Below are 270,772 nucleotides of genomic sequence, written 5' to 3'. Positions count from 1 at the left end.
TCTCAAAAAAAAATTATTAAGAAGTGAAGAGGAGACATTACAACTTATATGGCAGAAATACAAAAGATCATAAGGGATTGCTATGAACAATTACATGCCAATAAATTGAGCAAATAAGAGAAATGGATAGATTCCTAGAAAATAGACAATATATCAAGACTGAATCATGAGAAATAGAAATTCTGAACAGATCAATTACTAGTGAGGAGATTAAATCAATACTTAAATCCGCCTCCCCCCTGCCCAACACCAAAAAAAAAAAAGAAAAGTCTAAGACTAGATGGCTTCACTGGTGAATTCTACCAAACATTTAAAGAAGAATTAATACCAATCCTTCTCAGACTCTTCTGGAAGATACAAGAGGATGGAACACTTCCAAACTCATTTTATGAGGCCAGCATTACCCTGATACCAAAACCAGACAAGGGCACTAGAAGAAAATAAAATTACAGGCCAATATCCCTGATGAACATAGATGCAAAAATCCTCGACAAAATATTAGCAAACTGATTTCAACAGTACATTAAAAGGATCATAAGCCATGATCAAGTAGGATTTATTCCAGGGATGCAAGGATGGTTCAACATCTTCAAATCAACTAATGTGATATACCACAGTAACAAAAAGAAATACAAAACTCATATGATCATCTTCATAGAGGCAGAAGAAGCATTTGACAAACTTCAATATCCATTCATGCTAAAAAATCTCAACAAACTGGGTATAGAAGTGTATCTCAACATAATAAATGACAAGCCCAAATCATACAAGTATAACATCATACTCAGTGGTGAAAAGCTGAAAGCTTTCCCTCTAAGATCAGGAACAAGACAAGGATGCCCACTCTCATTTTTATTCAACATAGTATCAGAAGCCCTAGCCAGAACAATGAAGCATAAATAAAAGGCATCCATGTCAGAAAGGAAGAAATAAAATGGTCTCTATTTGCAGATGACATGATATTATATATAGAAAACTCTAAAGAATCTACCAAGAAAACTGTTAGAAACAATAGATGAATTCAGTAAATTTACAGCATAAAAATCAATATACATAAATCATTTGCATTTCTATATACTAACAATGAACTCTCAGAAAGATAAATTAAGAAAACAGTTCCATTTACAATAGCATCAATGAGGTGCCTGGGTGACTCATTTGGTTAAGTGTCCAACTTTTGATTTTGGCTCAGATCATGTTATCACAATTTGTGAGTGTGAGCCTTGCGTTGGGCTCTGTGCTGACAGTGCAGAGCCTGCTTGGGATTGTCTGTCTCTCTCTCTCTTTGCCCTTACTCTGATATCGCTTTCTCTCTCAAAAAGAATAAATGAACCCTTAAAAAATTTTTTTTAATGTTTATTCATTTTTCGAGAGACAGAGGGAAACAGAGCATGAGAGGGGAGGGGCAGAGAGAGAAAGAGACACAGAACCCGAAGCAGGATCCAGGCTCTGAGCTGTAAGCACAGAGCCCGATGCGGGGCTTGAACCCATGAACCATGAGATCATGAACTGAGCCAAAGTTGGATGCTCAACTGAATGAGCCACCCAGGCACCCCAATAATCCCTCCCCCTTTTTTTAAAAAGAGTAAAATAGGAATAAATTTAATGAAGGCGGTGAAAGATCTGCACGCTGAAAACTGTAAGACATTGATAAAAGAAATTGAAGAAGACACAAATAAGTAGAAAGATATCCCATATTCATAGATTGGAAGAATTAATATTGTAAAATTTTCACATTTTCATTTCAGACTACAATACAAAGCTATAGTAATCAAAACAGTATGGTAGTGGTATAAAAACATATAGACCAATGCAACAAAATTGAGAACCCAGAAATAAACCCATACATATATGGCCAATTACTTTTTGAGAAAGGAGCCAAGAATATACAATGGGGAAAGGACAGTCTTTTTAATACCTGGTGTTGGGAAACTAGACCCCTATCCTATACCATAAATGAAAATCAACTCAAAATGAATTAAATACTTAAATTTAAGACTGTAACTGTAACACTCCTAAAAGAAAACAGGAAAACAGGAAGTAAGTTCTTTGGCATCAGTGTTGGAAATAACTTTTTGGATATGACACTAAAGCAGAGGCAGCAAAAGCAAAAATAAACAAGTGAGACTACATCAAACTAAAACTGCACAGCTAAAGAAACCATCAATAAAATGAAAAGGCAGCTGACAGAATGGGAAAAAATATTTGTGAACCATCTACCTGATAAAGGGTTGATATTTAAAATATATAGAGAGCACATACAACTCAATAGCAAAAAAACAAACATTCCAATTAAATGGGCAGAGGAACTGAATAGACACTTTTCCAAAGATATACATATGGTGAACAGAACGTGAAAAGATGCTCAACATCACCAATCATCAGGCAAATGCAAATCAAAACCACAAAGAGATATCAACCTCACAGCTGTTAGCATGGCTGTCATCAAAAAGACAAGAGAGGGGCATCTGGGTGGCTCGTTCGTTAGGCATCTGTTGATTTTGGCTCAGGTCATGGTCTCACAGTTCTGTAAGATCAAGCTCTGTGCTGACAGCACTCAGCCTCCTTGGGATTCTCTCTCTCCCTCTCTCTCTATACCCCTCCCTCTCTCTCTGCCCCTCTTCTGCTTGCGTCCTCCCCTCTCAGATAGTGAAAAATAAACATTAAAAAAAAAAAAAGACAAGAGAAAACAAGGGGTTGGCAAGGATATGGAGAAAAGGGAACCCTTGTGCCATGCTGTTGGGAATATAAATTGCTTCAGCTGCTATAGAAACCCATATAGAGGTTCCTCAAAAAACTAAAAATAAAACTACCATGTGTTCCAGGATTTCCATTTCTAGGTATATAGCTAAAGGAAATGAAACAAGATATCAAAGAGATAATCTGCACTTTCATATTTATTGCAGCATTATTTATAATAGCCAGGATATGGAAACAACCTAAATGTCCATCAATGGATAAAGGAAACATTTTATATAATGTGGTATATATAAATTGATGTATACCTTTCCATAATTATTTAAATACAGATTGTAGGTATTTTAAATGAAAATAGGATCACACTGTAAAAATGTTTATAACTTATTCTTTATACTCCACAATATACTATAAACAAAAATCTGCTCACCAAATGTCACAAATGTCTGTTACAAATGTCACAAAGCTAAGAGGAAGTGCCAGTATATTAAAAAAATTAGAATCTGGAACAATCTAGAAAGAACAAGCTAAATTAACAAGAATAATTTTAACAGGGATACATTTAAAGTTTTGAATTTAGGTTGAGGACCTATAGGTATGAATTGCCTACAAACACTGAATCAACAATGTCACTTGCTTTCAAACAGCTAATGTCAATTTCTAACAAAACCATGGTATTTAAAATAGGAAGGACAAGATCCCACTTACAGGCTGTGTTACTCTGACCATATCTTGAGTACTATACTCGATTCTTGGCAACAAATTTTATGAAAGGTATTGACAAACCAACACTGGTCAAGACTTAGGAAGATAATTTTGACAAATGAATATAGTTATAAAACACAAGGAATAAATAAAGATATACAAGCATGTTTTTTTTAATTTTACTTTTATTTTTTTTTAATTTACATCCAAATTAGTTAGCATAGAGTGCAACAATGATTTCAATAGATTCCTTAGTGCCCCTTACCCATTTAGCCCATCCCCCCTCCCACAAGCCCTCCAGTAACCCTCTGTTCGTTCTCCATATTTATGAGTCTCTTCTGTTTTGTCCCCCTCCGTTTTTATATTCTTTTTGTTTCCCTTCCCTTATGTTCATCTGTTTTGTCCCTTAAAGTCCTCATATGAGTGAAGTCGTATGATTTTTGTCTTTCTCTGACTAATTTCACTTAGCATAATACCCTCCAGTTCCATCCACGTAGTTGCAAATGGCAAGATTTCATTCTTTTTGATTGCCGAGTAATACTCCATTGCATATATGTACCACATCTTCTTTATCCATTCATCCATCGATGGACATTTGGGCTCTTTCCATACTTTGGCTATTGTCGATAGTGCTGCTATAAACATGGGGGGTGCAACGTGTCCCTTCGAAACAGCACACCTGTATCCCGTGGATAAATGCCTAGTAGTGCACTTGCTGGGTCGTAGGGTAGTTCTATTTTTCGTTTTTTGAGGACCCTCCGTACTGTTTTTCAGAGTGGCTGCACCAGTTTGCATTCCCATTCAGTATTTCATTATCAAAGATTGAGCCCCTATTATACTTTTAAAGTTTTCTTGAATTGGTATTGCTTGCTCAGTGTTATGTACTTTCCTATTTCTTAAAATATATCAAGATACTAGTCTTACTGTAGCCAGACTTAGTATGGAGACTGCAGGAAAGTTGTGGCAGCTAGAAAGAACCAAGTGAAACAAACAGATCAGATTTTTTCCTTTTCTTTCTGTTCTTTCTGTGGTGCTGTGTATCAGTTACACTGAGTTTGGCTGTGAGTAATAGGAAACCAAATGACAATGGCTTAAAACCACAATAATTCATTCATTCATTCATCCATTCATTCCTTCTCTCTCTCTTCCTTCCTTCCTTCCTTCTTTCCTTCCTTCCTTCCTTCCTTCCTTCCTTCCTTCCTTCCTTCTTTCCTTCCTTAATTTCTTAATTTCTTTCTTTTTTTTTAAAGTCTGGTAGTAGGTTTTTAGTGCAACAACATCATCATAGATGCTGGTTCTTTTTCTCCTGTCATTCTATCTTCCTCAGCATGTCTTCACAAAGGTTGCAAGTTGACTGCCATAATTCTAAACTTCACATTCTCATAGACCATATCTCATGTAGGTAGAATGGAGGAAAGGGACTGTCTTCTATCTTTTGTCAGGGCAGTAATTCTTTCCCAGAAGTTGCACTCAGCAGATTGACATTTCATTAGTCAGGACTAACTCAGCATGACTCAGTCATGTGAGGGTAGAATGGTCATGATTGGCTTAGATCAACTGGATTCATTCTTTGGGTCAACACTTTTACTTCTGAATGAAATCAGGGTTCTGTTAGTAAGGAAGATGGGGGTTTGGCAGTTGAATGAACAACCAGCAGTGTTCACCATATGCTTATCTCCCTCTGATGTCACTTTAGAACTTTACTTGCTATAAACCTACTGATGCCTTCAAAATCTATTATCTAGTTCTAACTTCTCCTGAGTTCCAGAAACGTTATCATCTGCCCGTTGTACACCTGCAGTTGGGCATCATGCCAGTTGTTCAAATTATGTCTAAAATGGTACTCACCATACTTCATCCTGGAACTGAGAGAAGAACTACATATTTCTACCAAATACATTGATTAAGACACCACTACTCACTCATTCTACAGTACCAGGAAACTGAGAGTCATCTCGGGCTATTCCTTCCCCATTTTTCCTACATTTAACTTCAAGTTCCCTTGACTTTAGCTTTTTCCAACTCAACATATCTTGTATGCATGCTTTCCAGATGGATCCATTCTTCTTCTTATTTTTTTTTTTTTTTAGTCTTGGAAAATAAACTTTATTGTGAGAGCAATTGTTTATAAGTTTGAATATATATGTGTGTGTATATATATGAATACATATATATATATACATATAATACAAATATATAATATACATATTATATATTTGTGTGTGCTTTGTTTGTTCTTTTTTATTAAATCCAAGTTAGTTAACACATAGTGCAATAATGGTTTCAGGAGTAGAATTCAGTGATTCATCACTTACATATAATACCCAGTGCTCATCCTAACAAGTTCCCTCCTTAATGCCTGTCACTCATTTAGTCCCCATCCCCACCCAACACACCTCCAGCAACCCTCAGTTTATTCTTTGTATTTAATAGTCTTTTATGGTTTGCCTCCCTCTCTCTTTTTATTTTATTTTTCCTTCCTTTCCCCTATGCTCATCTGTTTTGTTTCTTAAACTCCACATGTGAGTGAAATCATATGATACTTGTCTTTGACAGACTAATTTCGCTTAACATAACTAATTTCGCTTAACAATCCCTATGTGATTTCAGTCCATAAAAAACAGCATTTGACAGTCTGTGCTGCCTTAAAAACCCCAACTCAGGATACACCTAGGAGAAAAGCATTTCTTCTCTTAAAAAAAAATTCCCCTTTGTCTTTCTCCAGTTCAACTTCTACCATTTATTCCTAGAACACCCAGAAAATAACCAAAAACAAGACCTAGCTCACTTGCCGCTCCCTATCTGTGAAGGCTCACACAGAGGATTAGTTCTTAGGAATATTCATCCCTAAATTTCTGGGCACTTGCAAACTGTCCTGCTTCTTTCAAGGAGGTGCTGGAGGGCTCGTGGAAGGATCCAGGAAGCAGTGTACTTGGCCAAGAACTGGAATGCCAACCTGGGCAAAGGAGGGCCTTGCTAAATGAACACACCCAACACCTTACAACCCAATGTCTAACCTGCCAGGTAAAAAAAAGTAGCAATTGGGGCGCCTGGGTGGCGTAGTCGGTTAAGTGTCCGACTTCAGCCAGGTCACGATCTCGCGGTCCGTGAGTTCGAGCCCCGCGTCAGGCTCTGGGCTGATGGCTCAGAGCCTGGAGCCTGTTTCCGATTCTGTGTCTCCCTCTCTCTCTGCCCCTCCCCTGTTCATGCTCTGTCTCTCTCTGTCCCAAAAATAAAAAATAAAAAAAAAAAATAAAAAAAAAAAGTAGCAATTAGCTATACCACAACGGTGCTTCTGTCCCCTTTCCCCCTTTACCATAAAGGTGACAGAGAGGAGTCATCTGGAGTATTTGACCTCCTCTCTCTCCCAAATACTGTGATGGCATGTTTTAGGCCAAAAACCATGTTGCAAAAACAGACATATGGCCCCAGGGCCATATGGCCTTTGCTGCTTCTGGCTGGATAAAGCTGCTACTCCTGGCAAACGCTTCAATAGCAGCTTCTAGAAAACCACCTGGAGACAGCCTTGTGGTTCAGGGTCACAGACTTTTCCAGTTGATGGGCTCCTTGCCAGACTTTTGCAGCAACTCATTGGTTTTAGAGAAATGTCTATATCCAAAGAACCCTCTGTACACCGACAGCGGTGTGGGGTGAGCAGTCTGCAGCACATGGTGGCCTTTCCTATGGATGGCACTGCCTCTCTTCTGAGCCTAAGAGCCCCAGAGCAGGAAGACAAGCCTCCAGAGTTCTGATTTAGCCAGGACACAAAACACCAGTAAATTGCTCCCATCCTCTCTCTTTATGAGAATTAGCCTGATGTGCCCGGAATGTGAGGACAGCTTAGAGTAAGAGAACAGCACCTTGTCTGGCCCACCCGGATAAATCTCTGTGAGCAGGATGAACAAAACCATCTATGTCTGTAGACAGCTCTTTATACATGTTTTCCAAACTGGGTGGCGGTGGGACGGGTCTTTGAACACCAAAGCAGAGCCTGTGCGCTTGATTGGGTCCATGATACCGCTCTTGTCCCAGGATGACAACCTTCACATGTCTCATGTCACACATTTGGGTCCAACTGAAGATTTGATGTGGGAGTGGGTAAATAGTGTAATGTTTTCATTTTTCTGCAATAGATCCCATGAGCTTTATAAAATATGGTTTCCCAAACTCTGTGCTAAGGTGCTTCTTCCAACTCTTCACCAAAATCCAAGGGCATGCTGTGCATGGCGAGTCTGAGCAGGGCAGCAGCCTTGGTCCTCTGGACGCAGACCAACTGTTCGGGGCTCAGCGGCGAGTAGGGTGACATGCAGTGGTTCTCCTGCCTGGCCTGGGCCTTCTTGGAGGGGCTGGCCTGCAAGTGGTGCCTGCACTGGGCAAGCAGGCTGCCCAGGCCCCCCACAGCTGCTGCCCCCAACCCCATGGCCCATTGGCGCACCATGCCCATCTGCGGGGATGCAGCACCCAGGGAGCAAGCCGCAGGGAAACAGGACTCTGGGATCCCAGTCTGGGAAGGCAGGCCCCTGCCCCCAGTTTTGGGCTGGGCACTAAAATGCCACCAGGGGCAGTGAGCAAGGCCCTGCGGGACCCCCACCTGTGGTGAATACTTCTTTTATTTATTTATTTATTTTCTTCAACGTTTTTATTTTTATTTTTGGGACAGAGAGAGACAGAGCATGAACGGGGGAGGGGCAGAGAGAGAGGGAGACACAGAATCGGAAACAGGCTCCAGGCTCCGAGCCATCAGCCCAGAGCCCGACGCGGGGCTCGAACTCACGGACCGCGAGATCGTGACCTGGCTGAAGTCGGACGCCTAATCGACTGCGCCACCCAGGTGCCCCGAATACTTCTTTTAATGTAATGTTGGATTCAATTTGCTAGTATCTTGTTGAGAGTTTTTGCATCCATGTTCATCACGGAAATTGGTCTGTACTTCTTTAGTGGGATCTTTGGTTTTGGAATCAAGGTAATGCTGACCTCATAGAATGAGTTTGGAAGTTTTCCCTCCATTTCTATTTTTTGGAACAGCTTCAGAAGACTAGGTATTAACTCTTCTTTAAATGTTTGGTAGAATTCCCCCGGGAAGCCATTGGCTCTGGGCTCTTGTTGGGAGATATTTGATTACTGATTCAATTTCTTTACTGGTTATGGGTCTGTTCAAATTTTCTATTTCTTCCTGTTTCAGTTTTGGTAGTTTATATGTTTCTAGAACTTTGTCCATTTCTTCCAGATTGCCCAATTTATTGGTGTATAATTGCTCATAATATTCTATTATTGTTTGTATTTCTGCAGTGTTGGTTGAGATCTCTCCTCTTTCATGTGTGATTTTATTTATTTGGGTCCTTTCCTTTTTTTTTTTTTTTTTTTTTTATCAATCTGGCTAGAGGTTTATCAATTTTGTTAATTCTTTCAAAGAACCAGCTCCTGGTTTCATTGATCTGTTCTACTGTTTTGTTGTTTTTTTTTTTTATACATCATTGATTTCTGCTCTAATCTTTATTATTTCCCTTCTTCTGCTGGTTTGGGGCTTTATTGGTTTTCTTTTTCCAGCTCCTTTACGTGTAAGGTTTCTTCCTTCTTTAGGAAGGCCTGGATTGCTATATACCTCCCTCTTATGACTGCATTTGCTGCATCCCAAAGGTTTTGAACTGTTGTGTTTTCATTTTCATTGGCTTCCATGTACTTTTTAATTTCCTCTTTAATTTATTGGTTAATCCATTCATTCTTTACTAGGATGTTCTTTAATCTCCAAGTATTTGTGTTCTTTCTAAATTTGTACTTGATTTCAAGTTTCATAGCATTGGGGCACCTGGGTGGCTCAGTCTGTTAAGCATCTGACTTCAGCTCAGGTCATGATCTTGCCGTCTGTGAGTTCAAGCCCCGTGTCGGGCTCTATGCTGACAGCTCAGAGCCTGGGGCCAGCTTTGGATTCTCTGTCTCCCTCTCTCTGCCCCTCCCCCATTCATGCTGTCTCTCTCTGTCTCTCAAAAATGAATAAATGTTAAAAAAATTTTTTTAAAGTTCTATAGCATTATGTTCTGAAAATATGCATGGTATGATCTTGATCTTTTTGTACTTGTTGAGGGCTGATTTGTGACCAAGTATGTGATCTGTTCTGGAGAATATCCCATATGCATTTGAGAAAAATGTGTATTATGCTGTTTTAGGATGAAATATTCTGAATATGCCCATTAAGTCCATCTGGTCCAGTTTGTCATTCAAACCCATTATTTCCTTGTTGATTTTCTGCTTAGATGATCTGTCCATTGTTGTAAGTGGGGTGTTAAAGTCCCCTACTGTAATGGTATTATTATCAATGAGTTTCTTTATGTTTGTGATTAATTTATGTATATATTTGGGTGGTCTGAGTAGCGGGCATAAATATTTACAATCGCTAGATCTTCTTAGTGGATAGACCCCCTAATTATGATATAATGCCTTTCTTCATCTCTTGTAACAGTCTTTGTTTTATTTTTATTATTTTTTAAAATTTAAATTCAAGTTAGTAGGGTGCCTGGGTGACTCAGTCGGTTAAAGGATCAACTTCAGCTCAGGTCGTGATCTCACGGTTTGTAAGTTTGAGTCCTATGTCAGGCTCTCTGCTGTCAGTGCAGAGTCCTTTTCTGGTACTCTCTCTCTCTCCCTCCCTCTCTCTCAAAAATAAACATTAAAAAAAGTTTATATAAAAATTAAATTCAAGTTAGTTAGCATTTAGTGTAGTCTTGGCTTCAGGAGTAGAACTCAGTGATTCATCTCTTACATATGACAGTCTGTGTTTTAAAATCTAGTTTATCTGATATAAGTATGGCTACTCTGGCTTTCTTTTGATGTCCATTAGCCTGATAGATGTTCTCCATCTTCTCACTTTCAGTCTGCAGTGTCTTTAGGTCTAAAATGAGTCTTTTGTAGATAGATCCATTAATTTTTAATGTGGCTCTGTATGTGTGAGTTTGTGTAGCTATATGAGCACAAATGTTATACATGTGTAATGTGAGCTTCAAATGAAACATGGGAATATTATCATTTTTTTTAATGTTTTATTTTATATTTGAGAGAGAGAGACAGAGAGAGAGAACGCGCAAGCAGGGGAGGGGCAGAAAGACAGAGACAGAATCTGAAGCAGGCTTCAGGCTCCGAGCTGTCAGCACAGAGCCTGATGTGAGGCTTGAACTCACGAGCAGTGAGATCATGATCTGAGCCGAAGTCAGACGCTCAACTGACTGAGCCACCCACGCGCCCTGGGAATATTATCATTCTAAGTACCATTTGTGCATAGTGGCAAGCTAACAAAGGGGAGAGAAAAACCATAAAACTTGGTTTGGTTTTATAAAGTAACACTAATTAGAGTTATTTATGTGAAGTTTTATCATTTGTTCCTAATTACCATGCATTAAAATAATGATTAAGACAGTAAATAATTGTGTCAGACTTATGTTTTTGTAAGTTTTATTCAATTATGATTTATAGTAATGTATCAGTCCTTATTTTTGATAGAAATTTAACACTATAGTTTGATCACAACTTGTAGAACCTTGAAGGAACATTGCTTACATTCCGGAAAAGAAAGTTTAGATTAACAGTTGTCTCGTGGTCACCAAAGTTAAGTTTATCCCTCTTTAGCTAGTAGGACTTGATAGCAGGTGAAATTGAATGACACAAGCATGCTAAGCAAGTTTAAAAGTAGAGGATTGAAAGATTGTCAATGATCAGCACAAGATGTTAATATAAATTTATTATCATAATTATAGAGCTTCCAGGTACTACAAAAAGCAAGACTTAGACCAAAGTGCCTTAGTGTGAATCAATAAAACTATTTAGCCTGAAAAGCATTCTTTACTGTTGTTAAGGATGATCAGTCATACTCCAAGAATACAAATAATTGCCACAAATATAATAACATGTTATAATTATATTAAAAATATATTCATAAATATGTATGTACATAAATAATAAATACTTTACACTTGACTTCTTGAGGCTCAAAATTTTCATTCAAAAAGCATTTTACCAAACTGATCTCATTGATTGGCATAAAATACTGTTGAGGCAGGAAAGGTATAAGTATCATCCCCTCCATTTTGAAGATAACCAAACTAAGTCCCAGAAACTTACAGTATTTGATTAAGGGTCCATCAACAACTTAAAGACAAGCAGTTGGAATGAAATCCTGGGCAAATGGCTTCTCATTCCAACTGCTGTGTGGGTATTTCTTAGGCCTCACTTACTTAACCCATATGTAATATGGGTAGAGTCTTTTTGGTAGCAAAGTCTTTTTGGTTTGCAAAGTATAGGGTATTCTTTTTTTTTTTTTTTAATTTACATCCAAATTAGTTAGCATATAGTGCAACAATGATTTCAGGAGTAGATTCCTTAGTGCCCCTTACCCATTTAGCCCATCCCCTTTCCCACAACCCCTCCAGTAACCCTCTGTGTGTTCTCCATATTTATGAGTCTCTTCTGTTTTGTCCCCCTCCCTGTTTTTATATTCTTTTTGTTTCCCTTCCCTTATGTTCATCTGTTTTGTCTCTTAAAGTCCTCATATGAGTGAAAGCATATCATTTTTGTCCTTCTCTGACTGACTAATTTCACTTAGCATAATACCCTCCAGTTCCATCCACGTAGTTGCAAATGGCAAGGTTTCATTTTTTTTGATTGCCGAATAATACTCCATTGTATATATGTACACCACATTTTCTTTATCCATTCATCCATCGATGGACATTTGGGCTTTCCATACTTTGGCTATTGTCAATAGTGCTGCTATAAACATGGGGATGCATGTGTCCCTTTGAAACAGCACACCTGTATCCCTTGGATAAATGCCTAGTAGTACACTTGCTGGGTCATAGGGTAGTTCTATTTTTAGTTTTTTGAGGACCCTCCATACTGTTTTCCAGAGTGGCTGCACCAGATTGCATTCCCACCAACAATGCAAAAGAGATCCTCTTTCTCTGCATCCTCGCCAACATCTGTCAGTTGCCTGAGTTGTTAATGTTAGCCATTCTGACAGGTGTCAGGTGGTATCTCATGGTGGTTTTGATTTGTATTTCAAGTATAGGGTATTCTTTAAATAACAAATAACATTATATGTTGATGTTGGTTCCATTAGAGTTTGCTCACTCTCTTACAAAGAGAGTAAACATTCATTTAGAATTACAAAGGCTCAGCACATGCTCAGCAGGTGACTAAGAGTAAAAGATTTGACTCCTCCATGTACATAGTACATATGGACTGTAAACACTTCACAAGGAAGTAGACTCCAGAGTCAAGACTGGGTTTCCAGTATCTGAAAGTCAGTGACAGAGGGTAGCCCTCTTGCCATGTGCACCAGTTTTTCTTCCTGTGTGGCAATGAACAACTTTGGGTGGGCAACTGATTTGAAGTAGTTCTTACTGCCATGACGTTCCCAGAAGAAGAGAAGGTTGGTCTCATCTCTGATGGTTTTGGGTGTCTCAGGCATCTCCTGTAATTAGGAGAACAGAGATATGTTAGAAAACAAGATTCTAGACAAAGAACTGAAGTGCAATCCCTTGACATTTGGCCTTTGTAAGAAATATAGCACTTTAGGACTGTGACTCTGTAATGTGATGATATAGGTTCTTCATTCATTTGTTCATTCAGCAAGCATCTATTACATGCCTGTTAGATGTATGGCCAGTCTACACATAATAGCTAACTTCCTTAAGTAACTGGAGAGAAATCCAAATTATTCATGAGGATTGCCAATGACAGTCGTGTCTTACTGTATCCTGGAAGGTAGGGTAGAACATTGTTCTTGTCCTGCCTTCAACATAAGCATAAGGCATTTTGCATAAAATCTGAGCACTAGCAATTCTGAGACCTCTAAACATTTTGACCTCTAAGTGTGCTGATCATATCTTTGGGAAAATAATTTATTATTAGAGATGCTTATCTCCATATTTAAGCTAACAATTAAAAGTTTAAAAAACCCAACACACACACACACACACACACACACACACACACACACACATTTCCAAGTGTAACAGCAACTAACTCCATGACAATTGCGATCTCTTTAGACTGTACTATTCTTGCGAGTATGGATAGAATCTAACAATACTTTCATGGAAAAGTAAAATTCAAATTTCAACTTGATATGCTTCTTCTGTGCTCTTTTTAATCTAAAGCAACCAATTATCCTTTTGAGGTTTCCTTGGGGTTTTCAATGCCAACAAAGAATTTATTTCCCAAACCTATTCCTCTCCTACTTTTTCCCCATCTCAGTAAATGTATTTTCTCTCCTACCTCCTGTTGCTTCTATCTCTGAAACATAACCATTTCTGTCTCCTTCTTTTTATCTGCCTCACCACCCCCAGTTCCATGACTGTTATTATTACCTCCTATTTGAGCTTTGTGCTTTCTTCATTGCCTTCTTGGTGATCTGTTCTCTAGTTTAGAAAATATAAGTGAGGTCAGGACACTTCCCTGTTTGAAACCTTTTAATGACTTTTCATTGTACCTCAAATGAAACCCAAATGCAAGGCTCCACAAACACTAGCCTCCGCTTTTCTTTCCTCCTTCTCACAGTGCCTCAGTTCTACAATGTTCCTTCTGGTCTCTGAAGGTGGCCTTTAAACTCTTGAAGGTATAGAGCCCAGATGCACTCAGATCCCTCTGTTTAGAATGCCCATGTTTACCTGCCCCCTTGCAAGGCATGCTCCTATCAGATCTCACAGGGAGCTCTGCTCTTGCCTCCCTATGTAAAGAGTACTCTCCCATTTTTCTGTATCTCAGCACCCTTTTCATTTGCTTTACAGCATCTTTTACTTTTTGCTGTTTTTTTGGCTTGTCTACTGTCTGTGTCCCCCAGAAGACCAACTTCTATAAGGCTAGGGATTTTGGCTCACCACGGTCTACGTAGCTGTTGGCACTATGTTTGAAAAATAGAAGGCTCTCAATAAATGATGACTGTTGAATGAATTCATGAAGGAAGATACTGCCCTCGTCTGTAGATATCATTTTTACCTCCCTTAACCCACGTGGAGAAATACATGCACCCACAAAAATCCTGGTTGGAGTTGGGGGTTTGCATTATACATTTACTAAATAAGAGTCACCTCTTATCAGTGGAGAAAACATCTAAAGGCTATCGTGGGTGTGTATGTGTCTGTATGCTTGAGGGAAAGGTGGTAGTGGAGATGGGGCTGGGATGAGGGATAATGCTGGCACCAATGAAGAGAGAGAGGCCATAGAGTCAAAGGCCAGGGTTTCAGTCTTGGCTCCCAGATTTTTGCTTGTGCCCAATGGCAGGTGATTCATACCGTCTGCTCCTAGTTGGCTTTTTTGAGTTTCTTAGAAGCAGGCCCCATTGTCCTAAGGCCTACCATCATATAGCTCAGATGGTAGAGTTCAAGATGGATAGAATAAATGGATGCCCTGGGATGGGAAGTGACTAGGATCAGGTAGGGTAAGGACAAAGAAGGAAGAAGGTAATTTCCCTTTTATTCACTCTTGCCATTTTTACTTTCTCATAGATCCTGTGTAGAAGCGCCTCTGGGGATAGGTGAGAAGTAGCAGGTAGGGGCAGGTGGACAGGTGGAAACTGTGGTAGGAAGAGAAGAGGACTGTGCCACCCTGCTAGGGGTGTCTGTCTATTGGAATCAGTCACAAACATATGGGATGTAAATGAAGGTCAATTGGAGACTGAGGACGACTGACCTTTAGCAATACAGGCTCATCTTCATTTTGGGCACTCACAAACAGTCGAGTTTTTGAGATTCTGAGAGTCACAGGAAGCTTAGAATCTTCTTTCGATGTATAAGCCCCCATGTCAAATTTCACTGGCAAAGAAAAAAGCCAAAAAAGAAAGTAAATCCATTGTACTTGAATAAAATCCCATGTTATGTAAATTGTGTGTGTGTGTGTGTGTGTGTGTGTGTGTGTGTGTGTGTGTGTAGTTAGGTCCCCAACTATGATGTAAACACCAGAATGAAATTCCATAGATCTTTGTATCCTTCACAATGTCTGCCGCTTTTACTGGACAGGTAAATACTTGGTTGATGTCTTCAGAATTTTCTATGTTGAATGAATGCTTGGGGGCTATTTGTTGAATCTCCTGTAATTACATTAGTGGGACAAGACCCTTCAACTTGTGAGCCCATGAGTTCATTATAACCTAAAGTGGAGGGGTTTGAGGAAGCTGATACGATCATGTTACTAGTGCTAGTGAAAAGTAGTTGTTTTCCTCAGAGAACAATGCTTAATAAGAGCTGGAAAGTTATTCACCCCTAGGAACCTAAGAGTTCCTTTTTTGGGATATGCTCCAAAGAAATAACCTCCTAGGGAAAAATTATATATACAATAATCTTTGCAATAGAACTACTTGGAGCAAACCTAAGGGACCAGCATAGCAACATGATTGAATGTTCTAGTGCCATTAAAATGGCAAATATATATACTATTTCAATGTGTGGGAAAATTACATGAGATAATATTAAGTAGGAAAATAGAACACAAAATAATTTGTAAATGTCTGAGTGGAAAGTATGTTGTCTGAAGTATGTCCAATTAGAAGGAGCCCCGTTTGTTTATTGCCAAGTAGCCCGTGTGGAGCTCTGAAAATAATTTTGTATGCTGATGACATGTCCTGAAGCTAAAATATGTACAACATGGAAATTGGATTTGTGTGGCTAAGTTTCTTGGACACTAAGTTTCATCCTCCCCAAAATATTCTCAGCTTATTGGATGTTTCGCTTCACAGTTATGTTATCAGAGATGATGATTCTTTTTAGTTGGTGCTTATTTCTAAGTTTGATCAGCAGGCTTTCTAATGGAGAGTGATTGCCCCTCATTGGCTTCTGGGTAACTTTGGGTAAGTCATTTCATATTTCTGGGAGTCAGTTTCCTCATCTTTAAAACTGAGGAGAAGACTATCTAAGAGAACCAAAGGAGATACTACATCAGAAAGCTTACCACTCAGTGCTCCCAAAGAAAGGAAACTTCTCTCTTTGTGGAGCTTCCTGATTTGGCGGAAACTCCTGTCCTTGCCCAGGATTTTACTGCGGGGTGTTGTGCTTCATCCTATTCTAGAAGGATTGTGCAAAGCCAGGAATCTAGAGAGGTCTATATTTTGAAAGTACAAAGCTTGAAATAAATACAGAAATAAGAGGAGGGGAGGAGGACAGAGTTGTGACCACTTACCTGCATCATCCAGATTCTGTAATGCAGCGGCTGCGAGGTATTTTCCCCCTGCTTTTCGGATTACACTTTGACTGAGGTTGTCATTCAGGATGAATTGGGATTTGATGATCTTCTGATAGTTGTATTTTTCACTGCTATAGAAGTTGGGTGCTACTGATCTGGGCTTCATGATTTCTGAAACCATTATCACAAGCTCAGATTGATGTCTTTGTACAAACACAGATGATATTTCTACTCTAATGCAAGCATCAAAAGTAGCTATGGAAGAGACATTAAGAATATTCCAATCCAGATGAAGAAACAGAGAGAAGTGAAGCCACCCAGTCAGCGGAGTTGGTTCTAGGATTATCTTTGTGATTACTTCTTTTTAAACTTCAACTCCTTAGGCAGTATTTTTTTTAAAAAGAGATCATTTGTGAAGTATTTTCATTTTGGTTGTTTGGAGGTTTCTAAGAAACCAGGAAGACTGCTAACATTCACCATCTATATTTTTCAAATGAATATACTCTGAGAAAAAATGAATATGTTAAGAATTCTATGTCACTGGACATGCAGGTCTAAATGTCTACCCCCCTTTCTGAATAGTGGATATATCAGTAGCTTCACAAATCCTCATGGCTCTAAGTTTACATCTAGTAATCTATTCCAAGGAAATAAATAGTGTTAAAAACGAAGATTTACTGGGGCTTCTGGGTGGCTTAGTCAGTTAAGTATCCAACTGTTTCGGCTCAGGTTATTATTTCATGGTTCATGAGTTTGAGCCCCATGTCGGGTTCTGTGCTGACAGCACAGAGCCTGCTTGGGATTCTCTCTTTCTCCCTCTTTCTGCCCCTCCCCTGCTCTCTCTCTCTCCAAATAAATAAATAAACTTTTTTAAAAAAAGTAAAAAAAAAAAAATGACGATTTATTGATATGGATGTTCATTGTTATATTACTTATAATGTTGAAAAATTGGTACTCTAGAATGCCCTTGATATATTGCTAAGTGAAAAAAGCTGACTATAAAATTGTATATGATATAATCCTAATAATTGTTCATATGTGTGTATGTACCTAGAAGAGACTTTAAGGAACATACCATAGTGGTGGCAGTGGTAAACTCTTAGCATGAACTATTTTTATTTTCTGTTTTACATTTTCTTGTATCTTCCAGTTTTCTGGCTGAATGTGTATTAGTGTTTACCTGTTATCTTAAAAAGCTATTATCTGAAAAATATTGGGCTTATGTTTCATGTAGAGGTTTGTATAGTAGACGCATGGGAGAATAGTCCTAAGTGTTATAATCAGAACTGAATTTGGTTTAAAGCTCTCCCGCTTACACACTATGTGACTTACCTAACTGAGCTTAGTTTCCTCATCTGTCAAATGAGAATGTAAGATTGTCATAAAGTGTAGAGATAATGCAGCCATTAACCAATTAGCAGTATTGGTAGTATTAACAAAGGTAGTAGTAAGTAGGAGGAATAGGAGTAGGGGTAATGGCAATACCTAACACTTAGTGGGTATTTCCATGCCAGGCATTATTCTAGTCCAGCAGCTTGCAAGTATTGACTCATTTAATTTTAACAAGTAGGGACTCTGATCATCTCCATTTTACAGTAGAGGAAACTGAAGCACAGAAAGGTTAAGTGACTTGCTCAATGGGGGCAGAATTATTATCTGGAGGAATGTAGCTTGTAAATAGTCACCTACTAACAGTATATGACAGCTTTCTGCCATAAGGATAAAAGCTACATGACCTTTATCTATAAGCCCATGAGGAAGTATTCTATAGATTCAGACCACTGCTGCTCCCTCCCTACTGGAGAAGGATGAAAGTATCTTCTCCTTCCTTGTAGTTACCGGACTAATGCCTGGTTGCCCTCTTGTTACTGATTCTAGGTTTTATTTTCTCCTGTGCTCTGTTGTCTCGAGGTTCTTAAAAATGGAAAACAAAGATATTATTTGCACTTGACTTCTTACCTTCTTCTACTTCGTTGGCAATGGCTTCCAGGTCATCAGCAGTGAGGAATTGATTTAAACTCAACCGTCTCTTCTTCAGAATCTTCCCATTGGCTGCCACCATCACCACACTCTTCTTGAGGGTAAGCTGGGGTGTCTTAGAGGTTTCAGAAGTACTCGGAGACATGAATTTATCTGTACAGTCCTCATGAAGTGGGTCATAGCTTGCATCATAGAAGGATTTCTATGAGGAAGGAACATGGAAACTGAGGGGCTGCATATGGTCATAGGATGAGATCCTTTTCAGTAGAAGTTGTATTCAATAGACTTGGTGAGAAGGGTCTCTATTTCATCAGTCTTCTCCCCGCTTCCCTCTCTTCTTCCCTCCCTCCCCAAACTCTCCTCTTTTTCTACCTCCCTCCCACCTTTACCTAGGAAAATCTGTTGAGAATGGACAGTGCCATCAACTGTCAGTGTAGAGAGGCAGTTGATCTCACTTAGGAGGGAGAGATGCAGGTCTCTGAACCTCTAGTTAGGGTGAAACCAAAACATCGAGGATTCCAGTTATTGCTGTTTTCTTCTGGTAGAAAAAATACTGCATAAGAATGGCAATCCTGTGAGCCATCTGGGTGGCTCAGCTGGTTAAGCCTCCAGCTCTTGGTTTTGACTCAGGTCGTGATCTCATAGTTCACGGTACTCTGGAATGCCTTTCATGTATTGCTAGTGAAAAAAGCTGTATATAAAATTATATATGATATATTCCTAATAATTGTTCAAATGTGTGTATGTACCTAGAAGAGACTTTAAGGAACATACCATAGTGGTGGCAGTGGTAAACTCTTAGTATGATCTATTTTTATTTTCTGGGATGGTTTCTCTCTCTCTCTGCTCCTCCCCTGCTCTCTCTCTCTCTCACACACACACACACAAAACTAAAATAAATAAACTTAAAAAAAAAGAATAGCAATCCCATAAGAATTAGATCATTTGCTTACCTGATTCAGAGTAAGATGGTCAATTTCAGAACTGTATTCTTCATTTTCACTGCCAAACAAGATAATGAGAATGTAATTCTGTGTTTTACATCACTGCAGTCACCGGGCAGTGTATTTTAATGACCACATTAGCTTTGGGTAACAGACACCTGGTCATTACTGTCATCTAAGAAAATTAAGGACTTCTATACATTTACGTACATGTATACAGTAATTTGTGACTCACTAATTTGGAATTAGTAATCGTCGGGACAGGCCTTGAACTTTGTCTGTAAAAATGGGCCTTGGCTAACAAATTGAAGAGTTCTAGTTGAATTTCAGGGAAAAATGTTAACCTCCTCAAAAGAGAAATGCTTTGGAGGCACCTTATTTTAATTTTAGCCAAATAGGTCATGTGTTACACATTGCTTTCATGTATTCACTAAAATAAATTTAATAGTTTATACTTGGGAACTAGTATAGCCACATTTTGATAGCCTAGTTTGTGTTAGTGTATATTAACAGGTAATGGGAATACCATGTTTGTTTAAAGTATTCTTTAATTTTAAATTTTATTCACTTACCCTACTCTTATGTCTGAATGAGGTTAGACTGTGTATGTGCATTCACATGCTAAAATTGCTGTTTAGCCATTGCCTGTTCCAGATTGAGATCCAGAAGTTTTCCTGAGAATGGTTTTTCTCTCTGGCAGTCCATGAAAACCCAATACTGTATCAGAGCATGTGAACTTGACTGAGGCTGTGTCTAAGTAGATGTTGAAATTCACTAAGACACAGCAGACTGTAAAAATAGTTTTTCTGAAAAGGTGGCCTCCCTGTTAGTGCCATCTTAGTTTAACATGTGGGGTACCTACTCTTTCTGGATCTTCACTGAACCTGCCCTGACTTCAGCAGTAGGACACATCTCTATACCTTTGCCAGTCGGGCTCCATGCTAGTTACTGTTAACTCTGAGGTGGATTCTCATGTACCTGGATCCCTTCATTAAATCATAAGAGATAGAATTGATTTCCTACCTGTAACAGTTCTTCAGGTCTTCAAAGAGGTCAGGAACTTTGGCCATCTTGACTTCTGCAACAGAGAATACCAGTGGCCGTCAGCCTAGCAGCCACTGAACCAAATGCCAGAAAAGGGAGCCACCTGTGCTTTGTGCTTCTTGAGAAACCTAATGAGTGACTTAGCCCACAGTCAGCATTTTCCCCATTCTTCTTTTCACTCCCTTGAGTTATTGGCAAACGTATCTGCCTCCTCTACTAGATTATTAACTTCTTTTAGAAACTTGGTAGTTTTATGTGCCCAACCCAATATACTATACACAGTAGGCATTCAATGAAAACTTGGATAAATTAAAGAAAAAACCCCCACAAGAATGAGGTATTTGCCTTGCATAGATGCAAGAGAGAGACAGAGTTGGAAATTTCCAGTTTTCTCCTAATAGTTTGGTAGTCCAGATTCCCTCCAAAGGAAGGCTCAGCTGTACTCACCAGTGCCCTCATATGAAGCCAATTCCCTCAGTTCCCCATCAGCAGGAAGAATTCTCTGAAATCTGACTGTGATTCTAACTCACACACCAAACCAGGGAAGAAAGGAAGGAAGAGGCTTAATCTTCAGAGAAGGCGGTTTGAGAGACAACAGCCAAGAAGAAAAGCAAAATATATTTTAAAAGTCAAAGATGTGATAAGGACAATACCTTTGCTGATTCAAGCGCCAATGAAATGACTCCCTCTCTGCCTGGAGACTTGGCCCTTGTCAGGCTTCTTGGCCTTTTGTCTTCTTGAAGTAGGCGTGGTCTGTGTGCGTCACCGGGGAATTTACAGGGAAGAATTGTTTTGTATGGTTTTTATGTTCCTTTAACGAAACTGGCCAAAATACTGACACACTGTGTACTTGATAGTAGTGTTGCTTGTAGAGATTCCCGAGTTTCTAACTTGGTTTAAGTTAGAGAAGTTTCATTTATTGAACTAATTCAATGAAACTAGTAAGTTTCATTTATTTATTGCTTTGTTCTGAACAGTTGTAAACATGTGGTCTTAGAAAAAGGGAAGAAGGGCAGGAAATGTAAAAACGTACGGTGGGGAGGAGGGGAGAACTCCTAAAATCAGACTTCTAGATGGCTGGAGTTGGAAAGGAGCTTGGGAGCTGTGGCTTGTGTTTTAGCTAAATTTGTTTTTTTGTACCTCAGGGCTGAGTATGAATTGATGGAATGCTTGGCAGCCCCTGGCAGATGAGGGTTGGCTCTGAGAGAAGATGATCTGTCTCTTCTGGAGAGGGAGGTTTGGTTGAATAGGCATAAATCATTCTCAGTGTCAGGAGACAGCCTCCTGGTTGGGGCAGGGTACGGGAGAGAAAAATGATACCCACAGAAGTCTTTTTTTTTTTTTCCCCAATATATGAAATTTATTGTCAAATTGGTTTCCATACAACACCCAGTGCTCATCCCAAAAGGTGCCCTCCTCAATACCCATCCCCCACCCTCCCCTCCCTCCCATCCCCCATCAACCCTCAGTTTGTTCTCAGTTTTTTTTTTTATTTTTTACTTAAAAAAAAATTTTTTTTTTTACATTTATTTATTTTTGAGAAACAGAGTGAGACAAAGCGTGAACGGGGCGGGGGGGGGGGCAGAGAGAGGAGGAGACACAGAATCTGAAGCAGGCTCCAGGCTCTGAGCAAGCGGTCAGCACAGAGCCTGATGTGGGGCTTGAACCCACGAACTGTGAGATCATGACCTGAGCCGAAGTCGGACACTCAACCGACTGAGCCACCCAGGCGCCCCTGTTCTCAGTTTTTAACAGTCTCTTATGCTTTGGCTCTCTCCCACTCTAACCTCTTTTTTTTTTTTTTTTCCTTCCCCTCCCCATGGGTTTCTGTTACGTTTCTCAGGATCCACATAAGAGTGAAACCATATGGTATCTGTCTTTCTCTGTATGGCTTATTTCACTTAGCATCACACTCTCCAGTTCCATCCACGTTGCTACAAAGGGCCATATTTCGTTGTTTCTCATTGCCATGTAGTACTCCATTGTGTATATAAACCACGATTTCTTTATCCATTCATCAGTTGATGGACATTTCGGCTCTTTCCATAATTTGGCTATTGTTGAGAGTGCTGCTATAAGCATTGGGGTGCAAGTGCCCCTATGCATCAGTACTCCTGTATCCCTTGGATAAATTCCTAGCAGTGCTATTGCTGGGTCATAGGGTAGGTCTATTTTTAATTTTCTGAGGAACCTCCACACTGCTTTCCAGAGTGGCTGCACCAATTTGCATTCCCACCAACAGTGCAAGAGGGTTCCCATTTCTCCACATCCTCTCCAGCATCTATAGTCTCCTGATTTGTTCATTTTGGCCACTCTGACTGGCGTGAGGTGATGTCTGAGTGTGGTTTTGATTTGTATTTCCCTGATAAGGAGCGACGTTGAGCATCTTTTCATGTGCCTGTTGGCCATCTGGATGTCTTCTTTAGAGAAGTGTCTATTCATGTTTTCTGCCCATTTCTTCACTGGGTTATTTGTTTTCCGGGTGTGGAGTTTGGTGAGCTCTTTGTAGATTTTGGATACTAGCCCTTTGTCTGATATGTCATTTGCAAATATCTTTTCCCATTCCGTTGGTTGCCTTTTAGTTTTGTTGGTTGTTTCCTTTGCTGTGCAGAAGCTTTTTATCTTCATAAGGTCCCAGTAATTAATTTTTGCTTTTATTCCCTTGCCTTTGGGGATGTGTCGAGTAAGAGATTGCTACGGCTGAGTTAGAGAGGTCTTTTCCTGCTTTCTCCTCTAGGGTTTTGATGGTTTCCTGTCTCACATTCAGGTCCTTTATCCATTTTGAGTTTATTTTTGTGAATGGTGTGAGAAAGTGGTCTAGTTTCAACCTTCTGCATGTTGCTGTCCAGTTCTCTCAGCACCATTTGTGAAAGAGACTGTCTTTTTTCCATTGGATGTTCTTTCCTGCTTTGTCAAAGATGAGTTGGCCATACGTTTGTGGGTCTAGTTCTGGGGTTTCTATTCTATTCCATAGGTCTATGTGTCTGTTTTTGTGCCATACCATGCTGTCTTGATGATGACAGCTTTGTAGTAGAGGCTAAAGTCTGGGATTGTGATGCCTCCTGCTTTGGTCTTCTTCTTCAAAATTACTTTGGCTACTCGGGGCCTTTTGTGGTTCCATATGAATTTTAGGATTGCTTGTTCTAGTTTCGAGAAGAATGCTGGTGCAATTTTGATTGGGATTGCATTGAATGTGTAGATAGCTTTAGGTAGTATTGACATTTTGACAATATTTATTCTTCCAATCCATGAGCAGGGAATGTCTTTCTATTTCTTTATATCTTCTTCAATTTCCTTCATAAGCTTTCTATAGTTTTCAGCATACAGATCTTTTACATCTTTGGTTAGATTTATTCCTAGGTATTTTATGCTTCTTGGTGCAATTGTGAATGGGATCAGTTTCTTTATTTGTCTTTCTGTTGCTTCATTGTTAGTGTATAAGAATGCAACTGATTTCTGTACATTGATTTTGTATCCTGCAACTTTGCTGAATTCATCTATCAGTTCTAGCAGACTTTTGGTGGAGTCTATCGGATTTTCCATGTATAATATCATGTCATCTGCAAAAAGTGAAAGCTTGACTTCATCTTTGCCAATTTTGATGCCTTTGATTTCCTTTTGTTGTCTGATTGCTGATGCTAGAACTTCCAACACTATGTTAAACAACAGCGGGGAGAGTGGGCATCCCTGTCGTGTTCCTGATTTCAGGGAAAAAGCTCTCAGTTTTTCCTCATTGAGGATGATGTTAGCTGTGGGCTTTTCATAGATGGCTTTTATGATCTTTAAGTATGTTCCTTCTATCCCGACTTTCTCAAGGGTTTTTAATTAAGAAAGGGTGCTGGATTTTGTCAAATGCCTTTTCTGCATCGATTGACAGGATCATATGGTTCTTATCTTTTTTTTTATTAATGTGATGTATCACGTTCATTGATTTGCGAATGTTGAACCAGCTCTGCATCCCAGGAATGAATCCCACTTGATCATGGTGAATAATTTTTTTTTTTTTAAATATATTTTTTTCAACGTTTATTTATTTTTGGGACAGAGAGAGACAGAGCATGAATGGGGGAGGGGGAGAGAGAGAGGGAGACACAGAATCGGAAACAGACTCCAGGCTCTGAGCCATCAGCCGAGAGCCTGACGCGGGGCTTGAACTCTCGGACCGCGAGATCGTGACGTGGCTGAAGTCGGACGCTTAACCAACTGCGCCACCCAGGCGCCCCAATAATTGTTGAATTCGATTTGCTAGTATCTTATTGAGATTTTTTGCGTCCATATTCATCAGGGATATTGGCCTGTAGTTCTCTTTTTTTACTGGGTCTCTGTCTGGTTTAGGAACCAAAGTAATACTGGCTTCATAGAATGAGTCTGGAAGTTTTCCTTCCCTTTCTATTTCTTGGAATAGCTTGAGAAGGATAGGTATTATCTCTGCTTTAAACGTCTGGTAGAACTCCCCTGGGAAGCTATCTGGTCCTGGACTCTTATTTGTTGGGAGATTTTTGATAACCAATTCAATTTCTTTGCTGGTTATGGGTCTGTTCAAGCTTTCTATTTCCTCCTGATTGAGTTTTGGAAGAGTATGGGTGTTTAGGAATTTGTCCATTTCTTCCAGGTTGTCCAATTTGTTGGCATATAATTTTTCATAGTATTCCCTGATAATTGTTTGTATCTCTGAGGGATTGGTTGTAATAATTCCATTTTCATTCATGATTATATCTATTTGGGTCATCTCCCTTTTCTTTTTAACAAGCCTGGTTAGAGGTTTGTCAATTTTGTTTATTTTTTCAAAAAACCAACTCTTGGTTTCGTTGATCTGCTCTACAGTTTTTTTAGATTCTATATTGTTTATTTCTGCTCTGATCTTTATTATTTCTCTTCTTCTGCTGGATTTAGGCTGCCTTTGCTGTTCTGCTTCTATTTCCTTTAGGTGTGCTGTTAGATTTTGTATTTGGGATTTTTCTTGTTTCTTGAGATAGGCCTGGATTGCAATGTATTTGCCTCTCAGGACTGCCTTTGCTGCGTCCCAAAGCGTTTGGATTGTTGTATTTTCATTTTCATTTGTTTCCATATATATTTAAAAAAAATTTTTTTTTCAACGTTTATTTATTTTTGGGACAGAGAGAGAGACAGAGCATGAATGGGGGAGGGGCAGAGAGAGAGGGAGACACAGAATTGGAAACAGGCTCCAGGCTCTGAGCCATCAGCCCAGAGCCTGACGCGGGGCTCGAACTCACGGACCGCGAGATCGTGACCTGGCTGAAGTCGGATGCTTAACCGACTGTGCCACCCAGGCGCCCCTGTTTCCATATATTTTTAAATTTCTTCTCTAACTGCCTGGTTGACTCACTCATTCTTTAGTAGGGTGTTCTTTAACCTCCATGCTTTTGGAGGTTTTCCAGACTTTTTCCTGTGGTTGATTTCAAGCTTCATAGCATTGTGGTCTGAAAGTATGCATGGTATAATTTCAATTCTTATAAACTTATGAAGGGCTGTTTTGTGCCCCAGTATATGATCTATCTTGGAGAATGTTCCATGTGCACTCGAGAAGAAAGTATATTCTGTTGCTTTGGGATGCAGAGTTCTAAATATATCTGTCAAGTCCATCTGATCCAATGTATCATTCAGGGCCCTTGTTTCTTTATTGACCGTGTGTCTAGATGATCTATCCATTTCTGTAAGTGGAGTGTTAAAGTCCCCTGCAATGACCACATTCTTCTCAATAAGGTTGCTTATGTTTATGAGTAATTGTTTTATATATTTGGGGGCTCCCGTATTCGGCACATAGACATTTATAATTGTTAGCTCTTCCTGATGGATAGACCCTGTGATTATTATATAATGCCCTTCTTCATCTCTTGTTACAGCCTTTAATTTAAAGTCTAGTTTGTGTGATATAAGTATAGCTACTCCAGCTTTCTTTTGGCTTCCAGTAGCATGATAAATAGTTCTCCATCCCCTCACTCTTAATCTAAAGGTGTCCTCAGGTCTAAAATGAGTCTCTTGTAGACAGCAAATAGATGGGTCTTATTTTTTTATCCATTCTGATACCCTATGTCTTTTGGTTGGCGCATTTAGTCCATTTACATTCAGTGTTATTATAGAAAGATATGGGTTTAGAGTCATTGTGATGTCTGTATGTTTTATGCTTGTAGTGATGTCTCTGGTACTTTGTCTCACAGGATCCCCCTTAGGATCTCTTGTAGGGCTGGTTTAGTGGTGACAAATTCCTTCAGTTTTTGTTTGTTTGGGAAGACGTTTATCTCCTTCTATTCTAAATGACAGACTTGCTGCATAAAGGATTCTCGGCTGCATATTTTTTCTGTTTAGCACACTGAAGATATCGTGCCAGTCCTTTCTGGCCTGCCAAGTTTCAAAAGAGAGATCAGTCACGAGTCTTATAGGTCTCCCTTTATATGTGAGGGCACGTTTATCCCTTGCTGCTTTCAGAATTTTCTCTTTATCCTTGTATTTTGCCAGTTTCACTATGATATGTCGTGCAGAAGATCGATTCAAGTTACGTCTGAAGGGAATTCTCTGTGCCTCTTGGATTTCCATGCCTTTTTCCTTCCTTAGTTCAGGGAAGTTCTCAGCTATTATTTCTTCAAGTACACCTTCAGCACCTTTCCCTCTCTCTTCCTCCTCTGGGATACCAATTATGCGTATATTATTTCTTTTTAGTGTATCACTTAGTTCTCTAATTTTCCCCTCATACTCCTGGATTTTTTCATCTCTCTTTTTCTCAGCTTCCTCTTTTTCCATAACTTTATCTTCTAGTTCACCTATTCTCTCCTCTGCCTCTTCAAGCCGAGCCGTCGTGGTTTCCATTTTGTTTTGCATTTCGTTTAAAGCAAAAGGTGCCATCTTCCTATCCCCACAGAAGTCTTAATCCTCTTACTCCTCTGAATACCGTTAACCCATTTCCTACCAAAGTGACAGCTTTAGGAGAGAACTCTCTGCACTGGCCATGTTATAGCAAAGTGCTCCTCCATCAGGGCCCAAAGAGAAGTTTCATCTTTTCTAGAATTAACCTAAGGAGTGTGACTCAGGAAATATGGGCAAGGCCCCGGCCAAAAGCTGGTGGCTGGATTTGAGAATGGAGGTTGAGGGAAGGGGAGGGGACTCAGCTAGGACACTACATCAGTGTTTCCTGGCTGTTATTATCAAAGACTTTTTGGGTATCCTGAGACTGGCCACATTCTTGGCAGATAAATGTTGAAGGTATCCTGGTTGGAGCTTAAGCCATGTAAGTTTTGTTTCATTTTGTTTTGTTTTGTTTTTTAAACGTTTATTTATTTTTGAGACAGAGAGAGACAGAACACGAACGGGGGAGGGTCAGAGAGAGAGGAAGACACAGAATCCGAAGCAGGCTCCAGGCTCTGAGCTGTCAGCACAAAGGCCGACGCTGGGCTCGAACCCACAGACCGCAAGATCATGACCTGAGCCGAAGTCGGACGCTCAACCGACTGAGCCACCCAGGCACCCCAAGCCATGTAAGTTTTAAATAAAGAAAATGGATGGAAAAAGAGGGTAGAGAAGGGGAGCAAAAGGTAAAGAGAGAAAGACGAGGCACTGCCAAGTAATGTGGCATGAAAAGGCAAAACAGCTCAGAACTGGGAGGAAAGTGGCTTGTGTGAGTTGGGTAAAATGTTTTCTCTGGTCTCGTTTCATGGGAAGTAATGGAGTTGGTTTACATGATCATTAAGGTCTATCCTAAGTGCAAAATCTCTGATTCTGATTCTATTGCCTGTCCAGATCCTCTTGGTCATAGACCCAGTGTCACAATAGCTATAAACAAGAGCCACAGAACTGATGTGTCCTGGATGTAGGCAATGTAAATTTAGGACCAGACTGGGGCAGATCTTGGGTGTCTCAGGATGGATCCTTCTTTGAATGGTGATGGTAGCCAATTCTCTACATCTGTGGTTCTCCTTCAGGCAACACAGTCCTGGTTATTCCCTCTGCCTCCTGGAGATCTTGTGAGGACTATTACTAAGAAACAATTGCAAAGCACACTGTGAATGTGGACTACTATGGAGATGCAACTAAACAAAAATAGTAACAATGTTAATGATGGCTCTGTCATTTGGGAACCTGTATAGTCATCATTGTAACGTTTTAGTTCACTGAAGGAAATATAGTTCTTATGAAATTATTGGCTTGAAAACTTCAGCAGGGAGGACATTTTCAGGTGAAGACCTCGCTTGAAACCCTGCAGATATTTAGTTTCTGGGAGTAACGTATAGCACTTGTTTGGTAATCCAGGAAAACATCCTTGGTTCTATCATTAGTGGTAACGCCCATCCTGTCCTATGCCCCACCTCTGTTGTAGACAATGAGAATTGCCCAGTTTCTAGACAGCCAATTCAGATTGAGGTTTCACTTAACTTTTTCCTTACTATGGCCTTTTTTGGAAACTGGCTTCTATTTATTTATTAAAAAAAAATTTTTTTTTAACGTTTATTTATTTTTGAGACAGAGAGAGACAGAGCATGGACAGGGGAGGGGCAGAGAGAGAGGGAGACACAGAATCTGAAACAGGCTCCAGGCTCTGAATTGTCAGCACAGAGCCCGACGCGGGGCTCAAACTCACGGACCGCGAGATCATGACCTGAGCTGAAGTCGGATGCGTAACCGACCGAGCCACCCAGGCGCCCCGGAAACTGGCTTTTAAAGGAAGAACAAAGTGGGTGAGGTTTAGAGAGTAAGAAGTCCTCACTTTTTGGGGGGAACTTACTTTTCTGTTTGTGTGTACCAAGACTGACTTGTAAGTAAGTCTGACCACCAGATCATCTCCTCCTAGGGAGAGAAACCTGCTAGCTAGAGCTCTATGGGAGCCTGGGAGTTTAGGGGGGCTGTCCTGTGACGGGGACCTTGGGGCTTTAAGTACCCATCTCTTGACCCTGAGGAGGCTTCAAAAACTCTTCTTTAGTCATTTTCACTTACATCATTCAGAAAAAAGAAATTTATTCTGTCCTTATTCTGTGCCAGAGTTTTTGTTAGACATCAGCATTTTTCTTTCAGGATTCACAAATTAAGTATGCAAGATGAGATGATATCTTTTGACAGGTGAGTGGATACGCTTTAGAAGCCTGGAGTCTGTGAGTCCAAAGAATCATGGTGGTGCTTTTCATTTGAAAACAGTTTTATACTTCACAAAGAGCTCTCACTTGCGTTGTCTCATTGGCCCCACACTTTACCCACAGATGTAGTGATTACTGTCCCTTTTCACAGTTGAGGGCCCTGAAAAGGTTGAGTGGCCAACCTATGGTCACAAAACAGGCAGAGCCAGCACTCTAACTCACCTTTCTGTTCCAAGTCCAGTCTTCTCTTTCCACGGCATTTAGGTGCTCATCCCTCTTACCTCCACCAAACACCAAGCAATGGGGCTGAAAAAGATCATCTTTAAAGGTCTTTCCAGCCTCAAACACCCTGTAATTTATTGGTTCTAAGATTTTTTCGTTTCAAAGAAAAAAAAGATGAAAAAAGAAATGGTTTGAAATATCTCCTGGCCCTCTCCCCTTCTCCTCCAATGAGACGTATTTGGTTCTGTGACATATAGGAAAACGGTGAAAGTGATCAACATAGTTGAGCATATGGTCAATGGTGGAGTCTGGATATGGACTTTAGCCATGCTCTTGCCATTGTACCATGACGATAAGAAACATCTATAAACATCTTTGGGACCAACTTTAAAATCATTGCAGGTAGTTGCATCTGACAGAATTGCTTGAATGAAAAAATAAGCATGACTCTTCCCTGTGAATTTTCAGGGGGTGCAATGATTTGTTTTTAGGTTGTAGAAAGCCTCTTCAGAGGAATAAAGTGTGCATAAACCATTATGTACAGAAGCAATTGAGCCTTTTGTCTTAACTCATGGCCTGTTTAATTATAACCTGCTTTTAAATTCCATGACAGTTAGTAAGCAGGAGGAAAGGACCTAACATATAACATAGCCTTCTGGTATTATAATACAGTATCTCATTTAATCCTCTCATCAAACCTGTGAGGTAGGTATTCTTATCACATTTTACAGAAGAGGAAGTCAAAGTCCAGGGAGATTAACCAACCAACCTGTGTAAGATTTCGAGGTTACCAAATTGCAGAAGTGAGATTCAGAGCCTTGAGTCAAGCAACTATGGGCTATCTCTTTTTTTTTAGTGTGACGTCTTCCTTTTCTTTGCTCTTTTTAATTTCTAAGTTTTTCTGCCTTGTCTTGTTAGTCTATTGAAGGACTTAGAAAGATATATTGAGGGATGCACCGGAGACACTATCTAGATTAAACTCTTACGTTATAAAAGTGGAAACAGGCTGAGAGAGAGGAAGTGTCAGGGTCGCAAGGTCACATGGAGAGTTTGTGTGAGTGTGGGAATGAAGGTGATAACTCCATTTCGTAATTTCTAGTTCAAAATGCCAGACTACCTAGTGAAACTGGCTTCTCAGTAAAGAGGGGAAAGATGAAGAAACAAGGTCTCCCATGACTTCTCACCTAAAAGTAAAAAAAAGGAGTTAAAAAGAATGGAACCTCAGTCAAGTGAACACAACCAGTGAAAGCATTCAACAATAATCCCCTAAATAAGCAGATAAGCTGAGATAAGTTTAGTAAGGCCATGAACAAAGAAGCTAGTCTTAGACTGGGAGTGGGCAGTTCAGCGGGGAGGGAGGAGGGAAAATTCTAGGCTGAGCAAAGGTTGTGGGGTCAAAAAAGTGAAAGTAGAGCTTTGAGGCTGGAGCTCAGAGAGGCAGGGGCTGTGGAAGCGGCAAGATGAGGATGGAAGGGCGGTAAGAGCTAGACAATCAGAGTCCTGTGTCGAGCTCACTAAGGTCTTTACCCATTCAACTTTGGGTAAACTTTGGACAAGTGCTCTGGCAACCCAGGGAGCAGAGGATGGTTGTGGCTGTAATAGAGGAATTCAAGTTGGCACAAACCTGCAGCAGGAAGGGACAGCTTCATGTTGAGCCGCCAAATCCCCATTAGGCTGTGATTCCCTCTCTTTGCCTTAGCTGTTTTGTTCCCTAATTTATGTGCTTTGTTGTTGTTGTTGTTGTTTCTAAATTCCCTTTCTCTTTTCTCTTGGGATGGTGGCCCGTAGGGCTGTGCCCCCTCTTTGCCTTCTCCGTTGGCACTGTGCCCTTCTTTTGGTCTTTCACAGATGCACTTTATTTATTTATTATTATTTTTTAACGTTTTATTTTTGAGACGGGGAGAGACAGCATGAACGGGGGAGGGTCAGAGAGAGGGAGACACAGACTCTGAAACAGGCTCCAGGCTCTGAGCTGTCAGCACAGAGCCCGATGCGGGGCTCGAACTCACGGACTGCGAGATCATGACCTGAGCCGAAGTCAGCCGCTTAACCCACTGAGCCACCCAGGTGCCCCTTCACAGGTACACTTTAAAATCAGAATTCATCAGAGTGCTTCCTGTGTCAAGTCCATGCCCGTCTCACTCTTCTTGCTGGCTAATTGTGATTGTCTAATCAGAAGGGCACTGTAAAGAAATTCCCTTTTCTTTTGAGTCATTTTCCTCATGGAGTCATAATTGTTTCTGGTCTGAACTTGTTTCACAATTAAAAAAAAAAACTTGGATTACTTTTTATGGATTCTAAAACATGATTATTAAATATTGCTAGGAAAATATAAAGAATATAAAAAGAAAATAAAACTCATAAATAATTAAATAAGCAGAGGTATTCACTATTACCATTTTGATGTATTTTCTTTCATTCTTTCTTTTTTCAAGGCATATATACACTTGTTTTTTTTTTTTTAATTTTTTTTTCAACGTTTATTTATTTTTGGGACAGAGAGAGACAGAGCATGAACGGGCAAGGGGCAGAGAGAGAGGGAGACACAGAATCGGAAACAGGCTCCAGGCTCTGAGCCATCAGCCCAGAGCCTGACGCGGGGCTCGAACTCACGGACCTGCGAGATCGTGACCTGGCTGAAGTCGGATGCTTAACCGACTGCGCCACCCAGGCGCCCCTATACACTTGTTTTTATACAAATGGGATACTCTGAGCATTTCAGTACTTGCTTTGCTAAAATCTGGGGAACATGTATGTGGTAGGCTCTACTTACCCAAAATCCATTTGTGGGATTACTTGGTAAATATATGTCTTCATTTCCTAGCCTCCCTTGCAGTTGGATTAGGGACACGTGATTTTTTTGGCCAAAGCACTGTGAGCAGGAAGTGCTACGTGATGTGTTATACTTCTAGGCTTATGCAATCAAGGGCCAGTGAGTGCTTCCGTCATCTCCAACTTCCTTTGATGCAGCAATTTTGGAAGTCACATCTCCCAGACGGTGTGGCTACAAATGGATGAGGTGTGGTTGCAAATGCAAGAGACTAGAACAACCTGCATTTGACTTTGCATGAATGAGAAACAAATCCTTAATTGTGTGAAGTCACTGAGATATCAGAATTTGTTACTGTGGTATAACCTGACCTATTGTGACTACTATGAATAACTATCTTTCCCTTCTCTATTACAGACTCCAAGGTGACATGCACTTTATCTCAAAATTCCTCTTTCACATAATTGATTCCTTCTTGTACAGAAATGTGTCTGGATTGGTAGTCCTCTTATAACATTCTCCACTCTCTGGGAGATGAATTTTTAGATAAGGTGAATCAAGAACCTAATCAGATGCTTTCATTTTGGCCAAATTCTGATTCCAGATAGAAAGATATGTTAGCTGTGAAAATAAAATGGCCAGTGATAAACTGTTGAGCTAACATCCCAGATAGAAATCTCATAACAATTACATTAAACATCTAACATTTATATGGTGCTTTATAGTTTTTTTGAAGCATTTTTTTTTATAAACATCAATATAAACATCATTATAATGTGAAGCTGACTTCTTTGCATACAAATAATCAATAGCAAAGCGTATGCATGGTTCTCTCCTCCCTCCTTTTGGTATGAATTCCTGGCTGCTGGGAGGATGGGCCCCTAATTAGAGCAACTGTGGCACAGGGCAGGAAATGGCAGGTGTGGCACACAGGGTGGTTGGAAAAGCAAGAAAAGCAAGAGACTTGGATCTGGCTTTGACCCTAACCACTTGTTGTGTGACCTATGACATTATTACATGTCTCAGAGCTTTCCTTGTCTATAAAGAGAAGAAGAGGTTGGACTGGATGACTACTGGGATTTTTCCAGCTATTGCTGTTCATTCCATACTTCATGACTACCCCGAACATGACCATGGTCTGCTTCATGCTACCTCTGTGCTCCTGAAGTGTTATGTTTGGTTACATAAGGACCTTCCTAGATTCATTCCTTACTATTCTTTTGTAGAGCCTTTCTCTGTCACATGTATAGTTGCATTACAAATGGGTACATGCTTTTTCATTACTTCACTGGCCAATTTGATTTATCACTCTGAGTATAAATAGAAACAAGTTCCATTTCTAATACAGAAGATGACTCAGGCTTGATGTAGATAAAGGATCATCTGGGGCCTTGATTACCTTTAAGAAAAGGAAGTTTATGTTTCTGAGTCAAAAGGCTAGACCAGTTTTGGAGTATTTTGATGAAAAAAAAAAAAAGAACATCCGAGGAGGAAATGTGATCTTAACTTTCTTGGTTTTGCACTCTGCCCTCCATGGGATCTTAATGCAGTTCCCAGTAGGTCATCGTATCCCCCTCAGCATTGCTCAAAGGCACTGTAGCTCCCCTGGGAGAGGAAGAGCAGACTGAGAGGGCCTGGACTCAGGACCTGGGGGGCAGAGGAGAGCAGGAGTTCCCACAGAGCAGAGTTGCATGAAACCTTCCTGAAGCCAGCTTGGGAATCTGCTTCACTGTGAGGCGTTGTATCAGAAGCCGTGGGAGGGAGGTGGCAAAGCACCTCACTTGCCCTTAATAAGCTTTCAACTTGTGGGGAAGATCTGTGCAGATGACTGTAGGGCAAAGTCCTGTAATAGAGGCAGAACAGACAGATGGGAAGCGAGTGGCTAAAGCTAACACAGAGAATTAGGGAGGAATTCATGGAGACTGCATTTTAGGCGTGACTTGAAGAGGTAGGTTTGAAGAGATAGTGGAGAATGGATATTCCAGGCTGAGGAAATAGGATGAGTAAAGGCATAAGGCATAGCATTTCATGTCAGTGTCTCCTATTGTGTGGCCTTGGGCAAGTTGCTTAGCTTTTAGAACTTTGGTTGCTTCATCTGTAAAGCTGGACTAATGATTCTTCATAGGGTTTAGGAAGGATTAAATGAGGTTGTGTTTGTGAGAGTGTTTAGTTTAGTGTTAGTTTCCTTTCTCCCCAAATGTCCAATATTCTCCTGATTCTCTCTCCCTCCCCCCATTTGTGCTCTCCCTCTCTTTCTCTCTCTCAAAATAAATAAATAGATAACTTAAAACAAATAAAAAGATCTGTCTGGATTCTAAAGAGGAGAGAACAAATCTGGGGAGAAGGCTAATGAACTGTCTGGGTGAGAAATGAGGATGGCTTTGGACTTGTGGCAGTGGAGATGGAGGGGAGTGGATACAGTGGAATTATTAGAAGTGTGGAATCATCACAACTTGGTGATTGGTTAGAGGTGGGGCATGAGGAATATAGACGGCTCAAAGAAAAGTGCACCCCCTTAGATGGATATTTAAGTTCTATGTATCCTGGAAGCAGCAATGAGGAATACTGAAACACAATTTTCTGAGGGAAATGCTGGCAGAATTGGAGAAAATGGTGTGGATTGTGAGGATCCCATGAGGCAAAGCCCATGGGACCTACATGCATGAATTTGGAGCTTGGAAGAGGCATGGACCTCTTGGGAGTCGGTGAGAGGCCCAGGGCTGGGTGTGGAGGTGAGGCACACCCACCAGTCAGCATGTGTGCACCCAGGAGTGGCAGTCAGGGTGACCGGGAAGAAGCCAGGCATGTCGGGAGGAAATGTGGAATGTGGTGTCCTGGGAGTCAAGACAGCTGACTGCGCTGGTCCATCCATGTGGAGATGCAGTTGGTGTGGTGCACCCTTCCCAGTGCAGCCAGGAACATGGCTGGCTCACTTGGGGCTCACCTCGTTGCTCCTTCCAGCTTCTTCTGACCTTGTCTCAGCACTTTATTTTGAGTCACCCTGTGTCCTTTTGTGCCCCCAGATCCTTCTTGACTTGGAGGAAAGTGATCTGGTAAATCTTTGATGCAAAATTTCCAGGACTTAATAGGCGCAACTTGCAGATATTTAAGTCTTTTAAAAGATGAGCTTGGAAAAAAGCATGGCTTTACTTTGGGCCTGGGAATTTTGCTTTTAGGAGCACTGCTGACCCAGTGAGAAAAGCATATGTGTGGGCATTAAGGTGCAACGAGATTTACAATTTTAAAAATTAAGATCAGGCAGTATAGCACTTTGTTCAATACTTGAATAAATATCCTTAAACCCAGTTCAGACTAGAAATAGAAGAGGAAAGAAACATTTAGTGTAATATTTAAGAGATGGAGCGCTATGTTGGAATAGGAAAAGATTGGAGAGGTAGGTGGGGTGGGATCAAATTGCAGTGGGCCTCGCCTAGTGTGTGATGTCTAGACTTTCATTTATGAGCAACAAGGAACACCTTGAGTGTTTTGAGCAGAGTACTGACGTGATGCTAAAGATTCTCACTGTGGTGAGCTTAATGGATTAGTCCAGGAAATGAGTGAATCTGGAAGATTGGTCTGCTCTTCCTGGTGACAGACTCTGAGGAGAGCCTGGGCTGAGGGAAGCAGCTATGGGGTGCCACAGAGGGAATGGACCTGAGAGGCCCGTACAGGAAAGGAAGAACTGATGTGATACGTCCTGGGTGCTCAGGAGAGCAGAAAGATGACTCTAGGATGACATTGAGACAATAGAAATAGAGAAATCTAGAGGAGGAAATGGTTTGGGGAGGAAAAGGATGATTTAGTCTGTGGATAGTTTGAGTCACCATATAGGATAGACTTAACTGAATAGGTAAACATTTCCCAGATTTCCCCATATTAGTTAGTTCTGCTTTGTTCGGGCCCTGGAAATTTCTATAGAACTGAACTAGTGGCCTTGCAGACTTTGGAAAGAAGGAATTCGTAGAAACAAAGTGAAAAAAGGGGAAGTGACATATTCACTGTCTCATAGGTCTGAGGGAAGAAACAGGATTTCCTCAAATGTAGTCTGAGAGGAAGTGGATTACATTTTTAAAAAAAAATTTTTTTTTTCAACGTTTATTTATTTTTGGGACAGAGAGAGACAGAGCATGAACGGGGGAGGGGCAGAGAGAGAGGGAGACACAGAATCAGAAACAGGCTCCAGGCTCTGAGCCATCATCCCAGAGCCTGACGCAGGGCTTGAACTCATGGACCACGAGATCGTGACCTGGCTGAAGTCGGACGCTTAACCGACTGCGCCACCCAGGCGCCCCGGAAGTGGATTACATTTTAAAGCCAAACTCCGCTATGTAAAATCAGAAAGTGTGGATTGATTAATAAGTAGTGTTTGGGAACCAGTGAGCCATTTGGAAAAATAAAAAAATTAAAAGATTACATTTTCTTCTTCATACCAAATTAAATTCCAAATAAATAAAAGGCTTAAACATAGGGAAAAAAAAGAAATAAAATTAACACAAAATAAAAGCAAATTTATCTAATCCTGGGGATAAATTTCCTTAGGATGAATTTCTAAAAGGGGAATTGAGGGTCCCAGGTTTATGGTACCCTATTGCCAAATCGCCCTCCAGGAAGATTGTGTCTTTCTACATTGCTACCAGCATTGTGTGAAAGTGCCTGCTTCTCCACCCTTCCATCAGTGCTGGCTATTTTCACTCTAAAAAACATTTCATTAATTTCCTGTTAATGACTTTTACCTTTTTAATTAAAGGAGTTCAACTTTTATTGTTAGCTTTTAAGAGCTCTTCATAAAATAATAATGTAAACCAATTGACACAAATGAAGTAAATATTTTTTTTTTCCCACTTTGGTCTGCATTTCAGTTACTGAGCAGTATATGTGTTATGATTCCATTTTATAAAAACAAAAAAGACTGGTTCTATATCCACCAGTATGTCAACAACAGAAATATTATGGTAGTGGGATCACAGATGTTTTCATTTTCTTATTTGTGATTTTCCTTATTTTAAAAAATGTCTACAACAAACATATTATTTTTGTCACAATAAGCAAAACATTTAAAACATGTTGCAAACATTTAAAAAACATTGAAAACATTTTAAAAATGTCTTTCCCAATTTTCTGTGAAACTTTTATGAAGAGAGCTTCCTCTGGCCTTAGGAATATTCTCTTCTGGACTCTTGAAGGTGGCAGGGGTGGGAAGTGAGCTTCTCTTTTTATTGGATACCTTCGTGGCTGTTGGGTAGTAGACCCCTGTATAAAGTCCTTCCAGTTTTTCTCTCTCCAGCTGAGCTGGCCTCATGCTCAGCATTACTTAATATTCTGGGAAATCTTCTGACCCAGTTGTCACCACTATAATTGAGCCAGGCCCTAGAACTTTATTGCCGTCCACTTGGGTTGCCTTAATGCAATTTCTGTTAAAGACTAATTTAGCATTTTGTGTTCCAACTCTTCAGTTTCATTAAATGAAGACTTTAGAAAACTCCTAGTATGAGCCTGACCTACTTTCTAGAATTTAGGAGCTATTTTCCTAGTCCCACCTCTTCCTCAGGGGACGAGTGAGTACCTTCGGTTGCATTTCTGCAAAGACGAGGCTGATTTGAGAGAGGGGACTCTTGTAACTTTGTGAAGCAGCCCACTCTGCAGCTGGAGAGCTGATGTTCTTCCTCTGGTGGACCAAAAGCTATGAGCTACTCTGTGAGTCCCATCTGTTTATCCAAGGTATGCCCTCAAAGCTGCAAAGATGTTCTGGTACTGTAGGAGAGCCCCTCAGGAATGTGAGACGTCTGTTATATGCTCCCCTGAGTCTTCTCTACCTGTTCCTCACCCAGCTTGTTTCTTCTTAGACCCCTCATTGAGCTAGTCACTCTCTGCAGTGCAGGGTCAGTGAGCCCCGGGCCTTCCTGAAATACAGTGGACTGGCAAATACTTAGGGTGTAAAGTACAGGGTGGGCTGACCTCTACTTCTCATGGATCGGGCCTTAGTGGCTCTCTAGTGGAGCAGAGGTAAACCAGATTTTTCTTCTTTTAAATCCTCAGCAAGTTTGTCTCCAGAGGTAAGGCCCGGCCAAACCAGCTTGTAACTGATTCCATTTACTGTAAAATTCTGATCAATCAAAAAACAGGTTTTTCCTCCATGATTGGCACTGTTCTGGGTGCTGAAGAAGATACCAATGTAACTCTAGACTCTCTGGGCCTCCTTATACACCTCTAAGAGTGTCTGTAATGAAAAAGACTGACCACACCAAGTGTTGATGAGGATAGAAGAGATCTAGGACTTTTATACACTGCTAGTAGGAATGCAAAATGGTACAAACACTTTGGGAAACAGTTTGATAGTTTCTTTTCTTTTATTAAAAATTTTTTTTTTCATTTATTTATTTTTGAGAGACAGAGCACAAGTGGGAAAGGGGCAGAGAGAGAATGAGACACAGAATCCGAAGCACGGTCTAGGCTCTGAGCTGTCAGCACAGAGCCTGACATGGGGCTCGAACTTACAAACCGTGAGATCATGATCTGAGCCGAAGTCAGAAGCTTAACGGACTGAGCCCCCCCAGGCGCCCCTCTTTTTTTAACAATTTTTTTCTAATGTTTATTTATTTTTGAGAGAGACAAAGAGTGTGAGTGGGGGAGGGGCAGAGAGAGAGGGAGGTACAGAATCTGAAGCAGGCTCCAAGCTGTCGGCAGCACAGAGCTCGATGCAGGGCTCAAACTCACAAATTGTGAGATCATGACCTGAGCTAAAGTTGACCTCCCAACTGACTGAGCCACCCAGGCACCCCCACTTTGTTAGTTTCTTAAAAAGTTAAACATATAGCTACTATACGGGCTAGCCCTTCCATTGCCAGGTTTTTATTTACCCACAAGGAATAAAAGCATATTTTTATGCAAATATTCCTACAGGAATATTCATGGCAACTTTATGTGTCATTACTAAAAAGGAAACAACTCAATGTCATCAACAAGTGAATGAACAAACAAACTATGGTACATTCATACAATGGAATACTGTTCAGCAATTAAAAGGAATGGACTAATGATACATACAACAATATGGATGAATCTCAAAATAGTTATGCTGAAAGAAACCCGGCATAAAGGAGTACACACTGTATGATTTCATTTATATGAAATTCTAGAAAATGCAAACTCATCTATGGGACAGAAAGCACTAGTAGTTGTCTGATGTTGGGGTGCAGGGATGGGGAGGGAAGGTTGTACAGGGGTATGAGGAAACTTTTGGGGGTAATGGATATGTTCATTCATGGGTATATGCTTTTGTCACAATGATCACATCGTACAATTTCAATTTGTGCAGTTTTTGCTAAAAGACTATTCTTGGAAAAATAACAAGACTCTGTGGGCCTCACAACTGTGTGGATGTAAAGGAAGTGTAGTAACAATTCACTCCAGCTTCCCTGGCCCCTGTTCCCTTATGACCAGGACCTCGGAGGCTCATCCTGCAGATCTCACCTGGCTTATCGCTGAGTTCTCTGAGGCTGTCTCACATATAAACCAGTCTGGCAGCTGGTACTCACATGGTGCCACCCTTGTTGCTGCTTTGAGCTACCTGTGATGCTTTGGGCACAACACTGGCTTTGCTGCAGGGACCAACTGAAAAGGCTGATGTCTTCACCAGAGGCCTGTCTCCCAGAGGGGCTGTGTGTAGGTGTACTGGCACCAAGGCTATTCTGCGTTTGTGTTGAAGAGGAAAGAACGCATCCCTACTGCCTTCCTCTGTGTCCTGGGTACTCTTACATCCATGGGTCACAGAGTCTCTGGTGAAATAACTCCTATAAGCCTCCTTCCTCCGTGATTTCCTGTGCCTGAGCAAAGACATCTGCTAAAATTAATTAAGAGGGCACAAGTGAGCAAGGGGGAGAGAGAGAGAGAGAGAGAGAGAGAGAGAGAGAGAGAGCGAGAGAGCGCAAACCCTTGAAGGTTGGAGAGAGAGAGAGAGACAAGTGAGGCTCACCCAAAGTAGGGCTCGAGCTCACCTGATGTGGGGCTCAAACTCACGAACTGTGAGATCATGACCTGAGCTGGAGTCTGATGCTTAACTGACTGAGCCACCCAGGTGCCCCTAAAATTTAGCTTTTTTAGAGTATTTATTTTGAGAGAGAGAGAGAGAGAGAGAGCAGGGAAGGGGCAAAGAGGGAGACAGAATCTCAAGCAGGCTCTGCGCTGTTAGTGCAGAAGAGCCCCATGCAGGGTTCAGTGACCGTGAGATCATGACCTGAGTCGAAAACAAGAGTCGGTCACTTAACTGACTGAGCCACCCAGGCACCACAACAAGGGCATCTACTAAAGAAGGATGCCACACTGTTTTCTCATGGCTGATTCCTCTGCAAGTTCTCCCACCCCTGCATACAGATCAGCTCATGCCAGTGAGTGACTTCCTGCTGCTTGCCCCATCCACTCGTCTGACCTGCTTGGACAAGTTGTATCCAAGCAACAGTACCACTTAGACCTCAGCAGGGTACTCCCACCCCCTGAGGAGGCTTGGTCTCTCTGGCAAGCCCCAGATATGGAAGGCTTTCTCCATTTCCCACTGCCTCTTCCTAGATTCCGGGTCAGGGGAGGTAGGGTTGAAGATGGAGGGGAAGGAGGAAAGAGTGAAGGAATAGACATTTTTCCCTTCCCAGAGCTATAGGTCAGGCTGAGCAGGGGAAGGTGAGAAACTTTGAATTAAGTGTGAAATTGTGTTCTTCTTCCTTCTGCCCTCTCCTCATCCATTTTATCATGAAAATTTTCAAACACACAGATAAGTCTAAAGAATAGCACAATGAACATCTGCATACTCATCTTCCTCAGCCAATGTCCTCAATGTTTTGTCACATTTGCTTCGCATGTGTGTGCATGGCAGGCTAATGTTTGGCTGGACAAAGAATTCTAGGCTGGGGGCTTGGGTGGCTCAGTCGGTTCAGTGCCCAACTTTGGCTCAGGTCTGTGAGTTCGAGCCTTGCATCAGGCTCTGTGCTGACAGCTCAGAGCCTGGAGCCTGCTTTGGATTCTGGGTCTCCCTCTCTCTCTCTGCCCCTCCCCTGCTCACGCTGTGTCTCTCTCTCTCTCTCAAGAATAAGTAAACATTAAAAAAAAAAAAAAGAATTCTAAGCTGAAGTTAGTTTTCCCTTATGATTTTGAAGGCATTGCTTCATTTTCTTCTAGCCTCCAATATTGTTGCTGAGAAGTCTGATGCCATTCAAATACCCAATTATTTCCATGTGACTGTTGTTTTTTATCTGGAATATTTTATATCTCCAGTGTTCTGAAATCTCATGATGTGGGTCTTTTTCATTCATTATTCACTATATTTCATTACAATCTGAAAACTCTTATTTTTCAAGTTCTGAAAACTTTGTTAATTATTTGATTAAGTGCCTTTTCGCTCAGTTTTTTTCCATCTTTTCCTTTTCTCTGGAATCTCTATTTTCACCTTTTTACTCTCCTGGACCTGTCCTCTCATGTTCTTATTGATTCTATCCTATTTTTATGCTTTTGGATTACTTTCTGGGAGATTTGCTTAATATTATCTCCAACTCTTTTATTAAGTTTTCATTTCTCTTATTGTATTTTCTTGTTCTTTGAATATTCTCCCTCCTTTCTCCCCCATAGTATTTTGCTCTTGTTTCTTGGGCCTATTATCTTATTATTATTTTTTTAGTATTATTTTTTAAATTTATTATTTTTGAAAATTTAAATTCAAGTTAACTTATAGTGTAATAATGATTTCAGGAATAGAATTTAGTGATTCATTGTTTACATATAACACCCTGTGCTTATCCCAACAAGTGTCCTCCTTACTGCCCATTGCCCATTTAGCCCATCCCTCCCCCAACACCCTTCCTGCAACCCTCAGTTTGTTCTCTGTATTTAAGAGTCTCTTATGGTTGAAACAGGAGGGGGAAGATGGCGGCGTAGGAGGATGCTGGGCTCACCGCATCCTACTGATCACTTAGATTCCACCTACACCTGCCTAAATAACCCAGAAAACCGCCTGAAGACTAGCAGAACGGAGTCTCTGGAGCCAAGTGCAGATGAGAGGCCCATGGAAGAGGGTAGGAAGGACGGCGAGGTGGTGTGTGCTCCACGGACTGGCTGGCAGGAGGGAGCCAGGGCGGAGGGGCGGCCCGCCGGCCAAGAAGAGACCCCGAGTCTGGCTTGCAAAAGCAGAGGGGCCGGATGGAGTGTGTTCTGACAGCAAGCGGAACTTAACATCTGGAAGGTTATAAGTTAACAGCTCTGCTCAGAGAGTGGGCAGGCTGGAGGACAACGGGAGGGAGAGTTGTTGAGCCCCAGATGACAGAGCTCAGCTTGGTGGGGAACAAAGGCGCTCGCCAGCGCCATCTCCCTCGCCCACCCCCCAGCCAAAATCCCAAAGGGAACCAGTTCCTGCCAGGGAACTTGCTGGCACTGCGCAAACACCCAACGCTGTGCTTCTGCGGACCCACACCTCTGGCGGCGGGCCTGACTCCCTCCTGCTGCCGCAGGGCCCCTCCCGAAGCGGATTACCCACCAAAGGAGAAGTGAGCTGAGCCTGCCCCTCCTGCCCCCGTGCACCTTGCCTATCTATCCCAGCTAATACACCAGATCCCCAGCACCACAAGCCTGGCAGTGTGCAAGTAGCCCAGACAGGCCACGCCACCCCACAGTGAATCCCGCCCCTAGGAGAGCGAAAGAGAAGGCACACACCAGTCTGACTGTGGCCCCAGCGGTGGGCTGGGGGCAGACATCAGGTCTGACTGCGACCACCCACCAGTGCGAGTTATTCAAGCACAGGAGGAGTGCCCTGCAGTTCCACACCACTCCAGGAACTATCCAAAATGACCAAACGGAAGAATTCCCCTCAAAAGAATCTCCAGGAAGTAACAACAGCTAACGAACTGATCAAAAAGGATTTAAACAATATAACAGAAAGTGAATTTAGAATAATAGTCATAAAATTAATCGCTGGACTTGAAAACAGTATAGAGGACAGCAGAGAATCTATTGCTACAGAGATCAAGGGACTAAGGAATAGTCAGGAGGAGCTAAAAAATGCGATAAACGAGCTGCAAAATAAAATGGAAACGACCACGGTTCGGATTGAAGAGGCAGAGGAGAGAATAGGTGAACTAGAAGATAAAATTATGAAAAGAAGAAGATGAGAAAAAGAAAAAAATCCAGGAGTATGAGGGGAAAATTAGAGAACTAAGTGATGCACTAAAGAGAAATAATATATGCATAATTGGTATCCCAGAGGAGGAAGAGAGAGGGAAATGTGCTGAAGGTGTACTTGAAGAAATAATAGCTGAGAACTTCCCTGATCTGGCGAAGGAAAAAGGCATTGAAATCCAAGAGGCACAGAGAACTCCCTTCAGACATAACTTGAATCGATCTTCTGCACGACATATCATAGTGAAACTGGCAAAATACAAGGATAAAGAGAAAATTCTGAAAGCAGCAAGGGATAAACGTGCCCTCACATATAAAGGGAGACCTATAAGACTCGTGCCTGATCTCTCTTCTGAAACTTGGCAGGCCAGAAAGGAATGGCAGGAGATCTTCAATGTGATGAACAGGAAAAATATGCAGCTGAGAATCCTTTATCCAGCAAGTCTGTCATTTAGAATAGAAGGAGAGATAAAAGTCTTCCCAAACAAACAAAAACTGAAGGAATTTGTCACCACTAAGCCAGCCCTATAAGAGAACCTAAGGGGGATCCTGTGAGACAAAGTACCAGAGACATCGCTACAAGCATGAAACATACAGACATCACAATGACTCTAAACCCGTATCTTTCTATAATAACACTGAATGTAAATGGACTAAATGCGCCAACCAAAAGACATAGGGTATCAGAATGGATAAAAAAACAAGACCCATCTATTTGCTGTCTACAAGAGACTCATTTTAGACATGAGGACACCTTCAGATTGAGAGTGAGGGGATGGAGAACTATTTATCATGCTACTGGAAGTCAAAAGAAAGCTGGAGTAGCCATACTTATATCAGACAAACTAGACTTTAAATTAAAGGCTGTAACAAGAGATGAAGAAGGGCATTATATAATAATCACAGGGTCTATCCATCAGGAAGAGCTAACAATTATAAATGTCTATGTGCCGAATACGGGAGCCCCCAAATATATAAAACAATTACTCACAAACATAAGCAACCTTATTGATAAGAATGTGGTAATTGCAGGGGACTTTAACACTCCACTTACAGAAATGGATAGATCATCTAGACACACGGTCAATAAAGAAACAAGGGCCCTGAATGATACATTGGATCAGATGGTCTTGACAGATATATTTAGAACTCTGCATCCCAAAGCAACAGAATTTACTTTCTTCTCGAGTGCACATGGAACCTTCTCCAAGATAGATCATATACTGGGTCACAAAACAGCCCTTCATAAGTATACAAGAATTGAAATCATACCATGCATACTTTCAGACCACAATGCTATGAAGCTTGAAATCAACCACAGGAAAAAGTCTGGAAAACCTCCAAAAGCGTGGAGGTTAAAGAACACCCTACTAACGAATGAGTGGTTCAACCAGGCAATTAGAGAAGACATTAAAAAATATATGGAAACAAGCGAAAATGAAAATACAACAATCCAAACGCTTTGGGATGCAGCGAAGGCAGTCCTGAGAGGAAAATACATTGCAATCCAGGCCTATCTCAAGAAACAAGAAAAATCCCAAATACAAAATCTAACAGCACACCTAAAGGAACTAGAAGCAGAACAGCAAAGGCAGCCTAAACCCAGCAGAAGAAGAGAAATAATAGAGATCAGAGCAGAAATAAACAATATAGAATCTAAAAAAACTGTAGAGCAGATCAATGAAACCAAGAGTTGGTTTTTTGAAAAAATAAACAAAATTGATAAACCTCTAGCCAGGCTTCTCAAAAAGAAAACAGAAATGACCCAAATAGATAAAATCATGAATGAAAGTGGAATTATTACTACCAATCCCTCAGAGATACAAGCAATTATCAGGGAATACTATGAAAAATTATATGCCAACAAACTGGACAACCTGGAAGAAATGGAAAAATTCCTAAACACCCACACGCTTCCAAAACTCAATCAGGAGGAAATAGAAAGCTTGAACAGACCCATAACCAGCGAAGAAATTGAATCAGTTATCAAAAATCTCCCAACAAATAAGAGTCCAGGACCCGATGGCTTCCCAGGGGAGTTCTACCAGACGTTTAAAGCAGAAATAATACCTATCCTTCTCAAGCTATTCCAAAAAATAGAAAGGGAAGGAAAACTTCCAGACTCATTCTATGAATCCAGTATTACTTTGATTCCTAAACCAGACAGAGACCCAGTAAAAAAAGAGAACTACAGGCCAATATCCCTGATGAATATGGATGTAAAAATTCTCAATAAGATACTAGCAGATCGAATTCAACAGCATATAGAAAGAATTATTCACCATGATCAAGTAGGATTCATTCCTGGGATGCAGGGCTGGTTCAACATTCACAAATCAATCAACGTGATACATCACATTAATAAAAGAAAAGATAAGAACCATATGATCCTGTCAATCGATGCAGAAAAGGCATTTGACAAAATTCAGCACCCTTTCTTAATAAAAACCCTCGAGAAAATCGGGATAGAAGGAACATACTTAAAGATCATAAAAGCCATCTATGAAAAGCCCACAGCTAACATCATCCTCAATGAGGAAAAACTGAGAGCTTTTTCCCTGAGATCAGGAACACGACAGGGATGTCCACTGTCACCGCTGTTGTTTAACATAGTGTTGGAAGTTCTAGCATCAGCAATCAGACAACAAAAGGAAATCAAAGGCATCAAAATTGGCAAAGATGAAGTCAAGCTTTCACTTTTTGCAGATGACATGATATTATACATGGAAAATCCGATAGACTCCACCAAAAAAGTCTGCTAGAACTGATAGATGAATTCAGCAAAGTTGCAGGATACAAAATCAATGTACAGAAATCAGTTGCATTCTTATACACTAACAATGAAGCAACAGAAAGACAAATAAAGAAACTGATCCCATTCACAATTGCACCAAGAAGCATAAAATACCTAGGAATAAATCTAACCAAAGATGTAAAAGATCTGTATGCTGAAAACTATAGAAAGCTTATGAAGGAAATTGAAGAAGATTTAAAGAAATGGAAAAACATTCCCTGCTCATGGATTGGAAGAATAAATATTGTCAAAATGTCAATACTACCCAAAGCTATCTACACATTCAATGCAATCCCAATCAAAATTGCACCAGCATTCTTCTCGAAACTAGAACAAGCAATCCTAAAATTCATATGGAACCACAAAAGGCCCCGAGTAGCCAAAGTAATTTTGAAGAAGACCAAAGCAGGAGGCATCACAATCCCAGACTTTAGCCTCTACTACAAAGCTGTCATCATCAAGACAGCATGGTATTGGCACAAAAACAGACACATAGACCTATGGAATAGAATAGAAACCCCAGAACTAGACCCACAAATGTATGGCCAACTCATCTTTGACAAAGCAGGAAAGAACATCCAATGGAAAAAAGACAGTCTCTTTCACAAATGGTGCTGGGAGAACTGGACAGCAGCATGCAGAAGATTGAAACTAGACCACTTTCTCACACCATTCACAAAAATAAACTCAAAATGGATAAAGGACCTGAATGTGAGACAGGAAACCATCAAAACCCTAGAGGAGAAAGCAGGAAAAGACATCTCTGACCTCAGTCGTAGCAATGTCTTACTTGACACATCCCGAAAGGCAAGGGAATTAAAAGCAAAAATTAATTACTGGGACCTTATGAGGATAAAAAGCTTCTGCACAGCAAAGGAAACAACCAACAAAACTAAAAGGCAACCAACGGAATGGGAAAAGATATTTGCAAATGACATATCGGACAAAGGGCTAGTATCCAAAATCTATAAAGAGCTCACCAAACTCCACACCCGAAAAACAAATAACCCAGTGAAGAAATGGGCAGAAAACATGAATAGACACTCTTCTAAAGAAGACATCCGGATGGCCAACAGGCACATGAAAAGATGCTCAATGTCACTCCTCATCAGGGAAATACAAATCAAAACCACACTCAGGTATCACCTCACGCCAGTCAGAGTGGCCAAAATGAATAAATCAGGAGACTATAGATGCTGGCGAGGATGTGGAGAAACGGGAACCCTCTTGCACTGTTGGTGGGAATGCAAATTGGTGCAGCCACTCTGGAAAGCAGTGTGGAGGTTCCTCAGAAAATTAAAAATAGACCTACCCTATGACCCAGCAATAGCACTGCTAGGAATTTACCCAAGGGATACAGGAGTACTAATGCATAGGGGCACTTGTACCCCAATGTTTATAGCAGCACTCTCAACAATAGCCAAATTATGGAAAGAGCCGAAATGTCCATCAACTGATGAATGGATAAAGAAATCGTGGTTTATATACACAATGGAGTACTACGTGGCAATGAGAAAGAATGAAATATGGCCCTTTGTAGCAACATGGATGGAACTGGAGAGTGTTATGCTAAGTGAAAAAAGCCATACAGAGAAAGACAGATACCATATGTTTTCACTCTTATGTGGATCCTGAGAAACTTAACAGAAACCCATGGGTGAAGGGAAGGAAAAAAAAAAAAAAAAGAGGTTAGAGTGGGAGAGAGCCAAAGCATAAGAGACTCTTAAAAACTGAGAACAAACTGAGGGTTGATGGGGGGTGGGAGGGAGGGGAGGGTGGGTGATGGGTATTGAGGAGGGCACCTTTGGGATGAGCACTGGGTGTTGTATGGAAACCAATTTGACAATAAATTTCATATATTGAAAAAAAAAATAAACAAAAATAAATAAATATAAAAAAGTCTTTTATGGTTTGTCTCCCTCTCTGTTTTTATATTATTTTTGTTTCCTTTCCCTTATGTCCATCTATTTTGTAACTTAAATTCCACATATGAGTGAAATCATATGATATTTATGTTTCTCTGACTGACTTGTTTCACTTACCATAACACCCTCCAGTTCTATCCACGTTGCTGTAAATGGCAAGGTTTCATTCTTTTTGATTGCCAAGTAATATTACATTGTATGTTTATATAGCCCATCTTCTTTATCCATTCATCAGTTGATGGACATTTGGGCTCTTTCCATACTTTGGCTATTGTTGATAGTGTTGCTATAAACATGGGGGTGCGTGTGCCCCTTTGAATCAGCATTTTTTACCCTTTGGATAAATACCTAGTAGTGCAATTTCTGGGTCATAGCGTAGTTCTAATTTTTAATTTTTTTTAGGAACCTCCATACTGTTTTCCAGAGTGGCTACACCAGTTTGCATTCCCACCAACAGTGCAAAAGGGTTCCTCTTTCTCTGCATCCTCACCAACATCTGTTGTTGCCTGAGTTGTTAATGTTAGCTATTCTGACAGGTGTGAGGTGGTATCTCACTGTGGTTTTGATTTGTATTTCCCTGATGATGAGTGATGTTGAGCATCTTTTCATGTGTCTGTTGGCCATCTGGATGTCTTCTTTGGAAAGGTGTCTATTCATGTCTTTTGCCCATTTCTTCATTGGATTATTTGGTTTTTGGTTGTTGACTTTGATAAATTCTTTATAGATTTTGGATACTAACCCTTTATCTGATATGTCATTTGCAAATATCTTCTCCTATTCTGTTGGTTACCCTTTAGTTTTGCTGATTGTTTCCTTCACTGTGCAGAAGCTTTTTATCTTGATGAGGTCCCAATTGTTCATTGTTGCTTTTGTTTCCCCTGCCTCTGGAGACATGCCAAATAAGAAGTTGCTGCAGCTGAGGTCAAAGAGGTTGTTGTCTGTTTTCTCCTCTGGATTTTGATGGCTTTCCTGTCTTACATTGAGGTCTTTCATCCATTTTGAGTTTATTTTTGTGTATGGTGTAAGAAAGTGGTCCCGGTTCATTCTTCTGTTTGTTGCTGTACAATTTTCCCAATACCATTTGCTGAAGAGACTGTCTTTATTTCATTGGATATTCTTTCCTGCTTTGTCAAAGATTAGTTGGCCATATGTTTGTGGGTCCATTTCTGGATTCTCTGTTCTGTTCCATTGGTTTATGTGTCTGTTTTTGTGCCAGTACCACACTGTCTTGATGATTACAGCTTTGTAGTACAGCTTGAAGTCTGGAATTGTGTTACCTCCAACTTTGGTTTTCTTTTTCAGGATTGCTTTGGCTGTTCAGGGTCTTTTCTGGTTTCATGTAAGTTTTAGGATTGTTTGTTCTAGCTCTGTGGAAAATGCTGGTGTTATTTTGATAGGATTGCATTGCATGTATAGACTGCTTTGGGTAGTATAGACATTTAACAATATTTGTTCTTCCAATCAATGAGCATGGAATGTTTTTCCATTTTTTTGGATCTTCTTCAGTTTCTTTCACAAGCTAGGTATAGTTTTCAATGTACAGATGTTTCAACTCTTTGGTTAGGTTTATTCCTAGGTACTTTATGGGTTTTGGTGCAATTGTAAATGGGATCAATTCCTTGATTTCTCTTCCTGCTGCTTCATTTTTGGTGTATAGAAATGCAACCAATGGGCCTATTATCTTACTACTCTGAGGATATGCATAATAGTTTTTTTTAGGTTTCCTTCTCTTTGCATAGTCTCTTTCTTCTTCCTGCTTTTTAAAAAAATCCAATATAATTAACATACCGTATTATGTTAGTTTCAGGTGTACAATATGGTGATTCAACAATTCTATATATTATTTGATACTCATCATGGTAAGTGTACTCTGAATATTCTTTACCTATTTCACTCATCTCCCCTCCACCCTCCATTCTGGTAACCACCAGTTTTTTTCTCTATAGTTAAGAGTCTATTTTTTGGTTTGTCTCTTTTTTCTTTGCTAATTTGTTTTGTTTATTAAATTCCATATATGAGTGAAATCATACTGTATTTGCCTTTCTCTCACTGACATTTCACTTAGCATTATACCCTCTAGATCTATCCACGTTGTTGCAAATAGCAAGATCTCATTCTTTTTATGGCTTAGTAATAATCGTATGTGTGTGTGTGTGTGTGTGTGTGTGTGTGTGCGTCTTTATACTTCACATCTTCTTTGTCCATTCATATAGATAGACACGGGTTGCTTCCATAATTTGGCTATTGTAAATAGTGCTGCAATAAACATAAGGGTGCATATATCCTTTTGAATTACTGTTTTCATATTCTTTGAGTAAATACCCAGTAGTGGAATTACTGGATCATATGGTAATTCTATTTTTAATTTTTTGAGGAACTGCCACGGTGTTTTCCATAGTGGCTGCACCAGTTTGCATTCCCACCCAACAGTGCACGAAGGTTCCTTTTTTCCCACATCCTCACCAACACTTGTTCTTTTTTGTGTTTTTGATTGTAGTCATTCTGACAGGTGTGAGGTGATATCTCACTGTGCTTTTGATTTGCATTTTCCTGACAATGAGTGATGTTGAGCATCTTTTCATGTGTCTGTTGGCCATTTGTGTGTCTTCTTTGGAGAAATGTCTGTTCATGTTTTCTGCCCATTTTTTAATTGTATTATTTGTTTCTTGGTGTTGAGTTGTATAAGTTCTTTATATACTTTTGATAGTAACCCCTTATCACATATGTCATTTGCAAATATCTTCTCCCATTCCTTGTACTGTCTTTTAGTTTTGTTGATTGTTTCCTTTGCTGTGCAGAAGCCTTTTATTCTGATGTAGTCCCAATAGTTTATTCTTACTTTTATTTCCCTTGCTTCAGGAGACATATCTAAAAAAAAATGTTGCTACAGCTGATACCAGAAATTACTGCCTGGGCTCTCTTCTATGATTTTTATGGTTTCATGCCTTGCTTTTAGTTCTTTAATTCATTTTGAATTTATTTTTGTGATGGTGTAAGAAAGTAGCCTAGTTTTAATCTTTTGCATGTAGTCGTCCAGTTTTCCCAACACAATTTGTTGTGTTTCTCCCATTGCATATTCTTACCCCCTTTGTCAAATATTAATTGACCATTTAATCATGGGTTTATTTCTGGGCTTTCTATTTGGGACCATTGTTCTATGTGTCTATTTTTGTGTCAGTACCATACTGTTTTGATTACTGCAGCTTTGTAGTATATCTTGAAATCTGGAATTGTGATCAATTAAACAAAACCTCCAGTTTTGTTCTTCCTTTTTAAGATTGCTTTGGCTATTTGGAGTCTTTTGTGATTCCATATAAATTTTAGGATTGCTTATTCCAGTTCTGTGAAAATGCTATTGGTATTTTGATAGAAATTGCATTAAGGCTGTAGATTGCTTTGGGTAGTCTGGACATTTTAACAATATTTCTTCTCCCAATCCATGTGAAATGGAATATGTTTCCATTTGTTTGTGTCATCTTCAATTTCTTTCATCAGTGTTTTATAGTTTTCAGAGTTTGGTTGGTTTATCCATCTTGCTAGGAACTTTCTGCAGATGTTTAGTAGCTTTTCTGCTTATATTCAAGGTTAGGCAACTTTAAAGCCAATTGGAAGCTCTGAATATATGGGTGAGGCCTGTTGGCTGTAAGTGCTGTCATTTTAATGACTTGGCAGGGCCACTGTATTGGAGAAACCCTAATATTAGTATTGACTTTATTCTCTAGGGAAGCCTCTTTTAGTCTCCTGCCTAAAGGATAAATGCCTGGTAAGGATCCTTCTGTAAGTGGTGTGGGGAAGAAGGTCTGGGATTCTCAACATCATGCCACATGCTTTCATTAATCATCCTGTTTTCAGTATTTTTCTCCTACCTTCAAATGTGCCTGGTGTCTCCCATTCCCCTTTATTTTACATTTTCTACAGAATAAACTTGCTGTCTTCTACTAGTATGGGAAAGGTGATCTGTGGATATAACTGTTAGTTTTCCCCCCCCCGTTAATGTCATTTTTGTTATTACCAGATGTTAAATTATTATCATGTTCTTCTTCAAAAAGACTGAACCAGTCAGCAACAAATGAGAATTTCCTCACAGTTCTGCCAGTACTTTTAAGAGACAGTGTTATTGAGGTAAAACTGACATATACTAAACTGCATGTAATTTAAACTGTGTAATTTATGTTTAACATACCCCCTTTAAACCATCCCCAAGTCAAGATAGTGAACATATTTATTATCTGTTTCCTCAGGACTCTTTGCAATTCCTTCTTCTCCCCTTCTTTATTCCCAAGCAAAGACTGACCTATTTTCTGTCACTATAGTTTACATTTTCTAGACTTTTATGTAAATAGAATCATATCATACATATTTACAAATGTACTTTTTCTTTGGTTTGTAACCATTAATTTTTTTAAGTTTATTTATTTAGAGAGAGAGTGAGAGTAAGTGTGTGCAGGTGGGCAAGGAGCAGAGAGAGAGAAACCCAAGCAGTCTCTGTATTGTCAGCCCAGAGCCAGATGTGGGGCTCGAACTCACAAACCATGAGATCATGACTTGAGCTGAAATCAAGAGTCAGATGCTTAACTGAGCCATCCAAGCACCATTTTTTAAACTGGTTTCCAAACAGTCTTCCTTATTTTACCTTCCCCTCCGGTCTCAAATGTACTAGATGTTGGTTGGTTCTCAGCTTTTCCACTGCTGACTTAGGAACAATTTCCTCTTGTCCAACGTCTTTCCAGCTTTCAATTTTTTTTTTCTTTAAAAAACTCCTGTGTGGGACGGGGAACTTTTGAATTTTTGTTGTGAATGTGAACTCAATGAAGTGTATGCCCAGGAGTTGCCCGATCAAAACAATTCATACCCCCGCCATTGTTGCTGTGTCCTTTTCTCTTCTCTCCATGCTTGTGGGTTTGTGCCTTTAAGATCCCTTTCAGGTTATTTAATGGTGTTTGCAAAAAGGAACAGAATTAAGTGAAAGAGTTCATATTTGTCATCTTTGTCTGGAAGCTGAGACTGTTCATACATGAAGGTTTACTAGAAAGTTCTGTGCTGGCTGGAGATGTCAGAGCATGTGTGAAGCAGTTGCTGGAGGAAAATAAAGTCATTTCTTGTTTATAATTCACTAAGTTCAGACTGCCAAATATACTAGTTACATTTGGTATTCAGTAAAATGTAGGTTCTTCTCCTGCCCTCCTTTCCTCCCTCCTTCTCTCCCTTCTTCCCTCCCTTCCTCCTTCCACTTTAGCAGCTGCTGTGGGGAAACTTCTCAGGAAATTTCTGTTCTCGGAGGAGAATGTGCCAGCCCACAGGTAAGGGAGACATTTTGCAAGAATAAAAGAGTTGTGGCAGCTCAATTTAGGATTGAATAAGAGAGTTGTGGCAGCTCAATTTAGTGTGAAGGTCATTGAAGATATCTCAGGAGTTAGCAGGTTAGGGCAGGAACTTCCTGCCAGGGAAGAGGGGAGGGGGAATGGGAAGAGAGTTAAGGATGAGTTCCTAAGGATAGGGATTTCAGTGTCTGTGGTCAGGAAGAGACTATTAGAGGCCTGAGCCTGCAGGACCTCGGCTGATGAGGAGCAGCCTGGAGTCCAAAGGAGGACTTTTTCTGTGACCAGGTAGAAAGTTCCTTCCTCACACAGAGAGGCCAAGTGGGAGATGAGTGAGGGGACGTGGAGAGACATGTCCCTGGGACAGGCTCAGGTAGGAACTGGTAGGAAAATAGGCTCAGGTAGGAACTGCCAAGTTCTTATTGATGAGTCTTTTTTATCCCTAATCTTAGGAAATGGAATCCAAGGCCCCCTGAGATGGAGGGTAGATAGAAGGAGGAAGGGTAACTGGAGCTTAGGTCCTGGAGAGCATGGAGTCACTGCTCAACTGTCTCTCAGGGACTCTGCTGAGGTCACTATGAAGACAAGAGATTCTCAGCCTTGCTGGGTGGCATTGATTGAAGGAACCTTATTAGCATTCACTTCCTTCTCTTTTGATGAAAGTCTAAAGGTCACCATTTCCTCTTGTGGAGGAAGTTCCACAAATATTCCATTGCCACTCTTAGAAATAGCAAGACATCAAGAGGATTGCAGACTCCCCGTTCTGGGGGAATTCCCAAGGAGGGGGAGGCAGAGCTCTCGTGGAGACAGTGAATTCAGAGTGATTACTCAGTGGCAGCAGCAGTAGCAGCAGCGGGGACCAGAATTTCCCTGCACGTGTGTCAGGCTCGCATTTGCCAACTCAATCTCTAAGTATTTCTACTGACAGAAAAAAAAAATAGCTGTGGGTGAAACAATTCATTTTTCAGACAGGAGCCTCCACCCGTGGTTTGCTTAGAGGCCTGTCTTACCTTTCTCTTGGGTGGCAGATACAAATGTCCCGGATGTTGTTGGGAGTGGGAAATGCGTGGGCATCTACACTGTGAGTGGGTTCCATCCACTCACAGCAATAAACGGAGGTGAATGCCAAGTGTGTAGACATTCTACAGACTGTAGGCAATCCCGTCCTACCACTTCCGGTGAGTTGGCAAGGAATGTAAATGATTTTGGGCTGCCCTGCCCGTCTTTGGGGCAGATAATCCAAAGCTCACTTAAAAAAAATTTTTTTTAAATTTAATTTATTTTTTAAATTTACATCCAAATAAGTTAGCAACAGTGATTTCAGGAGTAGATTCCTTTATGCCCCTTACCCATTTAGCCCATCCCCCCTCCCACAAGCCCTCCAGTAACCCTCTGTTTGTTCTCCATATTTAAGAGTCTCTTATGTTTTTGTCCCCCTCCCTGTGTTTTATTATTTTTGCTTCTCTTCCCTTATGTTCATCTGTTTTGTCTCTTAAAGTCCTCATATGAGTGAGGTCATTTGGTATTTATCTTTCTCTGACTAATTTCTCTTAGCATAAAACCCTCTAGTTCCATCCACATAGTTGCAAATGGCAAGATTTCATTCTTTTTGATTGCCACAAACTCACTTTCTACAGGTGGAGGGTTGGTTGGTGGTCAAATGTGACTAATGCAGACGTACCAGAACTCCAGAGAGTTACATGCCCATATGTCATTCAGCATTTGTCCATGTGAATAGCTGTGGTTATCTAAGTTTAGGGCTTTCCCACCATCTTTGGGGGAACATTTCCAGACCAATCTGAGATGCTTCTGTTAGAGAGAGAGGCTTCCCCCCCGCCCCCCCGGACTGATGCGCTATTCCCAGATTCTTTGTTTTAAAAATGTAGACATCTTCTTTAGGAGAGATAGCATTGTGAGCCAGAGCAGAGCCAGCTCAAAAAAGAGGAGGGAGAAGTTCTGGGCATTGAGTACAACAGCATTTAGTGGGGAGAAGGGAGAAGGCTGACGAGGAGGGAGAAGTGTTTTCACCTTCACCCACCCTGCGCTGATGATAATCCCTTTGTTCTTTATTGAAATAGCAAAGGCAGTTGGGCAGGAACTCTTATCTTCCAACCACAAGACCGAATCCACTTGCCTTCCCTTCTATCATGACAGGAGAGGTGTCCCTGAGGACAACCGTTCTCTTGAGCTCTGGTGTTTATGCCCCACTGCCTGCTCAGGACTTTTGTCTCATCAACACCAACTCCTCCCTCTCTCTCAGGTTGTTGACAACAGCTATGAACATGCCCAAGAGTCTGCCCTTGTGAAGAAGTCCTCCCTTGACCCTATGTCCCTCTGCAGCCACCACCCCACTTTTTTGTGTTCCTTCCCAAAGAGTTGTACTTTTTATTTGTTGTCTCCATGCCTACATCACACAATTCTTTCTTCCTTCTATTCTGGTGGGTCTTCTGTATCCACCATTCCTTGGAGACCCACATGCCAAAGCCACCACTGGCCTCCATCTAGTGGCCACTTCTCTGTCCTCATCTTACCCTGTTGGCAGAGTTGGACACAGGTAATCACTCCCTCCCTTTTGAAAAGCTTCCTTACTTTGGTTTGTGTGACAACCTGCTCCCCTGGTTTTCCTTTGCCCTGGCTGCCCTTTTCAGTCACCTTTGCTGGCTCCTCTTCTCAGACCTCTCAATGCCGGCATGTCCCAGGCTCAGTTGTGGGTCTTCCTTCTTTTCAGGAGTCCAATTTGGTCCTGTGGCTTCATTTGCCATCCATTTCTCTGCTTGCTGTCCATTCCTAAGTTTGTGTCTCCAGCCTGCGTATTATCTCTGAGCTTCAGACTTGTATATTTGGCTGACCCCTTGACATCTTCACTTGAATATATAATTGGTGTCTCGGACTAAACATGTCCAAGACAGAACCTTTGACCCACCACCTCCTTTACCCATCCTTTGATCATCCTTTCTTGGTCTTCCTCAGCAAATGGTACTAATTTTTACCCAGTGACTCTTACAAAAAATCAAAGAAGTTATCTTTGATTCATTTCTTTTTCTCTTTTCCACATGCAATCCACTGGGAAGACCATTACTTTTACCTCTAAATTAGAATCCAAAATCTCTTTATTCTTTCTTCATCTTCCATTATTGAAGCTTGGACTCACAATAGTCTAAGCCACCATCATCCCTTGGATGGTGCAATAGTCTCCTTATCTGTATCCTGTGCATATAGTCCATTCTTCACACTGTGGTTAGGAAAGTGTTTTTAAAACACGAATTTGGTAATGTTACGTTTTGCCTAAAGTCTTACATGTTTTCCCAATGATCTTGATCCAAATTCCTCAGTATGGCTTGCAACACTCAAGTGATGGTGGCCTTTATCTGCCTCTCAATTTCATCTCACCGCTCTCAGTGGTGTGCCAAAGCTATGCTATCTACTTGGGAGGGCTGGCTGTGTGCATCTGTTTCCAATTTTGTATTTCATGAAATCACATTGGTAGCTTGGTAGGTGGAAGCATTTATACCTTGGAACTGGTAAATGCTACAAACCAGAAGTTTTTGTTTTGTTTCTCAGAAGGCCAGTGGTTAGAACACCTCCCAGCACTGATGCTCCCCTTTGTCACTATGCTCCAGCCTCACGGGCGTTCTCATCCAGGTGGTTGCTGTCTGAAAGCCTTTATACTTACAGTTCTCTCCGATGGATTGTTCTTCCTTTCTGTGTTTGGGGCCTTCTTACCATTTAGGTCTTAGTTCAGAGTCATTTCCTAGGAAAGTCCTTCCTTGAGCTTATTCAAGAACCCCATTTTCAATTCTATCACATTCACTCTGTGTTATTGCCATCATGGCATTTGCCTCTAACTGAAGTAAATTATTTTCTTACTTGTTTATTCTTTGTCTCCCCGTATTAAAATATTCCCTTCTGTGTTTCTGGCACCTAGAACAGGGTCTGCCACGTGGTTGGTGCTCACTAAACATTACTGAATGAATAAATGAACTTTGTTAATATGGTTTATAGTTTCTGGGCCTCAATTTCCTCATCTAAAAACGGGATCATTGAAGTGATGTCACCAAGATGGTAAAGTAGAAAACTCCAGCCTCTGTCCCCCTACAAAGATCAACAATTAGACAGCTGTCCATGAACCAAAGCAGCTCTGGGAGGACTCTGGAGTCCACGAAAGAAAGTGCAGCGATACAGTAGGACACAAAACCTGCAAAGAGCTGCACAAAACGGGAAGGAAGAACAGCTTCATTTGGCTTTTGCATCATCCCTTCCCCCCAAACCAGTGTTGTTCAGCAACCATGAGGGAACTCGCCCGCTGGGCCGAGTTCTCCCTGGAAAGGGAAAAGCAGGGTCAGCAACCGGCTTCCCCAGCCCTTTGGCGGCACTGCATGAAGGATGCTCTTTGGTTTTACCCCAGAGACCAGCAAAGCTAGATATATAGGGACAACTAGGAGCAGGGAAGAACAGGGGCTACCAAGTATGAGCCATGCAGTGGGAGTGACCGGGGTTCTGAGTGACCTGCTCTGCAGAGGACCCCAGCAACTTCTGTCACTAAAGAAACCAACAGCCAGCACAGCTGCCATGGACCCTTCCACAGGTGGCACTGTGTTTTGTCCCACAGGTGTTCCTATTCCCAGCCTCCAGCCGCCTGAATCTCTCCCTACTTCATCCCGCATTCCTCCATCAGAACCTGGGACCTGCAACCAGCAGCCATCCCAGTCCCCTGTGGCCGTGTGGGTATGAAATGCCAGCCTGGACCTCAGAAGCTGACCCCCTACTGCCATTCATGCCTGCTCGTGGCTACCCCTTCCAGTTGTGCACTTGGGGGCCACTGGCCGGCCTCTCACCACCAGCCCCTACTGCTGTGTGTACACCCATGGTGAAATCCTATAGCCATGGAAATTCATGCTGACAGCCAAGGCCCTGACAGCTGCTTGTGGGCTTGGGCCTGTGCCGCTCACCTGCAGCTAGCTCCTCCTAAAGCTCTGCACTTGAACCCCCTGGCCCTGGCCCCCATCACTGGCATCCACTACCATGCACCTGTGGAGAGAACGCACGTCCATAGTCAGGGCCCCGCAGCTGCTAGTATGCCCGCAGTTGGCCCAGGCCATTGCTGCTGGCTTTGGCTGCCACTACTACATGAGTAGCTGCAATTGGCACCTGCCACTGCACAGGCATCTGCGTGCCCCTGCACTTGGAGGAAAAGGCAACCTATGGAATGGGAGAAAATATTTGCCAACCATTTATCTGGTGAGGGGTTAATATTCAAAATGTATAGGGAACTCATATACCTCAATAGCAAAAGAAATATTCAGTTTAAAAATGGGCAAAGGACTTGAGTTGAATAGATATTTCCCCAAAGAAGACATACAAGTCAACAAATACATGAAAAGTGCTCAATCAACATCAGGGAAAATACAAATGAAAACCACAGGAGATATCACCTCATACCTGTTAGAGTATTATCAAAAAGATAAGAGACAAGAAAATGCTGGCAAGGATTTGGAGGAAAGGGAACCCTGGTGCACTGTTGTAGGAATGTAAATTGGTGCAGCCATTATGGAAAACAGTATGGAGTTTCCTTAAAAAATTAAAAATAGAACTGTCATATGATCCAGCAATTCCACTTCTAGGTATATGTCCAAAGGAAATAGAGTCACTATCTCAAAGAGATTTTGGCACTCCCATATACATTGCATCTTTATTCACAAATAGCCAAGACGTGGAAATGATATGTGTCCATCTATGGATGAATGGATAAAGAAAACATTATATACATGTAATACATATATTACATATATACACACACAGATATAATGGAATATTATTCAGCCATAAAAAGCAAATCCTGCCATTTTCAATAATGCAGATGAACCTTGAGGGTATTATGCTAAGTGAGTAAGTCAGAGAAAGACAAATGCCATGTGATCTCACTTACATGTGGAATCTAAAAACATTGAACTCATACAAACAGAAGTAGAATGGTGGTTACCAGGGGCTGGCGGTGGGGGAAATGGGGAGATGTTGGTCAGAGGGTACAAACACTCAGCTCTAAGATGAGTAAGTTTCAGGGATCTAAGGCACAGCTTGGCAACCATAGGTAAAAATACTGTATTGTATACTTGAAAGTTGCTGCGAGACTAGAGCTTTAAAGTTCTCACCATAATAACAACAACAAAATGGCAGTTATGTTAGATTAAGGATGTGTTAACTAACCTTATTGTAGTCAACATTGTAGTTACACAATATGATATTTCAATTCTGTCTCAGTAAGGCTGGGAAAAAAAGGGCACACACACAAAAAGTGGGATTTTTTTTTTTCATTGAACATTTGTTAAGCTCTTGTCCTGAGCACTGTGCCAGATGTTGGACTGAAAATTAAACTCACCCGCATGATTGTTCTGCAGGATAAAATGTGAAGTTTGTAAAAATAACAGTAAAGTGCTGTACAAATATGGTTATTCAACGACTGTGGGCATTACAGGGGATTTTTTATTTTCTCTTCAGTAAGAGTATCTTTCTTATGTAATAAAAAGGAATTTGTGGTGTTGGTGGTTATTATAGTGGACCTATTTCACTTGGTTTTTTATTGCCTCCAGGCCATTCCAGAATTGCCATTTGGGTACTTCTTATCATCTCAATAACTGAGGAGATAAAGCACTTTCTTAAGAGAGGAATAAAGGTCAATAGTATTGTTTTTCTAGGAAAAGGGCCTGGAGGAAGCAGAGATAGGAAGGGAATTGGCAAAGATAAAATTACTTTTGTAAAATAGCAAAGTTAGACACAAAAATTGGGCACTAGTACCATTTGTTTTTATAACTGGAAAGGACCTTAGATACCATCTGGTCCAAAGGAATCCATTTTATAAGTGGGAAGATAGAGCAGAGAAGTTAAGTATGATTATAGGTCAATCAAGTTTGTGTAAAAGCTGGAATCCCAGCCTTTCACTCTTCTTCTTCTGCACCTGATGGCTAACATTGGCCATGAACAATATCACAGTCTATGGTGATATGGTGATATAGTGAACAATATCAAAGACAGTCTATGGTGGCTAAAATAGATATGTTAGTGATGAAGGGAGCCTGAGTCAGCATACTTGGATATGAGGTTTGGTCCTTGTTTTGTGCCAAATCATGGTGCCATTGGAACAAGTCACTGCCCTCCTCTGTGCCTCTGTCTTCTTTTTCTTCTGAAGAGGGAGGGAATGGTGGGGTAGAAGCACACATTCAACAAACCCCTGTTATCTTGGAGCTAGGTCACAGGGTTGGGGGTGACCAGTTTACCCACAGAATTAAATTTGCCCACAGAATTAAATCCAAACTGTCCTGTGTCATTCTGTTTCTTCTAAACACCAGCCTCGCCTCCTTCTATACTAGCTATGTCCCACCCTCCCTCTGGTCACATCTGACTCAGCCCTCTGCACTTCCCTCTCTTTATCTTCTTTGCTTCTGTTTCATCTGCCCCATGTCTGTTAATAGAAGTTCTCATTTTGGGGGGTCTAGCTTTTATGAAAGCTGTCTTGAACTTCAGCTTTTATGAAAGCTGTCTTGAACTTCATCCCTGTTCTTCCCTACACCTTCCCTGCCCAAGCCAGAGTCTATGTTTATTTCCTTTTGTGGTCATGGGACCGGGTTAGTATGTCTCTTGTTATACTTAATGTTGGGACCAAAGATTCTGAGACTTTATCAGCCAGAGAGATAAACAACTATGGTGTGTGGACTGTAGCCTGGACTTGCTGATGCAGGGCCTCTGCCTTCTCCCCAAGTCTCCCCACTGTTTCAGGAATTTTCCACAGTTGTGGTGCAGCCCACAAGTTCAGGGGCAAGTCCATGCACATCTTTGCTTCCTCTCTTCTACAGTTGACTTCCTTAAGTTCTGGGAGTCCCAGAAAGCTGCTCCACAGCCTGTAGAATGAGTGGGGAGGGGTCTTCAACAGTTATGCTGTCATTTGGCTCCCTGCAAACGGCAGGAGGCACAGACTCTCAAAAAAATTGTTGCATTGCTCTCTGGTCCTAACCTGAGGGCTCAAAACCAGTCCCCCAGGCTAAGCAGGAGGATAGATATAGCCCACCTTCACTACCATATTTGTCTAATCTTTCTGCTCTCTAGAGCAGGTATTAGATATATAGTATGTGCATATAATGTGTATTATATTGTATTATATATAATATAAATTACATGTAACATATATATCATGCTATATATTATATATGTGTATACATATATGTATATATAAAATGTTACATGTTCTGTGTATATATATAATATGCATATAACATTATATGTACTCATTAATTTTTGAATAAAATTGCTTATTTTGTAATTTACTTTTATTTTCATGCAGCACCATATAATGAACATTTATCCTTGCCATAAGATAGCCTACTTAAATGTGATCTCCAATGGCTGCAAAATATTCTATCATGTGGATATACCAAAAGTTATTTAACTGGTTTTCAATTGTTGGGTGATCAGGTTTTTTCCAACTTTTTAAAAGTTAGTTTGAATAATACTAGTAAACAGCAATAAAATACATAAAATTTGCTACATATCCCTGCTTTTTTCCTATAAGTAGAATTTCTGGGCCAAAGGAGAGGCATTTTGAAGATTTCAGATACTTATTGCCTTTGTACTCTTCTATTCAAGGTTTATTGCATTCAGCGTGACTCACAGTTTGGGGAGCAGAGGAGGAGGTGGAGACAGCGGTCCCCTCCCTGTCCCCACAGACCTCCTTGGGTGAGGTTAGAGAGTCTGGACAGGTAGAGCTTGCCCTGGTAGATCCTGCTTCCTGCATTTCTTTTTAATCCACCCAGCCCAGTCTTACTGTCCAAGTGTCTTTTAACTCCAGGAGCTTAAGCACTGAGGGTGGGTCAGGGTTGGAGGAGGGGCTGCAAAGCTTCCATGGCCTGGGGAATGGTGGCGCCAGTCTGGTCCAGGGTAACCCAAGTGATTCTGGTTCTAAGGAGACAGGAGAAAAGGGATTGACACAGAAGTTGTCAAAGTATAAGTTTTAAGGTGTTAAAAATATAACTCTCATGGGACGCCTGGGTGTCTCAGTTGGTTAAGCGTCTGACTTCGGCTCAGGTCATTATCTTGTGGTCTGTGAGTTCCAGCCCTGCATCGGGCTCTGTGCTGACAACTCAGAGCCTGGAGCCTGTTTCAGATTCTGTGTTTCCTTCTCTCTCTGCAACTTCCCCCACTCGCACTCTGTTTCTCTCTCTCAAAAGTAAATAAACAGTAAAAAAAAAAAAAATTAAAAAATATAATTCTCACAAATATATAGGAAATGTGTCAAAACTTTATTTAACTCCATATTAAGGCTACCAAAAGTATGGCAAAGCTAGTCAAAGGAGGAGATAAGGGACAGATCTCTCTCTGTCTCTATATCATCTATATCTATATCTAATCTATGTATCTATATATCTATATCTTTCTATCTCTATCTCCATCTATCCATATCTATATAATCTCCATACATAGATAGATATAGATACCTATATATGTGTGTGTATATATATATATATATATATACACACACACACACACACACATACACACACATATATGTGTGCGTGTGTGTGTGTGTGCATATATATATACATACACATAAAGTCAGTGGAATAAAGAATGTTGGGGTAAGATGGCAAGGTTAGATATAAACCAGGGCAATAATATCATAGCAGCTGAGTTACCATTTTTCTGAACAGAACTACTTTGCTATTTTACTGGACAAAAATGACTCAACCCCTCAATCTTCTGCAAGTTAATGTCTAACTCTATAGTGTCTGGGCCTTGACCATGAGTAAACAGTAAATCAAACAAAAAGATACTTTCCTGTAGAGAAGGGGTCAGCAAACTGGTTTGTGGGCTCAATCTGGCCTTCTGCCTGTTTTGTAACAAAAATATATTGGAACACAGCCATATCCATTTGTTATAGATTGTCAATAGCTGTTTTTAAGATATAACAGCAGTGTTGAATAGTTGTGCCAGAAAACCTTATGGTCCTCAGGCCTAGAAGATTTACAATCTGGCCTCTTACAGAAAATGTTTTGTGGACCCCTGCCCTACAGCATTGGATGCTTTTTAGGTGGGTTTGTTAGACAGTGAAAATGCACAAATAGTCTTTTTGTCTTTTCCCCACATTCTGGATAACCTTTCTTAATACAATATTTTAGCCCTTTCCCTCTTATTTCTGACCTCAAAGAGGCAGTTCTATCTTAGCCAGTCTAGTTATTTAGACTTTAGTGATGCCAAATGTGTAAAGAGCAGGGAGTCTAGGGCATGGCATAAGGATTCTAACAATTTGGAAGAGAAAGAGTGGAGACAGCTGTGTGGCAATGGATGCAAGAAAAAGAAAATTCCAAAAAATGTGGCTGGGGCTATGTATACTTTTCATGGGGTTCATGAAAATTTAAATTCAAATTGCTTTTTGTTGCCAAAGAGTGTGTGGGGTGGGGGATGGGCAGCGGGTGGCAGGATAATGGATGGATGTTTGTCCTTCTGGGACTCAGTGCTGAGACTCAGCAGCATAGTTGCTCATCATCAGGGATTCAAAGGGACTGTTAATGCACTGGGAAGGGGTAGGACAGGCACAGCTTCATAAAGACCACTCTGGGAGGGTCCTCCCTCCGTGGTCTTCTGAATTGAGTTCTGTGAAGGAGGCTGACTTCCTTAATGTCAAATTTTTGGGGGCGGGGGGGTGGTTCAGTGTTTAAATGTTGCATGTATACATGGAAAAGACATTTACAATTATTGGAGCCTAAATTTACATAATTAATTTTTTTACAATTATAAATTTCAAAAAGCCAAAATTTTCTTAACATGTTATGTTCAACTTAAAACTCTTGCTGTTCTAGGGACACCTGCGTGACTTAGTTAAGCGTCTGACTCTTGATTTAGGCTCAGGTCATGATCTCACAGTTTGTGGGATCAAGCCCCATGTTGGGCTCCATACTGACAGTTCGGAGCCTGTTTGGGGTTCTTTTTCTCTCCCTCTGTTTCTACCCCTCCCCCGCTCTCAAAATAAACATTAAAAAATATTGCTATTCTATTTATAATGCCAGTTTTTGATATAACAATGAGAAAAACCGTTTTCACTTTTTAAGTTCCTGCTCAGTTATTTTATTGCTTAATGTATTAAGTCCCCCTAAATATTTACCTTTCTTTTCTACCACAGTTAATTGAGGTCCCTTAAATACTTTAAACTACAAATTTAATGTATCTGCAAATTTAATATATAATTCTTTCAAATACTTCAAACGCCTGCCAAGGCAGACTTAAAAACCTAATAAACAAAATATTTCCAAGCATCTGAGTAATTTCCTGTAACTTCAAAAAAAAAAAAAAAAAAAGCAAATGAAAACCAAAGTAATAAATCAGGCTATAAAAATTGAAACAATTTTTACAAACATAAGCAAATTGTTTTCTACCCTTCAAATTAAAACCCGAAGTCTAATATCAATTACGCATTTCAAATTGAAATTACAAAGATAAATTTCAGATTCTTTAATGTTTCAGTTTCTTTAATTGTTTCAAACTCACCGAGTAACAAAGACAGATTACCGGGACAATCTTAAAACTTATTTCTAAACATAAAAGTGTTAAAGCTGTGGGTTTCATTTACATCATCAGCTCTATGCTTTTTTTTTTTTTTCTTAAACATTTTCTTGGAGTTGTAAAGCCATTTAATACAAGGGTACAGATCACTAATTAACCATCTGAGATGGTTCCTAAGCCAAAGATTCTGACCCTGAGGTTCCTGGGTCAGATTCAGGAACTTGTTTTGAGCTATAGGTTTGAGAATTTGAGACAGTGTCATTGGTCTCTTTTTGGATAACTTGATGCAAACCACCTGTAATTCCTAGAGTCAATTCTTAGAGTTGGGGCCAGGCTGGTAAGTCAGTGGGAAGCCTTAGCTGTGAAATGGTCTCACAACTAAGCCCCATAGACACCTTTCACATGTTACCGTTGCCCAATTTTTATCTTAACTGCTTTCAACTTTTTTCCACCTGATACAGAAAGATGAGATCTTTCCCCTTATTTGGTACTTAGTTATTATCTTTTATTGCTTTATTAGCTAATTTCCAAATTTTTTAGTATCTGATTTTTTTCAACATTTGCTGAAGACTACAATCCTGCACTCACTATAATGATTAACGAGTGCTTTAAAATCTCAGCATTCTTATGTATTTAGTGCCTGTGATGGCATAAATTCTTATGCATTTATTACCTGTGATAGCCACTGCTCACAGCTGCCATATGATAATGAGTAGGAGGGAGATGCCTCTGAGACTTTTCTAGAATCCAGTAGGACCTTAAAACGGGTTGAAGGAAAGCACAACAACATTTGGAGTTTGGCAGAGGATGACTCCAAGAGAATGTGCCAGTGGCCAAGGCAGCTCAACCCGTTTGGTTTGAGAGTAAGATCTGGGCAGTGAAAATGGTCCTGCTTACAGAGCCAGGAGAGGAGAACTCAGTCTGTGCAGGAATAACACCCACAGGGACCTGAGTAGCTAGTGTGACTGAGCACACTCTGTGGATCTCAGTCAGAAGACAGGCATGGTCAGGAGAAGAGTTGCCTTGTATTTCTCCCCCAGGAATTACTGACCGACTTGTATCTATCCATATACATCACCTCCCTTCCTCACCTTCCCTCAGGACTACTCTAGTCTTTGCCTCCTGTGATCCTCCTTTTCCTCTCCTGTATCATTTCTCTCCCTCCTACTGATTGATTTATACGAGTCTACCAAACCTACTGATGTGCTGTAACAACTCCCATCTTAAACATAAATATCCTATTTGATTTTACAGCCCTCTCCAGCTACCACTGTGTTTCTCTATCCCTCTTGCTCCCCCTTTTCTTTTACAGCAAAACTATGCAAAGGAGTCTTGGCTACTCACTGGCTCCATTTGCTTGCCTTTCATTCTCTCCTGAATCAATTCCTAGAAGGGCTTTGTCCTTAAGCTCTGTCCTCTTGTTATGGCCACCCACAACCTCTTTTTCACCAGAGTCAATGGCCAGGTCCTCATGTACATGACCTCTCCGTATTTGTTGGACCTGCTGGACCTCCTTCTCCTTTACCCGCTTTCTCCTGTTGCCCTCTCCCTTCTCCTGGTTTTTCACTCACCTCACTGGTTACTCCTCCTCAATCTCCTTTGATGGTCTATTTCTTCCTTTCGACCTCTCTATGTTGTCGTTCCCAGGGCTCAGTCTTCAGCCATTCTTTCTTTTCCAGCAACTCACGCTTGTTAGGTACTATCAGGTGACCCATGGCATCATACACTTTCTACATGCCAGATACTCCTGAATCTGAATCTAAAGGGAGATTTGGATTTTATATTCTGGTGGCTAATAGGTATCTCAAATATAGCTTGGTTAAAACAGAACTTTTGGTCCACCTCTTTCTCCCCAAAAGAACATGATATCTGCTGCTTCCCGAGGCTGCCCTATTTCTTTAAATACCCCAATTTAGCCAGCTACTCAGCTCTTAAACCTGAGTCCCCTTTGATTTCTCTCTTTCTCTCATCTGCTACATTTACTCCATCAGCCAGTTCTGTTGTTTCTATGCCCAGAATATATCCCCCACACTTATTACCCTGGTCCAGGATACTATTATTTCCTGCATAGTCCATTGCCACAGTCTCCTAACTGGTTTCTCTGCTTCCACTTTTGTCATCCTTTCTTCCTGTCCCCAGGCTCCATTCGTCACACAACAGCAGATGATAAAGAATGCAAGAGATTATCTCTTCCGTGTTTAAGAACCTCTAATGGTTTTGCATGACACACTAGGTCCACCCTTCTTGCATAGAGACCTGGCCCTTGTCCCTCTCTCCTGTGCTCACCCTGCCTCAGCCACATTGGCCTTCTTACTGTGCCTTATTTATGTCAAGCCCACTTCTGACCTTGGGGACTTCACGTCTAGAAGTTCCCTTCTTTTGGCACACTGTTCCCCTAGATCTTAGCAAGATTGATACCTTATCTATATTCAGTACTCTACTTAAGCTACTTTCTCAGAGGGACATTTCCTGACCACCTTACCTAAAATAAAATAAAAATAACATCTTTCATTGCTAACCCACCCAGTTATTCTCCATCCTATTGCTGTGTTTGGTTATTTTCCTATCACTGACGATGAACTGACCCACAGATGCTGGAGCTGATACCTGACGTTGCCCCCACCCTGCATTGTTACAGAGGAAGAAAAAAGGTCAGAGTTAAGAGTGGGCCCAGGCTTCTCACTCCAGCCTTTAACCCCTCACCACGAAGTAGAGCTCAGTTAGGTGCTGTGTCGTCACCTGATGCCCTGACATCAGCTGTGGTCACTCCTGGCATTCATCCAGTCCAATAAACAGCATCAGGGCAGGCAGCCATGTGAATAGCAGAAAGGAGGCAGGCTTACCTTCACTTCCCATTGTATATTTGCGCTTCTACCCTTCAAGAAAGAAGAGAACGCCAGTCTTCCCACACATTGCTCCTCTCAGGAAGTTACATTGCTCTGGGGAATCGGGACCCCTGGGGCACTAAACAAAGGGAATGTCTCAGTCCCCAGTGAAGGACTCCAAGGACTTTTGCAGTTTAGGGTGATTTCCATTTCTTAACTTCCAACAAAACTGAAGAAGGACCTAAATAAGTTGTTGAATAATAAGTCATTAAACATAATTTTTGATGATAGATGACTGACTATGTGATTTTGGCAAGTAACTTAGAAAGATTTCAAAGAATTGTGTGACGTAGCTACAATAAAATTCCTTTCATTCCTATCTGTGTATTATTTATATGTACGTGTTTTCCCACTACCTATAGGATCAATGTTGAGTAGGATCATTCTAATTATGAGTAATATATAAATGTATGAAATAACTTTTTAAAAAGCTTGGTCTCATCAAGATATATCACAAGTAATCAATATGCATTTTTTTAAATAAAGAATATCAGTCAGTCTCCTTTTTTTTTTTTTTTTTTTGATGTTTTACTATTTATTTTTGGGAGAGACAGACACAGCATGATCAAGGAGGGGCAGAGAGAGAGAGGGAGACACAGAATCCGAACGAAGCAGGCTCCAGGCTCTGAGCCGTCAGCACAGAGCCCGACGTGGGGCTCGAACTCACGAACCGTGAGATCATGACCTGAGCTGAAGTCAGACGCTTAACTGACTGAGCTACGCAGGCGCCCCGCCAATAATCAATATTCGTAATATGTTTATATATTTATGTTATTTTGATCAATTGTATGCTAACAATAATTGTAATGATGACTCAATCTAGAAGAATTTTTTTAATTTAACGTCCTATATTTACATAAAAAAATAAGTTTTTTTAAAATTAAGTTTTGATTGAACACATTTTTATTATTGCAAAGAAGTATCATAGAATGATCAGTAAAATGTTTTTAGACATGTGTTACATTATATTAAGATTTCATGGGAGAAATGAGTGGATATATCAGTTCAAGAAAAAAAGGAATGTGGTTAATTTTCTCCCGTTAAAGTGGAATTTTTAGATGTATAACATGTAATTTTTAGATGGATGACAGTAAGAATCAGTCACTGAGGTATTAGGATTTTGTTGGATATGTTTATAAGTGATGTAGCAGTTTTCTTTTTATGTCAAATTTACAGTATTCCAGAAATTATAACCTTTGTAATTAACTATTTAAAATCACAAAAAATTTTAGATTTTAATCTAAAACATGTATGTTGGCAAAGGGGTGAAGTCATAGTTTTTCAGAATTCTTGTAAGTGGTTTGTATGCTAAAATATCAGAAGACCAATATCTTACAAGGATTAGGGCCTTGGAAGGGCCTTTTGGGGAAGGAATTGGACTCACTGCTCTAGAAGTGAGGCCCATGATGGATGGTGCATCAAGTACATTACATACTTGGGACAAGGGTCTCATCCCCAAGGCTAGGAGGGCACCGAGGCTTAGTTCCTCTACTTGACATCTCTTCCAGGTGTTCCTGATGTGTTGTATTTTATTTTACTTTATTTTTTGTTTCAGAGAGAGAACGAGTGGGGTAGAGGGACAGAAAGAGAGAGAGAGAGAATCCTAAGCAGGCTCTACCCTCAGCACAGAGCCCGATGTGGGGCTTCATCCCAGGACCCTGGGATCATGACCTGAGCCGAAATCAAGAGTCAGACACTCCACCTACTGAGCCATCCAGGCAGCCCAATGATATATTGTATTTTAAAGCCAAATACAGTGTGTAGATGCTCCTGTATGTATCTGGATTCCACACATCCCTCTGCTCCAGGGACTCATCCAAACTGAGCCGTCGCACGCAAACCATGTGGACCGTCTGGCTAGGTGATTCTTCAGGTTGACTTGCAGTGTCAGGCTGCTCAGGTGGTGGCTAGGACTCCCTCATCTCACACTTCTGATCCCTGGCATATAAAGGATGTCATACCTTTTCTGTCTCTGAGGGCTGATGGGTTTGGGTGCCGGGATGGAGGTGAGGGGCTGGGGAGAAACAGAAGCACTGGCCCCTTCAAACAGCCTGTGTGGAAGCTCAGGGCCAGGAAGAGGGTGGCTGAATACCAGTAACAACTGACACCTTGGTCCCCTGAGGGACCCAAGCACTGGCTTGCCCAAGCACAGCTTCACCTGGGTCCCTCTAACTGCAGCTGCCTTATTTGCCAGAAGGTGAGATGTTCTCAGAGACAGGGAGACCCCTGATTTGAGAGAGTAGCCCAGGCCCCGGGCACCCTCCTTGTCTACCTTTCCTGCTCCGTGTGCCTCGTTTCATGGTTTCATGATTTGCTTTCCAAGAAGGATTTGAATTTTCATGATTATTTGTGGAAGCAAACAATCATACTTCTACAAATAAGAAACATACTGCTTTGGGACTTCCCAGGGGGAAAATCTGTTCACTGGGCTTGCTCCAAAGTGCCAATTTAGAAGTCAGGATCTATCTGGGTGAGATGTGATAAGAACTGGGAAGAGGCTCTGACTTTGGTTCTGCATCCCTGAGTGGGCATCACACCAGTTCTCTAAGTCATTCTCACCCTGGCTTCCAGTTGAATCAGATGTTTGTGGATAATTCAGCAAGGCTGTCCAGGGGGATGAGGAATGTGGCAGGGAGCAGGTCTGCACAGAAGGCAGGCTGACTTATCCTTCCTTCACTGGAAGGACATTGTAGCAACCACCCACCCCCAACCTAGATAAGCTCCCACACACCACTGCATCACTTACCTTCCCCCCACCAGATACTTGCTTACTCCAGCCCAAGCATATGGGATAAGCCACACCCTAACTGTATGGACTCAAATTTATAAGCACTTGCCTCCTACTGTCTGGGTACATGGGATCTCCTTGAAAGCTGGTAGCTGGTAGGTGTGGTGTGTTACCTGCTGGAGGTGCAGACAAATCGACTTCCCAGCCCATTGTAAAGACTACCTACTTCCGTTATATTGCATGTGGTTGGTAGAGTGGGGGGAGGGTTCTGGTTCTGGGGAGGGATCAGATCAAATCATCTGATCCTTTCCACTTAGAAACAGGCTATTTTGGGGCTCCTTGGTGGCTTAGTGGGTTGAGCATCCATCCGGCTCTTGATTTCGACTCAGGTCATGATCTTACAGTTTCTGGGATCAAGCCCTGTGGTGGGCTCTGTGCTGACAGCTTGCAGCCTGCTTGGGATTCTCTCTCTTCCTCTCTGTCTTTGTCCCTCCCTTGCTTGCATGCTTGCATACAGTGCGTGCATGCTGGCTCTCTCTCTCTCTCTCAAAAATAAATAAATAAACGTTAAAAAGAATTAAGAGTTAGAAATAGGTTATTCTTCTTTTCCAGGATAAGAACACCTAGTGCAGAGAAAGGGAGAGCTCTTATCAGGGAAAGAACTTGGCTCCAAACCAGGAATAGAATAGCCCTTGGAGGGTCAATTTTAGTCTTTGGCTCAGTTCCGAGAATTGAAACCCATGTCTTTTGAACATTTTAATGCAGAGGATTGAAAAAAATTATGTAAGTAATTCACAAATACATTCTTCTTGTAAAAAATTCAAGCATGAAGCTAAAGTTCCTGTTAACGACCTCCCCTCCTGCTCCACCCCCACCTTACCCTACCCCAAGTAACCACTATTTTTAGTCTAGTCAGTACCCTTCTAGAGTTCTCTGCCTTACATACTCTTAGAAGCACATGGCCATGCATTTTGGATGTGCAGTGCTTTTTTATGTAAATAGTATCATCCTGTGCTAACAGTTTTGCAGTTTGACTTTTCCTCTTGATGACTTGTCTGAATCTCTTTCCATTTCAGCACTATTAAAAATTTTTTAAAACTTAGCATGGTTTATTTAACCTTTTCCTTACCAGTGGGCGTTTATGTTGTTTCCAGTTTACTTTGTTGAACTTTTTATAAACAATTCTAAAATAAACATCCTTGAAATTGTTTGGGGAAGGCACCAAACAGCGGAATTGCTGAGTCATAAGTCATGTTAAAATAAATTAGACATGGGGCGCCTGGGTGGCTCAGTCGGTTAAGGGAGTGACTCTTGATTTTGGCTCAGGTCATGGTCTCAGCGTTTGTGAGTGCCAGCTCTGCATGGGGCTATGCACTGGCAGTGCAGAGTGGCCTTGGAATTCTCTCTCCCTCTCTCTTCCCCTCCCCTACTCTCTCTCTCTCTCTCTCAAAATAAATAAATAAAGATTAAAAAAATAAATTAGACATGGCCAAGTTTCTTTCCCAAATGGCTGTACCAATTTGCACTCATATAGTTGATTTGGAATCTGGCTTCCTATGAGGTTCAATGGCTTCAAGTTTGTCATTCTTTCTGGCATGTTCTCCCTTTGGACCTGAGAGAGGTGGGTGGGATTGTATCAATCAACCAAGGAAAGGGGACAGTATCACTGCTGGGGATCCCAGGGGTACTTCTGCTTTCTTCCCTGAACTGGCCACCAGCCTCCCACCAGCTCTATCATGTACTGGGGAATGAGCACCACTTGGGTACCTTCCCATCCTTTGCACTGCAGTTATGAAGCAGACAGAGTTGGGAGAAGGAGCTCTTGCCAGGTGGTAGGGCCTCCATCGAGCTCCTGTGCCCTAGCTTGTTCTGCGAGTATTCTGAAGATGAGCAAACATTTCTAATACATTTTATCTTGATAAACGAGCAATGTCTTGCAATACGAGTAGTATGTGATGCCGAACATCACATGATCACAACTGAGCCAATGATTCTTCTCTCTCTCTCTCTCTCTCTCTCTCTTTCTCTCACTGAGGGATTGTGGATGATTGTCTCCCATGCTCAGATGCTCAGTCTCAGGCTGCGGTGTTTGGCAGAAATCAGTGATTTTTTTCAGAACGTTGGAAGGTGTCCACAGCTGGCACTAGTGTATTTTTTGTCCCTTCAAAGCACCTCTGGACGACAGTCCTTTGCTTTTCCATACAAGAGTGAGCTTAGAAAGGCTTTGCTTCATTCTAGGTCAGGCTGCCTGCAGATATAGACCCTTTCCTCTGCTGCTTTATTGCCAGTTACATTAAATACAATATATGACAAGAGTTTATTAATGCTATATGGTAGTCAACATATTGGTGTGGAATGCTTTGTGATTCTTTTATAGCTGCATTATAGAATGCATATAGAATGGCATCCTATTGTATCGATGTCTCATAATTCATTTAGCCAGGCTCCCATTGATAGACACTTGGGTTATTTCCAATCTTTTGCTTTTACAAGTGATGTGAAATGAGTAATTTTGATCATGTATTATTTCCCATGGGTATATTTCCACCTGTAGGATAAATCCCCATGAATGAAATTGCTGGGCCAAAGGGGTTGTTTATTTGTAATTTTCATAGTTATTATCAAATTTTCCTCTATATGAGTTGTACCAATTTATACTCCCACCTGTAGTATCTTAGAGTGGGGGTTTCCCCAGTCTTCCCAACAGGGTATCTTGTTAAACTTTGATTTTTGGTAATCTGATAGGATAACACTGTTATCTCAAAGTACTGTTAATTCAATTTTCTTATAAGTTATGTTGAGCATGTTTTACTCTGTCCAAGATCTAATAGTATTTCCTTTTCTGTGGACTGCCTGTTAATACATTGTTTTGTTAGATTTTTGCCTATTGTTTTGTTGGATTTATGTTCGTGTTTTTTTCTAATGCTTTTGAGGGAACTCTTTATATATTAAACAAATTATCCCTTTGTGTGAGATACAGTTACAAGTATTTTTTCCCTAGGTTGTTTTGGTGTTTTGACTTTGCTTCTGGGGACTTCTGCAATTCTGAAAGTTTACTCTTTGCATCATTCATTCTTTATTCTTCACTCCATGCTTTTGATGATACTGGTCCCACTACTGAGAGTACCCTTTCCCTTCTTTTCTGTACAAGGAATCCTGCTCATTCTTTTAGGCTTGACTCATAGGTCGGTCCTCCTTGACCCTCTGTCCTTCACAGCGGATGTTGTCACTCCTCCTGGCTGCTCCTTTCATACTTTAGCTTACCTCTCTTTGCCAGGTTGCCTTATTTTTGCTTGTATATATCTGCCTCTCCTATCTAACTAGAAATGCCTTACCTGTCTTGTTTCTGTAGCTCTTAGTACATAGCATTTCCCTAATACATGTTTGTTGAATAAATGAGTAGAGAAATTGTTGGTGGCTGTTACCACCAACCCTTCCTCCCTTACTTCAGCTGATCCTGTTCTTCAGATGAAACTTGTGTACCAGATATCCTTTTCTTGAAAAATGGAAATGAAGGGGAGGGATAGGGAGGCTTGTCTTTGCTGGCCGGTGATGTTCCTAGGTATTTTGCCACGCTCAGAGACGAGGATTGGGCTTACAGCCTCCCAAGGAGAACTCTCATGGCCCCATTTATCTTTACTCTTCTGGATCAGATCCCAGAAAAGGCAATTACCACATAGAAAAAAAAATTTTTTTTTCAGTGAAATTTATTTCAGAATCATGGAAGCAGAGTGATCATACTTAATCATTCATAAATATTCCTATGTAAACAATCTGAGCTTATACATTTTTCAGCCTTGGTGAAAGGGCTTGGTATAAAGATGGCACACTAGTGCAAATTAAATTAATTTCATAGATATTGAAGGCTGGGCTCTTTTCACAGACACTGATGCTTCTTGGCCCTCTTGACTTAAATTAAATAGACTAACCCACCAATAAATAAATAAATAAATAGTTAAGAGGTTGTTCATCAGAGGCTGGGCACAAAGGACAGAGGGTTTCTTTGAACCTAAAGTGTAATGGTTTCTGCCAGGGTGGCTTTGAGTGAGTAGAAGAGATAAAGGTGACCTGGCTCAGTAGAGGGGACCTGAGGATTGGCCCTGGGAAGAAGGGGTTATTCCTCCTGGCTGGCGGACAGATCTTCTTAGCAGTGATTTAAGGAAGACAGCTGTGCATTGATTAGATAATAGTGAAGTTCAGCCTGAGGCCATGTTTAAGCCCTTCTATTCCCCTTCCGCCAGCCAGCAGGGGTTATTCGGCACATTTGGACTCTCTTTAGGGTACAGGTCTCTTTAGGAAGCGCTTTCCATGATGAAGTCAGTTATATCCTGACCACCTTTGGTATTTCCTAGGAAGACAGGCATTTCTTCTGCTTGAGAGGTGCTGATGTACCAGTTGGGGAACTGGGAAGACTCAAATTCCACATTGCCCTTGATTTCTGTCTTGTTGAAGACAAATCGCTTTTCCATCTTCTTCTTTGGGTAAACTTTGGGGTCTAACATCTGCAGCAAAACAGAAATAAGAATTTTTATGAGGGAAGGGACAAAGACACTCAGGTAAAGTTATTCTCTTGTTCAGCCAGAGAGGAAATGATGAGTCCTAGGACCAGGATCCAGACTCCTGATTTATCTTTGTGATACCAACTTTCTGTGTAGTGACTAAAAGAGCTTTTTCTCTTTTCTGAAACTTAATATCAAATGGTAGGGAGCATAATATAAGTGAGAATTAAAAAAAACAATTTTTTTAATGTTTATTTATTTTTGAGACACAGAGAGACAGAGCATGAGCGGAGGAGGGCTAGAGAGAGGGAGACGCAGAATCTGAAGCAGGCTCTAGGCTCTGAGCTGTCAGCACACAGCCCGCCATGGGGCTCGAACTCACGAGCTGTGAGATCATGACCTGAGCCGAAGTCGGACGTTTAACCGACTGAGCCACCCAGGCGCCCCTATAAGTGAGAATTTTATTAAAAAGTGAACATTAGGTGAAAACTTGTAGGACTACCTAATTTCCAGGGACTTTTGCTGTATTTTTCTCTATGGCCCTGGTTAGAATGACTTCAACTTAGAATTGAAACTTTTGCTGGCAAAGCTGGTTAGGGGGGTGGGGTGGCAGGTGATTTTGAGAGTGGAGGAGATGACAGGTGACAGCTCCCTTGAATTGATTAATTTCCTAAGGTGTCATTTATCAAATGGAGTAGCCCTAACAATGTTATAAGCCTTCTAACCCTAACACTGTATAATCTGTTGGGTGGTCACAATGGCAGGACATAATAACATCAGCAAAATGACTTAATTTTCCGTGGTGGGAGTGAAAGTTTCATGCATTTGGTAGTTAAATGTATTTACATTTATGCAAAATTACCAAGTAGGTACGCTCCCATATTTTCTGAGCAAAAAAGGTGGTTGTTTTGGAAATAAATGAGGGCTAAATGTGCTTCAGTGAAGCCTAGGAAGCCTTCAGCCCCTGGTACTCACCTCCAGCTGTAGGGTGGGTTTCCCGTCTTTCATCACACAGGACAGGTACAGGTTATTTTTCTTGATGCACAACACTACTGGTATCTTCTTACTATTTTCCTCCCCATGCACAAAGCTCATGCGGAACACCACTAGAGAACGGAAAGGGGCCTTGTGGTCAGGAACGCACAGCCACGCAGGGCTGGCCCAACAACTGGACCTCGAGCCCAGGACTCATACAATTAACATCTTCTGTGGGAACCCACACTAAGATTCTTATGGCCTAACAGACAGGATAAGTTGGCTTGTCACAGACAGTAGCGGGTTTAGTTGCCTGATTTCATATTTTCTAGAAAGAAGGTCTGCAGGGGTTTCTTAGAGCCTCATCACAGTGGCAATGAAGAATTAGGGGGTCTGATTTTTAAATGCTGAAAGAAGGAAGCCATTTTGTGACTGGCCAGTGGTGTGCCCATCTGTATGGGCAGAACAATTTGATCAATGTGCAAGGCAAGAAAAGAGGTAGATCAGGGCTCCCGAAAGAAATCAGGCACAGATCTGTTTCAGGAACATGGAGCAACAAGTGGGAAGAACTTGGGAGAGGTGAGGCTTAGCTGGGAAAAGTGGCTCCAAAGAGACATTCATTTTAGTCTTCCTTAGTCACCACCATCTCATTTGGGGGGCCTTGAGGTCATGCTCACAACCCAGTTCTGAAGAAACAGGTTCGTCCTGGCCTGGCTGGGATGCCTCTCTCCAAGGTCAGCAGCCTTGGAAGGGAACAGCCTGCTCCTTTCAGCTGCTCCCTTGGCTGCCCTCTTGCATACAGGGTTCAGCCACAGTGGTGAGGTGCCAGGCGGATTCCCACAACTAATGGGCTCTCCAGACTTGAAACATTTGCTGGCTACAGTAGAGAGAGATAAGCTCCTGCTTGCCAGTAAAATTTCCCTACAAGGAACCATCTGGTATCGGGCGGGAAGGATGTTTGGATTAAGGGGGCAGGGTTGGGAATGCGGATGGACACAGTATCTCTTCACCATCCTAGTTTCAACCTCAACGACAGGAAAAAGGAACCCACAGGCAGTTAGGTCATGTCCATCAAATGACCCCTTTCTAATGGAAGCATTGACATTACACTATCATTCAAAGACTTGGCTGGACAATGGTCCTGGGTGTGCTTGAGCATTCTAATTTCTCAGAGTCTCATCTCTTGCTAAAAAATGAACATGCTAAGGGAATCAATCTGGTGTCCTTGCTAGGACCAAAACACAAATGTTTACCTGTTATACATTATACATTTTCCCACTTAGGTCATAATTTGCCTTATTGTACCACTTTGTTAAAAATGTGGAGAGTTAGCACAGGGTCAGGAGGCCAAGAAAAGAATCAAAACGTCCCCAGTTACCTTGTTGGTTCATATTCTGTCCATTGAGGTGGAGAGCCCGCAGCTCGTATGAGCCAGACAGCACCAGGCTCTTTTGGCTTATGTCTCGGAACGTGTAGTCCTGTGACTGTATGGCCGCATCACACACAAAACCGTCATCCCACGTGTCACAGATGATGGGTTCTGAAATGTGGAGCATATATGCTGTTTAGGAGGAAAATTGGAAAGGCAGGCCAGATGATGTAAGGCAGCAGAATTTGGTGTTTTGGAGGACATCTGAGCATGTGTAGCTGGACTTCGATTATAACTGGTGGGGAGGAAGTTGGGGTGTGCGAGAACTCTGGACTTGGCATCATGAGATGTAGATTTGGGCTGCAGTTCCATTGCCGGCTGCAGACTAACAATAGAGCTACTCACGTAAAATGGCAACGGCCATAACACTAGCCCAACAGGGACAGTGTGAGACTTGCAGGAGGTAGTGCAGATGAAAACCTCTGAGAATGGGAGAGTAACTGGCAAATGTGAATAGTTATGGCGCTTTTGTGTTAAGAATAGTTTCAACTAAATTCATTTAGTTTCTAGGCTTCTCTGTTTTTCTCTCATTGCTGGCTCTTCTACATTTGAAGGACTTTAGCTTTAGGGTAGGTTCGTTGTCTGTTGAGTTGTGGACTCTGAAAAGGACATGACCAGAGATCTCCTGTCTGCCCTTGGTTCTCATTAAGTACCTTCTTCAAAGATGCAGCAAAAGAGGCTCTTCAGGTCCTCATCCTGGAGGGGCTGTGAGCAGGGAAAAGATATCTTCTTCAGTTTCTCCATAGCCACAATGACCGACACGGCATGCCTAAGACTCTTGTTGTCGGGCTGGTGGGAGATTTGCAACTGGATGCCCTCATCTCCCAGAAAACTGTGGCTCAGGTTTTGGAGGCAGCCCTGTGGAGAGACCCAGGAAGAGTATGTTAAGGTGATTGGGCCAGAGAGCTCCCATTTTGACATCAGAGAAGTAGAAGGGGCCTTAGAGAGAACTGAGCTTCTAATGATAAACTCTCTTCTCTCTGAAGCATATAGAGGTTAAGTGGTTTACCCATGGTGAGTTAGAGACAGAACCCAAACCAGAACTGTGGGCTTTCTGATGGCCTAGATGGTATTCTTTTAGAATAAAACCCATGTCTACCTCATTTATCTTCTTCACAAACTACTCCACCTGGCCATAAATTTATACCTTCTTCAACTGCGTCCTCTTGGGTCCCTAATGCTCTAACACTGTATATTTAATTTTTCATGGCAATGGTGATCATAACATTTTCTATTCATCTATGTTCATTCAACAGGTTTTTAATTATCCTATACAAGTTCTTTCTTTTTTTCTAAACACTGTTTTATGAGCATTCTACAAGTACTTTACAAGTGGTTACTATGTGTGAAATACGTTCCCACTTTCCCGTTATTCAGAGAAACCGCAAAACTGCATGAGGGCTTAAGTGAGGTTGCCCTGGTGGCTGATAATGGTTTGAATGCTCAACAGTTAAAGAGGCCTCTAACAGCACAGAGGAAAGCTGAGTGAGAGAAGTTCCTGCTCAGAGCTGAGGCTCCAGATGAGGCAGAGGGAGAGACAGGCTGTGGAAGGAACAGCAGGGAAAGAGCCAGACAGAGAAGCACCCCGCCCCCCACCACCTCCCCTCAGGGCTGGAGTACACCAGTTACTGGTTTCAAAGCATTCAGAGAAATAGGCTTTGAACAACAATAGGGACTGACTTATTAGGCTAGAGGAAGCTGCCATGAACTGAAGAAGAAAAAAAAAAAGTCAGAGAAAAGTGGCTGCTTGCTAATCTGTGCAACTGACCTGGCTGGGTTGATGGCACCTTGGAAAGTTATTAGGCCTCATACAGAAAAGAAGGGACATCCTGAACGTCAAAATGGCTCTCAGTAAAGGTGAGAGTCAGAGAAACACCCATTTCCTGGGATAAACTTAGCTATCACTGACAGTATTTCAGAACTGAAGGTTACAGGAGGCCCACAGCTAAGAGATCATCTAGTGCATGCCCCTTATATTTCAGAGGTCCAGGGGGTGAAATGGCTTCTTTAAGGTCAAATAGCAAGTGAATGATTTTCTTTCAACTCCCAATTCATCTTTTTGTTTACATCATCCACATCTTATTGTCATCAGCTCTATCCCAGGGAGCAAAAAGCTATTCTACCTTTAAAGGGGGCAGATGTACATGAACTCCCAAGGACTCCAGTGACTAATGTAGGCCGAACCCTCTCTTAAAAGGAGAATTAAATTTGCACTGGAGCCTGGGCCGCCTTCCAAACAAGAGGTAGCAAACTTTATCCCCACAGCCATTCCTCCTCGCCCTCCATGAACATGGCCACCATCGCCAAGCCTCAGTGAGTGACTGTGGGAGCAATATCGTGCCATCTGCATCTGCCTCACTGGAAGAGGTGAAAGTCCTTCCATCACAAAATGCCACGGGAACAAGGTGGCCCAGAACCCTTTTCCTGGAGCCTTTCTCATGTCTGAGTCCCTCCAGGAGTTGTGAGCTTGGCCCACGGTCTCACCTTCATCTTTTCGGGGCCATCAGCCTCAAAGAACAGGTCATTCTCATCACTGTAATAAAAACAGAGAGATTGCTCAGTTAGTCTCCCAGACACGTTTTGTTTTCCCTTCCCTGCAAACAGTCTCCACTGTTAATAGGAAACTGCAAATAGCATGTCTCTTAAAGCTACTGAAAGCTGTTGGCAAGTTTTATGCTAATATACACGGGCAGCATGGGAGGCGGGGCAGATATCCCTTGTACTCTCTGTTGGATCCTGAGACCTAACTTCCAGCCCAGTTAACATCTGAACTTTTCCTCTCCATCAAGCCAAACTTTGCCAAGGAGTCCCCTGTATTGTGCACTTGGAATCTTTTTTTCCTGTTTGTCATCTGCAGGAAGCCCCTGCAGCAACAACATCTGAATGTCCTATGCGGCCCCAAGGCTGGACTTGTAGTGGGAAATATGTCATTAAACCAGGTTCACTTGGAACCCCACTTGCCACTGGAAGAGGCAGTTTGGGGGACAAATCTGGTCTCCAAGCACAGATAACACTCCACTCTTGAAAGAGGAACCCTGCTCACATTGCTAGTCTCAGTCTCCCCACTGACCTGTAGTAAGCCATCATTTCACTGGTGAGTTCAGGTACTGCTGCCATGGCCATTTCAGAAACCTGGGTAAAGAGGAGAAAATGAGTAACTTCTTGCCAGGCCAGTCCCCACGAGGGCCGCCTTCTTATGTGAATTTCCCTTAGCACCTGCAACATGGCAGGCATGCAGAGAAACAGCCTTTGAATGAATGAGTGAATGTGTGAAAGAGCCTTCCTTTGGGTCCAGAGGAAACAGTTGCTAACCCAAACCCAAACCAGGAGCGTATTTGTTAGATCTGGAGCAGAGGCTTTGACACTGATCTCTCAGATGTCAGCTGCTACATAAGCAGTGCCCATTCCCAGAATATTTCACAAATCATAACCATAGTAGTACGTGTGGCATCTTTATAGAAAACCCAGCCCTTAGACAGAGAGGAAGGGAGAGAGGGACAGAGAGACTTGATTAGAATCGAGTCATAAAGAAGAGTTAGTTCAAGTTGTACCTGAGTAATGAAGACTGACTGGAGAGAATAGAATCCCGGAGTGGGCTGCTGTGCCTCGAGAGATCTGCTCTCTGCCAATTTCAATCTCATTCTTTTATATTCTTTAAAAGCAGAAGTAGAGAGCTGAGAAATTTCCCCTTTGGTTAACTAATTTCACAATCAAGTTTTTTTAAAAAAAGAATTGATGGGAACTTCTGGGAGAAGATAAAATGAAATAATCCTCTAGGCCATGGAAGGGCAAATGGTAGCAAATGATGACACATCTTTGCAAATGTGTCATTATGCAAATATATATTGTTTTCCTGAAAACAATTACATGAATGGTGTCAATATTAAAATACAGGATTTTCCTAGGCTAGAATAATGTTTTAATTTGGTATCTCTGGGGGCAAAGTGGAGGACATAGAGATACATACGCAAACATGCTTCCTTAAATTTAAATTTAGGAGGCTTCCCACTTGGAGATGGATTAAGGGGTAAAAAGAAATGACAGTAACCCTCCCAGTCTGTATTGAGGGTGCTGTTTTCTACTTTGGGAGCTCAGGGTCCATTATAGGAGCCTCTGGGGAGACAGTTGACCTCCTAGGATGGGGCAGAAAAAATATATTTATGCAGGGGTTAGGCTCCTGATGGGGCTGGGGGAACCTTGGAGACAAGCTCATGCAACCCTTTCAGAACAGGTGCTGGTACCCTAGCCAGTTACAAATGTAATCAGTATCAATGCTTGATGAACAGTGCATGAGCCTGGATTGAGAATGTATTTGAAAAGATTGTGAATAAGTCAAGCTTTCAGGAGCACAATTCCTCCTTAAAATGCAGATAAGATGTTTTCTGCTTAAAATAATTTTTCTGTTAACTCTGAAATGTGGACTATTTTTTTAAAGTTTATTTATTTATTTATTTATTTATTTATTTATTTATTTATTTGGGGGGAGAGAGAGAATGAGAATGAGGAGGGGAGGGGCACAGAGAGAGACAGACAGAGGATCCAAAGTGGGCTCTGTGCTGACAGCAGACAGCCTGATGTGGGGCTCGAGCTCACAAACCCAAGATCATGACCTGAGTGGAAGTCAGACGCTTAACCGACTGAGCCACCCAGGTGCCCTTGGACTATTGTTTTTATAAGACTATCTAGCTGCAACTATATGTCTTGGTATCTCCAAGAGTTATTAGACTGTTTTTTCCCCCCAGATCTATTGAGATATAATTCAAAAATAACACTGTGTAAGTTTAAGACGTACAACACAACAGTTTGCTATACATATATGTTGCAAAAAGATTACCACTAAGGTTAATCAACACATCCATCACCTCATATAATTATGTGTATGTATCCTTTTTGGTGAGAACATTTAAGATATACCCTGAGAGCAATTTTCAAGTACAGGTATATGATATGGAATAGTTAACAAGAGTCACCATGTTGTATATTGGATTCCTAGAACTTATTCATCTTATAACTTGAAGTTTGCATCCTTTGACCAAACACACTCTCCCCATTCTTTTCTCTGTTTCTATGAGTTTGCCTTCTTCTCTTCCTCCTCTACTTCCTCCTCCTCCTCCTCCTCCTTATTCTTTTTCTCCTCTTCCTCCAAGATTCCACATATAGGGGGAATAATAAAGTATTTGTCTTTTTCTGTCTTATTTAACTTAGTGTAATGCCCTCGAGGTCCATCCATATGGTCACAATTGGCAGGATTTCCTTCTTTTTTATGGCTGAATAATATTCCTCTGTGTGTGTGTGTGTGTGTGTGTGTGTGTGTGTGTGTGTGTTATATAAAATATCTTTGACCCATTCATATGTTGGTTGACACGTATGTTGTTTCCGTGTCTTGGCTGTTGTGAATAAAGCTGCAATGAATTTGTGAGCGCAGATGCGTGAGATAGTGATTTCATTTCATTTAGCTATATACCTAGAAGTGGAAATCCTGGATCATGTGGTAGTTCTATCTTTAATTTTTTGAGTAACCTCTATATTATTTTCCACAGTGGCTGTACCAATTTACATTCCCACCAACAATGCTCTAGGGTTCCCTTTTCTCTACATCCTCAGTGGTATCTCTTCTGCTTTTGATTTGAATTTCCCTGATGATTAGTGGTGTTAGGCATCTTTTCATGTAGCTGTTGGCCATTTGAATTTCTTTGTTGGAAAAATGTCTATTGAGGTCCTCTGCCCATTTTTTAATTGGATTATTTATTTGTTTATTTTTGCTATTGAGTTATAGGTGTTCCTTATAAATTTTGGATATTAATCCCTTACCTGTAATATGGAAGATACCTTCTCCTATTCTGGAGGTTGCCTTTTTGTTTTGATTGTTTATTTTGGTGTGCAAAAGCTTCTCAGTGTGACATAGTCCCCCTTGTTTGTTTTTGCTTTTGTTGCTTGTGTTCTTGGTGTCACATCCACAAAACCATTGTCAAGAATAGTGCCAAGGAGCTTTCCCCCTATGTTTTCTTGTAGGAGCTTTACAGTTTCAGGTCTTATTTTTAAGTCTTTAATCTATTTTGAGTTAATTTTTGTAAATGGTGCAAGTTAGGGGCCTCTAATTTCATTCTTGCATGTGAATATCCAGTTTTCCCCACACCATGTATTAGAAAGACTATCTTTTTTACACTGAGTATTCTTGACTCCCTTGTTAAATATTAGCTGACCACGTATGCATGGGCTTATGTCTGGACTCTCAATTCTATTCCTTTGTTCTATGTATCTTTTTATGCCAGTACCATACTGTTTTGGTTACTATGGCTTTGTAGTTTAGTTTGAAATTGGGAAGTGTGATGCCTCCAGCTTTGTTCTTTTTCAAGGTTGCTTTGGCTATTCAGGATCTTTTGTGGTTCTCTACAGATTTTAGGATTTTTTTTTCCATTTCTGTAAAATATGCCACTAGATTTTTAATAGTTGTTGCATTGAATATATAGATAGCTTTAAGTAGTATGGACATTTTAATGTATTAATTATTCCAATTCACAAACATGGGCTATCTTTCCACTTATTTGGGTTTTCTTCAGTTTCTTTCATCAATGTCTCAAGTTTTCAGTGTACAGATCTTTCACCTTCTTGGTTAAATTATTCCTATTTATTTTATTGTTTTTGATACTGTTGTAAATGGGATTCTTTTTTCTTTATCAAACTTTGTTTAACTCAGAGACCAGCAGAATGCCTGCCCAGGGTAGCCCTCACATTTGTAGAATGATTGAATGACAGGTCATAAACTATGCATGGAATCTAGGAATGGGGCCTTCCCCACTTATTATGGCACTGAATTGAAACCTTGCTGGCTTATGTGGTTCCCTTAGGAAACTGTGAACTCTTTTTTTTTAAATTTTTTTAATTTTAATTTTTTTTAAGGTTTATTTACTTTTGGGAGAGCGACAGAGAGACAGAGTGTGAGCGGGGAGAGACAGAGAAAGAAGGAGACACAGAATTCAAAGCAGGCTGCAGGCTCTGAGCTGTCAGCACAGAGCCTGACGCGGGGCTCAAACTCGCAAACTATGAGATCCTGACCTGAGCCGAAGTCAGACACTCAACCGACTGAGCCACCCAGGTGCCCCAGGAAGCTGTGAACTCTTAAAGCTGGGTCTAGCACAGTGCCTAGCATGCAAACTGAGACAGGAAAATTTGCTGCCTGCATGGGTGCGCAGGAATTTGACAGTTTTCCCTCAAATAAGTACGTGCCTGCTATGTGCCAGGTACTGTGCTTGCTCTATGTTGTCCGTAGGAGAGAGTTCCTGACTTTTCCAGGTAGGAGGGAAATAGACCTTACTGTGGGGCAAGGATCGCTCAGCAAGCTGGCTCACCGAGCAGCCTTCTGAATCTTAATTAGGCTCCTAATACCTTGATATCAGGAAGGTGGTCACAAGAATGCCGTCCTTGGTCAGTTGTATGTTCCACAGGGAATCTAAAAGCTGCCTCCTGTTCAGTGCATCAATTTCTTGTGAGTTTGGTAAGCAATAGTCAGTTCTCAACTCTGAACCCTCATAAAATTGAATGGCTGTTTTTGCAGACACGCTAGAAGTCCTGTCTAGGGAACCTGATGGACATTTCTGTTTTGCTTCCACAGTCTTCACTCTACAAATTAACACTGGTCCCCAAACTTCACTGAAGGAATTACTACCTTCCTCAGAGTCTTTATGCTGGGGTCAGCAGGACCTGGTGGTCTGATAGCTCTGTGGGCTCTCTTGACAGAGAACACAGAGATGCCTTCAGCCTGTTGATGTGATTAGAAGCTGAGTGAAGGAGGGTGAAAGCCAGTGACAGAAAGGGAGGTCTGCAAGAGACTCAAGCGTCATTTGTGAGCTAAACCATTCTATTTCTAAGGACTTGAGATTGAGGTCGGGAGTCTCAAATCTACTTCTCTATCTTCTAGCACCCAGGTTGCATGAGTTCCCATTCTTTTTCGCTCAAGGGAAATTTTTGGAGCCATGGGGCAATGCCCCTTGACGTAGTAGTTTCTACAGTTCTGCCATGTCTCATCCCAGCCCCATAGCCTGGACCCCAAACCTGGCAGCATCCTGACCATCTTAGGAAGTGAAACCTCTTATTGTGTCAGACAGGCATATTGCACAATACGTGTATCAAACCCTGTCTCTCCAAGAAGACTAGTCAGGCCACAGAACTTCCTTCAAGTCCCTAATAAACGGAAAACTTCTTACTACAGAAATAGTTGCACTGGGGGAGGACCTAGAAGAGTGACGGTGGTGTAGATGGCAATGCAGGCCCACGAAAATGGAACAAGCAGAAGTGGGGAGTTGGCAATGCCAGGATGTAGTGGGAAGATTCATCTCTTGAGTCATTCAAGCCCGTACCAACTGCACGTTGCCCTCTGTGCTGGTCATCTTTCCAAGACAGGAGACTGGCATTTAGTCAGAGCGGGTGCTTTGGTGCCACCTTATGTCTGATATTAAGCCTCTCGCCTCTCTTATCAAGCCTGGCCTCACCCAATGGTCTTTCATCATTCTGAACAGGAAGACAACCCAAATAATCATGGGTTAGTTCTTACATTATCATGTTTAATTGTAGTATCTACTCTCTGCTATGGGCCGTTTCTTTCTTATTGACTCTCTTGTGCAGAACAGTATTAAGGCATGACTGTCCCCACCATTTTTGCCAAGTCCCATCTCATCCTTGGCATTGACTTCCAATATTCTTAAGAGTCTGTCATTTTGGGGGCACCTGAGTGGCTCAGTCAGTTGAGCGTCCAACTTCGGCTCAGGCCATGATCTCATGGTATGCCGTCAGCGTAGAGCCTGCTTTGGATCCTCTGTCTCCCTCTCTCTCTGTCCCTCCCCCCTCTCAAAAATAAATAAACATTAAAAAAAAAAGAGTCTGTCATTTCTTTCCACCATTTCTATGGGTCTTTCTGGTGTCTGAAAGTATTTACAGTGTCCTGTGTAGCCATGCCAGTCTCCATGGATACTTCTCTCCTTTTCTTTCTGTTTCAGTGATTATTTCAGATTGGGAGAGTGTGATTTTAGTTTTGAGACCTCTGCTCTTCCTTGTATAGCATCATCTCCATTGGGCCTGCCCCACTCTTGGATCCAGGTACTCAGGGCAGACAGGCAGATTCCAGGGATGGGCCATTTCCCTGCTTGGTCTAGAACAAGGAGGACTCAAATATATAAGCAGGCCACTGGGTCTGGTGAGGTATATGGTCTGCAGAGGCTTCTCCCTGTTGACTGAGTCATTATTCCACCTCTGAGAGGCCAATGGAAACTTGTCTTTCCTTTGGATTCAGTAGCAAAAGCCCTTTTGGTAGGTAAGGTGGATGCCAGGCATTTCTACTCTATATCTTTTATTGCACATAATGGGTATAAGACAGTCAGCCCCAAACACAGGGCTCTAGTGCCGCTTATACTAGAAGTCTGGAAACATTGTCTATAAAGAGCCAGTTAGTAAATATTTTAGGTTTTGTGGGTCTTAGGGTCTCTGTTGCAACTACTTAAGTCTCCCATTATTGTGAGAAAGCAGCCATAGAAAACATATAAATGAATGAGCTTAACTGGATTTATCTTTCAGGTCATAGGATGCAAGCCCCTGTCTTATAACACTGTATTAAATCCTTTTTCTCAGATGTAAACTTAGAAATAATACTTTTAAAAAAACCACCCGTCCTTTATTGAGCAACTATTACGTACCAGGTGCTTCTTTTCATTGTCTTATTTAGTCTTTATAATAAACTTTAAGGCAGATAGTATGACCCATTTCACCTATGTGAAAACTGAGGCTGACAGAGATAACTTATATAAGATCACACAACTAGTAAATGCTGGAACCATGACTCAAACATGGTTTAGTTGAACCTAAACCAGATTCTTTTTTTTTTTTTTAAATCACTGAGCCAAATCACTGTGTTAATTGTTACACACATTTTTTTTTTAATCCCATCTTGTGCTGTCCACAGTGCACAGACCTCTTTCTCAATGATCCAATTATCTTCTAAATGACATTGGATTGGTAGATTCATGAATCTTGGCAACTCTGCCCATAAATGTTTCCACACTGTCCTTTTAGGATTAGGGTAAACTCTGTTCCCTTGTCCTCCCTCCTTATCCCACCTGGCTGTGACATGTTATGTGAATTATCTTCTTTCTCCTTCTCTCAGGGTCGCCCTGGGACTTTGCGAACTGGGTGTTTATTTCTCTCTCTTCCCTTTTCTGAGTTTCTTCCTTATTCCTTTTCACTTTCTCACCTGCTCCTGTCAGCTCTGTTGTTTGATTTCTTTTGTCCTTTCCTATCTCCTCAAGACTTTGTTATAGCACTCTCAAAAAAAAAAAAAAAAAATTCCTTTAGGATTACTACCCTGGAATCATCAGCTTAAAAAAAAATAATGCTTACAAATACTTGGCTCCTAAAATTATGATGAAATTCTTCTCTCCTAAACTGCCTGGGGTGTGTGTATTCTACTTGCTGGTTATTACATAATTGAAGGTGATTTGGCCATTTCCTTCCAGGATTCAGTTAATTTCGCTTCTCCAATCACTTCCTTCTTGTTGGCTGTAACTGAGTTTTCTATCTTCTGGAAATAGGAAGTTCCTAGTCAAACCACTCAGGTTTGTTGGGTTCAATGGTCCAGTCTGGGGCCCAGATTCTAGGTGGTTGATCTCCCCTAATTACTAAGCAATGTGGAATGAGGAAGTCTGATTGTATAAAGGTATTATAAACATTCTGCCCAAACTCCAATATAATGGATAGGTATTCCAGAATTCACCAACCTCTGACTTGGGTTTCCTTTTTCTCCGTGGCATTAGAGGGTTGGAAAATCTTCCAGCATGTAGTAATGAATCTATGAAGCTGCCTCACATGACTCATTTTTCAAAGTAGATTTTCACAAGGGAGGATGTTTGATATGATAGTTCTAGAAATGATCTATCAAAGTTAACTGATGACGTGCAAGCAGAAAGTTGTATGTTAGAACTAGTAGTGATTTACAAAACATCCTTCTCAGGCTTTTTGTTAATATACATGCTCATTTTCAGAGTTTCAAATAATACAAACATTTAAAGTACAAAGGAGAAGCCCTTCACTACCCCCCCTGCCCCACTGCCTTTCTCACTGGATGAGCCATTTCACCAGAAAGTATCCCAGTCACTGCAACCCAAGGACTCACCCATCCATTCATTCATCAACCACCATCAGCTGTTTGAATAGGTCTTTTTTTTGAGCACTTCCTGACTGCCTGGGATCTGTAGATTTCTCTCCATCTTCATCTCCATTGTCAATTCAAACCCTTCTCCCTTCTTACCTAGGGCATTTAAATCATCTCCTAATTGGTTTGATTGCTGCCATGGAAGCTCCATCCATCCATTCATTCCTTGTACACCAGCCACAGGGATATATATCTCCACAAAGCAAATCTGGTGACATCAAGCCCTTGCTCACATTTCATCACTGGCTCCCTATCTCCTTTGTGAATGAGTCCAAGCACCAGAGCATGCCAGGCAAGGTCCACCATGGAATCCTCTGCTCTCCTCTCCTACCCCACACTTTAACCTTCCCAAACTATTTGTAGTCCCTTGAATGCAATATTCTTTCTAGCCTCTGTGCTTTCGCACAACCTGGAACCTCCGTCTCCTCTTTGTAGTTTGTCCATCGTCTAATCCTTCAAGACTCAGTTCATACTTTACCTCCTCCATAACATGCCCCTTCCCAAGCTAAATGGTGGGTGTCCTTCCTCTGTGCCGTGAGCCTCTAACACCCTCCGCAAGCCTCCGTCATCATGCTTTATTTGCTCATCTCCCTTACTATTAACATACCTGTTGCAGGGCTTGGATTATAGCTCTCATTTCCATGCCTTGCACATGACAGTGCTTTCCGAATGTTGGCTGACCAAATGAATGAAAGCCAGGAGTGATCATGCTGCCACTCTCATGGCTTCCATCTTGAGCTAGCTTCCTCTGACAAGAAAGTACTTCCTTAGAAAAGAATATCCTGGATTAAAAACAGAGACTCACCAGAAGCACAATGTCCAGCTCAGAATGAACTCCTCAGTCAGCAGCTTTGTTGATAAGCAGAGACAGCAGGTCGGCCTGATCTGGGCCTGATCGGGGATGTTGTCCTCCTGGAAAAGTTTAGTTCCTTCTGCAAGGGCACAGTGAACACCTTGCTACCCTGGCTTGAGTCAGAACGGTGTCCATCTACTTTTCTGGGGAATCCTGAGCTCTTTATGAAGTCTTCTGGGACAGGGAGGTGACAGGAGCTGTCACTATTACCAGGAAGAGATGGTGTTCTGTTCCATGTTTCATCACAAATGCCTGGGAGGTACATTTCTGGAGAGACACTCCCATTTTACCCAAAAGGCAATTTTCAGGTGTTTCTTGAGGACTTTTCCCAATTACTCTGGGAATGTGGGAGATCCAGAAAGATGAAATCAGAGGTGGTGACAAGTCAGGGTAAGTAGCTTTTGGAATGACTTCCATCATTCATCCCACCAAGCACCATGTAAGTTGTGTTTGTGGTGCATGTGTGCCATGGGTGCACAGAGGAAGGAGAACAAAACTATACAAGCCATGGTACTTGTCCTCAAGGAATTTTTGCAAATGCCTACGATTTAAGGCAGAATATGGCAGGTGTTGTGAGGTGTATAAGCTGCCATGGAGGGGTCATCTGCCCTTTCCTCGACGTGCGCTTAGGGACATGGCCAGGTCAGAGGAGGGGGAGAAACATGGTTTGGCTCTCGGTGAACTGAGAGTGCTCTGGGCTGCACACTGAGATGGTGTTCGGGAAATTGTGGGTTCACGTTGGAGGGATTGTTCACTGCAGAGCAAAGTGAGGACCTGAAAGCACCAGGAAAGGCATGAGGTGAGTGGTGAGTGTCTCCTCACTTTGGACCAGGGACTGTAAGAAAGAAGTGGGCTGACCTTGGCAAACTGGGCTGTGGACTGGGGTCTCCATGTGGTCATTGTTGCTCTCTGGCTTGGAGCCCTGAAAGGAATGGATGCCTACTGTCAGACATCCTGGGGAGAAGGCAAGCTGGGACAGGAGGAGGGCCCTGGTGCGTATGGGGTCAATCTTAGGCATCTGGCAGCTGGGGCGAGGACTCTGAGCCTTGGACCTGCCTGGAACCCATCGTGGGAGGTAGGGGCAGGGGAAGTGGGGGTGAGCTGGTTCCTACCACACTGAGAGACTCTAAGAGTGAGGCAAGGAAGGAGGCCCTGGACTGTGGGCCTGGGGGTAGCCACACTGCGCGTGGCAATTTTACTCCCCTTCTTTCATCCTCAAGCCTTTAGAAAAGCCTCATTGAAGGCAGGAAGGTGGTCTCAGAGATTTAGGGGAGGGCAATATACCTTCTCCAGAGCTGATAGGACAGGAGCAGTTAGGAGGCATTGTGTGCCCAGCAGTGCAGCCACCTCATGAATGGTCCCCAAGGTCAGGGGCTGGGTGCCTTTGCTCACTGTAGTATCCCCAGACACTAGAGCAGCACCTAGCAGGTAGCCGGTGCTCAGTACAATTTGATTGACTTGAATGAATGAATGAATGAATGAATGAATGAATGAATGTCACCAGCAGCAGTGTGAGTGTGGCAAACTGAGGTGGAGGTCGGAGGGAGGATTCTGAGACAGTGTCCTTGGGACTCTTAGAAGGTGATCACTGGGGATGCATTTCTGTCCTCATAATTAGGCATAAGGCATATTTGACCCCTGTGAAACCTGGGCATGTTGTAAGTGGTTAATGAATTGAAATAGAATGTGTTATTCAAAATGTACTACTTTGGCATGTGGATTATTTTGAGCTGAAGGCAATCAGACTCAAAACCCAGCTTATTACCTCTCCCTAAACTACCTAAACTACCTAAAATAATTTAGATAAGGGGCCTGTACCAGAAAGAGGGCTATTACCAGAGATAAGTTTTATCTGTAAGACTTTTCTGCTTCAGAGGACAAACATCTGATTACCACACATCTTATCTGCCTGCGAATTGTCCTCCTTCCCTCTGAAGCCCCAGGCCCCTAGCCTTTTCCCTAGCTCAGAATGGCTCCATTGCTTGACTGCTTTGGGTCTCATATTTTTATGGGGCCTCTATGCAAATGCAATTAAATTTGCTTTTCTCCTGTTAATCTGTCTTACAGCAATTTAATTATTAGACCAGCTAACAAACCTAGAAGAGAAGAAGGGAAATTTTGTCTGCCCGTACAGAATCCTCACCACTGGCCTTCCCCCATCCAGGAGCCCACCTTCACCTTCCCTCTCCCTGGATGTCTGCTTCAGCAGGGCATCTGGCAGATTTGTACTGTGCAAAGGGAGGCCTAAGGAAATGGTTACCGGGGTCTCTACATCCAGACATGATCTGAAGAGGAGTGGTTCTGTGAGTGCATTGGGGAATAATCGGAGGGCTTTGAGTGCCTGGGTGGTTCACTCTTGGCTAGTCCAGGTGGCCGGAATTGTTTGCCTCCTGCTGGGGCCTGTCCACATCTCTGGTTGCAGGATGCTTGTGGACTAGGGAGCATGAGATGGACCCTAGGTGCCCCTCTTTAGGGGATAGGCTACCCCTATGTCTCCGAGTTTGGGGTAGAAGTCCATGACCTCAGCATGCCCCATTGCGACATCATTAGTTAGTTTAGGTGGGGTCTCCTTCCCTGAGGCCCTTCCGAGGCTCACACAGCCAGCCCTGATGGCACTTTCTTTAATCTCTCAGCCCTCTTCCTCTTGCTTACCACACCTGGCACACAGGCTTTCTGTCTGTTTCTTGACTTGTCAGTCTTGCCCCTAACTGAGGGCAAGTTGGTTTATGTTTTTCTCATCAAGATCTCCTTTGACCCCCAAGTCTCATCCTCTGTCTCCAGTTCCAGCCATCTTTTTTTTTTTTTTAATTAGGATGCTATGTATAGGCAGCATACAATGTTACTAGTTTCAGGGGTATGACACAGTGATCTGACAATTCTATACATTATGTAATGCTCACCGTGGTAAGTGTAGTTACCACCTATCACCATATAATGTTTTTTAATATTACCATGAACCCTATGCTGTACTTCCATCCTTGTGACTTTATCTATCTATCTATCTATCTATCTATCTATCTATCTATCTATCTACCTATTTAATATTTTTAGAATATAATTTGTTGTCAAATTGGCTAACGTACAGTGTATAGAGTGTGCTCTTGGTTTTGGGAGTAGATTCCTGTGATTAATCGCTCGCATATAACACCCAGTGCTCATCCCAACAAGTGCCCTCCTCAGTGCCCATCACCCATTTTCCCCTCTCCCCGGCTCCCCACATCAACCCTCAGTTTGTTTTCTGTATTTAAGAGTCTCTTATGGTTTGCCTCTCTCCCTCTCTGTTTGTAACTATTTTTTTCCCCTTCCCTTCCCCCATGGGTGACTTAACTTATTTTATACCTGGAAGTTTGTACCTCTTAATCCCCTTCATCTATTTCACCCAGCCCCACAACCCCTTTCCTTCTGGCAGCCAGTTAGTTCTCTGTATTTACAAGTCTGTTTCCATTTTTTGTTTGTTTTATTTTTTAGATTCCGCATATGAACATAAATGACATCATATAGAATTCGTCTTTCTCTCTCTGACTTATTTCACTTAGCGTAGTATCCTCTGTGTCAATCCTTGTTGTTGCAAATGGCAAGATCTCATTCTTTTTTATGGCTGAGTAATATTTCATCATGCATATTACATATAATAAACATATACATTTATGATATTTTAAATATATATAATAGATACCATATTTTTTATAAAACTGGGCGGCTACGTGCAAAAGAATGAAGCTGGACCATTTTATTACACCATACACAAAAATGAACTCAACATGGATTAAAGACCTAAATGTGGGACCCAAAGCCCTAAAGCTCCTCAAAGGAAACAGGTAGTGGTCTCTTAGCTATGGGCTTCGGCAGTATATTTATGGATATGTCTCCTCAGTTAAGGGAAACAAAACCAAAAATAAACGAATGGGACTCTACACCAAAATAAAAAGTTCTAGCTACTCATTAGCACGTTACTCCTGTGTATTTGCTTCTTGCTGTCTGAAATGATCTCTCATCTGTTGTTTGCTGGCAGACTGCTCCACTAGCCTGTGGCCACAATTGGAGCATACCCCTGCTGCCTTGTTCCTCTTGTGTCCCAGGCCAGGGTGGAGGATTAAGAACGTTTGAGTGGAGATTGGTCAAATGAGCCAGCTGGCTCCTGTCTTAGGTTTCACCCCAGATTTTCCAAAGGATGCAGGCCCTGAAATATTAGAGTCATTCAGTTCAGTGCCTTTGGGTGGGCGGTTTGTGTCCCTGGCTCCTGCCTGGTGGATTTGCCTGCTCTGGCTGAGTGGGTAGGTTCCCTGCCCTTTCTCACTTCTTACTTCCTCTTGGGAGTTCCATCTGAAATTGCTTGTTCAGTTCAGAGAATGACCTTGCCCAACAGGGTTCTACTCCACGTGGTCTTAAGGCACCCAAGAACTCTTGCTCGGATCTCTCCTATTGAGCTACCGAAGTCAGTTTGTAGATGAGGAATGAGTCTAGCCGAGGGTCAAGCCACAGATTGGGGAAGTTGCAGACTCCCATGTAGGTGCCCAATTTCCGCCTGGAGTTTTCCCCACAGGGGTGTTCAGTAAGAGAGAGGGCAGGATGTTACACTGTGCTCCTGGGGAAGCCCAGGACTGAAATCTCAGCCAAGGGCCACATTCTTCAGGAACTTGCTCAACTAGTCCTGACAGTGGGAGTTGGCCCCTGCCTCATTATCTTACTACAAATGGACTGTGGACCAGGGTACTAGGTCGGTATGAGTGGAGATGAAGGGAAAGGGGAATAAGACCACAATGTTTTCTCTGAACCCACAGCAGTCTTGCTGGCTTTAACACAGACTGTTCGACTGTCAGACCACTTAGCTCTTACGTTATCTTGTGGGCAACCAGATCTCAGGAATCAGTCAGATCTTGTGAAGTTTGGTAAGTTCCTGGACTCCCTCTTTCCTGAGATTGATTTCTTAGGAGACACTATTTTATTTATTTATTTAAATTAAAAAAATTTTTTAATTTATTTTTGAGATAGAGAAAGAGCATGAACGGGGGAGGGTCAGAGAGAAGGAGACACAGAATCCGAAGCAGGCTCCAGGCTCTGAGCTGTCAGCACAGAACCTGACACGGGGCTCGAACTCACAGACTGTGAGATCATGACCTGAGCCGCAATCGGATCCTTACCCGACTGAGCCGCCTAGGCTCCCCAGGAGACACTATTTTCAAGTATCAAGGATACAGTAGGATTTACCTCAGTCTCTCTTTGTTTGCTGGACAGGGAAATTTGCCCTCCTCCTTCTTCTTCTTCTTCTTTTTTTAATGTGCACTTATTTTAGAGAGAGAGAACATGTAGGGGAGAGTCAGAGAGAGGGAGACAGAGGATCCAAAGTGGGCTCTGCACTGACAGCAGGGAGCCCAATGTGGGGCTTGAACCCACGAACCATGAGGTCATGACCTGAGCCAAAGTCGGGCTCTTAGTCAATTGAGCCACCCAGGCTCCCCTGCTCTTACTTCTTCTAAGTGCTAGTCAAAAGAAAGCAATCCTGAAAATAAGCAAACAAACTCACCATGTCAATACCCAGAACAGGACTTTTCACTTTAGTCTCCCCCAATTAATATTAATTAGGGAGCTGCTTTGAGTGTGACTGTTTGGGAACACATGTGACCTTCCCCTCTGGTCTTTAAGCTCCTGGAGAGCCATGACAAAATCAACTCCCTCTCCTCCTATGACACCTTGCTTGTGATGAGCACTCAACTAATGGGTGGAATTATCACTGAATGTTGGGTTCTAGGAGATAGTCAGTGGGTGAGTCAAAAAGACCAAAGAGAATTAGCCTCTGCCCTCATAGCCTTATCCCTGAAAGTCATTCATCTTCCTGGCCTGATGTCCTTATGTTTAAAATGAAGACCTATCTCTCAGGGTTGTTATAAAGATAAACACGGTCCTGTATGTGAAAGCATCTAACAGAGAGGGACCATGGTCAACACACAGGAAATACTAGTTTGCCTCCCTTCCTCCTTCTTTCTTCTCTTCCTAATGAGAGTGGCCTCCTTTTCACTGTTGACATCAAATCTCTGATAGTAGTGATAATCCAACAGGGACCACTGGTTATGTGTGTGTACGTGTGCATTAAGACTGGAAAGTGTTAACTGGCAACATTCATTCATAAAGAGCTCACTTGGTCTGGGGTTGTAGTAGGGAGGGGGAATCTTGTTCCCCAGTCAGCATCACTGTCTCTTTGTTTCATTAGTTCCTTGAGGCTGCTGTCCAAATGCAGCCCCCTGCAGTGAGCTCACCATGAATTTTCCAGCATCCTCTGTTCCCGAAAAGTATAATTGCCTTCCATATAGTATTTTTAGTATTACTAGGAATACAAAGATGAATTAAATATAGGTACCTCTCTTCAGGGAACTTATCTTGAGTACAAGAAATTAATAGGAGGTGCTGAGAAGAGGCACCCCTTTTTGCCACCCCCAAGGCTGTGCACCTCTTGGAAAGACTCTATGTAGGCAATCATACACACAGACATCCTTCTTTCTGACCACAGCCTTCCTGTTTCTCACTCCCATACTCTCAAAGTGCCAATTATTCACCCTTATCAGGACCACTAGACCACAGATATCCTCCCTCTCTATCTGTCTTTTTGCTTTTGCTTCCTTATTCAGCCAGTTTAGTTTCTGTGCTCCAGCTGTTCAACCATTTTCTTGCTGGTCTTCTCAGCAGCCGTTCCCTTTTTCTTCCCTAATACTTCCTAGGCAAAACCCCGGGCCTAGTTGTATTGATGGTCTGTTTCTTCTGCATCTCTATTGGGGCTGCTGGAGGCTGTTGAAGACAACCACCTAGCCTCACGGATGACTGCCACCTGGATGCATGGGCTCTCACAATGTCTGTCAGTCCTACAAAGCTCTCACAGCAATGATTTCAAATTCTCACCATTGACCTCAAATCCTGATCCCACCTCTCCCCCTCATACTTAGTCCTTGAAAATAGACACCCCCAGGAGAGCTCCTCCAGCATTTCCTATCATGCTTCCAGCCTGCATCCCACCCAACCCAGCAATCTGTTCTCTTATTACTGGAGTGGGAGAGGTTTTTTATCCTTCCACCCAGGCCTGGAACCTCCTGACCCACTGTTGTATGATAAGAGTTTATCTTGTTTTTTCCCTAGATATCTGTTAAGGAATTTTTGAAACCCTTGAAGTTTCTGACTCTTGGCAGAGCCCCTAGATAACGTCAGGATGGAAGCTAGTGTCCAGAAATATCAATCACGTGATTAGAAGATTGGGGCTTTGAGCCACACGATGATACCAGTCAACTCTTCCTCCCAGCCTCCTGGGAGGCCAGGAGAGGGGGACTGAAGATTGACTTCAGTCACGTGGCCAATGATTTAATCAAACATGCTTCCATAATGAAATCCCAGAAAAACTCTAGATGCTGAGCTTGGAGAAGCCTCCTTGTTGTTGAACACAACCATGTGCTGGGAGTCTGATGCATCCTGACTCCACATGGAGAGGGCAGGGAAGCTCTCTGTTCCCTCCCAGACCTTTCCCTCGGTGTCTTGGCATTTGGCTGGTCCCCCTGATTTGTATCCTATGTAATAAAATAGTAATGATAACAGCACTTTCCTGAATTCTGTAACTCTTTCTAACGAATTATAAAACCCAAGGGGGTCTTGGGATCTTCTGAATTTATAGCCAGTCAGTCGGAAGTATGTGTGCCCTGGGGGCCCTTGAAGTGCCACTGGCACCTGAGGTCAGGACAGTCTTACTGGGGACCATGTCCTTTAACTTGTGGAGTCTGCACTAACTCTGGGTGGTTATTGCTAGAATTGAATTGAAGTACACCCAATTAGGGTTGAAATGGAATACCCGTCTTCTCAACGATCTTGCTGTTTTGGGATCTCTCTCTCCCTCATGTTCAACCTTTTACTCTCTACTGGTTCCTTCTCACCAGAGCCTCTCATGCCTTGCTTATTTAAATCAAAACAAAACAAAACTGCTTTGTTTCTCTTCAAAAAGTGCCTTCACTTGTTTTTCCTCCTACTCCTCAGCCCTCAACACATTTGCTTCCTCCCTCCACTGGATCAAAACTTCTCTGATGAAGGCCATCTTTGTCCCCACAGTCATTGATCACTTTGAGCCTTTTTTTCCCTAAAAAAAAAAACAAAAAACAAACAACAACAACAACAACAACAAAAACCTTGACTGGCAGCATCATTTCACACTACTGATCATTTTCTTCTTAAGCCACAATCCCCTCCTACCCCAGTTTCTGCAATACCACTGTGGTTTCCTTTGGCCACTCCTTTCCCGGTCTCCTGTCTAGTCTTCTTCTGTTAACCCCTTAACCATGCCAAACTGCAACTATTGTCCACTTCCTACCCTCCTGTTTGGTTCCTAGCCTGGGAAAGTCTCACCATCCCCCCAGATACCTAGAGCATCACCTTGAGCCCTTTATTTTCTTCACCACTCCAACCTCATGTCTAATAACCACCATGCTTGGTTCCTTTTACTTCCCAAGTACTCATGTCTCCATGCATTTACATCCTCTGCTTCTGTTGCTCCCCAGTCCAGATGACAACCTCCAGCTCACTTCCTCAGTAGTCTCCCTGCTTCTAGTTTTGTGACCCTCCAACCTGTTCTCCTACAGCCAGAGTGATATTTCTAGAACAGATGCAGTCATGTGGAGCCAGAGCCTATGTGGGACCTGCCCTTTGGCAAGTACCAGTGACTTTTTGTTGAATGAAGGAATGAATGTTATGCCCTTCTTTAAGACCCTTCACGAATTTCCCATGGCTCTTAGAGTCCAAGCTCCTGGACACAGTTTCTAGCCCTCTTGACTTGGCTCTTGCCCATCCCTCTTTTTGGCCGTGAATGTATTATGCTCACCCTTCTTCTATTTGGAACACGCTTCCCTTCCTTTGGCTGGGTAACTGTTATTCATCCCTTACATCCCAGCCTTCACAGGCTTTTTCCTGCCCCACCTGCCATATGTCCTAGTCACTTCCTGCTCCACCTAATATATACTTATTACATTGTATTGCAGTTGTTTGCATTATGATTTACATACCCACTAGCAGTATCTCAACATCCTCATCACTCCACATTTTTGGCAACACTTGGTATAGCCAAACTTTAAGAATTTTGACAGTCTATTTGGTGTAAAATGGTATCTTACTATGCTTTAATTTCCATTTCTCTATTAAATTTTTTTTGTTTGTCTTAGAGGGAGAGAGAGAGAGAGAGGGAGAGAGGGAAAGAGAGAAAAAGAGAATGTGAGCCTGAGCAGGGGAGTGTCAGAGGGGGAGAGAGAGAGAATCTTAAGCAGGCTCCCCACAGAGCTTGATCCCATGACCCTGGGATCATGACTTGAGCTGAAATCAAGAGTCAGACACTCAACCGACTGACCCACCGAGGTGCACCCCCCCCATTTCTCTAATTTTTAATGAGATGGATCATCTTTTCAAATGTTTCTAGTCATTTATATTTACTTTTCTATGAAATGCATCTGCTTTTTCTTGCTGGATTAAAAAAAAAAAGTATTTGTAGGAGTTCTTTATATTCTGAATACTAATCTTTGGTGAAATGTATATGTTGCAAATTTTATACCCCGGTTTGTGGCTTGCCTTTCCACTTTTTAATGGTATCTCTTAATGAAAAAAGTTTAACATTCAAAATGAGGTCGAAGTGTTCAGTTTCCCATTTATGGTTTATGCCTTTAGCGTCTGGTTTAAGAGATCACTCCCTGCCCCCAAATCACAAAGGTTTTAAAGTTTTGCTTTTCACATTTTGCCATTCTTGCATTTAACGGAGTGCCTCCTCTGCTGGAGAGCAGCTGCACAAGGACAGGAGGTATAATCTTGTTTCATGCTGATCCCCAGAGCTCTGTGTAGTGACTGGTACCCAGTAAGGGATCAGTGATTGAATGAATGATTGAATAATTGAAGGTAGGAACAGAGTGGTGTGGGAATTCAGAGGGGGCAAGAGGTACCTTTGAGAAGGTGAAGGAGATAAAGTAAGATGGTGGTTCTCAATCCTGGGTTTACACTAGAGTTTCCTGGGGGAGCATTAAAATGTAGACAGTTTTAGGGGCGCCTGGGTGGCGCAGTCGGTTAAGCGTCTGACTTCAGCCAGGTCACGATCTCGCGGTCCGTGAGTTCGAGCCCCGCGTCGGGCTCTGGGCTGATGGCTCAGAGCCTGGAGCCTGTTTCCGATTCTGTGTCTCCTTCTCTCTCTGCCCCTCCCCCATTCATGCTCTGTCTCTCTCTGTCCCAAAAAAATAAATAAACGTTGAAAAAAAAAATTTAAAATGTAGACAGTTTTACCCCAGAGATTCTTTGTGATGGGTCTGAGGCATGATCTGGGCATCAAGTGATCCTAATATGGGATCAGGGCTGAAAGCACTGGATTTTGAGGTAAAATAGTGCTGTGGTCAAGGGAACAGAAGCTGGGCTTAGTAGACTTGGGCTTGAATTTCAGCCTTGTCACTGACTAGCTGTGTGCTCTTACACTTTTGAACCTGCTTTCTTTGCCTACAAAATGGGTGTAATAACACCTGCCTGCCATGGTGTTTATGAGAGTTAGAGGAGATAAATGTGTTCCCAGAATGAAGTGTGTTCTTAATAATTTGTAGTATGTATGTATGTATGTATGTATGTATGTATGTATAAGTTATATTTTTCACAGAGGAGATGACATTTGAGCCAGACCTTGATGCCTGCATGAAACGTAAGCATATGGTGATTGAGAGAGAAGGGCCATTCAGGTGGAAGGAATGTAATGATTCAAGGGAGTGAGGAGAAGACATGCTGGGGGAGAGTGAGCGGGCCAGTTAGCACTGGCAGACAGTGCAAGAAAGAGAGAAGTGGGGAATCTGCCAGAGGAGATGGGTGATGACCAGGTGCCAAGGGTATGGCTTCTCAGAGATTCCTATGGGCGCTATTGTCTTCAACAAATCTCCAGCCTAGCCCTAAGTGAGCAAGAATTCTGGATTCTCTGTCTCTGTCTCTGTCTCTCCCTTCATTCCCAGACCAGAACAGTGACTGATTTTTAGGAGGAGAGTCAAAGCAGGGTGGCTGTGGGGATCAAGGGGGCAGAATACAAGAATGTTTCACATATTCTCTTACTGAATTCCTGCCTTAGTACCCCATCTACTCCAAGGCAATGCCCAATGGGGGTTCTTCTTTCTCCCTCTCCCATATGCCTAGATTATCTTTTTTTTCCATTTCTATCGTATTATTTATCACATCTGTTCTGTGCCACAGTTTTTCCACTTTGCATCTGCCTTTCCTCTTTTCTAGATCCTGAGTGTTCCTAGAGGTTTAGATCATTTCCTTCTTATTTACTTGTTCCCCAGAGTACAGAGAGTGCTTAATACATAAATTTTATTTAAATGGTTAATGATTTAAATAAAATTTTATTTAAATGGATATGTTGCACATCTAATTGGCTCCTGGATCAGTGCATTCTTTTCTAGCGAATGCATCAGGGATGGGGAACCATATCAAAGGCAGGGCTACGCCAGGTAGAAGTGCATAGAACCTTCTCCCTCACTGCTAAAAATCAGGATGGGAAGGTGCCAAAAAACAAAACCTTCCACTTTTAGAAATGTACAACATGTGACACTTGTCACACTTAGGTGTTATCTTGCTGAGAAGTTGTTGCTGATGTTTTATGACCGCGTTTACCCAGATGTGGATTTGTCCCATGTGAGGAACTGAGGACAGGAATATTGTTGATGCACACTCCTGTATGGAAGCCAATAGAGAATTGTCATGAAGTTTTTGAAGAATTGTTTTGCATTTTTTTATTTTTTTTTTTATTTTTTATTTTTTTTTTTTATGAAATTTATTGACAAATTGGTTTCCATACAACACCCAGTGCTCATCCCAAAAGGTGCCCTCCTCAATACCCATCACCCACCCTCTCCTCCCTCCCACCCCCCATCAACCCTCAGTTTGTTCTCAGTTTTTAAGTCTCTTATGCTTTGGCTCTCTCCCATTCTAACCTCTTTTTTTTTTTTTCCTTCCCCTCCCCCATGGGTTCCTGTGAAGTTTCTCAGGATCCACATAAGAGTGAAACCATATGGTATCTGTCTTTCTCTGTATGGCTTATTTCACTTAGCATCACACTCTCCAGTTCCATCCACGTTGCTACGAAAGGCCATATTTCATTTTTTCTCATTGCCACGTAATATTCCATTGTGTATATAAACCACAATTTCTTTATCCATTCATCAGTTGATGGACATTTAGGCTCTTTCCATAATTTGGCTATTGTTGAGAGTGCTGCTATGAACATTGGGGTACACGTGGCCCTATGCATCAGTGCTCCTGTATCCCTTGGATAAATTCCTAGCAGTGCTATTGCTGGGTCATAGGGTAGGTCTATTTTTAACTTTCTGAGGAACCTCCACACTGCTTTCCAGAGCGGCTGCACCAATTTGCATTCCCACCAACAGTGCAAGAGGGTTCCCGTTTCTCCACATCCTCTCCAGCATCTATAGTCTCCGGATTTGTTCATTTTGGCCACTCTGACTGGCGTGAGGTGATACCTGAGTGTGGTTTTGATTTGTATTTCCCTGATAAGGAGCGACGCTGAACATCTTTTCATGTGCCTGTTGGCCATCCGGATGTCTTCTTTAGAGAAGTGTCTATTCATGTTTTCTGCCCATTTCTTCACTGGGTTATTTGTTTTTCGGGTGTGGAGTTTGGTGAGCTCTTTATAGATTTTGGATACTAGCCCTTTGTCCGATATGTCATTTGCAAATATCTTTTCCCATTCCGTTGGTTGCCTTTTAGTTTTGTTGGTTGTTTCCTTTGCTGTGCAGAAGCTTTTTATCTTCATAAGGTCCCAGTAATTCACTTTTGCTTTTAATTCCCTTGCCTTTGGGGATGTGTCGAGTAAGAGATTGCTACGGCTGAGGTCAGAGAGGTCTTTTCCTGCTTTCTCCTCTAAGGTTTTGATGGTTTCCTGTCTCACATTTAGGTCCTTTATCCATTTTGAGTTTATTTTTGTGAATGGTGTGAGAAAGTGGTCTAGTTTCAACCTTCTGCATGTTGCTGTCCAGTTCTCCCAGCACCATTTGTTAAAGAGGCTGTCTTTTTTCCATTGGATGTTCTTTCCTGCTTTGTCAAAGATGAGTTGGCCATACGTTTGTGGGTCTAGTTCTGGGGTTTCTATTCTATTCCATTGGTCTATGTGTCTGTTTTGGTGCCAATACCATGCTGTCTTGATGATGACAGCTTTGTAGTAGAGGCTAAAGTCTGGGATTGTGATGCCTCCTGCTTTGGTCTTCTTCTTCAAAATTCCTTTGGCTATTCGGGGCCTTTTGTGGTTCCATATGAATTTTAGGATTGCTTGTTCTAGTTTCGAGAAGAATGCTGGTGCAATTTTGATTGGGATTGCATTGAATGTGTAGATAGCTTTGGGTAGTATTGACATTTTGACAATATTTATTTTTCCAATCCATGAGCAGGGAATGTCTTTCCATTTCTTTAAATCTTCTTCAATTTCCTTCATAAGCTTTCTATAATTTTCAGCATACAGATCCTTTACATCTTTGGTTAGATTTATTCCTAGGTATTTTATGCTTCTTGGTGCAATTGTGAATGGGATCAGTTTCTTTATTTGTCTTTCTGTTGCTTCATTGTTAGTGTATAAGAATGCAACTGATTTCTGTACATTGATTTTGTATCCTGCAACTTTGCTGAATTCCTGTATCAGTTCTAGCAGACTTTTGGTGGAGTCTATCGGATTTTCCATGTATAATATCATGTCATCTGCAAAAAGCGAAAGCTTGACTTCATCTTTGCCAATTTTGATGCCTTTGATTTCCTTTTGTTGTCTGATTGCTGATGCTAGAACTTCCAGCACTATGTTAAACAGCAGCGGTGAGAGTGGGCATCCTTGTCGTGTTCCTGATCTCAGGGAAAAAGCTCTCAGTTTTTCCCCGTTGAGGATGATGTTAGCTGTGGGCTTTTCATAAATGGCTTTTATGATCTTTAAGTATGTTCCTTCTATCCCGACTTTCTCAAGGGTTTTTATTAAGAAAGGGTGCTGGATTTTGTCGAAGGCCTTTTCTGCATCGATTGACAGGATCATATGGTTCTTCTCTTTTTTTTTGTTAATGTGATGTATCACGTTGATTGATTTGCGAATGTTGAACCAGCCCTGCATCCCAGGAATGAATCCCACTTGATCATGGTGAATAATTCTTTTTGTATGCCGTTGAATTCGATTTGCTAGTACCTTATTGAGAATTTTTGCATCCATATTCATCAGGGATATTGGCCTGTAGTTCTCTTTTTTTACTGGGTCTCTGTCTGGTTTAGGAATCAAAGTAATACTGGCTTCATAGAATGAGTCTGGAAGTTTTCCGTCCCTTTCTATTTCTTGGAATAGCTTGAGAAGGATAGGTATTATCTCTGCTTTAAACGTCTGGTAGAACTCCCCTGGGAAGCCATCTGGTCCTGGACTCTTATTTGTTGGGAGATTTTTGATAACCGATTCAATTTCTTCGCTGGTTATGGGTCTGTTCAAGCTTTCTATTTCCTCCTGATTGAGTTTTGGAAGAGTGTGGTTGTTCAGGAATTTGTCCATTTCTTCCAGGTTGTCCAGTTTGTTGGCATATAATTTTTCATAGTATTCCCTGATAATTGTTTGTATCTCTGAGGGATTGGTTGTAATAATTCCATTTTCATTCATGATTTTATCTATTTGGGTCATCTCCCTTTTCTTTTTGAGAAGCCTGGCTAGAGGTTTGTCAATTTTGTTTATTTTTTCAAAAAACCAACTCTTGGTTTCGTTGATCTGCTCTACAGTTTTTTTAGTTTCTATATTGTTTATTTCTGCCCTGATCTTTATTATTTCTCTTCTTCTGCTGGGCTTAGGCTGCCTTTGCTGTTCTGCTTCTAGTTCCTTTAGGTGTGCTGTTAGATTTTGTATTTGGGATTTTTCTTGTTTCTTGAGATAGGCCTGGATTGCAATGTATTTTCCTCTCAGGACTGCCTTTGCTGCGTCCCAAAGCGTTTGGATTGTTGTATTTTCATTTTCATTTGTTTCCATATATTTTTTAATTTCTTCTCTAATTGCCTGGTTGACCCACTCATTCGTTAGTAGGGTATTCTTTAACCTCCATGCTTTTGGAGGTTTTCCAGACTTTTTTCTGTGGTTGATTTCAAGCTTCATAGCATTGTGGTCTGAAAGTAAGCATGGTATAATTTCAATTCTTGTAAACTTATGAAGGGCTGTTTTGTGACCCAGTATATGATCTATCTTGGAGAATGTTCCATGTGCACTCGAGAAGAAAGTATATTCTGTTGCTTTGGGATGCAGAGTTCTAAATATATCTGTCAAGTCCATCTGATCCAATGTCTCATTCAGGGCCCTTGTTTCTTTATTGACCGTGTGTCTAGATGATCTATCCATTTCTGTAAGTGGTGTATTAAAGTCCCCTGCAATTACCACATTCTTATCAATAAGGTTGCTTGTGTTTATGAGTAATTGTTTTATATATTTGGGGGCTCCGGTATTCGGTGCATAGACATTTATAATTGTTAGCTCTTCCTGATGGATAGACCCTGTAACTATTATATAATGTCCTTCTTCATCTCTTGTTACAGCCTTTAATTTAAAGTCTAGTTTGTCTGATATAAGTATGGCTACTCCAGCTTTCTTTTGGCTTCCAGTCGCATGATAAATAGTTCTCCATCCCCTCACTCTCAATCTGAAGGTGTCCTCAGGTCTAAAATGAGTCTCTTGTAGACAGCAAATAGATGGGTCTTGTTTTTTTATCCATTCTGATACCCTATGTCTTTTGGTTGGCGCATTTAATCCATTTACATTCAGTGTTATTATAGAAAGATACGGGTTTAGAGTCATTGTGATGTCTGTATGTTTTATGCTTGTAGTGATGTCTCTGGGACTTTGTCTCACAGGGTCCCCCTTAGGATCTCTTGTAGGGCTGGTTTAGTGGTGACAAATTCCTTCAGTTTTTGTTTGTTTGGGAAGACCTTTATCTCTCCTTCTATTCTAAATGACAGACTTGCTGGATAAAGGATTCTCGGCTGTTTTGCATTTTTTTAAACACTTACTTGAATGGGTGGTTTAACTTAGTTGTGAAACCTGATGAAATGTTTGGGATATTCTCGTAATGATGGCTTTGGTTTTTAGAAAAGTTATTATTTCTGGCAATACTTAAACAGCATGGTCATGTGTTTCTTAAGGCCTATCTTCTATTGTGATAGTAAAACTATATCATCGCTATGTCGAAAAATGCTTATCCTTTTGTCCTCTGTAGGCATGTATACACTTAGCTTGTCCCCAAAACTAAATCAGGTGAGTAAACTGCAGTGTACTAAGAAAATGGGAGGGACCAAACAATCTCTGTTTTATTTACTCTGTTGGAAATCACATATCCATCAGGAGGCTGTTTGACTGACCACAAACAACTCTCGTGAACGGATAAAAATAAGAGTTAACAGCATCAATTTGCATTAAAAAAAAACACTTCAGCATGTTTTAGATGGATTATTGGTTGGGTAAGCTGATAGATCTATAATTTGGGGGGGAATTGGTTGTTGCCCTTAGTGGTTTGACTTATTTCAAAGTTATACCTACTTTTGTTGTGAAATAGTCTGGATTCTCTTTAAAAAAAAAAGTTGGCTTGGGGCGCCTCGGTGAGTCAGTCAGTTGAGTGGCTGACTTCGGCTCAGGCCATGATCTCACAGCTCATGAGTTCCAGCCCTGCGATGGGCTCCGTGCTGACAGCTCAGAGCCTGGAGCCTGCTTTGGATTCTGTCTCTCTGGCTTTCTCTGCCCCTCCCCCGCTCTTGCTCTGTCTCAGTCTCTCTCTCTCAAAAGTAAATAAACATAAAAAAAATTAAAAACAGCAACAACAACAACAAAAAGTTGGCTTGTATAATGCTAAGAAGTACTGAACTACTCATCTGAAAGAGTAGGCCTGAGAAATAATTTGAACAAGTTTAGAGATGGACACTACTGACATCTACCTCTGTCCTAACTGGCTGCTCAGATATAGACAGGAAGGATAAGAGGAGTAACAATTAAAAGTAGGTGCTGAGCAAAGGCAAGGGAATTAAAAGCAAAAGTGAATTACTGGGACCTTATGAAGATAAAAAGCTTCTGCACAGCAAAGGAAACAACCAACAAAACTAAAAGGCAACCAACGGAATGGGAAAAGATATTTGCAAATGACATATCGGACAAAGGGCTATAGATCCAAAATCTATAAAGAGCTCACCAAACTCCACACCCGAGAAACAAATAACCCAGTGAAGAAATGGGCAGAAAACATGAATAGACACTTCTCTAAAGAAGACATCCGAATGGCCAACAGGCACATGAAAAGATGTTCAGCGTCGCTCCTTATCAGGGAAATACAAATCAAAACCACACTCAGGTATCACCTCACGCCAGTCAGAGTGGCCAAAATGAACAAATCAGGAGACTATAGATGCTGGAGAGGATGTGGAGAAATGGGAACCCTCTTGCACTGTTGGTGGGAATGCAAATTGGTGCAGCTGCTCTGGAAAGCAGTGTGGAGGTTCCTCAGAAAATTAAAAATAGACCTACCCTATGACCCAGCAATAGCACTGCTAGGAATTTATCCAAGGGATACAAGGGTACTGATGCATAGGGCCACTTGTACCCCAATGCTTATAGCAGCACTCTCAACAATAGCCAAATTATGGAAAGAGCCTAAATGTCCATCAACTGATGAATGGATAAAGAAATTGTGGTTTATATACACAATAGAATACTACGTGGCAATGAGAAAAAATGAAATATGGCCTTTTGTAGCAACGTGGATGGAACTGGAGAGTGTGATGCTAAGTGAAATAAGCCATACAGAGAAAGACAGATACCATATGGTTTCACTCTTATGTGGATCCTGAGAAACTTAACAGGAACCCATGGGGGAGGGGAAGGAAAAAAAAAAAAAAAGAGGTTAGAGTGGGAGAGAGCCAAAGCATAAGAGACTGTTAAAAACTGAGAACAAACTGAGGGTTGATGGGGGGTGGGAGGGAGGAGAGGGTGGGTGATGGGTATTGAGGAGGGCACCTTTTGGGATGAGCAGTGGGTGTTGTATGGAAACCAATTTGACAATAAATTTCATATATAAAAAAAAAAAAGTAGGTGCTGAGCTATGTGTGATCTAGTTGATCTACAACACTGGAAAGACTGAGCCAACGGACCTCCGGGAAGAAGGGTGTGCATTTATTGATCACACTACATGAAAGTCACTATGATAAGCCCTGGAAAAATGAAGCGGAGTAAGAATTGGTCTCTGATCTTAAGAGGCTGACAGATTTGGGGGGAGACAGATAAAAATATTTAATAAAAATATTTAATGTTATAAATGCTCTGATGGAGTTGTGTGCAAGAGATCAAGAGAAAGGCTGGTTGATTGAGTCCCAAGCACAATGGGAGAGCACATTCCTGAGCAGCTACTGGTACTGAGTCTCAAAAGAGGAACAATACACGAGAGGGGTGGGGAATGTCAGGCAAAGAGATTTCAGGTAGGGTCTCTGCAGGAAATGATGAAAAATGAGACTAGAAAGTAGGCAGGGACCAGATTGAGAAGAGTCTCATTGTAGGGAGGCAAAGGTGATCTGAGTGACACAGTCAGTTTTGCATTTCAGCAAGTTCATTTTCACACTATAACATAGAAAAAGCTGGAGCTGGGCCAGACTTGAAGCAGGGAGACAGAAAGTCTGGGGGAAGTGATGAGGCCCTGAAACAAGGCAGCGGTGGTAAGGAGAGAGTGGAAGAGATAGAATTGAGGTTTTTTTTCCAAAGTAAAATCAGAATGGACTTAGTGACCAATTGGATATGCGTGCGGTTCAGGAAGCAAAATCTGAGGATAACTCTGGGACTTCTAGGTTGACCTAGTAAAGTGGCATTATCTAACACCACCTGGAAGCCAGAGGGATGATCAACTTTGTTTGTTTGCTTTGGGGGGAGTGATATATAAGGAGTTACTATTTTAAAGTTGGGATACGTGAATTTGGTATGTCTTTGGGATTTATGGGTAAATCTCCCCAAATGGCAGTTGAATATGTCTGTCTGGGATGAGGAAATAAGAACAGTTTGGCCAGTGATACACAGTTGGAAGTGGTCATTGTATTTCTCAGAACTTAGAGACGGTAGCTGAATGGAGAGGGCAACCCTGAAGGAGCTGGGTATGGAGCTAGGCGAGTAAATATTCTCATCTCTCACACCTCTGCCTTCTTCTTCTTCTTTTTCTTTTCTTTTTTTTTTTTTTGTGATTTTTGTTTCTATGTTATTTCAGATTCCCAGTGGAACCTCCATAAATTCTCCTTTTTTCTTTATTTTAATTTATTTTTTAAATTTACATTCAAGTTAGTTAGTGTATAATGCAACAGTGATTTCAGGAGTAGATTCTTTAGTGCCCCTTCCCCATTTAGCCCATCCCCCCCTCCCATAACCCCTCCAGTAAACCTCTGTTTGTTCTCCATATTTAAGAATCTCTTATGTTTTGTCCCCCTCTCTGTTTTTATATTATTTTTGCTTCCCTTCCTTTATGGTCATGTGTTTTATATCTTAAAGTCCTCATATGAATGAAGTCATGATATTTGTCTTTGTCTGACTGACTAATTTTGCTTAGCATAATACCCTCTAGTTCCATCCACGTAGTTGCAAATGGCAAGATTTCATTCTTTTTGACTGCTGAGTAATACTCCAGTGTGTGTGTGTGTGTGTGTGTGTGTGTGTGTGTGTGTGTGTGTTTATTCTTTAGCCATTCATTCGTCGATGGACATTTGGGCTCTTTCCATACTTTGGCTATTGTTGATAGTACCACTATAAACAGTGGGGTTCATGTGCCCCTTCAAAACAGCATACCTATATCCCTTGGATAAATACCTAGTAGTGCAATTGCTGGGTCATAGGGTAGTTCTATCTTTAATTTTTTGAGGAACATTCCATACTGTTTTCCAGAGTGGCTACACCAGTTTGCATTGCTACCAGCAGTGCAAAAGAGATCCTCTTTTTCTGCATCCTCGCCAACATCTGGACATCCTCGCCAATATCCTGGACAACCACCATCTGTGGGCAGGTAGTGCAAGAATTGTCAGTAAAGGAGACTGAGGAGCCAGAGGCCAGAAGAAAAACCAGGTGACTCAGAAGCCAAAGGGAAAAGGAAGTAGAAATGGCCCATGGTGCCCAATGCTGCAGAAGTCAGGCAAAACAAGGATTGAATCCATTAGGTTTGGCAATTAGGAGACCTTCACAAAAGTAGTTTTAATGGAGTGGTAGAGCCAGAACTGGTAGAGCCAGTTAAAGTGGATTAAACAATAAAAAAGGATTTTCATTTCTAGCAATATGGATGACTAGTTATACAGAGCAGTTTCTCCTAGTAAAAGACATCCGAAAAAGCTGGATAAACTAGTTTTAACTTAAATAGTTTTAAAAGCATGACTGAGCTGATGAGAGAAACGACTTGATGTGAGTTGCAATGGGAAGATTATTCTACAGCCGAGGGTAAACACTAGAGTTGGCAAAGGGGAATTGGTTTATTACAGAGGAACAATACTCAGAATGATGGCAGACTCTTCAACAATGATAGTAAAGCCAGAAAACAGTGCGATATTTTCATAGTATTGTGAGTAGGCCCTATCAACTCATGGTTGGTTACCTAGTGAACCTATCTTTCAGGAACAAGAACCTATGCAAAGATAATGGTGATGAGAGGATTCATACCAAAGAACCTTATTAAGGCAACTTTGAAGGGTGGTACTACAAGGTGGGGAAAATGACCCCACTAGGAAGGCCTGGGATGTAAAAAGGGATGGTAGGCCAAGAAAATGGTCAAAGTTTGGATAAAGCTAAACAAATATCAACTGTTTAAAATGGTAATAATGTCTAATTTGTGAGGGAACTATAATTCTGGGCTACAGTAGTTTTGGAGAGGGGAGAGATTGGTGTTAAAGCATTCTGTGGTTCTTTTTTGTTCTAAAGGAGAGGGAAAATATTGAAATTTTTGATTTTGTTACGTTAGATGTGATGTTAAAAGTTCTTGGAGGTAAGCACCAAAATAATAAAGGTAAAATATATAATTTCCAAACCAGTAAACAAAACACTAATGGTGTAAGAAAAACAGAGTGAAGCAACTCCTACCATCTAAGGAAAGAGAAAAACAAGAAACAGAAAAAGGGGACAAGTAGCACAAAATAAGACAGTAGAAGGAATTAATATATATGTAAAATCACCATCAAAATAAGTGAACTAAACGTATTAGTTAAAAGGTAAAGATTATCAGACTGGATATAAGAAAGTAGAGCTGTGTTTTATCACAGAACCCATGAAGATACAACATAACAATACATAGCAATATACATATATGACAGAAAGATACAAAAAGTCTGAAAACAAAATGGTGAAAAGAATATATGTTAAGCTAGTTTTAAACAAGATAAAGTTATTGATTAATAACAAAAGAAATAAGCATTAAGACAAATAGCATTACTAGAGATAAATAGGTTCACTCATATTGATTAAAAAGCCCTACAAAGGTATGCAATTTTAAACATGTATGCACTAATAATGTACAAAAATACTAAAGCAAAAAAAAAAAAAAAGACAGATCCACAAGGAGCCACTGACAGAGCCACCAATATAGTGGGAAATTTAATACACATCTCTTATTAATCAATAGTGCAGATCCATGTCAGTAAGGAAATAACAAGCTTGATTAGACGGATATACCTGGAATGTGGCACCCCGCAACTGGTGCAAGTCTCTCTGTGAAATGAAGATAAGAACTTCAGCCAAATAGAATATGTTGTTAGGAGTAAATGTGATAAACTACTTAAGATACTTTGTATAGAGCCTAGCATGTATTAAGCACTTGATAAGTGTTTGATAAATATTTGTAATTTGTTCCCTGAAGATGCCTCTGGGGGGACTTTGAGAACAAATTAAAAACAAACCAACAAACCCTGTCGCCTTTAAGATCATTGACAGGTAGAACCCCAGAGGCCAGGTCTGAATGAATACTACAGAGAGATGGCTGAGGGCCTTGGGGCCCAGGGGCCCCAGTATGACCTGGGGCAGGACCATGAACGATCAAAGACGGCATAGCAATCAGATTGAATGTGCTCTAAGCTATGCAGTCATAAGGATCCACCAAGACTCAGACTGTAATTTTATTTAGTTATTTTTATTTTTAAAAAATTTTTATTAGATTATAATTTTTTTAAGGTGAGGATAGGGGTGTTTCTGGGGATTTCAACAAGAGTTTTGTTAACTGAGGAAAGCAGGGGGAGAGAGTTGAGGGAGGCCATCTGAGGAAGCTCTGTGAGCCCATCTAACAAACCCTTGTGTCAGCACAGTTTGCCCTCCTTCCCTTGTACCATCTAGAGGATCCTCCAAGCCACTAGTACCAGGGTCATCCCCACATAGTCATAGCCCCTCAGTTCCTGGAACAATGTAAGGAAGCCAGAGTCTTAAGAGATTGTATTAAAAATCATATTGCTCGGCAAGGTATCATTATCTTACCCCAAGCCTGGTTTGAGGAAGAGAATGCTCATAGATAGTTGCTACCCATGATTATGGCAGCTTCTTCAATCTCCTGACCCACGCTCTTCTATATTTGTCTTTCCGGGGCTTCATCTCTTCTGATAGCCTTTCAGTTTCAGAGTGTCCCACTGAGTGATTCCAGTCCTGAAAGTTTCTAACATTTCTAAATGACAGAGGGGCCTGATGTATGGGAGTGCAAGTGAGGTCCCGGTGACAGCATGCTTTGGGAACATTTCAAACTCTCCTAGCCTGGAGAGAAATTCTGTGAAAAGATTGGCATTTCCACAATTCCAGATTTATATAAAAAGATGACATTAGCAGTGAGTTGGAGGTGGCTAACACTGGGCCTGGGTTTCCAACTGTGGCTTCTCACTTAGATCCTTTTAAAATGGCTCTAGCTTGTTGGGTCACGTTCTGAGGACCAGCCTGGGGACTACGGGATAAAGTAATGGAAGATGCCCCTGGTACCTGCTTGATGCCTGCTCTGGGCATGTGAGGCTGGAGTGTGACATTTTTTAAAAGCTTCTTGGAGTTTTACTTTCCTCGAAATAGCTCTACTTGAAGAATTTAAAGAGCTAGACAAAGTAACTGTTCAGCAGGTCCAAGGATCTCCCAGGTGGAGGTGGGAGTGGAAAGGTATTGTAGTATATGTAAATTTTTCTCTGAGATAAGCTGGGAGATATTCTCAGAGAGGATACCCAATCCTTGAGACTTGAGCCATCCAGAAAACCTTGGACTAGTAGGGTAGTCATACCTGCGGAAGCCTAGGAATTCCTAGATCACCCGTCTTTAATTCCCACGGCAATCTGCATTAAGGAACTCTGGCTAGTAAACCTCCAAGGTTACTAGTGGTAAATGGGGGTAGTGGTGGTGTGTTTGGCCTAAGGGAGCAGTGGGGCTTTGAGGTGAAAAGGCAGTTGGTTCTAAACCTCGGAATTTACTTTATTGTTTCTGAGTGTTCTGGTGCAATTAAATTCAAGTACACAAGATAGGTGCTGTTGATGGACAGGGCTGCTCTAAGTATGTCCAGGGTGTCTTCAACCAGGGTCCTTTCATGCCGGTAATAAATTGGGCCATCTGGGGCGGGGGGTGGTCTCCACTTTCTTTTCTCCATTTTTTTCTTCTTAGCCCTGGAATCAGGGCATGGCCACTTTGTCTGGACTGGCCTTCGGAAAGCAAAACATCCTCCTTCATCTCCATCAAGGACGGGAACTGGTGAGGTCCTGGACGGATAGCAGATGGATCCAAGTGGGATGATAAGGGGTGTGGAAAGACACGAGCAATGAGGGATGCTGCACGTGGTGTTGGAGCTGTGGCGATGGATAGGTATAGAGTTGGTGGTTAGGGGGAAAAGGAGAGACCCAAGGGGGAGTGGATAGAAAAGGCAGGGCCCATGTAAGAGACTGAGGTGGAATGGCCTGCTGCTGGGTGGGCAGTGGTGGCATTTGTATATGTTTTGCATCCCTAGGTACTCAGTGAGCTCTTGAGAGACAGAACCTGGGCCCTAACGCTGCTTCAGTATCCCCGCAGCACAGAGCTGAGTGTGTGGTGGGCAAGTGAGAAAATGCCCTCAGATTCATATTGGCTATTGCATCATGTCTGTATTATATATGTATATGGATTTCAGGATATATAAATCGGATACTGTAGTTTTGAAATTCCTAGAATTTTTTTAAATTAAAAAAACTTTAAAGTATATGAGCTTAGAGGAAGCAATCAAGCAGTGCAGAAGAGTTCACTGTGGAAAGTAGAATGCTCTGTCTCTGCTCAGAAACAGATACTGCAGCCCAGATGTTGCTTCCATCCATCGTGATTTTTTTTTTCCTATTTTGATAGTTTTACGGAGTACATAGCTCAGGAGGCTTGACACGAGGGTGGGTCTCAGAAAATCATTGGCGGTCTCACAAAGGTAGACATACAGCGGGGAGATTTCCCCTGGGGCTCATCAGCCACTTGTCCCCTTTTCCTTCTCTGCCCAAGTTTGGCTCAGAATAGCCTGCAGTGGTGGTCAGCTGTGGGGAGCACGCTGGCATGGAGTTGTCAGGAGCCCACTTAATGTCATCCTAGGCTACCCGGAAGGGTCTGCCAAGGAAACCAGGCCACCTGAGGCTCTTAGGAAGGAAGGATGCTTGTCCATTTAGGGTTTTCTAGATCCAGAGTTTAGGGGAGGAATGGTTTAGTTTTGGGCCATGCTCCCATTTGCCAAACTGGATGGGATGTACCCATGAGCTGTTGGGCTGAGTGCTGGAGAAGAGAGCAAGGCAGAGGCCAGAGACCAGGAAGTTGATGGGGTATAGGAATGCTCATGGGTACCAGGGGGGCTGGGCAGCAAAGGTGGGAGTGGTCATCCCGGTGGCAATGGTGGGGGCTGAGGGTGGGGATCAATACAGGACTACGAGCTCACGAACTCGTGGGCTGCCAGTGACCTGACCATGTTTCTCTGCTTTCTTGATGCATTTCGGTCTCTCCAGCTGCAGATGACCAGGCAGCTTGGGCCTCGGTCACCTCCATGTTGTGAGAACTTTGCAGTTGCTACACTGGGCAACACAAGGCTAGTCTGAGTCCTGTCGGGAGGAAACCTGGTAGCAGCAGCAACAGCAGCAGCAGCAGACGGACAGATTGGCTGACAGGAGACATGTAGGTGGCTACTCCATTAGGTTTGTTTTTTTCGAGGACTCCCAGCCAGAGAGCCCTCGATGATTGATTAAATGAGAGAGGAATGGAAGCCACCTGTGAGTCAGACCCACATAGAGACTAAGGGTCATAGGCAGTGTGTCATCCAGGGCCTGGATCATCTCTGTAGCTGGATCTGAGCCCAGTTGGTAAAGGGTGAGCTGGTCGGAGAGACGTGTTGCAAAGCTACGACATGCTCTCGGAGGAATGCGAGTGTGCAAGCACACACAGGCAGGCATGCTGTCACTTCCCCTTTCACTACCGGGGCTGTGTCTAGGCTGGGATGATGCCATTCTGTGGAAAAACAGGTTGTGCTTAGTACATAAAGATAAAGGACTTTTGGGGAGCCCGGCTATCCTGAGACCCTGGGCCCAGCCCACAGATATTGACAGATTCTGCTCTTCCAAGGCTGGGTCTCAGGGCAGATTTGTGGTCTTTTGCCCACCTGTGACACCCTCCAGCTGATGAAAGGCTGCCTCTCTCTTGTAGCAAGTGGAGGCCCCAGGCCCTGGCCAGGAGCAGTGGCTGTTTGAGCAACTAATGGAAAAGGCGAATCAAAAAAAAAAAAAAAAAAGTTATCCAAATGATATTTCCCTTGAGATGGGGAGGGGCCTTCATGTCATCTGACCCCATCCCCATCATCAGACCTTGTTCCCAAAGACATACCATGGAGGAGGGAGGTTCTGAGCGGACATCCAAGAAGGAGCCGTGCAACGAGGCCCCATCACCGGGCCTGACCAGAGAAAAACCCAGCTTGACTCACAGCTTACGTTTTAGATCCTTGTGTTGACTCAGCTCTGTTTCATCTCACCAAAACCCCTTTCTGTGACAGAAGGAGATTGGGCTAGTTACTTTCAGTTTATGCAAATCAAACGGGAGGAAGTGAGTAGTTTGTGCTGATGGCCCAGGAGGAGTGACCGGAGCCAGAGCCGGAGCCGGAGCCGCCACCAGAGTTGGGACTGGATCCCGCAGCCCAGCCTAGGGGAGAAGCTCCACCCCTAGGGCTGGGGTTTATTTCTATAGCTGAGGGCAGAGCCCTTAGTCTCCTGGCGGGGAGCATTTCCCAGGAGCAGTTTCTCTTCTTGTTATCACCGCCTCCACATTGAAGCAGCCCATGTGCAGGTGTATCAGGTGCACCAGGTACGCCAGGTGCAGCGTGGCCTGGAAGGCATGGAGAGAGGGGAGTGGAAGCATGCCGTTCGACTCCAGCGAACTTGTGTCTTGTTGAAGGAGAGAGGTCACACACGCACCCACCTGCACCCCAAGAATTGCCTAACACAGGCCACTTTTAACAAAGACCAGTGAACTTTCCGAGTCAGAAATGCAAGAATAATGGAGGTAGGGCCCCAAGCAGTAAGCAGGTAGGGGCCGTGGATGTTGGGGTGCCATGAAGGGGCAGAACTGACCAGAGGACGACTTGAGAGAAACCGCTGAACGTGTCCAGAACAAAGCCACCACCCAAACCTCCTGTTTTGTTGCTGGAGAAAAGGTCAGGGCTGGGCTCTCCTGCTGCCTGAGTCTGAGGTCATGGGGCCTGCGGCCATTGCCTCCAATGGTTTCTTGGGGTCAGAGGCTTTTTCGGTCTTGTTTCCACATCGGAGCTGCAGTGGGAAGATGGCAGGCATCCAGAAAATCATGGATGAGAAGGTGGACTGCAGTGCAAGGGCGGCCCCCCTGAGCAGCTGCAGCTGGCAAATTGAAAAGCGTATCCATTGTGATTTGCACGGCCACATGGGAAAGCTTGCTTATCCGCAGAAAAACAGAGGCGTGTGGTTTGCTATTTTTATATGTTTTTAAGATAGGAGTTTCAACAGTCGAAACATACAAATATTTTTATCGATTTGATTTAGTTAGGTATTTGGGGGACTAGTTTTGTAGCTCATCTTGAACATCAGGAAAGAAGAATTATTTGATTGTTTTAATTACAAAACGTATAGGTATTTCTGAAGTGGCAGAAATAAAGGATTTCAGTGTTGGAAGGGGCCTCAGGTAGCCAATCCCTGAGGATGAGGAAGGGCATCTGAGAGATGGACTGATCTACCGGGAACTACTCAGCCAGGGACCGAAGGAAGCTGGGGTCCAGATTTGTCACCACCACTAGCCACAATGCCCACTCTGTTCAGTGCCTTCCTGCTTACAGTCTTACACATGCATTATCTCTTTTGATGTAAGCATTTTGTAGCTGTCGATAACTTGCCATTAAAGCCTCCTTAAAACGTTACAAACATTCTACTCGATTCCAATGAGTTTTTTCACTTAGCCTTTACCTAACACACAACTCCCTCCAATATTGATTGCTACGCCAGGCACAGTAAGGGTCTCCCTGAATTGTTGCTTCTTTTTAAAAAAATTTCTTTAATGTTTTATTATTTATTTTTTGAGAGAGAGAGAGAGCATGAGCAGGGGAGGGGCAGAGAGAAAGGGAGACCCAGAATCCGAAGCAGGCTCCTCTGAGCTGTCGGCACAGAGCCCGACGTGGGGCTCGAACCTACAAACCACGAGATCATAACCTGAGCCAATGTCGGACACCTAACCTACTGAGCCACCTAGGCGCCCCTGAATTGTTGCTTCTAAAGTGAACCAGACAATAATGGCAACCACAGATTGAACATCTTCTGTGTGACAAGGGGGGGGGGGTCAGCAGGGTGCACGCTGGAAACCCAAGTGCTGAAGGCTGTTCTTGCAAAAACTGAAAAGGAAGGAAAAGAACAGGAGAAACCCAAGTTAAAGTGACCACCACATCATGGACCCAGTCCCCATCAGAGCCCAGTGATGTCCATCTGCTGGTTCTACGGTGGATCAAGCAGGATAACCCCACCTCCTCTGTGTCTCCACCTGGCCTCACCTCTAAGGCCTCCAAATGTTACTGCCACATAACTTTCTCCTTCTTTCACACTTGGGGAAATCGAGGCACCCGAAACAAATTATTATGCTTTCCTAAATCAGGTAGAATTTCCCTTCTCTATCCACAATTTTGTACTTTTCGACAGTTGCATTACATTTCACATTTCTCCACATACACCGACTGCCTTTGCAAAGTGAATTTTAAGTACAGTGCAAGGAGTGAACTCGAAATGAGATGACGGCAGTGAGGGAGTCCGACAGGGCTTTATGTAAGAGAAAAAGTGGCTACCAACCACCTTATGTTTATTATTTCATTTTATCCTTACAACATCAGTAAGCATCAGCTATTATTATCCTTTCCTCTTTGCAGGGGTAAAAAACCAGGTTTAATAACTTGCCCCAGTGCCCATAAGTAGGATGTGGTAGGGGCAGGATTTGAACCAGGGTCTGTGTCTTTAAAAGTTTTGCACCACGTTGCCTTCTCAAGATTTGACTTTTGGTACTCCTCACAGCCACAGGAACACATCAACATGAAAGCATAAGGAAAAAAAAAATACCACAAGCAAACATAAACTTAAACAGAACCTTGGTATTAGGAAACTTCTATTGTTTCCGTTGAGTCACTGACCTTGGAATATAATCAATGAGGGACCACATACAAGGAGACATCAAGTTAATTTTGTGGAGCAGCACTGTCTGGTAGAATTGTCAGCGGCTAAGCTGTAAGTGTAATTTAAAATGTTGTAATATCCCTATTAAAAAAGTAAGAAGAAATAGGTAAAATTAAAATTTTTTAAGTTTATTTATTCTGAGAGAGGGAGAGCATGAGTTTGGGGTGGCAGGGAGAGGAAGAGAGAGAGAGAATCTCAAGCAGGCTCCACGCTGTGAGTGTGGAACTGGATGCAGGGCTTGAACTCATGAATCATGAGATCATGACCCGAGCCGAAATCAAGAGTCAGACGCTTAACCGACTGAGCCACCCAGGTGCCCCAGTAAAATTAATTTTAATATATTTTAATACAATATATTCCAAATATTATCATTTGAACACATAATCAATGTAAAAGTTATCAATGAGATATCATTCTTTTTTTTAATGTTTATTTTTGAGAGAGAGAGAGAGAAAGAGAAAGAGAGGTAGGAGCAGAGGAGGGGCAGAGAGAGAGGGAGACAGAGGATCCAAAGCGGGTTCTGTGCTGACAGCAGCAGGGCCGACGTGGGGCTCAAACTCACAAACCATGAGATCATGACCTGAGCTGAAGTTGGACACTTAACTGACTGAGCCACCCAGGCGCCCCTGAGATAATTATTCTTTAGTTTGTGCCACATCTTTGAAATTTGTTATATGTTTTATACTTTACATTTCAGGTGCTCAGTAGCCTCATGTGGCATGTGGCCGCTCTAATGGACAGTGCAGGTAAGTGTCCAAACACAGAAAAGGAAAACTATGTCTGGAAGGATGGTTGTTGAATGTCAATGCCATGGCTAACTCTTTTTTTTTTTTTTAATTTTTTTTTTTTAACATTTATTTATTTTTGAGACAGAGAGAGACAGAGCATGAACGGGGGAGGGGCAGAGAGAGAGGGAGACACAGAATCAGAAGCAGGCTCCAGGCTCTGAGCCATCAGCCCAGAGCCCGACGCGGGGCTCGAACTCACGGACCGCAAGATCGTGACCTGAGCTGAAGTCGGACGGTCAACCGACTGAGCCACCCAGGCGCCCCTGCCATGGCTAACTCTTAAGGAGTTGGGTATTGAAAATATCGGCAAGAAGTAAGGTGAGACAGTCATTGTTGTGCTTAAATTATTACTATTATTTTTTGATTTAAGAAAGTAACACACGCCACATACTCCAGTAGGAGTGAGATGCAATGAGAAGAGAGCAGGTTTGAGAGGTAGTGCTGATGGGTTCATGTTTGGGCTCCATTCCCCACCAGCCAAGCAACTTTGGAGAGGCCATTCCACGGCTCTGAGCCTCAGCTTCCTCATTTGCAAAATGGGGATCATACCTTCTGCCTCCCAGAGATGTCAGTGTAGAAAATGTTGTCTCATTGACCTTGTTTCTGGGGCTCACTTCCTTCTCTGCAAACTTCACAGCCCATTTCCTGAAACAGTGATTTCCCTGCCTTTTGTTCAAGGTCCAGAAACAGAAGTCAGCCTGTGTCTCTCTGGCCAGAACTCAGATTTGGGCCATTTTCCAGATAGTGAACACATTTCACAGGCCACATATTCAGGGGAGCACAAGTGGCACTTCCCTCATTTTTCTATAATTTTCTATAATTCCCCTTCATGTCTGCTTGAGGCCTTTAGCATTTGTTTCTCTCAGATAAACTCAGGCACTTCAGTAATTTCGCAGTGTTTTTTAGGTTTAAACTCTGCCAGGTCAGGGTTCTCCCTCCCCCCTCTCTCCCGTGGGGGTGTTCGAGATGTGGTGGGGGTCTCCACAGCACAGGGTTGTTGGCGGGGAGGGGCCAGCGGGTCTGTGGTGGTTCTTGGGAACTGTTGAGCTTAGTCTGGCTCTGACTGGCCTCTGGCCATTGGCCTTGCTCCCCAGCATTCCCATTGCAGGGTACTCTGTGTCCTCCTTGTTCTCAACCACTGGCTTTCGGGCCCACAGGCTTCTCTCACTGCTGAGATACGAAATAAGGGCAGCTTTTGGAAGTTTTTTTGAACTTTCCTGAGGCCACAGGAAATCGCATGTTTCTGTGCTTCTGTCCAGACCTTTCTTGCTACTGTTTTTGTTATTTCTAGTTTCTGTTAGGCTTGCAGCTTCCTTGTGTTCCCTTAGATACCCTCTTCCTCCCACAGCCTCCCCTCTCCACATCAGGGAAGCCTATTTTAGTCTAGTGGGCAGGGTTGTCTGGCTGTTGCACCTAGGGTTGCAGCTTTGAAGGGTATAGTTTGGGGGTAAGGCAGCCCTCGCATGGAATCAGAGTTGCTCTTGGAAATCCCTGAGATCGTTATCACACGGAGACTGTCACCTGGCTGTCCTTAAGTCCACAAACCAGTTTTTCTTGGGGCAGTTTTGGGAGGAGGGTGTTGTAGAGAGTGGTTGAGGAAGGGCAAAAGAAGATAAGCAGATGTATGTAGAGACAATCCTTAGTTAACTTCTCAAGTTTTACCTTGCCACCAAGGCTTTCTGGCTCCCCATTCCCAGATTTGGACTAATTGCCATTTTATCAATTCCTCCTCCCTTTAGAGAGGTAAACCAAAGGAAACAGTGACAGAGACAAATCCTTCGTATTAATACAGTGGTTAAAGGGTGAGCTAGATGTTGTCTTGTCCCTAGTCTGCTTTAAAAAGCAGCACAAGGTCCCCAGGGCTGATAAATGACTACTCTGCTGGGAAGTGTCTGCGTTCAGGACCTTAAGTTGGAAACATCTTTGAAAATGAACTGGCCTTAAAGATTTTCTTCTGTGGACACCTGGGTGGCACAGTCACTTAAGCATCCGACTTCGGCTCAGGTCATGATCTCGCAGTCCGTGGGTTCAGGCCCTGCGTCCTGCTCTGTGCCAGGAGCCTGCCTCAGATTCTGTGTCTCCCTGTCTCTCTGCCCCTTCCCTGCTCTCGCTCTGTCTCTCTCTCTCAAAAATAAGCAAACATTAAAAAAAACAATTTTTTTTAAAGATTTTCTTCTGAAGTGTGGCCTTTTCATCATTAAATAGGCATGTTCTGGAGGATTTAGGGAGCAGATTCTAGGTTTGTTGAAAGGCCTGAATCACCTCACTAGCGGGCAAAACGGAGTTCACTCTCCCCGCAGGAGACTCTCTTCCGCCACCTAGTGGCCGTGTGCCCACATTCCATGTGCCACTCAGGGCATACCTCAGTGAGTTCATCTGCCCAGGGTGTTAGGGACCTTAGTAAAGAAAAGCTTAACTTAGTAAAGAAAAGCTTAACTCAGTAAAGAAATGGGAAACACACACACACACACACACACACACACACCACCTCAAAAGTATTTTAAGAGAAAATTGGCATTTGTTTGTGTTTCTTTATGTGTCAAGCTTTATGTCAAATTATTGCTTACATAAATAGTGCTTATTATATGTGCCAAGCACTATTCTAAAACAGAAAATAGATTTTTAGTTGTGCCCAGTCTGTGGGCATGAAAAGATAGTTGATATGAAATTTGCTAGGATGCATATTTTTGGGGGTAAGATGAGGGATTTTTTGAGGGCTAGGTTGTAGCATTCTAGAATGCTCGGAGAACCATTCCTGATGGGGCGAAGAAGGGCTGAGCAGCCGCCTCAGCCCGGTGGATTCCAGGGAGAACATTAAGACAGATGAGTCTGTGAGCACTGTCCATGCCAAAGCGACAGCTGTGAGCGAGGGGGCTGACAGATAGCTCTTCCTATTCCTGAGAAGAAGTTAATGATAAAAATGGCATAAATACACATCTAACAGTTGCAATCAGAAACCACAGCATTAATGTGTTCCCACCGAAGTTTGGCAGTGTTTTTCATGTTTGGGAGTTTTCTAAGTGGCATTTGGACATGGTTTTTCATGTTGTTAGAGTGAGCAACAGGTGATGGAGAACATCTTCCTTTTAAGCCCCCTCCTGGGACTTGGGTTGTTCCCACACATGCAATTAGAAAGCTTCAACTTCAGGGGCGCCTGGGTGGCGCAGTCGGTTAAGCGTCCGACTTCAGCCAGGTCACGATCTCGCGGTCCGTGAGTTCGAGCCCCGCGTCAGGCTCTGGGCTGATGGCTCAGAGCCTGGAGCCTGTTTCCGATTCTGTGTCTCCCTCTCTCTCTGCCCCTCCCCCGTTCATGCTCTGTCTCTCTCTGTCCCAAAAATAAATAAACGTTGAAAAAAAAAAAAAAATTTAAAAAAAAAAAGAAAGCTTCAACTTCAATCCCATCTGCCTCTGGTGTTCCCTGAGCAAATCACTTAAGTTCCGTCTTCTCCTCCGCCTCCTTCCTCTAAGTGTTTTTGTTTTTTGTTTTTTTCACAAAATTCAAATGAAACACAGAATTTGCAGAAGAGAATCTCCAAGTCCCTTTTACACATCCTAACTCCCAAATGAACGCCCTGATGCCAGGATAACTGTGTCAGCTGGTTGGGATCCTTCTAGGTTAAGCCCTTTCTTATGCATGTATCCATCATAAATGTATACTATTTATTTATGTATTTGCCTAGATGAGGTCATACTTAACCATATTATTTTCCCTGAAAAATAAACTTTTTTGAGGTATAATTTATATGCAATTTTATTTATTTTTTAATTTATTTTTAATTTAATTTTTGAAGGGGGAGGGAGAGAGCAGAGCAAGAGAGAGAGAGAGAGAGAGAGAAAGAGAGAACCTTAAGAAGGCTCCACACCCAACACGGGACTGGATCCCACGACCCTGGGATCATGACCTGAGCTGAACTCAACAGTCAGACACTCAACCGACTAAGTCACTCAGATGCCCTGACAACACCCATTTTTAAATGTACAGCTTGGTGATTTTTGACAAATGAAAAACTTGTGAAACTAATACCTTAGCCAAGTCATAGAATATTTCCATCACCCCCTGAAGTTCCCTAATGCCCCTTTCCGGCCAGCCTCCCACCCCATCCCCAGGCAGACATTTGTCTACTTGGCCACTGCAGGTTTCAGTTGGTCTCTTCTACAGTTTCACGAAAACGAAACCATATATCGTGTGGTCTTTTGTGTCTGGCTTCTTTTGCTCTGGTTGTTTCTGAGATGTGGCTGTGTTTTTGTTTGTTTGTTTGTCAATAGTTAATTTCTTTCTGGGACACCTGGGTGGCTTAGTCGGTTGAGCATCCAGTGTCGGCTCAGGTCATGATCTCATGGTTCGCAAGTTCGAGCCCTGGGTCTGGCTCTGTGCTGACAGCTTAGAGCCTGGAGCTGGCTTCGGATTCTGTGTCTCCCTCTCTCTGCCCTACCCCCCCCCCCCACTCGCACTCTGTCTCTCTCTCTCTCTCAAAAATAAATAAACATTAAAAAAATAAAATAGTTCATTTCTTTCTATTGATGAATAGTTTTTCATTTTACAGATGTACCATAATTTGCATGTTCACTCAACTATTGATGGGCATTTGGTTTGTTTCCAGCTTTTAACAATTATGAATAGAGCTGTAATGAAAATTCATGTACAAGTCTTTGTGTGGATTGATGTGTTCATTTCTCTTGGTTAAATAGCTAGGACCAGAATTCCTGGGTCATATAGTAAGTATATGTTTAACTTGGTGAAAAACTGCCCAAGAGTTCTTTGTACCTGCTGTACAATGTTGTATTCCCTCCAGTGATGTGTGAGAGTTCCAGTTGCTCCATATCTTTGCCAATCCTTTTTATTTTATTTAATGCTGGATATCTAATTCAGCATATAGAGACATCTCATTGTGGTTCTAATTTTCTTCTCTCTGATGACTAACAATGTAGTGCATCGTTTCATGTGCTTATTGGACATTCACATATCTTTTTTGAAGTTTCTTTTCAGATCTTTTACCTATTTAAAAAATTTGGTGGTTTGTCTTATTGTGTTGGAAAATGTGAGGTGATAAAAAATATTTATATTGGTCTCTGCCCCTGATTCCTGGTACAGAGCTCCTAAAGCCCTTATAAATTCCTTTTAAATAAGAGTACTAGGAGCATCTTTTGTTCTATTGAGGCTACTCTGGATGGATTCCTAAATGAGGACTGGTCACTAGAAAGGCTTGTCATGAGAGAGGGAAGAGGGACTGGAAACAGAGTTCATAACTGATATGCCTACGTGAGGAAGCCTTCATAAAAGCGCAGTTGCTCAAGGTTCAGAGAGCTTCCAGATGGGTGAATACATTCACACTGGGAGGGCGATATACCCCAACTCCTTGGGGACAGAAGCTTCTGCACTTGGGACCTTCCCAGACCCTGTCCTATGTATCTCTTTATCTGGATGTTCATCTGTATCCTTTATTATATCCTTTAGTAAATTGGTAAACATGAGTAAGTGTTTTCCTGAGTTCTGTGAGCCATTCTTTCAAATTAATCAAACTGAAGGAGGGGTCATGGGAACCCCTGACTTGTAACCAAGTCAGATAGAAGTTGTGGGTAACCTGGGCACCTACTATTTGTGACAGGCATCTGAAGGGAGCAGTCTTGTGGATCTGAGCCCTTAACCTGTGGAATCCGACATTATCTCCTGGGGGATGTGTTAGAATTGAATTGAACTGTAGGACACCCAGCTTGTGTTGCAGAGAATTGCTTGGTGGATATTGCTTGGTGGAGAATTACACTGGGTCTTAGAATCATCACAAAAGAGTTCTGTATTTATTTTTTATTCTTTATCTATTTTGTATACAAGTCTTTTGTCAAATATAGTAATATCATGTGTCTTGCCACTTCATAGGACTGGTCAGATAAGATAATGAGCAGGAAAATGGTCTGCAAATGGGGGAACATAATTCATATATTATTCATTAGGGCCATAAGATCCTTCCTGTTGTGGTCACAGAAGCTGCTTCTTGCTTTTTATAGACCAGCACCGTGGAGCCACCCAGGCCGCCTGTGTTGGCCGCTATTAGGTTTTTTGTTTTTTGTTTTTTTGTGATTTTTATTTTCTTTTATTTAAAAAATTTTTTTAATTAAATATAATTTATTGTCAAATTGGTTTCCATCCAACACCCAGAGCTCATCCCAACAGGTGCCCTCCTCAATGCCCATCACCCACTTTCCCCTCTCCCCCACCCCCCATCAACCCTCAGTTTGTTCTCATTATTTAAGAGTCTCTTATGGTTCGTCTCCCTCGCTCTCTGTACCTTTTTCCCCCCGTTCCCCTCCCCCATGGTCTTCTGTTAAGTTTCTGAGGATCCACATATGAGTGAAAACATATGGTATCTGTCGTTCTCTACCTGATTTATTTCACTTAGTATAATACCCTCCAGTTCCATCTATGTTGCTGCAAATGGCCAGATTTCATTCTTTCTCATTGCCAAGTAGTATTCCATTGTATATATAAACCATATCTTCTTTATCCACTCATCGGTTGATAGACATTTAGGCTCTTTCCATAATTTGTCTATGGTTGAAAGTGCTGCTATAAATATTGGGGTCCATGTTCCCCTATGCATCAGCACTCCTGTATCCCTTGGGTAAATTCCTAGGAGTGCTATTGCCGGGTCATAGGGTAGATCTATTTTTAATTTGTTGAGGAACCTCCACACTGCTTTCCAGAGCAGCTGCACCAGTTTGCATTCCCACCAAGAGTTGGCTGCTATTAGTTAATCAGAGGGTTTTTGTTTGTCTTTTCTTGCCATGTCATTCTAATTTGTGACACACAATCAACCACGATGTGTGTTTTTCATTATGACGCTGGCCTTGGAAGCCAAGGAGTGATGTGAAGTGGGTTTCCCTGATTTTGCAACAATTGTGTGTTTTGCTGGTCTTATGACACCATCTTCTTTTAACATGAATTCATGGAAGTGAAACATCTAGCAAGATACCTTGAAGACCTTCTCCCCTTCTTCATGAATCTGATTTCTCATAAATGTAATGTTTGTTTCTTTATTCTCAAGAGCAATAAGGCTCACTGAGAAAATTTGGAAACAGCATAGAGGGAAAAACTGTCCATCCCCCTCCCCCAGACTCCCACTGTCTTCTTACTTAAATATAATTTCTGGTCTTTTAAAAGTTTCTTTTCTGGGGCACCTGAGTGGCCAGTGAGTTAAGTGTCCAACTTTGGCTCAGGTCATGGTCTCATGGTTTGTGAGTTTGAGCCCCGCGTTGGGCTCTGTGCTGACAGCTCAGAGCCTAGAGCCTGCTCCCGATTCTGTGTCTCCCTAGCTCTCCACCCCTCCCCGACTCATGCTCTGTCTTTCTCTCTCTCAAAAAAAGAAACGTTAAAAAAATTTTTTTTAATGCTCTAAAAGTTTCTTTTCTGCCCTGATTTCCATGTTTGTGAGTGTTGGTCTTTTTAAGTATTTGGATTTGATCCTGGCTATCAAAGTAATATAACATCTTTGCAGAGAATTGGAAAATATGGAAAAATGGAAGAAAATCATCATAACCCCATATTTCAAAAGCAATCACTGTTAATATATTTCTAGACTGTTGTATTACTTCTTCCTTCTAGCCATTTTAACAGGAATCTTCAGACCACGGTCATGTCTTTGAGTTTTAACCTTTCTTAGATGAAAATAATCTTTATTGAGGTGCTCCTGCTAAAGAGGATTGTGAAATGAGAACTTAAAGATTGAAAATTTACAAAAGAATCATTTTTATTGCCACTGGATTTGGGCCTTGTGGCAAGTTACTGAGAAGAGGGGCTGTAACTCATAAGGGATGAAGGAAAATGAGGAAGCTGATGTTTGGAAAAAGGCCAGAGATGGGGTCACGTTTCCCAAGTGAACCCAAAAGGCGAGTTAGCAGACAAGCAAACTTTGGGTGTGCTCATACTAGCCATACACCTGGACTACTGGGGGGAGATGAAAGTAAATCTCCTGTACACTGATTGTAGCTGGGGTTCTCACACACGGGGGGGGGGGGGGGAGGAGAGAAAGCTCTTCATAACAGCATGTGGAGGAGGCAGGGTCAGCCTGCAGGAGAGTGTAATGAAACAGCAACCTCTAGAAATGTGTACATTTTGGGGGGTGACTTTCTTTACCACTAGGGTGCTGGGTGGGACTTTCTCAGCCATGCAGCCCAATTCTGGTCTCCCCACCCAAGCCTGGAATCTTCCTACCTCTAGGATCTTAGGTTATGTTGTCCTCTCTACTTGAACTCAACCAATCAGTGGATATGTGTTGAGTAACTACCATGTACTACACACTTTATTTAGTGAAGTTTTTGGGGGTAGGATTTGGTGGCTGAACCCTACTGCATGTCTCCCCTTTCCTCTTGTGTTCCCTGCAAAGGAATCTATATGTGCAAATTATAATGGTTCAACAGAGAACAAGGGACTAATTCTGTAAATGGTGGGACAAGCATCCTATGGAACTCGATATAGGGCTCTTGTATCTGTGTTGGAGGGGCCCATGGATTGGCTCAAGGCTGGAGAAGAGCCTCACTCAAGTTTCCTCCCCTCTGAATCTAGGTGGTTCAGTGGGTAAGATAATACAAGCCAGCCACCCGGATGAGAGTTGTTATGGAGAAAGCGTGATGGACAGCTGGGCTTCCTTCTAGAAGTCTCTGACCAGGTATATTTACTAACTGGGAGAGGAAACAGAAAGAAGAAAGGAGGATGGCTGGACCTTCTCTCTTGAGGGAGAGTATGGCCAGAATCTGTCATAGGAACCATGGCCTTCCTCACAAAGGCAAGGTGGCCTACTCTGTCTGTTCAGGGAATGAGTGGACATGAGCACAGCCATGGACTATTAGCTCACTCCCTGGTTGAAGGCACCCCAGTGGATGTCAGCGCATCCAATTAGCAACTTCTCCTCTCTGGGGTGGGGGATGCAGGGATGTCGTGGGTGCTGAGCACGTTCTTTCTTCAGGGAGGGACCCTGTAGGGGCATAATGAGGACAGCCTTCTTTGAAAACCAACATGTGAGCTGGGACCTGAATGACAAGCTGCAGAGGGCTGGGAGATCTTCAGGGCCCCCCAGACCATGGCAGGGTGGTACTGAGGACTCATTTTAGGCCATCTGGTTGGAAACTGGGTCTCAGCCATTGGCTGGAGGTTTAGGGGCCAGGATTCAGCTTCCAAGAGTAAGAAACTAGGAGTGCGCTTGGGGACTAGGTTTCAGTCCAATAAATCAAGGCAGGGCTGCAGTCATAGTGGGAGAACTGTCATCTGTTAGAAAACCAGGACAAACATATTTACATGGCCAGGGAAGTACAGGGGGCCTCTAGTAAGTCATTCATTTAACAAATACTACTGAACATCTGCTGTGTAACAGGTTATGTTATGGCCACTGGAGTGACGAGGTAGACAAGGTGGCCTGTTCACATAAAGCTTATGTTCCCATGGTGGAGACAGGCAAGGGACCAATTATGAATCATAAATGAAGAAAATGTCCAGATAGTGAAATACTCTGCAAAGAAAATGAAACAAGTGATGAGGGCAGCAGGTATGTGAGCCGAGAGAGTTGGTCAAGGAAGTTCTCTGAGTGGTGCCCATGAGAAAGAGTCAGGCATGAGAAGATCTGAGGAGGAGCCCCTACTTGGGGCAGAGGCAACAGTCAGTGCAAAAGCTGTGCCATTATCGGAAGAACTGAAGGAGGCCCATGCAGCACAGGAGTGAGGGAGGGGAGGGTGAAGCGGTCAGAAAGGTAGATGGACCTTATTAAATCAGGGCGAGGAATTAGGATTTTATTTTAAGTGAGCAGGAAACTACTGGAGCGTTTAAGCTGGGGAGTCACATGATCTAATTTACAATGATAAGGATCATCTTATTAGGGCTGGGGACTATTAGGCAGGGACTCAGGTCCAGAGGAGAAAAGAAAACCTCACTGTTGGGGGGTAGGGCAGTAGCAGTGGGGTGAGAGGGAAGTGGACACAGTTGGAATATATCTTGGAAGGTGGAGTTACCAAGAGTCGGTAATAGACCATAGAGGAACGGCAGACCGGGGGTGCCAATTCCTAAGGGGGAAGATTGGGAAGAAGAAGCTTTGGGTGACAGGGAGGCAAGAGTTTGGTTTTGGCCAAACCATTTGAGATGCCAAATATCAATGTCAGATTGGCAGTTAAATAAACAAGCCTGGAGTCTATGGGAGAGGTGAGGGCTACGATGTAAACATGGGCATCATTGGCTAAGAGATTTGAAGCCATGGGACTGGATGAGATGCTTTAAGCTTGCTGGTGCCCGGACACCAGCTTAGGCAGTAAGACCATGACCAAATCCTGCCACCTGGGAGGGGCTGAAGAGGACAGGGTGGGGTCTGGCTTGCAGGCGGAGTCTTTCATACCCACAAGGTAGGTGTGGCTGAGTCAGGTGGGCACTGGCACTGCTCCCTCTTCTTTCTCATTTCTCCCTCTGTAGCTCCACTCGCATCTTTTCTAGAAGCCCCCATTGTCTTCATACCCTGCCAGCTGGCCACACCAGTCTCGCTGCAGGGCCCAGGGCAGATATCTAATGGTCCCCGTTTACACGTCTCATTGGTTGTCATGCCCTGGGTTTTGCCCTCGGGCTCATACAGTTGACTGCGTAAAAAACCCACATTGATATTGCAATGCAGCCTCTTCAGTCCATCTGAAGCCTTTCATCTCAAGAACCGCAGGAATTTTGAACAGTCATTCAGTTTCATTTCGAAGATGGGAAATTGAGGTCCAGGGAGGAGAAGTGGCTTGGCCGGGGTTACAAAACAAATCAGCAGAAACTGTGAGCTCCGGGAGGCTGGGGACCACTAGTGCTGTATCTTGATCATTATAGAAAAATTGGGAGTTCCAATAGTAAAAGAGGCCTTCTAAAATTAAATGATGCAGCCTTTTAAGAAAATGTTTCATTTAGAAACAATTACAGATTGGCAGGAAGGTGTAAAGGACTATACAGGGAGGTTCTGAGCACATTTCAGCCAGCTTCTCCCACTATTAATATATTGTACTTTTTTTTTTAATGTTTATTTATTTTTGAGAGAGAGACAAAGACAGAGATAGAGACAGAGAGTGCATGCAAGCAGGGGAGGAGCAGAGAAAGAGGGAGGCACAGAATCAGAAGTAGGCTCCAGGCTCTGAGCTGTCAGCACAGATCCCAACGCGGGGCTCAAACTCACAAACTGTGAGATCATGACATGAGCCAAAGTCGGATACCTAACCGACTGAGCCACCCAGGCGCCCCATCACATCTTACAGTATATACTCTTACAGTATAATGGCAAAACCGGGAAACTGCCTTTGGTACAATCCACAGAGTTTGTTCAGATTTCACTAGTAACACATGCACACTCATTTGTGTGTGTCTGCAGCTGTATGCAGTGCTACATGTGTAGCTCCATGTAAGCACCACAATCAAGATAAGGACTATACCACCTCACATCTCCCTCTTTATAGACACACTCACCTTGTTCCCCTCATCCCTAAGCCCTGGCTTCTACCAATCAATCTGTTCTCCATCTCTGTACTTTTGTTATTTAATGGATGTTACATAAATGGAACCATGAAGTAAGTATCCTGTTGAAATTGGCTTTTCTTTACTCAGCATAATTTCCTTGAGGTTCATTCAAGTTGTTGGGTATATCAAGCGTTCTTACCCTTTCACTGCTGAGTATCTTCCAAGGCATGGGTGTGCCACAGTTTGTTCAACCAGTCACCTCTTGAAGGACATTTGGATAGTTTCCAGTTTGGGGCCATTATGAATAAAGCAACCATAAATCATCAGTGCATAGGTTTTTGTGTGAACTTAAATCTTTATTTCTCTGGGGTGTATGCCCAAGAGTACAATTGCTGGGTCATATGGTAGGTGTTCATTTTTAGTTTTAAAAGGAGCTGCTGAACAATTTTCCAGAGTGGCTGTGCCGTTTTGTATTTCTATCACAATATATACGTGGTCTAGTTTCTCCACATCTTTGCTAGCATTTGGTGTTCCCACTGTGTTTTCATTCTAGCTGGTGTGACAAGTATGGAGTGGTGTCTCAGAGGGGTTTCAATTCATATTTTTCTAATGGCTAATGATGTCGAATATATTTTCGTGTGTTAACTTGTCATCTGCATGTTATTTTTGGTGAAATGTCTGTTCATGTCTTTTGCCCATTTTTTTCTTTCTTTCAAGTTTATATATTTATTTTAAGAGAGAGAGAGAGAGAGCACGTGTGTGCATGCATGTGAATGGGGGAAGGGCAGAGAGAGAGACTCCCAAGCAGGCTCTGTGCTGTCAGCATGGAGCCCAAAGCAGGGCTTGAACCCACAAACTGCAAGATCATGATCTGAGCCGAAATCAAGAGTTGGAAGCTTAACCAACTGAGCTACCAGGCACCCCTATTGCCCAATTTCTAATTGTATGGTTTATGTTTTAAATGGTGATCTTTGAGAGTTTTTTGGTATATTCCAGATACTAGTTCTTTGTCAGATATGTGATTTGCAAATATTTTTCCCAAGCTGTAATTTGTTTTTTCACCCTTTTAACAGGATCATTTGCAGAGAAAATATTTTAATTTTGATGAGTTCCAAATTATCAGTTTTTCCCTTTATGGATCATGTTCTTGGTGTCAAGTCTAAGAATTCTTTGTGTAGTCCTAGGTACCAAAGATGTTCTCCATTTTTTTCTAGAAGTTTTATAGTTTTGTATTTTCTCTTTAAGTCCATGATCCATTTTGAGTTAATTTAAAAAAATTTTAATGTTTATTTATTTTGGGAACAGAGAGAGGCAGAGCATGAGCAGGGGAGGGGCAGAGAGAGAGGGAGACACAGAATCTGAAGCAGGCTCCAGGCTCTGAGCTGTCAGCATAGAGCCCGATGTGGGGCTTGAACTTGCAAAACTCAAGATCATGACCTGAGCCAAAGTTGGACACTTCGGCAACGGAGTCACCCAGGCGCCGTGTTAATTTTTATATATGGTTGAGGTTTAGGTTGAGGTTGAGGTTGAGGTTAATTTTTTGCCTATGGATGTCTAATTGTCCAGCATTGTTTATTGAAAAGGGTATATTTTCTCCACTGAATTACTTTTGCTACTTTGTCAAAAATTAATTGCACGTACTTGTGTGGGTCCATTTCTGAGTTCTCTATTCTGTTCATTTATCTATGTGTCTGTTCCTCTACCAATACCACATTGTCTTAATCACTGTGGCATTATAATGGCTTTAACATTGGGAAGAATATTTCCTCCTATTTCTACCATTAATCGTGATTTAAAAAAAATTCCTCAGAATGTGTGTTTTGTTTTTGGTCAGGGGAGGTTTGGGGGATGCCATTCTTATGTTCACAAACTATTTTTTTTCTACAAATTATTTTCATCCCTGAACTAGAAAATATGATTGGAACAAAGCTTATAGAACTGTGTGTGTGAAATAGAAGAAAATTGGCCAAAGGTGACACCTTTACCTGGAGGAAGTTGCATGGACTTTATGTCCACTCTCTTGGCTTCTTGGAGGCCTCTTTCATGCCTATCAAATCTCAGAGGATCTTCTGGATAGTCGAAGTTATAGTAATCCTGATCTGTGTGTAAATGGAGTGAGTTTAACCTTACTACAATAGCTTAAACAAAAAGAGAGGCCTTCAGGATCCATGAGCTTTCCAAACAAGGGCTGTCGTATTTGTTCCAAGAATGTATAACCCCAAATATAGTGGGGCATGGTGGTGGGCATGACAGGTGATATAATTGAAAGACGTGGGTTGGGATAAGAAAGAAACCCAAGCACCATCTGAAGGGGGAAATTACCACTCTGCTCCAGCCCTCTGTGGAAACACACCCTTAGTATTACCAGATTTTTAAAAAATAGCCAAAACTCTAGATTTTTAAAAATGTGAGCTCTCTTTGTTTTCAATGTGTGAACTAATCAGTATTTTGAAATAACACTGGGTGGGCCAGATGAACTTGTCTGTGACTCTAATCTTTCCCAAGGGTGGCCAATTTGCAACCTTTGCTACTTATCTGGGTCAGCCGACAATGTTTTGTTTGTATTGCCAGCCATGAAGGTAATGTGTGATTGTTCAAGCAATTATGTGCTCAGTGTCTAGTCTGTTTCCAAAGAGTCCGAGGGTGCATAAAAACAGTTTATTTGCCCATGCAGATCTTGCAATCTTGTTTACACTGTTCATTTACTTTGCAAATCTTTCATGTTTTTTTTTTAAGCAGCCAGAGCTGAGGAAAGCTTTAGCACATTCTCTTTGTAATGATCAGTCTATCAGACTCTGTGGAATTTGATGGTCTTCTATTGACTGAGAACCAATGGGTGTGATTCCTTTTCTAGGTGTGGTGGAGAGCCAGGGATGGAGGCTGACAGGGTGTGTGTGTGTGTGTGTGCGTGTGTGCACGCGTGCATGCGTGTGCACATGCAATGTTGGGGAAAGGGGGCTGCAGAGGGCAATACTTAGGTGTAAAAAGCTTAGTCTGAGGCAGCATCAGGAGGCTCATGAGGTCAAAACTATTCTTATAACAATTTAAGGCATCATTACCCTTTCTCCCTCTGATTTTTAAATGTGTGTCCAGGGGAGTGTTCCAGAGGCTCTATCTATGACATATGATGATGTCATTGCTCTGATGGCTAATGAAAGACGTATATGTATGTTTTTGTGTTTTGAATTCTGTTTTAAAACAAACTTCTTTGTGATCTTAATAATATGTAAGAGTAAAACAAGGTCTTGAGATCAAAAAGTTTAAGGACTGCTGGTCTAGGGCAGTGGTTGTCAACACTGGCTCTGTATTAGAGTCATCTGGGGAGCTTTAAATTAGTACTTTAAACTGGTAAGACCAGATAGTACACTTGATCTTAGTCAAAGGGCCGAGAAGTGATTAAATTCGTGCTTTAAATTAGCTTTAAATTAGTACTTTAATTAGGTTGCCTGAACCTCATCCTAAACCTATCGGTCCAGAATCTCTGTAGATGGGAAGTCATCATTATTGCCATCCCCACCCCCACCCCCATCCCCATCATCATCATCATCATTACTATTACCATTACCATCCCCACCATCATCATCATCATCACTATTTCCACCGCCACCATCATCATCATTAGTATTTCCATCACCATCGTCATCATCGTTGTCATCGTTATCGTCATCATCTTCAGCATCATCGTCGTCATCATCATCATCAGTATCACCGTCACGCCACCTGTGACCTGCCCACCACTGCTCAGGCCCTGTGCTATGTGCTGCACCTCTGATCGTTACAGTTGCCCAGAGAGGCCAACATGATCTTACTTTACAACAGGAGAAGTTTGGGTTGGAAAAGCTGAGGTGAATAAGGTCACAGAGCTGGCGCAGAAGCCAGGATTCGAAGCCAGTTCTCTCTGCTTTGTCAGTATTCCCTGTCTTTGCACTACTGAAACTTGTTGAATTATGCTTTTATTCCTCCAACTCCACAGTGTATTTTGATAGATTTTTATGAACAAAACTGACTATGAAGCAATAATTAGCTTATGTTTTAAACCATGTGTTAAAACCATGCAATGGTCAGTCATGACTTCTGCTTAGTACAAGATCATCAGACCACACCACACAGAGCTGACAGAATTCCACCTAAAAGGAGAGAGACCTGATCGCTGGGTGAACTTGGCAGGCCTTCGTGTTGTTAAATATGTATTTTTTCCTGACATTTTGAAATACTCTTCTCAGTATCATGACACCCCCACCTCACAGCTCTTACCTCGATGGACCTCAAGCTGAGCACAATTCATGAGCAGATGAAGGAAGGAATAGGACACCTTATACTTTTTGCTGAATTCTGAGCAGTAGAATGCCCTGGGTGTGCCCAAAGCCTTATCTTGCAAGTAGATCTTCACGGACAATTTATTTTAGTTTTTGTCAGGGAAGTGGCTTTATGGGTGCCAGAGGACGGAGCGGGGGGAGGAAGAAAAGTAGGTGCCATGAGCTCTTTGTTTCTGGGGCAGCGATCCTTTTCCTCTATGTGGACGGAGAGCATGGTGATTAAAGGCACACAGATGAGGTATCTGTAAGACATGCTAACCTGCCAGATACAGAGATGTAGCGATTCTCACGGAGTCCTCATTGCTCTGTCTTTGTGCTGCTTTTGCTTATGCTAATGTTAATAACAAACATTATGATCCTCCAGAGAGCTACGACCTCCCCTCTTGGGCTAGTTAAATCCTGGATCCTCTTTAGATCTCAGTTCAAGAGTCACTGCTGAGAGAAGCCTCTCTCTCCCCTGGCCCCAAATCCCTATGATAAGCTGGGCTCTTCTGTCTCACAGCACTTGTCCTAGGAGTTGTTTTTCATTTGCCTGGGTGGAACTTTGATTGACATTTGTATCTCCCACTAGACTACAATTCCTTCAAGGGTAGGGATGGTGTCTGCATTTGCTCACCATCTTTATTTCTAGCATTTAGCACCATGCCTCATGCAAATAAGTTTTTGAAAATGAAATGAATGAATGTGTGAATGAATGAGTTTAGCAGTGCTGAAAATGCAACTACAGTTTGTCGTTGTTGTTTGGTTTTGTTTTTAAAGTATTGGATTCCTCTCTGATACTGTTGTTCTCAGAGTCATGTCACATTTTTTTTTTTCTTTATTGTAGTAGGATGCTGATAATGGTCTGTATTTGAGGCTAGACCAAACACTGTTCATGCAGATTGCTAGGTCCCAATTACCCCAAATAGCTCTCAGCCCTGTCATACACTTTATCACACTTAAAAAAAATTTTTTTTAACATTTATTTATTTTTGAGAGACAGAGAGAGACAGAGCATGAGCAGGGGAGGGGCAGAGAGAGAGAGGGAGACACAGAATCCAAAGCAGGCTCCAGGCTCCAAGCTGTCAGCACAGAGCCTGATGCAGGGCTCAACCCACAAACCACGAGTTCGTGACCTGAGCCGAAGTCAGACGCTCAACCAACTGAGCCACCCAGGCACCCCACTTTATCACACTTTTAAATAAAACATATTTTGTTTTGCAAAATATGACCTGAACCACCTGCACCAGGATCACTTGGGGAGCTTTGTAAGAAAGTCTATTTCTGGGCTTACCCCTGGGCCTGCTATATCAGAAGCTCAGGGTGTAAGGAGGTGAGAATTTGCATTTATTGTTATTATCTTTAAAAAAATGGATATGTGCCACATGATTCCAAACCCCAAAGTATAAAAAGTCATATGGATTTTAGCAAAAGATTAAATGTTTAAAAAAATTAATATACATTTTATTTTAGCATAGTTTTAGGTTTATAGAAAAGTTTTGAAGATAGTACAGAGAATACTCATTTATCCCACACTCAATTTCCTCTATTGTTAACATTTTACATTATTAGGGGCAATTTGTCATGATGAATGAACAAATACTATTGATACATTTTTATTAACTAAAATGCATACTTTATTCAGATTTTATTAGTTTTTATCTAAAGTCCTTTTACCATTCTAGGATCCCATCCACATTATAATTAGTCATCCTATCTTCTTAGGTCCCTCTTGACTGTAACAGTTTCTCAGACCTTTGTGTTTTAATGACTTTGACAGTTTGAGGTATTTTGTAGATTTTCCTTCAGTTGGGGTTTGCCTCATATTTTTCTTATGATTAAACTGGAGTTACAGGCTTTTGAGGGGAAGACCATAGAGGTAAAGTACCAGTCTTATGACATCATATCAAAACTACATGTTATCAACATGACTTATCAGTGTTGACCTTAGCCTTGATCAGCTGACTGAGGAAGAGTCTCTCCGATTCCTCCGCTGTTATATTACGACCCCCCACCCCCTTAACACTGTATTCCTTGGAAGGGAGTCAGTATAGGTCAGTGCACACCCAAGATGTGGGGAGTTATGTTCCACCTCTTCTTTTTTTTTTTAACGTTTATTTTTTTGAGAGACAGAGAGACAGAGAATGAGCGGGGGACGAACCCATGAGACATGACATCATGACCTGAGCTGAAGTGAGACGCTTAACCGACTGAGCCACCCAGGTGCCCCTCATGTTCCACCTCTTTAAGGGAGAAAGTATATACATAAATTATTTGGGTTTCCTCTGCAGAGAGATTTGTCTGCTTCCCCCATTTATTTATTTATTCAGTCATTTATTTGCATCAGTATGGACTCACGGATATTTATTTTATACTTTCAGTTCTAATCCAATGCTATGTTATTTATTTTATTGCTCAAATTGTTCCAGCTTTGGCCACTGGAAACCCTTCAGCTGGCTCCGGTGTCCCTTTGACATCCCCAATTATTGCCTCTCCCCGTGCCCCCTTTCCTTTCTGGAACTCCCAGTGGCACTCTAGGCTCATCTTGCACATTTCCCGATCCAGCCCTACAATTTCAGACATTTTCCCAAGGAGCCTTAATTCTTTTTGTTAGAGAATTGTATTAAAAACTATCAACGGGCCACTAGCTATGCTTACTGTCCTGGGGAATCATTGCTTCTAGGCTCTCTCAGCTGACCGAGCAAGGAAGCATACATGTGTCTACCAACTCAGGCCTATATACATATTTATAAATATTTCTATTTGTAGCCATATATACTATATTAAGCTAACCCTGAGTTCACACTGATGTCCCTAACTCTTAGCCATCACCACATGGATCACATTAGCCTTTTCCCCATGCTTGTCTGTAAGTTCTCACTGTAATAGTGAGAAACCTGTCTGCTACCATCCACCATTCACTTGCTTAACTGTCCGATTCCAGAACCCATGTATACTGGTTTCAAAGCTGTTCACTTGTGCTCCATACTCCATGGGCTACAACTTTACCATCTGTGTGCAGGGCTTACGTACAGTGTCTTTGCCTTTCGTCTTACACACGTCGCTCATTTCCAGAGTTGCTTTGGGTCAGCACCTTTCTCAACCACTCCCTTCAGTGATGTTATTTCGTACCTTCCTAATACACTTAGATTCTTTTTGCTACAGTGTGAATTCCAGCCTGGGATTTAAAAAATAAAGGGAAGTAAATAAAATAAATTCAATTAATTTAAATACTTTTGTACTTAAATTTTATATTTGATAAATTTAATTTTATGTTTCTTTAATTTTATATTTTAACCCACGCCCCCCAAATATAAAAAGACCTACAGTTTTGAAATCATCGTCACTCAAACAGTGAAATTTTCGAGCACACATTTTTTTAATGCTTGCTTTTTTAAAAAGTTGTATATATTTGGTACTTTCCTACTGTTGTATAATTAGAAATTCTAACAGTTTCTCACCATCTACCTGCTGTGTGTGTGGGCCCCTCTTAGGAGACAAGGGCCACAGGCTCCCTGAAGTTTCCAAAAGCTCATATGTGAGTGAGTTTGGAATGTAAGATGCATTTTCTGATAGGAAAAAAAAAAATGTAGTAAGTGATGATTGGCTTCCCAGTCTCATCCACAAAATCCCACTCAGTTCCTTTTTTATTTATTCCCAGCTGCAATAGTGACATTTTACTAATCTCCGACCCCATGGAGAAGACTTCTTCCCTGGGGAAAAAAAATCCAGATTCCACGTGAGTTTTTGTTTTTTTTTTTTAATTTTTTTTTTTCAACGTTTATTTATTTTTGGGACAGAGAGAGACAGAGCATGAACGGGGGAGGGGCAGAGAGAGAGGGAGACACAGAATCGGAAACAGGCTCCAGGCTCTGAGCCATCAGCCCAGAGCCTGACGCGGGGCTCGAACTCATGGACCGTGAGATCGTGACCTGGCTGAAGTCGGACGCTTAACCGACTGCGCCACCCAGGCGCCCCCCACGTGAGTTTTTTAAGATTGCCTTTTGACAGGGACTGGATGTTCCTTGAGGCAAATGGTAGGACAGCAGGACCTGCAGAAGTATCTTGATACGGGCGGAGAACCCACAGGAGCTTCCCAGTGGTAATAATGAACTTGGCAATTCGGGAATGAAGGAGAATTAAGGGTATATTTTGCTAAACGAAAACAGAGGGTGTTCACTGCTGTAAGGCCTTCCAGAAAGGAAGCTGGAGCTAAGCGCTATCAGTACAACTTTCAGACATGACGAAAATGTTCTCTATGTTTGTTGTGCAGTAGCCATTAGCCACTTGTGGCTACTGAGCACTTGAAATGTGCCTCTAATGAGGCCAAGGAACTGAACTTTAAATTTTATTCAGTTTTACTTACTTTACATTTAAATAGCCACATGTGGCTGGTGGCTACCATATTAGACAATGCGATTCTAAAGTATGTACTTCAGGTATAAAGAAAATGATCCCAGATGGAAGATATAGATATAAGAAGAAATGAAGAACCAAGAAGATTACTAAATATGTGGGCAAAAGGAAATTAACTCTCATGCTATGAAATAATAATGATGATGATGATGATGATGATAAAATACGTAGTTTTGAAAGTATATGGAATTAAAACATGTGACAGTAGAAGCATAGAAGTTGGACAAAGTTGGGGCACCTGGGTGGTTCAGTTGGTTTAGCATCCGACTCTTGATTTCTGCTCAGGTCATGATCTCACAGTTTATGAGTTCGAGCCCTATGTCAGGCTCTGTGCTGACAGCATGGAGCCTGCTTGTGAGTCTCTCTCTCTCCCCCCCTGTCTCACTCTGCCCTTCCCCTACTCATGTGCTGTGTCTGTCTCTCTCAATGTAAATAAATAAACTTAAAAATTTTTTAATTGGGCAAAGTTGAGGTAGATGGAGGTGTTCTGTCATCCTTGAATTGTCTGAGAGGAGAATAAAGTTCTTCATTAGCATGAATCTTAAGGATACATGGGGTACTTCTAGGATAAGCACCAAAAGAGTTGAAAATAAATATAGAGGTATGTACATTTCAGACTAGTAGGGAGAGAAATGGAATGATAAAAAATATTCAAACCAAAAGAAAGCAAGAAGGGGGAGGAGAAACAGAATAGGAGTAATGAAAAAAACACCATAACAGCAGTAGGTTTTTAAACCCAAATGCTCCATTTCATTGATTTTAAGACACACAAGGAGTGCCTGGGCAGCTCAGTCACTTGAGCATCTACTTCGGCTCACGAGTTCTCAAATCTTGCGATTCACAAGTTCAAGCCCCACGTCAGGCTCAGTGCTGACAGCTCAGAGCCTGGAGCCTGCTTCAGATTCTGTCCCTCTTTCTGTCCCTCCCCCGCTTGTGCTCTGTCTCTCTCTCTCCCTCAAAAATAAATAAGCATTAGGGGGGCCTGGGTGGCTCAGTCGGTTAAGTGTCCGGCTTTTGCTCAGGTCATGATCTCGTGACCTGGTGAGTTTGAGCCCTACGTCGGGCTCTGTGCTGACATCTCAGAGCCTGGAGCCTGCTTTGAATTCTGTGTCTCCCTCTCTCTCTGCCCTCTTCTGCTCATGCTTTGTCTGTCTCTCTCAAAAATAAATATTAAAAAAATTTTTTCGTAAATAAATAAATAAACATTAAAAAAAAAGACACACATTTACTTGTATTTTTATATTTCTGAAATTGGGAAACACATGACAGGCTATGGCATCATATGAACCCTGTCAGGGTGTGCTAACGTGTCAGAGTTTTTTTTTTCTTGGTCCTCAGTTGAGTTTTGTGGATCATTGTTATTACATGTGTTGAGTTTAATTTCTACTGAAAATGTTTCAAAAAGATGCCCTCTGACTTGGCATGGAAACTGAGTAGTGGGGTAAACAGGTAATTTTAATGAAGCTTTTTTTTTTTTTTTGCCAAATACCAACAACTTTCAGAGACCCAAAAAAGAGGCTACCCACAAGTAGATGAAGCTCTTTATACTTTGTTTCTGAGATATGTGCAACGTAAAACAAGAGAAATTGCCAAATTCCTTGGAATTGATGAAAGAAAATTTGCCGCATGGAGAAGCTGGTATGATTGATCTGTGCATTTGATAGGGCTGTTGTTGAGATGTTATGTCATGGTTTAATTGGTGGCATTTCTCTTTCTTATTGATCTATACAACTTTGGTGTATCTTATAATCCATGATGTTTTAGAGTTGAGGTAAGTGGTTTGTATGATAATGTTGATTACGCAAAGCAAAAAGAACTGAATTATATCCTGTTTGCTTTAGATACATCTAAAGCATAAGGGTGGAGGACATTGAAAGGAAAAGGATGAGAAAAGATATACCACACAAATACTAATGAAAAGTCTTCTGTATCTGACAAAGTAGACTTTAAGGCAATAAGCATTCGTAGAGATAAAGAGGATTTCTCCTTAGAGATAAAAGTCTCAGATCACCAGAGAGATATAAAAATTATAAATTTATATGCACCTAATTAACATGGCTTCAAAATGCCGAAATCAAGATCAAAATAAATCTATAAATCTACAGCATAGTAGGAGATCTTAATATCCCCCTTACATAATTGATAGAATAAAAGATAACAGTGAGGATAGAGAGGATCTGCTCAATAGAATTAATACATCTGACTTCATGGTCATGTATAAAATACCGTACATAACAACTACAGAATACATGTCAAACATTTACATGCAGACGTTGGTGGAAAAAAGGTAAGGTTGAAAGGAGCAGACTGGGGGCGGGTGGGTGGCTGAGTTGTTAAGCATCCGACTCCTGATTTTGGCTGAGGTCATGATCTCGAGGTTTGTGGGATTGAGTCCCGCATCGGGCCCTGCACTGACAGTGGGAAGCCTGCTTGGGATTCTCTCTCTACCCCTCCCTATCTCTCTCTCACTCTCAAAATAAATAAACATTTTTTTTTTTTTTTAAAGAAAGGGAGCAGACTGGCAGTCAGGAGATTTTAGCTAATAGCAACACTAATAATGGGGATTGCAGCCATCCCTTTACTGACTTCCAAAAACTTTCCTATGGCAAACATGAACTTACATAATTTTCTCTGCTTTCTTACTCTGTTTTCTCTTCTGGATTCGCTCCTACTCACTACTTAACACTATGGACTCTTGAGAGTTGCCAGTCTCCTGAACCTCACGCCAATGATGAGGCCTTGCTTCTGGGCCTCTCAGATGCTGGTTGGATGGTCTGCTGGATATGTGGCTACCACCTGACCTGGATTCCTTATTGCTGTGCCCTCCCGTCTGTTGGGACCTGGTGCTACCTGTGTGGGAGCCACTTCCCACCTTCCCCCACTAAATGCTCACAGAGCATTCCCACGCTCCCTTGGCCACTATGTTCTGGACTGCAGGCTGCATGTCTCCTGTGGGCGTCTGCATCTGTCTCTGTTCCTCAAGCACTGTCCAGTTCCTCAGGCCTGGCTAGGTCTACGGCAGGGAATTCACCTTGCTGCCTCTCCTGCTGTTCGTGCCTGGACAAATCATGAGAAGTGCCAGCATCCTATGGTGATGCAGGATGCAGGAATCAAACCGATTTCAGTAACATTCTAATTCTTTGACTGTTGGATGACAGAATTTATACTCAGTTGGGTTTCCCATTTTTTAACTTCATATTTTCCTTCACAATCTCATCCCTAGCCCAAAGGCTTATCAAGAAATTCTCCGAAGATCTCTCTATATTAGGCATTTAAGAGACAAATTAGAGATTTCTATTCCAGCTATCAAGGGAATCACATTTTTCAGATCTTTAGACCAATAATGAAATACCCTGTGACAATTAAAAATAATGTAGAAAAGTACTGATGAGATGAAATACTATTTGAGATATCATCTTGACTAGGAAAGGCAGGATGCATTGTAAATAGGGAAGGAAAATAATTTGTCAGACACATTCCTGTCATTGCGTGTTATGTAGATGTGGGCATGGAAGAAGGTTTGAAGATAAGACCCTAGTCTGTGCCCACATTTAAAAGACAGAGCTGCGACGTTCTCAGAAAAGCCTAGGCTGCCTGGAACTCGGTTCGTGATCTCAGGGAAATTGCTTAACCTCGGTAGACTGCTCTGGCTTTTACAGTGGGAGCTGGGAGGACAGCCCCAGCCCCAGGATCAACACAGGACTTGGGGACATAAGGAATGCAGGGGACATAAAGAATGCCCTGGATTACTGAGAGCACACAGAGGACCGTGGTGGCTGTTACTGTTGCCCCTGTGCTATTGTGCTGTTGCTGGTGACCCAGTGGCTATGACCTTGCTTGGTCACGTGGATTTTCCTCTGAGTGCACCAGCTGTTTTTAGCATTGTAAAACACAACCATACTTATTAACTGACAAGAGCAAATGCAATGCAATGCAATGCAATGCCAAAAAACAAAAAACAAACAAAACAAAACAAAACAAAACAAAACAAAACAACCAAGGTAAGTAAATAGCCAACAGGCTGTAGGAAGAAGCCAGTTCTTGGTGGGCTTGATCAAGAAAGGTCTGCTGGGGATGTGTTGCATGTCCCCATTGAAGAAGAGTGAACACAGGAGATGTGGATGGGGTGTCAGTGATGTCCTGGAGTGCTCTTTAAGGAGAGGAGAAAGGACAGTGTTTTTCTCTGGGACGTGGGGCCCCACCTGGCTGAACTCTGGGACTGGGGTAAAGAACCACCATGAGGACAAGGACTTGCCCACACCTCCCAGGCTCGGTGTCCGGGCTGGACACTGCATCTCCCCTTTCCTTTCGTTCGTGTCTCTTTCCTACACCTTCGCTGTTGCACTGGACCGGCAGCCACACAGCCTGTCTCAAGTGCCTTGAAATGTGTTGAATGGATGTGGCACAGTCCTTGGCAGAGTGACACTACTCCACAGGAATTTGTTTATTCCTTTGGGGTGGAAAATGGCAGGCAATGAGTAATGACTGATACCTAAGATGCTGCTTATTATTGGATAAAGGAATGTGCTGCTACATTTGCATACACACTCCCAAACCGATTCTTCAAAACGAGGACCAGACCTGGCCCCTCCACATCAGAGATCCTGAAGGGAGAAGACAAGCAGAGCTCCAGGAGCCACAGAGCGTGGGGACCCTTGCCGCAGGTAGGTGGTACTGATGCGGGTTCAAGAGACCAGTTGACATAGATGGGGAAGCAGAACAGCATCTGGACCTGCCTTGCTTTTTTTCCCATTAGAAGCATGCCCTTCTGTGGATTTCTTGACTTTCTAAGTGATATCTCTGACACCTGCCCAGACCACCTTGCTCTCAGCCCCATGAGCAGCCTGAATGTCTTCCAGGGGGGCTTCTGCCGATAAGCAGGACATTGCTGGAGGGCCAGGCAGACACTGAGCTTAGGAAAATTGCCAGCCCTGCTAATGCTAGCTTTCTCTGTTTTCAGCTGCTAGAGAAGAAGAATCTAGAAAGTACTGGTCTTCAGAAAAGAGATTTGGGGACCCTAAATATTTTGATTGTTCTTAGGTGAAAAGACATGGATCTCAGATGGCTGAATGCCCTGCTTCTCTAGGGAGCTCTGGGGAAACCACCTGCATTTATTTTGATACAGGTGGGAAATTCCAGAAGTGGCTCACAGGGATCTCCCAAGTACTTCAGCCTGTGGGCATCATTCTGTCCCCCACCAGGACCACCACTGTCTTCGTGTATTTTAGTACCTACATTTCTGCCAGACATTTCTTTGTCTAATGTCATGTGACTGCCAATTTCTCTGACTTCTCCAGTGCCACCAATTCCCTGTGTCCCTTGATCTAGCCCCAAACTGCAAAGAGATTTGTGCTTTGTAGATGTGGGGAATGCAGCCAAATAGCAAATAACTTAAACTCAAGTGGTGACTCTCCATGCCCTTAAAGATCTGTCGGGTGTCCCCACCCCCTAGAGCCACCCAGTGGCCATCCTTCACTGTGGCCATCCTATCATTCACTGTCCTTGCTGCCAAGCCCCGGAGCCTTTCCTTGCCATTTTTTATTTTTGCAAAACCATGTAGCCCCCTTTGTCCCGCTCCTAAGCCCTTCTCAAGGGATTGGGTTTCCACACAAACTGCCCATCTCTGCAAACTAAAAGTGGTGTGACCCTTGAGAATTTACTACCTTTGGGTTTTTCATCTATATAATGGAGATAACAATTATTGCCTCACTTCCTTCTCTGAACTAATGTTGGGGAAAGTTCTTTGTGAAGTGAGTGAAATGTGACTTGCAGAATTGAGGGGTGTTTAGAAATCTCTCTCCTCCAAGTCCTCCCAGTGAAGAGCTCCTGTGTCATCCCTTCCCCAAGACATTAGGAGCTGAGCCTCCTGGGACCTTTGGAGGCTCAGTTTTCTATGACAAGAGGCTACAAAAACAAACAAACAAACAAACAAACAAACAAATAAAACCTGCCTTTCTTTGCAAAGATTAGACTACAGCAGAGGGTTGGCAAACTTCTTCTGTAAATGTTGGGACAGCAGCATTTTAGGCTTTGCTGACCAGATGATCTGTCTTTCAAATACTCATCTCTGCTGTTGAAGCCAGAAAGCAGCCGTAGACAACATGTAAAAAAGGACATGGCTGTGTTCCAATAAAACTTTACTTAAAAAAAAAAAAAAGGCAGTGGGACAGATTTGTCCTGTGGTCTGTAGTTAGTTTGGTAATCCCAGGACTAGAGCAATACACTTTGAGCTTTCTGTTTCATTTGTATCAAATGTTGTCAGGATCCATGAAAATGATATTGTGACCCACTGTTTAGAAAGCATTGCTGTCCAAAAATCAAAGAAGGAATGATAGGAGAAGCATGGTCCATTCTTACAAGGCCTTCCTGGACACAGCAAACATTTCTGAGCAGAGAGCAAGGCTGATGGCCTACTAAGCACTTGTGGTGCCCAGCAAGGTTTCCTGGGTTCGGAAGTGTCATAACTGACCTCCTTCCTGCCTTTAATCCCAGGTTCCTGTTGAGTCATTTCATTGTGTTAAAAATGTCATTTTTGGAGGACTCAAGTGTGAAAATGGAGTCTGAAGACCAGGAAGGAGACGAGCCCCAGTGCTGCTCAGAAGGTAAGATTCTTGCAAAAGCATCCATACTAGGACCAAAACATAACTCCTAAAGCAGGACCTTGTAGGTCTGTGCACAGACTGGTTCCTCCCTGTTGACCTTGCATGGTAAGTGACCTTTGAGAACTTCTCTGGCAAATGCATTAGACCAGAGAAGTCCTTGAAGGGAAAATGAAGCTCTGTCATGGGTGCCTAGGTGCATAAGGTGATAGATAAACAGATCACCTTCACCCGGAGATCTGGGGCTTTGAAGCGAACCAGCTGGATGGTTCTGAATCCTCCCCCAGCCTGCCCAGGCAGAGGAGAAGGCCCTGCAGTAGAAGGAGTTGTCTGGGTCTCGGGTGGGAAAAGTACCCTGGCTCAGGACTTTCGATCATCCCATGGAAGAAGGCACTCTGGTGTTGGTGTTGACTCAAGGCATATGAAAAGAGGAGGCTTTTGGCCCAAATGACTGTCAAGTGCGTGAAGTGTGAAGGGAGGGCACGTAACAGGGGCCTTCAACTCACACGTGGAAATCAGGATTCCCAAACTAAAAGTAAGACATTTGTCTGACAAATATGGATCTGCCCACAGAGAGGTTTGGAAAGCACTGCTCCTGCTCTTGGAACACAGGCCATGTGGTGGCCACCATGCACCTCCTGTCCCTTAGGCAGCAGGAGTGGACACCAGGAAGGTCCAAGCACCAGACACTATAATTATGCAACCTTGGGGAACTCCAAATGGTGATATCGACTCCTAACTCTGCCGTTGTTTGTGGCATGTGTGGAAGCGGTAAAGGCTTCCTCTGACTTCCAACACAATCCTTGAGAGTCTCTGTCTGAACTGAGTCTGGGGCAGCTCCACCTTCCGCCATCTTTCCTCACCAAGGTGCAGTCTTCCTGCTTCTTAGAAGCATCGACTGTCAGAGCTGGAGGGACAGACAAGGAAGGGAAGGCTCAGAGCGGTGAGAGGCAGCCACGTACCCTATAAGGCAAGTCACTACAGCCAAGCAGTGGGCAAGGCCAAGACTGCCTTCATACCAGAACACAGCATTTGGGTTTTCTTCTTCCCTAGGTGCTATGTGCTCTCCATGTGCAAAGGTTGTTTGGGTTGTGACCAGGGATTTCATTCAGGCATTTCTCAAACTTAATGTTTCATCAGCTAGAAGCTTCCAGATTACTCTCAGAGTACTGTGGACAATGTGTCCTATACCCCCTGAATTAATGCAACGCATGTGTTTTTAATAACTAAGGCTTCTACAGATTTCTGCATTCAGAAACTGAGTTCGTTCTATTTCATCTCCATTTCTACCATTTTTGACCAGGAAGGCTATTTTTTGTCATTACTGTCTCTTTGCTTTAGCGTTTCTCAAAACATACAACAATAAGTAAAGCATTAAATGGCCCCTGATGTTCCTGAATCCCTGGAAAATCCCAATTGTCATGTGCTAACCTCACTGTCTCTGATTCCAGACTTGGACAGAAGCCCCCTGGAGCCAGACATGAGCCTCACCTCACAAAGCTCTCCCTATTCAGGTAAGGCCCCTGGGTGAACCAATGAGGGTGGCGACAGATGAGGGTGGGCACGAGGCTGGTGCCACGATGTTCTCGTAGTGGTGTCGGAGGATCAGAGGCTGCGGGTACCTAAGGGTGCTGGGATGAGGCCAAAGGCTTTTCCTCTGTGGAAACGAATGAAAGAAAGATGAGCCCTGGGTGGGCCTCGGGCTTTCCAGAGAGGTGTAGGGAACACATATCGCTGAGTGGCCCAGGAGAAGAAAGGTTTTGAGCCTAGGACTCTTCCATGTCCTTCTTCTGACCTTTGCCATGAGGCTGGCAAGCCGGACCTTCTCAAAGAATTTACGAAAAACAGAAACTTGACCAGCAGAGGGCGCACGCGAAACCCTCACCGCGGGGTGTGCCTTGGCTGCCCTCACAGCTACTTCGTGAACCTCACAATAACCTTAAGAAAATTCAAGGGCAGAAACCAAAGGCGTGAGGGAGGCTGCCTGCCCAGGTGACACAGGAAGTATTGGTGACAGATGCTGGAATTTAAAGGTACTGTGACCGCTGTCTGCCCAAATCAGGTTTAAGACTCTTCGTCACCATCCTCTGCACAGGCAGAGTCGGGAGGCCTCAGCCTGAGTCCCAGGTCTAGTGCGGGTGACCCTCCTCGCTGGTAAACCGGAGGTGAGCGCACACAGGCGCACGGCCAGCCCCCCGCGACTCTGCGAGGGAGGTTGCGTCAGGCACTATTGCCGCTCCCGCTGCTGCTGTTGCTCCCGCTGTTGTTTGAGAACGGACTCCCCAGAGGAGATAATTACTAGCACAGTAAAACACGGACACCTCTGATGTGGCCTTGAGAAGGGAGTCTGAAGAACGCGGGTCAGGCCAGGAATGATGTGCGAGAACACCAGTTAACGAGGAGGATCCGGCACAAGCCTCAGTGTGAGATGATGGGGGGCGCGACCCAGGGTGCGATGGGAGGGAAAGAGAAGTAAAAGAAGGACAGGTTTTGGAAATATTTAAGAGGAAGACAGCCCAAAGCTAGTGCTGGACATGCAACGTACAGAGCATGTGTGGGTGTCTCCCCAGACCAACCGGAATCTCAGGGCAGCGGGGACCAGGCGTCCATGGTCCTAAAATGTCACCCATCAGATGATTTCCTGTGTAGGCTCCTAGGTACTTCCTACCTAGTTTCTCGCCCACCCCACTCCGCTCTTCCCCTGGCCCTCTAAGGATCTGTCCTTAGACAAGGCTTTGCTGACAGCATGATGCCCCCAGTGACAGGCTGCAGGAAAGAGGGTTAAGAAGAATAAAGATCAACATGTTCTGAGTCTTTTATATGGCTCAGATACCTGGCTAAGTGCCACTCGCTTGAATGAGCATTTTAATCTTCCCAATACCCCTTCCAGGGAGGTGCTATTATTACCCCCTTCTCACAGATGAGGAAGTTTAGAGAGATACAGTTACTTTTCCTAGGTCCTAAAGTAGTAAGTGATGGGAATTTGGATTGAACCTATCTGTGAAAATGGATAACCCATGTGTTTACATCGGGTTTTAAACCCATAGTGTTTACATGCTAAATTGCTTATAAGGCAGAAAGACTTGGAGTGGGAGAAATTTTGAGTGGGCTGTGATGTTTGAGGCCACAGGAAGGTAGAGGGCTAGGGCTGAGACCCTTGCATGTGGACTAGAAAGGATTGCCTGTAAAAGGGCAATCTCAGGGAATTTAATCTGTAGCAAGAACAGAAGCACCCTAATCAGAGGTTCCTTTCATAGCTGGTCACTCCTCCTGGCCCCATCCAAGATCCTGGGGTAAGGTGAGGCAGGTGAGGGCAAGAGGAAGGTGTCTTGGGAATAGAAGGAGAAGACCCTTATCCATCCTGTACTCTGCTTGGCAATGAGTTAATTTGCACAGAGATAATAGCCTTAGGAGTGGTGCCCTCCAAGCATTTTGGATCCTAGTGACCCCAATCAATGAAACAAAACTGAGGGCACTCCGTTTTGAAATATGGGCATTAGTCCATTATGAAACTTACACAAAAGTAGAAAGTTCACAAAGACTAAATAAAATAGGAACTGACATTTAGTGGTTTCTTCCCACATTCCAGTGGATTGTCTGGCTCGCCCAACTGCCACGCCCCACCCCCATCCCAGCAGACACACACCTAGCGATGTGCTGGCAAATGTTTGACAACCAGTTCTCTGGGGATGGGTGGGAGTGGGAGGGAGCTCTTCCTTGGAAATCTGGGAAGAGAAACTGCTGTATTCTTTACACAGCCCCAAAGCAGATCCTGGCCCCTGATCTGCTTTCTGGAACTGTAGCCGTAGCCTACATATTACCAAAGACTGCCAAGGAGAGGAAAAGCAAGGCGAATTTCATAATGTTAGTATGTGCTAATTACTTCCTGGCTCAGTCAGCAAAATCCTTTAAGAGAGAGATGGACTTAGACCAGCACTCACCAGATAGCAAACAAGATGGAGGGAAAACACTGCTTTGCTAAGGAAGGGGGCTGGTCTGCCGCCTGCAATCTAAGTTCACTGCAAATCACGCCCCCTCCTTTTTCTCTTTCTTTTTAAAAATTTTATTTATTTATTTATTTATTTATTTATGTATTTATGTATTTATTTATTTATTTATTGGAGCTCCGCAGGGCTGAGAAAGCCAACTGTTAATGCATGGGCCATAGAAGCTACAAAGTGGCTGCTTTCATAGTAGATAAGATGTGGGGTCCCACATCTTTATGAAGCATGGTCCTTCAAGAATAAATATATTAGTATATTTATTCCAGTGTATCAGGCATGGTCCCTTAAGAGTTAGGTCCGGTCCGTCTTCCAGCCAGTATCAGACTAAGGATATTTATGATCTCATCTGAGCCCATTCCGAATTATCTCAAGGCTGCATAATGAAATTGAAGGACCTCTCACAACACACATCGGTGGCTCGATGCCACTGTCAAACAAGAGGTGTCAGTCGCTAGAACTCCCAAAATGAAAATAAACACAAACAAAACACATTAAATATTAGTTCAGTACTTACGCTACCATAGAAAGTGGAGAATTCTTGAAAATATTGTAGCTACAAAGTAATGTTGATTATACATTCTCTTCGGGTTGTAGTCAAAGAAAAAGGCAATTGAATTGTTAAATCTGGCTATTCATCAAGTCACTTTAATTTTTAGATATTAGTCATGTTGTTTTGGACTCTGTATCAGCAGATAAATCAAATGAGTAAGCTAGTTGTGTATCAAGATTTTCAGTTAGAAAGTAATAGCATAGCTCACTGAATTCTAAAGGAAAGGCATAGTGTTTCAGTAACCTGGTGGCTTTGGTCTTAAGATGATACAAACAGGGTTTGCCTTTCTAAAGGATATGAGCGGAGGAGCACCTGGGTGGCTCAGTCGGTTAAGCATCGACTTCGGCTCAGGTCGTGATCTCGTGGTTTATGAGTTCGAGCCCCATGTCTCTGTGCTGATAGCTTGGAGCCTGCTTCAAGTTCTGTGTCTCCTTCTCTCTCTGCCCCTGCTTTGCTCATGCTCTTTCTCTGTCTCTCAAAAATAAATAAATGTTAAAAAAATTTTTTAAATAAAAATTAAAAAAAAAGTATACAAGAGGAAAGATCAACAACAGAACAAAAGGAGGCACCAACCTCCAGACTCCACATTTTCACTAGGTTTTCCCAGTGCAGATCACAATTTTTGAGCAGGTAGGGATCACCCAGACTTTAACCATTAGATCTGTTACATGCAGCCTAGGAAAAAACCAAACCCATATAAGCCTCCAACCTCCCCTGCCCCCAAATTTGTACCTGCCTCCTGAGTTCCTATCCTGATTGCCTGCCTGGCAGCCTAACCCCACTTTAGCATCTGGACTTTGCCTTGCTTTGAACCTAAACCCTGATGAGTCATGAGGGACCTGTGCCTGCCTTCAGGTTTCCCAGAAGCAGCTTCTCCAGGTTCTTTGTTATTGGTTCCTCCCACCTGTTCACACCCACTGCCCCATCCTCCCCCACGGGGGACTCAAAGACAGTACCTTGCCATACCCCTTGGACCCTGGACCCCACTGGACCTCTCTCAATGCACCTGCAGCTGGACCAACTTTCCTAGAATTCATCCAGCATCTACTCGATCACTTATTACAGAGCTTGCATTGTCCAGGCTGGCCTCCTGGAGGAGATAACCAGTAGAGCCTGGCTATATCTCGAAAAACAGAAGCACCTGGGTGAGGTTGGGCATGTTTAGGAAGGCAGCAAACCCACAGGCACTGAGATCATCACTTCCCAGAAATTTATTTCACCTAGAACTTTGTAATTAACCACACTCTACTTTTTATAGCCCAAATGACATACACTTTACAAAAATGCTGATTCAAAGAGTTGTGTGCACCCCAAAATTTATAGCAGCACTATCAACGATAACTAAAGTATGGAAAGAGCCCAAATGCCCATCGACTGATGAATGGATAAAGAAGATATGGTGTATGTATGGTATGGTATGTATAGTATGGTATGGTATATGTATTTTATTATATATATATTATATATAATATATATAATATATATATATAATGGAATATCACTCAATGACCAAAAAGAATGAAATCTTGCCATTGGCAACAATATGTATGGAACTAGAGTGTATTATGCTAAGTGAAATAAGTCAGAGAAAGACAAATACCATGTGCTTTCACTCATCTGTGGAATTTAAGAAACAAAATAGATGAACATAAGGGAAGGAAAGGAAAAAATAAGATAAAAACGGAGAGGGAGGCAAACCACCAGTGACTCTTAAATACAGAGAACAAACTGAGGGTTGCTGGAGGGGCATTGGGTGGGGGGATGGGCATTGAGGAGGGCACTTGTTGGGATGAGCACTGGGTGTCATATGTAAGTGATGAATCACTGGGTTTTATTCCTGAAATCAATGCTACGCTGTATGATAACTCACTTGATTTTAAATAAATACATTAAAAAAAAAAAGGGACAAATGACACTGAAAGCAAAGCCCACATGCTTGCTGGGTGAAGACAGCATGTTATGGGGGGGGGGGGGAAGCTATGTTATTATTTGCTATTGTCTATAGAGATAAATGTTGACACAAAATGAACAAACCTTTTAGAATCTCTAAAGAAAGAGAGTTTTATTTGAGCCTAAGTTAGGAAAGTTGCCTGGGAAACACCCTCTTCGCAGGGAAAAACGTGCTCCGGAGAATGAACCGTTTTTACAGGGCTATATTCTTTTTTACAGCTTGCAAAAGCCCAAAAGATAACACGTTAACATATAGGCAGGAATCACAGGTTTTAATGTCAAGGAATGCAGGGAGATAGAGATCTTAAGGGCAAGGTGGTTTCCCTTAGGCTGTGCATTTACAAGGCAGGTGTACAATGTGTATTTGATGGGCCATAAATCAGGCTTTTGGTTGGAACAAAGTTTATGTACAGTCATGCTGACTTAGAAATCTAAAATGGCTTCCCTTCTATATCAGGACTTTAGAGAAGGTCTCATCATGAAGACTACTCAAAGAACACACAGCAGCTATTTATTCAGAGTTTGCTGTAGCAAAGGAGTCAAGCCTCCATCACTTGCATTTGGCAGTGATTCAAAGCCAGACAGAGGAGTGGGTAAGCTTTATGGTGAAAAACGTGCCTATTGACTGGAGTTGTTGGTCTTGGATGCTGGAGCTGGGGCATCCTAGGTGCTTGGTTTGAAGAGCGTAGTCGGCTTTCTCTGGTTGGTCCTGAGTTGGAAGTGAGGACAAAAATAGAAAAGCTGGCAGCCATTGAACACTTCTGACTCTGGGCCCATTGCTATAGAAGCTGAGGGTTTGAGTTCTGTTGTCTCAGATGTTTGCGTATTCAGTCTCCTCCTGTATTGAGATTCACATCGGTGTTTTCAAATTTGAATTGAGTGTTTTTTTCTTTCCCTAGATCTTTCCTCACTCCCACAGGTTGTCGGTGTGTATGTTGGAAGTATAGACAAAGTATCTGGGATGCACAGCTGACTCCAAAGTGAAACAGGAACCAAACTGTTCCTTAAGGAAGGTGAAGGGATCCTCATTGTTCAGTGAGTTCAGTTCTTTGATGTTCTTTTTCTGAAATACAAAGGAGAATTTATTTGGTAGCCAGGCTACTTTGTGAAGGAAAACAGGAAAGATCAGTCAATCTTTGCTAAAGTTTGGGTTTTCAGCCTTAGCAGTCAGGCTTCCCACCTCTCTGAATTGGGAGGACAGGGGACATTTCTTTCCCACATCTCTTACCTTCCTTTGTAATGAGAGATGCTTTGGCTCTTTGACTCTATCACAGGAAGGACAGGGCTCTCCTTTAGAGACAATGAAAAACAAAGTGATCTTTCTTGGTACGAGCTTTTCTGAGTGTGAAGTTGATATATAAAAGGTCTGTGGAAAAAGTCAGAAAACTGGGTCAGCCATAGTCGTAGAAAAATGATCTTTTTGTTTCTCTTGACATTTCTGGTACAACACCCTCTTTCCTTTAGCACCGTCATCAAATTCTTACACCTGAGTTGACCCAGGAGCCAAGAACATTCCGATTCTTGGAATTTCCTTCTTCCTCTGGCTCCTTCTTCCTTCCAACCCTTCCACGTAAGCTTCTTTTAGATCCAGAACCCCTTTGGGGCCATCCACTGTTGCCCACCACTAGCTGGTCTTCGAGGCTGTTCCCCAGGCGGCAGTCCTTTGCCCACCCCAGAGAAGAGAGTGGCTGAGGGCTGCATGGGGAGAGGGGCTTTATACAGGCCAGGTGGGAAGTGAGAGAGAACAAGAACCATTTCTGCTGAATAAAGCAAGGTGGAGAGTCACCTGGGATTGTGGTGCTTTTGTCTGGAACTGCTTTGAGCACCCTGCCTTCTAGAACCAGAATTTACTGGTTCGGGTCTCGAATAGTATGCATATCTAAGGTTATGGATTTGATTTTTATTCCTGAAAAACAGTACCAGAGATTGTGAGTAGTGAACATACCTCAGTTCACCAGCCTTGAATCCCCACTTTGCCCATTGGGCTCAGGCAATATGTATTTCTCTCATTAGTTTTTCACTCCAACTCATTGACCCATTCGTAAGGGAACATTGATAACTAACCACACCACTCTGGGGTCAGACTCCGTTGGGGCCAAATTTCTGTTCAGTTGTTTGCAATCTGAACAAGTTACTAAACTTCTCCAATTTCATTTTGCCCACCAGTAAAATGGGGATAATAAGAGTTATCTTACATAGGATTGATATGAGGAATAAGAAGGGATTCAATGAAAGTTCATTATTATTATTAGTAGTATTAGTATTGATAACCGTCTCTTCTGCACCCTTTCACTGGTGGGCCCATGACATCAGCAATGCCCAGGTGGCATGGATCTCTGCTGTGTTGGGCACCAGCTGGACCGATGGTGAGGACAGTGAAAGGGTGCTGATGATGGGGTGAGGCAGGAAGCACCCAGGAGCAGCAGCTTTGTGTCAGGAAGGGTATGGAGATGGCAGGAATCTTGAGGAAAATTCAAAGGGGTTGTGCCCACCTCTGTGGAGCCTGTCTGAGTGAGAAGGACGAACTGCAGCAGTGACCAAGGATCTGCCTGACTATAGGGGGTTTAGGGATTCAGTTGGCCAGCCAGCCTATGGGAAATGGGGGTGAGGGACAGTTCTAGACAAGGAACTTGTCCCTGTGCCACCTCTGATAGGGAAGATGACCAGACATCAGTGGTCGAATTCAGGTTTTGCACGGGAGAGGGTATGAGCCCACATATAGGACTGATGATTGAGTCTACTTCGAGCAACACATAGAAAATGTGATTGATGTGGTAGGATTATCTTGTGGATTAGCATTTATACTATATAATTATATATAAACATAAACAAACATAGCCTTGTTTCTGACTCCATAAACATGACACCTTTAGCATGGATCTCTGGTTTGTACACTCTTCGTGTCACCTACTGACTTTAGGTCACCTGAGGAGCTTTAAAATTACAGATCTGGGTCCCATCCCCAGTGACTGCCTCAATTGGTTTGGCGGGTGCCCAGGCATTGGTATTTTTTGAAAGCTCCCAAGTGATTTTAACGTATGGCCAGGACGAAGAGTCATTGTGCTATAGGGTTGGGCTCCTAATTGGAAACAGTTTGCACCATCAGGCAATACAGATTCTGATAGCAGTTAAGCTCCCCTCCTAGATTTTCTGATACAAGATGAGTCATGTTTACAAGTTTGTATCAGCAGAAGAACTACTTTCCTGACCTTGTTTTTTTCTTTGACTATTCTGACTCCAGAGTCCTTTGGAAATCCCACTGGGAGATGATTTAGACCAGGGATGCGTAACTTGTTCTGTAAAAGGCCAGACAGTAAATCTTTCCTGTTTCACAGGCCATATGGCCCCTGTCATGACTACTCGGCTGTGCCTCTGTAGCACAAATGCAGCCATATACAATGTGTAAATGCGTGGGCAGGCCATAGTTTCCCTGATTTAGATGATGAGGTCCTGGACATCAAGCTGATGCCTTAACTGGATGAGACTTTGGGAGCCCTTGGGTGGGTATATGTGTATTTTGCATAAGTGAGGAAGAGAAATAAGGCAGACTATGACAGATTAAAAATAAATGCAAATTCCTTGACATTTCCCTCACTGAAAGATGGCATTTATGTGCACTCTTCTTGAGTCAGTGCAGGTTCTGTGATTGATCAATAGAATATGACAGAAATGAAGGATTGCCAGTTTCTGAGTCCAGGCCTTCAAAGACCAGCAACTTCCACAGTTCTTCCACTCTTCTGGAGGTCAGGATACCTGATCTAGATCTTGGAACCCAGCTGCCATTCTTACTATTGCCTCATCAAGAGCAATAAAGTGGGAGTGGATTGATGTGAAATAATGAAAGTAACAATTAGTCCATAGCTCCTTGGTAGAGCAGATTAAATATATTGCAAATTATTTGACTTTCTTCTCCATGAGAGGGATGGTCAGTGTTTCCTCCCCTTGACTCTGGGTGGGCTCTGTGATTGCTTAACCAATATTTACTAGAATGAAGTAGAATTTTGCCATTCCTGGCCACTCCCAGGTCTTAAGGATGGGCAACTTTTTTTTTTAATTGAGATATAATTGAGATCCATAATACCGTGTAAATGTACAATGTGTTTGATACATTTATATTTTATAGTATAATTACTGCAGTATTTAGCTAACACTCCTTTATCATGTCACATAATCATAATTTCTTTTTTTATATTGGGATCAGTTAGGATCTGGTCTGTTAGCAACTTTCAAGTTTATAATATAGTATTGTTGGGGCGCCTGGGTGGCGCAGTCGGTTAACCGTCCGACTTCAGCCAGGTCACGATCTCGCGGTCCGGGAGTTCGAGCCCCGCGTCGGGCTCTGGGCTGATGGCCCAGAGCCTGGAGCCTGTTTCCGATTCTGTGTCTCCCTCTCTCTCTGCCCCTCCCCCGTTCATGCTCTGTCTCTCTCTGTCCCAAAAATAAATAAACGTTGAAAAAAAAATTTATAATATAGTATTGTTGATTATAATCACTATGTTGTGCATTAGATTTCTAGAACTTGATTATCTATGAGTTACAAATTTGTCCCCTTAAATAACATCTCCCCAGTTTCCCCACTGGTAACCATTCTACTCTTTGTTTTTGCAAGTTCAGGTTTTTGGTTTTTCAGATTCTACATGCAAGAGATATCATATAGTATTTGTTCTGTCTGACTTATTTCACTTAGCATAATGCCCTCAGTGTCCATCCATGTTGTTGCAAATGGCAAGTTTTCCATCTTTCTCATGGTTGAATACTATTCCATTGTGTATGCATACCACATCTTCTTAATTCACTCATCCATTTACAGGCATTCAGGTTACTTCCATATCTTAGCTATTGTGAATAATGCTGCAATGAACATGGGTGTGTCTCTTCAAGATCCTGATTTCAATTCCTTCAGATACATACCCAGGAGTGGGATTTGGTTTTTACTTTTTTTGAGGAACCACCATACTGTTTTCCATAATGGCTGTGCCATTTTACATTCCCAACAATAGTGTAAAAGTGTTCCCTTTTCTCCACATTCACACTAACTTGTTATCTCCTGTCTTTTTGATAAAAGAGGACTGGTAGCCTTTACGTCATGTCTCCTAAAATATGTATTCTTGCACACCAGTGGGAAATTGTAAGACCTCAGAGAGATTTAGGGCGTGCCTGAAAGGTCCTTTAAGAACCAGAAGCCTCACAGGTAACACAAGGTAGAGAAAACTGTCTTGAAAAGAAATGTAGGTGTGTTTTTCCCCTAATGGAATTGATTCTAAATTGAGAATGCAAAACATTTTTAAAAGAATTAAAGTAGATTGGACTGAAAGGGACAGAGAAGTAAAAAATAAAGAGGGGCCTTAACATACAAAATGTTATATAAATGTTATATCTATATACCTATATACTAAATACATAATATAATATATAAATATAATAAATAATATATAAATTATATATAATATAATAATATATATAAATACAATAAAAATAATGGCCCCAAAGATTACATCCTAATCCCAGGATTTGTGAATATGTTACCTTTGTGGCAAAAAGGGTCTGCAGGTGTGATTAGGTTAAGGGTGGCTCAGTGGGTTAAACGTCTGACTCTTGGCTCAGGTCATGATCTTACAGTTTGTGAGTTCAAGCCCTGTGTCGGGCTCTGCACTGACAGTGCGGAGCCTGTTTGGGATTCTGTCTCTCCCTCTCTCTGCCCTTCGCTAACTTGCTTTCTCTCTCAAAATAAATACACTTAAAAAAATAAAAAGACTCAACTAGCCATTGCTGTCTTTGAAGGTGGAAGGGAGACATGGAACACAGGTGACTCCTAGAAGCTGGAAAAGGCAAGGCAACGATTCTCCCCTAGAGCCTCCAGAGAGAGCATGCCAACATCTTGATTTTGGCCCAGTGGGACCTGTTTTCCACCTCTGACCTCCAGAACTGTAAGATCATGTTTGAGTTGTTTAAGTTATGAAGTTTGTGGTGCTTCTTTTACAGCAGTGATAAGAAACTAACACAGACCTCCAGCTGTCAATGGGCAGGAAGGAAGCAGGCTGAGAAAACTGCTCTGCTGCAAACATGGGCTGTTCCATATGGAAAAGGAAAGATGACTCAGAGGGTAGAACTGATAGTCTAGGGCTAGAACCTGCTCCTGGGGCACAGGGCGGGTCCCTAGTCAAGGAATCGGTGATATGTTCCCAGCTGGACTTCCGAACTGCTATGAACCAGGGAATGCTATGTATGTCTAGACGGTCTCCTTTTAACAGGAAGATCTCATGTGGCCACTCTATGCCTAGTCACCATTGCATGTTGGGTCAGTGTGGACAGATAACTTGTCTCTTTAGTTCACAGGTCTTCAGATTGGGAGAAACCTCCCAGTAAGTCATGTCTGCACCTGGACCTGTTTTTGAACGACGGAGAGAGACAGAGTGTGAGTGGGGGAGGGGCAGAGAGAGAGGGAGACACAGAATCCGAAGCAGGCTCCAGGCTCTGGAGCTGTCAGCACAGAGCCCGACTTGGGGCTCGAACTCCCGAACCACGAGGTCATGACCTGAGCTGAAGTCGGATGCTTAACCGACTGAGCTACCTAGGCACCCAGTCTGAAATGATAAATTGAAGTTAATATTCTATTGGTAGTTATCATTTGAGAATGGAAGCTTTTCATTTTGCTCCATTGGTCTCAAACAGTAACAGTTTTCACACAGGCTGTGTGAGGGATTTGCCTTTAACTGTTAACTGCATCATTTTGTGACTAGCTCCAGTTGTAGCCAAGCTCACAAAATCATTGTTTCTTATTTTGCATTTGTAGACACTTTGGGACTCTCCATTCACTTGCAAGGCGTCCCCATAGTTTGTTTCCTGCTCTTGGTGGTATCTCTTTCATGCAAACTAAGGAAGATAATTATTTGGAGCATGAATCCAAATATGAGATCATTGTTATTGTGTCTCCTATAAAACAAGGTACCGGGCCCAAACCAGAGTTGTTCATTCTAAGCCCCAGGTCACCAAACTGAGGCTCAATTACAGTCTCAACTCTCTCTGAAATGGAATCTGAAACCAGGGGTGAAAAAAACCCAGTCAAGTCGGGAGTCACCTGATCAGCAGTGGCTAGCTAATCCGCCTGAGACCCCCACGGTCCCCTCTGGGAAAGTAACCTTGCAGCAATCAATAACCAACCTGATTTTCTGCCAACTTTGATTTCCCTGTTTCCACTCCCTTCTGCCTATGAAAGTCTTTCATTTTGCACAGCTCCTCAGAGCTCCTCTCTATCTGCGGGATTGGATGCTGTTTGATTCGAAGTAATTTCTGCTCAAATAAATTCTCAGTTTATCTTTTAACATGTTGTAGATTTGATGGCAGTTTTATCCCTACAAATCCCTACAGTCATTTTTATCTGAATGACTTGTGAATCAGATACCTTTCTAGTTTTCATTAAAATTTCACACACCCTTTTCCTGAGAAAATAAGTAACTCATGAAAATCAGGTGTTTCATTTTAAGGAGGCTGTAGGCCTTTATGACCTTACACAGTCAAATTGTCATAATATTTTGTTACCCTACATCTTAAAAAAGTGTATTTATTGATTTGGCGGGGGCGGGGGGAGAGGGAGAGAGAGAGAGAGAGAGAGAGAGAGAACACAAGCAGGGGAGGGGCAGAGAGAGAGAATCCCAAGCAGGCTCCACACTGTCAGTGCAGAGCCCAGTGCAGGGCTTGAACCCATGAACTGTGAGATCATTACCTGAGCCGAAATCACGAGTCGTAAGCTTGACCAACTGAGCCACCCAGGTGCCTCTGTTACCTACATTTTAAAGAGTGTCATGTATTCGGTAACTAAAAATCTGAATATTTTGCCAAAAAAGGCTTCAGTTATATAAAAGCAAATTATTTAAAACACTAATTTGCTGGAAGGTATAAACAACAAAGGTCCACTTTGGTTAACTAAATTTAATGTTGTTAAATTATTTTTTATTTTTTGAAAATTCATTTCATTATGAAATTCCATCAGTCAGAATTTGGTAAATTAGCAATGCAAGTGGACAATAAATTTACATGTATGTATGAACTGGGTTGCAAGGTAAAATGGATTTCCAAACGGCCTGCAGTAAAAAAGAAGTTTGAAAGCAGGATTCTAAGCTTTCTGCAAAGTTCTTGCCTTCAGGCGCCACACTGAATTCAGAGCTCCAGCAGCCCCCCTCCCGGGATGTGGTCTCCAGAGTCTTGGCCATTCGATGGCATTCAATGTCAGGGTGCCCTCTGCTGGTCCCAGGAGGCACAGCTGACCACTCAACCAGAGCCTAGCTCCAAGTCTTTGAAAGCTGAAAACGGTGGATTCCTTGGCAGCCAGGCCCTCTCTGTGGCAGCATCCAGGGACAGAGGATGTCACTTGAAGGGGTTTGTGATGAACCAAACACTTGCATTCATAAAGTTATGGTGAGCGAGGTGGTGAACTGAGTCAGCTCATAACAGGTCGTAGGGTCTCACTACGGAGCTTGGACTTGCTGGGTGGATAGTGAAGAAGGTTTTCCTAGGGGGAGCTGTGTGATCGGGTCTGAGTTTTAGAGAGATTTCTTTTTTTTTTTTTTTTTAACATTTTATTTATTTATTTTTTAATGTTTATTTATTTTTGAGAGAGAGAGAGAGAGAGAGGGAGACAGAGATTCCAAAGAAGGCTCCATGCTGACACCAGAGAGCCCCATGTGGGGCTTGAACCCAGGAACCATGAGATAGATCATGACCTGAGTCGAAGTCAGACGCTTAACCAACTGAGCCCCCCAGACCCCCCAGAGAGATTTCTTGACCAAAGTGAGGTGGACAGCCTGGAGTGGGAGTGCCTGCAGGTAGGTGGGCAGTTATGGGCTGAGCCAGGAACCCAGGGGGGTGTGTCCTGTGTCTTCACAGGAGACTGTTCTGTCTGTGAGACTGATCTCGTGGGCTGCTTCAGTGGTCTCTTGTCCTCTGTCTCCTGCTTAGGCTGAGGCGATGGGAAATCAGACGGAGGAGGAGAGTTTAGTTAGAGTACACCCCTCCCTGACATTTGCTTTCCCTTCTGCTTTCCCTCCCTGCTTTCCATTCTGATAGAGAAGCCACAGCTTCAGCTCTAGGTATACCAGTCACTGGCAGGTCCCCCTGCCCCTTCTCCTCCTGGGGGCATGGGGATAGGGGATTCCAGCTGTTGGCAGCTCCCCCCTCCTGTGATTCACCATCTCCTGTTGCTTTCTCTAAACCTGCCTGCACTTTTGTAAATACTCCCTTGCTTATGTTCTCCCCAGTGTACAACTTCTGAGTGTACTTCTATCCCTTGCCAGGTCCTGAGCCATGCCAGAGAGTTTGAACTTTATTGTTCAGGCAGTGGGGAGTCATTGAAGGTTTTAGAGAGGACAGTAGCAAGAGCAGAGGTGTACTGGGGAGAATCTGAAGTGAGCAGGACCGCCCAATCGGCGAGGGTTTGACGCGAGTAAACCGAGCCCCCGAGCCCGACGTGGTTGGGTCAGGGAACGGGAGAGGGAAGCTGAGGCATTAGGTGATTATGCCAGTTGCACATATTATTTGGTAATTAACTTCAAAAACCTGTACATTTAAGGTTGGGGTTTTTAGGGTTGAAAAAATGAGTATGTCAAAAGTGTTACAATAAGATGTTGTGCTTTGCCTTGGCTCTCAGCCCCTGCCCCTTCCACGCAGGCTGGACCAAGTGGCCGCCCCTTCACTGATGTGGTACCTCAGTCTTTCTGGCACCCAAGCTGCATCTTTCGACTAGTGTCCAACCAAAACATACTGAATGGTGAGCCACAAATATGGCCACACATGGAATTACAAATTTTCTAGCAGCCATGTTAACAAAAGTAAAAAGACATAGGTGAAACTCAAAATATGCAAAGATCTCCTAACATTCAATAATGTGAGCAGAAACAACCCAATTAAAAACAGGCCAAAAATCTGAACAGACACCTCACAAAGAAGACATACAGGTGGCAAATAGGTATATGAAAAGATATTCCACCATCATATGTCGTTAGGGGATTGCATATTAAAACAACAGAGATTATTCCGCACCTATGGAAATGGCCAGGATCTGGAACACTGACAACACCAAATGCTGGTGGGGATGTGGAACAGCAGGAATCATTGCTGGTGGGAGTACACAATGGTACAGCCTCTTTGGAAGACAGTCTGGCAGTTTGCTCTTTGTTCTGTCTTGTTTTGTTTTTCTACAAAGCTAAATGCAGAGTCTGACCATATGATCCAGCAATTGCATTCCACACAAAATTTACACATGAATGTTTATAGTAGCCTTTAGGGTTTCAGAATATCATATCCCTCCCCCCCCCCACCAATATCATCCAAGATGTTGTATTTATACCTTGTGAATATTTTAGAAATTCAATTGTTTAAGAAAATAAATTTGTTACCATTTTTTTAAGTTTATTTATTTATTTTGAGGGGGAGAGGGGCAGAGAGAGAGAGAGAGAGAGGGAGAGAGAGAATCCCAAGCAAGCTCTATGCTGGATCTCATGAACTGAGAGATCATGCCCTGAGCTGAAATCAAGAGTGGAATGCTTAACCGACTGAGCCACCCAGGCACCCCTGTTACCAAAATTTTAATTTATTAAGTATTTCACATTATTTGTTTTGAAACATCCCTAAACATAAAGGTAACCTAAAGTTTGAAAAATTAATTCTCTGGACCCAGAAGGCCTTTATGTATTTATATATAAATAGAGTAATACTTTACAGAGATTTGTTTTCTGGACAGCATAATAGATAATTTTAATTAAAACTGAAAAGTCTCATATTGACAAGACAAATGTTTGTTTTGTTTGGGGAAAAGCAAACAAGAAACTATGTTTAAATCACCGATTAGGCTGTATGCTAGAGAACACCTCAGTTTGGATTTGCCCAACCTGATAATTTTCCTTTTCATTAGTCTAAACACCTTATTTGCATGGAAAAATTATCAAAGAATCAACTACCCTACGAGTTTACCATAATACATGCATTTTACTCTTCTCTTTAACTTTTTATTAGAAATAATAATAGAAAAAGTTGAAAAAATGTGCAGGGAATTTACACATTTCATTCATCTAGCTTCCTCTAATGGCAGCAATTTAAATAACCATCATTGTCAGCCTGGCCAGGGTAGCTACCCGTGAGTTCTTCAAGAGACTAGAACGCCCCTCGCCAACACATTGGCTATTGGTCCCTCAGGTCATCCTTGGGGGCGGGGGTGATTAATGGGCAGCTAGCTAGGTTAAACACAATAGATGTGTTCCAACATCCCCAGCATGTCCCTGAGCCTCTGGTATAGCAGCGGCTCAACCTGAGCTTCATATGTATGTAGAACATCAGCACACTGGGGCAATGGCTAATTCACCTTAGGGTTTCTAGAAATGAAATAGTTGGAGATCCTTCTGAGGTGCTGCTTCACATATACGAGAAAAAATATCTAGGTGTGGCAGGCAGAAAACCTAACTTGAATTGCTTATAGTGAGGATTCATTCTTACCCACTTTCCAGATTTAAGGAAGATCACACACCTGAAGCCCTTTGAGGCAAAGGCCAGGTCCCTTTGAAGAAGAATTTTGCATGGTGTGTTGTAGACCGAATAGTTCCCATCCCACCCCCATTCACATGTTGAATCTCTAACTCTCAAAGTGACTATTTTTGGAGATAGGGATTTTAAAGGAGTGATTAAGGTTAAATGAAGTCATTACTAGTGGGGCCCTAATCTAAGTATGACTGCTGTCCTTGTAAGAAAAGGAAGAGGCATCAGGGATGCGAATGCACAGAGGCAAGGCCATGAGGGGTCACAAGCCAGAAGGAAAGAAGCCCCAGGAGAAACCAAAGCTGCCCCAACCTTGATCTTGGACTTCCAGCCTCCGGAACTGTGAGAAACAAATTTTTGTTTTTGAGCCACCTACTGTGTGGTATTTTGTTACGGCAGCCCAAGCAGACTGATACAAGGTGACAGGTAAACAAGTAGGACTCTTCCTTCCCCTGAGCCTTCCCCAGAGACACTTGTGGCCATTTATCAGAGGACTGTGTGCTGGGAAGACAGAAGGACTTTCCAGGGGTTTCAAATATTGGCTCCATACGGATGCTGATCCCCAGAGATGCAAAATGCTGCTGTGGTCCGTCAAGCCACATGGAAGATTATAAAGGCCAGGAGACAAATGGACTTTGGATCTATGTCTGTCTGAAGACCCAGCCTTAGATTATTTTCTCAGGCTTAGAATTTATCTAATTTAAATCAATAAATGTAGTGATTGGCAGCAGGCCCATTTTGGGTTCCTTCTCATAGAGTGAAGGTTACTATGAAGAAAATGCAAAGGGGAAGCCTGAGGATTCTTTCTCACCCCTGCCAAGATAATAAACTAAAAACCCCAAAGCAATACTACATACCTGGTGGAATTACTAGAATCAGTGCCATCATCAAAGACTTGAAAGTTGCAAGGGTATTAATTTCACATCCCCATGTAACTTGCCTTTTTGGCTGATACAAATACTGCACAGGTTGCAGAGAATGCCAGTAGATCATCATAAACTTAACCAGCTTGTAAAGCCAATTGAAGCTGCAGATCGGCACGTAATGTCCTTACTGGAGCAAATAAACACAGCCCCCGAGTCCTAGTATACAGCTAGTGACCTGGAGAATGTTTTTTAAACCCCATAGCTAAGAGCAACAATGACCAGAAGCAGTTTGCCTTCACATGCAAGACTGTATTGCCTCACGTCTGTACCAACTCTCTAATTCCTTATCATAGTAAGACCTGGGGACCTGGTGCTGGTCCATTATATTGATGACATTAAGTGTATCTGGTAAGCTAGAAATAGCAAACACACTAGATGCCTTAGAAAGATAAATGCATGCTAGTGAAATGCAGTCAGAGATCTGCTATACTGATGAAATTTCCAGGGGTCCAGTAGTCTAAGACATCTCAGAATGTCCCCTAGAAAGTTATAGACAAGTTGTTGGACCTTGTATTTCCCAGCGAGAAAACAAACAAACAGACAAAACCCCAAATGCTTAATGGGCCTCTTTGGATTTTAGGGTTAACACATTCCTTGTCTAGGCATGTTGTTTCAGTCCACATACCAAGTAACTCATAAAGCTGCTAGTTTTAATGGGTCCTAGAGCCAGAAAAGATTATGCCGAATGTCTAGGCTTGGATGCAAGTTTATTTGCCCCTTGGGCCTTAAGAATTGAAAAAGCCCAGGGGCGCCTGGGTGGCTCAGTTGGATACACATCCAACTCTTGATTTTGGCTCAGGTCATGATCTCATGGTTCATGGTTTGAGCCCCCCATTGGGCTCTGCACTGACAGTGTGGAACCTGCTTGGGATTGTCCTCTCTCTATCCCTTTCCCTCTGTCCCTCCTGTGCATTCTTTCTCCCCCCACCCCAAATAAGTAAAATAAGCCTAAAAAAAAAAAAGAACAGACCCACTGGTTTTAGAAGTGTTTGTGGCAGATACAGGTGCTGCATGGAGCTCTTACAAGCCCCAGGCTCAAGGATGACAGGGAACATCCCTGGGGTTTTAGAGTAAGGCCAAGTCCTCTTCTGCTTTGCTGAAAATCAGCTCCTGAATTGCTGTTTGTTCATTACAGAGTCTGAATTCCTAACTGAGACATGAAATGACTATCCAACTTAACTGCCCACCATGAGCTTGGAATGACCTGATCGGCCAAACCATAAAATTGGACAGGCACAGGGATATTCTATTTAAAGAACAATAGTACATAGGACACCAGGCCCAAGCATATCTGAAAGGCAGAAGTAAACTTCATAAACTGGTAGCTCAGACTCCCACAGTATTTGCTCCTACAGCTTTTCCAACTATTTCTTAGTTCACAGCAGAATCTTACGGGGGAGATCTAAACATCAAGGAGAAAAAGTGTAGGCCTGATTGGATGTATGTATGGGTCTGCATAGTATGCTGGCCCCAGCCGGAAATAGGGGGCTATTGTCATTTCATGATAGCCCCTTCAAGTTGCCCTGAAAAATAATGATGAAGGGAAATCCTCCCACTGGGCAGAAATTGAGATGGCATATTTGGTTATTCATTTCATGTCGGAGGAGATCTATGATACAGATCTACATCAATCTGTGGGCTAATGAGTTGGCTAGCTGGGCAGGCACTTGGAAAGAAAATGATTAGAAAACTGGCTGCAAGGAGGTGTGGAGAGTGGCATGCAGATGAACTTCTCAGAATGGACATGGAATGTGAACATATTTGTGTTCCAAATAAGGGCCTACCAAAGGGAATCTACTGGAGAGGATGCTGTCAATAAATGAGAGGTCAAGGTGTCCCACCCTGTGGATGTCAATCTTCCCCCAGGCACTTGCCTACTCAGTGGGTCCATGTACAAAGTGACCATGGTGGCAGATATGGAGGTTATGCCTGGGCTCAGCAGGTTGATTTCCTTTCAACAAGTTTGATTTGGTTATTGCCACTGCACAGTGCCCAAACCACCATCAGCATAGATCAACAGAAAACCCCTGGTATGGCGCCATTTCCTGGTGAAACCACCCAGTTCCCTATTGGCAGATTGTTTATACTGGACTCTTCCATTATGAAGTCAAAGCTTTCTTCTTGGATACCTATACATTTTGTGTATTGGTTTGTCTTCTCAACTCATAGTACTTTTGCCAGGAACGCCATTTGTAGACTTACTGAATGACTTTATTTATGTCCCATACAGCATCACTTCTGACTAGGAGTTACATTTTTCAGTAAAGGAATTATGGCAACAACTCACACTCAGGTAATAATAATTCATTAGCTTTACCATGTGCGGCTCTCTTGATAGAATAGTGGGATGGTCTTTTGAAGAGTCAAATGTGGTGCCGGCTAAAATACAACACTCTGAGAGTTCTGTCTTGCTGCAAGCAGTGTATTCCTTAAACCACTGGTTTGTAAATGTTGCTATCTTCCTCATGACAGAAATGCAGAGGTTCAAGAACCAAAGGGTGTAACGGGGAAGAGGGCTCCTCTTACTGTTAAACCAAATGACATACTGTTGGAGCTTTTTCTTCTTCGTCTGGGACCTAAGCCTCCATGGAAAGGAGGTTCTAATGCCCAGGAATGAAAGAAATGCTTCCCTTAGGGAATATAGTCAGGATCTGAGGAATTGGAGGTTGGGATGCCTGATAGCCATCTGGCCCCTCATGTCAGTGAATAAACAGGTAGAAAGGAGGGATCTTACTGCTCGGGGTGATTGATGCTGACTATTCAGGGAAAACTACATTGTTGCTACTCAGTGGAGGTAAATAGGACTGTGTCTGGAACCCAAGGGATTCCCTAGAGCAGGTCTTATTACTTCTCTGCCCAGTAGTTTCGGACAGTTGAAAACTGTAGCACCCAATAAAGAAAAGCACCAAGGACTCAGAGTCCACAGAAGCAAAGATGTGATTCCCACTCCAGGTGAAGAAGAAGAGCATCAGGCTGAGGTACCCGTAGAGATAAGGGGAACATGTGATAGTTAGTGGAAGAAGTTAGCCATGGTTATCAAACTAGAGACCTTGTGAGGAGCTATAGAATCAAGTAGTCTCTCAATTAACTGCTTAACTGTTTCCTCCTCACTCCTGCCTTTTCCTCCAACCACCGCACGTGAGTAAAAAGTTTCAGTTGGGATTATGACCACATTGACCTAACTTGTGATCATTCAGAAGCTAATATTTTTTTATATTTTTCTTGGGATAGGGAACAGAGAGTTCTCACCCATGGAGGAAGAGCATGGACCTGAGGGGCAAAAGGCTTAGACTATGCTGGATGACTTCCAGTGACCCTTCAAGATCCACTGGAAAGAAATTGGAGGGTGGGAAGAGAGTGAGGTCAGGGTATTCCTGATTCCTTCTCTCTGGGGTCACCCCAGTCTATTTTTCTTGAGGAGGGTCATGGCTCCTATTACGTTGTCATTTCCACAAAGCTCTCTCTGTGGGTTCTGGTAACCTTTTCCTCCTCTTGTCCATTCAGGCCTATGGGTAGGAAGGGGTGTATCCTATCATTACTAGCCCTGGGGTTGGGCGCTATGCCTTGGGATTTCCCTATACTCTGCCCATATCTTTATAAATAGCTCCTTTATTACATTTAACTCAAATTGCCAAATTCTGAATGTGTCATATGTTTCTTGTTAGGACCTGATTGGCACAGCATGCCTCCCAAGTTCGCCCAAGCAGACTTGAAAGACTTTGATGTGGGAGAGACGTTCTCTCTCTTGAAAAGATGTAAATGACTGAGCATACAGTTCTGATTCTCACAGAAAATTATCTTACAGACATGAGGGAACCTGGCCTTAGTAATGAACGTCAGTTCAGAGAGAACTAAATACATGCTGATCCTTGCTGACATTGTGGAATTATCGTATCAGCCATTCTGATCCTGTACTTCTTCTAGACTGCCAATGACGGGATCGAGTAAATATTTTGATCACTTTGAATTGGATTTTTCCAGCTTTTGAAGCTGAAAGTAAATTTAACTGATTGGTTCTTGTGAGTAGAATTGAGGAGTCAAGGGGTACACACATTAATTTTTTTCATAGCTCCTGCAAAATTGCCTTCCAAAAAGGCTGTGTTAATTCTCACATTCATCCATACAGTGAGTGAATCTGTTTCTTCACCGCCATTGCCATCTTTAAAAAAAAAAAAAAGTTTATTTATTTCTCCTGAAAGAGAGAGAAAGAGAGAGAGAGAAAGAGAGAGGAGAGACAGAGTGCACATGTGTGAGTAGGAAAGAGTCAGAGATAGAGACAGAGAGAGAATTCCAAGCAGGCTCTGTGTCGTCAGTCCAGAGCCTGATGCGAGGCTTGATCCCACCAACCATGAGATCATTACCTGAGCCAAAATCAACAATCAGACGCTTAACTCTGAGCCACCCTCGTGCCCCACCTACCACCTTTTTAATTTGTGCCTTCCTGTTGGGTGGAAATGGAATCTCATTGTTGCTTTGATCCTCATTTTGCTAATTACTAGTATGGTTAACTATAATTACGTTTATTTGTTGGATATTTATATTTTCTTCTCAGTGAAATGCTTTTTACATCTGTAGTTTATTTTCCTATAAAATTACTTGCATTTTAAAATTGATTAGTAGGAACTATTTAAAAACTTTGAATATAAGGTATTATCTTATTGGATGCATTGCACATATTTTCTCCCACATACTTTTTCTTTTAACTTTCACCTATGTGTTTTGTCGGGTTTGTCCAAAATTCTAAAATTTTGGTGATGTTCAATTTACCATCGTTTGTTTCAAGACTGTTGCATTTTGTGTGATGTGGATCATTGGGCTAAAAGTTCTCTGTCACTTGGCTCTTTGTCCAGGAATTTCAAACTTTAGGCATTTAACCTAAACTTTTCCTTCAATGTTTTACCGCAAGCTGTCTGATGAGGCTTTAGGTGTTTGTTTCTTATTTTGTGGTTGCACATGAATGTACAATTTGATCAATAGATGTTTTAAATTCAGAGAAATATACCTTGATGTTGGTCCTTTAGAGTTGGGCTCTTTTGTCTTGATGCCTTTAATATTTCTATTTATTTCTATTTATTATTTGGTGAGGCGTGTGGAGGTAATTTTTGCTAATTTGTCTTTCATTTTCACACGAAGGAGAGGAAACTGTTGACCCACAACCTATAAAGTCTGGGTTTTCACAGAGGACCCAGCTTCAGGAAGGTGTGATGATGGATCAGCCCACAGGGAAGTAAGTCTTAGACAATGGGCTTGGGCTGCTTAGAGGAGCAGAGGTTTGGGCAAGTTCAACTATATCATCCCACCCACGTTTGGTAAAAGCTGTACTGCAGAGGTCGCCCTGGGAATTTCCTTGGCATTTTCCCATTTTCCTAAATCTACTCAAGTACAAATGGCCTGTGCTGTTCTCTGTGGTACATGGTACACATCATGTTGCCCCATTAGTTTGACCAAGGTTAGTGCCAGTTCTTTTCCAGTAGCAGGGCCCAAACCAGACTGCCAAGCTTGCTTGTTAGTAGCCCTTGATGGGATGTAAGCTACAGTGGCCCTAGTCTTTTCAGGAGTCCCAAGGGAACTGATGAGCATGGCAGCAGGAAGCCCTGCATTGAGGAGTTGGGAGTTATAGATTCCAAGCCCAGTTCTACTACTAATTTGATTCTGTGTATTTGTCAACTGTGGGGGCCAGGTAACCTCTACTTTCTACCACTTCTTGGTTCCTTCTGCTTTATTCATTGTGAATGTTAGCTTGGCTACATGAATAAGTTTTTATGGAGATTGTGCATCTATGAACAGATTATAGAGATTCTAGTGATGTTGAATGACCAAGCTCTCTCACCCTACCTCGTGTCCATTGATGTTCCCTCCACTTATCAAGATCATGGGCATGTTTGTTTGTTTGTTTATAAATTTACATCCAAGTTATTTAGCATATAATGCAATAATGATTTCAGGAGTAGATTCCAGTGATTCATCCCCTACATATAACACCCGGTGCTGATCCCAACAAGTGTCCTCCTTAATGTCCCTTGCCCATTTAGCCTACCTCCCCACCCAAAACCCCTCCAACAACCCTCAGTTTGTTCTCTGTATTTAAGAGTCTCTTATGTTTTGTTCCCCTCCCTGTTTTTATATTATTTTTGCTTCCCTTCCCATTGTTCATCTGTTTTGTATCTTAAATTCCACCAAAAAACTGCTAGAACTGATCCATGAATTCAGCAAAGCCGCAGGATATAAAATCAGTGCACAAAAATCGGTTGCATTTCTATATACCAATAAGGAACCAGCAGAAAGAGAAATCAAGGAATTGATCCCATTTACAATTGCACCAAAAACCATAAAATACCTAGGAATAAACCTAACCAAAGAGGTGAAAAATCTGTATACTGAAAACTATAGAAAGCTTATGAAAGAAGTTGAAGAAGACACACAAAAAATGGAAAAAGATTTCATGCTCATAGATTGGAAGAACAAATATTGTGAAAATATCTATACTACCCAAAGCAATCTACATATTAAATGCAATCCTATCAAAATAACACCAACATTCTTCACAGAGCTAGAACAAAAATCCTAAAATTTGTATGGAACCATAAAAGACCCTGAATAGCCAAAGCAATCCTGAAAAAGAGAACCAAGACTGGAGGCATCACAATTCTGGACTTCAAGATGTATTACAAAGCTATAAACATCAAGACAGTATGGTACTAGCACAAAAACAGACACTCATATCAATGGAACAGAATAGGGAACTCAGGGGGCGCCTGGGTGGTGCAGTCGGTTAAGCGTCCAACTTCAGCCAGGTCACAATCTCGTGGTCCAGGAGTTCGAGCCCCGCGTCAGGCTCTGGGCTGATGGCTCAGAGCCTGGAGCCTGTTTCCGATTCTGTGTCTCCCTCTCTCTCTGCCCCTCCCCCATTCATACTCTGTCTCTCTCTGTCCCAAAAATAAATAAACGTTGAAAAAAAAAAAAGAATAGGGAACCCAGAAATGAACCCACAAACGTATGGCCAACTAATCTTTGACAAAGGAGGAAGGAATAGCCAATGGAATAAAGATAGTCTCTTCAGCAAATGGTGTTGGGATAACTGGACAGCAACATGCAGAACTGGACCACTTTCTTATACCATATACAAAAATAAATTCAAAATGTGACACATCAAAATCCTAGAGGAGAAAGCATGCAGAAATCTCTTTGACCTTGGCTGCAGCAACTTCTTACTCAACACGTCTCCGGAGGCAAGGGAAACAAAAGCAACAATGAACTATTGGGACCTCATCAAGATAAAAAGCTTCTACACAGTGAAGGAGACAATCAGCAAAACTAAGAGGAAACCATTGGAATGGGAGAAGATATTTGCAAATGACATATCAGATAACGGGTTAGTATCCAAAATCTATAAAGAACTTATCAAACTCAACACCCCAAAAACAAATAATCCCGTAAAGAAATGGGTAAAAGACATGAATACACACTTTTACAAAGAAGACATCCAGATGCCTAACAGACACATGAAAAGATGCTGGACATCACACAGCATCAGGGAAATACAAATCAAAACCACAATGAGATACCACCTCATACCTGTCAGAATGGTTAACATTAATAACTCAGGCAACAACAGATGTTGGCGAGGATGTGGAGAAAGAGTAACACTTTTGCACTGCTGGTGGGAATGCAAGCTGGTGCAGCCACTCTGGAAAACAGTATGGAGGTTCCTCAAAAAATTAAAAATAGAACTATCCTAGAACCCAGCAATTGCACTCCTAGGTACTTGTCCAAAGGATACAGGTGTGCTGTTTCAAAGGGGCACATGCACCCAATAGCAGTGCTATTGACAATAGCCAAAGTATGGAAAGAGCCCAAATGCCCATTGATGGATGAATGGATAAAGAAGATGTGGGAGGAGGTCAAACTTTCACTCTTCACAGATGACATGATACTCTATATGGGAAACCCAAACGATTCCACCAAAAAACTGCTAGAACTGATTCATGAATTCAGCAAAGTTGCAGGATATAAAATCAGTGCACAGAAATCAGTTGCATTGCTATACACCAACAATGAAGTGACAGAAAGAGAAATCAAGGAATCAATCCCATTTACAGTTGCACCAAAAACCATAAAATACCTAGGAATAAATCTAACCAAAGAGGTGAAAAATCTATACACTGAAAACTATAGAAAGCTTATGAAAGAAATTGAAGAAGACACAAAGAAATGGAAAAAGATTCCACGCTCCTGGATAGGAAGAACAAATATTGTTAAAATGTCGATACTACCCAAAGCAATCTACATATTCAATGCAATCCCTATCAAGTAACACCAACATTCTTCACAGAGCTAGAACAAATAATCCTAAAATTTGTATGGAACCAGAAAAGACACCGAATAGCCAAAGCAATCTTGAAAAAGAAAACCAAAGCAGGAGGCATCACAATCCCAGACTTCAAGCTATACTACAAAGCAGTAATCATCAAGACAGTATGGTACTGGCACAAGAACAGACACTCAGATCAATGGAATAGAATAGAGAACCCAGAAATGGACCCACAAACGTATGGCCAACTAATCTTTGACAAAGCAGGAAAGAATATCCAATGGAATAAAGGCAGTCTCTTCAGCAAGTGGTGCTGGGAAAGCTGGACAGCGACATGCAGAAGAATGAACCTGGACCACTTTCTTACACCATACACAAAAATAAACTCAAAATGGATGAAAGACCTCAATGTAAGACAGGAAGCCATCAAAATCCTCAAGGAGAAAGCAGGCAAAAACCTCTTTGATCTTGCCCGCAGCAACTTCTTACTCAACACGTCTCTGGAGGCAAGGGAAATAAAAGCAAAAACGAAGTACTGGGACCTACCTCATCAAAATAAAAAGCTTCTGCACAGTGAAGGAAATAATCAGCAAAGCTAAAAGGCAACCGACAGAATGGGAGAAGATATTTGCAAATGACATATCAGATAAAGGGTTAGTATCCAAAATCTACAAAGAACTTATCAAACTCAACACCCAAAAACCTAATAATCCAATGAAGAAATGGGCAAAAGACATGAATAGACACTTCTCCAAAGTAGACATCCAGATGGCCAACCGACACATGAAAAAATGCTCAACATCACTCATCATCAGGGAAATACAAATCAAAACCACAATGAGATACCACCTTACACCTGTCAGAATGGCTAACATTAACAACTTAGGCAACAGCAGATGTTGGCAAGGATGCAGAGAAAGAGGATCTCTTTTGCATTGTTGGTGGCAATGCAAGCTGGTGCAGCCACTCTGGAAAACAGTATGGAGGTTCCTCAAAAAACTAAAAATAGAACTACCCTATGACCCAGCAAGTGTACTACTAGGCATTTATCCACGGGATACAGGTGTGCTGTTTCGCAGGGACACATGCACCCCCATGTTTATAGCAGCACTATCAACAATAGCCAACGTATGGAAAGAGCCCAAATGTCCATCAATGGATGAATGGATAAAGAAGATGTACTATATATATATACAATGGAGTCATACTCAGCAATCAAAAAGAATGAAATCTTGCCATTTGCAACTACGTGGATGGAACTAGAGGGTATTATGCTAAGTGAAATTAGTCAGAGAAAGACATGTCATATGACTTCATTCATATGAGGACTTTAAAACAGATGAACATAAGGGAAGGGAAATAAAAATAATATAAAAACAGGGAGGGGGACAAATCAGAAGAGACTCATAAATACGGAGAACAAACTGAGGGTTGCTGGAGGGGTTGTGGGAGGGGGGATGGGCTAAATGGGTAAGGGGCACTAAGGAATCTACTCCTGAAATCATTGCTTCACTAATTTGGATATAAGTTTTAAAAAATAAAAAATAAAGTTAACAACAAAGATGTGGTATGTGTGTATATATATATGTATATATATACATATACATACAGACACACACACACACACACACACACACACACACACTGGGATATTACTCAGCAATCAAAAAGAATGAAATATTGCCATTTGCAACAACGTGGATAGAACTAGAGTATATTGTGCTAAGCAAAATTAGAGAAAGACAAATATCATATAACTTTACCATATGTGAAATTTAAGATACAAAAAAGATCATGGGCATGTTAAGTGAGCAAACTAGTGGGGCTTGTTAGCAAACAAGCGTGGATGATAATATCTTAGAGCTTAAAAATTGGAATCTGGGGCGCCTGGGTGGTGCAGTCGGTTAAGTGTCCGACTTCAGCCAGGTCACGATCTCGCGGTCCGTGAGTTCGAGCCCCGCGTCAGGCTCTGGGCTGATGGCTCCAAGCCTGGAGTCTGTTTCCGATTCTGTGTCTCCCTCTCTCTCTGCCCCTCCCCCATTCATGCTCTGTCTCTCTCTGTCCCAAAAGTAAATAAAAAACGTTGAAAAGAAAAAATTTTAAAAAAAAATTGGAATCTGGACTTAGTGAGCTCATAAAATTATTTCCATGTCTAGGATCTTTGGCTTTACGAGTACTTACTTGAATTCAATTCAAGCCACGCTTAATGGTGTGCATATTTCATTGTTGTAAGTGACAACAAAACATTAATAGAAAGAACCTGGCAAGCTGGGTTATGTTTACATAGCAGAATCACATTCTTTACTTTTTATAACCAGCATAAATATTGATAGTCCTCTCAAATACAGCTAGGATGACATGTAATTTTATTATCCATCCCTCTAAGACAAAAGTTCTGGTCCATTTCTTCAGTAGATGGGCTGTCTGCTCCTCAATTATGTACCCCAGTGGTTCAGTTCTTCCCTATTATCACCATCACTCCTATTCTAATTTCTCTTATACTCATTCACACTAAAGTTTAAACTGGGAACTTCAGAATGGATACTGATTGCTGGGAACTCTGGAAAGTACTGGATTCTCTGAATATTGGGAAGTGAGGGCAAGGTCAGGATCAAGTGGAATAAAGAGGACACATGTCATCATAAAACATAGATTTTTACACCCTCCTTCTGGGCATGGAAAATTCAAGCTAGATCCAATGGCTTTTGAATCACTGAAAATACAGCTTTCTGGGTTGTGTCGCTTGGGACCTCTGAGCATCTCTTGGGCTCATGCCTCCTCTCCACATTTGTGGTTCATGCAACCAACCGATTATACTCTCTTTTCAGAGGTCTGAGCATCAGTTTGGCAGAAGGTCTCCTCCTGAGGTCTGGGCATCCGTCCTACAAGTTCCTTCCTTTGAGCTCCTAGGCTTTTTTGTTCTCTCTGGTTTCTTTCCTGCAATTAACTATCTGGGATCCCTTAGTACCTCCTTGTTACTCTTTAGCCTTCTGACACGTTTTCTAAACAATTCCCTTTGTTTGAAATTCCTGGTGTGGGTTCTGCTTTCCACACTAGATCCTGATTGAAACAGAAGCCTAAAGAATTTGGGGGCCAGATGATAGGACTATTTAGATGCCATTTTATGGTGAGCCTCCCAAGAAAGGTATGTTGACTGATGCGTAATGGAGAGGCTCTTCAATTGGACAGAGGGGACCCAAGAGAGGTGACCCTGGCTGAGCCTGGCTTTGAACACCAGTGTGCCTGAATTCATTTTCACACTGTCTCCTGGGGTGACAGATAAACTGGAAGCCAAAAATGATGGGATTGATGTCTTCACAGGAAAGGACCATGTTCATCCAAGGCTAACAGGGAGATGGGGGTGAAAATTATGAGAGGTTGAGCAAGAAGATTCCTTTCAGGGTTGGGAAAAGGGGCTCATGGAAGTGCTTGCCTAGAAGGTTCTATTTTAGCCCTTCCCCCAACCTCCCTGTAGCTAGGCAGTTAAATATGAAGTTGATTCCAGTCTGTCTTTTGAAATTCACCTCAGTCAAGTTAACTTGTGCCTCAGAAGGTTTTCATGCTTGATCTCAGCAGATGGGGTGTGGAGGTGGGAGTGGAGGCATAAAAAAACATGATACAAAAAAAAAATAATAATAGTAACTGTTACCATTAGTTGAGAACCTACAAATGTCTTGCATTACTAGAACAGAGAGGGTGGGAGAGAAGTTGGGTTCTGGGATTCTGTTAGAGAAATCAGTGCCAACCATTTTAGTCCTTAGGCAGTTCTGGGTCCACTGCATTTTGGGGGCACCAGAGACCAGGTTTGCATCAGTTATGGGTGCACCACTCAGTACCTGTGGCTTCCCAAGGGGATGAGGTGCATCTCTGAGGGGCTGAAAGAGTATAGTAGGCTTTCAGCTTAACCTTTCTTTCAGGTGTGGCCTGAGGTGGTTCAGGCATGGTTGGATGAGTGAGAATGCCATGTGGGAACCCTGCCTAAAGCACACAGCTAATTTTGCAATCACAAGACTCCCTTAGTGGAACTGTAAAGGGCAAGCTTGATTGCCCCAGCAGATGGACTTGCCTTGTGGAGGGCCTGGCATTCCAGGTGTAGCCCAAGTGACAAGGCAGGAGAATTGAGCTCCGGGGAAGTCCCGCAGTCTCCCCTTGCTGAGCAGCCTGGGGTCTGTCATCAACTCTATTTCCCCGTAGGTGTGGCTCGGGGCCTCCTTCTCAAGGAGCTCAGGCTGGTCACACTCATGCTGATGCTGTGATTTCTTCATCTGAGTCTCACAGGATCTTCTGGCATATGATTGCCACACCCCACCCAGCCAGGTGGGACCTCCCCGTACTTCCCAAATAAATGACAGTCTCGGTCACTGCTCTTGGGAGCTATTGGAGCTGTGATTCAGTCCCCTGCACTTTCGATAAAGGTCCTTCCTTGCCCGCTGATAGCTGGCAAGTCCTCCAGCTCTTCTTTGTGCTTTAGGGCTCGGGGAAGAGATGTGGCCATGCCAGGCTCAGTCCAGCGCGGGGTCAGTGGTTTCCGGGAGTTACTAGGATCTTGGCAGAGATGCCCTGGCCTGGGGCCGCCCCCCCCCCCCCCCCCCCCCCCCTGCTCCCAGGCAGAAGCAGTTGCTGATGGGGAGGAAGGAGGAGGGATACGGGCATCAGGTGGCGGTGGCTTTTTAAGGTCAAAAGTCACGCCTGGCTCAGGACTTCTAGGGAGAGATTCTGTCACTGGCTGGATCTTTGGATGGAGTAAACTCTGTGCCACGTCCCCCTCCCTGACACCACCTTGAAGTTTTGTCTCAGGAAGTGGCTCAGATTTTCTGACTGGGGCTTTGTGTCAGGCCAGGCTTCCAGGCCAGCTCCCTATCCAGAATGGGGACCTCAGTAACTAGTGTCCTGGAAAGGTCTTAGGAATGTCTCCTGACCCTTCTGTCTCCTATTGCTGTCCCCGCAGGTGTGGAGACAATCCCATTATGACATGCATTCGAGGAGTCCCTTTCTGTGGAGAACCCTATACAGCAGGTGATGTTGAGATGGGGCTCTGTACCCACGCCTGTGCCCACACCTGTCTCTTCTGGATGCCCCAGCATTCTCTGCCCCTCTTTGTGCATGGCCCTTCCCACCCGGTGCTGTCCATCTTCCACTGGATGGTGGGCTTCCACGGGGTGGGGAGTGGTGCTTATTCTCTGCTCTAGCTCCAGACCCAGCACCGAGCCAAGCACAGAGTAGTTATCAGAAGGAGTACCTGGGCCTTGACTGTACTGTGGGACAGGTTATCCTCTTAGACCAGCTTCAGCCCTGGCCCTCCTCATCACCACCTGTAGCTTTCCTGGAAAGAAGGGCTGGGCTGAGGGTCACGAGATCGCTGCCAGTTTTGGTGTGTAAACCCTGAGTCTTCCTTCCCGAAGGGCCTAGCGTCTAGTAAAGTGGCCTAATTAGAATGTTTCCTCATTATTCTTTTCTATTTGAACCGTAGTGAATAAACCTCAGACCGGGGAGGTCTCTGACTTGAATCAGCAGGTGTGGATCCTGCAGGATCAGACCATTGTGACAGTTCCACGGACTGACAGTGTGACTCCAGGTGAGTGGTCATCCTGTGGCTGCTGCCTTGGAGGCAAGGGAGGCGTCATGTTAGCACACATGGGATGCTGGCACTGGCCTTGTGTTCAAAGGCAGCTTTACAAAAGGGCCCACGTGGAGGGGGGAGACTCCCACACCTGCCTGGGAAGGAGTGTCCTGGGGAGCCGGAGAGCTGCTTTCAGTGACCTGATGGCCTGTCACATGGAAGAGGAGTATCTTATTCTGCCTGACTTCTGGGTATCCTAAAAGGACTCAATGGGTGGGTAACCATGGGAAGGCAGGTTTCAACATCACATGAGGCCAAACTTGCTCATGGACGGAAGTCTTCAAGGAGCAGAGGGGCTGCTTGGGGTTGGAGTTTCCCACCTCCAGGTGGTCCAGCAGGGGCTGCCATCTGTTTAGCTCTTCATGTTTGCTCCATTTCCTAGGGCAGTGACTGGTGCATGGTGTGAGTGAATGAATGAACGAACAAATGTCGTGGTTGGCGTTTTGGTGGGCCTGGGGTAGCAGGGATTGCACTCAAGGTTTCTTCCTGCCCCACCTGGGTGATGCTGGCCTCGTCCTGATTTCAAGAGGAAACTGACACTATCTTCCCTTTTGTCCTTCTTAGTCACTGTCACTGTTGTCCCATGCAAGTATCCAGAGTATCTTGAGCAAGGCAGAGGGATTCCCATTTATATGGGAATAGAGAATCCAGAAATGTGTCTGTCTTGTGAGGACATAGGAGGGCAGCCCACATTGCAACTGAAGGTGAGTAAGAAAAATAATGTTATTTAAAAAATATACCAGTTTCTTTCTTCCTTCCTCCCTTCCTTCCTTCTTTTCTCCCTTCCTTCCTCCCTTTCTCCCTCTCTCCCTCCCTCCCTCCCTTCCTTTCTTCCTTCCTTCCCTCCTCTTTCTTTCTTTCTTTCTTTCTTTCTTTCTTTCTTTCTTCCTTTCAGAGAGAGCAGGGAAGGGCAGAGAGAGAGAGGGAGAGAGAATCCCAAGCATGCTCCATGCTGCAGTGAGGAGCCTGACATGGGGCTCTCCACCTCATGAGCCATGAGGTCATGACCTAAGCCAAAATCAAGAGTCAGACCAGATGCTCAACCAACTGAGCCACCCAGGTGCCCCAAAAGGCCAGTTTCTTTTATGAGATATTTATTTGGTAGATAATCTAGTTTTAGAAGTAAAAAAAGAAATATTCTCCGTTCTTAAACATATTTATTCCTAGATATTTTTGAGTTATCTGCATGCAGTTGCGTTATCCTGCACATCACTAGTTGAGGATCTTTGTCTTTCTTGTATTTTAAGATATTGTCTACCATTGTTTCAAGTATAGTCTCTCCTTCATTCTGGCTTCTCTTTGCTTCCTTTTGGAATGCCTATTCCTTAGTCATTGGAACATCTAGATCTCTCTTCAGTATCTCATCTTATTTTCCATACTTTCTATCCTTTCACTGTTTTGTTTTTTTCTTGTTGCACCCTGGGAGAATATCTTGGTGTAATCTTCCAGGTCATGATTACATTTTAAGTTTGTCCTGTCTGCTTCCTCACTCTCCTATTCAGTTTTCTGAGATTTCAGTCTTTCCTCTTGTTCCTTAAACTTCAGTTTAGTTCGACTCAATTTCATTTCATCCAGTCCAATTAGCTCAGTAAATGTGTAGGTTTTTAGTGGCACAGCACCGTTGTGGCCATTTGAGATATATTGGTGCCCAGAATGGCACAGAGCTCTGCCCTCAGAGGGTGTGGATTCTAGCGGGAGAAGAGAAGTGGTAGACAGTAAGTGTAATGGGTAAGTCTGTGGTGTCTTTAAGGGTGTTATGTCCCATGGGAAAGCACAGTTAGAACAGGCTAAAGAGACTGGCAGTGCCAGCCCAGGTGGAGTTGGGCTGCCGTAGAAAATAGTGCAGTCGGCATCATCAGATCTTAGCAGACAGTAGAAGGCAAGAAGAGAGTTAGCCAACAGGTGTGAGTGGGAGCAAGTTCAAGAATTAGCGGAGAGAACAGTGTGACAGGAGTGAACTAAGTGGGGAGGAGTTCAGAGAGATAAAAAGGCAGGACACAAAGGGCCTTGCCGGCATTTGTAAGGACTTTGCCTTTCCATCTGAGTAAGATGGGGCATTATTAGAATGTTTTGAGTAGAAGAGTCCCATGCATGAACATAGGTTTGAAAAGAATTATTTTGGCTGCCAGTTGAAAGCAGACTGTGGGGGGGGGGGGGGAGGGCGGGGGCCAGGGTTAAAGTCCTGTGGGGGGACTTCGAGGTGATCTAGGGGAGATTTGATGGACGTGGACAAGTGGGTAGCAGTGGAGGTAGGCAGAAGCCAGTCAGACTCTGAAAATATTTTATTTAAATTGAGGCAAGAGGACTTGCTGACAGAGTGAATGCTGGGTGTGATGAAAGGGGACTGAGAATTACATTTTCACCTATGTCCTGTCTGCTAAGCCACCCTTCTATTGCGATTTTGTCTACTGTGGTTTTCGATGGATTGAGAATTGACCGTTTCATTCTGCCACATGTGGGTCCTTAGGGACCCTGGTGCCAGCAGTGTTGCTGCAGTGCTGGAGGTGAACGCCCAGACCGAGGGGTTTAAGAGTGGGACAGGAGGAGGGAACCTAGAGACAGCCTATATAGACAACTGTTACAGAGAGTTTTCTGCAAAGGGGGAGTTGGGAAAGGTGGTGGGTAAGCGAGATCATTATTTGAGATGGTAGAATGGCAGCGAATGTGCTAATGGAAATGACGGAGAGAACGCAAACATGAATGGCCGGAAGCGGAACAGCAGTAAGCTGGGGAGGGCAGCTGGGGGCTTGCTGCCCAGTCCTTCCCAGGCGGGAGGTTGAAAAGGAGGATGGAGGAGGTGGTGTCAGAGTTTGAAGTAAGCAAGTGTCTTTTTATTTATTAAACAGCCAACACATCTCTATTGAATTTCTGTGTGTTGGGATATACAGTGATGAACAAGTCTAGCAATAATTATATGATTGATGGATATTCTAAGTTCAGATGGTAATGAGATAGGGAGGAGGTCCAAATGTGGACAAATTATGGACCATCCCCGTGTAGTGTCTCTCTGGAGATCTTGTGTGTGCATAATTTTGTTAAAAATACTTCAATGCACAGTATATAAATACACAAAATGTACTTCTACATATGATATAGAAAGCATTTTCTGATTGCTCTCTTTACTTGGTTTGTTTATTTAAATACAAATCCTTTGGTTTGTTAGACCCTCTTGTGTCTTTTTTGTGGCACTGACGTTCCTCGAGTGTTGGCAGCTGGTCAGAGGCTAATACTGGAACTTTTGTTAGAAGACTGGTTTTGCAAGGTGGCGGCCCTCAACTGTTGCGGCTTTGGTAGGGGAGGTCCTTGGTTTATTGCTGCAGATCTGCAGCTCCTTCTTTTCCCCCCATCAGCCTCTTGTGTGAGATGAGTTCCAATGCATCGTTGGAGTGTGCCCACTTGTTCATTAACCTTTCTTTGTGCCATTCCTACTCCATCTCTGGATTTGAGGAAAGGGACCGAGAAGGTGAGATTCCATGCTCCCCCTGCTGCTCCTTTGAAATGTGTTTTAATAGAGGGATAAGGCTTTCTCTAACTTTGGAACATTTATTGATTGTGCACAAGTAACTCTGAACCGCTAACAGCCTCTGCTTCTCCTGCTGGACGTTCTCTGTCACGTTTCAGGAGGAGGAGATACTGGATCTGTACAACGAAGTCGCGCCCGTGGAGCCCTTCCTCTTCTACCACTCAAAAGATGGCAGGACCTCCACCTTCGAGTCCGTGGCGTTCCCTGGCTGGTTCATCGCCTCCTCTGAGATCCGCCATCCCCTCTTCCTCACTTCAGACCTGGGGGGAAAGAACAATGTTAACTTCAATTTAAGTATCAATGCTTGACCTCAGTCTGGAGGGGGCAGCTTGGTCAGAGGTCTTTGTTAAATTTCCTAGTTCCCAGCATGCTTTCATTTATATTCTCTCCGTGTCATTTCGCGTCAGTGCTGAGAGGTGGGCAGGACCTTGTTATCATCACACTTTGTGAATGACTTCAGGGCAGCCGAGGCATAGAATGTGAGCTCAGACATGGGGGGAGGGGTCATGTAAAGTTCTCCTCTCAAGCTGAAGTTGTCCATCCCACAGCCATCTGTACGAGGGTGTCTGGACCCCAAGACATTAGTGCCTTCTCTGTGGGTGGATACAGAGAAGCGTCAGAGCTCCTGATCTGGTGACTAGTGTGGAACTGATTCGTTTTGTTTTCTTTCCTATTTAGATTACATTTTCCATATGCTTTGTATGTTGCCAGTATATTTCACGTTGTATAATGTATCCTTTCAAGGGTTAAGGAACGTTTAAAGGTAAATAATTCTTAACAATAGTTAAACTATTTTTTTCCTAATTCTAATATGTAAACATAAAGCCAAATATAAACTTCATGTGTTTACACAACAGAAAAGCTAAAACTAAGCTGTAAAATGAAGTAGAAAACATAGTAAACTGAAATTAGCGAGAGTAATTGAATGAGGATAGCTCACTGGGGTTTCACTGGGGAAAGAAGGACCCCTATCAGTGGTGACAGTCCAGGGTGGAGATAATGCATGTAAAAGAACACTACTATATGACTATTTTCTGTACAGTCTCACAGCCTTGATTTCTTTGCCTCTTCTAGACTTTTCCTTTTAGGCATCCACAAGATCTCTTTAAAAATAGCAGTAAAGGTGATGACAGAGCCTAAGGCAGGGCAAACTACAAGCTAGCACACTGCCCCCACTCCCCCAGGTGGCATATGTGGGACATTCCTCAGGCACTGCTGGCTGCCCAGGGACAAAGGAGAGGAAATAAACAAGTAGCTAACTGATAGAGATCACAGTCATGCAGGACCAGAGTCTCCCTCAGTTCGCAAATATCTTAGTAAATTTCAAGAAAAAGTCAATCTTATCAAATAGCCTAATCTCCAGAAACCTGTAGAATCAGTTTGCTGGAGCCCCAACGTCACCCTTCCATAGTGATATAGGGAACAAAGGCAAGAAGGAAATGGCAGGTAAAATTAAGTGCCCGTATAACCTGCGGCCCGTTGACAAATGCTTGAGGCAAATACAGAGTACCACGTTTCTCCAGGAACCCCCTACCGTCCTAATGTTAATGCCTTACTAGAGGAAAACCAACCTTAGCTTGATAATAGCAAGGCCTCAGGTATCTTAGGAGTCCTCTTTAGCATATCAAAGTCCCTCTGGAGGCCTTCCTTTTGTCTTTACCTCCCCCAGTGCCATTGTGTATAACCAGTCACTGTTCACAACCACAGTGCAGCTCTTCCTGCCCACAGGTCCTGTCGACCTGCTTTAATATCACCTTTTTGCACCAAAGACGTCTTCAAGAATTCTTTCTTGGCCGTCAGCTACGAACCCCACGAACCCCACCATCACCCCAAAACTTCATCAAAGGTGCCTTTTCTTGGAACAGAGAGCCTAGCTTTCCCACCGGTCATGCTTCAGATGATGTATTCTGATGAAATTAAATCACTGTGGGTATAATTGTAGAAAGATGTAGCTACATCTGGTTCTGTATATAACAGATTTCTTATTTTGACTCTGATACTACAGACACAGGAAGTTCTGTTTGCTTAAATACAATTTCCAAAATAGCGCCAGTCACTTACTTTTTTTTTTTTTCTTCCTACTTTTGGACAATCAGACCACATACTCTACTAAGCAGGCCAGCAAGCAATCAGTAAGCCCCGATTTAATGCAACGTCTCTTGATTCTTTGAAGTTTTCTTCCTCAATTAAATATAGTTTTAGCATTGCAGTTTTATTAAAAAACAGCATTAAAATGGGCACTGAGGTAATTAGTTCTGGGATATTAAATAGGAGAATTGGTTATTGAATATTTACTACTATACTCACTGCTCATAAATGGTGATAGCTTCTTATATCTGACCATTTACATTGTTACACTGTCAGTTGTTACATCTGCCAGTTGGGATCCAATAACACATTTGCTTGTGACGCGATTATGGTCTGAGTGTGACAACACCTCCATCCTCCTACAGGCTGTGTGGTGATTCCATTGTCCCATCTCTTTACCACGAAAACTGCATGCAGGTGCTGTGACACTTTGGATTGTCACTTAGCACAGATTTGAGCTCAAACAAAAGCTCAAATATGAGTCCTGGTGTCATGTAACTGGTTATCCTGATGGTCCAGAAGAGGTTCTGATAACATATTTAGAGTGTAATCAAAATGAAAACATAGTAATCTCTAGCTTGTGGAGCCTGGAGAGCAGACCTCCAGAGACACCCCCCCCCCCCCCCGGCTTATCCATCACGTTTGTGAAAGACCACAGCATATGAAATCATAGAAAGGACCCTATGAGTAGCAACGTCCTCATTTTCAGGTGAACACCTGTTTTTCACACATCTGAATATCCAATGCTCTTGCATTTGGGTTCCGTGAGCTCCAGGCCAACACTCACTGAAGGATTTGGTTCTTTTGCATCTTTGGTATGAAGGGCTTGATGCCCTGTGTTGGGGGAGGTCATTGAGAGGATGTGACCACCAGCTGACCCATGAGCTGGACCCTGGCAGCTGGAGGCTCCTCACCCCCTCTCCTGTCCTTGCAATGTGTGCTCTGGGTGCCTTCCTGGCTCCCAGAAGCTGCCCCAAGGACACAGCCTTGAGGCAGTGTAGTGATGTGATGTTGAGACATCTGGACGGTACCTGTGGCTGAACCCAGTTAAAGCTTCTATATAAATTTTTAATATTCTAGTGGGTGGGTATGGAAATGTATTTATCTTACAGCTGCCCCAAAACAAGCATCATATATAAATTCCCTTGCTTATTAAACTTGCCACCTACAGATCTGGGGTGAATTATTTCTTTCTTTGGTCTCAATCCTGACCTACCCATATGAGGACTGGTTTCAGATTACACTGGGAAGCTCCTGAGAAGGTGTAATCTAAGAGATTACACTGAGAGAGGGGATTTTGGATTCCAGGAAGGAATTTAGAACCTTGTCACCAAAATCACAATTGCAGTGAAAACAGTTGAGTGGGATGTTTTTCTGCTGAGCTGCTTTGGGGCTTGTATCTTCCGGCACCAGGATGGCTGAAGGGCAAAGACCACTTCCTGAAGCTGGACTTGAAGATACTGTCCCTGAACTCACAAACGATTGGGCACAGGGACTAAAGACGCTGTCCCCGGGACACTGAGAACAGTGGCTATAATTAATGATCCTCATGTCAATAAAACATTACTTTTTATTTCTCAGCCTTTAAAGAGTTGTTTAAAAGAAGATTCTTACCAAAGCAATACATGTCTATGATTGAAAACAATATCCTGCCCCGATCATATTTCCATGAGGCAACTGCTAAGTCTTTTTCAGCTCTTTTTCCTCCATGTGTCTAGGTATATGTTTTACTCCTATTTCTTGAATTACCAACTTTAGACATTATCTTTTCTTTTTTAAAAAAAAGTTTTTATTTAATTATGAGAGAGAGAGAGTGAGCACAAGTGGGAGAAGAGCAGAGAGAGAGAGGGAGACACAGAATCTGAAGCAGGCTCCAGGCTCTGAGCTCTCAGCACAGAGCCTGATGCAGGGTTTGAACCCACGAACTGAGAGATCATGACCTGAGCCAAAATCGGATGCTCAACTGACTGAGCCACCCAGGTGCCTGAGACATTATCTTTTTTACCAGGCAGATGGCATTTGCATCCCTACTATACAAAAATCATATGCTCTTTATCTATTTGCTAAAGTTAATAGAAGTAGTAAGTCAAACAAAATATATTTATAGAGAGTTAGATAAACTTTGGGTGGTCCTGTTAGACAGTGCTCTGGTATGACATTGGAAAGGCACACAATAATCCTTTCGCCTTTTTCAGAATTTGGATAACTTCTCTGAATGATATCATTTTCCTTCAGCCTTTTCTTTTTAGGGGTAAAATGCGGGGGGAGATACATGGAGTGGAAGTGACTTGCAGTGACCATTAGTAGTAGGTTTGGAAATGTGATACTCTTGATTTCAATTTCCATCTCCTGGTGTTGGGGTGTTATGAAGCACTCTTTGAGAAATTAGCAACAATTACCCAAAGCAAGACAGCAGAATAAAGTATGATCCCCCTTGTTCCCATCATTGGGGCTGTCTAGCAGGGTGTCAGCAGATGACCCACCCAGGGTGGAACATTCCTGGCCACCTAAACATTGTTATGTAATGGTGTAAGTGCTGAAATATATTGTGTATCTATATTTCTCAAACTTGAAGTAATATCAGAATCATCTGGGGTCTGAACTACAAGCTCAGGTGTTTGGGCTCACTCTGGACCCAGTAAATTAAAACCTATTCCCTGCATAATTCCTACTTAGTAGGTTTAGAGGAGGGCTGAAGAATCAATATTTTACTAATGACCTTAGGGAATAGAGTGCACTCCCGCTGTTCACATGCCCACAGGGCAGCTGAAGACAAAGCCTGGCTAAGGTCAACTAGCAGAGTGATTTTATTTGCTTGGGTAGCCAGTGACTCTTCTGTGGTTGATGCCTTCTGGCGGACATTAACAAAAAAAATACAAACATCTTCGCATTTTGTGCGCATTCCCATATGTCCATCCACATGTCTTTGTATCTCTTTATCTTTTAGTCTTCTGATCAGTGAGCAGGCATTGACCACTGCCCAAGAATCTATGTGTATTGTCCTTTTGGGACATTGTTTTTTTGTTTCGTTTTTTGGGGACATTTTGTATTTTGTTTTGTTGTCTACTTGTGTGTTCTTGCAGTTCACTGAATTTCTTTAAGAGGGTTATTCAGAGTTCTTTGTCAGACCATTTTTCTCCATTTCTTTAGGGTCAGTCATTGGAACTATATTAACTTTCCTTGGCGATATCATGTTTCCTTGATTATTTGTGATCCTTGTGGCCTTTATTGGTGTCTGTGCATTTAAGGAAGTAGACACTTCTTTCAGTCTTGGCAGGCTGGCTTTGGAAGGGAAAGCCCTATACCAGGCAGCTTGTCCAAAGATTCTGCGTGGGCTTGTTCTGAAGTCCTCAGACAGGCAGGTCTGGTGCCTGGATCAGCAGGTGGGCAGACCTGGTGCTTGGGTCCATAGGGGCCGGTCTGGTGTCTGGGTTCACTGGGACAGGCCCAGTGCCTGTCTGTGGTGGTGGGCCTGGGACCCGGGTCTATGTGGATGGGCCTGGTGTCTGGGTCCACAGGAGCTGGCCTGGAAGCTGAGACATGGAGGCCACCCCAGCAGTTGGGCAAGCCTGAGCCTGGGGCCATGGGAGTCAGCCTGTAGCCTGTAGCTGCAGGGGCCATGAAGGACCACTCGAATCCCCGGGGGCTGGCTTGGAGGCTAGGGCCCAGGGAAATGTCTGGAGACTGGAGCTCTAGGATCCAACCTGGTGCCAGGGTGGGCTGGGAGCCTGTATCCATGGGAGCCCATGTGGAGCGTAGGTTTATGGGGGGGAGCCTGTCTAAAGCCTGAGGCAATGGGGCTGGCCTGGTGCTAGGGTGAACAGGTGGCCTGGATCCACAGGAGACTGCCTGACCTTGGCCAATGGTAGCAGCGTGGCACAGGGGCAGGCCAGGACCCTCCTTCCATGGGAACTTATTTGGGGTCTAGGTCTGTGAAGGCTGACCTGGGTGCTGAGGCAGGCTGGTAGCCTGGGTCCATGAGAGTGAGCCTGATACTAGGGAGGGCCAGGAGTCTGGATTTGCAGGAAGTTGCCTGGAGCCTGGGTTTGTGGGGGGTCTTCCCAGTGCTGGAGTGGACAGGTAGCCTGGGTTTGTTGGAGCCCACCAGAAATCTGAGGCATGGTAACTTGGCCTGGTACCAGAGTAGGCCAAGAGCCTCAGGCCACAGAAGTCAGTCTGGTGCTGGTGTGGGCTGGTGGTGGAGTCTGCTGTGAAGTCAGTTCCTTACTTCACCCATTCTGTGAACTGGATGTCTCTCTCCATGCTGGGATACTCTGGCTTGGGGGGTGGGTGATGGGAGTAATATGAAATTATATTTCCTACCCTTTTTTCAATGTATCTTTTCTTATTTCTGTGCTCCACCCAGATGCTGTCATCCCTCACCTGAAATTCTTAACTCTTGTGAAGGTATTTTTGTGTATGGATAATTGTTCAAATTGATGTTTCTGGGAGGCAAAGAGTGCTAGAAATTCCTATACCATCAGCTTGCTTTACTCTCTAATTCTCTCCTCTGGTGTGTGTTGTCTGTTGCCAAATACAAATTTTGGTTTATTTTAATTTTATTTGTTGTATTATATTGTTCTAGAGATGCTGTTTAATGCTTCCAAATCTGCCACTTTTCATAGTTTGCTACTCTAGGAAAACATCCATGTTTGTCATTTGCTTCTTAAATATGGTTAGGATAGTTGTTTTAAGCTCTGTGTATAATAATTATAAAACCAGATGTCTCTGTATGTTTCTACTATCTTGCTTTGTCTATTTTTTTGGTTCTTGTTCTTGTGATCTTGTTTACTTATATGCCTGGTGATCTTCAACTCTTTGTGGCTTGTTGCCTTTGTAAAATTATTTAAGTGGCTCTGCCCTCCTCTAGATGGGTTTTCTCTTTTTGTTTCTGGTGGAAAGCATTTGGCCTACATTAAACCAAATGCAGTTTGAGAGTTCCTGGCTCAATCAAACTGTGAGTACTCAAAGTGAAAATCCTCAGGAGGGCATGTTCATGGCCACAGCCTTCCAGGAATTACTTCTTTTCTTTATATCTTTCCTTCACCCACTTTGTTCAGTGCCAAGACCATCTACTTCATGGGTTCCAGAGATTGAGTGAATCTAGATCTGGTTTGCTTGCCTAGTCCTAGGCAGCCCCTGAGTCCTGATCTCTCTCTCTCTCTCTCTCTCTCTCTCTCTCTCTCTCTCTCTCTCTCGTGCTGGTGTGACTAGAGTATGGCATGGGCGCATGCTATAGCAGCACAGAACATATCGTGGCTTTAAGGCTCCTTTATTTCAGATCCTGATTCTATATGTCTGGGATAAAGCCTGAGATTCTGCATTTCTGACAAGCTGCCAGATGATGCCAATGCTGCTGGTCCACAGATCATACTTTGAACATCAAGGATGTATAGAACAAGGACTCTTTCATTTAATAACTTGGCAATATGTGAACAATAGTCAAACTGAGTGATAGGAATTGTGCTATATAAATTGGGAGAGATTTATGGAACTGAGGGGACTATGTTAGACCATGACCTGACTAGTGAAGGATAGATATGGATGGATAAGGGAATGAAATCCTAATTCAGATCCAGTTTGGGCTACTTGAAGAGAGAAGAAAGGCTATATCTCTAGATTTTATTCATATGGAGTTCTTTTTTTTACAGAGAAAGAGGTTTCCTTCACATATTTTGACCCAGGGGCCCTTCTCAGGATCACCCACCACCTCGGTGGTAAAGGATGCACCTCCATTCTAGGGAGACATAAGTTGAGGTCTTGTGTTATCTGGTGTCACCAAAGCCCCCATCACCTCAACTAATGGCACTGTGGACTAAGTGCCTAGGCTACACGGAGCTCCATGTATTTATAGGATGAAATAATGAATCTGAAAGGCTCCATCCACATCTTATTAGCTGTGGTCCTGAATGAATTTGCGTTAGTATATGCAGCATCCATATCAATGTGTCCTGAATGTTTGCTTCTTTGTACCTTATGTCAGGACATTGAGATCCTCTCCTCAAGATTTCCAAGTGGGTCCAGTCCTATATAAGGAGCATGGGGGTGATGTCATAGGCTCTGGACTTTCTTCTTTGAGCATGGAAATCAACTCATGCTAATGGATACCTGGGGAAACTCCTCTTCATAGCCACAGATCGATTTTGAATCCTAGTTTTGACTCAGACATACCTACTGCACATTTGAGTATGAGTGCTTCATGATTCCACACTCTTGAGGGAATGGCTATGGAGCTACTCAGGACAAGATCATAACGATCTTTATATCCCACTGTGCAGTGAGAATCCCTTGGAAGACTATATAGTGTGAACTTGAGAGTGTCTTTATGTGTTAGGTAGGCTGATAAGGTAGCACAAATGTCAAGAGCTAAGATGATCTACTGGTAGTCAAAGCAAAAAGGCTGGTAGAGACAAATAGGCTGATCTGGGGTCTAGTGACAGACATAGGAGACTCAATAGGCCAGTTGCTACAGGAAGGTGTCATGTACTGGGGACTTTGCATACTCTTCTTTAACCAACACAATAATCCAGCAAGGTACAATGCATTCATATAACAGTCATCTTGGGATCAGAGATGTGAAAGGATTGTGCCAAGGACACAAGTCCAAAAGTTGCAAAGCCTAATTGTGAACATACATCTTTTGAATACGAGTCTCTGGCTCTTGAATACTAAACTACTGTCTTAGTCTGTTTTCTCCCTGAGAAACCCTAGCATTGTTTCAGAAGCTGGGGAGGCTAAGATATTAACCCACCAGTCCCTTCCCCCATTGGTTGAGGTTGCTATTGAAATAAATACCCTTGAGGTGTGAAGCAGACAGGTGCTAGAAACTGCCACAGTGATGGTGAACTCAGTTGGGCTGAAGGGATTGGGGCAGGGTATCTACAGCATTGTCTAAGCTTTCCTTCAGGGAAAACCTAATGTGTGTTCCTAATGTGTGTTTGCTAGATTAGAGCACTGGAGCATCTGGGAGGCATACTCCCTGCCCCACTAATCTAGGTCAGTGACCAGTAGTCCATGATGGGCAGGGTGCCCAGGAGCTGGCCTTGCCCAGGGGAGGCTCCCTTGAGTGGAGAAGCAGCATGCATACAGGCTCTGAAAAGCTAGAGAAGCATACACTGGGGTGTTTTTACCTGGTCTGAGATTGGTAGAGAATACGGTGATTGTGAACCAGGAGTAGTTGCAAGCTACACAGGTCTTAGGGGACCCATTCCTTCCTTAGTCTACTTCCTACCTTGAACCTACTGGGGGCTTCCACTCCTAGGAATAACATTCCAGTGTGTCATTTTGTGGCAAAAGAATCCAGTCATCAGCCCTGGGGCAGTCCCATAATGTTTCTTCCCTCAAACTCAGTGTTGATGACTATATTTCCTGGTTGTTGCTCTTAAGAGCTTACTTAGCATGCCCTACTTTTTCAGGGTGAATGGGCAAGTCACAGTCATACTTGGTTGACATTTACATAAAGACTCACTGAATCTCTGCACCAGGAACCAGAAAATATTCAGCGTCAGGCAGTCCCAACCCAAGTGAGGTAGAACCTCCTTCCTTCCCTGTGTGTATAAAAAGCTTGGAACCTGTTGGATTCAGTCAGAGCACCTAAATCTGGAAGAAGCCATAGTCCATAATAACAGATTACAGGTGTAGTCTGAAGCCATGAAACCTGCTGATCTTTGATCTTCTTTTGCTTCTGGGGAGTCCTAGACAGCTTTCCAGAGCCCTTGGATGCAGCTAGAACCTTTACTTTGGATCCAGGGGAAAAAGCATCTCTTGGACAAAGGTAATTTGAGCTCAGAAGCCATGTGTCTAAGCTTTCCTTTCGGGAAGACCTAATGTGCATCTACTAGCTCAGAGTACTGGAGCATCTGGTAGGTAGATTCCCCTCCCCACTAATCTAGGGCAGTGATCTAGAGTCCATGATGGACTTCTTTCACTGCTGTCCTTGGTGAGCCTTGGGGGACCTTGGTGGAAGGCACAGGATACTGGAGGAGCTAGGGCTACTTCCAAGAGTACAGGTGATGATTTGCTTACTTCCTGTCCATGGATAACTATTGAATCGGGCACTGAGGATCCTGAGGCAGGGAGGGATATGAACAACTGGCTCTCACTGTGGGGGAGCTTGTGGCCTTCTTAGGGAACTGTCCTGGTGCCCTAACTAGAAGCCCAGGGACAGATGACTCCTGACAATCAAAATGCCTAATGGAACTTGTGGATGTCTGTGTGCAAGATCCTTAGGGATGCCTCTTTGGATGAAGAATGGGGGAAGAAGGGGGTCAGAGAGGCTGATTTTCTGACATTTAGTAGCCAGGATTAAGTGACTTGAAGACAGGATAAGTGGTGACTCACTAGATATGTGGGAGGCTAGAATGGAGATAGATGCACACTCTCCTCTCCCTTCCTTTAAATCCAGAGACTTGGTGCACTGAACAGTGCCTGAGGTGGTGCTCTGGAACCTCCTAACAATCACAGATGTGATGGATGGAGGGCATCCCAAGGCCACTGTAGTCTGAAGAACCAGGACTACCAGTCATGATAGAGATGGGAGTTTCCATTTGGGGTTTTCTGGCCTTGGAAAACCCCCTCCTTAGTCTCAGATGTGCATCTGGGACAGGAGCTTGGAGGCAGCTTTCTTAGAAGAATTTTTACACAAAATTCTGGGGTTGGGAAGGGGAGAGAACTGGATGACATGTTTTCTTCTTCCCTTTTCCACGAGACCTGCTGCTGACAACCTCCTCTCCATCGTCTGATTTACCTTGTCTTCTTCACAGGAAGCTCTGAAGCCAGCATGGCCACCCCCCAAGGTGAGTGGTGAATCACAAACCAGCTTGGAAATATCTCCATCCTGCCTCACCAAAGATAATACAGTACAAGGGCCCCTATCATTTACTTAGCTACAGATGCATTTGCTCTTGCTAATATACTCAGATCATAAAACGTGCATTTGAAAATCTCAGAGCATTTAGATCTTTTCTTATTATGTATATTTGGAATTTATTTACTTTGTTAAACAGCATAAAGAAAAAAAACAAGAAACTGATGACAAATTTAAATATTTTTGGCTTTGCTACTACCCAGAGAGTATAAATTAGAAACAGACAAGTCACTGATATCCCTAGAAAAAAGACAAACCTTGAAAATCTCTTGGGGAGTATAAATGCAGGTAGAGTCTTACAGATTCTTTGATCCACAAACCAGCTCCTGGCTTATTTCCCCTCCCTTTCTCCTTATAGCCACTCTTTCTCCGAGCAGTGAGCCTACCCCTAAGGATTCAGAAGTCATTATGACCAGGATGCAGCTAGAGTCCTGAAGTTTATAATAACCTTATATGTGTTTTGTGCTTTTCTGTCTTCTGGCAGCGGTAGACTATTCCAGAATCTTTGGTGTTCATGATTCTCTACAGATGGTGTGGGCCCTGAATGGAAATTCTTTAATAACAACTCCTTTTAACAACAATGTCAGTCCTGGTGAGTGACAATCAAAGCCACTTTTTCTTCTTAAAGGGGCACCAGTTCCACTGGAGATGGGGCTGAGCTTGCATGAGCTTACATGTCTTCGGCCTGTCCGGCTTCTGGGACCAATGTCCACAGGAAGGGCAAGCAAGGACAAGATGGTTCCCTTCCACAGAGGAAACCCTGCACCTAGAAATGAGGGGATGAGGGGTGGGCAGCCCTTCTTACCAAGAGAAAATGTCTTCAGATAAGGAGGGATTGTCCACTCAAACAGTATTTGACCTTCTTATTGGAGTTTTTCTCCTTTAAATTTCAACCATTGCTACCTATGTCCTCAAAATCAAACTTGATCATCTTTCCACTATACACTTTCCTAATTCGGTGTCCTCTCTTCTAATATTGGGGATATTCCTTCCTCCCATCAAAAGTCAATCTATCTCAGCTTCTTTCCCTCTTCTAGGACTTCAATGTTTGATTTAATTCTTCTCTTCCCTGTATATTCCACCTTTGTCTATCTACTGGATCCTTTCCATCACTGGTATACGTGCTCTAATATAATATTGCTAAGTTTAATAGAAATTCCACCTTCTCTTGATCCCCACATTCCATTCCTACTTCCACTCTTTTTTCCCATATGCTAGTCTCAATACAATTCTATGTACCAGTCATAGCCAAACTTCATGGAAGAGCTGGCTACATAACTTGTCTCTACTTCACCTTCTGCTCATGTTTGCATCAAACAACATGACTTCCGGACTGTTCTCTCAAGTTCCTCTTCCCAAGGTCACCAGATACACTCTCTGTCCTCACATTATTTGGTTCCTCAGCTGCAGTCAGCGTAATTGGTAATTCTTTCTTTCTTGAACACCCTCCATCTTCTTCTTCTGTAGGAACATTCCCTTGTGGTTCACTGGCTTCTCTTTGGCATTCTCCTTTCTGACTCGACTTTTTCTGTACAATCTACAAATACTGGAGGTCCTCAGATCTCAGTTTGCAATCATTATGCAACCCCACTGAAGGGATTGGGAGCTGGTCTCTTGGATTTATGGATCCAATGCCTCTATCACTCTGGCATTTATGCTTCCAACCAGAAGACCCTCTGAAAAATTTACCCATGTCCTCTTGATATCCTCTCAGACATCTCTAACTTCATCTATCCCAAGCAGAACTATGGACCTGACCTCTCAAAACTGCTGATCAGCCCAGTCTTCCCTATCTCCATTAGTGGCACTACCATTACCTGTTTCCTCCAGCGAGAAATGCAAGAGACATCCGTGATTCAATCTCTGTCCAGTCCAACAGCAAAGACTGATGAGTCTGTGTGCAAAATATGACTTATTTCTAAGATAATATCATGTCTCACCTGGACCACTGCCATTGTCTCCTCACTGCCCTCCTTCCCACCTCATTTGTGTAGCCTCTCATCCACTCTCTACAAAGCATTAAGAGTGACCATTTGGACTATGTTAATTGAACAGTGTCTTTCCTATGTGTTTGTGTTTTAGGGGTGGGAAGTGGGGACTAGTGGGGACACCTCAGGGACACCAGTCTTCTTTCAGAGCTACACAGGGGCCTTTACCCATCCTTTCTCCATAACACTCTCCCTCCAGACCCCCTCCATCATCCTATTCCCATGTCTTCATATACTAGTTTCCTCTTAACTTTCAGATCTTGGTTTGCATTTTACCTCTACAGAGAGGTCTTTCTTGACTCTTCTATGTAAATTTGGTCTCCTGCTGTCTCAGGCTTTGGTTCTTCCCTCAAAGCAGATCTTGCAATTTATTGTGGTTCTGTCATTTCTCTGCTTACATCTTTTGGTCTCATCTTCCATAGGGGGAATGACAATGTCTCTCTTATCCTCATCTAAATCTCTGTGTGCTCACATGCATCCTTGTCCCGAGTCGGCATTCAATAAAGAGTGTTGACTGGAGAATTCTCAGCCCGCTGCCCAGAAGGATAGAAGCAGAACACCCAGGCTCCTGGGCTAAATTAGTTGGGAATTAAATTTAGCTGATAGTGACAGGAAACCCACATAACTGGGACTTAACTAAGAAGTTTACTTTAAAAAAAAAAAAAGTTTATTTCTTTCTCATGAAAAAGAAGCCCAAGCAGGCAGGCTGAGGTTGGTATGGTGGCACCGTGATGCTCCCATGGTCCAAGTATTCTAGCTTTCTGCTTTACCAAGCTCAAGTTCTCCTCAACCATCATCCACATATTTGAGGCAGGCAGTAAGAAGACACAACGTGTAAGAAAGGAGCTTCTCCCAGATGAGTCAACTCCTTTTAAAGAACATTCTTAGAAGCCCCACACAACACTTCCGTGTTTATCTAGTGGACTACAAGTTCAGCATATGAGAAAATTTAGCTGCAAATGTGGTGGGGAATTTTATTTTTATTTTGGGGATGCAGTGTGCCCTGGTAACATCTGGGGTTCTGATATTAAGTAAGTGAAAGAAATGGGCTTCAGATAATGATGTAGGGTCTCAGCTACATGATGAATAGGAAGAGGCTTCTGGGGGAGTCCTGGCTGCTCAGTGTCCCCCTCACTGGGAGGAGTAATGTCAGGTCAGAAGGACTGTCCTTTCTGCTCCCTGGAGGCTGATACCTGTTTCCATTTTTCCTTGTGTTTCCAGTCAGTCTTGACTTAATGACATGTATGGACAAAGAATTCCATGATGCAGGAAAAGGCAATCCAGTTTACTTGGGAATCAAGAACAACCATCTTTGTCTTTTCTGTGGAGAAATTCAGGGCCAGCCAACTTTACAGCTTAAGGTGAGTGGTTGTACAGCTAATGAGAGAAGCACTGTGAGATGTACTTTTTATTTCATTTAACATATCACTGAAGAAAAAATAACATTTTTTCAATCCTGGATTGTTCAATTCTTGGCTGTCCCCCAAGTCAATAAATGCTGCTTTTGGCGTGGGTGTAACACTCATTTTAATGTGAAAACATTCTCCAAAAACCAGAGAATATACCCACGAGAATGCTTCAGAAAGGCCAAGGAATGGTGGTTTCTCCATTCTCAGTTTTCTTTAACTACCTCCCAGAAATCCCCCACGATGCTGGGCTGCTCGCACTTAAACAAAGGCCACTGTATGACAGAGGAGACAAGGCAGAGATTGTTAGTCTGGATTTTGTGTATTATATGCCTATGGTTCCTGTCCTGAAGGTAGCATTTATAGTTATGAAGCAAATCTTTTTGGTTATGATGAAAGCTTTAAGATCTAAACACACTCAGAGGCTGGGAATCTTGTGAGACGCCCACACCTGTGGGTGGGTGCCCACCAAGAGCACCCACAAAAGAGATTTAAACCTCTCTCTGTTCTCAGGGAAGACAGTGCTGTCTCAGAGAATCAGAAGCACCTTGTATCAGGGGATCCTGGGGTAGAGCCAAGCTATTAGGAGCCAGTGGGTTGCCTCTTCTGACACCTTGTGTCCTTTCATCTGGTTGTGTCCCTGGCCCCTGGCCCTCCCTTTGGGGAAAGCGGTCACTCTCAAGGGCTATGTTAGTTTAGACCCCTTCTCTCAGTAATCCTCTCTAATAAACCTTTTTCCTAATCCTAGGAGAAAAATATCATGGATGTACACAACAAGAAGAAAGCACAGAAGCCTTTTCTCTTTTTCCATAATAAGGAGGGCTCCACCTCCACTTTTCAGTCCGTCTCCTACCCTGACTGGTTCATAGCGACTTCCAAAACAGCAGGACAGCCTGTCATTCTCACCAAGGAGAGGGGCAAAGATTACATCACTAACTTCTATCTAGAGCCTCAGGACTAAATTCAGCCTGGGCTGTGGGTAACTGATTCCAGGAAAGAGGATCAAGCAATCAGAGAATCTTCCATTCGGAGACATAGTAGGTCATCTTCATAGACTAACATGCACTGATGCCCATCCGTAGCCCCACCTCATTCTCGTCACCCAAAACTACCTTTTCCTCTAGACGGCCATTTGTGCACCATGTTTCCTCATATGAACATCACCCCAGTATGAAACCTGAATCACTTTTTATTCTTTCCTGATCTTGTCCCACTATCCACTTAGTTGCCAAGTCCAGTTAAGTCAACATCCCAAATGCTTCTTACGCACACCCCTCTCTATACCTATTCCTTCTGACAACCTATGGCCTAGAGATGTGAGTTCGAAACATTTTTGTTCATACAACCCTATCAATAAAAGAGTATTATTTGTTAATTCTCTGCATGTATTATGATATGTATTCCCAAAGATGAATCTAAAGTTTCTATTTAAGTAATCTTTACTCCCCATGTGGGACTCGAACTCATGACCCTGAGATCAAGAGTCTCGTACTCTTCAAACTGAGCCAGCCAGGCCCCCCACCAAAGAGGAATCTAAGGATAAATGTGAAATACAAATGAATGGGAAGCTGTGAGCTGTACATTTATGATGTAGCCACTTTTCTGTGTGTACATATGTATGCTTCCATTAAAAGTTCCCTTTTTTTTTTTTCAACGTTTATTTATTTTTTTGGGACAGAGAGAGACAGAGCATGAACGGGGGAGGGGCAGAGAGAGAGGGAGACACAGAATCGGAAACAGGCTCCAGGCTCCGAGCCATCAGCCCAGAGCCTGACGCGGGGCTCGAACTCGCGGACCGCGAGATCGTGACCTGGCTGAAGTCGGACGCTTAACCGACTGCGCCACCCAGGCGCCCCAAAAGTTCGCTTTTAAAAAGAAAACAGATAAAGGTGAAATAAAAAATTTAAATGTCTTGATCATCATAACAGATTCATAATATCATTCGTTAATAATTTGACATGTAATACATACTTTGATTAAGATTAATCATTTACCGTAGTGAATTTAAATCAACCAGTATTTCAAAGAATCACTTAACAAGGGTGCCTGGGTGGCTCAGTTAAGTGTCTGACTCTTGGTTTTGGTCATGCTCTTACAGTTCACGAGTTCGGGCCCCGTGTCGGGCTATGCTCTAGCAGTGCAGAGCCTGCTTGGGATTCTGTCTCCCTCTCTCTCTGCGTCTCCCCTGCTTGTTCTCTGTCTTTCTCTCAAAGACAGACAAACAAACAAACAAACAAACAAACAGAAACCAAAAAACAAACTGCCCGTGGTCCTGAGCTAATCCTTGAATCCCCTCTTACATCCTGGTGGCATGCCTCTTACTCCAGTCAATGCTGTGCAACCAGCTCGGAGAAGGTATAAATAACCTGACAGCATGTTATCTCAGCTACACCAAGCATCTGTCTCTCTCTGCTCGGAGGCTCCTAGGACACCGTGGGGAAAGACTTGTAGGAGCCCACTTGGCACTCACACATGTACACGCTCGGAAGTAAAAGGGAGCAGCCCCACGAGGAACCCTTGACCGTCGTGGGGAGGGGGTGGGAGTAGATGGGAACATGCTACTCGCTGTGACCATTCAAGTGTACAATTCTGAGATGCATTCTACCCGCACAGTACCTTGGAGGGTCCCAGTGGGATTGAGTCATTGTCACCCATGGCAGTGCTGAGCTCAAGAACATAGCCTTGCATTGGCTTGCCTCATTTCCCTGCTTCAGTTTCTTCAGGCCCCAGTCCTGTTCCCTGGGGTCACTTCTCATTATCTGAATGCAAGCCCTTGTCTCAGGTGCTGCTTTCTGGTGTAAACCCAGGGTAAGGCAGATTCGGTCAAGGCGAGCTTCTTTCGTCTACCAGCTACTCCCAACGCATTGGATTTCTTCCCTCCGTGCCTCTGCGCGTGCTTTTGCAAACATCTCAAGCACTGTCATCACTGTGTATCTTATCTGCCCCTTATGTCTTCCTAACATCCTACGTCTGTCTAAAGTGTTCAGAAGCCACTCCTCATCCTCCCAACGAAATACAACATCTTCTCTTTTCTGAGGTCTATAGCACTTTACCTTATCCTGAGACATTTCTTTTGTTAGACTCATGCTGGAGTTTTTTTCCTTGTCTTGGCCTCTTTGCTCTCTTTTCAACCAAATTCTAGGTACATTAGAAGGCAGAGATTGTATCTTTGAGAACCCTATACTCCTTGGGTGCCAGATCTTGCCTCCTACATGGCAGTTGTTGAAACAAATGAATTCTCACTGCATGTACTAACGTCTTCCATTGATACTCAAGTGTGTCAGAGTGGAGTTTGCTCGATCAAGGCAGAGACAGCCCTGACTGCAATAAGGGCACGAGGAACATCAAAGCTCCTCAGAGAAGGTGGGGAAGGACAGCACAGAAAGGCTGACTAGGAGCCTCCCTGTCTCAACTTTTCCTCCTCCTGTGCCAGTCTGACCTTGGGGGACTGTAATGATGTCAGGATATCCTCTCAGGAGAGGGTGGATATAGAAACAAAGCACAGCCCAGAGCTTCCCAGAGAGCCTCCAGCCAATGCCCATTGGCATCTTCTTCTTGGATTTTGTCCAAACCCTCACCAACGTACATTCATGCACTCATAAACCATTTGGGGGCACAGAAAAAGGACACCAGGGGAATCCAGTGTTTTGGTTTTTTTCTCTGACAAGGTCAGGACGCAGCACCAGATGACCCCAGGGATGACTATGAGAGACTTGTGGCAGCAATGAAATGGACATATAGTAAGCAAGTTTTCTGAGAAGGGTAATGCGAGGAATGTGAGTTCTGTAGGTAGCTGAATGTGTAGAAAGAATAGTAGATAGTGATGAACCAAAAACAATGTAACCCTAGGCTGTGTTTGTAAATATTAGCTTCTCAGAAATCCCAAGAGCACTGGACATGAGCAGGGGGTAGATGGCCAGCCCGCCTACACTCTTCTCTCTGAAAGAGGAGGTGAGGAAGTGGTGGTGGTGAAGGAGGAGGAGGGGGAGGGGGAGAAGAAGAAGGAGGAGGAGGGGGAGGAGGAGGAGGAGGAGGAGGAACCATAGAAGGAGCCAAGAGGTGTTCTCAGATATTTTACTGGCTCTCTTAGTTCCAGGGAGGTTTTAGTCTATTTGGGCTACTGTAACAGAATTCCATAGACTAGGAGGCTTAACAAGCATGATGTCTCGCAGCTCTGGAGGCTGGAAGTCTGATCTGAGGGTGCCAGCACAGTCAGGTGAGGGCCCTTGACAGGTTGCAGACTTCTCATTGTGTCCTCACATGGTAGAAGGGGAGAGGAAGGTCTCCTAGGCCTCTCTTAAATGGCTATTGGTCTCATTCATGAGGGCGCTGCCCTCATGATCTAATCACCTCCCAAAGGCCCCACCTCTTAATCTGATCACACTGGGCATTAGGATTACACCATAGGAATTTTGAAGGACTCAGACATGCCTATTCCCACACCCATCTTCTCCTTCTCAGTTACTCAAGACAGAAACCTAGGAGCCGTCCTTGATTCCTCCCTTCCTTGGAACCCTACCTCTAATTCATGAAGTCTGTCTCCAAAGAAGGCTACCTTCAAAAGACATCTCCAGTACACCCATCTCTCTTCAACTTCTCTGCCACTCACCACTCCATACCAAGTAGCAGCGATAGCTCACTGGTGCTATAAATCAGACTCCTGACTCGTGAGTTCCGTCTGCTCCTCCCTCTGCCCATTCAGTCTGGTCTCCACAAGCTGGACAGGGTTATCTCCATAAATGGAAATCTAAGCTATGTAGTTTCAATGTTTACCCCTTCAATGCTTCCATTTGCACTTATAAGGAAATGCAAATTCCCTACCATATTTTCAGGGTTGCCTGGATGGCCTGACCCCCGTGTCCAACCCCTCTTCCAGGTAATTCTCTTTCCATCTCTATTCTCAGTCATGCCAATCTTTCAGTTCCTTGAACCTGCCAAATTCTTTACAGCCTCGGGACCTTTGCATATGATATGCTCATGCACATCCCTATACCTGTATCGTTTTACTCTGATTCTCTGCCTTTCTGGCTCCTTCAAGTCACTTCTTTATATGTGACCTTCTCAGAGAAGCCTTCCTTGACCACCATGTCTGAAGTAAGCCCCTTCTTCTACCTCCTGAATTTTCTATCTCTCGTTTTTGACTGTTTATCCTTCACACAATTTCTTTATCTCTACTTCCTCCTTACGTACATTACAGTCCTTGATTGCAGGGAAGTAACGTTTGTCTAGTTTACCACTATATCCCCAGTCCCTAGCACAGTGTTTGTGTTTAATAAATATATGTTGAATAAATACATTGCTAATAAATTAATTAGTGAATGAATGATTGAAGACCTGCCTTCCTTCCCAGGCAGCATGCCCTCCTTCGTGAGATTGGCCTCATTTAGAATAAAACCTACCTTCCTGTTCCTACGTCATGGAACGTCATGGAAAAAGGAGCTCCCATTTCCACAGAGTCCTTCAGCTTTGTGAAGACTGCTTCTGTTGCCTTCTTTAACCTCTCTTTCTCCTCTGACGTAATCCACCAAAGAGGGAGAACAGTTCTTCCTCACTCCTAATGTCTCCTGCCATCACACACCTGTTCTCTGCTCTCCCTCCCTCCCTCCCTCTCTCTACCCAAGTGGAGGCAAGACCATACGTCCTAGTGCACACCTACTGTCCTGGTGTAATTGCCAGTACCACTGCCTTTCCCTTTCAAAAGTGCCATATTTTATGATAAATTATGTGGTCACCCTACTTATTAGAAAAAGGGATAGTGTGGCTCAGTTGCTATTTGCCTACTTTCCACTGGGAACCAACTGAATTGAAGAAAGCATCCTTATAGAGGTGAAATGACAGAAACATTTTGTGGAACTGTCCTGAGTCAGGTGCCTGGACCCTGTTCTATCTGAACACGGGAGCTCCCTGGTGTCAGGGAGAATACTTCCTCAGGCTGAATGAAGGAATTCTGGTGAGGAGCACCTCCACCTGACAGGTCCCCAGCTTCTCAGAGTCCAGGGAAGGTCACCCCTGTGAGCATCCTGGTCCTTAAAAACAGATTGAAAATCCCTGTTAGGAATCCAGAAGACAGAGGCACTTTCTCCAAGACTGAGACTCTAGCTTATAGCTTTTCCCAGTAATCTCGTTTCAGATCCCAGTGCCTGGAAAGTGTGGGCTTTTCTAGACATTTGTGAAGACGGAAGACTCTTAGAGCATTCCCTATGCCAGCAGAGCTTGAAGGGACTGTGGGGTAATATTCTTCAGAAGCAGTTGGTGGAAACTCCCACCCCAGCTCAGAACTTTGGGATATATAGGAGGGTGGAAGATAATCCCAGACGTCCTCAAGACTCATATAAAGAAGATGGGGTTGGCAGAAGGCTTGGAACCATGAGATTTTTCTCTAAGGGAGCAATGGGTCAAGTGATGAGATGCTCAATCCCAAAAAGAGTTTGAGCCTGGGAGTTACTTAAGTCCTTCGGACAGTGCTTAACAGTGGGTAGAGGCAGGGTGACACCAATAGTCATATCCTCCCCGACAGCCACACACACCCCACCTACTGAAATCTGATGAAACCAGACTACACCCAAGAGTGTGGGAACACCTTCCCTGCAGATCCGAAGCCAGTGCCCCACAGAGGGGGCTGTGCCTTTCCTATTTTTGCTCTTTGCTTGCAGCACTTTGGCCCTAAGGCTGGTAAAAGGGTTCCAAAACCAAACATCATCTCCTCTTCCCCTACCATTCTGAGAAAAATGACGAGAAAGTTGGGACACCTTGGCTGGGTATTGTTAGGGGGCCTGATAATCAGGTGGGAAAGTGGAGTGAATACTGCAAAATCTAAAGAAGTGACTGCTCTAAAGGAAAATTAAAAAATGAAATATTTTGACATTTATACCTAGATGATTAGATGGCCACTTATAAATGGGTTGAAAAGCAAACAGACCAAGGAGAAGAAAGACTCAGGAGTCATAGGATGGGGGCTTAGCCCTGGAGAGGGGCATGGGATTCCTGCGAAGGCATAGAGAATACCTTTCCTGAAAAGATCTGAAGATTGGGCTAAGAGAAGGAAGATGGTGTGGGGCAGGATTCTGTTGTTTATAGTTATGCATTTAAAAAATTCTATCTAGCCTTTTTGAAATGTTTATTTATTTATTTTGAGGGGCACAGAGGGGCAGAGAGCGAGGGAGACAGAGAATCCTAAGCCGGTTCTGCTCCCAAAGTGGGGCTCAATCCCGTGACTGTGCATCATGACCTGAGCCAAAATCAAGAGTCGCATGTTTAACTGACTGAGCCACCAGGCACCCCTCTATCTGGCTTTTAAAAATAATGTGTATATTACAATGATAAAAATTAAAATGAATTAAAATAGTATGATGCTGTGCCCTTGTTTAACTCATCTGGAAATGTCTTTCTTTTTTCACTGGGAATGGGAACTGATTCCCTTTTAAGGAGATAAATATAGGAAACCCAGGAGGGTTTATCTAAATCACAAAAATGGCATCTTTCCTCTTTTCTCCAGAGAGGAAAACCAAACCTCTAATGAATACACTTGAGCACATCAAGCTCATTTTTCACATTCATTTTCACCTGGATGTTGGAGTTTCTGCCTAAATCCTTGTCTTTCTTGGTGACCAAGTCAATGATGAACTAGAACTTCCATCCCCTGACCCTTCTGTGGGTGCCCAAATAGCTCAGGGCACCTGGACAGGTCATTCTCGGGCCTTCAGAGGCCCTTGAGCCAATGAATGAGTAAGTACTTGATCCTGTCCAGAGTGCCTCATCCTGCTTTCTCAAAGAAAGGAACCCAGAGATGTCCCTCTCCTGGTTTAGAGTAAGGTGGATACTATGGGAGACCAGCCTTGGTGATTCAGCCGATCAGAGGAGGCCCTGTCCGGGCAAGACGAAATCTAGGGCTGCACTGCCCTGCCTGCATTCTACCTGTAGGCAATTTGCCCTTCCCTGAGTTTCTCCAGTCTGGAGAGTGTAATCGAATCACGGTAACTGTAGCAAAATAATTGCTAAACTAAACCTGAATCTATAGAGTGGGAGGAGCCCTGGCTCTAGATTCCTTCTTCTGACCCTTAGGTATGTTTGTCAGTGCTTGAGAAACAAGTGGCATCCCTCTCTGTCCCTCTCCATGGTGCGCACGGGTGTCTGCATGCATCTGCGACCACAGATAGAAGCTGTGTATCACCGTGTCCCGGTTCTTTCTGCCATGAACTTCCATGGATGTTCCAGCATCAAGAACGCTTTGCTGTTTCTGAATCCCTTTGAGACTTGTTTGTGGGTTCTCTCAATAGACCAGAGAGTGCAACCATATGCTCTTTTGGAAGGCTTGGCTCCTATAGAAGACCCAGCTGGTCCATAATTTCTGTTTTCGTACATTCTTCGAATCATTATATGAATAATGGGATTCTTCTGCATCCTTTTTGTTGTCTTCTTATTTTGTCTAGTTTTAAACACACTCAAGTGCCCTTTAGGCAATTGGGCTTAGTAACTGCCAGATATGATTTAGAGGCAAATTCTCATCAAAATCGAATACTAAATTTTATGTGCTGATTTGACTCTTCAATTGACTCAGCTCGATTAAAGGAGTGCATGTTTGGTACTACTAAATTTGCATGGATAATTTTGTGTTTCTTAGTCTAATTTAGTGTATGCATCATAATTAGGGTAGTTCTGCAATGAGAGAATTTCCTTGGGCATTTCCCTCCTTGAGGGAATGAATAACAGGAGTTTCAGTGAGCCTTTGAAGCTGACATTTGAAGTTCAGTGGTATTGTTCCTTCTGAGGTTAAATGATAGCTTGATGGGCACCTTCTTCCCCTCCACTACAAAGCCCTAAGTGGGGCTGAGATATCCCCAGAGGACAGATTGTATTGATAACTTGGGCCGGGGAAACAGCTTGCGATCTGAGCTTTGCACTTCCAAACAGGAAAGATGCTTTTTTTTTTTTTTCCCTTCTTGCTATAAGATGGTGGAGAGAAGGCTTTAGAGAACAAAGTATCCAGACCAGATCCACAATTCCAGCTCCAGAGGGCTTCTCATTGCTGGCTGGGCTCAGGGATCTGCCCAAGAGAGTGAAAGATGTGAGAACCAAATTGGCTAATGGCATAGTATTTTTTTTAATTTTATTTAAATCCAAGTTAGTTAACATGTAGTGTAATAGTTTCACGAGTAGAACCCAATGATTCATCACTTACATATAACATCCAGTGTTCATCCCTACAGTGCCCTCCTTAATGCCCATCGCCCATTTAGCCCATCCCCCCTCCCTTCCCTTCCAACAACCTTCAGTTTGTTCTCTGTATTTAAGAGTCTCTTATAGTTTGCCTCCTTCTCTTTTTTATCTTGTTTTCCTTCCTTTCCCCTATGTTCATCTGTTTTGTTTCTTAAATTCCACATATGAGTGAAATCATGTGATATTTATCTTTCTATGACTGACTTATTACGCTTAGCATAATACACTCTAGTTCCATCCACATTGTTGCAAATGGCAAGATTTCATTCTTTTTGATTGCCGAGTAATACTCCAGAGCGTGTGTGCGCGCGCGCGCGCGTGTGTGTGTGTCACATCTTTTTTATCTATTCAGCTAATGATGTAGTTTTAACCCAAATGCTATTTACGTCTGAGCCACCTTTGCTGGTCCTCTGTGCAGAACAAGTTAATATCAGTCCTTCATTTTCTTTACTTCAGTCGCTCTTGGCCTCTGACCAAAAACCAAACTCTGCCCTTTTCCCATCTGGGACCAGCAACAGTTGAGAGGGAAGGGGCCCAGAGCTAGGGGACCAAAAGGCTAGCTGCCCAGGAATGGCCTTCTTTGAGGCCAGACCTGGGGGTGGGATGTAGCTGGATCACTCTGAACATTTTCCATTTGGGAATTTTGAGTTCCATTGTTAGAAAATTTAATCTCTCCCCAGTTAGGATGTATATATTGTTAGAATTGAGTCTTTATTTATTATTAAAACAAAAAGCCCAGCTCCGCCAAGACCTGAGTGTCCCCTGAGGGAATGTCCTCAGTTGGATGGTCTTGAGACCTGATAGGGGTGTCCTGGCCAGACTCTTGCTTGAACAGAGACTCAAGAGGTGATGATATGTTGTGTGCATAAAGTAAATATGGACACTTGCAAAAAACCCAAAACCAAAACCAAAACATGGTCATTGTGTACCAGATCCTGTCCTGTGGTACTTCTATTTCTTTGCAAATAGAGGAGCTTTCTTACTGGGAAGTCAAATGGTTCTGGACGTGCCCATTTGTTTTCAGGAAATCTCTGCTCCATGTTTCTTCTCTAGAAGGTCCAATTCCTATAGAAAGGAAAGGTAGTTTCCTGATGGGAAATATTTAACCCAGCTGTGACCTCTGGTTGCATCACTGTGATAGTTCATCCAGAGTGAGATATATGATAGTGGGTGACATCCTTGAGTCTCAGTCCAGTCTGGCTACAAGCTGAGGAGGCTGACTAATGTTGGGAAAGATACAGGATAGTGAAGACTAAGTCTCAGATGAGAGATCATGGGATTGGTTATTTTAGGAAGTCATGACCCCAGAATGCAGGGAGAAGAGATAAGCTTCATGACTTCAAGGATCAGTGATAGGAGAGGGAGGCAGAGAGACAGAAATGAGGACAAGAGATTGAGCTTCAGATGGATTCAGAGACAGGCTGAGAGAGCCCATCCCTTCCTCTCAACTGCTCAGTCTCCATCTATGCCTGTGTTTCAGGTGATGAACTCAGCAAGGAGACTGACTCAGTGCGAAACTTCCCATTGCAGACCAGACAAAGCACATCCTCGTGGGATCTACTTCCTTTATCACCGGACTGAAGGCAAGTAATCATGGGTCTAAAGGCTGAGGACAGAGAAAGGGAAGGGTGGTCTCAGATTTCTGCATCTGGCCTCTTGTTTCTGAGTTGGATATCAACTAGTGAAGATTGGACTTTGGATGCCAAACTCACTCCAGGCATCTTGGTGTCCAAGGAGGTAGTGTGTGCTTTGTAGGATGAGGCAGGCACCAACTTTGAGTTCTGCTCTTTCTTGACCCTTAACCATTACAAGCTGAATGACAGAGTCCCACTGTACACTCATTACAAAACTCAGTGAACACGAAAGAAGGAAAAATCAGATAACCCCAAACGTGGTCACCATCCTCACCCTGTGGGCATCCTCACTATGGCACATTTCTCCAGCTAAAAACACTGATTAGCTTTGTATTTAGTTGGGTCAGGAAAGATTTTTATTTAAAAAAAAAATTTTTTTTTTCAACGTTTATTTATTTTTGGGACAGAGAGAGACAGAGCATGAACGGGGGAGGGGCAGAGAGAGAGGGAGACACGGAATCGGAAACAGGCTCCAGGCTCTGAGCCATCAGCCCAGAGCCTGACGCGGGGCTCAAACTCACGGACCGCGAGATCGTGACCTGGCTGAAGTCGGACGCTTAACCGACTGCACCACCCAGGCGCCTCTGGAAAGATTTTTAAAATAACTGGAGTAACTATCAAATTAACATAGAGTATGTAACTTCCAAAGTTGAGGGAAGGATGAACAAAGGAGAAACAAAACCTCACTCATCCAGATGAAGGCACTAAATGAAGGAGAAAAAGAAACAAGAGAAAGAGAGAGAGAAAGAAAGAAAGAAAGAAAGAAAGAAAGAAAGAAAGAGAAAGAAAGAAAACAAAAGGAAGGTAGAAATAAATTGACATATTTCAGTAATTAGTCAATTTAAATTAACTTAACTTTCCAGTTAAAAGAAGGTTAACAGACTAGAAAAAGAAATACTGCAATGTGCTAATTACAAGAGACATCCTTAGAACTAAAAGGCATGAGTTTCTTTCAGTGTCACTGAGTAGGCTCTGATTGGACCAAGACTTTCACAAAACCAACTACAAGACCTGGTGGGAAATGGGGAGGGACCCAGAATGCATTGGTGACCAAGCATAAGCAAACACATGCAAGCACATTCTGCAGGGGAGTAGCTACTTGGAAAAATATGTCCAATTTTCATTCTGATGGCAGGCTTAAGCCACACAGCATAAGACAACTAAAGCTAAACCCTAAAGTCCTCCTTGAAGAACCAGGGAACAGATCTGGGACAACCACAGCACTGGTAAGTAAGGGGGTAATGTTAGAAGGAGAGAGGCAGGGGCATCTGGGTGGCTCAGTAGGTTAAGCATCCGACTTCGGCTCAGGTCATGATCTCATGTCTTGTGGGTTTGAGCCTCCTGTTGGGCTCTGTGCTGACAGCTCAGAATCTGGAGCCTGCTTCAGATTGCGTCCCCCTCTTTCTCTCTGCCCCTCCTCTGCCCCCTTCTCTCCTTGTGCTCTCTCTCTCTCTCAAAAATAAATAAACACTTTAAAAAAAAAAAAAAGGAGAGAGGCAGTGAGGGAGAGCTCAAAATTCAGTGTAAAAAGTGCCCAAATCCCTGGCTGACCCTCGAGCTATGCCTAGAAGCCCAGCTAAAGGTAAAGGAACTGATCTGACATATTTCCTGCCACTTGAGGGACAGGGTTTGTATTTTGAGTCTAATGAAGTTACTGCATGGTAGAGCAGAAATATAAATTTCTTCAAAGGAGTGTAACAGATATAGAGCCTCTGCAATATAACGTTTATAATGCCCAGGGAACAATTCAAACTTACGAGGAGCAAAGAATGTGTGCTCCTGTGTCAAGAATTATGGCAATGACGACCAACCCTGAAATGATCTAGATGTCAGAATTAGTGGGCAAGAATTGTAAAACAGAACCATCTTAACAGAATAAAGGAGAAATGCCATATGATTATTTCAATGGCTACAGAGAAAACATTAGGTTAAAGTTAACCCCTACTCATGATATACACTTTCAGTCCACCAGGAACAGAAAAAACTTTTTCAGTATCTAAAAGGGCATCTACACACACACACACACACACACACACACACAAATCTACAGCTCACACTTAATGGTGAGAGACTGGATGTTTCTTCCTGAGATCGGTAATCAGTCAAGGATGGTTGTATTCAACATTTTACCAGAGATCCTAGCCATTTAAATTAAAAATAAATTAAATTAAAATATCCAAGGAATGAAGACCCGAAAATAAGGAAAGCTGTCCCTATTTGCAGACGATATGATTGTATGGAAAATCCTGAGAAATCTACAGAACAACTACCAGAACTAATAAGTGTAAGGTGGCAGGATACAGTGTTAATATAGGAAAGTTAATTGCATTTTTAAATGTTTATTTATTTACTTTGAGTGGGGGGAAGCGACAGAGAGAGAGAGGGGGAGAAAACATTCCAAGCAGGCTCCGTGCTGTCAGCGCAGAGCCCAATGCGGGGTTCAATCTCACGAACACTGAGATGACGACCTGAGCAGAAACCAAGAGCCAGATGAGTAATCCACTGAGCCACCCAGGAGCCCCTAATTGTATTTCTTAAACAAATAACAAACTTTCTTTAAAAAATTGGAGTATAACATACACAGAGGACACTGCACAGCTCATCAGGATATAGTTTGCGGAATTTTCCGATTATACACATAAGCAGCCAGAAGCAACCCTTGCTCCTTGCAGCCACTATTTCTACCTCAGGGTGTGGCTAACCCCTAGCCTGATGTCCAACACCATGGATTGGTTTTCCTCAGTTTTGAATTATGTAAATGAAACAATACAGCATGCCTTCTTTTTGTGCTTGGTTTCTTTTGCAATATTATGTTTGAGGACCACCTTTGAAGTTAAGCAAAAAAGCAAACTTTAAATAAATAACACACTTGAATGATTTTTTAAAAAAATTCAGGTAGGGTGAAGAGAACAGAGTGAAAATCAGTTCTGCCTCCCAACTCATTTTATCATTTTCTTTTTTGCCTAGAGATAATTTAATCGACTTTTTCCAGTTTGCAGACTATCTTTGGAGAGAAATTTAGGACACAAACAGGCCTCTGAATGTGTACTTTTTCCACATACATGGTAGCACATGCTACATATAGAAGAGGACCCTTCAGAGGATGTACTTCTGAGATATTTTCTGAGTCAACCTACTCATTCTCCATCCCTGTTGTCATTGTTCATTCACCGTTGAAGAATAAGGGGCTGTTAGTTTGTGACTGTCCCTCAAGTTGGGATCGTCTGGCGTTTCCTCATGACTAGATTCAGCTTATGCACGGTTGGCAGGAACATTCCAGAAGAGATCACGTGTCCTCCTCAGTGTATCATCTGTAAGGAGATGCCTTGTGTTGGCTTGTGCCCTTACTGGTAAATGAAGTTTTGGCCACTTGGTTAAGGTGAGGTTGGCTAGGTTTCTCCACTGTAAAATTACCAACTTTTCTTTTGTTTAAAGATTTTTTAAAATTATTTATTCATTTTTAAAAATATTTATTTTTTGAGAGAGAGACACACACACAGAGTGTGAGCTGAGGAGGGACAGAGAGAGAGGGAGACACAGAGTCTGAAGCAGGCTCCAGGCTCTGAGCTATCACCACATAGCCCGACATGGGGCTCGAACTCACAAACCGCGGGATCATGACCTGAGCCGAAGTCAGACGTTCAATCGACTGAGCCACCCAGGCGCCCCACCAATTTTCCTTTTGTAATTGATAGGTAGTCTGTGAGGAGATTCTTTAAGGCAATGTACATCTTGTGCTTATCAAACATTTGCTTAAAGGTTTTAACTCTTGCTGATGATTTTTGCCTGAATCAGTCATTACTATGATGATTGCAAAATATTACTACATTTATTTTTATTATCCTTTAGCTAACTGTATTTTTTTATATGTTGACAGCAAGCTGTTAGAAAATGAAATAAAAAAGCAATTCCATTTATAATAAAATACTTAGGAGAGATTTAACAAAAGATGTAAAAGATCCATACGTGGCTGTAAACTTAAAAATGGTCAAGATGATAAATTTGTTAAGTGTATTTTACCGCAGTTAGATATAATGATAATAATAATAATAATAATAAATTAGAAAAGACAAATATGTAAACACTTATATAATAACTGTTATATATTTTTTCTGCCTATCGTTTTGTTTTTATTTACATATGTAGCTACACAGAGTTCTTTTTTTTTTTTAATTTTTTTTAACATTTATTCATTTTTGAAAGGCAGAGAGAGACAGAGCATGAACGGGGGAGGGGCAGAGAGAGAGGGAGACACAAAAACAAGCAGGCTCCAGGCTTCGAGCTGTCAGCCCAGAGCCCGACACGGGGCTCGAACTCACAGACCGCGAGATCACAACCTGAGCCGAAGTCGGCCGCTTAACCAACGGAGCCACCCAGGCGCCCCAGAGTTCTGCTTTTTTAAAAAATAATTTATTGTCAAGTTAGCTAACATACAGTGTATAATGTGAGACAGGAGACCATCAAAATCCAAGAGGAGAAAACAGGCAACAACCTCTTTGACCTCGGCCACAGCAGCATATAGATATTAAAAAAAGAAGTAGTCCCTGGTTCTTGAGGCGTTTGTGAAAGGAGATGGTTCTACTCCATCAGTCCTAAGTGTCACAGTCAGAGCCAAGGAAGGCTTGAGGCCTCCTCTGGGGGAGCCCCAAGGCAGTTGGCCTGGCCTTGTCTAATTCTGCTATGGATGCTCACTGGTGCAGGTCCTCTGTGGAAGGAGACAAAAAACAAAAAAACAAACCCTGCGGAGGAAAGACTGTCTAATCCAGCCTGGCCAAGAGTGGCCTCTCTGTGGGGTCATAGCCTTGCACCCAGAGCCTGTGCTTTGGCTGGACAGGAGGAGGCTATGGCCCAGAAAGCAAAGATGGGGCCAGACCGGTACTCTTACTGACCTGTTGGCTTTTCCTTTCCACAATTGGCTTATTTCCAATTTTCAGCTACAGAATCTGGTTCACTTCCTAGCTGTTCTGTGGACAGAGGTCCAGCAATGGCCAAACCACACAATCTGTGGGAGGTGAGTCCTCAGACTCTTGGAGGCCTCAGAAGTACAGATGAACAAAGCACCTGGACCTGCTTTGGAGGGTCTCACCATGATCTGAGGTGAGGAGGTTGCCAATGGCTCTTCTGTCCTTGGTGACTCAGTCAGGAGAAACTGCCCGTAGGTGTGACACACATGAGTCTCACCCCATCGTTGTCTACACACTCCCCGGTTCCAGCTTGTAGAACTGGACCTTCCCTAGACCCTCCACCCTGGAAGATGCCAGGGGACTAAGCAAAACAAAGCAACACGTTCTGGCTCAGCACGTTCTGGCTGCAGTGACATGACCCACAAACTTCCCTGTGATTTCACAGGGTTTCCAGTGTTAACTCAAATATGCTGTGAGCCAAGTAGCACCTTCCCTTCTGTTACTCCCCACAGCGACCACAGGATGTGGCTGTAGTTGGGGTAGGGGTCCTGGGCTGTGGTAGGAGGTAACCTTCTGTTCACAGCTCCCTGGAGGCTGTGTGTCTATGTATCACCATCATCTCCCCTATGCCAGGTAGGGCCTTCATGGTTGTTCTAAGCCACGAAAAGTCACTCTAGGGAATGAAGAATTCCCTCTGTCCTGATGTGTACCACACTCTGTCTTGGTGGGAGCCCTTTGTCTCTGGACCAACTCTATTGGTTTCTTCTAACTTTTTTGAAGCCTCTGTTCTTCTCAAGAAGCCCCTTGGTCCTTTCTGGAAAAGACTCCTGGAAGGGAGCCCCTCTGGCCTCCAGCTCTGCCCTCCATTCCTTGATTGCTTGAATCTATAAGCATTACATGGTTTATTCGTTCACAGTGGGGAATGGGGATGAGTTAGTAAGAAATTGAATTGCCAGAGTACTAACACCAGGTCCATCTCTTACTAGTTTGTGACCTTGGCTTTAGTTACTTAATCTCTCCATGCCTGACTTTGTCTTAACAGTTCAATGGGAATAAAAATTGCCCTCACTTCACAGGCCCGATGGCACAATGCCTATATTGCTTTCGAGATAATGCTTGACCCAGTGAATGTGCAGCAAATGTTAACCTTTCCTGTAAGGGGTTTGCATGTGCTCAGGTGGGGCCTTCTCCCTCTCTGGGTCAAGTAAGATGCATTTGCACACGGGCAAGGAAGTGTTTAGTCTTGAACTAGCCTCACATTTAGGTCAATGTAAACATGGCCTCTGCCACCACGTTCTCAGGGTTTTCTTTACATACCTGGGGAGGGGTGCCGGAGAGGTGGGAAACAGGGGTGGGTGGGTGCGTAGGAAGGAGGTGCCTGCGGGTTTGTGCTAAGTGCTGACCTTGCTCTTCGCAGCCTCTGTTTCATCCAGCCTCATGACAACCCGGTGAGGTGGTTTGTTCCTCTTTTCTTTACAAAAAAATGCAAATGAGGTGAGATGAATCATGGAATCAGAGAGATGAGGCAAATTCCCCCAGGCCACGTGGCTGATGAGGAGGAGGATGATACAGCTGACATTTAAGCACCTGCCTGTGCCGGGCACTGCTCTAAACACTGCACAAACATTAACTCCTTTAATCTTAACAACCACCCCTGAGCCAGTACTGTTTTTTATTCCCATTTTGCAGATGAGAACTCCAAACCCCAGAAAGATTAAACAACTTGGCCAAAGACATATAGTAATAAGTGACAGATTTAGGACTGGAATCAAGATGGTCTTGACCAGAGTTTGGCAAACATTTTCCTATCAAGGGCCACACAGTAAATATCTTATGTTTTGCACCCTATGCAGTTTCTGTCACAGATACTCAACTCTGCCATTGTGGTGTAGAAAGATCCACAGACTATAAACAAATGAGCGTGGCTATGTTCCAATAAAGCTTTGTTTAGGAAACAAACAGAGGGCCCATGTTAGCCCACTGGCCCAAGTATGTCTACCATGGTCTTAACTGCTGTGTTAATTAAGAGAATGAGGACCCAGAAGCATCAAAGTTCTCTGAGAAATAAAAAGATCATTATTGTGAGCAAAACGTGAGACAATTGTCTGGCCTTTTCAATGTGAAGAAACAGCATACAACTTGTTCAGTGTTAGTGCAATATTATTTATTAAAGGCATACTGTGTGGGGCACCTGGGTGACTCAGTTGGTTAAGCGTCTGACTTCAGCTCAGGTCATGATCTCACAGTTCGTGGGTTCAAGCCCTGTGTCAGGCTCTGTGCTGACAGCTCAGAGCCTGGAGCCTGCTTCGGATTCTGTGTCTCCCTCTCTGTCTGCCTCTCCCCTGTTCATGCTCTGTCTCCCTCTGTCTCTCAAAAATGAGTAAATGTTAAAAAAAAAAAATTTTTTTTTTAAGGCATACTGTATACCAGGCCCATAAAGTGCTTGGAATACACTAATGAACAGAATAGACAGGAAACAGCTCCCTTGTATGAGCTTATCTTCCAGCAGGGTTCGGTGGGGGAGCTGATGAATGATACCCATAACACACAGCTGAATTATTCAATGTATTAACAGATGATGAGCGCTGGGAAGAAATAGAGCATGGTAAGGGGAGTGTGATAGCAGGAAAGGAAAGAATAGGATGATGAGTATTGGTCTCACGGAGAAGGTGATATTTTAGCAAAGGCTTCAAGGATGTAAGGGAGTGAGCCACGCTCATATCTTGAAGTTCCCAGGCAGAGACAATAGCCGGTGGAAAGGCCCTGAGGCAGGACTGTGCCTGGCTTGTTCAAGAAAGAGCATGAGGTCCATGGGCTTGAGTTACTGCATGGTGTGATCAAAGAACGTGGTCAAGAGGTAATGACAGCCTGGTTTTGTGGGGCCTGGGAGCATGGCAGAGACTTGCCTCTTACTCTCAGAGACTCAGGGACCAGAAGAGTTACATGATCTGAGGCCGACTGAGGAAGGCTCCCTCTGACTGCCGTGTTGTAGCCTGTGGTCAACAGCTTTAGATTTAGCTTTCCTGGATTTGGTTCTGACCAATACTAATTATTGGTTTCGTATCAGGCAACATAATTAACCTTTCTGTACTTGGTTTCCACATCCATGAAACAGAGATAATAATAGCAGTTACAACACAGGGCAGTTATGAGCATAAAATGGGAAAGTTCTCATGAAATAGAAAAAAAACCCACTACACATAATTCTAGGGACATAGTGAACACCAAATGGATACTGGTCATTTTAAATTATTGTGAAATGTATCTTCCTAATAAAAAATTACTGTTTTACTAAACTGCTTGTGAATGTGTGCTTACACACTGATACAGGTGTGTCCCTTGTGCTGTTTGATTCCTCATCTCTACAGCAAGAGCGGGAACCATACCCCACTCCGGAGCACTGCCAATCTCACAAAGGTGGTGAGAATCACCATGGGGAAGCATTACCCCTTTGCAGACTGGGACAGCTTCTGGGGCAACCTCCATGGCCATATAAAGTCCATGAAGACTTGAGATATTTCCTAAGAAGGGGAGACACCCACTGAAGACTGAGGAGAATGAAAAGAGAACAGGAGCAGAAATGCCCCATAGTGATGGCAAAGTGTATTCGTTACCTATTGCCGTGTAACAAAGTATTCCAAGCCTTAGCCGCGGCTTCAAACAGCAAGCATTATTCCACAGAGGTTCTCAGAATCCGGAATCCAAAGAGTGGCATTATCTGGGTCTGGCTCAGGGTTCCTCATGAAGCTGCAGTCAAGATGTCATCAGGGCTGCCTCATCCGAAGGCTGGAATGAAGATGTGGGGCCTGTTTCTAAGATTGCTCACACATAGCTGTTGTCAGGAGGCCTCAGTTCTCCACCACGTGGGCCTCTCCACAGGCTGCTGGAGTGTCCTCCTCACCTGGCAGCTGGCTCCCCCCAGGGGTGAGAGCCAAGAAAGATCAGGAAGAAGCTACAATACCTTTTGTGATCTAGCCTCAGGTGTGACAAGTCACTTCTACCAGGTAGTAGATTCTTTGGAAGCAAGCGACTAAGTCCAGGCCACACTTGAAGGAAAATTAAGCTCCACCTCTTAAATGGTAGAGTATTAAAGAATTTGTGGACAGATTTTAAAACCACCACACGTGATGTGTGACTTGGGGCGAAATAACATTGTCTTAAGTATTACCAGTTTAGTTTTCAACAAGTCCAAAATAGAACTCTCATACAAACACAAAGTGGGCATGTGCCAAAGATTTACCATTGTTAATAAATGAAGGAACCAGCAGGACGATGAAACTGATTCAAAAGGTATGATCAGTCAGGAAAGAAATGGTGGAATGGGTTAGCTGACTTAGATTAAGAAAAACAAAAACAAAACCTAATGAATTGCAAGGCAATAAAACTGCACCCTTTGGATGCTATTTTTTTTTATCAGGCAGAAATGATTTGCAATTTATCTCTCTCTTCTTAGTTCACATCTAACTTCGCAGAATCTGGTATCTACTCCACCATCATAAGTCAAGCCAAGGCATCCGTTTCCTAGAGAATTGAGTAACCACTGGTGGAGCCTGTTCCATGATGTTCCAATGCAACATTGAAAGCACATGTGGTCACCATTTTGTCTTTTTTCAAGATTGAAGAACTTAACTTTTTTTTTCTAAATTTTTTTTAGCGTTTACTCATTTTTGAGAGATAGGGAGAGACAGAGTATGAGCAGGGGAGGGGAAGAGACAGAGGGAGACACAGAATTTGAAGCAGGCTCCAGACTCCGAGCTGTCAGCACAGAGCCTGCCACGGAGCTGGAACTCATGAATCGAGAGATCGTGACCTGAGCCGAAGTCAGACATTTAACCGACTGAGCCATTCAGGTGCCCCAAGAACTTAACTTCCTTAATGAGGGCTCGTTTTGTTTTGTTTTGTTTTATTTTATTTTATTTTATTTTATTTTATTTTATTTTATTTTATTTATTTATTTATTTATTTATTTATTTATTTATTTATTTATTTATATTTTCACCATCTTAGCTCATTCATTCACCTCTCCATCCATTTGTCCTGTACCCATCACCGTGAAACACATTGCGGAGCAAACACAGCTGGCAGAAACATCCCCCTGCACCCTCAGCAAGTCGCCCCATCTGGAGGGGGACAGCCATGCATTGGCATCATTTCATGTTAGTCAGAATGAGGACAGAGCTTTTGAAGCCCCACACACGTGTCCTGTGGGCACGTGGGTGCAATTCACTGGGGTTAGAGGATCAGAGCCCAGGGGGGTTGGTGTTTTACTTTTTTGGGTGAAACAATATGTACTTCTCTATAATCACTTTATAAATGAAAGCCTGTCTGCTTAAACCCATTTTGCTGATAGGACAACACCTTCTGGAGTTTCCTTTTGGTTTTGTTCTTTTTTGCAATTATTTCAATGTCATTTCCATTTGGTCCATTTAATGATTTTAAAATGTTTTGGCAGGTGTTTTCCACATTAGAATAACTTGGTATTTTATTTATTCCTGAATGCTGTAAGGGTTTTTTAGTCTATAAGCTGGAACGCAATTTCTTTAACATTTATACCTGAACAATAAATTGCTATCAATGGCACTCAAGATATAATTAAATTGTTATTATGCACTGCCCTCTACCTTTAATTCAGATCCATCACAGAGAATGTATGGAGGTGTTGAAACTGCATGAATTGTTATCCAATCACATTTTATTTTGCCAGTCAGGTACTGGAGAAAGGTCAATCACAGATGGCATGAGCTAGATTTTACTTTCTGAGGAAATAATCAAACGCATGAGCAAAGATGTTGATGCAAAAAATTTGTCACAACATGATTTTCAAGCAAATAATAATAAACTAATAATAATTCATGGCTATAAATAAATGATGCTGCATCTATATAATGAAATGTATTCAGCCATTCAACGTTGCATCATTCATATTTGGTATGGAAAGATATTCTGCTATTTGCTATATGAAAAAAGCAAATTGCAAATCTAGTGTAGGTTTCTGTGAAACACTGTTGACAGTTACGTGTGTATGTATGCAGAGGAAAACTGTTTTCATTGGCTTTCTGGTGGCACACTCACAGAACACAAGTATTCACTTTTTTTTTTCCTGATCTGGATTTTCAGGTTTTTCTACAGTGAACATGTAGACTAAACATTGCCTACACAGGAAAACCCCACCTCCAGCATTTTCCATAGGTTTGGCAAAGTCAGGAAGGGAGGAGGGAAGGAAGGAAGGAAGGAAGGAAGGAAGGAAGGAAGGGGGAGGAAGGGGGGTTTGCTCTAAAATCTGCTTGCGGGGCGGGGGGGGGGGGGGGGGCGGCTATCTGCACTGCAGTCTTTGGGTCTGGAAGCACTTGAAGTCCAGGAGCTGAGTGCTGGGAAGCGCTGGAAAGCTTCAGGGAAGTTCCTCAGAATTGCTAAAAGAAGATTATCTCCAGAACCTTCCTTCCCGGGGAGAGGTAAGGAACAGCAGGTGTTTCTGGAGGCTTCGGGTGGTGTGAAATACCTGGGAAACCCTGCTCCTCCTCAGCTTGTGGCAGTTTCAGGGGCTCCTCCCTAGTGCATTATTAAAAGGGCTGTGGCACCTCGGAGGAGTAGGCAGATACCGCGGGCTCTGCCAGGAGAAAGGAGCATTCTGAGGTGTCCTTTGGGGAGCTGGGCTTCATTCTCCCCAGCAGGGCCGAGGCTCTCTCCTGACCCCAGACCTGGAATCCCCTGCTCTGGGGGGGGATGTTCCCATGCTGAGGGGGTGGGTCAGAATGCTGCTTGCTACCCAGGCCCCTGCCAGCTCAACCTCTATTTCCACCTAAGATTTTGTGTTATTTCAAAACAGGAGAGTCTACACACTGTGAAACTCAAGATGGTCCTGAGTGGGGCGCTGTGCTTTCGGTGAGTATCTGAGCCTCTGATCGGCTGTGTCCTCTGGGGAGAAGTTAAGCTCCAGGTAGACCTGTTGTCCATCCTTTCTGCGTAGGGAGGGGCTGTGGCTGCTCAGAGCGCAGGTGGGTGGGCAGCTGGGCAGTTATGAACAGCCCCTCACTGTCCTAAGGAAAGTTTTTCCAGCCTTCATCAGGCTGAGGCTGGCCACCTCATGGGGGTTCCCCGATGAGAAGGGGAGCAAGTGAATCACTCTGTGTCGAGCTGCAGCTTCACGTATCCATAATGAGGATGGAAGTCGGGAGAACCAGCTTAGAGCTGTTACCACCCACTGGGGTGAATATTAATGTCCATCCAGCGGCTCTGCTCTGCTACATCCTTGCTGCCCTTTGGGGCAAAACTAGTCAGTCTGTCTGTCTCCTGGCATGTACTGAGCCAGGCAGTCTGCCGTGTTCTGGACTTTGCACTAATGAGCAAAAATGGTCCCTGCTCTCTCTGAACCGAGAGTCTACTGTAGCTTTTTGCAAGGTGTGTTCAGTGGAACCCCAGTCCTATGAGCTGCTTGATACAGTGGTGATCAAGAAATGTGGGAAATATTGCTTTCTACGTCTCCGCATAAGAGAACCATGGCGTAATTCCGCATGTTAGCAACTCTGAAGTACAGATTTGTTTATGTTTAGCTACCGTTGAACCAGTTTGCACGCAGCGTGCTTGTTTCCATATAATATCTGAAGAGACCCACTTTGGGATGTATCTTTTCACCTCATAGGATGTTGGAAAATCAACTGAGATCAGAGATGAAAAATAAATTCTTTCATTTCAAAAATGAAATTCTTTCATTTCAAAATGATATCCCACAATTAATAAGTGGAAGTAAATGTGCCTTGATGTCTTCAATAATGACTGAAGAATCAGATTTTCATCTGGGAAAGGCCTGGGCGTTATCTAACCCATTGTCTTAATTTAGCAGTGGGGAGCCTCAGGCCCAGAGTGGTCAAGTGACTTGTCTGTTGTGATCTGGAAATAATGGTGGTGAGCCAGACAAGCACCCAGAACTCTGACTCACAGTCCAGTTTCTTTTCCAACATTACCCATGGAGGAGATTGGTTGGTGTAGCAAAGATTGAATGGGGTGGAGGAGCAAATCCAAGACTCAGGTGCAGTCCCATTGTTGTTGGAGTCCCGTTGTTGTCCCATTGGTAGGGTATGAGCCCAGCAGGGCTGGGAAGAAGGTTGGGCTGTTGCTCCTGGCACAGCGGGAGGAGAGGGAGACAGTGGGGCTCTGTAGAGCCCAGCAAGCCGGAGCACCCACTCCTCCCCTAACTAAGTGTCATCCTGTCCTGATGTTTCAGGATGAAGGATGCAGAATTGAAGGTGCTTTATCTGCATGATAACCAGCTTCTAGCTGGAAGGCTGCATGCAGGGAACATCATCCAAGGTGGGTGGCAAAACACGACACCACTTCCCTAGACACTCTGAGGGGACGGGGCCTGAAGAGGGCTTGGAACAGCCATGCAAACTGGCACAGACCTACAGACCCCAGGCCTGACACAGTGGATGGGGCATCATAAAAGCAGACCCTGAACAAGGACAAATAAGCTACAGTATCTTCCAGCAAAGTGAGGACACATGCCCCAACGCCACCTGAGGCCTCTATGCAGAGATGGGGAATATTTCCAAGATGAATGCTTTGTCCTTCCCTCAGAGGTGGACTTAGACCAAACATTTCTTTTCCTGGGATCCAGTGCTGAGGAGAGATCTAAAACAGGCTCTCTAGGCCTTTATTCCCATGTGGGAGTGGTTTTCTGCCCCTTTACCCTGGGTCCCCTCTGCTCTCTGGGGATTCCTGGTCACTCAGAGTGGTGGGACCCAGGTGGCTGGTGGGCTTACTCCTTCTGCCCCGTACACTGTGGCAGGTCTTCTCTCTAGAACAGCACATACCTGGCCACTTGGGACACTTGTATAGGCTGTGTGCGTGTGCGTGCACATGTGCATGCTTGCATGTATGTATATGTGAGTGCATGTGTGCATGTGTTTGTATGAGTGGTGGGGGATGGTACAGAGAAGAATGAGACCCTCTTCTGGTCTCAGGAATCTCACAGGTGGTAGAACATGTCCAAATAACCCTGATGAGAGGCTTATCCAATCGAGTTTCCAAAAAGAGGCCAGAGGGTCAAGCGGCATTAAAGGAAGTGGTCAAATCTTCCTGGGGACTAGAGAAGACTTGAAAATTTGAGCCTGGACCAGGGGGTGGGCATGGGGTGGGAGGTGGTACAATGTGCTTATGTCCCTTGATGTCACTGGGCCAACTGACGGGAGACCACCCTTCCCTAGGTGACAGCTGCTAACAGGCTTCCCTTCTTCTCAGTCTGGGGACAGGAGGTCTCACACACGTCCTGCTCTCCAAAGTCCATGATGCAGGGAGAGGGAGGGAAGGGCAGTCAAGGCCTCTGCATCTGACTTCCTTTCTCTAGGCGAGGAGATCAGTGTTGTCCCCAATCGGTCTCTGGATGCCAAGCTCTCTCCAGTCATCCTGGGTGTCCAGGGAGGGAGCCAGTGCCTGTCATGTGGGACGGGGCAGGAACCGACTCTGAAACTAGAGGTGAGTCCTGTTGGGACATCCTTGCTCTCTGATCTCACAAAGCCAGCAGATGCTGAAGCCACTGAGCTGGGTGTCCTGGGGCCCAAGCTCCTCTCCCTTGTGGGGTTCTGTTGATTGCAGCCCTGCCTCTCCGTGCTCCCGGCCCAGCTCTCCTGCCTCCCCCACTCCTTTCCCCTCACCTGCCATGCCCTTCTGCTCACAGCCAGTAAATATCATGGAGCTCTACCTCGGTGCCAAGGAATCCAAGAGCTTCACTTTCTACCGGCGAGACACAGGGCTCACCTCCAGCTTTGAGTCAGCTGCCTACCCAGGCTGGTTCCTCTGCACTGTGCCGGAAGCAGACCAGCCTCTCAGACTCACCCAACTCTCGGAGGATGCCAGCTGGGACAGCCCCATCACGGACTTCTACTTCCAGCAGTGTGACTAGGGCAATGTGCCCCCAGAACTCCCTGGGCAGAGCCAGCTCAGGCAGGGGTGAAGGTGGAAGAGGACACTGATGGCAGCCACCCCCTCTGCTCTCAGGGACCCCACCTCTGGCTGCGCATTTGGCCACTCTCCCTTTTGGTTCCCAGTTTGGGTAAATTCTTTTGCGATTCGGGGCTTAGGCCACAGTTTCTTTCCCTGTTGGGTGCTGCTGCTCTCATGGCACCTTGCAAAAACCATATGAGATGAACTGGGAGTCACATAAAAAGGTTCCTTACGGGTGCAGGGTGCAGGGAGAAATCCTTCATGCTTTATGGTAACTCAGCCAGTACCCCTGAGCCCACGGGGCAGCCCATCCCAGTTGAGCCTATTAGGGCCACTGGCTGCCCACATGAGGTCCTTTCGTGCACCACTGTGCAGGAGAGGGAGGTCATAGAGTTAGGGGCACAAGGCCCAGCCCCTTCCCTCTTCCCTTTAATTCAGCTGCCATTGTATGCTATTTTTTTCCATCCTATCCTTGTGCTCTAGCCGTGGCAGGAGAGGGTGGTGGTGTGTGAGGAAGTGGCTCCAGCTCAGAAGACTGAAGAATGGCCAGGCAGGCATGTCATACATTCTGAGACCCGAGATACCATTAAAATCCAAGATGCTGGTGTCCACTCACATGGAAAGATTCTCACGACGTATTAAGTAAGGAGAGCAAATTACAAAGTCGCATATCCTATAATTTCATTTTAATTAAAAAAAAATGCCTATCTATATATTTCTGCATAGAAAAAAGTCTGTAAGAGTTTCCTTCGATTTTAGCAACGTCGGAGTGGTGGTATCACAGGTGATTCTTCTTTTTGTTCTTTTATTTATTTGCATTTTTCTAATTGTTCTACAATGAAGATGCATTCCTTGTGTAATAAGTAAGTTAGCCTTGAGGAAAACAGAGCAGACAGTATTTCTGATGGTCCTCCGCATCCACTTCCTTGAGTAAAATTCATGTTGAATTAAGATCTGCTGCTCTGAGCAGCAGTAGTGAGAATGAGAAAACAGACCTCAACAGAGCTGCCAAGAAAAAGCATATGATGGGTTAGTTAGTGTGGTTGGAATCTCCTGGAGAAGGAATTTACAGAAAGAACCATCCTGGACCTGGAGTGGTCACAACTCCCTGAGATTTCAAGGTGTGGGTTTCAGCCTCCAAAGGGACCTGTGCTGGTTGAATAGTGTTCCCCCCGGATCCGTGTCCTTCTGGGAACCTTAGACCATGACCTTATTTGGAAATGGGTTCTTTGCAGATGCAATTAGTCAAGAGGTCATGTTGTATTGGGGGAGGGGGGCGGCAGGCTCTAAATCCAACACGGCTGGTATCCTTGCAAGAAGAGAAAAGGACAGAGACCCAGAGGAGACCCAGGAAGAAGGCCATGTGAAGATGGAGGCTGAGATTGCCCTCATGCAGCAGTAAGGCAAGAAATGCCATGACTGAGGCAATCACCAGAAGTGAGGAAGAGGCAAAGAAGAATTCTTTCCAAACCCTTCAGAGGGAGTGTGGCTTTCTAGTCTCCTGAACTGTGAGAGAACAAATTTTTGTTGCTTTAAACCACCAACTTTGTGGGGATTGGTTGTGGCAGCCCTATGAATTAACACAGCTGCCGATGACCCCATCTCACAGTGTGTGTGTCCCCTCCCACATTGTACCCACGTTGTCTCTGTGACCAACAGAACATGGCAGAAATAATACTATGCCATTTCTGAGATTTGGTTATAAAAGACTGTAGGTTTTATCTTGTTTTCTCTCTCTGTTTCTTTGTTCACTTGCTCTGGGGGGAAGTTAGCTGCCATGGCATAAGCAGCTCTGTAGAGAAACCCATGTGTTGAAAAATGAAGCCTCTTACCAACTGCCACATGAGTGCATTTGGAAGCAGCTCCCCCAGCCCCAGTCAGGCCTTCAGATGAGGCGACCCTGGGGACAGCTTGACTGCCACCTCAGGAGAGACTCTGAAGCAGAACCACCTGGCTAAGCTGGTCTAGATTCCCAAACCCCCAGAAACTGTGCAAGAAAATACGTGTTTGTTGCTTTCAGTTGCTAAGTTTCAGGGTCACTAGTTACACAGCAATAGATAACTAATACACAGTAAAGAGAAATAAACACATTTCTTTTATTATGATTGTAATTTTCTCCAGTATTTTCATTTTCCTTCTCAAAATCAACACCGGCCCTTTAATTTCCCCAACATTCTACGTAAAAACTGATCATGCTAAATATGCTGAATAGTCTCTGTTCCTGCAAGGTTTAGCTCCTCCTTGATTACCTTCACACCTCTAGTTCTACATGCCAGGGACTGTGACTCCAGCGTCCCTACCTAAACTCTGGGAGATGAAAACAGAAGCCAGAGGAGAGGCTCAAAACTGAGTCCCAGGGATTCTGCCTGCACCTCACCAGTCAGACCAGCCTGGCAGGTTCAGATTCTGCTGAGGCACTAGTAAGGAGGTGGCCAGGCCGGGGAGCAGACAGCACAAGTGCCTCCAGGGGAGCAGACAGCACAAGTGCCTCCAGAGGCCTCTCAGGAGTGCCGAGAACACGGGCTCTGGGCACCAGGCTTGCTTCTGCAGACCTAGTTCACACTCTGTCTTTGCTCACAGGCCCAGCCATACTCTCACCTTGTCTCCTCCTCCAAGAAGCCTTTGCTGAATTGAGGCGTCTGGTCATCTGCTCTGACTGTGCTACATTGCTATGTTAACTTCCCCTTGTTGTAAGAATTGATTTGCCGTCTGTGGCCCCTGAAGTGACCTCAAGGTCAAGGCTGTATCAGTTTGTTTCCAGGCACCTCAAATAATGTTTGACAAATAATTGGAAACCCGTGAATACAGACAGTGGAAACTATTCCTCCACCGTGGAATATTTCTTCTCTCTTCTCCACCCATCTAAATGGGCCCACCCTTCAAGAAGCAGCCGAAATTCTGCCTCACTCTGGAAGCTTTCTCCAGCCTGCAGTGATTGCTTCATCATCTGTAGGATGATAGAATTCAAAATGGCTTTGGCAAGGATGAACTGACGTGAGTCAACAGAAAAGGAAGAAATGTAAAATGCTACCTTAGAAGTGTTTGGGCTGGGGGACCCTGGCATCACGACTGTTTATATGAAAAAGATACAGTGCTTTTAGATTTCTTCAATTTCAGTATAAGCACCCTGCTTGACCTGTATTTACAGAGGTGTAATGCCCACATCACATGGAGTTTGTGTCGGTTGTAGGCATTGAGGACTGAGTGGGTCCTGAATAGTAGAGAGTGTCCCAAGAGCAAGTCACAAGGGCAGAGGCTAGGAAGCTGAGGGTCTTTATCCTGGAGAAGCAATACACAGAGAGCTCCATTCAAGCACTCAGAGCTCTGCCTACTAGAAAAATAAACTTGTCCTGTGTAATTCCAGGAGGTACAAGCAGGACCGACTGATAGAAATTATGTGTGACCCAAAAATTTTAACCGCAAAGATCACACATGTTGTTAGGGTTTCTTTAAGAGGTTGTGGAGGTGTTGAAGCAAAGCCTGATTAACTATGTCCCAGGGATGCCATAGCACAGGTCTCTCCATTTAGAAGGAACCTATATGCCATGTCTAAGTCATAAAAAGAATTCTAGGAGTTTTTTTACTTGAGGAGATTCTCTGCATCTATTGTTTCCAATATGCCCTTGTTCTGCAGATTAGAGAGTCTGGTCTCCTTAATGATCTTTTTAAGTGTTTATGACTTAGCTCCCCAGCTGGACTGTGAAGCTGCCTAACAACAGGGACTATGTATTGCACATCTTTGTCACACAGCAGTGTAAATGCTCAGTAAATGCCCATCGATTGCCTGGCATAATACCCCATGCTTTGGGCCTTTCCACGGAGAGAGAAGAGACTGGGAGAGGGGTGAAGAATGACTGTCAGCCTTAGGAAACACAAATTGGGTCCCTTCCCTGCCCATCTTTTCTTGTCTCTCCCTCTTTAGACATCTGCATGTGGGTTGGCCTCTCCTACCTCCTTACCAAGCCCTTTGTGGAACTGTGCAAATGACATAATAGTGAGTATTACAGTAAGGCATATGGTACCCAGAGAATGCTATGCCAAGCTTCTCTACCCCTTGTGAGTAGATGAATGGATGGCTGGGTGGATGGCTGGATGGACAAATGGGTGAATAGATGGACTGAGTTAAGTAATATCAATTAGATGCTTGAGTATTCTTTACCCCTGCCCTGTTCCCACTGTGCCATGTGTCCTAGCAGTCCAGGGCACATGGTGGCTGTCCAGTCCCAGGATGGGTCTAAGGTCCATGTCCTCTGTAGGTAGGTTTCCTCAGATGCTCTGTCTCATCAGCCTAATACCAGCTAATAGGACCTGTTGAAAAGCAGAGACTTCCCTCCCCTCTTTCCAAACAGGGCCATCTTTGCAATGCCATCAGTGCCCTCTCTCACGTTGCCTCACTGGCCACAGCCTGGCTTAAAACACTAGAGGTCACTCTGTCTTTGGGCCTCTCAGACCTATTCACTCTTGCCTTTTCTATTCCTCTAAATCTAGGATGGAGCCCCATGGGGCACCAAAGGGAAGGTGACATGAAGACATCTGACCCCAAGGCTGTTTATATGGCTACTGAAAGCACCAATAACAGTGTCAATGACAGTAGCTATGAGCAGGGGCCCAGTGCCTGGCTTCTGCCAGGGCTTTATGGGTGACTCTCTCCCCCTTCAACAAACACTCATTAATGCCCCCACCTTCTTATTATCCATACTGTGCTAAAGACATTGTGAAATCCCTAGGCTCTTCTTCCCCATCCTGGAACCAATTATAAAGATTGCTGCAGGCTTGACCCACCCTGACCCGACAGTATAAACTCAGGGCAAATGCCCGGGAGAAATCAGTCGGACCTTTCAGGCACCCAGGATTGAAGGTCAGTGGTTGATAGGCAGTATTCTATCTCTCTTTCTCACTTTCCTTCTCCTTTCTGTTAATATCTCTGATATGCCCCCTCCCTTAACTCCTCCTGACAAGCTCTCTAGATAACAAGGTATCTCCTCCACGGAACGTAGTAGGATGCTGAATAAGCCTGAAAGCACATAGAAAAAATTTGAGAGAAGGTATAGTTTAAGCCAAGTCAAGATTTTTAAATATTTAGAACCATAGATTTTAGAAAGTAATTTCAGAAGAAATCAGCTAAGCCGGGGGTATTCCACAGTATGTGGTGAGGCTTGGAGTTCTTTGGGTATGTCCTGGTGCCTGCTTCCATGGTCAAGGACAGTGTTAGCAGGGTTCTGGAGTCACCATCATTCTCTGACTCAGCAAAAGAAGGTCCCCTTTATCCATTTTACTTTCATGAGGTTTCTGTGTAAAATTGCATTGTGAAATTTAGTTTTGAGCAATACTGGTCTTACCTAGCCTCTCGTCCTAATGATAACAAGTTGGAGGCCCAGGGACAAAAAGGGACTTTTGCCCCAAAGGGTGGCAATATGAATTGGTAGCAGAGCTAGGTCCAGAACCCAACCTTGCTGTGTTTCTATGTCCTGCTTATAAGCATACATGTGTGTCAGGGTGGTTGGAGGGAGTTAGAAGCCACATTTCATGGATCAAGATATTGTTAACTTTTATGGAAATGAATGTCTATATATAGAACAATACACAATACAGTGAGATTTAATAGGAGTTCAGAGTAGGGTTGCAATAGTAAAGGAAAGATTCATTAAACTTTGAGTCATGGAATCACAGGTAGTTTGATCTGGAAAGAATCTTTAATAACCACAGACTCTAATTTTATAGATGCTGAAACTGAGAATTGGAGGTTAAGTGTCACAACCTTGTATGCCTGAGCTGTTACTCTGACCTGATAATTAATTTAGCAGAGCTAGAGACTCAACCTATAGATAAATGATACCATGTCCAGTGGCTCTAATGCCAAAAGATCTGAATGGATGGCAAGGAGGAGGGATAGCTTTTGAGGCAGGGAAACCAAAGACAACTTTGAGCATGCCCTCTGGGAAGATAAGGAAGAGGTCATGTGCCTGGAGCGGTGGTTTAGTGTCCACAGAGAAGTGAGATACACTCATGCAAGTGAATCGGGGCCAGATGGTGATGAAATGGACAGCCATTGTAGACTCCAGGGCTGAGCAGGGATATTGTGAAAGCAGTACTTAGAATGTAGGTCCAGGTACCTCACATAGGTTGGGCTGGATTGAAGGGAGAAAAACCAGGAATACAGGCACAGGTCTAATGGCTATGAAGAAGACAACGTTACATTTTAGTATTACTTTTTTTATTTTTATTTATTTATTTTTGACAAAGTTACATTTTAAAGAATAATTTTTCAGAACTTATTGGTAAATCAGATACAGAGTAAGGAAAAGTGGGGAGATGAATGGGCTGGGAGGAGGAGAAGATAGATTTGGCTTCAGATCTATTTTTTGGGTGTGATGGCAGGATGTCCAAAGGGGGGTGTCCTATAGTCTGCTGGAGATACAGTAGGGTGTTCAGTCTGGGCTTGGGAGGCATCAGACCAAGATGATCAGTGCAGATGTGGAAATGTATGAATTGCAACTCTGTGGGGCATGTGATACAAGTGCTTAAGACTTAGATGTGTGACTTCCAGCCTAAGGGATGCCCCCAAATGGAAGAGAGAATCTACATGGACCTGAGAATGGGAAAATGGAGTGCAAAGGGAGTCAATCAATGTCAAGAGTTCCAAGGAGGCAGTAGCCAAATATTAGAGGAATCAAAAGAGTCTTGATTTGGCTCCACAGGGGTTAATAGTGGTCTTGGAGAGAACATAGTTCACACAGAAAATGTGTAGGAGAATGAGAAGAGGGTGTGATAGAGAAATGCCTAATGCTAGTTGGTAGTGGTTTTTGACTCAGGACGGGTGGATTGATGAAATCTGAGACAGCCAGAGATGGTGTCCAGGGAGGACTATAGGCCAAAGTCCGGTGAAAGGTCACTTGGGGACAATAGGGAAGGGAAATCTTAGGGAATGGAGTGTGTGGTGCATTGGGAGGGACCATGACAGACTCAGCATCAGGACCCCACGCTCTCTGATGGGCTAGAAGCCAGCTTCTCACTCCTGTTTACTTCATCACAGTCTAGCCAGACCCAGGCAGGGGGTGCCTGATAGGAGAGTCTTTGGGGGAAACACTGGAATTTGGGGTTGGGACAGGAGGCTTCTGGGGCCCCAGGGGATCCGGCTGGACTGGACAAGCCCTGAATTTCTGCCCGTCTCTTGCACCAACACTGACCAAGAGTGGGACTCATCATCCTCACATGGAGCCCTCCATTTGATCGGCCCTGGCCAGGCCTTGGCATAGCTACTAGGCTGCCCATATTTTTGCTGCTACAACCAAAGAAGTCCCAGTAGTTTGGATGAGAGAGAGCACAGCACCAAGTGTGCTTGCATTGAGGCCACGCTGCTAATGGCGTATCTGGGCTGGGGGATCATCTGTCTAGCCCTCTGCTACTCAAAAGTGTGGCCAGGGACGAGCGGCGTTAATCTCACTTGGTTGCATGTTTGAAATGCACGGTCTCAGTTTCTACCCCAGATCTAGGGAACCAGAATTGTCAGGTGATTTACATGTTCATTGGAGAGGGAGAAAAACCGAGATGGTATACCAGTTCCCAAGCCTGGCTGATCATGGAGTCACTTCAAGCCCTGGCGAATCAGAACCTTCAGCACAGGGAATAGTACTTATCCAGAGTCCCCCAGGTGACTGATGGGCAGGTGCGCTTGGGAGCCAATGGCTTTAGCTGAGTTTAATTATTGAAAACAAAACTTACTTTACACTACAAAGGAGAATCATGTTCATATGGGGAAAATGTTAAGAGAGCTGAAGAAAATATCACTCATAACCCTGTCAGCCAAAGAGAACAACATGGGCAGTCTTTGTTCCTGTTTGTGTCTCTCCATGTGTGTGGCTTTTGATGGAATAGTAATGTACACATTCTTCATAACCTGAATTTTCCACTTAACGTATTTTGAACATTTCGTGTCATAAAATGTTCTTCCACAATATCTTTAGTGTACCTGTTTAATGTACATGTTTCTTATTTACTTAACTTGCCATAATTTTTATTTTTATTTTTTAATTAAAAAATTTTAAATGTTTATTTATTTTTGAGAGAGAGAGAGAGACACAGAGTGCAAGTGGGGGAGGGGCAGAGAGAGAGAGGAAGACAGCATCTGAAGTAGCTCCAGGTTTTGAGCCATCAGCACAGAGGCTGAGACAGGGCCCAAACTCACGAACTGTGAGATCATGACCTGAGCCGAAATCAGATGTTTAACCGACTGAGTCACCCAGGCGCCCTGCCATAATTTTTAAATCAATGACATGTTATTGGACGTTTAGCTTATATCCAACTCTTGCTATTGTCCGAAATGATGTAGTGAACATAATTAAACATTTGGGCAATCCATTACTTTCCCTTAGAGAAAGGGCAACAAATGAAATTACAGAGTATGTAGAATAGTTTAAGACTTTGATTCACGTCACCAATATCCATCCAGAATCCTAGAGATGCCCTGTTATTCGTTATTCTCACCAACACTTAAATGCCTGCTGCCAAGCCTAGGAGGTGGGAAATGACTTGTCCAAGGTGACCGCATGGCAAATCCAGTACCAACACTGGGTCCTGGAGCTCGGAGCTGCTGGCATGACTAGAAGCTCTGCTGTCATCATCAAACTGTTCCTCCTCACCCACTTCCCCAAATGTCCTTCAGTGTCATTCTTTCTCTCTCTCTCTGAGCCCTGCTCCTTTCTGCCCACCCCTTTTCCCCATCCCCTCTTATTTTCTGCTATCTTCTCTTTCTTCTTCTATTTGGTTTTCTTACTCTGTGAGAATCAGATCTACTGGGCGCACCCCAGCCCCAGCTACCCTTGCATTTACTTTTCCAGGCTATTTTCTAATGGCTACCACCCTCATGCCCTGAATGGCTCTGGGTTTTTTTCCATGCTAGGTTCTGGAATGGTCTTTCTAAAGGTGGTCATTTTAGGGTCAAGTTCTAGGGCAGGATAATCCAACCAGAAGGAGCAGAGCTGTTGTGAAACTGTGGTGTGGGATTAATAAGGGGACACTGGCTTCAGTTGTGATCACTCATCCTCAAGAACACAAGTCTCTATATCTCAGGGCCTGTCCTACTTTCCATCTGGAGCATCATGGGGGAGTTTGGATGGTCTCTCTTTCACAATCTTGGGAAAACATTCTAGTTCCTCGAATGAGGCTTTCTAACTCTGCAGGGAGACCCTGCACCCTCCAGCAGCGGGCTGGAGATGGTTCCTGGGAGCGCTGCTATTCCCGCAGCTCCGGGAGAGGTGCGATGACTCTACGGCTAGGCTGGGCAGTGAGACAGGATTTGAGCTCAGCTCATCCTCAAACTGTGAGGCTGGAGCACACCCCACCCTCGTCTCAGCCCCAGGAAGTAGTCCTGGCCAAAGTCTTCGGGGAACCTGTTCTTCAGTTCCCCCAAGCTAGCACCACTCACATGTCACTGGCTCACACCCCTGCCAGATGACCCCAAAGCAGGGCGAAGCAGAGATGCCTGGAGCTTGCTGGGCTGGGGAGACCTTGGTGGATTCCATCAGGCCAATTATAGATAAGCAGCTTAGTGAGATCTTTCTGCTTTGTGATTCAGTGATTCGGGGCCCCTCAGGGGGTCTGTCCCCCCAGCCCCACCCTTATAATACCCTCCTTTTCTGACAGCCTGTCTTTTCTTCCCCCTCAGCAAGGACCAGTCACCCAGGATTGCAGGAATGTGCTCCCTGCCCATGGCAAGATACTACACGTAAGTCTCCCCGGAGTCCATCCTTTCCAACTGGAGGTCTGGAGATGACGTGGGAAGAGGGCAGGAAGGCCCAGGGGAGGGATGCGGCTCCTTCTCACCTGAGAACTCTCAAGTGCCCCCTAATTAAGTTTAATCATAAGCATGTTAACAATAGCCCTCTTCCCTGAGCATCCAAGATGCCTTGCCTCCATCCTGAGTAACCCACAAGGGGAACGCGCCTAAGTCCGGTCAGATTTGGAAACCAAAGCTCAAAGAGGCTAGATCAATGACCTCATGTATCACAGAGCCGGGACCCACACTCTCTGTGCCACTCCAACCTCCTCTCTCCAGAAGCTCAGGAACAATTTTGAATCTCAGAGACAGCATCTCCACACGTCGGTCTCTGTGGCCTTTGCTCCCAGCATGCACTGCCAACTCTCACTGTTACCTCATTTGACATTTGAGACTTTACTTATAGCTTACACTTTATTGCCTGTGATTTCTCATTGGAAACTACCTCCAGTCCTTTGAGGAATGAGCCAAAAGCAGAACTGACTTCTGGGTTGCATTGCTGCGGCTCCTGCATGGGTCTGCCCTGTCCTGGACGTGAGGGGGCCAGTCAGGACCTCTAGGAAGTTGCCACGTGGCTGGGAAGGCAAAACACCTGTGTATAAAGCACCCAAATGACAAAACAGATATCAGCACTTTGGGGTATCTAACTTGGGTTCTGGTCTCCAAAGAGAATGTGGCTCGCAGATGAGTTACAGACAAGTCCTGGTCATCCAGGTTGGAGAGAGAATGCTGGTTGGCAAGCCTAGGCTCTTTTGAGATCTTTATTTTTATTGTACAAGTGAACCTACTTTAAACACATACAGTCATTAGCTAAGGGTATTATAATTAGCTGTTATTGAGAGAGAAAAATCTCCTGGAGGCGATGGCATTGGCCCAGAGGAGGTAGGGAGGGCTCCCCGGGTCCTGAGAGTGGCTGACAGACGTTTTGAAACCAGCCAAGCGACCAGGCTAATAACCTGTGTGACTTTGATGTTGCACACACTCATTGTGGTTTCCTCCCTGCTCCCCAGCACGTATTTACCCTCGCAGGCCCATCAATGGAAACTCTGCCAACCCCAAATGCCTGTAATCACACCCTGTTCGAGCTCTTTGCTGACCTCCTAAGTCTGGCACCTAGAATGTGGGCCCACCCCAGGGCATACCTCGCGTGGAACGGTGTGGGGGAGGGGGGCAATGTTGGCACACCTTCTGTCACGTTGGATTTTTTTTTCCTGATTCCTGGATTTTGTTCTATAAGAAAGCCCTTAAGATATTGGAAAAGCAAGCCACACTTTATTATATACTCAATGAATCCCTTCACTGAAGAGAATAAACATTTATGTAAAATTGGGGCAGGCTCAGAAAATCTGGGATAAGGCTTACTCCATCCCACAGATATCTGAGCCTCATTAGGAGATTTCTCAGGACGGGCATGCAAAAGGGCCGGCATAATCGGGAAAACTCTGTCTACCCCTCAGTGAGAAGGTACTGGCTTTCCTCAGTGCCCCCAGGGCCCCAACAGAGCCCAAGCCTGGTAAAGGGAGCCTCTGAGAATCGAGAGCCCCAGAAGACCTTCCCTGGCCTTAAGGCTGACCTGGTTTCACCTGTTCTTGGGTGGAGTTGTATACCCACTTCTCATGTGTGGAAGAGAGAAGAACCCCTAAATGCTCAGTGTGGTACTTTCAGAGTGTGGAGGGGCAAGGACTTTGGGGTTTGGTGGTGTCCGAAGGGAGCAGGCCATCAGCACTGCCATCCTGTTCCAGAATTAAGGATGCAGATCAGAAGGCTCTATACTTAAGAGGTGACCAGCTCCTGGTAGGAGATCCCAGTGCGGACGACTGCTGTGCAGGTGAGCATCTGGGCTTCACCCCCTCGGACACACTCATGCTCCACCTTCCACAGGCTTTCCCCTTCCCTCCTGCCTCTGGTAACAGTGAAAAGACGCAGGGAACAGCTGAGGACCTCTCTTTCGGAGGGTGTCGTGGCCGCTGCAGGGGTCCTGGCTCGCCTAGCAGCCCACATGCAGGGGCCAGGCCTGACCCGGTTCCTTCCTGCCTGGGCTTAGCTCACTGAGAGGTTGTAATCTGAATCCCTCTCATCTCCTGGCTCTCGTCTCTCTTCCCTCCCAGAGAAGATCTGCATACTTCCCAACAGAGGCCTGGACCGCACCAAAGTCCCCATCTTCCTGGGACTCCAGGGAGGCAGTCGCTGCCTGGCCTGTGTGGAGACAGAAGAGGGGCCTTCCCTGCAGCTGGAGGTGAGAAACCACACCCTGTTCTAGGGGACCCTGCAGACATGGCTTCCAGGATACTCTGGCATCTCTGCACCCATCTGTGGATTCCTGGCCAGGTCCACACATTCCTGTCCTTCCCTCTGCACCTAGCACCAAGACCCCTGCCCTCCAGAACCCGCAGAAGGCAGTTCCCCGGGTATAGAACCTCTCCGTAAAGTCCCTTATTGACCACCCCCTGGAGGCCTCTGGGGCTGACATCTTTACCAGTAGCCTCATCCCGCGGCGACCACCTTGCTCCCACAGGATGTGAACATCGAGGACCTGTACAAGGGTGGTGAGCAGGCCACACGCTTCACCTTCTTCCAGAGAAGCCTGGGCTCAGCCTTCAGGCTTGAGGCTGCTGCCTGGCCTGGCTGGTTCCTCTGTGGCCCAGCTGAGCCCCAGCAACCAGTACGACTTGCCAAGGAAAGTGAGCCATTGGCCTGCACTGAGTTCTACTTTGAACAGAGTCGGTAGTGAGGCAGGAGGCCGAGTTCCAGGCTGGTGCCCCCAAACCAAGCTCATCCTGCTGAAGGCAGCATCCTGCTGATAGGCAGAATAATGCCCCCCTAAAGATGTCCACGTCCTAATCCCCAGACTCTGTGAATATGTTACCTCCAAGGCAAAAGTGACTTTGCAAATGTGATTAAGGTAAGGATCTTGAGATGGGAAGACTCCCACAAGGGTCCTCGTAAGAATGAGGCAGGAGGGTGAGAGTCAGAGGCTGGAAGATGCTATGCTATTAATCGAATTTCAAATGTAGCAGACAGGGCTATCGGCCAGCGAATGCAGGTGGTTCCAGAAGCTGTAAAAAGCAAGGGAAGGATTCTCTCCTAGAGCTTCCAGGAGAAACACAGCTCGGCTGACAGTTGAATTTTAGTCCAGTGAAACCCATTTTAGACCTCTGACCTCCAGAACTGTAGAATAATAAATTTGTGTTGTTTGAAGCCACTAAGTTTGTGGTAATTTGTTACAGCAGCAATAGAAAAATGGTACAGAGTCTTAATAGGTGCCAGTATTCAGTGTTTAACGCAAGGGGTGTGGGTAACTCGGTGGGTTCTTGCGAGGCTGCCCACAGCTTCTCCTGCAGTCCATCTGCCCCAGAGCTCCTAGAAACAGCCAGAAGCTCCAGGCAGAACCCAGCTCTCCCCTGCTGTCCATGGACAGACAACGCCTTGGGCTGCTCACAGTTGTAGTTTTAGTTCAAGTCTTACGATTTTCCTTTCAGATACTTCACAGTGAATCAGTCATTCGGTCGATCAGAGGCTCTGGTTGTCTGCCAGTTTTGACGTGTGAGGAGCAAGGAGGGGCAGTGAGGGAGAGATGGCGAGCTGGTAGTGGATGTGTTGTTTAGGCTACGGTGGAGCGGATGGGCTGGGGTGGCTTGGTCCAAACAGCAATACAGGGCTGGGACTCGGCTGACTGTTTGCAGCTGGGACTGACCCTCTTCCTTGGAGCCTGAATCCCTCTCCATTTCTCAATCTGTGGTCTGGCACAGGCTAGAGTGGAGAGCCCATGACGTCAGCGCTCAGAGCGGTGGGTTGATGGCTCTCTTCCTCCTTTGTGTAACCACTCAGCCCCTGTGGCACCAGGGGCCGGGGCATTTAATGACAGGCTGTCTTCACCCTCAGACCCACCCTGCAAGGCAAGCGTTTTCACCCATTTGACAGATGAGGACACTGAACTAGAAGGGATGAAATCCCTCGCTGAAGGTCATGTGGGCCATACGTGATGGAACTCAAGGTCATCCTGGCCCATCTGACCCCGGTGTCGGTCCACGCATTTTTATTCCACTCTTTCTTTGGGAGTTCGGACAGGATGGCAAACAAGCACAAGCTTCCTTACAACTGACAACCGAGTGGGGAAAACACTCACCAGGCACATAATCAAAGAAGAAAACAGACAAACAGGAGCAGTTTACATCACAGAGGGTGAGCGCGGTAGGTATTGAATGACGATAACATTGGAGAAGGTGGTCAGGGGAAGCACCTCTGTCTTTTTGAGGAGGTGCCATCGGAGCGAGACTGAAGGACAGGAGCAAGGGGGGAGCGGTGTGATGAGGCAGAGGTATAGCAAGTGTGCGGGCTCTGAGACAGAAGGGGCTTGGCGTGTCCAAACAGCAGTGGGAGGCAGGGGCGTTGGAACCTGGAGAATAAGGGAGGGTTGGAACGGGAGCAAGACCAGCAGGGCGTGGGTCATGGGGGCTTTAAAGGCAAAGTGAGGGCTTCAGTTTATCTTCAAGTGCAAAGGGAAGCTGTGGGAAGGGTTTTAGCAGAGGAGGGACATGCTGGCCTTAGATTCTTCTCCTGCCTCTCCATGGCCTGCATATGCCCCGATTCCTTCACCCTCTGGCCATCATGTCATACCTATGGGTTGACACTGCTCTGTGCTTTTTGAGGGCCCGTTCTGTTCAACTTTGGGTCACCAGTGCCCAGAGTAGCTACTGAAACACCAAAGGTGCCGAAGAAGGGCAAAGTCTTGAATGGATTAGCGGATGATCACTTGGGTCTTGTGGATCATTCGGGATACAGTGTAAGGAGAGCCAAGGTAGCAAGAGAGATGGTCCCCACTGTAGCACAGAGGCGGAGCTGGCAGAGGGGGCTGGACAAGGCTTCAAAAAGGAAAGCGCACTTCATCAGGGCCTCAGAGAAAGAGTCGTTTTCCAGGCGGAGAGTGTGGGCGTGGGCATTTCTAGGCAGAGAGAACAACTCAGGGAGGCGTGATGAAGAGGAGTTGCTAACACTTCTGGGCCTGGTGAGCCATGGCCGTGCTGGACCCTAGGGCTGCTGGCTGAGGAGTTGCTGAAAATGAAGAGGTGAGGCCTGTGAATGCTTGTGAAAGAGGTGAGGAGGTGACTGACACTTTATCCAGGAGGCCTGGAGGCATCATCCAAGTATTGCAAGTAGAACCTGGATTTTAAGCCTGGGCCCCTGAGGTCAGCACTGGCCCAACCCAGCTGCTATGAGGGTTTCAGCCCCTCCAGCTTCCTCCCTCCTCCCCCTCTTGCCCCAACTGCCTTCTGTCTGGCACCACCCTGGGATCAGCTTTGGTGCTTTGGTTCCAAGGTTTGGCCAGCCCCTGTCACCTCCCCATGCCCGCTCATCTCCTTCACTCATGGTAACTCAACTTGATCCTGCTTGGAGCAGGGCTCACGAATGAAGGAACATTGGGTATGCCTGGGTGGCCACGGGCATAGTTCACAAGAGAAAGGTAAATTGGATCAAGTTCTCTATATAAGTAAAAAAAAAAAAAAAAAAATTTTTTTTTTTTGAGCACCTAACATATGCCAATTCTGTATTAGTGCATAGGGGACAAAGAGGACACAAGAGATTTAGGAGACACAGTCCCTCCCTTTAAAGACACACACTGTAGATGAGGAAACCAGACATTAGGAATAAAAAACCATCGTGTATTGACTGCTTTCTACAGAATGACTAGAAGACACTCGAAATAGCACTCAGGGAACCTGGGATTGAAATTCTGTAGGGCTCTTCTAGGAATAATGATGGGATGTTCCGGCACTGGGGATTTAAGAGAAATAAATGGGGGGCGCCTGGGTGGCGCAGTCGGTTAAGCGTCCGACTTCAGCCAGGTCACGATCTCGCGGTCCGGGAGTTCAAGCCCCGCGTCGGGCTCTGGGCTGATGGCTCAGAGCCTGGAGCCTGTTTCCGATTCTGTGTCTCCCTCTCTCTCTGCCCCTCCCCCATTCATGCTCTGTCTCTCTCTGTCCCCCCCAAAAAATAAATAAACGTTGAAAAAAAAATTAAAAAAAAAAGAGTAATAAATGGAACTAACTTCTGATAGATACACTTCAGGGATGCCAGGAATGTTCTCCCTCTCCCTCCCAAGTCTTGTTTTTAAAATTCCTCCTCCTCCCTGGCGACCACACCAAAGGCTTCATTCCAAAACCAGCCAATCAGAGCTATTACTGTGTACATTTCTGGGAGAGGCACACTTTCAGGTTCATCCTCTATTTATATCTCAGGGTGAACTTGTAGTTGGGAGCCAAGGACTAGTAAACAAGCGGTTGGAGAGCAGCGTAGTAACTTCTCTTTCAGGCAGCACCAGGGAGCTGGGCTGGTGGGGAGGTGGTCTCATCCAAGGGGTCAGGAGAGGATTTAGAGGAAGTGAGGCATGCATGGGGACCAGCCAGGGGAGGGGATGGGGGAGTCGTGGGGGCAGGTCAAGATGGTTCAGGCAGAGGAGACAGTCACATGCCTGCAGGCAATCCTGAGTGTGGCTGCATATGTGTGTGTTAGTGAGCACATGTATACGTGTGCTCACTAGCATGCATGTGTGCACGTGTGTGTATGGCGTGCATACGCACGTGTGTGAACCAGTGTCTTCATGCATGCATATGTGTGTCGTGTGTATGCATGAATGTCTGCGTGAGCGTGTGTGTTCTCTTTGTGTCCACAAGAGGTTCCAGACATTGCCAGCTGTCGAGAACCAGAGAGCTTTGTCTTTATTCCAAGAATGCCTGGAGCAACTTTATACAAGGGACTGATGTGTTCAGGGTCTCCTGTAACACATGTGTCATTCCAACCAGGATTCAAGATCTGGTCACACTTACATTGGACCCCAATTTTCACCTCATGACCCCACTCCTGCACTTTATTACAGCCTCTACAAACACTGACTTAAAACGCTGGACACAAACTCCACAGGCTACACAAGAGATGGCAGTTGTAGGGAGGTCTACACCTGGATTCAGGGAGGAAAATAAAAGTGAAGAAGAAAACTCTAATGGCAGCCAAATTTTCCCAGGTATCGTTCTGCTAAAATATACGGCCACTTCATAAATGAGCACGACAGAAATGAACAAAATGAGCATAAACAGAAAAGTTAACGTCTTATATATATATATTTTTGTATTTGTTTTTGTTTTGTTTTGTTTGTTTTTATTTTTTTAATTTTTTTTCAATATATGAAGTTTATTGTCAAATTGGTTTCCATACAACACCCAGTGCTCATCCCAAAAGGTGCCCTCCTCAATACCCATCGCCCACCCTCTCCTCCCTCCCACCCCCCATCAACCCTCAGTTCGTTCTTAGTTTTTAAGAGTCTCTCATGCTTTGGCTCTCTTCCACTCTAACCTCTTTTTTTTTCCCCCTTCCCCTCCCCCATGTGTTTCTGTTAAGTTTCTCAGGATCCACATAAGAGTGAAACCATATGGTATCTGTCTTTCTCTGTATGGCTTATTTCACTTAGCATCACACTCTCCAGTTCCATCCATGTTGCTACAAAGGGCCATATTTCATTCTTTCTCATTGCCACGTAGTACTCCATTGTGTATATAAACCACAATTTCTTTATCCATTCATCAGTTGATGGACATTTAGGCTTTTTCCATAATTTGGCTATTGTTGAGAGTGCTGCTATAAACATTGGGGTACAAGTGCCCCTATGCATCAGCACTCCTGTATCCCTTGGGTAAATTCCTAGCAGTGCTATTGCTGGGTCATAGGGTAGGTCTATTTTTAATTTTTTGAAGAACCTTCACACTGTTTTCCAGAGTGGCTGCACCAGTTTGCATTCCCACCAACAGTGCAAGAGGGTTCCCGTTTCTCCACATCCTCTCCAGCATCTATAGTCTCCTGATTTGTTCATTTGGCCACTCTGACTGGCGTGAGGTGATATCTGAGTGTGGTTTTGATTTGTATTTCCCTGATGAGGAGCGACGTTGAGCATCTTTTCATGTGCCTGTTGGCCATCCGGATGTCTTCTTTAGAGAAATGTCTATTCATGTTTTCTGCCCATTTTTTCACTGGGTTATTTGTTTTCCGGGTGTGGAGTTTGGTGAGCTCTTTATAGATTTTGGATACTAGCCCTTTGTCTGATATGTCATTTGCAAATATCTTTTCCCATTCTGTTGGTTGCCTTTTAGTTTTGTTGGTTGTTTCCTTTGCTATGAGAAAAGTTAACGTCTTACACAGAAGTGCTGGCATCTGAGTTATTTGACAGCTTTACCGGTTGGATTCTACGTTTGTGTAACTAATAGGGTTCACTAGCGATTATGCCAAAACAAAGTCTGTCTATCCTTAAAGCAGACTCTGATCTCTGCTCCTAAAAGGCACAAATTCACAGCAATCCAGGATTTGGTCTCCACAGCCCATTTCTGAGGCCAGCAACTTGCAATGAGGACTTTGGGCTGCAGGTGGCGACAAAGATCAACCTTCCTCACTGCCTATTTGAGGCCTTGAGCAATCACAATTCCTCTTACATTTAGTATCCACAGTGTGTCAGCCTGTGTGCACCAAATCTCTGCCTTTCCTACCATAGATGCAGCCTTCTCAAATGGTGTCTGAGTGCAGGTCCAAATCATACGGAGACTTTATGAAGCTCTGCCTGCTCCTTCCTTCTGACAAGTTTCCTAGCACCTTCTTGATGCTCTAGGAGCTTGGAGCCTCGGAGGGAAGAAAGATATTAAACACATACTCACTTTTACTCTTTATGTATGTATGTGAAGGAGCCAAAGATGTATGTCTGATCCCTTCTCCTGGTGACAGTGAATCATCCTGCAGTGAATCATCCTTTCCCATACTCATCCCCTCCAAACCCCTGGGAAAGCCTTGCCCAGGCTTTGGTCATAGAAGTAGAGTGGCATAGGAGGCTGGAAGCCTGCAGTTTTGGCAGAGGCTCTTCTGCACTGGGGCATTTCCCAGTGACATTTTCTGAAGGCTCATAGCCTTCAACAAACAAACAAACAAACAAACACAAAAAACCACACAGGTCATGTGACTTTGTCTACTCAGAGGACTGGAGACTTGGGTATCTCCTACCTAAGTATATTCCAGACTTCTTCTGGGGAACATTATTCCAATGAATGTTCATGGGTTTATGGGGAAAAGGGGTTATTGTAATGGTTAATTTCATGTGCCAACTTGACTGAGCAAAGGAATACCCAGATAGCTGGTGAAACATTATTTCTGGGAATGTCTGTGTGAGTGTTTCTGGAAGAGATCAGCATTTGAATCCATAGGATGAGTAAAGAAGGTGGCCTTGGGGTGCCTGGGTGGCTCAGTCAGTTAGGCAGCCACCTTTGGCTCAGGTCATGATCTCACGGTTCCTGAGCTTGAGCCCCATGTTGGGCTCTGTGCTGACAGTTCAGAGCCTGGAGCCTACTTTGGATTCTGTGTCTCCCTCTTTCTCTGCTCCTCCCCCCACTCGTGCTCTGTGTCTCTCAAAACTAAATAAATGTTTAAAAAAAGAAGTAAGGTGGCCTTCACCAGTGTAGGAGGGCTTCATCCAATCCACTGAGGGCCCCAACAGAGCAAGTCAGAGGAAGGGTGATTTTTCTCTGTCTTTCTTTGGACTGGGATATCCACCTTCTCTAGCCCTTGGACATTAGGGCTCCAGATTCTAGGGCCTTTGTACTCCAGTATGACACCAACAGTATACCCCCCCCTACTCCCCCCCACCCCCCACTGGCTCTCAGGCCTTTGGACTCAGACTGGGTTCTGCCACTGGCTTTCCTGGTTCTCTCTTGTAGACAGCAGACTGTGGGACTCCTTGGCTTCCATAACTGTACGAGTCTCTCTCTCTCTCTCTCTCTCTCTCTCTCTCTAGACAAATAGATATAGATATAGGTATTTCTATCTGTCTATGTATCTATCTAATCTGTCCTATTGGTTCTGTTTCTCTGGAGAACCCTAACATAGTTATCTCTGACTTACCCTCCTATGCTCCTCTCCCTGTTACTCTCTGCTTCAGCCACCCCAGCCTCCTCACTTCTCTCCAAAGACAAACACTCCAGGCTTGATGCCACCCCAGGGCCTTTGCACTACCTTCTTCCTAGAATTTTCACTTCCTCAGTGAGGGCTACCTGGATCACTTCATTTAAAATAGCAACATGAATCCCAGCACTCCCACATCCTCTATAGTACCATCATATTCTAACACACTCTATGATGTAGTTTTTAAATGTATTTTACTTTTTTCCTTCTCACTCCACTAGAATGCAAGTTACACAGGGCAGAAGTTTTAGTCTCTTTTATTTGTTTACAGATCATGAGCATGCAAAAGTGTTTATAACATGTGTCAGGCACTTAGCAACATTTGCTGAATTAGTACAGAAGTAGATGCACCAGTGAGTTGGGGGAATGTTGGCTATTCAGGTCACTGTGGAATTCAGTCCCCAAAAAACTCAACTAGGATTCTCAAAATGGTCCAATTTGAAGGTCAGGCCCTATAAAGAATAGCACCGGAATGCCTGTCTAGATTTGTCAGGATTTGGCAGTGGGTGGGCGTAGTGGAGAAAGGGTCTAGTTTCCAGGAGGGATTTTCCCAGTTATCTACTGCTGTGTAACAACCAATCCAACACTTCGGAACTTAAAACAAGAATGACTTATTATTTTTCATCATTTCTGTGTGTTGGCCAGTGGGTCCTTTGCTGGTTTTTCCTGGGCTCACACACATTCGGCTGAGTGTTAGCTGGGCTGGACGGTCCAAGACGGTCTCACTCGCATGTCTGGCAGTTGATACGCACTGCTGGGTGGAGGCCTTGGCTCTGTGTGTCCTCTGGTAGGCTAGAGTGACTTCCTTATGTGGCAGTCTTAGGGCTGCTGTTCAAAAGGGGAAAAATAGAAGCTGCAAACCCTCATGAAACCTAGACTCCAGAACTCGCATTATCACTCTTGCCATGTTCTACTGGTCGAGGCAACTTACAAGGCCAGATTTAAGGCAATGTGGATGGATAAATAGACTCTACCTCTTAATGGGGAGCACTGCAAAGGATTTGTGCCCAAAGTCACTGTGAAGAAATGGAAAAGGAAAGGGTTAAACCCAGACTGAATGAGCACTCTTGACTTTCATGTTACCCTACCTTCGTAGTTAACTCAGTGGGCTGTGTAAGGCAGTAAACTCTTCATTCATTCATTCACTCACTCACTCACTTGCTCACTCACTCATTCACTCATTTGCTAATCAAACATTACTGAGCTCTCATGGTGTTCAAGTGCAGTGCTGGGCATGGGAGTATAGAAATGAGTGGGGTCCAGCACTTGGTGCTCCAAACGAAAGTGGGAAAGCCACCTTGCTCAAGCCCTCTTGGATGTTCTTCATCTTGCTTAGTGGTTTCAAGGCTAACTGGGAACCCAAGGGACAGTGTTAGCCCTTGGAGGGACTTCCAGAGGGAAGTGAAGCCCAAATGGAGCCTCCGTCTATGGGACACAGGCTGGTATAAGTGAGGGTCACATTTAAGGCAAATCACTAACGTTGAAAAGGAACAGATTCAAGGAGGAGGAGGAACATCAGAAAGCAAAGGGTCTGTGGCCCCAGGAATGGGTTCTGAAATAGATACCACCTGCCTCAAAGCAACTAACTTCTGGTGCCCTGGCAATAATATTATAATAAAGGCACCCATGCTGTTCCTTGATGTTTCCTTCCTTCTTTTTTTTTCTTCTTCCTTCCCTCTCTTCCATTTGTATTTACTTCCATTTGTATTTACTATGTTAAGTTATGTATTAGGAGATACCTGTAAGTTTTGGTTTCACAGCCTGCTCAAGCTCATGCTTCTGTCTTGCTCTCCCAAATCCTGAATTCAATATTGAGCACATGTTGAGAGCTTAATCAATGGTTTGGGATGATTCTAAGCTGCAGCTGCAAACTGAGGGCAAGGTCAAAGAGTATCTTCACAGACATCCTAAAGAGTAGCCTGACCCTTACCCAAGACACTCTCCCCCTCCCATCATACAATTCCTAGGATGCTGAGCACCTTGTAGGTAGTATAGATTTACATGTTTACTATGTTAAGTAATAGTCTGTTCTCAGAGTACCAAAAGTTCTCAGAATCTCTTGATCATTTATATCAGGATCAGCCAGTTAAAAACAAAGACTCCTGAGTCCCCACTTCAAACTGGCAGGTACAGAGTTGTGAGGCTAAGCGCAGGAACCTGAATTTCTAGGGAGCCTGTGGGTGATATTTTGGAAGATTCGGAGGATCCCCAGTGTAAACGAAACTTCACTTCCTCCACAACCAGCCCCATAGAAATGAGATCCCAATCAGAGCACATGGCACTCTGTGTGTGTATATTTCCATGACACAAAGGGGAATAATGAAAACAGGAAGTTGAGAATCAGAACATAAGTCTCTATACAAAAACATGTGCCACAGATGTGACCTAATATGTCATTCTCTGCTCAGGCTCATTAGTCATAGAAGATCATGGAAAATCATCCTCATTATGAGAGCTGCTTCTCAGGTGTTACTTCCCCAGTCATCCTATGAGAGGGGAAAAGTGAATGACCAGCGTGGAAATTCAGGAAAGCTTGGTTCTGGGAATTCATTAGAACAGACTCCACTGGGACAGGAAGTGCTTTGCCTAGGATTGGTTAGTGGGGGTGGGGGGTGGTGCAGGGCAATGGTTTTTAGGTGAGAGTTTGAGGTTGACGTTACCTCCTTTCTTGCTCTGGAACTTGGGTGTTTCCCCTTACTGTGTTGTCCTTGGGTACACTTTTGTTGTATCTTGTAGGTGGCACTTCCTAGGCCTGGCCAATCACTTAGCCAAAGGGATGGGAGTTCCTTCTCTGGAGAGATCCTGACATGAGAATATGGGATAGCAGAGCACAAACCCGCACGCTCCAAATACTCTGATGGTGGTAGGTTAATGCTTGACGCTTTATCAATGTTCTTATTACAAGGCACCAGACTGTGAACTCCTACAGGGAAGAGATTTGAAATTTTCATTTCTAAATGTTCATAAATGAGCACTAGGCAGCTAACATTACCTCACACGGGTGTGCGCGTTTTAGGCTGCGTGGCTCTAGAGGACACCACTCACATTTTGACATCATAGACTTGAATATTTATTAGGACAATGTTATGGTAGTTGACAATAAGATGCCTTGTACTAAAAAAGCTAGTACTTCGATTGACTTTCTAGCTGATGAGAATAAAAAGGGAAGCCTTATGCTAACGCATTTCGAGGAGCCACAAGTGGTTGGAACAGAGTAGAAGAAAAAGGGGTAAGGCGAGAGAGGTGACTTAGAGGAAAATAAGGGCCAGATCATGACATTTATTAAGACTATACATGCTAAACCCAGGTTGTTAACAAGAGGACAACATGGAGTTCTTATCAATGATTTCAAGCAGGGGAATGACATGACCAAATTACCTCCTAAAATAGTTGCTTCTGGCTCCTGGCTGGAGAATGGATGTTGGGACAGCCTCTCAAGTTTCCCTACTCCAGTGTTTCTTGCTTCCAATCCAGATAAGAGATGAGTGTCTACTAATTGTCACAGGGGATTTGAGGGAAGTGAATGGATTTAAGGCATAGTAAGAAGGTAGAGCTGATAGATTTTGGTAATTTATTATGTGCAGAATGAAGGGGGTAATTGTTGAGATTGATTAACAGATTTACAGTTTTGGTGTCTATTGATGGATGTCTCTACTGACGGGTAGTGATTCTAGTGATGGATGGCAATTTTATTCACTGACATAAGGAGTAATGGAAGAGAAAGTGGCAGTTTTGGGGGAAAGCTGATAAGCTTTGTATGTTGAATTTTGAGGTATATGTGAACTCCTGATAGAGGTGCTCAGTGGGCAGCTATTTATGTAGATCTGGTTTTCAAGAGAAGAATTTGGAATGGAGATTTAAAATTTGGAGTTTTCAAAGCAAAGGAGATAATTGAACGTGTGGGGTGAATAAAATGGGGAGAGAGATTTGTTTAAAAGAGAAGATGGTCTAGAACGGAGGGATGTTTGAGAGGTGGAAGGTGCAGAGCCTTCAGTGGAGGCTCAGAAGGAGAGGCCTGAGGAGGTGGAGGGAAGTCCAGGAGACACGGAGTATGGAAGTCTAGAGAAAAAAGTGTTTTAAAGTAAGAATCATCGGTGTTGAACACTAGCGGTACATCAAGGCTGGTAAAGTTTGAAAAGTGTCCATTGGATCTAGGAGCTAGGTAACCCTAGGGCAAAAGTTTAAATAAGGGTCTATGGGGCACATGGGTGGCTCAGCTGGCCGAGTGGCCGACTTCAGCTCAAGTCAGGATCTCATGGTTCATGGGTTCGGGCCCCACGTTGGGCTCTATGCTGACACTTCAGATCCTGGTCCCTGCTTCAGAATCTGTGTCTCCTTCTCTTTCTGCCCCTCCCCACTCGTGCTCTGTCTCTCTCTCTCTCTCAAAAATAAATGAATATTAAAAAAAGATATTTAAATACTAAAAGAAAAAAAAGAAATAAAGCGTCTTCAGGAGTGAGGAGAAGGTGAGAACCGAAGGTCAGTGAGCAGAGATAATTTCTTCAATAGATTTGGCTCTGAAGGGGAGAGAGAGATGAGTAGACATGTGGCTAAGGGAAGGCTAGAGGGAGACACATGGCTAAGGGAAGGATTTTTCAAGATGTAACAGGTTTAAACAAGTGTAAAAGTGGATGGGAAGGAGCTAATGGAGAAGGATGGGGTGGAAAAGTCAGGGTAGGGATGCAATATGTGTGTTTGTGGGTAAGTATGTGGTCCTCAAGTAAGTATGTGTGACTTTAAGTTCCTGTTCTGCTCTTTCTCATGTGAGAAAAATGAATGAAACAGGCATACTCAAGTTATTTTTTAAGTTACATTGCAGAGTCATATGCTTTTTTTCTTTCCATGATGCATCTGTGAGAAAAGAAAAGCGCTAGTGACCTTCAGATTTAACGAGACATCTTTTAAATCTTTATACCATTTAAGGGTATGGAAATGCTTTTTCAACATTATTTCCAACGATTTCATTGATCTATTATTGTGAAATAAAGCATCCTGAAACTTAGTAGCTTAAAAAAAAGAAGAAGAAGACAATTTCGTTTCGCTTGTGAATCTGCAGTTGAACAAGACTCAGTCCGATCCACCCCAGCATCAGCTGAGGGAGTTCAAAGGTTAAGAGCTGGGGTCATCCGATGGTTGTTTCACTAACAGGTCTAGAGGTAATACCGGCTTTCTGCTGGGACCTTGGTGGGACTGTTGACCAAATCACTTTCATATGGACTCTCCATGCAGCGTGGGCTTTTCCACGACATGGTGACTGGGTTCCAGGAGTGGGCGTCTTGAGAGAGAGAGAGAGAGAGAGAGAGAGAGAGAGAGAGCCAGGCAGAAGCTGTATAACTTCTGATGACCTAGCTTCAAAAGTCATTCGGTATCACTCCTGCCTCATTCTATCCATTAGAAGTGCATCATCAATGTCAGCCCACTTTGAAAAGGGGGGAAATTAGGTCCCACCTCCTCATGAGAAAAGTCTCAAACAATGTGTGGGCATGTTTTGAAACCACAACAGCAACACGGTGCCAATTGAGTCAAATTAAAACTACAGGTTTCTTTTGGGGGGTTACTTTTACAGGACACAACTTCTGAAGGCTTCAGTGCTTTATAAGACTGTTTTGTTCAACTAACACTTGCAAGGGCATATTTATTTTAACTAAGAATAAAAAAGTTTGTGACAGTAACGAATATTCATACAGGTCTTCATAATGCACACACTCAAAAAGTGATAGTCTTGTGGCTGTTCTTTTTTTTTTTTAATGTTTATTTATTTTTTTTTTTTTTTTGAGAGAGAGAGAGAGACAGAGAGAGACAGAGTGCAAGCAGGGGAGGGGCAGAGAGAGAAGGAGACACAGAATCCGAAGCAGGCTCCAGGCTCCGAGCTGTGGGCACAGAGCCCGATATGGGACTCGAACTCACGGACCGTGAGATCATGACCTGAGCCGAAGTCGGCCGCTTAACCGACTGAGCCACCCAGGCACCCATGGCTGTTCTTAATTATTGCTTAATATGGAAAAAAAAATCTTGCTTAAAATGGATTCTTTGAACTAGTTTATGCTGCAGAACCATATCTGTCCCACTTAAGCTGTGAGGAAGAGCAGATACCTCCTATATTACCAGGATTTTTTGTTTTTCAGTTATGAAGACTAACACTGTAGGCATAGAAATGATATTATTTCTGTGATAAATAAGCAGCAGTCCCTTGGGTTTAATCTTAACAGCAGAATGGAAAAAGAACTAAATAGGATTTTTATTTAATGATAGTAGAATAAGGAACGTAGAGCGATTTTCTTCCACTTAATGTAAATTTGGGCAAATAAAGTGGGTTTATGCTAATGGTGGCCACCATATCGTAGCCTTTTGGGGGAGGATTGAGTAAGTCAAGGCATGCCAAGCTCTTGGCATGGGACCAGGTGCACAAGAGTCCTCACGTGATGATCAAAAATGGTAGGTGATGTGAGAAACTTGAGGAGGCTGAATGGGATGGTACCAAAAGCTAGAGGTCAGAGACTAGCCTTGGGTAAGAGGGAAGAAGGCAAAGATAAAGAAAGGTTCGATCTGGGCTGATGAGGAGTTGAGAAATTCTTCCTGTTAGTTTCTGTTACTTTGTTATTAAGTAAAGGAAGAGGAGGTTGGGCAGGAGACTAAAGAATATAAGGAATATTTGAAATATTTTCTGTGGAGATGGGATAGCTAGCAAATTATAGACACAAGGAAGGGATGCTAAGCAATGACAGAAGCTAGCTGGTTTGGGCCGTCATCAAGATGCAATGGGGCAGATCTGCCATGATCTTCCGAGCTACTTGGTGACTTTGGTGTAGAATCTGAGGAGGCAGACATCAGATAGATCCAGATTTTTGCCAAGCAGTGCAATGGGAGAGCAGAGGGGCCATCAGTGGGGAATATTGACAAAAGAATGGTCCAAGTAGGGACTAGAAGGAAGTGAAAATTGGAAGAGATGATAGAAGAAAGTTGAGTGGTCAAGGGACTGGAGGTCTCTGGTGTTGAAATATATACACAGTGGAAAAAATGAAAAGTGAGGGAGAAACAGAGGGAGGGAAAAAGAGAAAGGAGAAAAGGAGAAACAGGACATAAATCCTGTCTTTTGTGGTCAGAGTAGGATGTTTGAACATTTCAGAAGTGAAGAGATTATGAGAAATGACAAGTCATAGGGTAAAAAAGGGAGAGTAGAGGTGGGAGTCACTGAAAGTGAGAAAGTCAAGAGACTGAGAAGTCATGATGTAGGTCATCCAAATGGATGTCAAGGTCCCTTGGGGTTCAGGACAAAGAGAAAGACTTGGTTCCAGGTGCCAAATATTTAATAAATGGAGGGGAATGATAATGAGGTCAGTAGCTGAAAGCTACACAAAGAAGTACAGGTTGGTATAAACTTCAAAGGGCTGGGGTTTTCGTTTGTTTGCCTTTGTTGGTTGTTCATTTAACAAAAGTTGAAGATGTCACAATCTGATGTCAGTGGAGAGGTGACCCAACGTTGGCCCCAACCTCCTGGCCCTGAAATATCTGGGCCTGAGTTCTTTCTCCTTGAGAAAGCTGCAAGGAAAGCATGGTCCCCAGAAAGACCATGCTTTGGGTTCTTGGTTCCAGGGTTCAGCCAATGCAAGAATTAGGGGAATATTTAGAAAAGAGAATAGAGTGATTCATTTAAAAAATAACTAGTAAGCACTTGCTATGTGTATGATACTGTTTTCACTATTGGGATGTATCCATGAATAAGGTGTATTAAGGGATTTATGTAGCAAGAGACAGAGACATAAACACCTGAGCAAATACATATGATATAATTTTGGCTAGTGGTACAGGCTGTGAGGGAGAAAAATAGGGCTATCAGATGGAAAGTGGAGGGTGTGTGGAGGAAGTGGGCACTTATTTGTCACAAATCGTGTTCTCCAAAGGGAAAGGAGGGTGCAGTGGGAGTTGTGTAAATAGTAAGCCTAGATAGATTTTATTGAATTAGTGCTTGCTAGAATAAATAGTTTTGCCGAATGGCAGATGGAGGAAAGCACATTAGGGTTCACAAACCATCACTGTGGGACATGTGATTTTGCAAAATAACGGCCAGGGTTTTTACAGCAATTACTTCCCATTGTGGGCCCCCTGGGAAAGCTATGGCCACTGCATAACCTTTCTTACCTTTTTGACCTCAAGGCCAAGGACAGACACTTGCAATTCCTGCCCACAGGCCCCCACAGGGTCCCACAGGTCACTGAACTACTGGAAAGCAGACCAAGCCCTTGCCCTGTGGGAGTTGGAGGCAGCATCTAGGGTAAGACAGTTTGCATGCAGCTCAGGAAGCAATGGCGTTCTTGAAGTTGAGCAAAGGGAAGTGGCTAGCATTTCAGACGTGGCATTCATTGAGGCTTAGAAGAGACTTTTTTAGGGCAAAGAAAAGGAAGTTTTACTTTACTGAGGTTAGTAAGCATAGGAAATTTGCTTTCTTTCTTTCTTTTTTTAAGTTTTATTTAAATTCAAGTTAGTTAACATATAGTGTAACAATGGTTTCAGGAGTAGAATTTAGTGATTCATCACTTACATATGACACCCAGTGCTCATCCCCAAAAGTGCCCTCTTTAATGCCCATCACCCATTTAGCCCATCCCCCCACCCAACACCCCTCCAGCCATCCTCTGTTCTCTGAGAACCTTATGGTTTGTCCCCCTCTCTGTTTTTATCGTTTTTTCCTTCTCTTCCCCATGTTCATCTGTTTTATTTCTTAACTTCCACATATGAGTGAAATCATATGATATTTACCTGTCTCTGACTGACATATTTCACTTAGCATAGCTTCTAGTTTCATCCACGTCGTTGCAAATGGCAAGATTTCATTCTTTTTGATTGACAAGTAGTATACCATTGTATATATATACCACATCTTTTTTATCCATTCGCCAGTTGATGGACATTTGGGCTCTTTCCATAACTGGCTATTATTGATAGTGCTGCTATAAACATTGGGGTGCATCCCTTTGAATCAATATTTTTGCATACTATGGATAAATACCTAGTAGTGCAACTGTTGGGTCATAGGGCAGTTCTATTTTTAAAATTTTGAGGAACCTCCATACTGTTTTCCAGAGGGGCTGTACCAGTTTGCATTCCCACCAACAGTGCAAAAGTGTTCCCCTTTCTCTGCATCCTTGCCAACATCTGTTGTCTTCTGAGTTGTAAATTTTAGCCAGGAGATTTGTTTTCTTAGTAAATCTCTAAATAAGGTTAGAGGAAGACCAGGAACAATACCTGGAGGATAGAGCAGTAACTGACTGGTCATGAGAACTGGGCATTTGGAGGAGGTAGCCTCATTCCAGGTGGCCCTAAGAGCAGCCTGGGCTATCTCGGGTGCCCTGATTGGCCAGGGCATTGGGAATGCCGTTTGGATCCAGATTGGTGCCCCCCTTGCCTGGGATTCTGCTTTATAGGAATCCTATAGTCCTGTACGTCCTCGTCCTGAGATCATGAGAAAGATCTACTTTCCTAGCTACAGTTAAAGCCCTTCCCCTTAAAAACGAGTAAATTAATTCATTATTGATGTGCTTATTACTGTCTTTTGAGCTCTTACTATATTCAAGATACTGTAGTAGAAAATACAGACTCAAAGATAAAAATGTTACAGTTCATAATGCAGCAGGGAGAACAAATTCATCTTTAAAAATGATATCATAGGGGCGCCTGGGTGGCTCAGTCGGTTGAGCGTCCGAATTCGGCTCAGGTCATGATCTCACAGTTCGTGGGTTTGAGCCCCGCATCGGGCTCTGTGCTGACAGCTCAGAGCCTGGAGCCTGTTTCAGATTCTGCGTCTCCCTCTCTCTCTGCCCCTCCCCTGTTCGCGCTCTGTCTCTGTCTCAAGAATAAATAAACATTAGGAAAAAAAAAAAAAAAACTTAAAAAAAAATGATATCATAAACTACTCCATGCTGAAGTGTTGGTTTACCCTTTACACTCTTTCTTTCAGGCCCCTCTCAGGCTTCAGCCATCACTTCCAGGTCTCTATCTTTAGAGCAGTCTCTTCTTCTAACTTCCAGGTGTGTGAGTCTGCCTGCCAACTGGACACCCCCTTGGATGTCCCCTCTACATCTCAGACACAATGCAACTAAGCTCAATTAACTGTCTCCCTCCACTGCCTTTGAAACAATCTGCTTCCCCTTCCAGTGTATCTCCATTCTCAATGGATGATTCTGCTGTCTTCCCAGTTATTGACACTCCCAAATAAGAATATTCTTGCTCTCTGTCGTCTCTGCGCGTTCAATGTTGCATCCACATTCAGCACTCACAAGTCCTATTGAATCTATCTCCAAGGTATCTCTAGGGCCTTCTGTCCATCCCAATGGTCATCACCATAGTTCAGACCCTGCCTCCTCATCTGTGGGTGCTGATGTGATCTCCCCACCAAACTCCTTGTTGCAGTTCTGCTTTGTCCTATACCCTGGTCCACACTGCTACATCCGGATGGCCCTACGCCTTTTCTTACAAGGTTCCCATACAGTTTTAGCAAACACAAGATGCCTCGTATTCTGGGCACTGTCAGTCCCCAGCCCATCTCCCAGTTGCCCTCACGGCTCCCTGCACATGCAGCACATTATAGCTGTCGCAAACCTCTTGCAGGTAGGTCCCCAGCATGCTCTCTCTCACAGAAGGTCTGCCCTTGAACATGCTGCTCTTTCTGTTTGGAAAATCATTCCTCTCTTACTTCCTCGGCTAATTTTACTCCTACTTTGGAGCTCAGGCCCTCAGGGAAACAATTTGTCACCCTGTGGCCCAATTGAGTATCCCTTCTCCATGCTCCTATGAGACCCCGGATCAACTCCATCACAGCACTTGCCACACTACATTTTAATTATGGGACTCTGGTTAATCTGTAAGCAGCCTCTGGGCAGAGACTGTGCCCTTTACATTTTTGTATTTCAGTGATTGTCTTCTAGTAAGTGTTTAGTAAATGTGTGATAAATGAGTAAGTGAAAGAAATGAAAAAAAATGAATGAAAGGGAAGAATAAGGAAAAGACGGAGAGAGACAGATGATAGAGGGAGATAGAGAGAGATGGAGAGAAAGAGGTGGAGGGAGAGAGATAGGGAGAGATAGAGAAAGGTGGAGAGAGAGAGAGGTAGAGAGAGAAAGATGGAGAGAGGTGGAGAGAGATGGAAGGAGAGAGATGGAAAGTGCATGAGAATGGAGAACAAGAACTAAACCATTCTGGAAGTAAGCAGTAAAGCCTTCATGGAAGAGGTGATGTTTGAGCCAATGTTGAGATAAAAGTAGGAGTTAGCCAGGCAGAGTCAGGGCCTTTTTACACATAGAGGATTTTTACACATAGCCAAGAGTACCTGCTAAGGCACAGAAGTGAGGAAGAAATGGCGAAATGTTGGTTTGTTTTTCAGGATTCAGTTGCAAGTGACAGGAATGCTCTGATGTCATCAGGAATGCTTTCCTATCAAGAATTGGGTGCATACAGAATCAGCTGGAGGATCAGAGGAATGAGCTGTAGGCTGGGCATTCAGAAATAATCTTCGGAGGAACACTCCAGAACTGGCTGCTGGGGGAGCCATCACCTCCGCCACAGTCAGGGAGATGCTGTCACCACCGGCCCCAGCTTCACACCCCGGGAGCCCAGTGCAGAATCAGGAAGCAGCTGCATTGGCTGTTGGCTCCAGGAACACATGGCCTCACCAGCTCTGGGAACCTGAAGCACGCTGTGCTTGCTCAATCTGCAGGAAAGGAATGGATGGCTTTCCCCAAATAATGGATTCCGGATTCAAGTCTCCCACAGATGTGTCCGATTGGCAGAACTGAAGTCACCTCTGGAATTTTCGCTGCAAGGGAGTCTGCAAAATGTGGCTCTTAACTTTGCAGGTAGTACAAGGACAAGCTGGAAGGCCACTATAAGAGAGTCTAAGGAGCCAGGCTACCGCACGCACTGCCCCCTTCCCACCTCTGTGGAGCCACAGTCATCAGAAATGGCCCATGTCATGCAGTAGAAATGAGCCAAGGCTCTGTGCAGTGTTGCTCTCCCTGCTCCCCTGCCACCCTGCCTGAGAATGCTGGGTCTGTTGGGTTTCATGGTCAATGCCATCACGTTCTTCTCTGCCAAAGCCCATGCTCCTTCTCTAGGTTTCCATCTTGCAGCTTACCGCCCAACTTCGAACCAGCGTCTGTGGGACTCGTGCGCATGTAGTGGCCGACTGACAATGACAAATGTGATATTCCCCTATGGGCGAGTGTGGTGGGCCAAGCACTGGGCTGAAGGGAAACGTGTGGGCTGAAGGTCTTGTCCCGCAATGAGCTTTACTCCCCGATAGCTCTGTGGCCTTGGACAAGTAACTTCAATGTTCTGGATCACGTTCAGTGCTTTGTGACCTCAATGTGCTCAGTCATAAAGGGAGGGATTAGAATAACCACTGTCACCACTGTCATGAACAACTTAGTGCATTCTGTGTCTTTGAGTCACTCCCTCAAATTCAAAGTCCTCAGGAGAAGCATCCACTGGCCTGTCGTTGATCATGTGCCCATACCGTCCTCACTATCTAGGGAATAAGAGAGAAGTAGTTAGCTCTTTCAAGTTCTGAAATGGAAAGCAGAGCCCTACTTCCTACCAAGACATGACCAGTGGGGGATTTATCCCCATGGGAAGCATGCTTAGTTGGAGAATAGAAAACTAAAAAGCCACTACACTGCAGACACATTTTAAAAATAGGAATTATCCATTTTAGCCTCCTCCCAAATACCGATATTGTTGACATCACAAGTTTCACGTGCTAGCTATGTTTGTATTCTGGAACACAATTCCACTATTGAAATATAGAAATATGTTCTGAGACCTGAAATTGTCTCACTACCACCAGTGAGAGCCATCGCATGATTGGCAAACACAGATGTATACGGGGCACACGAAGTGTTATATTAGTGTCACAAGCCAGTCATGGTTGACAGATCCATGCTTATCAGCTGGGGGCTATGGGACAGGGAATGGAAATGGACTCATACTTTTTTAAATAGAAAAATAATTTATTGAAAAGTGTTATCAGGTGGTTCCCAGAATCCGTGGGAAGGCTACAGAGCCAGCTCAGAAAACAGGCAGAAATCAGGGGGGGTTGGGGGAGTGGGGTGGGCAGATTGAAGGGAAAAGAACCAAGAAAGGGCAGAGAGAAAACAATCAGCAAAACTAAAAGGCAACCAATGGAATGGGAGAAGATATTTGCAAATGACATATCAGATAAGGGGCTAGTATCCAAAATCTATAAAGAACTTATCAAACTCCACATTCAAAAAGCAAATAATCCAGTGAAGAAATGGGCAAAAGACATGAATAGACACTTTTCTTTTTTTTTTTAATATAATTTATTGTCAAATTGGCTTCCATACAACACCCAGTGCTCATCCCAACAATGCCCTCCTCAGTGCCCATTATCCATTTTCCCTCTCCCTCACCCCTCATCCACCCTCAGTTTGTTCTCTGTATTTAAGAGTCTCTTATGATTTGCCTCCCTCCCTCTCTGTAACAATTTTTGCTCCTTTCCTTCCCCCACGGTCTTCTGTTAAGTTTCTCGAGATCCACATATGAGTGAAAACATATGATATCTGTCCTTCTCTGACTTATTTCACTTAGCATAATACCCTCTAGTTCCATCCACGTTGCTGTAAATGGCAGGATTTCATTCTTTCTCATTGCCGAGTAGTATTCCATTGTATATATAAACCACATCTTCTTTGTCCATTCCTCAGTTGATGGACACTTAGGCTCTTTCCATGATTTGGCCATTGTTGAAAGCACTGCTATAAACATAGGGGTACATATGCCCCTATGCATCAGAACTCCTGTATCCCATGGGTAAATTCCTAGCAGTGCTATTGCTGGGTCATAGGGTAGTTCTATTTTTAATTTTTTGAGGAACCTCCACACTGTTTTCCAGAGCGGCTGCACCCGTTTGTGTTCCCCCCAACAGTGCAAGAGGGTTCCCATTTCTCCACACCCTTGCCAGCATCTATAGTCTCCTGATTTGTTCGTTTTAGCCACTTTGAGAGGTGTGAGGTAGTGTCTCAGTGTGACTTTGACTTGTACTTCCCTGATGATGAGTGACGTCGAGCATCATTTCATGTGTCTGTTGCCCATCTGGATGTCTTCCTTGGAAAAATGTCTATTTATGTCTTCTGCCCATTTCATCCCTGGGTTATTTGTTTTTCAGGTGTGGAGTTTGGTGAGGTCTTTATAGATTTTGGATACTAGCCTTTTATCCGATATGCCATTTGCAAATATCTTTTCCCATTCTGTCAGTTGCCTTTTAGTTTTGTTGATGGTTTCCTTTGCAGTGCAGAAGCTTTTTATCTTGATGAGGTCCCAATAGCTCAGTTTTGCTTTTAATTTTCTTGACTTTGGAGATGTGTCAAGTAAGAAATTGCTGTGGCTGAGGTCAGAGAGGTTGCCTGCTTTCTCCTCTAGGGTTTTGATGGTTTCCTGTCTCACATTTTGGTCTTTCATCCATTTTGAGTTTATATTTGTGTCCAGTGTAAGAAAATGGTCTAGTTTCATTCTTCTACATGTTGCTGTCCAGTTCTCCCAGCACCATTTGCTAAAGAGACTGTGAATAGACACTTTTCTAAAAAAGACATTCAGATGACTAACAGACACATGAAAAGATGCTCAACATCACTCATCATCAGAGAAATACAAATCAAAACCACAATGAGATACCACCTCACACCTGTCAGAATGGCTAAAATTAACAACTTAGGCAATGACAGATACTGGTGAAGATGCAGAGAAAGAAGAACCCTTTTGCATTGCTGGTGGGCATACAAACTGGTGAAGCCACTCTGGAAAACAGCATGGAGGGTCCTCAAAAAATTAAAAATAGAACTACCCTACAACCCAGCAATTGCACTACTAGGTATTTGTCCAAAGGATACAGGTGTGCTGTTTCAAAGGGCCACATGCACCCCCATGTTTAAAGCAGTGTTATCGACAATGGCCAAATTATGGAAAGAGCCCAAATATCCATCAACAGATGAATGGGTAAAGAAGATGTGGTATACATATACAATGGAGTAGTACTTGACAATCAAGAAGAATGAAATCTTGCCATTTGCAACAACGTGGATGGAACCAGAGTGTATTATGCTAAGTGAAGTAAGTCAGAGAAAGACCCATGACTTCACTCATATGTGGAATTTAAGATACAAAACAGATGAACATAAGGGAAGGGAAACAAAAATAATATAAAAACCGGGAGGAGGACAAAACATAAGAGACTTAAATATAGAGAACACACTGAGTATTGCTGGAGGGGTGGTGGGTGAAGGGATGGGCTAAATGGGTAGGAGGACATTTGTTGGGATGAGCCTTGGGTGGTATACATAGGGGATGAATCACTGGATTCTACTCCTGAAGTCATTATTGCACTATATGCTAACTAACTTGGATGTAAATTAAAAAAAGAAAAGAAAGAAAGAAAGGATAGAGAGAAAGGCTGCTCACAGGGGAAGGGGGATTCTGCAGTAGCTTTCTGTTCTTTCTTAAATGCTGGCAAACTGGAGATTATTTTTGCGGTTAGACACATTCACGTTCACACAACAGGCGCTAGTTGAGTGTCTCCCTGGAGAAGCAGGGAACAACAAGGCGTGGTGCCAGGACCAGAGTATTTTGGGCCAAGTGCTGGACACTGGGAGACACAGAAGGACTGAGTCTTGGTCATTACTAAACTGATGAAGGTGGCCTACTGGTAAGCCTTGAAGCACCGTGCTGAGCCCATACCTAGGGGAACCTCATACTCCATCATCAAATCGGAGCAACTGAGGCTCAGAGAACTAAGTCGCCTGCCTCAGTTAATAAGCGGTGCAAATGAGATTCCAATTCAGAGCCTCCTGACTGACAGTCTTGTTTGTGAACACTCCCCGTTTCCTCCTCTTTCTTTGGAGAGCGTGCCTGAGGAGCTCAAACAAGCCAAGACGTAGATGCCACGGGGAAGATCCAAACAACCTGTGCAGAGTTAGAGACAGCATGCGGTTGAGAGGTCCCGAAGGCTTCATGGAGGAAGCAGCATTCTATATGGGCTCTGAGGGCTCACCAGGGTTTCAGCAGGTGCATATGTGTAGGAAGATGGATATGGCAGTTTGAGGGAGTGAAACGAGCCAAGTAAGTGAGAAGGGCGAGGGGGATAGTTCTAGAAATAGTGAAGGATCCATGTGACAGTGTGAGGGAATGCACGGAGGGTGAAGGAGCAGGTGGAGACATACTATGGGGAACTTGTTATGACCTGGATAGACATAAAGAGTGAGATGGTTTCCTTCCACAAGCAAGGGAGGCTTTTTTAGATCGGGTTGGGGGGAGGAGGCCTGATATGCTCTGTGATCAGAACTGTGATTTAAGAGCTATTTGCAGACTTTTGAATAACTGATGCCAATAATTTGTCTTTTGACAACGTATGTTTTTTAATTCAGGAGTTTTCCGGAATTAACTTTTAACTTTGACAAGGGCCTTAATGAAACAACAAATTACAGGGGCACCTGGGTGGCCCAGTTGGTTTGGGCTCAGGTTGTGATCTCACAGTCTGTGAGATCGAGCCCTGCATCTGGCACTGCTCTGTCAGTGTGGGGCCTACCTGGGATTCTCTCTCCACTCTCTCTGCCCCTACCCTGCTCATACTCTTGCTCTCACTCTCAAAATAAATAAAAATATACTTAAAAAATAACAAATAAGGGCACCTGGGTGGCTCAGTCGGTTAAGCGTCCGACTTAGGCTCAGGTCATGATCTCACGGTCCGTGAGTTCGAGCCCCACATCGGGCTCTGTGCTGACTGCTCAGAGCCTGGAGCCTGTTTCAGGATCTGTGTCTCCCTCTCTCTCTGACCCTCCCCCGTTCATGCTCTGTCTCTCTCTGTCTCAAAAATAAATAAACGTTAAAAAAAATTAAAAAAAAAAAACAAATAACAAATTTCAAAAAGGAAAAGCCATTTTTATTCTGTGCCCCCCCCCAAAAGATATGATCTCAGAGGAAAGGACAGTCCTCAAAAACAGGAGAGTTGTCAACACCCCAATACACTTAAATATCAAGGGCTGTCTTGTTTCTCATTTTATTTGGCCCGTTTTTACACTGGTGCTGATCTAAGGACCAATATGTAGAAACCACTCTTCTGAAATATCTGGCCACATATAGGAGGCAGACTGATGCTGAGAGAGACCACAGACAGAGGAAAAATTTCTGTTCTTAAGGGGCTATTGTAATACTTTGGGCAAACAGTTCTAATTGGGAATGGGGGTGGTGGTGCCTGTGGGCATGGGTAGCAGAGGTCAGATATGGGAGATGCATCTCCCACGAGCACATGCTATGTACTGCCCTGCCATGACCACCACAGACATGGCTAGTTGATCGGATCACTTTTTCTTGAGGGATCCAAGATACAGCCTCGCAGTCCACAGCACCATAGTCTAGGCAGCTTGTGCCAGTGGGTCGGAGGGGGCACGTGATCCCAAACTTCTTTGCTATCACTATACTAGGTGATTTCCTATGAAGGGAGGTGGGGATGGGGATGGAGAGGAGTCACAGATGTTCTCGATGCTTTAGGCCAGGGGTTCTGAAAGGACTTGTGTTAGGCAGATTTGTGGCCCCCAAAGATGTCCATGTCAATGGACATAGGATGCTCAGAGCCTGTCACATGTTACCTTACATGGAAAAAGAGATTTTCTAGATGGAATTAAAGATCTCAAAATGGTAAGAGAAGTGATCCCGGATCATCCTGGCAGGCTCAATGTAATCTCAATGATACTTAGAATAGGAAAGCAGGAATATGAATCAGAGATGTGGGAACAGAAAGAGAGGTCAAGGAGATGAAGCTACAAGCCAAGGAATGTGGGCAGCCTCTAGAAGCAGGAAAAGGCAAGGAAAAGGACTCTCCCAAAGGGCATCCAGAAGGAACACAGCCATGCTGCCACCTTGATTTTCTCCCGGTAGCCCCTGTGTCAGACATCTAACTTACAGAACTGTAAAACAATAAATTTGTGTTTTAAATCATTAAGTTTATGGTAATTTGTTACAGCAGCAATAGGAAACTAATTCAAGAAGTTTGCATTATCCACAGAAACAGAGTAGTTGGAAGGGTGGACTGAGAAGTCAGTGGATTCTGCTTGGGGCATTATGGATGTTATATGTAAGGTACATGTTACTAGGGACATGTCCATCCAACAGCTGGAACTTCGGGGACAGAAAGGAAGGAACAACAATATTTTAAAAGGAAGAGAAATGGATAATAGCCAATTTTTGTTGGGTACCTATGAGGTTTCTGGTCCTTTCACCAAGTTATTTTATTTAATCCTTATGACATCTTGAAGGTATGGTTTTTTTCTTTTAACTTCTTTTTGTAAGTGGCCCAGGTAAGTGGCCAAGGATTAGGAGATGTGCTAAATATTACTAAGCTAATAACATAGACCAGACTCACATCTGGGTCCAGTCACAGGTGATTTTTGTCATTATGGTTCCACTATAATTCTGAAGAAGGAAGTTAAGGGAATTCCTGACCCACATCCTGATTCTTCTCAGTAATACAGAACATGAGGTCACCAAGAGGTAATGCCAGGGTTAAGGGGTCACTTTGAGAAGTTAGAGGTAAACAAGGTTTAGAGCAATGGTTGTAGGAGAGGAGACAAATCTTTGGTAACCTGGAGGAGATGCTTCTCAGAAGGAAGGTTTCTTCACATCATGGAGTCACCAACTCCAAGACCAGTGGGTGTCATGGATGATGTCAGCAGTGATTCACTGTCTGTTGGCCCAGCAGAGGGAAGGGGCCAGAGGTTGGGCAGTGGCCAGGAGATCTGATTCCTCCTGCCCCTACAGTGATCTATTCTTGGACCTTCTCACTGTGGGGGCGGAAGGAGGTACATGAAGGGATTTCCCCAATGTCTGAGGGCTCCAAGGGGACAGGAGAAGCAACTGCTAATTTCTGGACCTACAGTTGGATTCTTGTTGGCTCAAGGAGCTGTGGCCTTCTGGGATTCATATACCTTTTCCAGCCATTATGGTATGGCACTGGGCTAGGAGCCAAAAGATTTTGGTCTTATTCTACTCCAGGGATTCATAAGCCTGCGTACAGATAATAATTATTGGGCACTTAGCATGTGTCAATAGCCTCATGAAGCAGGTTTTCTTTGACCCTTATTGTTCTGATAAAGGAACAAAAGTTCAGAGACTCAGTAACTTGTCCAAGGTCACAGAGCTAGTAAAAGGTGTGGCTAAAACTTAAAACCAGGTTTATTCAACTCCCAATCCCATACTGGATCCACTTTGCTATGAATTAAACTCCTAGTCACAGTGGGGAAACAGATGTAATCGCAATTTGTGGTAACACAGTGCGGTAATGTGGAAATAAAAAGAAGGGCATGGAAGGCCTGGGAAGAAGCCCTTGATGATAGGGAAATGCATGGGGGGGAGGCTTCTCAGAGGAGGCAGCCTTAAAGCTCAGGGGTGAATGAGTTTCTGGCCAGAAGACGGGCATTGTGGGTAGAGCAAGAAACAGACAAAGATGTGAAGATGGTGGCCATGTTTGGGAAGAATGAGTAGGCTGGCAACCAAGATGATGAGTCAAGAGTTTATGACATCAGAGGCTACTGTTGGCACAGATGAAGACTGTGAGATTTTGTAAAAAGAAAACCCTCAACACTTCCAGCTAAGTCCTAAAGCTGTGTTGATTATTCATCGTCCCTCATGAGAACCGAGCAGGCAATATTTGGGCCTTATCATTCTGTTCAGTAAATCATTACGTTGTTCAGGGTAACATTTTTTGGTGAGGTTTGTTTGATCAGAGTGTAAACTCTAAGCATGTAATCACAGGTTTCTCAGTTTGTTACTCATCCACTATGGTCATCTGATCACAAGGCATGGCCAGCTGCTCAGACTTCTTGAAAATAGAGGGAAATTGGCGTCTAGTTGCATAGTCTCTGAGAACTCAAAAATCTCCATCCCTTTTCAGAGTCTCAGTTGGGTGAGATGACACCACCTGTGTGTAATAAGCACTTTTTGTGCTCGCCACTTGGTCTTCAGAATTAAACATTTCAAAGAGCTGCATCATTTTCCATAAATATGGTATCATTAGTTCATTTACCTTTTTTGCACATTGAGTTTTCTTCTAATGTTTTTGTTTTCATCTATGCTGCAATAACTGTGTGATTTTTACCCCTCAGATTATTTTCTGTCGACAAATTCCCTGAAATAGGATTAATGGATCAAAGATGGATAATATTTTTACTGCTTTTGCTACACATTACACAATCACCTTCTGAAAAGTTTAAAACAATAGCCCTAGTTGCTGACATCAAATTTCACTGCAACCTCATCAGCGTTGGGAAGTGTGGTTTTCCTACTTTTTGCTAATTCACGAGGTGTAAATGCCTTATTTTAACTATGGCTTCTTCATTTTTTTTTTAATTTTATTTTTTTATTTTTAAAAATTTACATCCAAATTAGTTAGCAATAGTGCAACAATGATTTCAGGAGTAGATTCCTTAGTGCCCCTTCCCCATTTAGCCCATCCCCCCTCCCACAACCCCTCCAGCAACCCTCAGTTTGTTCTCCATATTTATGAGTCTCTTAACTATGGCTTCTTCATTAATGATGGCAATGACACATTTTTCTACGTTTCTGTTTTCCATCTGATTTCAGCTTCTGGCAAAACCTCCTTTGCTCATTGGTCTACTAGAATTTTGATGTTTTTCTTCTCAACTTGGATTGGAAATCAAACCCAAAATCACACATGGAAAAATAAGCTAAGGTCTCTTTGGGAATCTACAGAAATGAAGGGATGGACTAAGAACCAGAACAGCAAAGGGATAATGAAGATACAAAATAATAAATGTGAGTTTATTTTCCTTTTTGAAGTTCCTCCAGCGTAGTGATTCTTTTTTTTAAAAAGTTTTTAGTGTTTATTTTTGAGAGAGAGAGAGAGAGAGCGCGCGCGTGCGCGCGCGCGCGCGCGCGCGCGCGAGCACGAGTGGGGGAGGGGCAGAGAGAGAGGAAGACACAGAATCCGAAGCAGTCTCCAAGTTCTGAGCTGTCAGTGCAGAGCCGGATGCGGGGCTTGACCCCACTAATGGCGAGATCATAACCTGAGCTGAAGTCAGGCGCTTAACCACCTGAGCCACCCAGGCGCCCCCCAGAGTAGTGATTCTTAACTTTTTTTAGATGGTACATCTTTTCAATATATGAATCCTTACCCCCCAGAGATGAACCTGACCTATCACATAAAATTTACATGAGTTCACGGACCCACTCAGGCCTATCTGCAGATACCTCTCAGGTTAAGATCCTTTGTTCCACAATCCCTGCTTTAACTAAAATGTTCATTTGATTATTGCTCAATTTTACCTGTCTTAACAAAGGGTTACATTGTTATGTTTTGTGTTAGAAGGTTAATGTTATAAATAATTCGATGTTGTCTTTATTTCTTTTCCTCCCCCCCCCCCTTTTTTTTCAGAGTTTTAAGGCTCTTGCTGGGTGGATTTCAAAGTCCCAGAGAGAATTTGACCTCATGACTCAGACCTCCAACTTCAGGTACGACATGATCCCAGTAATGTGGGAACTTCAGAGTCTGAAACAAAAATAACAGATTGAGGTCCCCAAATACTTCAGGTCAATTGGATTCAGAATTTTAAATAACTTTGTTTGAAATATTTAAAGCAAAAAAAAAGAATCAACGTGTGAGCAAGAGAGAAAACTAACAAATGACCTGGCAGTTTGGAGAATTAAACTGAGTTTTTAGAAATCATAATTATCTTCAAAGTGCTGACAGAAAATGAACTGTTAATACAGAATCATGTACATATTAAAACTATTTCTCCAGAAAAAGGACACAATAAGGAAATTTCCAGACAAATTATAAATGAGTTTACCACCAACAGGCCCTCATTAAAAGAATAAAGGATGTGTTAAAAAGAAGGAAGGTTATTCCAGAAAGAAGGCATATTATTTTTTTATTAGCTGCTATAACAAATTGCCACTAATGTAGTGGCTCAGAACAATGCAAAATTATCTTCCATTTCTGGAGGTTAGAATTCTTTTAAAAAAATTTTTTTAATGCCTTATTTATTTTTGAGGGAGAGACAGAGCACGAATGGGGGAAGGGACAGAGAGAGAGGCTCTGAGCTGTCAGCACAGAGCCTGATGCGGGGCTCCAGCTCACGAACTGTGAGACTATGACCTAAGCTGAAGTCGCATGCTTAACTGACTGAGCCACCCAGGTGCCCCTGGAGGTTAGAATTCTGATCTGAGTCTCATTGGGCTCAAATCAAGGTGTTAGTCAACAGGGCTGCTGGGGGTTCTAGGACACAAACTGTCTCCTTGCTTTTACTACCTTCTAGAAGCTTCCTGCATTCCTTGGCTGGTGGTCCCTTTTTCCGCCTTCAAAGCCAATAATGGTGGTTGGGTCCTTCTCACATCATATGACTCTGACTCCTCTTCTGTCTCCCTCTCCCACTGTTAAGGACTCTTGTGGTTATACTGAGCCCACCCAGATAATCCAAAATAATTTCCCTATTTTAAGGGTCAGCTGATTAGCAACTTGCTTTCCATCTGTAACTTCAATTCCCTCTTTGCCATGTAACATAACACATTCACAGGTCACAGGGAGTAGGAGGTAGACATGTTTGGGTGGCCCACGACATCTGGGATGTCAGTAAGAATGGTGAGCCAAGAAACCAGCAAACGTGTAGGAAAACCTAAACAAAGCCTGTCTTATCTGTTAAAAGCAAATCTAAATGTGCTGTTAGCAAAATAATAGAACTAAAATGCCATTCAGCAGTAACATAGTGGTTGGGTTTAAAATGCTCCTAGATCCATGTATTTGGGGGGAAGGATGTGTAGATATTTATTACCTTTAGACCCCGAAAAGTAAAAGAGCCATGGTAAAATTTCGATAGCAACCACAAAAAGAACAGAAACAAAGTATGTGATTTCTGAGCCTTTAAGGGAGGGTGGGGAAATGGAATAAAAAAAAATACCCCCCCCCAGGCCAGTACAGCAAGAAAAGAGGAATAAGAAGCATTAAAAAAGAGCTAAAACAGAAATGAAAAATTAAGGTAGTAAAGCAAGTTCAAATATATTAAGGACTACCAAAAAATGAATGTGAACTAAGCTTCCCAGTTGAAAGACAGGTCAGAGAAAGACAGATATCATATGTTTGCACTCCTATGTAGAACTTGAGAAACTAAACAGAAGACCACGGGGCAGGGGGAGGGGAAAAAAAGTTTCAAACAGAGAGGGAGGGAGGCAAACTATAAGACACTTAAATATAGAGAACAAACTGAGGGCTGATAAGGGGGCGGGGGAGAGGGGGAAATGGGTGATGGGCATTGAGGAGGGCACTTGTTGGGTTTGAGCACTGGGTGTTGTATGTGATGAATCACAGGAATCTACCCCCGAAACCAAAAGCACACTGTATATGCACTCTATGTTAAGCTAACTTGACAATAAATTATATTAACAAAATAAAATAAAATATAAAATAAATCGGGCTTGCTGACATTTACAAGACACATGTCTTAAATACTAAACAGAAAAGTTCCAGGTAAAAGGATGAAAGAATACAGTCAAGCTCTAACTAGAAGACAGCCACTCTACTAATATTGGAGCCGAATTTCATGGAGAGAACACCAACAGGAAGGGGCTGGCCACAGCAGAGTGACCAGGTATTTAGTCGCCACAAATATAGAACACTTCTAAACGTGTACTGCTGCTACTAAATAAATTAGTATTATTTATAGTAACAAATAACTTCAACACACATGAAATTTTGGACGAACCACAGCTATCTGCTGAGGTGCTATGTCCACGTCACTCTACCGAAAGCTTTGCCGGTGTTATCAAAGCGCGATCATCATCCCCGTGTCGTGGATGGGGAAACCCTCCCCATACATCAAGAGGTTATGCTTGGGCCATGCCTTAGTGTCTTCTGGGCTCTTCCCTCTCCTGATTGAGCCCACACCTCCTCTGGAGAACCTTTTCACATCGCCCATCACCCAGGATGAGGAGGGGATACGTCTTTACTGAAGGACAACAGTCACCGTCAAATGTGTTTAGATAGATCTGGATGGAAGCTTCTCTGGTGCACGTGAATCAACAGGCTCTGTGGCATGTCTGACTCCAGGTCAATCACTGCATACACACGTGCACCCACAGCCCTCTCCTGGCCTAGCAGTGATGCCCACACGCAGATCCCGGGTCTTGCCGGGGATCTCTTTGAGGAAACCACCATCACTCTGGGGCTTATAGGAAGGCCTCTTCTGTCTTCCCCCTTGTCCTCACCCCAGGGTTTTTTTTTTTTTTTTTTTTTTTCTGGGCCCGGGGCTTGCAAATCTTGCCTCAAACTTTCTTTAATCAACCACACCAGGCCCCTAGCATATTAATCCCAGAGAAGGCCTCAGACCAACACCCAAATTAAAGAAACAGGTCTTGCTGCAAGACGCAAAGGCTTTCCCTCTCTTCTACAGTTTGTACTTCTGGGCAGGAACAGGTTCAGACGCTGGCCAGCCTATAATGCTGCCAGTATTCCTGTGGCATTGGAGCAAGCTCCTTGCCCGGTAGGACGCTGTGAGATGTGCTGGAGAAAGCCAAGGTCCTGCCCCGTCTGGGCCCTATGTCCTTAACAGGTTACCCCTCACCTTTGAACTTCTGATTGACAGTGGTCAAAAGCCTCCGGTTATTGAAGGCATGAAAACATAACCTATATAAAGCATCTGGCATGGTGCCCGGCACATTTCACATTTCCCTCCTACCCCTTTCAGGAAGTCCATTTCCTCTTGGATGGGCTGGCTCTTGTTTCCATTGTGTCATCAGATCCATACTAAGGCCATGTTGGACATGGGTTCTGGGAATTAATTTTTGGCCTCAGTTCTGTCTACAGACTTTCCTGTCATTTACCTCCATCTATCTATTTGCCAAATGGAGGTATTTGTATTTGCCCTTCTGCCAGCTGGAGTACCCAAAAGGTTTAGGCTTCTGGCCATCCTCAGAGACTTAGGGGTGGTCTTATACTGCCATTTCTTAGATCCCCTATTGTTCTTCATGTGTAATAAGAATCCCGTCTTCTATTCGTATAGGGGTTAGCAGTTCACAAAGCTCACCCAGTAAAAGGTAGGCCAAGTGTGTATTTCCCATTCGAGAGCTGGGAAAATTGAATCCCAGAGATCAATAAAGACGTTTTTGGGAAACAGTCAGTGGGTAGGTGAGAAGTTAAGGCGTTCGGCACTGAGGTGTCCCGATTACACATCCGATGATTTACTCACGAAGGAGATGTTATGGTGAAGTAGGCTCTGAGTCAAACAACTCTGTGCCTCAGTTTCCTCATCTGTAAAGTGAAGATAATAGTTAATACCCTCTGAAGACTGTTGTGAAAATTCAGTGAGATAGCCACTATGGTAGCATCACAGTTGTCATTGATCATTGCCACTGTAGATGCTGGGGGGCACTGCCCAGACCTACCCCTGCCCCATAAGGATGACCTGTCCCTGAAGAAGTCACGTCTGCTCTCCAAGGGAAGCCTGCATCCAGTGAGCAGTCAGTGTGGGGATGCAGAGACCCAGCTCTCTTTTCAGGCCCACCCTAGCTCCAGATGTTCTAAGGGCCGGGCTGAGGCCTGTGCTGTGACTGCATTGCAGTTCAGGTCCTTCTGTTCAGTCTTCCTTTCTTCACACCACACAGGAGTGGCTCCTGAGCCAAGTCCCCAATAAGCTCCCTGCACGCTAGTCTCCATTGCATGCCAGTCTCTGTGTGCACGCGTTAAAACCATCCTCGGTCATGTAAGCATGAACCGCAAAGGGGAGTAGGTTTGCATGGAGCCATCCACACAAAGTCCTCTTCCCAGAGCAGCAGGCAGTTTGGCCCGGGTTAGGTGTGCACCCCATGTCCTTGCAACAGACTAGGATGGGGAGATTCTCCTGAGGTCTAAGTCCATGACCCTGGCCCCCAGCACTGGGATCCAGCCAACTGGGGAAGCCTCTAGGTCTGGACAACTCCAGACCCTTGGCTATTCTGTTCCTGGGCACAGCCTTCTTTCCCCAATGATGCAACCCTCTGTAACAAACCACAGGTCAATTGCACATTCCTGTTACCGAGCACAGAGAGGCTTTGTAGCTCAGTCTCTCCAGGAATTCTGACGCACCGCAAGACCCTGTGGTTAGAATACTTCTTTCCTAATAAAAGCCCCTGGCCTCAGAAAAGGAAGCTTTCTCAGGTGACTAACATTTGAGGCAGGGCTTCCCAGGACCCAGCCACCCTGTTGCATGAAACAACCAATAGAGATCTACTTTAGCTCAAGTTATTTTAGGTGGGGGATGGGGGGGGGTTGCGGATAAGACCCCATGACCACTATCAGCTCCCCAACTTCTCTTCCCCCAGATAAGCATAGAGTGTATGCTCCCACGGCTTTTCCCTTGGAACACTACACTTTAGCTCTGCTTTGCCTAAACCCCCTAGCCAGGCTTTCTTTCACTTTGGAGCTTCTCTTCCCTTTTCCTCCCCTACCTGCCCCATCTTCCTCCCCTGGCTGCTCCCCCAAGCCCAACTACGGTGTCCCTGCTCTGCACTCCCACAAAACCCTGTGCTTCCCTTGTCCATGCACATATCACCCTGTGATGCAGTTTTCTGGAGGTATGAAGACTGTATCCTGTGAAGACAAGGACACGCCCGCCACACTTACCTCTGACCCCTCAGGATCTGACATAGCACAAGGCAGTGGTCGGGGGCTAAGTCTTCATGGAGCGAATGTACATTAGATTTTGTTGTGATTGTTGGTTGTTGTCACAAGGGACCAAATCGCACTTAGAACTAGCTGACAGCTTTTACTATTTGGCTGCTGTGAAAGCCAGTAGAATGGCTTCTCTTTCTTAGATTTAGCGTGAACGATACCAGGAGGATTTAGATTGTTCTAACTCGGGTCCTGAGTCCCATGCACTGTGGCTGAGGATGTGGTAAGACGGCTGGGCTGAGAAAAGCTGGGGTGGCTCACCCACGTGAGGCAGGGAGCCTGGCAGACAAAACCTCAGACAGGCTCTGCCGCGCCGTGGACTCACGTCTAGGAGCTTTGTCAACTGCAATGTACCCCACACACGTGGGCAATGACTTATGGATTTTGAGGTCCTCAGTTTGAGAGCAATTACATGTGGCCTGGCCTCTGCATTCTAGTTCCTCCTTCCCAGTGGTGCATTAGTTTGGAGGAGCTATCCCCCCAGCTACTGTCCAATCAGCCATGGCCTGGGGACAAAGTCAGGGACATTTATACGTGACTGGCCCTGTGAACTGTGGCGGTGGCAATGGGGAAGTTCCCAGAAGAGTGGATCGTGGGGTTAAGCAGAATCTGCACATCTTGACGTTGGTTGGTGTGAACATGTGTGTTTCAATGCGTGACCACTTATGAATGTCATGGTGGCAGACTTATTCATTCATACAGATGTGTGAGTGGGGTGTGTGTGTGTATGTGTGTGTGAGAGAGAGAGAGAGAGAGAGAGAGAGAGAGAGAGACTGTACCTGAGTGGTAGCTTCCCATCCATTCCTTTATTCATTTCTCCATGTGGCAGGTTCTGCGCCATGTGAGTTGGGGATATAATGGTGAACAGAACAGACACAGTCCTTGCCGTGACCTGCCGGGGAGGCAGAGGTCGCACAGAGGATCACACAAATGAAGGTTTTAAGGGTGAGGATGGTCCGCTAGTCAATGGAATGGGGCAGGGGAGGGTGTTCCATGCAGAGGACGAGCCTATGTCAAAGCCCTGAGGTGGGAGGAAGAGGTGAACTTGAGAAATCAAAAGGACTGTGTAGCTAGAGTTCAGGGAATAAGGGGATTGTTCTGCAGGCTGAGCCAGGTTGTATAGACTCTCCTGGAACCTATGAGGACTAGTATTGATCTAAGACCATGTGAAACAGCTCAATGGTATCTCTTGTCACAACTCAGATCCATTGCTCTGGCCTCATGGACCGAAACCAGCAGGAAGCAGGATGCCCCTTTGGTGCCTGTCTCCCCTGGCTGAAGTGGAGGGATTCTCTAATGCTCTTAGTCTTCCCACAGTGCACAGGAACCCTGCCATTGAGCCTAGCATATGACTTCCCTTTGGGGCCTTGGCATCTCTCCTACCTCGCCTGCAGCTGTCTTAATCTGAGACATGGATTCTAATAACATTGAACCTCAATATCTCATTCCTCCATTCCTGATGCCTGCTCTCCTCATTACCTCTTGCTTTTCCCTTGTCTTCTATCTGTCCCCCACCCCCTTCTTCTTTGTGCAATGGCCTGGCCCAAGGGAGGTCAGTGCCGGAGTGAGTGGTCAGTCATCGTTGTTGGAGACAGAGTGCCTCAGTGTTCTTCCGAAGCAGCCCCCCTCCACCACCCAGGGTCCCCAGACACCAGGAATTCCCAAGTTCCCCGTTGCCAGCCCTT

The 270,772-nt window shown here is 43.4% G+C and overlaps 6 protein-coding genes and 1 pseudogene across 27 annotated transcripts; 4 read left to right on the top strand and 3 right to left on the bottom strand.

The window, feature by feature from the left end:
- Positions 1–6,941: 6,941 nt before the first annotated feature.
- LOC125162960 (uracil-DNA glycosylase-like) lies at positions 6,942–7,846 on the bottom strand (annotated as a pseudogene).
- A 4,531-nt stretch (positions 7,847–12,377) lies between these two features.
- On the bottom strand, positions 12,378–21,265 carry IL1A (interleukin 1 alpha). The gene is made up of 7 exons (XM_047853232.1): positions 21,188–21,265; positions 20,514–20,568; positions 19,500–19,548; positions 18,526–18,748; positions 16,564–16,737; positions 15,082–15,203; positions 12,378–12,862 (listed from the first exon to the last, which is right to left on the bottom strand). Exons 2-7 carry the CDS (start codon positions 20,558–20,560, stop codon positions 12,665–12,667), a joined length of 813 nt encoding a protein of 270 aa, XP_047709188.1. The 5' UTR covers positions 20,561–20,568; positions 21,188–21,265; the 3' UTR covers positions 12,378–12,664.
- A 53,412-nt stretch (positions 21,266–74,677) lies between these two features.
- IL1B (interleukin 1 beta) lies at positions 74,678–81,463 on the bottom strand. Its single transcript, XM_047853233.1, has 7 exons — positions 81,406–81,463; positions 80,925–80,986; positions 80,339–80,387; positions 78,508–78,712; positions 77,804–77,965; positions 76,426–76,556; positions 74,678–75,453 (listed from the first exon to the last, which is right to left on the bottom strand). Exons 2-7 carry the CDS (start codon positions 80,975–80,977, stop codon positions 75,244–75,246), a joined length of 810 nt encoding a protein of 269 aa, XP_047709189.1. The 5' UTR covers positions 80,978–80,986; positions 81,406–81,463; the 3' UTR covers positions 74,678–75,243.
- Positions 81,464–119,596: 38,133 nt separating this feature from the next.
- On the top strand, positions 119,597–185,816 carry IL36G (interleukin 36 gamma). 8 transcript variants are annotated; one of them, XM_047853166.1, is made up of 9 exons: positions 119,597–119,717; positions 144,083–144,226; positions 146,055–146,164; positions 147,613–147,675; positions 170,248–170,341; positions 178,374–178,441; positions 178,896–179,000; positions 179,610–179,749; positions 182,667–185,816. In XM_047853166.1, the coding sequence occupies exons 3-9, from the start codon at positions 146,086–146,088 to the stop codon at positions 182,874–182,876; spliced, it is 759 nt and encodes a 252-aa protein (XP_047709122.1). In that variant the 5' UTR covers positions 119,597–119,717; positions 144,083–144,226; positions 146,055–146,085; the 3' UTR covers positions 182,877–185,816. The 8 variants fall into 8 exon arrangements, with proteins under 8 accessions (XP_047709122.1, XP_047709125.1, XP_047709126.1 ...); XM_047853169.1 differs by lacking the exons at positions 170,248–170,341; positions 178,374–178,441; XM_047853170.1 differs by lacking the exons at positions 119,597–119,717; positions 144,083–144,226; positions 170,248–170,341 and having other exon boundaries at positions 146,100–146,164.
- Positions 174,986–217,373, top strand: LOC125162302 (interleukin-36 beta-like). 10 transcript variants are annotated; one of them, XM_047853176.1, is made up of 9 exons: positions 174,986–174,996; positions 180,744–180,753; positions 188,828–192,430; positions 193,419–193,451; positions 194,007–194,114; positions 196,732–196,871; positions 207,613–207,715; positions 212,701–212,863; positions 216,039–217,373. In XM_047853176.1, exons 3-9 carry the CDS (start codon positions 192,376–192,378, stop codon positions 216,181–216,183), a joined length of 747 nt encoding a protein of 248 aa, XP_047709132.1. In that variant the 5' UTR covers positions 174,986–174,996; positions 180,744–180,753; positions 188,828–192,375; the 3' UTR covers positions 216,184–217,373. The 10 variants fall into 10 exon arrangements, 9 of the variants coding, with proteins under 9 accessions (XP_047709132.1, XP_047709133.1, XP_047709134.1 ...); XM_047853177.1 differs by lacking the exons at positions 174,986–174,996; positions 180,744–180,753 and adding an exon at positions 183,214–183,331 and having other exon boundaries at positions 192,349–192,430; XM_047853178.1 differs by lacking the exons at positions 174,986–174,996; positions 180,744–180,753 and adding an exon at positions 183,224–183,331 and having other exon boundaries at positions 192,355–192,430.
- Positions 217,374–218,987: 1,614 nt separating this feature from the next.
- On the top strand, positions 218,988–223,195 carry LOC125162842 (interleukin-36 receptor antagonist protein). The gene is made up of 5 exons (XM_047854303.1): positions 218,988–219,122; positions 219,497–219,552; positions 220,892–220,977; positions 222,014–222,141; positions 222,344–223,195. The coding sequence occupies exons 2-5, from the start codon at positions 219,524–219,526 to the stop codon at positions 222,566–222,568; spliced, it is 468 nt and encodes a 155-aa protein (XP_047710259.1). The 5' UTR covers positions 218,988–219,122; positions 219,497–219,523; the 3' UTR covers positions 222,569–223,195.
- On the top strand, positions 222,014–254,655 carry IL1F10 (interleukin 1 family member 10). Of its 6 annotated transcripts, XM_047854300.1 has the most exons (7): positions 222,067–222,141; positions 225,190–225,603; positions 226,532–226,603; positions 232,274–232,333; positions 234,127–234,212; positions 234,493–234,620; positions 234,900–235,582. In XM_047854300.1, the coding sequence occupies exons 4-7, from the start codon at positions 232,302–232,304 to the stop codon at positions 235,110–235,112; spliced, it is 459 nt and encodes a 152-aa protein (XP_047710256.1). In that variant the 5' UTR covers positions 222,067–222,141; positions 225,190–225,603; positions 226,532–226,603; positions 232,274–232,301; the 3' UTR covers positions 235,113–235,582. The 6 variants fall into 6 exon arrangements, with proteins under 6 accessions (XP_047710258.1, XP_047710256.1, XP_047710257.1 ...); XM_047854301.1 differs by lacking the exon at positions 225,190–225,603 and having other exon boundaries at positions 222,106–222,141; XM_047854302.1 differs by lacking the exons at positions 225,190–225,603; positions 226,532–226,603 and having other exon boundaries at positions 222,014–222,141.
- Positions 254,656–270,772: the final 16,117 nt, after the last annotated feature.

The sequence above is a fragment of the Prionailurus viverrinus genome, chromosome A3, assembly GCF_022837055.1.
Source record: "Prionailurus viverrinus isolate Anna chromosome A3, UM_Priviv_1.0, whole genome shotgun sequence".
NCBI lineage: Eukaryota > Metazoa > Chordata > Mammalia > Carnivora > Felidae > Prionailurus > Prionailurus viverrinus.
Note: the sequence above shows the minus strand (reverse complement) of the source record. Positions and strands in the feature narration are given on the sequence as shown.

What these genes read in the sequence shown, in the direction of transcription:
- IL36G (XM_047853166.1), top strand. Translation starts at nt 146,086, where the DNA reads ATGTCATTTTTGGAGGACTCAAGTGTGAAAATGGAGTCTGAAGACCAG. An exon ending in GCCCCAGTGCTGCTCAGAAG is followed by an intron (nt 146,165 to 147,612) that starts GTAAGATTCTTG and finishes CTCTGATTCCAG; the next exon opens with ACTTGGACAGAAGCCCCCTG. An exon ending in ATGGATCAGCCCACAGGGAA is followed by an intron (nt 170,342 to 178,373) that starts GTAAGTCTTAGA and finishes CTGTCCCCGCAG; the next exon opens with GTGTGGAGACAATCCCATTA.
- IL1B (XM_047853233.1), bottom strand. Translation starts at nt 80,977, where the DNA reads ATGGCCATGGCAGCAGTACCTGAACTCACCAGTGAAATGATGGCTTAC. An exon ending in ACAGAATATGAACCAACAAG is followed by an intron (nt 76,557 to 77,803) that starts GTAACTGGGGAC and finishes TCCGTTCTCTAG; the next exon opens with TGGTGTTCCGCATGAGCTTT. An exon ending in AACCCACCCTACAGCTGGAG is followed by an intron (nt 75,454 to 76,425) that starts GTGAGTACCAGG and finishes GTTTTGCTGCAG; the next exon opens with ATGTTAGACCCCAAAGTTTA.
- IL1F10 (XM_047854296.1), top strand. Translation starts at nt 223,058, where the DNA reads ATGCTATTTTTTTCCATCCTATCCTTGTGCTCTAGCCGTGGCAGGAGA. An exon ending in AGATTCTCACGACGTATTAA is followed by an intron (nt 223,252 to 232,273) that starts GTAAGGAGAGCA and finishes CTTCCCCCTCAG; the next exon opens with CAAGGACCAGTCACCCAGGA. An exon ending in GGCCTTCCCTGCAGCTGGAG is followed by an intron (nt 234,621 to 234,899) that starts GTGAGAAACCAC and finishes TTGCTCCCACAG; the next exon opens with GATGTGAACATCGAGGACCT.
- LOC125162302 (XM_047853176.1), top strand. Translation starts at nt 192,376, where the DNA reads ATGCAGCTAGAACCTTTACTTTGGATCCAGGGGAAAAAGCATCTCTTG. An exon ending in AAAGCATCTCTTGGACAAAG is followed by an intron (nt 192,431 to 193,418) that starts GTAATTTGAGCT and finishes TCTTCTTCACAG; the next exon opens with GAAGCTCTGAAGCCAGCATG. An exon ending in AGCCAACTTTACAGCTTAAG is followed by an intron (nt 196,872 to 207,612) that starts GTGAGTGGTTGT and finishes CCTGTGTTTCAG; the next exon opens with GTGATGAACTCAGCAAGGAG.
- IL1A (XM_047853232.1), bottom strand. Translation starts at nt 20,560, where the DNA reads ATGGCCAAAGTTCCTGACCTCTTTGAAGACCTGAAGAACTGTTACAG. An exon ending in TGCCAACGAAGTAGAAGAAG is followed by an intron (nt 16,738 to 18,525) that starts GTAAGAAGTCAA and finishes TAATGGTTTCAG; the next exon opens with AAATCATGAAGCCCAGATCA. An exon ending in ATGAGCCTGTATTGCTAAAG is followed by an intron (nt 12,863 to 15,081) that starts GTCAGTCGTCCT and finishes TCCTAATTACAG; the next exon opens with GAGATGCCTGAGACACCCAA.
- LOC125162842 (XM_047854303.1), top strand. Translation starts at nt 219,524, where the DNA reads ATGGTCCTGAGTGGGGCGCTGTGCTTTCG. An exon ending in AGTGGGGCGCTGTGCTTTCG is followed by an intron (nt 219,553 to 220,891) that starts GTGAGTATCTGA and finishes CTGATGTTTCAG; the next exon opens with GATGAAGGATGCAGAATTGA. An exon ending in AACCGACTCTGAAACTAGAG is followed by an intron (nt 222,142 to 222,343) that starts GTGAGTCCTGTT and finishes TTCTGCTCACAG; the next exon opens with CCAGTAAATATCATGGAGCT.